Source organism: Dromiciops gliroides, chromosome 2 (genome assembly GCF_019393635.1).
Source record: "Dromiciops gliroides isolate mDroGli1 chromosome 2, mDroGli1.pri, whole genome shotgun sequence".
Taxonomy (NCBI): Eukaryota; Metazoa; Chordata; class Mammalia; order Microbiotheria; family Microbiotheriidae; genus Dromiciops; species Dromiciops gliroides.
Window position 1 is genome coordinate 698074442 of NC_057862.1, and position 285817 is coordinate 698360258.

Sequence of the window (285817 nt, forward strand, 5' to 3'; positions counted from 1 at the left end):
TGAGGCCTTTATCAGAAGCACTGGCTATAAAAACTGTTTCCCAGCTTTCTGCCTCTCTTCTAATTTTGGCTGCATTGCTTCTGTTTGTACAAAACCTTTTTAATTTAATGTAATCAAAGTCATCCATTTTGCATTTCATAATATTCTCTTTCTCTTGTCTGGTCATAAAATGTTCTTCTTTCCAAAGATCTGATAGGTAAACTATTCCTTCCTCTCCTAATTTACCTATGGTATCAGCTCTTATGTCTAAATCATGTACCCATTTTGACCTTATTTTAGCATAAGGTGTCAGATGTTGGTCTATGCCTAGTTTCTGCCATACTATCTTCCAGTTTTCCCAGCAGTTTTTGTCAAATACTGAGTTCCTATCCCAGAAGCTGGAGTCTTTGGGTTTATCAAACAGTATGTTACTAAAGTCATTTATTACTGTGTCTCCTTGCACAAGCACTTCTAAGGGATCATAGGATCAATCTAAAAGGATTTCATTTGTACCTTCTATGTGCCAGGCCCTGTGTGTGCTAGATGCTGGGGTACAGATACAAAACCACAAGTGTTCCTGGCCTCGAGGGGTTTGTGTTCCATGAAAAACATGCACACCTATGGATGGATGGATGGAAAGAAGGAAGGATGATTGGATGAATGAACTCAAACTACGTATTAAGTACATTGTCCCAGCTGAGTCCCCATGCCTTAGCTGCCTCCTGACTCTGCTCCCGTGAGTCCCTTCTCCCGTGGGTGAGTTCTCCCTGGAAATGCCATTTTGGAGAAGGGCACAAGACGGTCATCCCACATTCCCTGGACTTGGCCCCTATGTGCCTTCCCTGCTCTCTCCTTCTCTCCCCTCCCCCAGATCTTCACTTCCCCTTTCATGTGTTGTCTCCCCCCAATAGAATGTAAGTTCCCTGAGGACAGAGATTGTCTTTCCCCAATGCTTAGCACAGTGACCGGACATAGTCATTGCCCACCCTTTGTTTCTGAAGAGGGCCAGTGTCATTGGGGGTGGCCTTGACCTGAGCATGCACTGGATTTCCTCGAGGCAGAGCTGCACAAAGTTGTCAGCCTCATTCTCTCTTATAGAGTCATTGAAGTCCAGTGGAAGGACAAGAGCCAGGACTGGGTGGGGAGGCAGTGAATGACCTTGGCATCTGATGTCTAAGCAAGCTCTGGGTGCTTCTGGGTGCCTGCCTGGAAAGGATCATCCTCACCTACCCATTCTGCAGGAGAAGTCTCCACAGACTTGGGGTACACATCCCCCTAACTCCTTGATGGGTTTGGGGCCTGTTGGTTGCCCTCAACCTGGTTTGCCGGGCAGGTGGACACTGAAGGTGGATGAGTTGTGCCCAATAAAAGCTTGTTGACTGACTGAAGTCCAACCCTGTCCCAGGCTCTGTGTGAAGCCAAAGAGTGTGACAGTCACGCCTTTGAGGGACGTCCAGTGTGGGGCGCAGTGACGGCCGGGAAAAGTGGTTTGGGCCTAGGCAGCCCCAGGGCTGGGGGAGAGGGAAGCCAAGCTGGGGCTGACTGACCGGCCCTCGCAGGGTGGATTTGGTGACTGTTGGCAGAGCATCGGACTCAAGGGCAATGGGGGGTGGGGGTAGGGATGCTCCGGGGCTAGAAGGGCACCTCCAGGTGCTCCAGAAGAGGGATCTCAGTCACCATCTGAACGGCCAGACCCAGGGCCGGTGTCCCAAAGTAAGAGGATTCACTGGATTCTTGTGTCTACACAAGCAGGTACAACAGAAGAGATCCAGAGAGGTGATGAAGGGACCTCAGAAGCCACGTCCCTCACAGTACTTTTGAGTGTGCCAAGCACTTCACACAGGACATCCCATTTGACAGGTGGGGAAACTGAGGCAGGTTAAGGGAGTCACCCAGAGCCACAGAGTAAGTGTCTGAGGGAGAATTCATTCAGGGCTTCCTGATTCCAAGTCCAGCCACACCTGCCTCCCTCCCTCACCCTCCAGCTGTGGGCCCCTGAGGCTAGCCCCCCTTAGCTCATGGTCTCACCTACAGAGAGCAGGGAACACTTAAGGCCTGGCTCAATGTTTGACATAGAGTGGGTACTTAATAAATGTGTGTGTTGGATGGGCTGGGCTAGGGTCCTGGGTGTGAGGCTGGCTGAGCTCAGAGGAGGGAGGGACCCTTGGGGGTGGTGGGGGTGGGGAGCGGGGGTCAAGAACGGCTCCTTGGAGAGGCGGCCCTGAGAGCGGGGCAGCAGCCGTGGAGATGAGTCAGCAAGAAAGCCCACACTTCCATGGGCCTCTGGGGCAAGCATTGCTGCATCCTTCCCAGGCAGCCCCCTTCCTCGGGGCAGCTTTGCTCACCGGCAGCCCAGTCTGTGTCCGGTTCTGGCCTCTGGGGCCCAGCAGGACAGGTTGATTCCACTTCCACATGGGCGATCAGCCCATCTGCCTGCCTCAGGAGGGTGCTCTCCACCTCATCGATGACCAGCCCAAGCTGTAGAGCCTGGGACGCGGCCTGACCAAGGCAGCCGATGCTCTTCCCAGATGTACCTGGAGACTCAGGACCGGCTCGGAGCGAAGGCATCCCTTGAAGGGAGGAGGGCTGGCCGCAGGCCTGACAGCTGGGTGGGGGCCTCTCCTGGGGTGCAGAGGCCAGAAGAGTCCGCTCCTCGTTTTACACATTGGGGACCTGAGGTTCAGGGAGGGCCAAGGGCCTTTCCCAAGGTCCCATAAGTGGCCAAGGGGCAGAGCTGAGGTTCGAAGGCAGATAGGGTCTGAGGGCTGGCCCCGGCCTGGGCTCTTGGCTGGGCTCCAACACGAAGCTCAGAGTCTGAGGACCCTTGAGAAGACATGCTTTCAGTGCCTGGGGGAGCTGGGACAGCCCATGGGGCTCAGGGGTCCTGGCTGGCCTGGACCGAAGCCTCAGCCCGGGGGCCCCCCCGCTGTTTCTGCTTTTCACATCCAGGCTCACAGCTCTCCCCACCTGGTCCTCGGGAGGAGCAGAACGGCAGCAGGGCGGGGGGGGGGGGGGTCTTCCCTCCTGGATGTTGTTGGGCAGCCCCCTGACAGACGGACAGCTCGGTGGCGCTGGCGTCCCCGGCCCGTGAAGTCTCCCAGATCTAGCCTGGCACAGAAGCCCCCTGAGTGTTTCCCCTTTTCTACACTTCCCCCTCCTCCACCCCAGCTGTCTTTGAAAAGGCTGTTGGTTGGACTGGGGGCGGGGAGGGATGGAGCCGTCCCACCAGGGACATCTGCTGAGCATCCTCGGACAGGACACAGGGAGCCAGAGGGTATTAGACACATCCCAGCCCTGCTTCTTCCTGGCTGGGTGACCTTGGGCTGATCTTGGGGTTTGCTGTTAGGATTCCACCCAGCTCTGAAGGCCCGGCGGAGGGCGTGGGGTCAGCTGAAGAGGCCAGATTCCAGGACCTAAAACCTCAGGCCAGTTAAGAAGGGCCCGGCTGGGACATTCCAATTTCCTGGCTTGGGGAAGAGCTCCCCTGGCTTAACCCAAAGCCCCCTTTAAGTCCCACCAAGTCAACTGAGGGCTGTGAGAGAGAGGAATCCATCAGGGGGAGAGAAGAGAGGAGAGGGAAGTGACACCACCAACGCCCTGCCCCAGGATCCCCTTAGCCCTAAGCTCAGATCCAGCACTCGGCTGGCTCACAGAGTGACCCAGACCTCTGATTCTGGTCTGGCCTGACCCCACTTCACAGACTAGAGTCTCTGAGAGGGGAGGGGAAGAGGAAGGGGCCAGGACAAAGCCTCCGGGGAGGGGGGGCCATGGTTGGGAAGCAGTAGACCTAAAGGGAGCCGGGAGGTGGAGCCTTCCAGGCATCAGGCACAGCCAGTGCAAAGATCTAGAGCCAGGAGGTGGAGGGCATCACTGGATGGCAGAGTCGGGGTACTGTGAGGGGTGAGAAGCCTGGGAAGGTGAGAGACAGGGAGAAGCGTTTGAATGCCAAACAGAGGGTTTTATATTTGATTCTAAAGACACTGGCATTGATTGCCCTTGGCATGGTCAGTTTTGCATTAGAGAAGCCCCTTTGGTGGCAGATTGGAGAAAGGATGGGGAGGGGGTGGGGGGCAGGGGGGAAGCTCAAGGAAGGCCCTCCCAAGCAGCGGCTGCTGCCATAGTATAGGGGGAGGGGAGCAGGGTCTGTACTGGAGAGGGGTCAGAGGAGAGAAGGAGGCATGTATGGAAAATGTCGTGAGGGTCAAATTGACAGGACTCAACCACAGACTGGCTGTGGGGCGAGAGGGTGAGGGGTGACACCTGGGTTGTGAGCCAGGGTAACTGGGAGGATGTGGCACCTTTGCCAGGGACAGGAAAGCTAGGAAGAGGGAAAGAGAGGAGCTGCTGGGGCAACTGGCATCCATTGTGGACATGTTGAGTGTCAGATGTCTACTGGGTGTCCAGCTGGAGACACCGGAGGCCCGCAGAGAGGCTGGGACAGGATGGGGAGGCTGGAGAATCATCAGTGGAGAGATGGTGGTTAAGTCCACGGGAGCTGAGGCGGTCTCGGGGGAAGTAGGGCAGGGGGAGGAGAGAAGAGGGCCTGGGACAGACCCACATGTCGGGGTGTCACCAGCATTCAACTAAGGAGGCAGAGAAGGAGTGGACACAGAGTGAGGAGGAGATGGGGGGGGTGTCCTGAAAATTTAGAGGGAAGAGGGCTCCGAGGGGGAGAGAGTGACTGGCCAAGACCAGGCCTCCCAGCCGAGGTCAGCCTAAGCCCGACAGCATGAAACCTGTCCCAGCGGCGATCGCCCTCCCAGGTTGGAGTGGACCACCTCAGGAGGCTCGGGGTCCTCACCAGAAGTCCTTCAAGAAAGACCGAGAGGACAGAATCACAGGCCATGACGGTGGGAAGGAGCCCAGCAGCAGCTAACCCCCAGAGGAATCCCCACGCTAACACGGCCTGGACAGTCAGTGGTCAGCCGGCTTCCACCAGGAGACCTCCAGGGATGAGAAGCCCATTCCCTGTGGAGGTGGCCTGTCCCAATAGAGTAGGAGATCCTCCTTCCCCTAGGGGTGGGACCAGACGCTGTGAGCTGTGAGATGCCGGCTTCTGTTGGGTTCAAATCAAGGGTGTGCTTTGTCATTCCACTCAGTGGGCCACCACCCAGGAGCCCAGCCATCAGGAGGCTTGGCACCCCCCAACGTGAGCTCCCTGGGCAAGCTTGGCCATGTGACTTCCCCTGAAGTCTGGGGGAGGAGGGGAGCTGCCCACCCCTGCAGGGCTGGGAGACCCTCCTGGGCTGCCGGGGATCCCAGAGGAGCAATGTCCACCCGAGCACCTGGCGATGAAGGAGGCGCGCCCCACGACCTTTCCCCCTCCCCTAGCCCAGCGCATGGAAGCTCCAGGGAGGCCCTGGGTCACCAGCATGGCCCGGGTCAGGCTGGCAGAGCAGCACCAGCTCCCTGCCTAGGGCAGGTCTGCACTTGCTCAGACTCCACCCAGCCTCTCCTCTCCATATTTGTGTACACCGTGACCATGGCTCCTGTGGGCTTTGCCAGGAAAAACACGGCCTTTATTGACTTTAGATCTGTGGGGGGTGGGGTGTGTGTGTGTATGTGTGTGTGTGTGTGTGTGTGTGTGTGGTGTGTGTGTGTGTATGTGTGTGTGTCTGTGTGTGGGGGGAGTGGGGTGTGGGGTGTGTGTGTGGTGTGTGTGTATGTGTATGTGTCTGTGTGTGGGGGGAGTGGGGTGTGGGGTGTGTGTGTGGTGTGTGTGTATGCGTGTGTGGTGTGTGTGTATGTGTATGTGTATGGTACGTGTCTGTGTGTGTATGTGTGTGTGGTGCGTGGTATGTGGTGTGTGTATGTGTATGTGTGTGGTATGTGTCTGTGTGTGGGGTGTGTGGTGTGTGTATGCGTGTGTGGTGTGTGTATGTGCATGTGTATGATATGTGTCTGTGTGGTGTCTGTGTGGTGTGTGTGTGTGTGTGTGTGTGGTGTGTGGTGTGTGTGTGGTGTGTGGTGTGTGTATGTGTATGTGTATGTGTGTGGTATGTGTCTGTGTGTGGTATGTGTCTCGGTGTGTCTCTCTGTGTGGTGTGTGTGTCCGTGTGTGGTGTGTGTGTCTCTCTGTGTGGTGTGTGTGTCTGAGTGTGGTGTGTGTGTCTCTCTGTGTGGTGTGTGTGTCTGAGTGTGGTGTGTGTGTCCGTGTGTGGTGTGTGTGTCCGAGTGTGGCGTGCGTGTCTCTCTGTGTGGTGTGCGTGTCTCTCTGTGTGGTGTGTGTGTCTCTCTGTGTGGTGTGTATGTCCGTGTGTGGTGTGTGTGTCTCTCTGTGTGGTGTGTGTGTCCATGTGTGGTGTGTGTGTCTCTGTGTGGTGTGTGTGTGTCCGTGTGTGGCGTGTGTGTCCGTGTGTGGCATGTGTGTCCGTGTGTGGTATGTGTGTCTCTCTGTGTGGTGTGTGTGTCTCTCTGTGTGGCGTGTGTGTCTCTCTGTGTGGTGTGCGTGTCTCTGTGTGCACCTTGGAGGGAAGGTGTAGACTGTGGCGCGCCCTCCCCCCGCTCCGGGGCGCAGGCTGAGGGGTCCTCCCGGCTTAGGAGGCCTACCTGCCGCCCTGGTGGGCTCTGCCCTGCGGGCTGTGGCCTTTTGTCAGCCTGTTTGCCCTGAGTCCTCTCGCTTAAGGGTGACTCCTCCAGCTTCCAGGCCACTGAAATCCTGCGCCTGAGCCTGGAAGGGAGGCTGGGCTTTCACTGATAAGGGGAGGGGATCTCAGAGCTGAAAGGGACCTGGAGGGCCACACCACCCTCTCATTTGACAAATGGGTAAACTGAGGCCCAGGGAAGGCCAGGCTTGGCTTAGGCGCCCTGAGCTAATAAGGGACAGGGGCAGGATTCAAACCCAGTTCTCGGCTCTCACTGTGCCTGTGGAGGAGATGCAGGAGACAGAGTAGGGTTGTCCATGGGCCATGGGTCGCCTTGAGGATGACTACACAAAGGCTCAGAATGGAGGCAGAAATGGAACCCGCAGTGGAGAAATCCCTGCAGAGCCTGGCAGAGGTGAGGGACTTTCCCAAGGTCACCCGGCAGGAGGGAGGCAGCTGGGAAATCAGGTTCCAGCCTCCTCCTTCCAGGCCGCGCCCAACACTCACTTTCAGGGAGCCTGACTGGGCCCTGCAACGGGCCACCTGGGGCCACCCCAAGAAGTCTCTGGGGTCAGCTGGTGGCCAGGCCCTTTGGGCACTCCCAGCCCCTCAGGCCTCTGCAACTCCACCCGGGGCGAGGGAGGGGCAGCAGGTTTAACCCTAGCCTGGGTTAACCTTGTCCCCACAATGGGTGGTAGCAGCAGGGAGAGGGATCCGGGCTCTGCTACCAGGAAAAGATTCCTCACTCTAGTGGCCGGCCCAAGGTGGCCTGCCTTCCTTGGGAGGTGGAAGGTTCCCCTTCAGCAGGGCCGAATGATACCTAGTGAAGCAGATAGGAAAGGAATTCTTGTTCAGGTACAGGTTGGACTCTGCTACACAGGAGTCTGGAGACCTGAGTTCAAATCCTACCTATGACACTTGCTAGCTGTGTGACCTTAGGTAAGTCTTTTCCCTACTCTGAGCCTGAGTTTTTTCTGTGAAATGGAGGTGATTATGTTTCACTTCCTCCCCAGGTGCCTGGCAGGACAGGCTTTGTAAGCCTGAAAGCCTTAAAGAAGAAAGCTGTGGCTAGGATCCAGCCCTTGCCTTCCCCTGGGTGAAATGGGTTTATTCGCACCAAGCTGGAGGGAGGCACCAATGAGACAGGGGTTCTGAGGCTCCTGGGTGGCCTGAGCCTTGTGTGAACCCCAGAGCAGGGACGGACTCGCCCAGAGCCTCTGCTGGCTGGGTGGGTGCCAGGGCACATGGGAGCCCTGTATAGTCCTGGAAGTGTCACTACCCACAAAACATAGGCTTCAATCCTCTGCCCCCACCCCCCTCGGATTTTCTCCACTTCTGGTCCTCAACCTTCAAAGGAAATACCAGGATGACTCCATGGCTGGGCTTCAGGGGAGACCCCTCGGGAAAGAGTCAATTCGATTCCACAAAGACTTGTGTGGGACGCTGAGGGCACAAAAACCAAGGCTGAGCCCCTGACTCAGGGGGGGGAGCTTCCCTTCTACTGGAGGGTGGAGAATGACCTGTGACCCATACACAGGTAAGTGTGAAATAAAAGTGATGGGAGGGGGGGGGCGCAGAGCTAGGTGGCCCAGTGGATAAAGCACTGACCCTGGATTCAGGAGGACCTGAGTTCAAATCTGACCTCAGACACTTGACATTTACTAGCTGTGTGACCCTGGACAAGTCACTTAACTCTCCTTGCTCCACCCCCCCCAAAAAAAGTGATGGTGGAGGAGATGAGGTAGGAGGAAAGAGCTAATACTGGGAACATGAGGAGAGGCTGGCGCCAAGGCTCTTGAACGGAACTTTGAAGGTTGTGTGGCAGAGAAGAGGAAGAAGAGCATGCCTGGCAAAGGCCTGGAGGTGGGCAATCCCACAGGAGGGTAGGGGAGAAGGGAAGGGAAGGAGGCATCAGATCTCAGGAATCATCTTAAATCAAGAGGTCATTGGCCCCTTTTGTCCCTGGCCAAGTCTGTGGAATCCTTTTCCAGTGCATACAATGAAATGCACAGTATTACAAAGGAAGCCAATTCTATCGAAACAGAGTTATCAGAAACAAGCTCTTAGAGGAAAGACAAAGATGCTCTTGGACTCCACCCCATGACTTATGCTCATAGCTGGAGAGGGTTTTTAGCCCTCGGACAAGGGGTGGATGAGCCCTAGACCTGAATCCCATCTCGTCTTCTGGCTAGCCTCTAAAAACCTCACCAGCCCTAAGCTGCTGTACCTCCTCTATCCAGTGGGCATCCCTCACCATCAGCTTTTCCAGCTGGAGGGGGAGGGTGGTTTCACAGAGAAGCACATAGCCAGAAGCGGGGGCAGGCAGGCAGAAAGTTGGGGGGAGGGGCAGGCGTGTGCAAAATGACTGACAAACCTTAAAAAAACCATACAGATGCTGGCTATTCATTGGACCCCCCCCCATCTCTCCCCTTTACGTATCTTCTGACAGAACTTGGAGGAATGAGGGGCGGGGTGAGAAGTGGCCGGTTTAGGCAGGATCTTGGGGGAGATTTCTTAATCATGAGACTCGTTCCAAAGGAAAATGTACTGCCTGGAGAGGTCATGGCAGATTTCCCTTCCTTTGAGATCTTCAGGGAGAGGCCAGAAGGTCACTTATGTGTCATAGAGACATTCTTGTTCAAGTAGGTAGAGGCTGGAGACCTCTGAGTGTCACCTTAAGGCTGTCATCTAACGGTGAAAAGCGTCCGCTAATAGTAGTGGCTAATATGAATGTGGGGCTTTAGTTTGCAAAGCACTGTGAGTGTGTGCGCATGGGTGTGTGCATGTGTTTGTGCACAAACAGGCCCTTCTAGTGCTGGCAGAACTCAGGACCATGCTATCAAAGGGATGGTGCATCAGCCTTTAGAAAGGGAACCAGTGATGACACAGGCTCAGCGTGGCTTCAATCAGTACAGACCATTCTGGACCAACCTCACTTCCTTTTCTGACAGAGGCACTCCCGAGGCTTGGCTTGGCTGCCTTGGGAGGGGATCCTAGTCACTAAAGCCTGGGAAAGATGGGTTTTCTGTGCCCAGGAAGCAATGCAGCTACCATGGCATGGGCACAGGAGGGTGGTATCTTTCCATTGCAGCAGCAGTGGTTTGAGAATCTCTTTGACAGAGGCAGGGGATAGGCAGCAAGGGGGACAGAGAGCCCAAGCAGCAGTGGCAGGTGGAGGATGCTTTCCTAGAAACTGACTCTTACCTGGTGTGAGCTAGAATCTTTTCCTTTCCTTAGCTCATCACTTAGCTGATTAAAAGAAAGAGCCCAGCAGAGAGAGAGAGAGCTACAACTACTGAGGGAAACCCCTTGAACAGGGGTGAATTTACTCTCTCTTTGTCTCCTTTTTTCTTTATTGCCACATATGACCAACTGGCATTGTTTACCACTAAGTAGTCACTGGAGCTTTTAAATTTGCTTACTAGTTATTTTATTAAATAATGGTTTTCCAGATAAAGATAAGATCCTTTTTATTGTGCTTTCAATTGGTGCCTTTGATATAGAGAACATGGATAAGGAAAAAGCCTGTGGATAATTGGATAAAACAAATTTAACTGGCTGGAATGCCTTATTTATTAAAGGATTACCTGAGGGCTCAGAGCTTTTATGAATTTTATTAATAATCTGTATTTTTAATCTTTCTAACTTTGCAGAGAAAAGATGTTATGTGGAGCCTGAACTCTTGTGGTAGCTCAGGAGCTCCTAACTTGGGGTTCACAGACCACCCCCACCCAGGGTCCATAGATAGATATTAGGAGATCTGTGAGTGGGGGTGGGGAAAAAAACTACAGCTTTGTTTTCTCAAATCTCTAACGCAAAAATAATATTTCCTTCTATTAGGGATTTCTAAAAATCAGACAGACAAAGTGTTCCATGACCCCCAGGAGGTTAAGAACCCCTATTCCAGACCTGTCTCACCTTCTCTCCCCGGTACAGGAGAGAGGGGACGGAGATAAGAGGTGTGTATGAGTGTGGGGGAGAACCTCAAGAAACAGTCAAAGTCTGAGTAGGCCCCAGGTGGTGAAGACGGGTGTGGTTGGGAAGAATCAGGCCTCTGCACTCCCCTGAAAGGACTGGGGAGCAGGGGCCGAGGGCTCTTCCGGCAAACTTCCATCCACAGCAAAACCGCTGGCTTTCAGAAGACTCCTCAACCAGGGCAACAGCGGAGAGGAATCCCCTTCAAGATCATGGCCGAGGAAGAGACGCGGACTACTTTGTCGGGACAGTCTCACTCAGAGTGTAAGCTTCTTGAGGGCAGGGGACAATGCTCTGCCCGTCTTTATATCCCCGCCGCTTAGCCCAGGGCCCAGCACACAGTAGGCATTTCATAGACAGCTCGATGGAAGAGAAGGCCTATGGGGGGCAGAACGGCCATCTTCGCGTATCTAAAGAGCTCTCACGGGGGAAAGATTGACCTTGTTCAGCTTGGCCCCAGAGGACAGAACCAGGAGCTATGGAGGAAGGTGGGAAGAGGAGGCGCGAGGTGAGGAAAGCCTCCTAACAATGGTAGTGAAATCCAACCTCCCAGCCAGAGCTGCTCTATCTCCTCCCTTGGGCAGAGTTCCAAGGCTATGGGGGAGAGAGGGTCTCCACTGCCATAGGCTGAAGCCCCCAAGCTGGACGTGTCCCTCTGCTGTGACTGGCACCGCGTTCCAGTGAGCCGCTTACTAGCCATTCGCTTTTGCAAAGGGACAAAGGGAACAATTGCTCCCTCCCCAGACCTCAGGAGCTCACGCTGCTGCAGCCTCTGGGGAGAGCCCGTCCACACTCAGCCCAGGGCTGCAGAACACCGTTCCCACCAAGCTCATGTCCAGATGGGGCAGGACTGCTGGACGATGCTGCAGGCGGGTCCCAAATGCCGTTGCCCCTCGAGGCATGAATGCTGGGCTGGCTCAGCTCCCGGCCTCCGGCCGTTCCAAACTCACGAAGTCAGAGCCTCCAGATGAATCTTTTTCACCTAAGTAGGAAGAACAGGCAGGGAAGTGACGGAGCGAGGCGCATGTGCCTTGAGAGAGGGTCCGCCAAGAGAGGAAGGGCCCAGACACCCCCGCTCCAGCTCTGCAGCCAGCCAAAGGGGCTTCTCTTGACACTATGGTCAGCAGACTGCGTCATCCCAACTCCCCCAGAAGCAGGTTCCCCCATCTTTCCAACACGGGCAGCAGCATGTTCTGTCTGCGTATCTGTGCCCGCCATGGGCTGCTCTCCCATCTCCACTTACTTGGAGCATATTTCCTTCTCTGAGGGGGCTGAAATCCTTCTCTTCCTCCTCTATGAAGCCTTCTTTGATTTCCCCCCTCCACTGGGATACTCGGTTTTCTCAGATCTGTCCTGCACAGTCTACCTTTTATTTCACCTGTGCAGCCTCATGCATGGTCTTCTACAGGGCAGCCTTCCTGCTTCTAGCAAGCCGGGGATGGGATGCCCCTTAAGACCCAGGGAGGCCTTGCCTCTTCCTGCTCAGGGTCCACCATTCCCCAAGAACCCACATGATGTATTGGGTATGACTGGCCAGGCACATTTGTCCTATTGGGGCTGAGCCAAGGGACTGGCACATAGTAGGTGCTTAATCTGCCTCTCCAGAACTGCTATGACTGTGAATTCTGACAGGCAAAGAGGCTCTCACAAATCTACAAGCAGCACAAAGTTCGGGAGGTGATGAAGCCTGACAAACCAGCTTTAATGAATGGATCAGGGTTATTAAAATTAGCTCATTATTGTGGGAACAAAAACTGTGCTGCTAAGATCAGTCAACCTTTCTGTACACAAATATTTTCAGCTGGAAACAAGCCATTTGCCCAACTCCTGGGTACTGACAGACAAAGCATGCCATCAAGGTTGTGGCTTAATTACTGTTGTATAGCAAGGACAGGCAATGCACAGACCCTGACCAGAGCAAGGCCCTTCATCGATCACCTAGGCCTCGAATTAATTGTCTACTTTGCACTAGACAGACAGTTCCAGTTCCACCTCATGCTAATCTGTACTATATGGCCGGAAGACTAAGTCACTTCCCCTCTTGGTCAATGATGGGCAATTCAATTTGTGGAGCTGACTGCTGTATTGGAAAGAGTGTCCTCATCCTGTGGAATGCCCTATGTGGGGAAAAAAATCACAGATCTGGATTTGGAGAAGGGAAGGAAGAAGAGGGATGGAGGAAGGAAGGAAGAAGAGAAAGAAAGAAAGAAAAAGAGAGAAAAGAAGGGAGGGAGGGAGGAGAGAAGAAGAGAGTCGGAAAGTAGAGAAGGAAAGAGGCAAGAGAGGGAGGGAGGAAGAAAGAAAAGTCACAGAGGAGCTCAGATCTCCCACATATCCTCCAACAAAGATTTAGAAAGGGTCCCAGATGAAGGGAATAGAAAGTGACTTTATCTAGGCCAGGATCCTGCCAGGAAAGCCAAAGTCAGTACAAGAAAGCAGCCCCTAAGCCTGCCAGCACTCTTCTACATGTGTGCACTGGATAGGATGCCAGCTAAATTTGAGGTTTCCCACATGTGTCCTCCCACTCCGAATGCACACCCCCAAATCACAGAGAGAATACTCTAACACTTCTTTTTTTATGATGCTATTTCATTAAATGCCTTTGCTGGGAACTAATTTTCACTTGACTCACTAGTAGAAGTGAATGCACTGGTGGGGGCTTGTAAGCTATGGTTTGAATTTGTGTCCCTTGAACCTGGGATAGCTATTGGGGGGGCACTCACTGTGAGAGCCAGGGCAAGGGGGATCCCCACACTTGCAACATGGAATGTATGATGTCAGAGCTAGAGGAAGCCTTGTTGTTCAGAACAGAATGTCAAAATTTTAAAGACTCATGATAGAAATGCTCTATGGAGAACTATGGAGTCTGAATGCAGATCGAAACAGACAATTTTCTCCTTTTTTGTTAGGTTTATTTCCTTTTGTCCTGTTTCTTCTTTCATAGCCTGTCTAACATGGAAATATGTTTTACATGATTGCACATATAGAATCTATATGAAATTGCTGGAAGGGGGAGGGGAAAGAGAGAGAGGGAGAAAAATTTGGAACTTAGAATCTTATAAAAAATGAATGTTAAAATTATCTTTACATGTTATTGGAAAAAATAAAATACTATTTCAAAATTATGAAAAAGAGAATAGAATGTCAGATCTAGGAAGGACCTAGAGATAATTTAGCCCACTTCACTCATTTGTCAGATAGGGAAACTGAGACCCCCAGAAAAGAAGGGATTTGCCTGATCACACAGTGAATTGGTGGCTGAACAGGGACCTGATCCCGGCTCTTCAGACTCCCTTCCAAGAGCTCTGTACACCCATGGGACACTATACTCCCTGAGGACAGTCCCCATGTTATACTGACCTCCTTGCCTCCAGGGCCAGCAGTGGAGCCCACACCCCAAGGATCCCAATCAAAGTCCATAGAAGTTCCCCAATTGAGAAATGGTCAAAGGATGTGAACAGGCAGTTTTCTGATGAAGAAATCAAAGCTATCTATTGTCATATGAAAAAAATGCTCTAAATCACTATTGATTAGAGAAATGCACATTAAAACAACTCCGAGGTACCACCCGACACCTATCAAATTGGCTAATATGACAAAAAAGGAAAATAATCAATGTTGGAGAAGCTGTGGAAAAATTGGAACACTAATGCATTGTTGGTGGAGCTGTGAACTGATCCAACCATTCTGGAGAGTAATTTGGAATTATTCCCAAAGGGCTATAAAGCTGTGCATACCCTTTGACCCAGTAATACCACTTTTGGGTCTTTTCCCCAAAGAAATCATAAAAAAGGGAAAAGGACCCACATGTACAAAAATATTTATAGCTGCTCTTTTTGTGGTGGCAAGGAATTGGAAATTGAGGGGCTGCCCATCAATTGGGGAATGGCTGAACAAGTTGTGGTGTATGACTGTAGTGGAATTCTATTGTGCTGTAAGAAACAATAAGCAGGAGGAGTTCAGAGAAACCTGGAAGGACTTGCATGAACTGATGAGTGAGATGAGCAGAACCAGAAGAACATTGTACACAGTATCATCAACATTATGTGTTGATCAACTGTGATAGGCTTGATTCTTCTCACCAATACAAAGGTACAAGAAAGTTCCAAAGGACTCATGGTGGAAAAGGCTCTCCAAATCCTGAACAAAAAAGAACTTTCCCTCATCCTATCTTCAATCCATCCCAGGTAAAGCCTGGGGATAGCAACCTGTCCTGGGCACTGAAGGCACTTTGAACAACTCCGAAACAATCGAACTTAGCATCTCCTTAGCTGGCATTTGTTTTTGCCCAGACCCAGGTTTCAATCAATGTGCTTCATATCAATGTTCTGAAATATAATTGAAGAGCGCTGCCCATGGTCACAAAGGCAGTATGGTTCAGTGGTAGGTCTCCTGACTTCCTGGTTACTCTCTACCCATTACAGGATGCTAACCCTCTAGTAAAATAAAATAAAATAAAATAAGAATTAGCTATAAAGGGCAGCTAGGTGGCACAGTGGATAAAGCACCGGCCCTGGAGTCAGGAGGACCTGAGTTCAAATCCAGCCTCAGACACTTGACACTTACTAGCTGTGTGACCCTGGGCAAGTCACTTAACCCCCATTGCCCCGCAAACAAAAACAAAAACAAAAAACAAGAATTAGCTATAAAGGAGGCAGCCCCCCCAGGAGCTAAGTTATCACCTCTCTGACATGGCCATGCTACTCTCCACCCTCCTGCAGCCTCTCCACTGGGGTCATCCTCCTACCTGAGATAAATGAAGCCCCAGGCTAAACATTTCTAGTGCAAGTTTAGATCCCCAGGGGTTGTGGGAACACTGACCAAGACTAAGATACACAGAACAGCCCTGGAGGGAAAGCACTCAATTTAGAGTCAGGACACCTGAGCTCAGCTCCCAGTTCTCCTGACCACCTGTATGACCCTGGACAATGTCCTCCTTCCCTGGGCTTCAGTTTTTCTATCTCTAAAATGAAAGGGTTGGACAAATTCATCTCCGACAACTGGGATCCTTGCTCTGGAAAGAGACAGATCCAGGCTGGTGTGGAATTGTAATGGGCTCTGTAGCTACCCCGTTGGCAAATGACTGGGGTCCAGTGAGGGTTACATTCACCAGAAAATTTCAGAGCAGTCTCCCTCCCTGAAAGGCCGGCCCAAAAGATTGCACCCCGGACATCAGGTGTACCGGCTTGGCAGAGGGAAGGGGAGGGTGTTCCAGGGGTGAGGGCATGATTAGCCATGGAGATCTTCCCCATTCATGCCAGTTTTTCATTTTTAGAATGTCTTTTCCCCAAAGGGAGGTTACTACTGTTCTTTCTCTGCTATTTAATTAAATGCCTTTGCTAGGAACTAATTAAGCCATTGGCTGATTTATAATAGGAAACACGCCGGTAGGGGTTCATGAATGAAAATGTTAAACGTATAGCTCCCAGACTAGGACCACAGATAACAGGCAGCCCCTGGGAACTCAACCCTCCTGTGAAAGTGGGAGCTGGGGAAATCCCCCAGAGAGGGGGATGGAATTTGTTTTCCTGCGCTGCCTTTTTCTGACCCTCTCTTTTTCATTGTTTATTACAAGGTTGGCCCATTTGATCAGGGAGGAGGGAGAGAGGCACTAGGTAACACAACTGATGTAGACCCAGAAGAGAGCCAACAGAACCGGACATTTAAAACCCCCCCTCAAACTACCTAAATCTGGAAAGATGCAGTCTGGCAGAAAACTAGGTAAATTGGGGGGGTGGAAGGGGGCTGGGCAGCCAATGACTTCCAGCTCTCTGCAACTTTACCTTCCTCCTCCCTGGGTGTCAAGAAGTTGAACAAATGTTCTTCTAGCATTCTTGGAAGAGGTAGACAGCAGAGGAGACTCCTTGCTGGGCCAGGAGGGAGCTGGGTGGGCTGGGGCAGCCTGAAGAGATGGGCCAGGGCCTCTGGTACATGTTGCCCATCCATCCTCACTGCCACCCTCCCTCCCCTCCTCTATCTTCTCATAGTCATCTGTCTGTCTGACTGTCCAACCACCTGACCAGGCCTGCTCAAGCCTTACTCCGATCCCTGGAAACGGTCCCCCAGGATCTCCTGGGACAGGGCTCCGGGCAGGGAGGGACCTCAAAGGCTGCCTCAGGGTGTGTCCCTTTCCAAGAACATAAAAGGGGTCTGGGTGTGGGGGACGAGTCTAGCTGGGAAATGGAGCCCCGAAAGTCTCCCTAGTACCTCCCATGGGGAGTTTCAGTAGCGGCCACATGCTGGGCCCCTCCTTGACCTTCTCCTGTCTGCTCCCTCTCCTTCCACCCTTTATTCTCCTGCGGGCCAGGTGGCCAACCTCCTCAGGGCTCTCTCCCTCCAGCGCCTAGGCCACTGGTAGGGGGAGGGTGGGGAAGGGGGGACCGGCTTCCCAGAGGCGTCCCCTCCCTTGTCTGTAAGCCATTCACTGTCTGGGGCACTAAGCTGAAGCCACCAGCCAGGTGCCAGAGGCGAGACCTGAATCCAGGACTCTCCCTAAAGCGCACGGCTGACCCGTTACACCCTCCCCCAGCGTGTAGTTGCAATGGCTCCCCATCCCCTCCAGGGCCAAACAGAAAACCTGCATTTAAAGCTCCTTCCAGCCCAGCCCCATCCTCTCCGACCAGCATATTCATGACACGCCACGATTCTCCCGCTGCTGCCCCCACAATGGTACTGGCTGCTCCTCCCAAGCCACCATCTCCTGCCTCCACACCTTTGCCCAATGTTCTCCCTCCGATCCTCCATCTCTTGGAATTTCCGGCTTCCTAGAGGATTCTGCTCAATGTTACCTCTTCCCGGAGACCTTGCCCTGAGCCCGCGAGCGCTTCTGGCCACCCTCCCCTACCCCCTTTCCCACCCAGGTGCTGGGCATCTCCTTGTTTTGCTCTGCATCCCCACCACTGGGGAGTGAGGGGGCACACCTAACAAGTGCTTATTGATATCTTGCTCTGGGCCCTTGAGGGCTGGTCTCCCAAAGGAAAGGGGCGGGCTTGAGTGGGTGGAGTGAGCCCAGAGCCCAACAGGGAGCAGGGGGGCCCAAGGCCACAGCAGGAGACAAGGCAGCAGGGACCTCTTTCTGAGTAGCACTGGGGCATCTGCTCCCCTGGGGCTGGGCCCATTCTTGGGGGAGTGGAGAAGTGCCAGCCGCTCAAACCTGCTCTGGTGGGCAGGTCCCCCCGGCGCGACGTCAGGGCTCTGGGCTGAATTTAGTGGCTTAGGATCCTGTGATTGTGTCTTTGGGGGTGTCAATGGAGAGAACCCCGACTCTGAAGTAAAAGCCCCCAGCTTCAGATCCTTTCTCTGGTGCCTACTGGGACCTCGGCCAAGCGGCTTCAGATAAGGAGTCTCTGCTCCATCAGCTGGAGAAAGAGGATCCATAATGCCGGTCCTTGGAAATCTCCCGTGAGCCCGCATCATCTCCGCCCGCTCTGGACGCAGTGCGGGATGCTGGGAGCAAAGCTAGGCCAGCGGGTCCTTCCCGGGGCCCACAAGCCCCACCCGCCCTCCCCAGCCGGTGCAGAGAGAGTCGGAGGCAGGGCTCCCACTTCTTTATATTAAAAGTTTATTACATTATGAAAATCTGCTGTACATGGAAAACCCCACTGGATTCAGTACAGCTTCGCCAAAAGCCAAAGACGACCACCACTCAGGGAAAGGAAAATCCCGCCTTCTGGCCCGGCCTCGGGGATGGAGGCCAGCCAGACGTCAGCCGCCACCAGGGCTGCCCAGTTCCAAAGGAGAAGTGCCCCAGGCCCATGGCCTCCGAATGAGGAAGGCTGGAGACCCGGGGATGTGTCGGGCCCAATGCCCTCACCTGGGGCAGGCGGTGCTCGTGGCCCCTGGGACGGGCAAGGGCCCTCGTCTTGGTACCGTAGGTCAGAGCAGTGGAAGGTAGCAGAGCTCTGCCCCAGGCAGAGCCCTGTCACCCCGGGAAACAAGTACCCTGTTGCTGAGCAAGGGATAAACATCACAAACAGAAACTGTTTGGGCTTCCAATTTCGGTACCTTTTGGGGGGGAAGCAGATCTAGCATTGGCCCCTTGAGCCCGGGGCCGGGGGCCTTTAGATGGGGGGGGGGGAAGAGTTAACTTATGTCCAAGGTAACAGCCCAGTTAATCATCCGTGGGCCCAGAGGGAAGGGGAAAGTGTGGGCACTACAGGGGAATGTGCAAAAGAGTCCCTGGCTGCTGGGAGCATCAGTCCCGAGTTCTTCCCTCCTCCCAGCTGGCAGGGGCAGCTGGAGGCCCCCTGGGGCCGAGGCCAAGCAGGAGGCGGAGCACCGCTGGTCACAGCCTTAGCCCACCGAGGCCCTCTGAGGGAGGCCTCGGAAGGGGAGGGCTGGAGGAGGGGGAGGGGGCTCAGCTCAGAAGAAGCAGGGACTAAAGCTTCCTTCTTTCTGAAAGGTCACACGGAAGTCTTCCCTCCTGCGCCCCACCTCCACCCCGAGTTAGCAGACAGAGACCCAGCCTGAGGCACTGAGGAGCTCAGGGTCAGAGTGGACCAGGCCAGAGCAAAAGCTGGAGGCAGAGCCAGGCATGGGGGGAGATTCCAGGCTCTGAGTCCTGAGTGGAAGAGACGGTTGAGGGTCTGTGTGCAAGGGGGCAAGGCAGCCAGGGGAGGGAAGAAACACCGGCCATGCTCCAGAACGGTGCCGGGCCATCAGGCGTAGAACTCTTCCTGCCGTTGAGGCTTCTGGTAGGCGCCGTTGGCCTGTTTGGGCTCTTCCAAGGAATAGCTGCCTTCATCCTTCTTCTTCATCCGGTAGAGCATGAATCCGACCAGGACAACAGCAAAGAGCAGGCCCACAAGGCCGCCGGCGATGACCCCTGGGGGAACAGACACAAGCTTGAAGAAGCACACGCGCACGTGCACGCACACACACACACACACACACACACACACACACAAGCAGGAACAAGCACACACGCACCGCACAAGCACACACAGTTAACAAGACTATAAAAGAACAAAACTAAAGTCTAGAAATCACCACTGGACCCCAGCCTCCGAAGGTTTCTGAAGATGAGAGGACCCCCCAGGAGGATGACAGTTCCAAGCAGAGGCAATGATTCTGCCTGGGGGGAGGCGGCTGAGCCCTGGGCTCACCTGCCAGCTCTGGGGCTTCCCAGTCACTGAACCTCCCACTACTCCCAATCTGTAAAATGGGCCAGCGATTCTCCCCACCCAGCTCACAGCACGCCTGCAGCCCTGACCCAGCTTCCAGCTGCCTGCTGGTGTCAGGAGCAGGCCAGCATCTTGCTACCAGAGGCACCAGGGCCTAGGACTTCCCTGTGCTCAAGGGAAAAGTGAATTGCCCTGGACACCCTCAGGAAGTCCCTCCCCCTCCCCTCTATGGCGGGGCTGCTACAAACTGCTTAAGGCTCCCATGGAGATTTGGAGGAGGGTGCCGCTTCCAGCTTTCATTGGTTTTTGAGGGGAAAAGGGAAGAACTGCCAAGCAGGAGAAACAGCATGGACAAAGGCTCCGAGGTGGAGCCCCGTCCACACAGGGCATGCCTCCTATCTGCTCCCTCGCCTTCATTCAGGGCTCTCTTGCATCTGACTCCCCTCAAGGCTACAGCCGGGGAGCCCAAGTCCCAGTCCGCCCTCCCCACACATCCAGTAGGCATTGAATGAAAGTCACCTCCTAAAACCTCCTTGCGGTCCAGGATGCCCTGGGAGGCGCCGGTGGCTCCACTGTCCACAGCCTCCTGGTCCGGCTTGTTCTTCTCCAGTGAGGAGCTGGGTCTCTCTCCAGATGTGATGAAGGTGAAGTCATCGCTCTGGGGGAGGGGACACAAAGCAGGAGGCAGTTCTCAGTGAAGGTCTCCAAGAAGGGACTCTCTGCCCTCACTGCCCACCCGAGGCCCAAAGTCATCCCTGGAAAAACCTCCGGTTGTTCCAGGCTCCCCATCTCCTCAGCACCCTCTGCCCCGCTGGTCGGGGAGGGCGGAGCCAAGAACCTCATTTGCAGAGGGAGCTCAGCCTTCTTCCTGTCCCTGAGGGTTCAGAGAGGGCAGAGAGGGGGGCACGAGGAGAAAGGGGACTGGGGGAGATGCTACAAGAGGGTGCAGACGTCCCCATGAAGGGGTGCCTACTCTGCAGGCTTCCATTCTGTCCTAGGCGAGGGCAGAGCACCAGTGAGAAGCCAGGGCAGAGGTCGGGGCCCCCACAGCTTCGAGATCCTGGACAGTCACTGCCCGGGGCAGGACGGCGCTGCCTCCTGGGTGCTCAGACCCTCTGCCAGCCTCCCAGCGGCTTCGACAAGAGTACTTGCCCCACTTCCTGAGCTCTCCTCTCCCGGATGCTGACTCGTGCCTCTGGCTGGCTGGCCGCTCCCTGGAGCGCCACTGGCCAAAGGGCCTTCGTCTCCAGTCCTTGGGGACTCGGGAGCGGGTACCCTAGGGTGCACCGCGCCAGGATCAGAGGACACGGGGTCTCCCGCCGTCAAAGGATGGTGGGTAGTGGAGGGAACCGTCACTGCGGGAGACGAGGGAGCGGGCTCGTGGTGGGGGGCAGGCTCTGCCTCAGGCCCCCTTCCAGGGGGTGGCGCGGATCCCTCTCCTGAGGTTGCTCGACCAGCTGGGGAGGCGTCCCCTGGGCTGGTGCGCTGGGGCTCAGGAGCAGCTGTTGAGGTTGTGGTCGTGGTGAACACGCTCGGCTTCCGCGGTACGAGGTTCAGATCCAGCAGCGACGTCTCAGACAAGGCCCCTGCAGAACAATGGCGGGTCAGCTGCCAGGGCACGCATGGGGCGGGAGGAACAGGGCAGCGCGCAGGGCACGGCCGTGGCCGCGCAGGGAGGCGCTGGCATTCTGGCTCCGGGCTCCAAGTTCTCTCCCAACTCGGACTCCGCCTGCTCTCCGGTCAAAGGGCCCTCCCAGGACATGCCCGATTCTGGTCCTGCTGATTACAGGTTCCTTGGTCCGTGTCGCATCCCCCGAGTATAAACTCCTGGAGGACAGGCAGGGGCCACGCCTCCTCGACCCGGACCAAAGTCAGCTCATAGACACTCACAGGATGGTCTCCACCCCTCACTGGCCTAGCCCCGTCTGAAGGAGAGGAGATGGGCTCACCTGGGCTTATCCCTTGTCAGAGTCTGTGGAGCCTGTCCCAGCTCGGGCATCAGAGGCCTGGGCTCCTGGCCTCGTTCCTTACTACCTCGGTGACCTAAGGCAAGCCCCTTCCCCCGTCTAGGCTGGGAATGAGAAGCCCCCTAAAGGAGCCTTTGTAAGCCTCGGAGGCCTGTGGCTAAGGCGGGGGAGCCCGGCACCCCCAGTTTGGAGGGGAGTCGGGGAAGAGAGGAGAGGAGCGGAGCCTCCCAGCTCCCAGCACTGAGAAACTTACCCACACCAGAGCCGGAGAAGGCATCGTCATCGTCAGCAGACCCATCGAGGTCCTCGGGCGGGGTATTTGTCACCATGAACTGCTGTAAAGAGATTTTAGAGAAGGGAATGTCACCCCAGGGGCCACAGCCCCTTCCTCCCGCCGGCCCCTGGGTAGAGGGAGCCAGAGCCACAGGCAAGGGCCAAGCCTTGGGGCCCCAGAGAGGCTGAGCCGGCTCCCCTCGAGCCCAATCCTGGGCGCTGCATCAGTCCTGTGAAGTCTTTCCAGGTTTTTCTGCCTGCTCATCACTTCTTATAGCACAATAGCATTCCATTCGTATGCCACAACTTGTCCAGTCATTCCCCAATGGATGGGCACCTACTTAGGGGGTCCTTTACCTCTTCTTTGGCGCCCCAAGCCTTCCTTCCTAGAGGCGAGTTATTGGACAAGGCCACCACAAAGAGAGCTGCTAGAAATATTTTTGTACATATGGGTCCTTTTCCTTCTTCTATGATCTCTTTGGGATACAGACCTAGTAATGGTATTGCTTGGTCAAAAGTTACACATGGTTTTATAGCCCTAGGGCATACTTCCAAATTGCTCTGGGGAATGGCCAATTCACCAATAGTACATGAGTGTCTCAATTTTCCTGCATCCCTCCAACATTTATCATGTTCCTTTTCTGACATATTAGCCAATCTGATGGGTGTGAGATGATACCTCACAGTTGTTTCAATTTGCATTTTTCTAATCAATAGTGATTTAGAGCATTTTTTTCATATGACTATAGATAGCCCTTCTGATGCCTCTTGTAGTAATATTAAGTTTTAGAGGAGTGTAGTAATATTAAGTTTTAGAGAATGTTTCTTTTTTTTTGTTTTTATTATATGTTTCATATCTAACAACTAAGATTCTGAATTTCCTTAGACATGGTTTTGAGAACTCTCAACGTTTAATTTGATAATTAGCAAAGCTATTTAAAGTTGTGTTAAACTCAATTTTGTAGGAAATTTTCCTGGCTGATGACCAGCATCTACACATTTGAAACACCTGAATAGACTTTCCATTCCACGACTACATCCAGAAGACATCCCAAGAATCATCTGAGAAAAGACTTCCAAAGACTTAAATGGACATTGTCCTGTTTTCCTTTTCTATATTGTATACACTGTTTATAATGCCCACTTACTAAAAGGGGACTGCCTTGGGGGCAGCTAGGTGGCACAGTGGATAAAGCACCGGCCCTGGATTCAGGAGTACCTGAGTTCAAATCCAGCCTCGGACACTTGACACTTACTAGCTGTGTGACCCTGGGCAAGTCACTTAACCCTCATTGCCCCACAAAAAACAAAAAACAAAAAACAAAACAAACAAAAAAAAAGGGGGACTGCCCCCTTTAGCCTTAGTCAATGTGTTGTTCAAATTTCTTTTCTCTCTTTTCATTCCCTTAACATTGTTAGTCATAAGTATCTGTAATGTTATTGCTTCATTAAGGAAACAATGTTTCTTTTCTCTTTTTTGGCAGGGCAATGAGGCTTAAGTGACTTGCCTAGGGTCACACAGCTAATAAGTGTCAAGTGTCTGAGGCCAGATTTGAACTCAGGTCCTCCTGAATCCAGGGCCAGTGCTTTAATCCACTGTGCCACCTAGCTGCCCCCTGGAAACAATATTTCTTAAGGAAACACAGCGGGGAATGTGAGAAAATAACGGGATTTGGCAAATACTCAAAGGCTCACCTGGAGATTAATCTAAACTGATTGAATTAAGTGAGAGTGATTGACTCTGCTGATTAGCCTACTTCAAGTTAATTAGATTGTAACCACACCTGGCTGCCCTTAAGGAGGTATTATTCTCAGAAGCTAAGGACTTTGAACTCAACAGGAGACCATGTTCAAGTCCAGTGAACCAATGGATTTGGATGATGCTAACCAATCAGCTTGAAGCAGTGTGTAAGGACCGCCCATGCTCTGGACCTATCAAAAGCTTCCACACTCAGTTTGAGAGTTCATGGTTGAAGCAGGCTCATGGTGGAGGACTTGAGGATGAACTCAACCAGGCTGGAACTCTAGGCTAGACAGGCCTTTCCTTAACTCCACGTATTTTTTTTTCTATTACCTGGTATGCTTTAATAAATGCTTAATGCCCAAAGACTGGTGCTAAAGCTTCTAATTTAAGGCGACCACACATTAGATTTTTTAGACATCACAGCTAGAATTTTAGCCCCTCACACTCTGAAGAACAGAGTGCTTGGTTTGGAGTCAGGAAGACCTGGGTTCAAATCCTGTCTTAGACACTTGACAGCTGTGTGATCTTGGACGAGTCATGACCATTCTCAGCCAAAATGAGGGAGGTAGGATCAGTGGCCTAATATCCCTTCTAGATGCCCAGTCCTTGCCCTAGAGGAGCTCAGGCTCCAGCCAAGGGGGCTGTGAAGTCACCTCTTTGCTTCCCCCAAGCCAGGGCTGAGCTCAGCCTCCAGGTGGGACTTCCTAGAGGAGGGGAAGCCAGGAAGGATCCGGGAGCAGGAGCTGAGGTTTTAATGTTTACTAGGCCAGAGTGAACAGGCCAGGATGGGGGGTGTAATGGGAGCCCAGCTCCCGTGGGTGCCAGTCATCTGAGAGATGAATCTCGTGAGTCAGGCGGGGGGGGGGGGGGGGGCTGGGGGCAGAAGCCCAGGTGAATGAGCTGCCCTGGGGAGACAAAACAGGTTAGGTGAGAGTCTCTCATAACCCTCTCTATGCCAGGGAACTGACCCACATTACAGCAGAGGCTGCACCAACCTGCCAGCTTGAGAGGCTGGGGCTGGGCAGGGACCCACAGCTTACCTGGAGTCCCCGCCCATGCCCCACTTCCTGACCATGACACTGGCTAACTTCCTTCCAGGCCCAGCGCAGGGTCCCCCTCCCTCTTCCTCAATGCACCCCCCATCCAAAAGTTTCCTGAGCCCTCCGTCTGGCCTTCCCTTTGTCCCATCACACCCTACCTTGAGTGACCTATCTGGGCACAAGTTGTAGGCGACCCCACTGGAAGAGGTCTTCTCTGTGGGCTGGCATTGGGACCGGGGCCCAGTCCCCACCTTGTACATCAGAGATTCTACAACAGCAGGGGCCTGGGGCAACTGTCCACAGATCTCCCAGGGTTGAGCAGGGATGGCTGGTCTCTAGTGCTTGGGCTAACCATCAAAACATCAGCACGGCAGAACACCCCAAAAGCCCCAACCTCATTGTCCAAAGAAGGAGCCAGAGAGGGCAGAGGGCTTACCCAATATCACCCAGATGGGAAAATAAGGGTCACAGGCTGGCAGCCCCAGCCTGGGCATCTCTGCAAAGCAGAGAACCCCCGCATAGGAAATGGGACTGTTTGAAGTCATGTGATGCAACAGGTCACAGGGGGAAGAAAGACACTTCCCCACGGTCACCCAGGGGCAAGGCCAAGAGTCCAGAGAGAGATGATGTGGCACTGTCTGATCAGTGAGGGATTCCAGGGGCACCCAGAGAGGGGCAGGTAGAAATAGTCTGCCCAACAGGAAGAGGGCACACATGGGCATCCCAGGTAGAAGCCCAGGATGGGAGGAGACCTCAGATCCTTCACCTCCCCCTCAATCCCAGAAGCGACTGAAGCAAAGCAGGCAGTGCCATGAACGTGCAAGCCCTGACTGCCCACCCTCTGACCCAAAGCCAAAGAGAGCCCTCCTTCCCTCAGCTTTCCTTAACCCCACCCCCTTCCCTGAATCTCTCCAAATAGCCTTGGAGCACTAATCCACTGTTGGTGGAGTTGTGAAAAGATCCAACCATTCTGCAGAGCAATTTGGAACTATGCCCAAAGGGCTATAGAACTGTGCATGCATACCCTCTGATCCAGCAATACCAAAGACATCCCCAAAAGAGAAAAAGAACTATTTGTACCAAAATATTTCTAGCTGCTCTTTTTGTGGTGGCTCAGAATTGGAAACCAAAGGAATGCCCGTCCATTGGGGAATGGCTAAACAAGCTGTAGTCTATGATGGTGATGCAATATGATTGTGCTCTAAGAAATGACAAGCAGGAGGATTTCAGAAAGGCCTGGAAAGACTTGTATGAACTGATGTAGAGTGAAGTGAACAGAACCAGGAGACAGCAATATTATTTGATGAAGAACTGTGAATGACTTAACCATTCTTGGCAATACAAGGATCCAAGACAATCCCAAAGGACTAATGATGAAGCGTACGATCCACCTCCAGAGAAAGAACTGATGTTGATGGAAAAGACTGAAGTGGGCTATTTCTTACTTTCTTTCGTTTTTTCTTTTCTTTGAGTTTTCTTGTACAAAATGACTAATGTCATCATGTTTTACGTAATTGCACATGTATAACCTATATCCGATTGCTTACTGCCTCAGGGAGAGGGAGGAAAGGAGGGATAGAGTTTGGAACTCAAAACTTTAAATAAAAATGTAAAAAATCTTTTTAAATAAAATGAAGGTAAAAAAGAAACAGAAAGAGAAAGAAGCTCAGAAAGAAAGCATTCTGCAGAGGGTCATGACTCAGCCAGGCAAGGGTCCTTAATCTGGGGCCAGAGGTTCTGGGTTCAAATTGGGCTAAGTCAATGGTCCCTGAGTCTCAGTGGGTTCAGAAGCTCCTGCAGGTCTCAGGGTCAGTGTCTGACCAGCCAGCTCTGCCCCAGTGACATGGTTTGGCCTGATCTGAGAAGCTTTTTCTAACTGGGAGGGAAGGAAGCAGTCCAAGGTCCAAGCCTCACTATGGGAAAGAAGGGCGGTGATCACCCAGGGGAGGGGCAGATAAACCGGGAGACCAGAATTCACCAGACTCTCCCAGCCCTGCCCCAACAGAGCCCCAGGGACTGGGAGCTAGTGAAGGGAAGCCAGCAGCCCAAGGCTGGGAGGTCAGCGAGGGGCAGTGGGGACAGAGTGGTGCATACACAGGCATTCATGGTGGCCCTGATTTTGCTTCACTTTTCCTTCCTCTGGAAGGAGGATTCAAGAGGGGGAGGGGAGGAGAGACATCACAACAAAGGGCCTCAAAGGATCATGGGAACCCTGCCTCTCAGGCACCTAAGAGGCTACCAGCCTGGCCAGAAGCTTCTAGCAAAACTCTGCCTTTTAAAACAGACCTGACGGCCTGCTGGGCTCCCAACCCCGAGGCCCATTCACCAGCAGGTCCTGGGCCTCTGGTCTGCTCTCCCCTAAGCTTCCCTAGCCCAAAGTTCTCTGCCCGCAGAGGAAGCAAATGGAAGCTCAGAGCCCCCATGGGAGATCGAAATCTGGACTAAGGACAGAGCTGCCCCATTCCTGAATTCTCCCCAAGCGGCTCAACACTGACCTGCCCGTCGGTCAACAAGCAGTTATTGTGCACCTACTGTGTAGCCAGCACCATAGGTGTCAGAAGAGGTGTTGGAGACAGACCCCCGTGACTCGGGGCAAGAGCCCTCCAGTGTCTGGGCCTGCACCCTCTCCCCTCTGCCTCTTCACACTCCTGCCGGCTCCATTCTCTGGGCGGCTCCCTTCTTCCCAGGTTTCAGGGGCCGGCCTTCAGGAAGAACACCACGCAGGCCAAGTACACGTGAGGACTACTGAGCACATGGTTCCCTATCAGAGAAACGTGGCTGCCCTGCCCTGTCTGAAGCAGGAATGCCCAATAAGTGGCCCTTGGGATGCCCTGCCCCAAGGACACCATTGCAACACCCGGGGCAGAGCACGGGCTGTGCTGAGCACAACTGGCTGCCTGCTGGCCATGGCTCCCTCCCTCCCCCAGCTCCCCCCACAGGACCCCAGCAGCTTTCCGCAGGTGTTGTATTCCGATCTGGGATCTACCTCCCAAACCAACCCTAAAACTTGGGAGGAGAAAAGCAGAGCCTCGGGGACAGCCCCAAATCTCAGGGAATCTGGGGTGGGGCAGACAGACCCAAGAGCAGAATTCAGAGTGGGCAGAGCTGAATGGGAGCTGGGGGGGGGCACTCTCAATTTATCTTTTATTTTGTGTGTGTGTGGGGGGACAATGAGGGCTAAATGACTTGCCCAGAGTCACAAAGCTAGTAAGTGTCAAGTGTCTGAGGTCAAATTTGAACTCAGGTCCTCCTGACTCCAGGGCCGGTGCTTTATCCACTGAGCCACCTAGTTGCCCCCTCTCCTTTTATTTTAAAGATGAGAAAATCGAGGCCCAGAGAGGAGCTGGAGCGTGCCCGGGTCACACAGCAAGCCTCGGGCCTAGGCCTCCAGACACCTTGTCCAGCAGCTCCACTATCCTGAGGATGGGCATCACTGAGCTCAAAGCTGGCTCTGCCCAGGACCAGCTGTGGAGGCCCAGTGGGGTCTGCAATCTAGAAATCGGAATCCCAGGGTCCACAGAGGCCCCTCCCTGTCTCTGAGAACAGGACAGCCACCCCAAAGCTTTGTAGAGTTGGTGCAGGAGCCTTCCGGCTGGGCCAGCCACCCATCCACCAGTCCCTGCACCCGCCCCCCACCCCAGGGGCCTGCAGGCATGACCGTCTTCCCCCCTGGCAGACCCAATCCTTTATCAGCTCCCTTTCCTCCCACGGAGAATCCCAGGCAAGCTGTAGCGTGCCCAGGCCGGCTCGACTGAAGCAGGGAAGGGCAGGACAAGGGGGAGGGGGCAGGGGACCCAGCCTGCAGGGAGGAGGGGGGAAGGGGGAGCTGAAGAGGGAGCCCTGAGTCATCCAGAAGGGAGCAGGGCTGCCCAGGGCCATATGGACTAACCCCCTTCACAGGAGGGGGAGGGCGGAGCTCAGGGGAGGCACAAGGGGGATGCCCCCCAGCACCAAGGGCAGCCAGGGAGAGAGCCAGCTCCCCCCTGGAGCCCGCCCCCCACACTGGGCACTGGCCAGTGAGGATGTCCCAAGCTGGCTCCTTCCAGGGTCCTGAGTAAGGAACGAGGGCAGCTGGGGAGAGGCTGGGGATTCTGCCTCAGTTTCCTTATCAGCACAGGAAGGAAGGAGGTTGGTCCAGATGGCCTGAGAGCCTTCTAGGACTTGGCACTTAGGGCTTTCAGGCGCAATCTGTTCAATGGGGATAGTGAGAATTTAGAGAATGGTGCCAGAGACTGGGAGAGCCCGCCAGGGATGCAGAAAAAACCTCAGAAGTCACCTTGGACAAATACTGGCTGTAGGACCCTGGGCAAGTCACTTCACCTCTAGGCTATTGTGTTAGATTCTGCACTGGTGAAAGGAGCAACCTTCCTTCACCAGAGAAATCACAGGCCCAGAGAAAACAAGCCAACCAAGCAAGCAGCTCCTTCACTTAAGAGCTCAGGGGTCAGGATTTGAACCCAAGTCCTCCAGCTCCCAATGAAGCTTTGCTTCCCACTCGTTCTCTGGCCTCCTTCTTCTGGAGACACCCAGCCTGGCCCGACCCCTTCCCATCAGGCAGCGGACAAGAGCCCAGAGGGTCGGGGGCTGGGTGGGGGGGACACCCCGCCTTGTCCTGGGCCTCATGGGGCTCCCACACGGGGCGGGGGCTCCTCATGCCACCCATAGAGCAGGAGGAGGATTCTGCTCAGAACCTGACTCGTTCTTCCACCCACCACCCCCATCAACCCATCCTGGTGAGCATCATGGGGCAGGAGGGAGAGGGGAGGCAAGGTTTGTACAGAGTAATTCATACAGCGGTGCTAATGACTTGCCGCAGCTCCCTGGCGGGAGCGCAGCACAGAAAAGACAGGGCCCCCAGCACCCCCGGGTCCCCGGTCTAGGCGAAGACCCAGCCTTGGGTGGGGAGCCGAGAAGGTGCGCGCCGCACAAGCTGGGACTAGTTCCCGTACCCGGCAATGGGGAGCCGGCCCCAGGATAACGGGCGGGCGAAGACCAGTTCTTCCGCTTGCCTTTCACCTGGGCGTGGGTGGGCACCTCGCTCTGCCCCTGAGCAAACGCAGCCAGGCCAGACTCTGGCTCTTCCACCCCTCCCCTGGGCAGGAGAAAGTGAGCCCGCCCCGCCCCTTCCCCCGCCCCTCCGCCCAGCTTCCCCCTTCCCATTTTCCCCTCCCCCACAGCTCCCCCCGCGCCCCCCCCTCCCCTCCGCCTCTGCCCCATTCAGTGACCCAGCCCGGCTCACAGCAGACGCCTAGACTGGGCAGGCGGCCTGAGGGCCAATCCTGCCTCAACCCCAAGGGCTCAGCTCTCCTCCTCCTCCTCCTAAGGCATCAGTTTCCCCCTTTGTAAAATGAGGGAGCTGGACTTGGCCGGGGGCGGAGGTTGGAGGTGGGGCTGGTTCCTCTCGGTTTCACTCCGAAGGGGTGAGCCATGTCCCCGGGGTGTAGGACGCTGCTTTTGTTACTCTTCAGCTGACTCTCTGTAACCCCTTTGGGGGTTGTCTTGTTTGCCGTGTCCTTCTCCAGGTCGTTTTACAAAGGAGGAAACTGAGGCACGCGAGTGAAGTGACTTGCCCAGGGTCACACAGATAGGAAGTGTCAACACCAGATTTGGACTCAAAGAGATCAATTTTCCTGATTCCCAGCCCAGCACGATGCATTGTGGAGCCACCCTGCTGCCCACCTTCTAGGAGAACATCCTGCCCCAAGGACCCCCTGGAGGTTGGGGGCAGGAGCCTCCCTGAGAACAGGCCTGTGCTGGCAATATTTTCCACTCTAAAAAACTTAAAGTTGGACTTCTCTCCTTTCTTAAGGGGGGGGGGGGGACTATGGGTGTGGAATGCAGCATACTCTGTATCCACTGCTTTTGGCTGTTTTTTCCTTTGTTACAAAGGAAGGCTTCCTGGGCAATGACAGAGCAATGGGTTACTTATCCTTGGGCTCGGGAGGCCCTGGAAGGAGCAGACGCCACCCACCAGCCTTCCTGAAACCCCCTTCTGCCCCCAAGGCTGAGCCACCACAAGTGTCTTAATGTTACCACAGGACATTTTGAGCCTGAAACAAGGCCTGGTGCCCAGACCTCGGCAGCAGCACAGAAGGCGTGGATGCTCACTAGGCCTCCCTATCCTTCCCCAGCCCAGGGGCTTCCCCTGACTCCTCGACTCCCTCCCTAGGGGCTCTGCAGACCCTAGAGTTCTCTGTGACCCTGAGCTGGGTTTTCCAGCCTCCCTCCGGCTCCTGCAGTGCCCCTGCCTCCAAGCAGCTCACGTGGAGCTTGCTGGAGCTCCTGGCTGGAAAGGGCCGCAGAGAGCAGGGAGTGCAATGCCCCTCCCCCTTATCTTACAGATGGGGAAACTGAGGCCAGGCCTTGGAGCCTGACCATGGCTTCCTCCACCCAGTCATCAATAGTATCTGCAGGCCAAGAGACTCGAGTCAGGAAGTACCCCGAGTTCCTCCCTCACCAGGCCCACTTGCCTCCCATTTCCCTCTATTCAAGGCCTTTCTTCCCACAACCACCTGGTTTGACAGATGGAGGAATCAAGGTCAGAGGTCAAGTCACTCGGCCAAGCTGACGCATCAGCCAGAGGCAGCATCTGAACCCAGTTCTCCTGATTCAGAGTCCCATGCTGTCCCTTCAGCCGCCCTTCCTCTGCCCTGTCCCCCGGCCACAACCATCCTTGACAACACAGTCAACAAGCATGCGGAAGTACCCCCATGGGCCAGGCATTGCTTACATACAAAGAAGGGCTGAGCCAGTCCTGCCCTCAGGAAGCTTACATTCGAATGCTCTGAGCAGGCCCAGTCACCGGCACCCCACTTGGCACCCCAAGCCAGCCTGCCGGCCTGCCCACCCATGTTGGACTGGGGCCGCAGGAGGGTGCTCAACTTCACCTCTGACCGCCCACCTGGCTCAGCAGAAATCGGGGCAAAAGTGAATGACCACTAACCACTAACCTGGGCAGAGGCCGGCAGAGCAAACAGCAGGTGCTGCCACCCTCAGCCCACCTAGGGGCACCCAGAGCCCGGGCCTGCCCCACGCTGCTCACCAGACCTTCTGAGACCTTGGGATTCCAACCCCCCACCCACCCATTTTACAGACCAGAGGACAACTGGCACCCAGGCCTGGCTCCCTCTGAGCCCCACACCAAGCATTGCCCCATGAAGACAGAGCCCCAAAGACGAGGTACGCCCATGCTCCCCAGGAGGCCTCTGGATGGAAGCCGGCCCCTTCTCCCAGGCAGGGGCCTCAGGTTCCTCCTAGGTCAATTCAGGAGGTAGCCAAGATGACCTCCACATTTCGATGCAGGAATTCTAGCCCTTGGCCCCCCAGGAGAGCCCAGCCTAGGCCCCCTCAAGGGGGACAAGGAGCCAGGAGACAGTGGAGAACAGCAGCCTGCTTCAGGCAGACCAGCCCCACTGGACACCTGGCTGTCCCCTAGAGCCCCACTTTCCACACACACGTGTGTGCTCACACATGTGCACAATGCACACACCTACCCCCCCCTTGCTCTGGTTGGGCCCTCCACGTGGAAGGCCACCCCCCCACCCCCACAGTTCCCCTCTGACAATCCTGCTGTCTTTCCAAGGGGTTAAGCGCAGCTGCCACACACTTGGGGGGCTCTGGAGCCCAGGCAGGAAGTCTGCATATCACTCTCAGTCCATGAGGCCGGGGCAGGGAAGGGGCTGCTTAAGGTAACATGAACCCCCTGGATTTGCACCCAGAGGCGCCATCTGGCCAACACCCCTGGGACACCCGGGCTTCGCTCCCGCACCCTAAGGTGGAAGTGCTGTCCTCACCTCCAGCCTCCTTGGGCCAGTGTGGAGGCAGTTGTAGGAGGTGGGGCCAGCAGACGGCCAGCCAGGGGCGGGGCGGGGAGGGGGTGCCTGGGCTAAGCTTGAGCTTGGGACTCAGGGAACACTTCCCGAGTGCTGGGGCCTTCTATCTGGCCCAGGGCCCTGTGGGTACCTGAGACATGTAGGGCCACACCTGCCGCCCCCACCCGCAGCCCAGCCCAGCTTCCTTGGAGGATGGTGCAGCCTTCAGCTACCAGGCTGGGGAGGGGGCTGGGCCTAGGCGCCCCGGCCCCGGGCTGGCTCTGCAGGACCTTGCTAAGGAGAGCCCTTCCTTAGTCACCATGGGCACACCTACGGAGCGAGCTCTCTCCCCACAATGAAAGCTCGGGGTGACGTCAGCCCCCCAAACAGCCTCCCAGGTGAGCTGGGCTGGCTCCAGGCACCAGCTCCCGAGCCTTAGCAGTGCGTGCTCCAACACGCCACCACATCCGCTCTGTGCTCCCCCAGAGACGCCGCCCAGGCCCTTTCACTGGCTCTGGGGCCTTGGCATGAACCCCCCCCCCCGCCCTGCCAGTGCTCAGGACACACTCGACCGTTGGACAAAGAGGCCCACAGACTGCGGGGGGGTGCTTCAGCAGCCCCCCCCAACCCAAAGGGTGGCCAGTGCCCTTGCTTTACAGGGGAGGAAACTGAGGCCAGGGAGGGGAAGGGGTTTAGTCTAGCTCCCAGGGGGTACCTGGTGGAGCTGCGACCCAAGCCAGGCCCTGCTTCTCAGTCATTGCTGTGAATCTCATAAAGGGACACTGCACCTGAGGCCCAGCACCCAGAGGTGACAGGACCCCCCTGGTCACCCTCCCTCACAGAAGCCCGGGCCTGTGATGTGAGGCAGGCTGCATTAAGTCTCTGGGCCTTGGTTTCCTCCTCTGTAAAGTGAGCTCCGACTGGCCTGGCAGAGCGCCTGGGGCTGGGGGCTGTCCCCTGGAAACCTGAGAGGGGCTCAGGGGAGGGGGCTCATCCGAACACCCCTCTCTGTGAGACCAGGGAGTCCTGACTCCCTACCAAAGGGGGCGCTCCCCCAGGGCAGAGATGCCGCTCGCGTCTCTCTGCCCAAGGCTCTGAGTGGGCACATGGGGCGGGGGCTCCATAGCAAGTGCTCAGATACTTGTGGAATGAATGGTTGGAGAGATGGGGGGAGGAGGGAGGAGGAAGAGGAGGAGGAAGGCTCGTGGAGCCAAGCATCCTGGGCCCCCTCAGCAGGTGAGCAGCAGACACAAGGCAGCGCCCCTCACCTTCCCCGGCCTCAGCTCCTCCAGCATAGCCCCCATGGACTCAAACCCAGATGTCCCCCCAAGGTGGGGGCTTCTGATGCCAAAGTAGGCACTGTCAGGTCAAAGATGCCCACAGCAGTGAGGGTGGGCCCTGCCAGCCAGGTCCAGGAGGGCATCACCGAGGGGCACATGCCACCTGGCTGCCCAGGGCAGGTCACAGGTCACTGAGAACAGTCTCTCTCTCCATTTATGTCCCTCATCCTGGCTCTGAACTTAATGGGCTCTAGGCCCTGGCCCCAGCAGCTCCAAGGCCCACCACCCAGGCTCAGCTCTGCCACTGGGTCATGGGAGCAGAGGTCAGGGCGGCACCCGCCCCCCCTCATTTGACAGACCGGTCCAGAGTGGGGGCCGAGCCCCAGCCAGGCTGGGCCAGAGCAGGCCTGGGGAGCTGCTGGGAAATCAGCAGCGTTTTGATCCCTGGGCTAAAGACCCCGGAGCAGTGTCCCCTCTTATCTCTTCTCCACACAAGCCCCAAACCCACCAGGCTACTCGTGTACCTTTGCCCCATATGGGCAGAGGGCCTGCCTGACAATCAAGGGGACAGACAGTGCGGCCCAATCGAGGAACCCAAAAAGTTACTCAATCAACAAATATTTATTGTGCTGGAAGGGGTAGGGGACAGTGGGGGGAGGGGGGAGGGGGAGAGAGGCAAGGGGGGTCAAGGGGAGGGGGGAGAGAGGTGAGGTGGATCACTGGGGGAGGGGGAGACAAAATCACAGAATGTCAGACCTGGATGGGACCCGGAGACCCCCAAGTCCAGGCCTCTCATTGGCCCAGGGGAGGGCTAAGGAGGGGAGCAGGAAGGGGGCAGACCTGAGCCCTAGAAAAGGGAAAGGACTTGTCTAAGGTCACTCAGGCAGAAGCTGGATTCTATCTGACTCCTTTGATGGACAGGAAAGAAGTCCTTCCCCCACACCAAGTCTGAGAAGCTTGGGATGGGACCCCCACTGCCAGGCAGGGCCGGGCAGGGGCGAGCACCAGCCCAGAACACAGCAGGAAGACCTGTTTGTCCCTCGGGCATCAGCCCAACAGTGCCTTCAGCTTCCCCCAGGGCTCAAGGCCGGGGAGACCATATCACCCTCCACATTCTGGCCCAAGAAGACCTCAGCCACTGCTGACCTTGTCCTGTTCTAGCCCAGCCCGCCTCCTTGTGTTTCCTCACTCAGAGCTTCATGCCAAGGATGCCCTCCATCCTGCCTGAAAGCCCCCTTCTTCCAGGCCCGGGTCAGGGACCACCCCCTGCACCCCCCACCCAAGGCCTCTCTCTCCCTCTTCCTCAAGGCCCTTCATTCCTTCCTCTCAACCTGAAGGCTTCTGGAGGAGGGGTCTCCTGTCCCCCAGAGACTCTAGACTGAGTTCTGAAGCAAACAGGCCAAGCAGAACTGCACCAGACACTGCATGAGTGGCCAGGGGGCGTCCAGGCTGCAGAGGCGCCTGTTTGGGGGGCAGGTGGGGAAACAGAGCCAGGGGCCAGACGAGATTTGCTTCTCCGGCCCCCAGCCTGTGTCGCCCCCACTGCACCACCCTGCCTCCTCCTCCAGCCTCCCTTGGGATCAGGGTTCCAGACGTCAGCAGCCTCGCCACAGGGAAGAATTTAACTCTGGGAATCTCCCAGAGCTCCCCCAATACGCACAGCCCCACTTCCCTCCCTGGGGCCCACACCTGGGTGAGTCACCCCAGGGAGGAAGGATGGCCAAACATCTAGAATTAGACAGCCACTGAGGCCCTGACAGAGAGGCCTGAGGGGGTCTGGGGGGGTGGAAAGAAGAGGCAGCAGCCGGGTCTGTGACCAGCTAAGACATGGATTTGGTCGAGGTACCAGTGGGGAGGGGGGAGAGAAGGGGCCCTCAGACTCCCCAACCAGAGCCTCCTCTACTAGGGCAGGCCAGGGGGAGGGGGAGCTTCCATTTCATCATGCTCAGCAGAAGAGAAACTGAGGCCCAGGGAGGCGGAGGCACTTATGAAGGGAGAGAGAGCCGGGACTCGACCCACATTTGAAGGGGTGTCTTAGAGCCTTTCTCGGGCTGCCCCAGGGGTCTCTCAGCTCCCTCACCCACCCCACATACACACCCCTCCCTTCTCTTATCTCCTTCAGGACAAGGCCAGGCCCCCATGCTGGGCCTGCCCTCAGGAAGCTCCCGTCCTCTCCGGAGCCTCTCCATCGTGCAGGGCCTAACGTGACTGTCCTAGCCGTCAGCGGGCCTGGGACCCACCCTATCCCTGCCACCTGCCTCGTGGGCTGTGAGTGGGCATCTCTGGGGCCCCTAGGGTCTGCTGCATCGAAGGGACAGGATACTGGAAGCCTTCAGAGGCTGGAATGGGGAGTGGGAGACCTATGGGCAGCGAATCCCGTCTGACTCTCATTGAGTGACCCTGGGCCAGTCACAGAAGCAGAGAAGGAGCTCGAGGAAATACCCTCATCTTACAGTAAGGAAACAGAGGCCTAGAGAAGTGAGAGATGGGGGGGCTGCGATCCTCTGGCAGCATGGCCCAGCAGGCCTTGGGCAAAGTCTGGGCCACCATTTGTCAAGTATGTGGGAGGAATAGCACCCGGGCCTTCTCATTCCAAAGCCAACACCCCTCGACGGCAGCACAATGCCTCCAAAGCCCCTTCCCCAGTCTGAGCCTCAGCTTTGCTACCTGTAAAATGGGAACATTGTAGCACGTTGTAAATGGGGATGGGTCACAGACCAAGATCATTACTGTCATTATCATGGAAGGAAAAGTGAATTTAGAGGCCTGGGGGTCTGGGCTCAGACCCTGGCATTGCCAGCGGCTCTTTGCACTGGCCCCACTCCGGGGTTGGGTTGGGCAGGGGGAGGGGCTGATGTTGGAGACCCTCAGCAAAGGCCCAGGCACTGCCAGTCTGTGCTGCCCTCACCCCAGAGCCTTCCATCTTCCAGTCAGTCGAGCCACAAACATTTATTAAGCACCTACTATATGACAGACACTGTGCTAAGTGATAGAAGTCATTCATTAGGAAAGGCCGGGGCAGCTAGGTGGCACAGCAGATAAAACACTGGCCCTGGATTCAGGAGGTCTTGAGTTCAAATCCAGCCTCAGACATTTGACACTTACTAGCTGTGTGACCCTGGGCAAGTCACTTTTAAAAAAAGACTTGGGGGGCAGCTAGATGGCGCAGTGGATAGAGCACCAGGCCTGGATTCAGGAGTACCTGAGTTCAAATCTGGCCTCAGACACTTAACACTAACTAGCTGTGTGACCCTGGGCAAGTCACTTAACCCCAATTGCCCCGCAAAAAAAAAAAAAAAAAAAAAAAAAGACTTGCTAGGAAAGGCTGGTGAAACATCTGTAGTCCGGTTAGTAGTGGGGTGATGGATGGGAAGAACACAGGGGCTGGAATAAAGAGGGAGATACACTACTGAGCCAAAGATGGGGGGGGGACTCTTCTACCCCAGTCTGACCCAGCCCAGCTCAGGAACTCGGCCTGAGCTGACAGGCTTCCCCTTACTCAGCAGAGAGCACCACCTGGGCTTGAGCCTAGGAGCCCTCACCCGGCAACCCTTGGGGGGCCGCATGGCCCTCCTCAATCACCACTCCATCAGCCAGGTACCTGCCCTGCCCTCCCACCCCAGCCCCAGCCCAAGCAGAGGTGAACAGAAAGCTAGGGGAGATCCAGGCCCCCTGCCTCCAGATAGAGGGCCTCCCCAGCTCCCCAAGACAGACAGGAAGCAGAATATCACTATCATTGAGAGAATCGAGAGTTTCCTTTTCAGGGGTCCAAGTGGCTCAGAAGCCAGGCCAGCAGGCCTCCCCACGGCAGAGTGGCCGAAGGCTCCAGCACCACCTGACCCTGGAAGGAGGCCCTCCCCCCACTTCTCTGGCTCCCATCGGCCCTGGCATGGCCAGCGTCCCCATCCTCCAGAACCATGTAGGAAGGACAGGGAGGAGGGTGTAGCACAAGAGTCCCCCCCACTTGTTAACATCTGCTGGAAATTACTCGTAGTGGTGCACGTGCTTTGGGTTTGCTCATCTGTGGATATGGTGTTTTCTTGGGCGAGTGTAAGCGTTGGGAGGGCAGGAGCAAGTTGGGTTTGTAACTCTGACCCGGTGCTTGGCACATAGGCAGCACTAAATCAAGGATTGTTGGTCGGATTTGAATTTTCTTGTAAGAAAGGGGCACATCCCCACCCCAGGCTTGTTCCCTGCCGAAGACTCGTCTGTCTCTGTGACTAACATTCAAGGGGTGGGCCTACGGGCTCTCCGAATCCTTGGGGAGCTCCTTTGCCTGCCCTCCTCCTGCCCTGGGGGCATCCCTCCGCTCCCTGTCCCAGATTCGAGAACTGATCTGACACAGTGACCCTCGTCTGACACACCTGTGTCTAAATGTACAAACCTGGTAGCACCAGCCTGGTGGTTCTCATTGCAAACCTCCTTACCCAGATTTTACACACATTTCTAACAAACCTCGCTGATCTGAGGCACGTGCAGAGCCCCACGTGCTGGCAACCCTTTCAGAGAAAAGCAGAGCCAAGGCCCAGCATTCGGGGACTAAAACCAGGAGACCAAACCTATTCTCAACCCCGCCAGAGCCCCGGGCGTCATGTTTGGTACGATAGGCCAGAAGTTCACCAACTAGCTGGGTGACCCTCGGCAAGTCACTGTCTCTGGGCTGCCTCAGTCGCCTCATCTGTAAAATGGACGGCCTAGAGGTGCCTTCACGCTCTGAGTCAGAGTGGGGCCCCCTCCCCATCCCCAGGTAGCGACCGGAGAAGGGCCAAGCCAGTGTGGCTTCCCATAGAAGCAGGAGCCGGAGCCAAGAGTGACATCACCTCGGGAAGGCAGCGGAAGGCCAGGGAGGCAGCGCCCTCCCCTCCTTGCCCAGAAGCCTCTCCAACTACACAGGGAAATGTCTCTACTAGTCTCCCATCATTAGGGGAGTCGTTTTTATGCCTCCCCTAAAAAAGAAATAAAAGAAGAAGGGAAAAGTCGTTCTAGACCAAGAGCTCAGATCCAGAAGAAGGGTCTGCAAGGCCAGAAAGGGGCGGGTGGGCGGGTGGCCCTCCCCCATCCCTGGAGAGAAAAGCGTTTCAGACAAAGCGGTCGGATTCTCTCGGGGCTGGCTCCAGAAACCATCCGGTGGGCCCTAGTCCTTGCTGAAGCATGGCGGGCAATGTTCCCGGCACGTGGCCATGCCAACAGCACCTTTGGCGCTCTCTGTGCTGGCTGGGGGGCTCCTGTCCATGCCAAAGTCAAACCTTCAGGGCTCCACAGATACCACCTCTCTGCCATCCACTCAGTCACCTGGGGCCAGGAAACAACCCTAAGTGTGCCCCATCCCTTAAACAGAGGGAGGCCAACACTCCCCAAAGCAGAAACAAGCTTGGTCTGCCCAAACTATTGGAGTTGGAAAGACCCAAGTTCAAATCCTGCTTCCGATACTCACTAGCCACGTGACCCTGGGCAAGTCACTTCACCCTGTTTGCCTCAATTTCCTCATCTGTAAAATGAGTTGGAGAAGGAAGTGGCAAAATTCTCTACTCTCTCTGCCAAGAAAACCCCAACTAGGGTCACAGAGCCTCGGACACAACTGAATGACTACTCTTTAAACCCTAAGCAGTGGAGACCCACAACACCCAGGTCTTCCCCTTCTTCGTCCTTCCCTCCCTAAACAATGTGCCAATGTGAGAAGGACTGGAACGGCCCCTGTGTCCAAACCTGATGTTTTCCAAATGAAGAAATCTTGGAATTTTCCCCATGGCCCCTCAGGCCCTTCCAGCCCTAGGTCCTCCTGAGCTGTCTGGCCTCTTTGGCCTCAGCTTCTAGGAGGCAGCTGTGGTGGAGGCTTAGCCAGAGTTGGGGAGAAGTCGGTAGGTGCCCTTCGCCATCTCCCGGGGCATCTAGCCTATACAGAAAAGCTGGAGATGCTGCTGGGAAGCCTGCTGCCTACCTCTTTTCAGGGTGGCCACTTCCTGTGGGGCTTTTCTAGGCCTCTGGAAGAGGAGGGATTAGACTGGGCAGGTTCTAAGAGCTCCTTCTGATTCCCAAGCTAGAACACCGGTGGCCTGACTCCAGCTGCGTGTGGCAGAAGGAAGGTTCCCGACGTGCTCTATACCCAATGGGCCCACCTGGTGGCCACGTTTGCAGGTCCAGCGAGGGGATTCTCAAGGGCCCCGCATCCTGGCCCCGGGGCCTCATGGGCTGGTTTTGGGGGGAGGAGGGGAGTCTGCTTTGCTGTTTGTTGTTAGAACAAAGCAAGGGGAGCCCTTCCCCCAGAGGGCTCCTAGCGCTGAAGAGGGAACTCCTAGCCCCGCTCTGAAAGCCCGCTTTGGGGAAGCAAAGCCAGGGAGCCGGCAGACGGGCTGGGGGAGGGGAGGGGGCTCATGGCAGAAGCAAGCCCCCAGAGCCCCGAGCAGAGCTGGAGCTCCCAAAGGCTCACCCGGCAGTCTCTCTACAGGATGGGGGCCTCCTCTTGCCCTCCCCCTCCCCCTCCTCCCTCCCTGGCAAAGGGCAAGTACGGGGTGGTGAGGACGCCCCCAGCGCCCCGGCTTTCCCCAGAGCCTGGGGCTTCAATGCCACCAGTGCAAACTGGGCCCAGCGGGAGATGAGTAGAGCTGCACCCCCATGCCAAGAGCCGTCCCGATCACTTTATGAGACAAAGTTACGGCCTTGGGGCTGCCCCCCCCGTCAGGTCTCTTCCTCCAGGCCCCCCAGGCCGACCACCCAACCCAAGCGCCCCCCGGCCACAGTGGGGGAAGGGGGAGTCTGGGAGGCCGAGAGGGGACCCGCGGGCCGCCTCCTGGAAAACTTCCTGCTGCAGGAAGCAAAGGGAAGGGACGCCCAGGACGGGACGGGGCGGGGGGGGGGGGGGGAGGGACTGGCGCGCAAGGAATCCGATCTGCTCTGGAGGAGGGCGAGATCCGAGCCGGGTCTGGTTTGAATTAGGGCCGGCGCAGGGAAGTGGCGGGGGGAGCGGGACGAGAGCGGGAGGGGCCCCGCGGCGGAGGGGCCCATGGGGCCCGGGCTGTCCCCGACCCAGAGGCCGAGGGGCGCACACGTGAGGCAGTTTAAATAATTGAAGGGGGGACCGGGGGCGGAGGCAAGCGGGGCCGCGGGCGGAAAAGCCCCCGCGGCCCGGGCAGAGAATGGGGGGCCCCCACGTGTGCTGGGGCGCTCACACTCACACTCGCGCTCAAGCCCAACTCATTCACACCCTCGCTCTCACTCACGTTCCCAAACTCCCTCACCCTCACCCTCGCACTCACCGAGCGAGCCGGATGCCCACAGAGCATCAGGGCGCACAGCCCCAGAAGCGCCGCTGCCACGCCGGGCATGATGCTGGTGCTGCTGCCGCCGCCGGGCTCGGGACTGGGCTCAGGACGGAGCGGGGCCGCTGCCCCCGCTGGGCTCCGGGTGGATCGGGCCGCCGCTGCCGGTGCCCGGGCTGGGGCTTCGGGGCCGCCTGCTCAGGCGGGGCTGGGCGGGCTCCGGGTACTGCACCCCTCGGCCCGGCAGGGCACGGCCAGGGCGGGGCGGGGAGCGGCTGGGCTGGCAGGGCCGGGGGCTGGCTGGCTCGCTGCTCGCTCGCTGGTCTGTGCGCCGAGCTCGGCCGGGCTGGCTCGCCTCCTGCGATCCTAATAAACCCGAGGCGGAGCCGCAACTGCCCTCCGAGCTTCTGGCGCCGCAGCAGCCTTGCGACCTACCTCCCTGCCCACCGGGCCACGCCCCCTCCCGCCCCCGCCCCTGGCAGGGTCCGACCCCCAGCGGCCCCGCCCCCTGGCTCGGGCCCAGCCCCTCCTCTCCGGTGCTTCCGAGGCGGGGCCGCGGCCGCCTCACCTGGCGGCCGTCCCTCCTGCCTGGGCGCCCTGAGTCTTGGCTTGCTCTGGGGCGGCGAGCCAAGAGGTGGCGGCCAGGGCAGGGCGGGGACATCCTCGGATGGAGGCATGGACTCCGGGGAGAGAGCTGATCATCCCTCCCTGTCTAGTTCACCCACCGATGCCTAGTTTATTTACTGCCAGTCTGCGCGAGCCCATGCCCCACACACTGGGCACCTACTGTGCGCGGGAGCCTTGGCTGAGGGCCACAGTTTAGCCGGACAAACCAAGGACGCGCGGGACCCGCGCGCTGCCCTCAGCAGTTCTGGCCTTTGCCCAAGTGAACCCGACCCGGCCACCAAAGGGAGCCTGAGCTGGCGGGCCCTAGAATCCCAACGCTTACCTGACGGATCCTGTAAGTGATCCCCTCAAAGCCTGGGAAAAATCGAGGACATTATACAAATACGTACATAACAAGGGAGGAAAGAACTTTCCACCAACTTTATACTGATGAGATAAATGACGAAGATGATGATGATGTACATGGCGGGGGGGGGGGTGGTGGTAATTCATGTCTACTCGTGGTGTTGCTCAGTTGTTCAACCACGTCCAACTCTTCCCGACCCACGGACCACACTCCACCAGGCCCTTCCATCCCCAAAGTCTGTCCAGGTCCATGGTCACTGTTTCCATACTTTCCATCCAGGTCCTCCTCTGCCGCGCCCTCCTCCTTTTGTCTTCAGTCTGTCCCAACATCAGGGTCTTTTCCAACGAGTCCCATCTTCTCATCATGTGGCCAAAAGATTTCCGCTTCAGTATCTGACTTACCAGTGAAGGGCCTGAATGAATTTCCTTAAGTACTGACTCCTTTGATCTCCTTGCTGTCCGAGGGACTGTCTCCTCCCGCACCACAGTTCGAAAGTATTGATTGCTCAGGCACTCAGCTTTCCTTCTAGGCCAACTCTCACAGCCATGCATCTCCTGGAAAAACCAGAGCTTTCAGTATAAGGACCTTTGTGGGCAAGGTGATGTCTCTGCTTTTTGGTTGGCTGTCCAGGTTTGCCACAGCTTTCCTTCCAAGAAGTGTCTTTTCATTTCATGGCTGCAGCAGCTGTCTACATTGACCTTTGAGCCTAAGAATATAGAATCTGGCTCTTGTTCCATTTCTTCTCCCTTTCTTTGCCAGGAAGTGATGGGACCAGTTGACAATATCTTAGGGTTTTTAAAAAAATGTTCAGCTTCAGCCCAGCTTTTACACTCTCCTCTTTCACCCTAATCAAGAGGCTTCTTAATTCCTTTTCACTTTCTGCCATCAGAGTGGCATCATCTGTATATGTGAAATTGTGGATGTTTCTCCCAGCAACCTTAATTCTGGCTTTTGATTCATCCAGCCTGGCATTTCACATGATGCACTCTGCATATGTTAAATAAATAAGGTAACAATATATAGCCTTGTCTTACTCCTTTTCCAACCTTTTTTTTTTAACTGTAAAAGCAGGGTTTTATGGTTCTTATAAGGAGACCAAAATAAAGTTTAATAATGCAAAGTGTCAAAAAAAAAATTCAACCAAGGAAAAAGTCACATCAATGGGACTTCCAAACTTTAGAATAAATAAAGACTAAAAGCAACATAAAAGACATTTTTTAAAATGAAAGTTCATTTTGGCCAATTTTAACAATCAAGAAAAAGAAAGTCTGAATACAATACTTAATGAGATGGGCATCACATTTATGTAGAAAAATACACAATGATTTTTTAAAAAAGAATCCAATGAGAATATGGCACAACTTCAACTGTTTCTTCTCAGATTTGCTTTATATAACCGGGTGTATTTTAATTAATAAGTAAAAAATTCAGCCAAGGGACATGGTTAACAATTTAAACGAACCTGATAATAGAATTTCCTTTAAACTTTTTGCAAATTCATCTTCATGTCTTTCCATTATGAATTACTAGGAAGGAAATCAATCATGTGGAGACCCTGCTGCATTCAAAAGACAAGCCTTTTTAAAATGTACTTGTGATATATTGCACTCCTCCAGAATCTAAGCCCAGAGGCTCCTCCGAGCCTGTGTGTTTGACAATATAAAAAATGTTAGATAAAGGATTCGATTCCAAACATAATAATCAGAAACACTTCCTGATTCCTTTGGGTTGAGATGGCCTCTCTCTGCTCACATAGGATGGGTAAGCGCATGGTTAGAATTATAAATGTTAAGGCTTTTGAGTTGGGTCATTTCTTCCTCTCTCTCCCACAAACCTTAGCAAAAGGATACTGCATCTCAAATGACTGTAATTCTGAGGTTACTGAAGCTAAATAAACTTGATTTGATCTCTGTTTGGAAGGGATCTGCTTAGTCCCGCTGGCTGACCAAGCAAGCGGGTGGACATGATAAGGTAGATGTTTCTCATGGTTTTCCTTTGTCCCCCAATGCCAAGTTTGTGTAACCACATGACTTGATAGCCATGATCTCAAGGAAGAAGGAATATCTCCTTCATGTGTTTCTTGTAGCTGATGTCAGAATTCAAGAAACCTCCAAGTTACTGAAGTGTTTCTAGTACAGACAGTATCATTTGCCCAGGGTCACACATCGAGTAATTGTTAAGTGTCTGAGGCCGGATTTGAACTCAGGTCTTCCTGAATCCAGGGCCAGTGCTCTATCCACTGTGCCACCTAGCTGCCCCTCCCAATCTTATGTCAATCAGTTGTTCCATGTTCAGTTCTAACTGTTGCTTCTTGACCCACATACAAGTTCATCAAGAATCATATAAGATGATCAGGCACTCCCATCTCCTTAGGGACTTGCCACATTTTGTTGTGATCCACACAGTCAAAGGCTTTAGTGTAGTCAATGAAGCAGAAGTAGATGACTTTTTGGAACTCCTTGTTTTCTCCACAATCCAGTGAATGTTGACAATTTGATCTCTAGTCCCTCTGCCTCTTTGAAAGCCATCCTGCTCTTCTTGGTTCACATATTACTGAAGTCTCACTTTCAGAATCTTAAATATAACCTTGGCTGTTGTGTGAGATTAACAAAATTGTTTGGTAATTTGAATATTTCTTTGACATTGCCCTTATTTAGGATTGGAATATAAACTGATCTTTTCCAATCCAGTGGCTACTGTTGAATTTTCCAAACTTGCTGGTATATTGAGTGTAGCACTTTAACAGCATTATCTTTTAGGAATCCTAAAAGATGATGCTGTTAAAGTGCTACACTCCACTAGCCTTACATTAGCAACATTTGCTAAGTCCACTTGTCTTCATTCTTTAGGATGTCTGGCTCCAGATCAGTAACCACAGCATTGTGGTTATTGGTAATGGTAAGATCTTTCTTGTATAATTCTTTTGTGTATTCTTGCCACCTCTTTTTTTTTTTTTTTGTTGCAGGGCAATAAGGGTTAAGTGACTTGCCCAGGGTCACACAGCTAGCAAGTGTCAAGTGTCTGAGGCTGGATTTGAACTCAGGTCCTCCTGAATCCAGGGCCAGTTGCTTTATCTACTGCATCACCTAGCTGCCCTTGTCACCTCTTCTTAATCTCCTTTGCTTTTGTTAGGTCCCTACCATTTTTTTTTGTCTTTTTGCAAGCCCATTTTTTGCATGAAATGTTCCCTTGACATCTCCAATTTTCTTTTTCTTTCTTTTTTTTTTTTAGTGAGGCAATTGGGGTTAAGTGACTTGCCCAGGGTCACACAGCTAGTAAGTGTTAAGTGTCTGAGGCTGGATTTGAACTCAGGTACTCCTGACTCCAGGGCCGGTGCTCTTTCCACTGCACCACCTAGCTGCCCCTCCAATTTTCTTGAAGAGATCTTGTCTTTTTCATTCTATTGCTTTCTTCTATTTCCTTGCATTGCTCATTTAAGAAAACATCTCCCTTTGCTATTCTCTAGAATTCTATATTCAGTTAGGTATATCTTTCCCTTTCCCTTTTCCCTTTCTCTTTCCTTCTTTCCTCAACTATTTGCAAAGCCTCCTCAGACCACAATTTTGTTCTGTTTTTCTTCTTTTTTTTTTTCAGGGGATTTTTTTGTTGCTGCCTCCTGTACAGTATTGCAAATCTCTGCCCACTGTTCTTCAGGCACTCTATCTACCAGATCTAATCCCTCGAATCTATTCATTGCCTCCTCTTCATATGCATAAGGAATGTTATTTAGGTCATATCCATATGGTCTGATGGCTTTCCCTACTTTCTTCAATTTAAGTCCAAATTTTGCTATAAGAAGCTCATGATCTGAGCCACAGTCTGCTCCAGGTCTTGTTTTAACTGACTGTAGAGAGGGGCAGAGCCAAGGTGGCAGAGTAACTCAGGAACTGGATTGAACTCTCCCAAATTCATCTCCAAACAACTATAAAATAATGCCTCAAAATGAAATCTGGAGCCACAGAACCAACAAGAGAACAGGGTGAAACAATTTTCCAGCTCAAGTTAACTTAGAAGGTTGGCAAGAAAAGTCTGCCTCACTTCAGTAAATGGGAAGCACAGTGTAATGTACATGGTGTCCAGGCAAGTCAGCAGTGAGGTCCGGTAGCACTTGCTGCAGCAGGCCAGTGGTGAGGCCCCAAATACCCACTGCAGCAGACCAGCAGTGTAACTCCATGCCTCAGGTGAAAGGAGCTTGGAATAGTGCCCCCTCCCCTCCAAAAGCAGAAAACAACTTTAACATAAAATTGAAGTCATGAAATAGGCTGGAAAAATGAGGGGAGGGAAAAGAACCTGACCATAGAAAATTACTATGGTGACAGGGAAAGTCAAAACACAAACTCAGAAGAGAACCAAAATGTCAAAACAACTATTTTGTGGAGCCTCAGAGAAAAATATGAATTGATCTGAATAGTAATGCGAATTGTAATGACTACATGAGACATCAAGAAGCAATAAAATGAAATTTAAAAAATGAAAAAATAGAAGAAAATGTAAAATTTCATTGGATTTCACTGACCTGGAAAATAGATCCAGGAAAGATAATTTGAAAATCACAAAACTATTATTGGTGGAGTTGTGAAAAGATCCAACCATTCTGGAGAGGAATTGGGAACTATGCCCAAAGGGCTATCAAACCATGCATACCCTTTGACCCAGCAATACCACTGCTAGGTTTATATCCAAAAAACATCCCCAAAAAGGAAAAAAAACTATTTGTAGAAAAAATATTTATAGCAGCTCTTTTTTCTGGTGGCAAAGAATTGGGAATCAAAAGAATGTCCATCCAATGGGGAATGGCTAAACAAGCTGTGGCATATAATGGTAATGGAATATTATTGTGCTTTAAGAAATGACAAGCAGCATGATTTCAGAAAGGCATGGAGAAACTTGTATGGACTAATGTATAATGATGTGAGCAGAACCAGGAGAACATTGTGCACAGTGACAGCAATATTGCTTGATAAAGAACTGTGAATGACTTGACTATTCTCAACAATACAATGATCCAAGACAATCCCAAAGGACTATTGATGAAACATACTATCCACCTCCAAAGGAAGAACTGATATTGATGGAACACAGACTGATGCACTCTATTTTTCACTTTTTTTCCATTTTTTCTTTTATTCAAGTGTTTTTGTACAAAATTACAAATATGGCAATGTTTTACATAATCATACATGCATAACCCATATCTGATTGATTACCACCTCAGGGAGGGAGGAGGGGAGGGAAGGAGAGACAAAAATTGGAACTTAAAACTACAAATAAAAATGTTTACTTCTCAAAAAGAAAAGAAAAGCATTGGACTACCTGGAAGCCATGATCAAAAAAAGAATCTAGACATCATCTTTCAAGAAATTATCAAGGAAAACTGCCTTGATATTTTAGAAACAGGGGTAAAATAGAAATGTAAAGAATCCACCTTGGGGCAGCTAGGGGGCGCTGCAGTGGATAGAGCACCAGCCCTGGACTCAGGAGTGCCTGAGTGCAAATCTGGCCTCAGACACTTAACACTTACTAGCTGTGTGACCCTGGGCAAGTCACTTAACCCCAGTTGCCTCACTTTAAAACACACACACACACACACACACACACACACACACACACACACACACACGAAGAATCCACCAATCACCTCCTGAAAGAGATCCCAAAATGAAAACTTCCACTAATATTATAGCTAAATTCCTGGGCTCCCTGGTCAAGGAGAAAATTTTGCAAGCATTCAGAAAGAAATAATTCACACATTATGGCTCCACAGTCAGAATAACACAGGAGTTAGCAACTTCTACATTAAAGGATAAGAGAGTTTGGAATATGATATTCTGAAGGCAAAGGAGCTAGGATTACAACCAAGAGTATAAAACGGAATATAATCCTTCAGGGGGAAAATAAATATTTACTGAAATAAAGGACTTTCAATCATTCCTTATAAGAAGACCAGAGCTGAATAGAAAATATGATTTTCAAATATAAGATCCAAGAGAAGCATACAATAGTAGAGAGGAAAGAGAAATCATAAAGGATTCAACAAGGTTAAACTGCTTACATTCCTACATGGAAAGTGTGACGAAAGATGATCCTTGTAAATCCTAAGAACATTATCATTATTTGAGCAGCTAGAAGGAGTATACGTAGACAAAGGGCATGAGTATAAGTTAAATGATGGGATGATGCCTCCTCGCCTTCTCCCCTCTCGGCCCCTTCTCCCAGGCTTTCCTCCCGGCCTCCCACACTCTCAGCCTCTCTGTATTTCCAGACTTCCCTAGCTTTCTTCAAGCCTGAACTTACCTCTCCTCTTCCACAAGGCAAGAGGCCTTTGCTGGCTTCCCTTGGAGCAGGCGTCTTTCCTCTGAGGTTGCGTCTTGTGTCCTGCATCTATCTTATACGCTCATAGTGGCTTGTGTGGCGTCTCCCCCATCAGGCTGTGAGGTCCTGGAGGCTACAGACTGTCTTTTGCCTTTCTTTGTATCCCCCCTAGCCAATCCTCTGCTCGTTGGTTAGTTGGTTAGCTCCATGAATCCCCTCCGTGAGTTCTTTTGTGGGGATGGGATCCTGGTCAGCACAAGTGCATGCAGACTTGCTCTGGGTGTCCCTTGGACAGGAGGGCCCTCCCATCCTTTACCAGAACCAGCTCAGACCGGCTCCAAGGCCGATTGTTAAACATCTCTCCCTCCCTCTTTCCTGCCTTCTCTTTCTTTACCTCCCCTGGTGCTCCTTCCTCCCCACCCCAATTTTTCAATCAATGAGCATCTATTTCCTCTCCTTCCCACTCTCCAATTTAAAAGAACAAATCCTTGTAACAAACATTCTTAGTCAAGCCAGACAATTGCCACGTTGGCCACATGCAAGACAACTGATGTCTCCACCTGGCCCAGCTTCTCCTCTCTCTGCAGGAGGTGGGGGAGGGGCAGCTTGCTTCATCTCAGCCCTCCAGGGTCACCTCCCTTCATCTGCATGCCAAACTCTCACCTCTGGGCTTCCTGGGTCTTACTGTCTGGAACCGGCATTGTTCTCCCTGGAGTCCTTTGAAGGACTGCTGGGTCCCAGGATCATAGAGTTACTGGCAAGAGGGGCTGCAGGACCCCTGCAGCCCGACCCTCTCATTTCACAGCATAGGAAATGAAGTGCAAGAGAGGATAAGCGCTCAAAGGAGGACTCAAATCTCAGCCCTCCATATGCTGAGTCTGCTCTACCCACTATACCACGCTGCCCCCCCCCTCCCACCCCACCAGGCCCATTTGATAGACGGAAATGAGGAGCACACGGCTCCCTGAAAGGCTGGGGGTCTAGAACCAGAAACCCCAGGTCCAGTGTTAGCTCCGTGAATCCCCTCCGTGAGCCTTAGGCAAGTGTGTCCTCCTTCTGAGCCTCCATGTTCTTCTCTATGAAAGGAGGCTCTTGGCTAGGAGGGCCCAGACCGGGTGGCTAAAGGGAGAACATCTAGAAAAGGAGGCAGGGCTTCCAAAACGCCAGCAACTTCCTTCAGAGCAGATCAGACCAGAGTCGGCTCATGTCCTTTTCTCCTCCAGCCGTGGTTTCCCTGGAGTTCAGTAAAGCATTTCTTCTTCTTCTTCTTCTTCTTCTTCTTCTTCTTCTTCTTCTTCTTCTTCTTCTTCTTCTTCTTCTTCTTCTTCTTCTTCTTCTTCTTCTTCTTCTTCTCCTCCTCCTCCTCCTCCTCCTCCTCCTCCTCCTCCTTCTTCTTCTTCTTCTCCTCCTTCTCCTTCTCCTTCTCCTTCTCCTTCTCCTTCTCCTTCTCCTTCTCCTCCTCCTCCTCCTCCTTCTCCTTCTCCTTCTTCCTCCTTCTTCCTTCCTCTTCCTTCTTCTTCCTTCTCCTTCTTCCTTCTTCCTTCTTCTTCTTCTTCTTCTTCTTCTTCTACTCCTACTCCTCCTCCTACTTCTTCTTCTTCTTCTTCTTCTTCTTCTTCTTCTTCTCCTCCTCCTCCTCCTCCTCCTCCTTCTTCTTCTTCTTCTCCTTCTCCTTCTCCTTCTCCTTCTCCTTCTCCTTCTCCTTCTCCTTCTCCTTCTCCTCCTCCTCCTCCTTCTCATTCTCCTTCTTCCTCCTTCTTCCTTCCTCTTCCTTCTTCTTCCTTCTCCTTCTTCCTTCTTCCTTCTTCCTTCTTCTTCTTCTTCTTCTTCTTCTTCTTCTTCTTCTTCTTCTTCTTCTGGTGGGGCAATGAGAGTTAAGTGACTTGCCCAGGGTCACACAGCTAGTGTCAAGTGTCTGAGGATGGATTTGAACTCAGGTCCTCCTGAATCCAGGGCTGGTGCTTTATCCACTGTGCCACCTAGCACAATATCTTATTCTAAAGAAAAATATTTTATTGGTATTTTATATGGAAATACTATTGCAGAGGCTTAACATTGGGTTGAATTTTTTGAGAATCTCATTTAAGGTCATGATTATTTTGAGATGCTTATTGCTCAGTTTTACATACTGGGATATCGAGAATTTGTAGCAGTCATTCTTATGAATTATTCAAAGATTTTCAAACAGATCAAATAAATAACTGCTTGGGAAAGAATTTTAAGCAATATATTGACTTGGGAATTTGATATGGTACAAATGCTTGTTTGAAATACATCTTCATTTGACAGCTGAAAAAAAAGTACAAAAATATCTTTAAAAACACAAAAACAGGTAGTCCAATAATTTTCAAATTATCTCTCCTGGATCTATTTTCCATGTCCGCTGTTTTCCCAAGGGGATATCTCACATTTGCTCTCTATTTTTTCATTCATTTGGATTTGCTTTATTGTGTCTTGATTTCTCATAAAGTCATTATCTTCCATTTGCTCACTCCTAATTCTTAAGCAATTATTTTCTTCAGAGAGCTTTTCTATTTGGCTTTTCAAGCTGTTGACTTTTTTTTTCATAACTTTCTTGCATCACTTTAATTTTTTCCTCTACCTCTCTTACTTTATCTTCAAAGTCCTTTTTGAGCACTCCTATGGTCTGAGGAAGATCAAAATACACCCTCAGAAGAAGATAACAAAGTCAAAGCTCCTACATCCAAAGCTGGAGGATTGCACTGGGAGAAAGGGAAAAGGAGAGGTGGAATGGGGTAAAGTATCTCATATAAAAGAAGCAAGAAAAAGCTTATAGAGTAGAGAGGAAGATGGGAGAGGAGCGGGGCAATAAGTGAGCCTTACTCCCATCAGAACTGGCTCAAAGAGGGAATAATATACACATTCAATTAGGTATAGTAATATATCTTGCCCTGTGGGGAAGTGGGAAGGGAAGGGGATGGGGGCGGGTATGAAGGAAGGGAGGGAAGACTGGGGGAGAGGAAGTCAGAAGCAAAACACTTTTGAGGCGGGATAGGGTAAAAGAAGATAGAAAATAGAGTAAATATCATTGGGAGCAAATAGGATGGAGGGAAACACAGTCAGCATTAGCAACTGGGAAAAATTTGAAGCAGATGCAAGAACAATGTAAGACGATGATGATGGTGGTGGTGGTGGTACTTTGCTGGGCTATTGTGAAGAAAATTCTTTGTCAGGTATAAGGTACTATATAAATGTTAGTATTGTTGAAATAATCAAACAGGAAATCTCCCTTTAAAGTACTATATAAATGTAGTTTACTATAAAAAAAAAAAAAACCCAAGATGAGTAGGATGCTATCAGAAAAACCTAAAAGACTTACATGAGCGGATACAAAGTGAAATGTACTGTATACAAAATAACAGCAATATTGTAAGATGATCTGCTACAAATGTATTTTCAGCAATGTAAGGATCCAAGACAACTTTGAAGGACTTATGAAAAATGCAATCTATCTACAGAGAGAGAACTGACAGTATCTGAATACAGATGGAAATAGATTTTGTTGTTGTTAGTTCCTTTTTCTAAAGTTGTTTTTCTTTTTGTCTGCTATGTTTTGCACGACTACACATTATAACTTATATCAAATTGCTTGAGTTCTTAAGTGGGGGATAGGGAAGAAGGATGAGAATTTGGAACACAAAGTTTTAAAAATTGATGTTACAATTTGGTTTTACATATAAGGTGGGGAAAAACCCTCAACAAACAAACAAGTAAATAAATAAACCAATTAACTAATTTAAAAAAAATAAAAAACAAAAAGAAAACATTCTAATAGGAAAACAAACACAAAGGAGAATGGTGGACAGACAGGGACGCTTTGGTCCAGAAAGTTTCCAGGCTAGTTAGTGGGACCATAGGGTAGGAGGTTGATACAACCTATCCAGAAACAGTGGCGTCATTGATCTGGCTCTAACTTTTGTTTCCAGAACTGGGGATGAGGTGGAGTGGGCAGGAAGGGTGAGGAGGAGTAGGTTGGTAAGGTGATGGCTGGAGAGCAGTGAATGAAAGTGTGGCGGCTGGGGCTTTTTTGGAAATTGTGACCCGGTTGCCCAATAGGAAGTAATTTCCATAATAATATTTCAAAGGTGACCATTTCCAGGATGGTGCTGCACCTTAGCAGGCAAAGAAAGTACAAGTATGTTCTGGCTACCCAGAAGACGTGGATTTGTGGGTCGTCCAAACAAGACACATCCAGGGTGAACACGAAATCTCTCTTAAACTGTCCTAACAAGCTAACTTTGACTCTTGGAAAAAGGTGATTGGTGATGGATTATTGCTTCACGTTTAAGCATTTGTTCATGTTCCTTTAGGTGTCTGTTGTGTTTTAAGTATCTTTTTTTTCTGGAGGAGGAAATAAATAGCTGCCCTCTATCTGATATTTACTTTGTACAATGAGAACCCTTTTTCAGAAGGCTCTGAATTAGTCAGTGATGCTAAACCTGAGTTATTCATAAGCTTTATTTAAGAAAACTTCCTTGGAAGGCCTGGATGGGGCCATACGGAACTAGAGAGAGAGAGGAAGATTTAATTTCCTCTCTTTGGGGTCAGGCCACCTTCAGATGAATCTAGGTTCTGCTTGAGCTGAAAACCAGATCTCTCACCCTCACTCTAGGATCATGGGTAAGAAGAACATACAAAGGAAATGCAATGTGGAGGTGAGAAAGAGTGCATTCTAGGCAGGTGGGGCAGCCTGAGCAAAGGTTCTGAGATGGAAGGAAACCTGTCACAGATGGCGCAGTGGGAAGAGATTATCTCTGAAGTCAGAAGACCTGACTCATATTTTGCCTCTGATATAAGTTGCTGGGCCTCAGTTTCCTCCTCTGTAAAGGGTTTGGACAGGAGGACTGTGATGGCGTCACTGAAATTAGTGTCTGGTCTTCCTGGTTCCTCCTCTGCTAGACCCTTCCAAACTCAGCCAAGCCCAGAGCTTCATTCAACAGGAAAATCTGTCTGCCTGAGGGCATCTGACTGCTGTCATCCAGGATGACAATGCCTAGGAAGCTGACTCAGTCCCAGGGGAGGACAGTGACTAACAGCAGTGCAGAGCCAGGAGGGACTTTGCTCGGTACTGGCCCCCCCTCCATCTTCCAGCATACTCCCCCACCTCTCCTCTCTCTCACCCATCCTCCACCCATTAAGCTGCCCAATTCTCTTTCCTATGGAACAGAGCTGACCACTAAACCTGCCTCCAAGACAAAATACAAAGAAATCAACGTCCCCAGTGCTAGGGGCTGAGGGTACAAAGAAGCAAGACAATCCCACCCTCAGAGTTTACATTTTAACTGGGAAGAGAGCATATACATAGACAGATACATGCACAATAGGCTCAAAGTACCTGGTAGGGAAGAAGAAAGAGGGGGAGAAGAGGAGAAGGAGGGAGAGGAGGAGGGGGAAGGGAAAAGGGGAGGAGGGGGAAGAAGGAAGAAGAAGAGGGGGAAGAGGAGAGTAGGAGGGGGAAAAGGAGGAGGGGAAGAGGGAGGACGACGAGGGGAGGGGAAGATGGAAGGAAGGGGAAGAAGGAGGAGGAGGGAAAGGGGGAGGAGGGAGGAAGGAGAAGAAGGAGGAGGGGAAGAAGGAAAAGGCTCTGGCAACTGGGGAAACCAGCAAAGGGCTCATCTGGTAAGTAGCACTTGAGCTGAGTCTTAAGGAAAACCAAGAGTTCCCATTCATACTCTTTTCTGTGTCTGTTGTGCTTTGAGCATTTCTTTTCTGGTGCAGGAAACGGCTGCCTGTCCTGAAATAAACACTTTGGACAGTGAGGACCTCCTTCTCAAAGGCAGCCTGTTTGTCTCTTTTTCAAACATGTCCTAGACATGTTGAAGAGATTTTCCTTGGAAGACCAGGGTTGGGCCTCCTTCAGTGAGGAGAGAGAGTGCTCCCGGCATGGGGGACAGCCAGGGCAAAGGTACAGAGATGAGAGCTGGAGGGTCTGGGGTGGGGAACAGCAAATAGACAAGTTGGACCATAAGGTGTGTAGTGAAGCAGGGGCCAAGGAGGGAAGAGCTTTCCATGTCAAATGATTTCAGAAGTAATTGAGAACCAATGAAATTTACTGGGTACAGGTGAAGAGACAAGGCCACATCCAGAATTTAGAACATTGACTTTGTTGTGGCCTTTTTTGGGGGGGTAGTTTTGTTTTGTTTTGTTTTGATTTGAGGGGCAATGAGGGTTAAGTGACTTGCCCAGGGTCACACAGCTAGTAAGTGTCAAGTGTCCGAGGCCGGATTTGAACTCAGGTACTCCTGACTCCAGGGCCGGTGCTTTATCCACTGGGCCACCTACCTGCCCTGAACAACCACTTTGGAGGCCAGATGGAGAAGCGATTGGAATGGGGAGAGATGTGAGGATGGGGCTCATTAGGAGACTATTAATATAGTCCAGACAAAAGATGATGAGGGGGTAAAGAAGGGTGGTGGTTGTGGCAGTGGAGAGAAAAGACTGGAGGTGTCGTGTGGCTATGGAGGGTGAGGGAGTGAGAGAGTTGAGAATAACAATGAGTTTACAAAGCAGGGAGGCTGAAAGGATGGTGGTACCCTCCATCACAAAGGGGCTCAGAAGACACATGATTGGGGGAAGAGACGAGATCTGTTTTGGACATACTACAAGACAGCTGGCTTAGGTCAAGAAAAGGAGTGTGGTCTTCATCCCTCCTACTAGGCAGCCTCAATCCTGACCAGTCTCTTCCAATTTATTCTCACTCTAAGAATGGTGAGGCAGTTTTCCTCTCTTCAAGCTTAAATCAACCTCTTCCTCCCTTCTTCCTGTGGCTCCTGGTTCCACAATCTGGGTCCAGGAGAACAAGAGCCACCCCCCCTTGGGGGCTCCAAAACTCCATGCGGGGTGACAGCCTGACTCCCCTTCATTTGACAGATGAGCAACTTCCATGAGGACCATGACGGTCACGTGACCTCGAGACAGTATCCTACGCCCCCAAGTCATCTTCTCTGTAGACTAAGCCTTCCCGATCCTCATGGAGCTGGGGGCTGGGGTGGGAGCAGACCCCACCATCCTGCTTACCTGCTGCTACTTCCCTTTGGAGGAGCTGGGAACCTGATTCCAGGAGAGACATGATAGTGGATGTATCAGGTCAGTGCCTTGCAGAGACTGGGGCAAGCCTTGAGATGGTCCGTACCTGCTGGCCCTCAAAACTCTCCCTGTTATCTGGTGATTCCTTCACTCACAGAAGCTGGAGAGAAAAGGGCCGTGGGGCCCTCTTCCTCTGGGACATGCACCCCCCCCATCCCCCACCAATAGTCTCTGCATTTGTTCTTTTTTCCCTTCTGGGTGAAGAGAGTATAATCCCCAATCCAGTGAGTCTAGAAAAGTCCAGAGGCTCTTTGGCACCCAGGATGTGGGGATGGGAGCCAGGGCAGCACCAATTCCCCGAAGAGCCAATGTGACTTTGGGGGGTGACCTGTGCCAGAGCCCATCTGGGAGATTCTTCATGGGGCCAGAACAGAGTTAAGTGGTACCGCCTCCCCCAAGAGGCTGTCTAGAGAAGTAGGGGAGCATACATCCCTGTGGTCCTGGGGAAAATGTTCTACCTTTGTTCTTGTTCTACCTTCAAAGTAAATATTCCTTTGTAAAAGTTAAAAATGGGGGGCAGCTAGGTGGCACAGTGGATAAAGCACCGGCCCTGGATTCAGGAGTACCTGAGTCCAAATCCGGCCTTAGACACTTACTAGTTGTGTGACCCTGGGCAAGTCACTTAACCCCCATTGCCCTGCTAAAATTAAAAAAAAAAAAAGTTAAGAACGTTAAATAGCTCTGTGGAGCTGAAGCCTAAGGAAGTGGCTCCTATCAATAGGGGGACACCCAGTTAGTGGGAGCTTGAGCTGATGGCATTAGAGAAATAGCATCCCAAGCCCGGGTTCCAGCCCAAGAGACAGACAGAAGAGCTTGACTCTCTGGGTAGCAAGTCAGAGCATGGGCTCCTCTGGCCCCACATAACAACCATCCTGGTGGTCCTCTTCTGGACATGCTCTGTCTTAGCGATGTCCTTCTGAGGCTGGGGAGCCCAGAACTGAACCCCAGTGGGCGCTGGGTGTAGTCTGAGTAGGGCAGAGGTTCTGAACCTGGAGCCATGACCTCGTTTTCAAAACTGGTTTTGATGACTGTACTTCAGTATAATTAGTTTCCGTGGTAATCCTATGTATTTTATTTTAAGCATTTAAAAATGTGGTTCTGAGAATGGTCTCACAGGCTTCACCAGCAAGGAGGAAAAGAGCTCCTGGATGAAGACAAAGGGACTAGCACCTGCTTCTTCCTGAACACCAGACTGCTTGTAATGCAGACCGAGATCACATTCATGCGGCTGACCTGTACTGCAATCACAGTCTACCTATCATCCTCCAAAGTCTCCTTCAGACAAACTGCTGTCCATCCAGACCACCTCATCTTCATTTTGCATTTGTAGAGTGAGGGGGGCAGCTAGGTAGCGCAGTGGATAAAGCACTGGCCCTGGATTCAGGAGGACCTGAGTTCAAATCTGGACTCAGACACTTAACACTAGCTGTGTGACCCTGGGCAAGTCACTTGGCCCCCATGGCCCTGAAAAAAAAAAAACCTAAAGTGTAAGACTTTACATCTACTGTCATTGACTTTTGTCTTCTTACATCGTAGCACCCTTCTGGGCTACTCCCCTAAACACACAGTTGTATTGGCAGATTGGGTCCCCAGTGGGGCAACTGCTACCTCTGCTTCTGAGGATAATCCTGTGGGTAAATACCACTAACACTATTGCTTATGAGCATCCACTAGCATGTTTCTCATTAACAATCAACCAGTAGGGGCAGCTAGGTGGTACAGTGGATAGAACACCGGCCCTGGCTTCAGGAGGACCTGAGTTCAAATCCAGCCTCAGACACTTAACACTTACTAACTGTGTGACCCTGGGCAAGTCACTTAACCCCAATTGCCTCACTAAAAAAAAAAAGAAAAGAAAAAAAAAAGAAAACAATCAACCAGTAGACTTAGTCCTTGTAAAAGACTTTATTCAATTTTATAACAAACATAGTAGTCATGAATGATTTCTCCCAAAATTTTTCACTCATTTAAAAAGACCCCCCCCAATTACTAAACTGTGCTTGCTCTGATCCAGCAAGACCACTACTAGGTCTATGCCTCAAAGAAATTTTTTTAGTTAGGAAAAGGTCCTATATGTTCAAAAATATGTATAGCAGCTTCTTTTGTAGTGTCAAGGAACTGGAAACCTAGGGAATATCCATTATTCTGAATACTGATAGTATATGAATATAAGATACTGTTGAGCTATATGAAACAAAGGAAGAGACAGTTTCAAAGAAGTCTGGGAAAACATATAAAGTGATGCAGAGTGAAGTAAGTAGAACCAGGAGAGCCTTCTATACTATCAAATCAATATTGTAAAAATTAAATATATGGATGTATGTGTATATTTTTAGAGGCTTAAGAACTCTGATTAATGTAATGATCAATCCCATTATTCCAGAGGACAGAAGATGAAGAATTCCACATACCTCATGACAGAGAAGTGATGTAGAATGAGACACACATTTTGAGATATGATCAATTTAGAAATTTGTTTTGTTTATTTCCTACATGTGTTTTGTGTTTATTTTCTTTGATTTTTCCCCAAGCATGAGGTGAAGGTATGAAGAAGAAAAAATAAATGCTTGGGGCAGGTAGGTGGCGCAGTGGATAGAGCACCAGCCTGGGAGTCAGGAGTACCTGAGTTCAAATCCAGCCTCAGACAGTTAACACTTACTAGCTGTGTGACCCTGGGCAAGTCACTTAATCCCAACTGCTTCAATTAAAAAAAGTAAATGCTTGATAATTGAAAATATATATTTTTAAGAATGTATTTATTTTAATTTTTCTCCATTATATGGAAAGATTTTTTTGAGTTCCAAATTTTTCTCCCACCCTTCCTTCCCTCTCCCCTCTTGAAGCCAGTAAGCACTTTGATATAACTTATATATTACAATCATATTAAACATATTTCCACAAAAGGAACAAAAGGAAAAAAACAACAAGAATGATAACAAAAGAGCAACAAGAGTAAAAATCGTCTGCTTTGGTCTGCATTCAGACACCATACTTCTTTTTTTGAATGTGGAGCATTTTCCACCATAAATCTTTGAAAAAAACTTTTAAAGAAGAAAAGACATACAGAGTCTGGGAAAACAGAGTGTGGGCTCAAACTTAAGCCACAATGATAGTGATACCCTCGTGGAGGTAACACAGGGAGCTAAAGCAACTTAGGACTCCTGAACCATAGGGTCTCAATGTCTGCTTTCTCCGGAGTGTTTCAGCGGTGGAGTTTTGGGCAGTGATAGATGTCTCTCTCCCATTAGCCAGACAGGTGACCCAGGTCAGCTGACTCCCCACAGGGCAGTGTCTGCTGGACAGTTGGGCAGGTCTCTTGGCTCTGTACTGGCCCTTAGCAGAGAGCAGTCTGCTGCATGGGTCCATCTCCTGGGTTTGCTCTTCGAAGGGCAGCTGCTGTCTATAACACCTCCAGCCTCAGAGGAGGCTGGGTATGACTGTGCCCTTAGCTGAGCTATTACTGTGCTGGTTCATAAAGAACAGAGAACCCTCTACACTTCAGCTCTATCAGAACCTCCCTGGGAAAAGGTGGCTGAGATGTCACTTCCTCTATTTGCCCATCCTTGGGTTCCTTGGATGAGGTATCTTACCCTAACTTATGGATTCCATGCAGTATACTTCCCAAATTCTGTTGGTCTATGCAAAGACAGAGAGACGTAGTGAAACAATGTGCCTTGGAGCAAGTTCACTGTCTCTGACAGCCTGGAGTCAGGAAGACTCATCTTCATGAGTTCAAATCTAGCCTCAGACACTTACTAGCTATGTGACCCTGGGCAAGTCACTTAATCATATTTGCCTCAGTTTCCTCATCTGTAAAATGAGCTGGAGAAGGAAATGGCAATTCACTCTGGTACCTCTGCCAAGAAAACCCCAAATGGGAGCATGAAGAGTCAGACACGACTGAAATCAACTCAACAACAACAACTGAAGTCCAAAAGGGGCACCCACTTACAAGGTTCACACAACAGTCTAGTCTCAATACATTTCATCAATTCTCTATTCTCTTGGCATCTCAACCCCTTCACAACCTGTCCCCCTTTTCCCTTCGCAAACTCCAGGCCAAACAAAGGGGCCTTTTGACTGTTCCATTTGCATTGTCATGGAGCCCTCAGAACCACTGGGCCTTCTCATCTGTCCTGCAGATGAAACCTCCAAATGTTCGTCCCCTCCTCTGGTGAGAAGGTGAGCTCCCTGACAAATTGGGGAGTTGTAGGAGTTGAATACAACCGTGTCACCCCAGATTCACAAGCTGCTTTGCATTTTTGCTCAATGGAGTCTCTGGGATGGTCTGAAGGGGTACAGACTAATGAATAAGTGGTATGAAAGGAAGGGCGCTGAAAGGGCGATCCCTGCCCCCTCGGAGTTAACATCGTGTAAACCGCCAGGTAAACGTGGTGGAGACCGGGAAAGCTGGGAATAAGCGCCAAAGGAAAAGCAGGAGGGTTCAAGGCATCAGCAAAGGCTTCCTGGAGAAGACGCAGTAGGTCAGTAGGTCAGTCAGGAAGAGCCCATGATGTGCCGGGGGTCGTGCTATGCTCTGGGGAAGAAAAGAGAGGCACGGAAAGACCCCCATCTTAAGGCGCTCACAGTCACTGGGGGTAGGGGGGGTGGCAGAGACAGGCAAACGACTGCAGGACCAAGAGAGAGAAAGCCCAGAAAAGGCACCTGAAGGGAAGACATGAATTCTAGGCCAGGCTTCTGACTGAACATGGCTCTTTGCCTGGGGCTTGAAGGAAGGGGTGGGGAGCAGAGCATCCTGTGAATGGGGGAGGCAGGAGATGTGCCCAGAAGCCATGGGGAGCTGAGGAAGCCAGGGAAGGGGGGGGAGTTGAAGGTGGAAGAACTAGGAGGAGGATGGGAAGGGCGTTGAACTTCAGAAGATTTTCTAGTAGATGCTGAAGGCAATAGGGATCCACAGGAATTTACTGGGGTGGCAGGGCTGACATGGTCAGACCTGGGCTTGAAGATCACTTTGACCAAGTGGAAACTGGCCGAGAGGGGGAGGAGCAGACAAGCGTGGGGAGGGACTGATGTGTGGCAGGCAGACCAGGTAGCAGCACATTGCAGCCTCTAGGCTTTGCAGGCCAAGAGGAAAAATCGAGGACATTATACAGATACTTACATGACAAGGGAGGAAAGAACTTTCCACCAACTTTATACTGATGAGATAAATGACAAAGATGATGATGATATACATGGGGTGGGGGTGGGGTAATTCATGTCTACTCGTGGTGTTGCTCAGTTGTTCAACCACGTCCAACTCTTCCCGACCCACGGACCACACTCCACCAGGCCCTTCCATCCCCAAAGTCTGTCCAGGTCCATGGTCACTGTTTCCATACTTTCCATCCAGGTCCTCCTCTGCCGCGCCCTCCTCCTTTTGTCTTCAGTCTTTCCCAACATCTGGGTCTTTTCCAATGAGTCCCATCTTCTCATCATGTGGCCAAAGGATTTCTGCTTCAGTATCTGACTTACCAGTGAAGGGCCTGAATGAATTTCCTTAAGTACTGACTCCTTTGATCTCCTTGCTGTCCAAGGGACTCTGAGAGAGGGGAAAGGGGAAGGAGGGAAGGAGGGATAAACATTGGAACTCAAAACTATAAAAATGTTTATTACTTCAAAAAAGAATTCCCTATCTGGTCCTGGAGATTTTTTCTTAGGAATTTAATTGATGGCTTATTCAATTTCTTTTTCTAAAATTGGGTTAAGTATTTTATTTCTTCTGTTAATCTGGGCAATTTATATTTTTGTAGATATTCACCCATTTCATTTTGATGGTCAAATTTGTTGACATATAATTGGGCAAAATAACTCCTAACAATTGTATTAATTCCCTTTTCATTGGTGGTGTGTTGACCCCTTTCTTTTTTTTTTCTTTTTTTTTGGTGAGGCAATTGGGGTTAAGTGACTTGCCCAGGGTCACACAGCTAGGAAGTGTCAAGTGTCTGAGGCTGGATTTGAACTCAGGACCTCCTGAATCCAGGGCCAGTGCTCTATCCACTGTGCCACCTAGCTGCCCCACCCCTTTCATTTTTGATACTAGCAATTTGGTTTCCTTCTTTCCTTTTTAAAAATCAAATTAACCAATGATTTATCTATTTTATTCTTTCCCCCCATAAAACCAGTTTCTACTTTTATTTATTAGTTCAGTGGTTTTATTTTTGATTTTATTAATCTCTCCTTTGATTTTCAGGATTTCCAATTTGGTGTTTTATTAGGCCTTTTTATTTGTTCATTTTCTAGCTTTTTAAGTTGCATGCCCAATTCACTAACCTGCTTTTTCTCTATTTTATTGATATAAGCAATTAGAGATAAATATTTGACCCTTGTAGAATTTCTTATTCCACTTCTCTTTGCTATATTTCATTGGTTATATATAGAAAAGCTGATGGTTTGTCTGAGATTATTTCATATCTTACTATTTTGCTGAAGTTCTTGTTTCAATTAGTTTTTAGTTAATTTTTTTTTTTTTTTGGGCAGGGCAATGAGGGTTAAGTGACTTGCCTAGGATCACACAGCTCGTAAGTGTTAAGTGTCTGAGGCCAGATTTGAACTCATGTCTTCTGGAATCCAGGGACAGTGCTTTATCCACTGTGCCACCTAGCTGTACTCTAGTTAAATCTTTAGGGCTCTGTAACTCATCCTATTATTTGCAAAAAGAAATGGCTTTCTAGAACCTCTTACCCATGGTTATTCCTTCCATTTCTCTTTCTCATCTTGTTGCCATAACTAGGATCTCTACAACTGAATGAAAGAGGTTATGACAACAGGCATTCTTATTTTACTTTATATACTCTCTCCAAAGGTGGTCTTTTTCGGATTGGTGAGTTTTTATAAAGAATATAGACTAAGCTTAGACTTAAGACGATTTGTATTGTGTTTCTACTTTTCTATCCTTCTAACCAACATCACCTTGTGACTATCATAAATATAAATAAAAAGGTCTATCTAGAAAATTAAAACCTGCTTCCATTTACTAGTTTGGGAGATAAATTAAGGGAAAGGTTAAGTAGGGGAGATTTATGATCTAATATCCAATTTTAAATCTCACAGTTTGGGACCACGAAGGGATAACCAGGTATGATCACAATCCAATTAACTTGATACAATCCAATTAACTTGAAGTAGGCTTAATCAGCAGTCAATCACTCTCACTTGATTTAATCAGTCTTGATTAATCTCCAGGTGGGTCTTTGAGTATCTGCTAAATCCCATTATTTTATCACAATAGAAAAAGTCTCTAAGATTTCTGAATGATTGATGAAGCACACACAGGCTCTGGAGCTACTCTCCCAATCCCCACTTTTACTGGAAGCCTAGGTCCCCAGCAGGGGCTGGGGCTGTCTTTCTAGTTCCCAAGCCCTATGGATATACTTTCTTCATTGATAATCAATTGAAATCAAGTAGCTACTCAATTAGCTTTTGGAAATGGATATTTACTAACATGGTGTTGTAGAAAGATTTAGTACAACCCCCCCCCCCCAAGCTGGGGGGCACATTCACTCTCCAGCATGTGAGATTTAAAATTGGATATTAGATCATAAATCTCCCCTACTTAACCTTTCCCTTAATTTATCTCCCAGACTAGTAAATGGAAGAAGCTTCTGGTTTTCTAGATAGACCTTTTATTGTTATTGTAATCACAAGGTGATGTTGATTAGAAGGATAGGAAAGTAGAAACACAATACAAATCCTCTTAAGTCTAAGCTTAGTCTATATTCCTTATAAAAACTCACCAAACCAAAGGCCACCTTTGGAGAGAGCGAGACCGTTTGTGCCGCGCAGTCAGGAGACCAGCCGAGCAGCCAAAAAAAAAAGCCCCACTTCCGTTCTCTCCACCCCGGAAGTCGAGTGCGTAGCAGGCAGTCTGACGTGCACAGCAGGTGGACTGTTGGTCTCCTCCCCAAAAGGGTGGTCCTTCAAAAACTGGAGTCTTTCAGTTATCCTAACCGACTGTTAAAAAACTTTCATATTTTTTTACCACAAGCACCTAAAGAATTCAATGGTAAAGTGGACTCAAGCTTAGAGAACCCATTGGGTCAGGGGATAGACATTGAAGAAGCACCAGTTATGTGCTAGGCACTGTGCTAAAAAAAAAAAAGGCAAAAGACCTCCCTGCAGGAGCTTACAGTCTAATGGGATGGGAAAGAAAGCAAGAAAACTGAAGAGAAGTAAGGCACTGGGATTAAGTGGGGTTGGGAAAGGCTCCCTGTAGAAGGGGGAATTTTAGTTGGGACCTGAGGGAAGCCAGGGGAGTCAGAAGGCAGACATGAGGAGGGAGTGTGAACCAGGAGGATGTTAGAGCCCACATGGCCACCGATCCTAGAAGACTTTTGCCAAAGGCTCCCTCAGGAAGTGTCACCTTAGGAACAGCGTGGCTTCCAGCAGGATTCCTATCAAAATTCCTTTCCTCAGTGTGTCTGGTTTGTCCTAAGCTCCTGATGGAGTCACAGTCGTCAGCTGTTCTGAGGACATCACTAGGATACCAATGAAAAGTCCAAGTCCTCTGACCCTTCACAGGGCACAGAGTTGTCTTCTAGTCAAGGTGGGTGGAAGGAAGAGGAGCCAGAGGATCCACTCTTCCCCTCCAAAGTGATTCTCCCTCAGGGTTAGGGATCTGGTCCAAATTGCTTCCTTCTCTAAGGTATCAGAACATTGAATGTTGGATTCCAAATTGGTTTCTTGTTTTTTAGAAGACCCTCAGAGTATGAGAGGGAGTATATTGGTATAATGCCTTTAATTGACTGAATAAAGATCTTTTCTCCCAGAAAATGTATGAAGACTAGGAGAGAGTTAGTTACATTAAATGGGGTAGGGTTATCGATTGACTCAATCAACCCCCAGCTGTGCAAATATAATGCTAAGGCTCTTTTTGTAGTGGCTAAGAAATGCAAATCAAAGGAATGCCCATCAATTGGTGAGTAGAATATGATGGTGATGGAATTTTATTGTGCTATAAGAAATTACAAGCAAGACAATTTCAGAAAGGCCTGGAAAGACTTGTATAGACTGATGTAGAGTGAAGAGAGCAGAACCAAGAGAACACTGTGTACAGAGACAGCAATATTGTTTGATGAAGAAATGTGAATGACTTAGCTATTCTCAGCAACACAATGATCCAAGACAATCCCAAAGGACTCATGATGAAACAGACTATCCATCTCCAAAGAAAGAACTGATATTGACTGAACACAGACTGAGGCATGCTATTTTTCACTCTTTCACTTTTTTCTTTTATTCAATTTTACTTATACAAATGACTAATATGGTAATGGTTTACACAATTGCACATGTATAACCTATATCAGATTACTTACCACCTCAGGGAGGGTGGAGGGGAAGGAGGGATAGAATTTGGAATTCAAAACTTAAATAAAAATGTTTATTATTTTTTAAATAATAAAGAAAACTGAAAACAAAAGAAACCCCCCAGTATAATCCTACCTTGTGCTTCTACATCTATTTAGAAATGTTTGTTTATTCTTATGATTTTAACGTGTGGGTTTTTTAACATAAAGGGGTGTTTTCTGTTTTAGAAGCTTTTTCTGTATGTATTGATAAAACAATATAATAATTATTATGGTCTAATATGGTCTTATATAAGTTTGGCCAATGCTGAATGAAACCTGGATTACTGGTATAAATCCAATCTAATCATAGGGTATAAACTTCTTTTGTATGTTTTTATAATCTCTTTCCTAAAATTTTATTCAATTTTTTCATTGATATTTATTAGAGATATTGGTCTATACTTTTCTTTCTAGGATTTCCCTCTCCCTGATTTGGGTGTTAGGACCATACTGATCTCATAGAACAAGTTTGGTAAGACTCCTTATTTCCCTATTTTTGCAAATAACTTATTTAATATTAAAATTAATTGTTCCTTAAATGTATGATAGAATTTACTCATAAATCTATATGGTCCTGGGATTGCTTTTCTTGGGCATTCATTGCTGCTTTTTCATTTTATTTTTCTGAGATGACATTATTCAAATTGTCCATTTCTTATTTTGTTAATCTGGATCTTTTATATTTCTGTAAATATTAATCCATTTCACTTAAATGATCAATTTTGTCAGTACATAGTTACAATCATTTATAAAGATTTCTCCTATTTCATCTTTATTTCCTTTGATTCCTCATATTTTTATATTTATAATTAGCTTTTCTTTTTATCAGACAAGTTTGTTAATTTTTTAAGTTAGTTTCTAGCTTAATTAAAATGATTGATTTTATTTTGATCTTATTTTTAGTATGTCTGTTTTGTGTTTACTTAAATGACTATGATTTGTTGTAGAGGTTTTTTTTTGGCAGTATGCTCAATTTAATTATCTATCCTTCATCTCTTTTATTAATAAAAATGCTTAGCAATATAAATTTATTTGCTAAGGATTGATTTGCCTTCCAAAAGTTTGATACGTTGTTTTGTTGGCATTTTCTTTTGTAAACATTTCTATTGCTTATATGTTTATTGACATAATCATTCTTTAGGATTAAATTTTTTCATCTCCATTTGTTTGAATTTTATTTATTATAATTGTATTTCATTGTGGTCAATTAATGTTATGTCTAATATATCTACTTTTCTGTGTTTATAAGGTTTTTATGCCCATAACACTTTTTTTTTTTTTGCTGAGGCAATTAGGGTTAAGTGACTTGCCCAGGGTCACAGAGCTAGTAAGTGTTAAGTGTCTGAGGCCGGATTTGAACTCAGGTCCTCCTGAATCCAGAGCCGGTGCTCTATCCACTGTGCCACCTAGCTGCCCCCCTAACACATTTTTTAAATGATACCATGCATTACTGAATATGTGTATTCCCATTCCTTAATCACTAGAGATCTATTATATTTTTGTTGTTGTTGTCAGTCATTCAGTTTTGTCCAGCTCTTTGGGAACTCATGAACCATACTGTTCATGGTGTTTTCTTGGCAAAGATGTTAGAGTGGTTTGTGATTTCCTTCTCTGGTGTTTTCTTGGCAAAGATGTTAGAGTGGTTTGTGATTTCCTTCTCTGATTTGAGGCAAACAGAGGTTAAATTGCTTGCCAAGCAATCACAAGAATCTGAGGCCAGACTGAACTCAGGAAGATGACCCTTCTTGACTCGAGGTCCAACTACCTGTGTGTCCTCTATTATATGTAACTTTCCTGAAATTTTATGATATTAAATTTTTTCTTTAAAAAATCTCCTTGTTAAGTCCGTCCAGTTCAGAATGGGGCACATTGAGGTACACATGTATTATTTTGGCAATATTTCATTCATTATCCAAATTCCCTTTAAGCATAATGCAGTTTATCCTGCTCACCTCTTTTAAACATGTCTACTTTCCCCATTGCCTTGTCTGAGGGCATGTTTGCAACTCCTTTTTAAAATCTGATTAGAGCAAAATAAAATTTCCTTTAGATCCTCATCTTAACCATGTGAATCCTTGTTTTGGTGTTTCTTATAAACAACATATTGTTTGATTTTGTTTTCTATCCTTCTGCCTTTTATTGATGAGTTTAAACCATTCACATTTGTGATCAACTTTTTAAAAAACAGATTTTTATTGATACTCTTTGCTTACATATCACTGAGATTTCTCTCTGTGTCCTTCCCTTTTCTCCCTTCTGGACAGTAATTTTCTGTAACAAATCATTTTAATAAGGAAAAAAATTAAGAAAAAAGAGGAAAGAAAATTTCAGCAAAAATAAATCAACACATGAAAATCCTGGTGCTCTATGCGATGTCTTACAATAGTAGATGCATGCCCTCCACCTCTACAAAGGAGTGGGGTGAAATGTCTTCTCATATCTCTTCCTTGTAGACTAGTTTATTCTTGATAATTACAAAATATCCATTTTTGACTATTTTGTTTACTGTTCTTACCATTTTAATTGTCCGTATTGTATGTTTTTCCTGACTCCGCTCACTTCATTTTGTATTAGTTCATTTGTCTTTCCATGCATCTCTGTATTCATGTTTATTTTTTCTTTTTAATATTTCACTTTTTTCAAATTACATGTAAAATTTTTTAAACATATTTTTAACAATTTTAAGTTCCAAATGGTCTCTCCCCCTCCCCCTTATTGAGAAGGCAAACAATTTGGATACAGGTTATACATGTGCTGTCATGCAAACTATATGCACATATTATCCATGTGAAAGAAAACAGACAAAAACACAAGAAAAATAAAGAAAAACATTTTTAAGTATGCATTGATCTGCATTCAGACTCCATCAGTTCTTTCTCTGTAGATGTTTAGCATTTTTCCTCATGAGTTCTTTAGAATTGTCTTGAATCACTGTATTGCTGAAAACAGTGGTTATTCATGGTTGATCATAGTACATTATTGCTGTTACTGTGTACAATGTTTTCTTAGTTTTGCCTACTTCACTTTACAGTAGTTCATGTAAGTCTTTCTGAAAGCATCCTGCTCATCATTTTTTGGGGGGATGGGGGTGGGGAGGCGGGACAATGAGGGTTAAGTGACTTGCCCAGGGTCACACAGCTAGTAAGTGTCAAGTGTCTGAGGCCGGATTTGAATTCAGGTTCTCCTGAATCCAGGGCCAGTATTTGTCTACTGCTCATCATTTCTTATAGCACAGTGGTATTCCATGACAATCATATACAACTTATTCAGCCATTCCCCAACTGATGGGCATCCCCTCAATTTCCAATTCTCTACCAACACAAAAAGAACTGCTATAAATTCCCTTATACAAACGGGTCCTTTCCCTTTTCCTTTTATTTCTTTTTTTTTAAATCTCTTTGGGATACAGACCTATAAGTGGTATTACTGGATCAAAAGATATGCAGCTTTGTGATCATTTGGCAGTAGTTCCAAATTGCTCTCCAGAATGGTTGGATCAGTTCACAACTTAACCAACAGTGCATTAGTGTGGCAATTTTCCCACATCCGCTCCAATATGTCATTTTCCTTTTTTGTCATATTAGACAATCTGATATGAAGTGGTACTTCAGAGTTGTTTTAGCTTTCATTTCTCTAAACCACAGCGATTTAAAGCATTTTTTCATATGATTATAGATAGCTTTAATTAATTCTTCTGAAAACTGCCTGTTCAAATCATTTGGCCATTTATCAACTGAGGAATGAATTGTATTTTTATCAATTTGGCTCAGTTCTCTATATATTTGAGAAATGAGGCCTTTATCACAGATACTTGTTGCAAAATGTTTTCCCAGTTTTCTGCTTATAATTTTGGATGCATTGGTTTTTGTGCAAAACCTTTTAAACTTTATATAATAAGAAATATCTATTTTACATTTCATAATGCTTGCCAACTCTTCTTTAGTCCCTTATCTAAAATACTATTTTTTTAAAAGGTCTGAATTTGGGAGAGCTCAGGCAAGTCCCTGCATTTACTCACTACTTGGCTCCACCTCCAAAAAAAGGGAACTACTTGTTTCTTAAAGCACAGTAATGTTCCATAATATTCAATGAGCATCTGGTTTCCAGAGGCAGATGGGCACAGTGAAAAGAAGTCTGCTGTCAGCTCAAATCTTCCCTTAGACACATTAGCTCTAAGGCCCTAAGCATATTAGACTCTCTCAGCCTCCATTTTCTCATCTGAAAAGTGGTATGATGATGGCGTCTACTCAGTCATTACGATGGCCAAGTAAGACAACTTATGTAAAGTGCTTTACAAACATAAAAGCACTATTAAAATGCTCTAGTACCTACCATTTATAGTCCACTGTTAATTGTGTGTTCTCCTCTACCGTGCCTTAACATTTTTTCTATTTTCACCCCCTTCCTTCTTTGTAAAAGTGGAAAAAAGAATCTAAGAAATACATAATTGTTTGTCTTGATTGTTCTTACTCCTCCAATCCTTCTCTCTTGGCCAAGTCTGATGCTTGATCCCTAATACTTAGACCCTCTTCTTTTGACCTCTGCTTTATGAGCTATTTCTGAAATTAATGTTCATTAATAATAGGAATATGCTCTATAATGGTGTGGAGCTAGGTGGCACAGTATATAGAGCACCAAGAATGGGGTCAGGAAGACTGGAGTTCAAATCTTACCTCAGACGTAACTAATGAGGTGACTCTACATAAGCCACTTCACTGCATTTGCCTCAGTTTCCTCATCTTTGAAATGAGCTGGAGAAGGAAATGGCAAGTCACTCCAGTGTCTTTCCCAAGAAGACCCCAAATGGTGGCCACAAAAAGGCAGACATAACTGAAAAATGACTAATATGACCGAAAGACAACAAATATTATTGTTATCTTTAACACTGATGATGATAAATAACATTGGTACAACACCTACCATGCGCCAGGCACTGTGCCATGCACTTTACAGTTATCTCATTTGACCCTCACAAGAACTCTAGGTGGTAGATTCTATCATTATACCATTTTACAGATGAGCAAACTGAGGCAGAGGTAAAAGTAACTTTCTTGAATATTCCCTCCCCACACCTGCCCTCTCCTCAATCCTCCCTTTTTCCTGTTCCTGCTTTTTCTGTTTTTTTGTGGGGCAGTGAGGGTTAAGTGACTTGCCATGGGTCACACAGCTAGTGTCAAGTGTCTGAGGCTGGATCTGAACTCAGGTTCTCCTGTTCCTGCTTTTTTCTATATTGAATCTAATGCATTTTTTTATACCAAGCTCTGCGTTTATCCTTCCTTTGTGCAAGTCAGGTGAAGATTGAGATGCCAGATTCCCATGCCCCCTTTTCTATAGATTTTATGCTCTTCTTGTGTACCCCAAATGTCCAAAATAGTAAGATACTGTCTCTTCCTCATTTTTCCCTAGTATATTTTTCCTATTCTTTTCACTATTAAAAACAAAATTGAATTCAATCCAGTTATTTGTATGTTTCAAAATATTTTATTTTCCTCAATTGTATGTAAAAACAATTTTTTAACATCCATTTTTTTTTGTTTTGATTTCCAAATTCTATTCTTCCTTTTCTCTTCTTCTCCCTCCCTGAGATGGTAAGCAAACTGATAAAGGTTATACATGTGTATTTGCACATTTCTTAACAGCCTCAGTGACCCATGAAAGCAGCAATTCAGGAGGGAAGCTAATCACTTCTCTTATCTGAATGTAATTTTTTTTACTGGTTAGCCCCTTCTGTTTGCTCAAATTTAATTTCCCACCTAGTTTCTCAACTCCTATGACTTTTTTTGTTTGTTTGTTTGTTTTGTTTTGTTTGTGGGGCAATGGGGGTTAAGTGACTTGCCCAGGGTCACATAGCTAGTAAGTATCAAGTGTCTGAGGCCGGATTTGAACTCAGGTACTCCTGAATCCAGGGCCATCGCTTTAAGCACTGTGCCATCTAGCTGCCCCAACTCCTATGGCTTTTTAAAAAAAATTTATTTCATTTTTTATTTTTGGTGAGGCAATTGGGGTTAAGTGACTTGCCCAGGGTCACACAGCTAGCGAGTGGCAAGTGTCTGAGGTCGAAGTTGAACTCGGGTCCTCCTGAATGCAGTACCAGTATTTTATCCACTGCGCCACCTATGATTGATTTTTCAAAGCTACTATGTTCTCATCTTTTCATTAAGACTGCTTGAAAATCCTTTATTACAAGGGTTCTTAATCTGGTGTTCATGAATTTATTTTAAAAATACTTTGATAATATTTAATATAATTAGGTTTTTTATTCAGTTTTGGAGATTGTTATTCTGGGTTGTAAACCTCTTTCTTTTGCCTTTTGGAATACTGTATTCCAAGATTTTCTTTGCTTTTAAGTATGTGCATCATAGTCTTATGCGAACATGACTGGTTCCTTGGTCCTTGAATCCATTCTTTTTTTCTTTCTTTGGGTGGGGAAATGAGGGTTAAGTGACTTGCCCAGGGTCACATAGCTAGTAAGTGTCAAGAGTCCTAGGCTGGATTTGAACTCAGGTCCTCCTGAATCCTGGGCTAATGCTTTATCCACTGTGTCACCTAGCTGCCCCTGAATCCATTCTTTCTGGCTGTTTGCAGTATTTTGCTTTCACCTTGAAACTCTGGAATTTGGCCATAGTATTTCTCTGTATTTTCAGTCTGTAGTATCTTTCAGGAGATAATTAGGTTATTTTATTCTCATTTTCCCCTCTGGTTCTAATTGATTTGGGTAAATTTCTATTATTTCTTAAAATACAATAGCCACATTTTGTGTTGGATCATGACTTATCAGAAGTGTAAGAATACTTGAGATGTTTCTCCAACTCTAATCCTAACCTATTTTTTAGGTCAGTTGTGTGTGTTCTTTTAAAAAGTACATTGCAGTTTATTCTGTCCCCGTCCCCCCCCCCCCCATCTTTTGATTTTGTTCTAATCTCTCGTCTTCTGAAGTCACTGAGCTCTGATTGTTCAGTTCTGTTTTTTCATCTGGGTAAGGCTGTCTGCTTTTTGTCTCAGCTACTTAATTGCATTCCATTTCCCCCCTCCCAAGCTTATTTTGATTCTCATTTCATTTTTCCTCTTGCTTTATTTCCTTAGTTCTTGTGGCCTTTGTTGCCATGAATCTTTTCCCTTCAGTTCTGTTTGTGTTTATTGTAGAATCACTCTTTTCAGCAGGGATCAATTACCTTGTGGGTTCCCCTTAATCCAGTTTTATTGGTTGTTTGGCATTCCCTTCTCTTTGTTCCTCTTTTCCCTGTTGTGATGCTCTTTCAAAGTTCCTAAATTTTAGGTTGTTTTTTGTTGTTGTTGTGGGTTGGGGTCTGGTTTTCCTTTCCCAGCCCCCAATGGTTCTGAGTTCTGGAAGGAGCTTGTTACTCTTTGCTTTGTTTCTTCATTTTTGGAGACAGGGTCTCTCACCAGGCTGGAAGTGCAGCGGCCACTGGAAGGCCTAGTCCCATCCCTAATTGGACCAGAAGCCTTTCCTTAGGGAGCCTGGTGGACCCTTTGAGGGCTTACAGGCCAGACTGTAGTCTGGAATTTCCAAGCTCAAGTAATCCACTTGCCTTAGCCTCCCCAACAGCAGGGGTTATACAGTAGTGCCGTCCTCTCGACCTTGGCTGTCTCTCTGGGAGTTGGCCCTAGCTGCTGGTCAAAACGGGGGTCACTCTGCCATACTCTATAACACCAGCTGCTGCTTGCTTCCTCCTTGGAGAATCTCCTCTCCTCCACTCAGCTCGAGGCGGTGATCTCTCCATCCCGGATCGAATTTCTCTTAAATCAGGTTCCAGATGAGCAAACTGAGGCCGAGGTTGGAGTAACCCAGCCTCCCCCCTCCAGTCCTGCTTTGGTGTTTTTATTCTTTAGGAACACTACCCCCCCCCCCCAACCTGGAGTGCAGAGAGATCTTAGGCACCTTCACCTCCTTTGCAGAATAAAATAATAAAGGTAACAGCCAGCACCTGTGGGAAGATTTAAGGTTTGGAAAATGGTTACCTGCTGGCCCTCTCTGTCCATGAAACAGAGACCGGGGCACCCGCATCTAATTTCTCGCTTGCACACTGGCTGGAGGCAGAGAAGGAAGCCCCGTGTGGGCTCAGCTGCCCAAACCTTCTTCCTTCACTCACTCCTGAATCCAGAGCCTGGGAAACTGCCAGGTTTTTCCCCAGCAAGTTCTACCCCGGCCACTGAGATCAAGATGGGTCCTGTAGATCTGGGTAGGTTATGCAGGAGCTGGTCACCCCTCACCGCCCGTTTTCCATTTCCAATCATACTGTATACAGCTGCCAGACTAATCTTTATGAAATACTCATTTCCCTCGGTGATGGCTCTTCATTGCCTACAGTCCCTTCCCAAATCCCACAGTCCTGTCCAACCTGGTTCCACCCACCCATCTTCTGCAGCTGTGCCCCGGGATGCACATAGCTCCTCTCCTTGTCACCCCACCCCCCCACCAGTTTCCTTCCACGCACAGTTTGGAGGCCACACGTCCAGGCTCCCAGCCCCTTCTGAAATCCCCTTCCACTACATCGCGTCCCTCAGTTGAATGTTCTCTCTCTCATGAGGACACACACTGGTGTTTTTGTCTCTGTACTCCCTGGTGCTGAGCACAATTCTGGGAACACAGCAGGTACTGAAATGCTTAGACTGACCGCCGGTAGTCTCTCACCAGTGTCCTCCCAACCGGCTAGTTAACCCCCATCCTTCAGGCCCTGCTTCAACGCAGTCTTCCACGTGCTAGCTAATGCAGAGCTCACTTTCAGGAGCAGGTGTCAGATATTTGCACCCAAGGGCTTGAGAAGGAGGAAGCAAAGCCTAACACCTCTCGTTCCCCTACAGGTAGAAAGAAACAAGCATTTATTAAGCACCCAATATTGTTTTATCCTCACAACCGCCCTGGCAGGGGAGGGAGGTGCTTTTATCAGCACCCCATTTCCTAGTTGCTCTAACTACTGTAGCACCAGCTGCAGTTGCCTCTAGGGGGCACATTTTTTTTTGGTGGGGCAATGAGGGTTAAGTGACTTGCCCAGGGTCACACAGCTAATAAGTGTCAAGTGTCTGAGGCTGGATTTGAACTCAGGTCCTCCTGAATCCAGGGCTGGTGCTTTATCCACTGTGCCACCTAGCTGCCCCAGGGCACATGTTTTATAAAGAGCCTTGACCTTGGGCCACCATAAGTGGCTAAATGGGACCTGAGAAATCATTCAAGACAAACCCTCCTCCCTCTCCTAAGATAAGACACTGGGAGCCACCATGGACCACGGGGTAGGAGACCAACCCAGTGGAGGGTCTGAGTCCATTCCTGCAGTAATGGCTGATCCTCAACTTGTTCCCGATAGCTTAAGGCCTCTGCAAGCCCCTAACCCTTGAGTGAGCTGGACCCACCACAGTAGAAGCCTTGCGGCTGCCCTCCTCTCCTCACTCCCCAGAACCCCGGCCTCTATACCAGGCTCAGCTACAGAAGCCCACATCACTCTGCACTGCCCTTTGGGGGCAGCCCCTAATCCACTCCCCCACATCCTCATGACTCAACAGATTGGGTTGGTCAGAGGGGGTGAAGGGCTCCTCCACTGTGCTAGGCCCCGGGGGGGGGGGGGGGGGGGAGAAGAGAACACGCTCACGACTTGGTATTCTCCAAAGTGGGGACGTGGTTCTGGGAAGCTTCCGGGCTCCTTACGACTGACTCCTCTTTAAGAAGGAGCTGCCATTCATTCCTTGTGTCAAACATCTGCTAACAGCTCCATGAGGAAGAAGTGGCTTTAGCTTCATTAGAATCCCACCCTCTCGGGTGAGATGGTCTCTTTTTAGGGACTCGAATCAATCTTTTGCTTCGGAGTTGTCATCTGCCGATGCTTAGGCCCTTCAAGTGATCCCCAGTGGAAAGCCTAGCATGCTGAAGGAGATTTATACCACAAACCATTCACTGATTCTTTTAAAAAAACAAAACCCCAAACGCTACCAAACGTCACCAAACGTCCCACAGACCGGTGTCTTACTTTATCCCTAGTTTGACAAAAGCTTTCTACTCAGGATCCCCCAAGAGTATGGTGACCCAGCTGACTTTTCTGAAGGGGAGGAAATTCCTGCAGGAAGACTCAGGGAGTGCTAGGCATCGGCCACCCGAGTCTACTTCTTTTATTAATTATACAAAAGGGACAACGGACCTGAGGGTGGCGATTTGTCCGAAGCCTCTAGTCCCCTGCCAGGACCCATCCGCAGACAGGAGGTCTCTGTTTCTGTACAAGAGAACACAGAAGTTGACTGAAGGTCAGGGACTTGGCCCCAGGCTGGACACTGAAGAGCACAAGGACCCAAGACCCAAAGGACCAGACTCTCAAAGGAGTATGGGAGAACTGCTACTGGGAAACAGTCCACACAGCACGAGGAGGAATTTCGGGATGACCCACAGAAACAAGGCTGGATCCGGGAGGACTTCAGGAGAGGGGCTCCTTTCAAGTCCACAGGCACATGGTGAGCGATTTGTGAAGAGCCTTCAACAATAAGATGAGGGGAAACTCCGATTTACTGAGAAGGGAATGAATGGGGGCACATTGGAGGAGATGCCCACGTCTCCCAAGAGGTTCTAAGGGAGCAGCCAGCAACAGCCCTTCTGCTCCCTCTCTGGGGAGGGTAAGACCAAAATAGGAATAATAATTGGTTCCAACAGCAGAGAAATCTTTCTGGGACACGACAAATTAACCTTCTTCACTCAGTGGAAGGCACCCTGTGTGAAAACTCAGTCATATCAGTGCTAGATTTAATGACGCCACTTTATTCACAATGGAGACTTGAAACTCTGAGGAACTTGGCCATCCCTCTCCGCCTCCCTCACCCCAATTACAAAGTAATTTACAGTGGTTTCTGGCCCACCCCCAAGTCCCAGGAAGCCTACACATGGGTGCCCCACAGCTTAAGTGAGGTATCAAGGATTGGCTTTTATCTCCCTAGAGGAAAACACAAGACCAGGTTTATTTCATACAATGTTATTCACACTTTTTCATTTTCTAGTTTATACAGAATATACAAATAAGTGAATAAAACATTATTCCATATGAACCAAAAAGAGCCAGGACGTATCAGACTAAACACACTGGTCCATGAACAATGCACATCAAAAGGAGACACTCGTGTGCGAGAGCTGAATGGTTCTGCCCAAACTAAATTCCCCTTCAGGCTTTGCCCTAACTCCATCCCAGATGAACACAAAGGGATAGGAAGGTGGGGGGGGGGGGGCGTGTAGGCTATGTATGGGGGGTGGGGGGTGGGCAGGAGACCGGACGAAGTAACCTTGTTACTCAATAACAAGTTGCTAACAGATTCTGCTGAATGGGCCTCTGAGTGGCGGGGAGATGAAATGTCAACATCTGGACTTGAGGGGTCTCAGACTGACGGCTTCTCTGGGAACACACACTTGCTCCCGCAATAGGACTCCAGTTCCTAATACTGTTTCTAAGGAAAATCAGCCCTTGCAGAAGTGAAGGGGCCTATGCACAGCATCCCACAGAGGGGTTCATGATCGGGTCAAACTAGGAACTCCACGTGCCAGTCAAAGACTGGGATCAGGGGCTAAAGCCCCATCAAGAGACCAGTGAGTGGGACTCCCTAGGATTGGCAAAGGAGCAATGGATGGCATGGGTAGAGATGCCTGATGAGCTCTGCATGGTCAAAAACCACGGCCACAGTGATGTAATTATGCTTACCCAACACTCCCTAATAAGCCAGTCGAGAGAAATGCCAATGAAAAATTGGCTAAATTCGATCCCTTCTTCACCAAGGAATGTTCTTTTGCTAGTACAATGCTTAAACTTTAAACAGGAAAAACATCTTCCTGGCATCCCCAAATTCCTGCTGTCAGTCCAGATTCATGATATGAATGATTAAAAAGATGCAGGATCGCCCCAGAGAGGGTTCCTTCTCCTCTGAAGAGCCTGGCAAAATGCTCTTTGACATGATCCAATGACTGAGATGGCACAAAACCCAAATCGGCCAACAGAAACGGTTTATACAAAATACCGACTTCAACAAAATACAAAGCACTTTCTTTATCTTTCAGAAACTGAATATACAAAGCAAGCGTTTTTTTTCCAAAATATTTCCATAGGCAAAGGATTAAAAACGACTTTAATTATACACATATGGTCACAATTTTGCCTTAAAAAGCTCCTTGGGAAATGTACATAAGGCCCCTCGTCAATGTACACCATCTTCATGTTACTGTGACAACGTCCAATGTCCAGAGAAAAGAAGGGTATGTTACAGATCTGCTCATACTTGGGAGGCTGGTCAAAAATACAGGACTCTTCTGCGCAAAGGAAAACAAGCCCCACCACATCAGGAGGGTGGGCAAGCCTTGGCTGCGCCGTGAGGCGCCTTCTCAGCCCAGAACTTTCTGTGCACAATACCCTGACCTCCGTTTAATCCAATCCAGTCCTCAAAACGTCTGTAGTAACAGAATCAACAGCTATGTTATAGAACAAAATGACATTTCTCACAATAGATAAAAAGAAACCCGGTTCAGACTTCTGAAACCATATAAAGATAAAATTTTTTAAAAATCACTCTTGATTTGGAGAAATAAATTTACATTATACAACACTCTATGTCAGGGCGAAAGGGCAGGGGAGCTGAATATACACTAAAATGCAATCCCCCGCCCCCCCCTCCCCCCGGGTAAAACAAATCACATTTACAGCATGAAGGTTTACAAATGTACATTTGTACAGCCGAGAAAAGCTTCACTACCAAGTGAGCAAAGTCTGTAATAAACGTTGAACCAAGATCTGCCGTCAAACTGTAAACTTACACCTAAGAACTACACGCATACGATGCATATATTTATAGGAAGCAAAAAAAGCTCTGAATATGTCATCATGCTTCAATGTCACCTCCACCCAGGCCCTGCGGGTCACCCTGACTGACGGAGCTCCTCCCTCCCCTGCCCGCCTGCCCCAGGAGGGAATCCTGGGCTTCTCAGCCAGGGCACGGGGGGATGGATGAACAGCCATGATTCTACTCTGCTACCTCTTACCACCATTACATAGATAAGCAGACACGGCGCAGCTTCTAGACATTGCTAGAGAAATAAAGGGCAGTGTCCGTAAATTAAACTAGCTTCACAGCAAAAAAGGGAAGCCTTTCTCTTCTCAGATCACTTATGCTCTTCTCCTCATTTAGTTACCTGGGCAACAGGTTGTGAATTACCAAAAGACAACTTAACTTCCTTGGTTAAACAGTAATCATATTTATGCAGGTAATCGTCAATCTGCTATAAAAGACTTCACAGAAAGGGGGAAAAATAAGGCCTATGATTCTATATACATTTCTAGAAATCGTTGTGCTATGGGGTAGCAGACCTATCAGATTGCCAGCCAGTTGATTAAAAGAATACTGTACTTTTTCCTTTTTAAAAACTATTTTTTGTGACTTTACAAGGTAAAAATTTACAAAATATGTGACAGCTATTTTTGATACAATTACATCATATACAAGCATTCTGTGCTTTGCCAGCAATCCAATCTGATAGGTCTTTACTCGGGGTTGGAGATAGTCTATCAGTCACCCCCCAAAATATACACAAGAACCTTAAAAAATGTACAAATGGATGAATCGAGTCAATAAATAGGGCTGTTTAACAAAAACCCGCCACCTTCAGAGTCGAGCTGTGTTTTGATAATTCACCAGAGGAGCGCGCTCACAGCACCCCATTCGGGGGGCCTCCGACAGACCCCAGCTCTGGGCTGTTTTTCAGGTAGTACTTTTCCAGCTTGACCAGGATGTGCTTCCCATAGGTATACTTGCGCAGGGTGGTGACGTGGGGCCGGATCTGCGGTGGAGAAAGAACATCCGTCACCACCCTGGAGCCTTGTCCAGAAGGCCGGGCCACCCAAAATGGCAGGCCTGGAGCAAAGGTGATGAGAGCTGGAAGAGCCTCGGCGTGAACTCAGCTGAGCTGTCTCTGCCCGTCTGCACAACTTCAAAAGCAGGTGCTTAATGAATGACCCTGGGGACTGCCCCAGGGCCCAAGCACATGGCAGAGTGAGGAAAACCTTGGGTGTCAAATCCAGCACCCCTGGGAGGGTCCCAACCATGTATATTGGAGCCTAGATCCAGAGCCCCAACACCCTCTTTCTACAGATGAGGAAACTGAGGCACCGGGACATGAGGTCACACACCTCGTCAGTGCCTGGGACAGGATTTAAACCCAGATCTTCTGTCTACTCTACCATAAATGCCTCTCACAGTAAAGTCAAGGGATTGTACTCCCCCCCACCCCCAGCCCCATTTCCAAGGCCCCTAACAACACTAAATCCTCGATCCTCTCAAGTGTCTTGTTTGGCCTCTCTCCTTTCTGGCCATGAGGCCTGGGGCTCGGGGGTCCTGCCCCTTCCTCCCTTGCCTCTGCCTGACGACTCTCCCTCTTTGCCAGCTCTCCCAGGGAGCTCCCTCTGACGGCAGCAGCGGCATTCAGAGGTCTGAGTGAGAAGAGACGTAAACTCTAGTGCAAACCCAGCCCCTCTCCCTGCCAGCCGCCATCCTCCTCCTCCTCCTCTCTGGTGGCTGCTCACAAGGCAAAGGTCTGCTCTTCATCCCTGCTCTCCTTCCTGCCTGGCTGCATCGTCCTCCTCACCACGGGCAGTCCCCATTAGGCCCGAGTCCCAGGCAGCATCAGGGAAGGGAGGGCCCGAGACCTGGGGCCTACCTTGTGCATGAGGACCTTGCGCTGAGCGGGCTCCGCCATGTCGATCATCTTCTGGACGACGTAGTTGGCGTACTGGTCCTTCATCATGGTGTATAAGGCACTATGAGGACCGTCATTCTGACAGCACACCTCGTCGATCAGCAGGGCTCGCTCGGCACGGGACGCGTGTGACACACACTTCTCCACCACATTGCTGGCCAAGAGAAGACAAGAGGCAGGGCCTCATCAGCTCACCTCCTACTTCCTTTCCTAGGGGACAAGGGGGAGGGCCCTGACAGCCAAGCCTTCCTTTAACTGACACCCAGCCCCAGCCCCAGCCATGTTTGGGCCAATTGCGAGAGGCCCATCTTGGGCCACCAGGAGCAAGTTCTGCCTTCTGAGCTCCCCATCCCTGGATGTCTTTAATCAAAAGTGAAGCCCCTCTGATTCTTCTTTTTTGTTGTTGTTGAGGCAATGGGGGTTAAGTGACTTGCCCAGGGTTACACAGCCAGAAAGTGTCAAGTGTCTGAGGTCGGATTTGAACTCATGTCCTCCTAGCTCCAGGGCTGGCGCTCTACCGAATGCACCACCTACATGCCCATCCCCCCCCCCCCGCCCCCTGTTCTTAAATCAAGGTTTTCTCCCTCAAAATTGAGTCTGAAAATTACAGCAGAAGCCACTGACAAACACAGCAAATTGCACAACACAGTGTGCTCATTCAGGAGAGAACACGCCTGAGCTGCTTTGAAGGTCGTGCACTCAGAGGGAACCACATGTCCCATTTCTCTACCCACTGGGGTTAAACTGCTTTCTGAGATGACGATACTATTGCAGTCTGTTTTGTAAACAGTCAGGAATCTCTCTGCTGCACCGAGCCCTGATACACCAACTCCCCACAGAAAGCCTGGGACTGCAGAACCATTTGTCTGATCAGTGGCAGGGCTGTCTCACTCTAACTCCCTGCTTTTGGGGCTTCTGGCGGGTGTTTCAGGGGAAATACCTTGGGCAGACTTCTGCCCCCTCTCTGGTCAATGAATGGGAACACTATTCCCTTCATTGCAAAAGAAGACCCCAGGTTTCCTTCCACTCAGCAGCTTGGACTATCAGGCTGGGAGGAAGAGCTGGCAAGTCAGGCAGCCTTAGTTCAGGTCTGCCTCTGGCCCCTGGGCAAAGCCCCGCTCAGGACCCCGCCTCTGATAAGAGAGAGCTTTGGTGGATATGGGCTACAGCTTCAATACTTTCCATATTAGAAATTAAAATGGGGGGGGGGGGGGCCCGCTAGGTGGTGCAGTGGATAAAGCACCGGCCCTGGATTCAGGAGGAACTAAGTTCAAATTCAGCCTGATACTTGACACTTACTAGCTGTGTGACCCTGGGCAAGTCACTTAACCCTCACTGCCCCCACACACACAAAAAAAGAAATGACAATGTCTTGAAGATAGTTCTGACCTCACAGATTGCGCTTTGAGAAGGGGGCTTAGTCAATTACAGGAAAGATGCCCATCTCTATCTATGGAGATTCCACACCGCATCAATGAAATTAAAAGTCTACCCCCAACCAGCCTACACCCCCCCCACCCCATGCTAACAAACTGACCACTCAGGACACACCAAACACACCAACGTGAGTGAGGAGTCTGGGCACCTGGGGATGCTGCAATAATACCTGGCAAATTTGTGCTGGCTGAGGGTTAGGACCTTGCCTCGGATTTCGGAAACGATTTTGCTTTTGTCATCAGGACGGCCATGTTCCAGAACATGCTGAATGACATAGTTTCCATACTGATCCTAGAAACAAAAGTCACTGATGACATGGAGTTAGGTGCTAGTGCCCTAGACCCAAAGTCCAACACCATCTGTCCCTGGGTATGACCTACCCACCCACTTCTCCACTAACCCCTTCCCTTCAAAGATGCCCAGGCTGCCCTGGGAATGGAAGACACCCTTGGCCGAGCCTGTCATGCCCTGCCTCTCTCAGATGTGGGCTACAGACTTCCTAAGAGCTGCCCCACCACAGTGACGCCTCATCTATCTGCCCCTCGTGTCTCCTTAGTCTTGTAAGGGCTTGTGTCCCACCAGCTTCAAAAAGTCAACACTCATTCATTGTCCTCTGTGTGCCAGGACACAAGGAGAGATACTCAGCAGGCCCTGCCACCTTCGAGAAACCTCACACTGTATGGGGGGTGCACACATAGAAATCTAGTCATTTTAGGGGAGAGAGGCTTAAAAACAAAAAGTCACCCTCCCCCCAGTCCCAGGAGACACTGTAACGGAAATGTCAACTTTTTTGGGGGGGGGGGAGGGGCAGCGGCACTCAGGTTGGGTGGACATGCCCTGTAAGGGAGGAGGGCAGAGGCAGCCAAGCCAAGGAGAGAGAAGCACCAGGAAGCCCTGCTCTCTCATCCCTGTGGCCCCACCTGTCCATTGCCCTGCTAGCCTCATGCCAGAAGGGCAGCGTCATGACTGGCTCCCTGAGCATGCAAGGACAGTCCTCCCCTGCGCCAGCCCGCCACCCCCAGCTCTGGCCCCTCGGCTGCCTTTTCCCTGTGGCACCCACGTGGCAGCACCTACTTGGACCAGCTGCTCCGTGTGCTGGTGCAGCTCCTCCAAGATGGGCAGAGTCTGTTCAGCTGTGCAGTGCTCCAGGATGCGCTGGATGACTCGGCAGCCGTATGGGTGGGTGGAGAGCACAAACACCTGAAGTGCAGAGGAGCAGAAGCGAGTTAGGTCGGCCTGAGGGCCGCGGCCCCCTTGGGCCTCCCGGGGAGCTGTTGGGAGCAGGGCCGCCCACAAGCCTGGGGGCTGCAAAGCCCTTTATGAGGATGGAGGCAGGCAGAAGAAAAGGGACTAGCCCAGGGTCCCCCAGCCAGAAGTGTCTGAGGCTGTCCAGACCCCGTGCTCTGATGCCCTTCATGGGGCAGAGCTGAGCTCTAAAAGAAGACAAGGAGCACGTCCAGGGACAAAACAGAGCTGAGTGAAGAGCACGGGGGAAGAGGGGACCCTGCATCTCTGCCCAGGCAGCCGTTACCTGTCCTTTAAAAGCATCGATGATGAACTGCAGAGCCTGAGGCTGCACACACTCAATGCACTTCTGAACCACGTGGTTCCCATTCTGATCCTTCACGCACTTGAGGACGTGGCCGTCCAGCTCCTTGACCATGTCGTTCTGTAAAACAGTCACTGGTTCACTCGATCGCAGCAGAAGGGAGCCAGAGGGGAGACCCTGGCACTCCCTGTCTGCTCCAAGGAGCTGCGAGAGCCTGGGTCCTTTGGGGCTCACGGCACTCCTGAGGGGCAGCCCTAACCGGTTTAAAAAGGAATTGGGATAATGAAATAGAGAGGTGCGATGAGACATATTTGAAAGCTAGCTCAATCAGCAGCCCCCAGGCATCCTCACATAGGGCTTAGTGGGCCCCACTGGTCTAGAGAAAGTTCTGAATGAGGACAGCGTGGCACTGGATTTGGTTAGGGCCTGGGACACAGGTGGTATCCAATAAATAAATTTTGGTTGACTGAAAGAAAACCCCATGGGGGTGAGCTGACTCAGCTTCAAGAATTTTAATGCCAAATAATTTACTGCTCTTGTGACATTTGAAACAAACGATATGTTGGCACCGACAATTTGTAAAAACTGTCTTATATTAAACTACTTGGGAAGAAATGTTTTTTAAAGGATATTAAAAGATAAGCTTGAAACAATTTTAAGAAAAGAAAAAGTGAAAAGATATGGTCATAACTTACAATTACCTGCTGGTCAGGGGCAATCGACTCTAGCGCTTTCTGAATGACGCGGCAGCCGTACATCTGTAAAGCCAATGGTAGAACGTGGCCTCGGATTCGGGTAGCCAGGGCAAGTTTCTGATCCAGGTTCCCGAACTATAAGAAAAGAAAAGATCTGTGGTGGTGAAATAGAACGTGGCATTTGATCTTAGTGAGCCCATGAAAGAAGGAAGGAGGGGGAAAGGGCAACATTAGCCCCAAGTGGGGAAACGGAGGGAGGCTCCAAGTGAAGGGCCTGCCATGCACCTATTTTTCCAATCTCCAAACCTACTGGTTCTGAACACTGCCCTCAGGCAGCTGAACCTCTACTGGGCCAGCACACAGAAGCAAGCGGCCTGCAGCGCTGGCTGCCCAAACCCCAGCAGTCCATAAGAATCAGATTTGAACTTGGGATCCTTTCAAGCACTAAGGGACGGACTAAAGAGTCAAAAGGGGAAATCTGCTATGGATCTGATGCTCATTCACAAGGAGGAACACAGAGTCTCCTGCACAGAGTTTGTGAAGAAGAAAGCCAGGCAGAGTCAGCCACGCCTCCCCTCTTGCCCATTTTCAGAGGAAGGATGGGCAGGACCAGAGTTCAAATTCTACCAGCCAAGTTACCTTGGGAAGAAGGATAAATAAGGCTGATGGGCCTGTACAAGATTTTAAAAATGAAATGTCCAGAAAGTGGAATAAGGGTCAGGGAACTGAAGATAGCTATGGCTCAGTCCTGTAAAAAGTGTCTGCAAAGGGGATATTTTATTTTAAAGGCATCCTGGGAGCAAAAGAAGTCTCAAAGCAGGGATCAGACCTTTACTTGGGGAAGGGGCTGATGGAACAATGATAGGAGGGAAGACATGTTTTATTCTAATCTGGAATTCTCACCTGTTCTGGCTGACAGAACACAAGTGGCCAGTAGGGAGGTGACACCCAAGGTAAGGAAGGAGATCCTCTCCTTTGCAGGTCTATCATTCCTATTGTACCTCCTAGCTGGGGATGCTCCCCAAGATCGGCCCTCAGCCCTGTCTCTCTGCCTCGGTGGCCTGGTTCGTTCATGTCGGGTTTAACAGCCATCTTAGTGCAGCTGACTCACAGATCAGCTTTCATTCCCTACCTACCTTTGGGACCTCTCCCCCTGGAGGTGCTGGAGACATCTCAAACCCACCATGTTTATTAATCACACTCTCCTTCTAATCTCCCAGGTCTGTGGTCTCCATGTAATCCTGGGCTATGCCCTCCATCACCCTCAGCTATGTGGCAGGATGCCAAGCCTTGCCATTTCTCCCATCTGCCCCTTCCCCTAATCTCAGTCAGGGTCCTTGTCACCAAGCGAGTCCAGCTCCAACAGTTGCCTCCTCGCTCTCCCTGCCTTGACTTTCCCTGCTCTAGTCCATCTGACACACTTCTGACAAAGCGACATCCCTTCAACACAGAACCGACCATGTCACTCCCCACTGCTACCAATTCCATGAGGATTAAAAAAGGGATTTCTCTGTTTCCCTTCAACTGCTGGCACCTCCCTCCCCCATGAGGACAAACGTAGGGGAGGTCCTGGCCCACAAGGTCACTCCATTCTTCATGCCCCTATTGCCTCACACAGGCTATTCCCCTGAGCCTGGGATGCCAGAGGATTTTCTATTTGCCCCACGAACTATGAGGGAGTCACTGGAGCTTAGGGACAAGGGCGACAAGGGCAAACCCTTCTGACGACTAAGTGAGGACAGACACTGAGGCAAGCCATGCCTCTGTGGATCTGGGGAGGACAAGAGTGCAGGCTCAAGTGATGAGAGGCCTAGACCAGGAGAGAAGGGGAGAAGAACATGGAGCTACAAGACAGACAAACCAGAAGGACTTAACCGCTCCTTGGATACGGAGGGGAGGAGCAAGAAGGGAGGTCTCTGGGAGAACACAAATGACTTCAATGTTAGACACATGGGTTAAACTACCTACATCTAGTTTAAGACGTCCAATATGAAGTATGAAGTGATTAAGACGGATGGTTGAGAGAAATTAAGGCTGGACAACTCAATCTGAGAATCACCAGTGCAGAGATGACAAATGAACCCTCAGGATCTGATATCCAAGTGAAAAAGTACAGAGGGAGAAGGGGGCCCAGGACACCCCCTGGTGGGGTAACAAAAATGCAGATCCAGTAAAGGAGTCAGAGGCAGAATGAGAATTAGGACACAAAGAGTCTGAAAAGCTCAGAGGCAGGCGAGGGGGGTCCTCCCCCAGGAGACTGAGAACAGGCCCTGAGTGTTCTCCCAGGGGTCAGAAGGCTGTGCCTGCAGGCACTGACCTGGGCAGCGGGCCCTGCATGCTGCTGTCGGGCTCGCTGAACCTAGTCCCGGGAACAGAGCATACGTCTCTTTGAGATCCAGCCTGGCTGGGGCTTCGAGGTACTGCTTCAAAAGCACCCAAACTCACAAGGAGCTTGGACAAAGGTGTAGAAAGACTTTGATTTATATCCATCAATGAAATCAGAGATGCTGGAGGTAGGTATTTTCATTACTGACAGGTAAGCTTAACATGAATTTATTTACAAGCGGAAATGGCCTCAAAGTGGCAGCTTAATTTAAGCAGGAAGCCAGTCATCTTTCTACGTCCCCTACTCCCAAGGTCCTCAGGAATGAAGACCCATCTGGGACACGGACTCAACTCCCTGGGGTGTTTGGTGGGGCTTGTGGCTGTTCTTGGACCTCAATACTGCTTGACTCCACCACTGAATCAGAGAGAGACTTTGCCTGTACCCCATCTCCTGTCCCCGTCCCCATCATTTTAACCTCTACTTTATACAAGTTCAAAACCACAGACCGAAAACATCTGCTCCCGGTCCCGTCAGCAATTGTCAAAATGCCATCACTAAGACACAGACAAAAATGGGCAGAAGAGTTAGGCCCCTCCTCCCTGATCAGCCTCCCGAGCAGGATGGCACCGTGGCTGTCATTTCTTTTGGTAAACGTAGAGCCACCATCGAGTTTGTTGGGGAAGGTCCCATATTTTCACAGTCTAATAACTAATGGTTTATACAAGAGTTTCTTCTGTTCTCTCCATTGTCAAGCTTCCTTCAGCAGCCATGTCACCCTGACTGTAGTTAGTGAACGGGGTGAGACAAGCTATGGGTTTGCAACCTGTGACACTGACCACCAACATCCTCCTGTTGTGGTAAGGCACATGCACCCAGAGGTGGTCAACAGGGACCTCCACCCAGCTCTCTGTTCCTGGCTGCATGGGCAGGGTTGGTCCAGCCCAAGAAATTCCCTGAGCTGGATGCCCAGCCCTGGCCAATGTGGGTAAAGAACAAGGCTGAAAAAGCCCAAGAACTCAAGGCCCATAAAAAAAGGGGCACGGGGAGGGAGCCTGGGATGGCTCCATAAACATTCTTAGACAAAGACCACCAAACGTGGAGGCAGAGCAGGAAGAGGGATGGGGAAAAGAGACAAAATGAGAAAGAAGACATATGCGCAGAAAGAAGGGCAGAGTCCAAGGCAGACATACTTTGGAATGCCAAAGTGAATCTATCAGAGACCAAACAACCGCAAGAATGTGGGATTCTTAGACACTAAGATACAAAGTCAAAACCCCCAGAATTGGTGGGCAGAATCCCCATTGCTACAACTGGGCACATACTTACCTCAAAAAACTTCTGAATGACATAGTTGCCAAAAACATCCGTCATCAGCTGATAGGCCGCTTGCAGAATCTCATTAAACACCATCTGGCGCTCAGTGGGCGTGGCTCGCTCTAGCTTCTGCTGTATGAATCTACATGGAACAGAGATTCAAATACCACCTGTAGATAACGGAAACCTAGCCAAGACAAGCGCCCATTGTTGTGAAAGGGACCACCTCGAATACAATCTAGTCACTTTGCAGGAGGAAAAAAGGACACGGAGCTCAGAGGAGGCAGCGCTAACACGCCTGCTCTTCCTATCACTCCACAGATTCAAAGACAGACAGAACTTCGGAGCTAGAGAAGAATTAGTCAATATGACTTCTCCTGTAACCCCTTTGACAAGCAAATATCTGTCCTGCCTCTGAGTGAAAACCTCCAGGGAGACCAAACCCATCACCTCTCTACCTCCCTCCCCTAAGTCAGTGCTAACTGTCAGAGCCTTTCAGGACAAGGCAAACCCCATCCACTGCCTGAGACCTCTTCAAACCCTGAAAGAACAAAGTCCTCTTTCCTCCAGGCTCCCATTTTTCCAGTTTCTTCAGCAAGTCTTCACATGGGACAAACTCAAGGCCATTCCCTACTGGACTCGCCTTTTCCCTAAATGCTCCAGAGATGGTCCGACCACAGGAGAAGATAAGAGAGTTCGAAGAAAGTTCCAAAGGTTCATCTAATCGAGGCCTTTTGCCCAAATCCAGTCCCATTTCCACTGCCCCCTAACCACGTTCTTTATCCTATAAACTATATACACCCTTCGTCATGCAGTCTGAGATGCCAACAGATTAATTCACATACATTTTGAGGATCATTTCTTAAGATCCTCAGGTTTCAAAGTGCTACTTAATCATACCTGCCTTTGTTTTGGATTTGTGACACGGATTTTTCTGAAACTGCTCTGTCTGCCAGACATTCCAAATTCACCTAATTATACTATCAAGGCCCTAAGAATAATACAAAGTGTATCACTTTGGGTTTGTTCAGGATTTTGGGGGGCTAAAATCTTGATAAACTCTATCCACAACATTTCCCTGAACTACAACTAAAAAATATCAATGGAGTCAGCCCAGCCAGTCATCCAAGAATTCTATTAGGAATAAAAGTCAAATTAGTTCCTCATTCCATTCTTTTCTTTTTCTTTTTTTTTTTTTTTGGGGGGGGGGAAGAGAGACTGAACACGACCTGTCTTTCTCCAGGTCTGTGGTAATCCCTCCATCCCCCCATTCTTTTGCTTTGGTGGTCCAAAGCCTGAGATTTCATGGGGATAGACCCTGACATCTGAGGGCCCTACAGCCTCCAGAATGTTGCCACAGTACAGGCAGGAAGCCAGGTCAAGTTTCCTTGACTCTACAGATGATGCTCTGCTTTCCACTAGACCTCCACCTGCCTCAGAAGACAGTTTTATTATTGTTTTACACCCAGATTTTATCTAGACAATTAGAATACACAGAGCTTTAGGGTATGTTGACTGGTGAAATAGAGAAATAAAGGTAAATATAGTCCCTGCTCCCAAGGAGCTCACATTCTAATGAGGGGGACAACATGCAAAAACCCTCTATCAAAAACATACAGTGTAAATGGGAGGCCATTCACAGGGGTGGGGGTCAAGTGAAGCTGGGAAAGGCCCGCAGAAGGGGAGACACAAGCCGAGTCTCGAAGGGAGCTGGGGAAGCCAGGAAGCGTGAGCAGGGGTTACACTTTCAGATATGAAGGTCACTAGCAGAAAGGCACAGACAGAGACAGGAGATGGTTTGTTTGGACGGGAGTCAAGGGGCTGGTCACATTATGGTTTGCCCAGTGCAAACTTCCTCCAGAGGGAGGAAGAGGCACAATGGAATTTCAACATAGGTCTTCAGACCTCACCGTACCATCTATGCTGCAAGTTCATAAATATCAGAAGAGAGAAGGGAGCAATGGAAACAGAATTCAGACTTTTTAGTTCTTTTCTGGCCCAGATGACTTCTCGGGTTTTCGGTTTGGGGAAGGGGGAAGTCATCTGAAAGGCTCAGGTACGTAACTGGCTCAGGGTTGTCTGGGAGACTGAAAGGCTGCAAGCGGGCTTGGCCAGGGTCACAGGGGATGTCCAGTGCTAGAGCCTTCTGAGCTCGTAGCACTCCCATCAGCCACAGTCAGACCCAGTGATGTTCTATGGTCTGGGTCCTCTTGGAGAATGCAGGACTTGAACCCAGGCCTACCCAACTCCAAGATCAGTCCTTTCTTCACTGTGGCCCGTGCTATTCCTCAGCCTGGCCAATCTGGGTAATAACTGATCAATATGCAGAAAGGGCACCAGTCGGTCTTACACATGAACTTGCTTGATCCATGAGTCACTCTGACCTGTAATGGTGGCATGCCCTGGAGCTGGACACCAAAGCTCACCATGTTTCAAGGCCAGTCTCTCATGGTAACATGCAGAACAGTCCTACTGGTCTTCATTGGGAGGGGGCATTTCTCTTCCCTCACCCCCACCCCTGAGGAAATTGCAGATCCCCACCCCCCCAAAAAAAACCTCAAACCAAACCAAAATATCACAACTCTGTTTTGGCCCAGGCTCCCATTTTTAAAAGTCCCGCTTTAATTATTCTGAGAGCACTTCAAATATGTCACCCCCACCCCTAACTTCTCCATCTTAGTGCCTGCAGGCCACCCAATTACATATGTCCAAATAAATGGCTACTTTCCAGGGCAGGAATGAGAAAACACTAATGCCACTGGACAGCACTGAGCAAACCAAAACCATTTCAACTACTGCAAATAATTATTGCCATCTGGTTTGCACTTTATCTTCAACTTCAGGGTAAATCCTGATCTCCTCAACCCACTAAAACAAATAAACCAAAGGTAAATGCCAGCAAGATCATTAAGCTACTCAAAGCAACTGTAAGGAGACAACGTCTCAAGGCAGCTTTGGGCCTGGGCTTCTTCTCAAAATTTCACACAAAAGATAGTTTTGGAGAAAAGGGCAGACCCCCGTCGATCATGTCATCAGCTAACTTCTGTCCTCTGAGAATTCGGCCAAGAGGGTAATTTTGGAACCTTCTAAGTAAGATGTCCCAATGGAGCAGAATCTGGGACTGACCACCCCCACCAGGCCACCGTGGAGCCTTCTAAACGAACAAACATACAAACACGAGGATGAACTGAGACACTCACCTGGAGCCATGCTGGTCTTGGGAAAACTCGACTATGTGGCCCATGAGGTCTCTGAGCTGAAGGTTCGGGAAGCGATTGTTCCGGAAATCTTCTAATAAGCGGCTGCGGCCTGAGGGCATGATGTCACCACGGCTGTAGCGCAGGCGGGAGGGAGGGAACAGCTGGCTGCTGGAGCTGAAGAGGCTGCACGTGCTGGCCGCGCTGCGGTGCTTGGCTTCTGCTCCAGGAGCTGCCGAGATATAACGCCCACTTCCATTGGCCAGGCCTCCTACGGCAAAGGGGCTCTCGTCAACTCGGGGTGTCAAGGCATTCCTCAAACACATCTTTACTGCGAGCACAGATGCAGTGAGCAAACAAAGACTGTCCCCTTGTGATCACTCCCCAGACTCCTTAATGTGTGTAGGTGCAAAGACTCAAAAGGAAGAGGAAAAGAGGGAAACGACTGTACAGAAAACCTGCAGACTCTTCCTACCCAAACATCAGCAGCCAGAGGGTAGGGTGCCTAGAGCAAGCTTGGGGGAAGGGAACAGAAGGCAAGGGAGCGAGCACCTATTTGGCAGCTGCTGGGTGCCAGGCCCTGGGCACTGAGGGCACAGTGAGGCCTGCAGCTCCCTCTAGTGTTGTAAGGGAACCAAACTCAGGCTGCCTTGAGGGAAGCCGACAGAGTCAGGTCACTGCAAACACCAGTTAGGAGGATGGACCCACACTGAATGCTGAGGGTCAGCTGTGATAATGAGGAGTTTCTCGTCGGGATTTTGGAAACTAGGCTTCCTTGGCAACCTTCAGACTGTTCTGTGGACACCAGACAGACACTGTGGGTTTCTCTGGGCAAAGGAATTAACAAAGAACAGCTACTTTCAGGTCCATTCCGAACAACAAAGTCGAATGGCTGCCAATACTGAGAAGAAAAACAAGAACATCATCAAGGGGGGGAAGCACTTGACAGCGTCCTTTGTCATAAGCCAACCTTAGGGCCACATTTTGAAAAGTCCGCAGGGACTCTTCCTTCCATCCCCTGGGTACAGGGTGGTGCAGTCTAAGCAGACCTATGTATCCATCATCATGCAGAAAACCAACCCCTGCCTACCCAGAGACACATAAAAAGGACAAGACACCAGGGGCCACAGCAGGGTCATAGCCAAAGCAAGGCCAGAACAGTCGGTTCCTTAGGAATCAGCTTGTGGTTTTCAGCACTGGCCCCAGTCGGCTCTAAGTAATTTCCTCCCTTTTCCTTTGTCCCTGAGAAAGAGCCCACACACACCCCATCCTTGGCCCCTAGACTAAGAGACAAACAGCTGGCATCCTGCACCCTTCCTTCCAGGAGGGGGACCTACATACACTCGAAGCCACCCCAAAGTATCAGATTCTCTCCTACAGGCACCATTTTGAGGATGCTCGTCTGCTTCCGGAAACTGGGCTCACCATCTCAAATGTGACCCATGGCATAGGAACACCGTTCTCTCAATTTCCATGATGAATGATGACTATACTTTCTCAGCCAAGCCTCTCTCCCTAAGCAGAATCCCCTCTATTGTCTCAGTGAACCCCATTTTAGCAACGCCTTTCCTTCAATTGCTAGCTTCTGCTGAAATCCATTACTTCCTCTGGAAAGGCAAGCATGGCTGGCTGACTTATGTGACCTGGTTTATACCTTCAAAGGCCACCAGCAATATGTCAGAGCTGTGACACAGGCACTGTAGCCATCACACAAGAGTGGAAAGAGCTGGAGTCTGAATTCAGCATAATCCCTTCATTTCTGAGCTGAATAAAGCAAGGCCGAGAAATCTCGGGAGTGCCTTGCTCAAGGCTACCCAAGGAGGAAGCACAAGGCCAGCTCAGTGCTCGACTTCCCAAGACAAACTGGGGGCACAGTCGAGATCTCCTGACCTCCCCAACATCACAGACTCCAATTCCACTAAACATACTTTACAGAATTTCTTTCACTGGAATGCTACTCTCTGAGTGTGTGTGTGTGTGTGTGTGCGCGCGCGCGTGCCCATGAATGAACACACACACACACACACACACACAGCCATAGACAGATTAAAGGGAGCCATGCTGGGCTGCAAGTAAAGTCCAACCCTGCAATTGTGCCAACAGAGACCCCAGGCACGCCACACCACAGGAACTTAACCCCCGAGCCTCTGAATCAGATACAGCACCAGTGTCTTCTGGAAATGAGCTTGTGGTCAGGTGAGAGGGCTGAACGGTTGATGGAGGGGAGTGGGGGGAGGGAGGGGGAAGAGAAGTGCAGGGGTGTCAGTGGGACCTAGGGAGGAATTCAGCTGTCCCTCCCCAGCAGAGAACCAGGAAGAAATCCTGAGGGGTGGAAGCTAAGAACCACAGCACAGAAAGCTTCAGACCAGAGAACAAGCTAGGGGAGAGAAAAACCTGCCCTCCCTCAAACTGAAACACCTGGGATCCTCTGAAGCTGGAAACAAGAGTGAAGCCTAGAAGCAGGGCCCCCCAGTGGGGAGTTAAAAGCCAAGTAAAAGACGGCAAGATGAGCAAGCAAAGAAGTTGAGAATTATAGAAAGTTTCTTCAGTGACAAGATCGAGGTGCCACCTCAGAAGAGGATAACAACCACAGGGCCCCTACATCCAAAGCTTCCAAGAAAAATATGAACTGATCTCAGGCCATGGAAGCTCTCAAAAGGGACTTTGAAGAGAAAGTAGGAGAAATAGAAGGAAGATTTAGAGAGAGGGAGGAAAGAATGGAAAGAGAAATGAGAGAGATGCAGGAAAGTCATGAGAAAAAAGTCAACAGCCTGAAAAATCAAATGGAAAAGGAGATAAAAAGCTGTCTGAAGAAAATAACTGCCTAAGAATTAGGATTGAACAAATGGAAGCTAGAGACGACTTTATGAGAAACCAAGACACGGTAAAGCAAATCCAATTAAATGAAAAAATAGAGGGCAATGTGAAATATCTCCTTGGAAAAACAGCTGACCTGGAAAATAAATCCAGGAGAGATCATTTGAAAATCATTAGACTGGCTGAAAATCATGACCGAAATAAGGTCCTAAACATCTTCCAAGAAATTATATGGGAAAATTGCCTTGATATTCTAGAAGCAGAAGGTAAAATAGAAATGGAAAGAATCCACTGACCGCCTCCAGAAAGAGATCCCAAAAGGAAACTTTCTCAGAATATTATAGCCAAATTCCAGAGCTCTCAGGTCAAGGAGAAAATATTGCAAGCAGCTAGAAAAAAAATTCAAATACTGTGGAGCTCCAATAAGGATAAAGCAAGATCTAGTAGCATCTACATTAAAGGACTGGGGGGCATGGAATGATATTCCAGAGGGCAAAGGAACTGGGACTACAGCAAAACTGTATAATCTATCAGAGGAAAAAATGGGATTTCAATGAAAAAGAGGACTTTCAGGCATTTGTGATGAAAAGACCTGAACTGAATAAAAAAATTTGACTTTCAATTACAAGAAAATGGAGAAGAATAAAAAGATAAACAGGAAAAAGAAATCATGAGGAACATTAAAAAGTTAAACTGTTTACATTCTTACATGAGAAGATAATACTTCCAACTCATAAGAACTTTCTCAGTAAGGAATATACAGAGGACACAGGTCTGAACTGAATATGAAGGGATGATATCTGTAAAGCATTCATTTTTTTGTTTATCCTTGTTCTTTGTGGGGCAAACAGGGTGGGGTGTCTTATGTCTGGGGCTAGATTTGGGCTCGGGGCCTCCTAGGTCCATGGCTGCTACTTTGTCCACTGTGCCACCTAGCTAACCCATGAAGACATCTTTAAAATAGAGTTGAGGGGTAAGAGGAATAGACTGGGGGAGGGGGAAGGGGAGAGGTAGCTCACATGAAGGAAACAAGAAAAAGGTTATGGAGGGGAGGGGAAGAGGAAGAAGGAATAAGGGCAGTGAGTGAACCTTACTAGCATCAGAATTGGCTCAAAGAGGGAATAATGTACTTACTCAAGTGGTTATAGTAATATGTATTTTTGCCCTGTGGAAAAGTGGGTGGAAAGAGGGGAAGGAGGGAAAGGAAGTTTGGGAGAGAGAGCAGTAAAAAGCAAAACACTGTCAAGGAAGGTGAAGATGTTCTGCATAACAGCACATGTATGACATCTTGAATTGCTTGATTTCATAGGGAGAGATGAGGAGGGAGGAAGAAAAATTTAAGAAAACAGAATTAGCTCAAAGACCTTAACCTCATCCGAGTGGGCTCAAGGAGGGAATAACATACTGTAATGACTGGAATGGCGCCACCTACTGGAGACTTACTATAGGAAAGCTCCACCATGAGGAGAAGGCCTCAGAGGGCAAGGCCATGCGGCTTTTCCTTGGCGTCAGGATGTGATGTTTGCTCATGGGTACTGTCCACCAAGGCTACCGGCCAATCAACTTGAGGAGCCTCCCATTTTCTGGGAGGGGACAGGAAGGAGGAAGGAGGGCCTGCGCAGAGAGTTCTCTCTCTTTTGGGTTCCTGACTTGATGGTGGTGGTGGCGGCAGCAGAGGACTTCACAGGAAATGTGAGGAACTACCCAACTGGGAGGAGAAATCTATTTAACACTACAGGAAAGTAGGAGGGGAAGAGGATAAGGAGGGAAGGGTGAAAGAAGGGAAGATAGAGCTGGGGAGGGGGCAGTCAGAAATAAATCACTTTTGAGGAGGAATAGGGCAAAATAAGATAGAAAATAGAGTAAACATCACTGGAAGGGAATAGGATGGAGGGAAATAGTTATGATGATTGACTACAATGTCAAAATGTATGGTACCTACTCTGGGGGGCTATTGTGAAGAAAATTGTTTATCAAGTTTAAGGTACTATATAAAAGTTATGATGAACAGGATGCTATCAGAAAAACCTGGAAAGACCCACATGAACTGAAACAGAGTGAAATATATTGTATACAAAATAACAGCATTAGTGTAAGATGATCTGCTGGGAAGCACGTGGTTATTTTCAGCAAGGCAATGATCCAGTATAACTCTGAAGGACTTATGAAAATTGCAATACACTTACAGAGAAAGAACTGACTGGTATCTGAAAACAGATTTTAACACTTTTTGTCTTTGGACAACTCCCTGATCTGGTCTTGTTTTTATCTGTATTCTCTCAAAACCTAGCTAATGTAGAGATGTTTTCCATGAGTACTCATGTATAACTTTAAAACTACCCCTTCTTTAAAAATTTCAAGGGAAGTTTTTCCTAAGAGAGAGGCTCAAGCAATGAATGGGGGTACCACAGCCTAAGGGTCACCTGTCTACAATCCTTTCAGGCCTATGTAGCATTTTTTGGACTAGAACGAGAAGATTCAGAGTTGGGAATAGTCATTAAGGCACCAATGACTATCATTTTATTTATTAAAAAAATTTTTAACGCTGCATTTCTTGGTTTTATTTGAAACAATCCATATTTTAAGTGTTTCGTGGTAGATATTATACTCTGCATTTACACAAATTACAATGTTCTGCTTCATTCTTTTTTTTTATGTCCTGCTTCATTCTTAAAAAGAAAATTCTAAAAATCCAGCCCACGTGCAGCACAAGAATATATAAAACTATTAAACACACTTTATATCAAAGAGTATAAAATTCTGGTTGTTATTAGACCAATTACAAGAATCCTCAAACTAGACACAAAGGGTTAACATTAATTCTTAACTGCAAATCTGCATTTCTTCATTTTGTTTGAGATGGGAACAAGTTTAAGAGAAATTAACTTCTGATTGTTTAAAAAGAGACCAAACTTTTGTTCCAATAGGTATTTTCCCATCCAACATCCCATTTTCCTATTTCTTTTTTATTTCCTTTCATATTAACCATTTAGATGTCATCATTAAATCAGATGCACAGTCCTGCCAGCTTGCTTTCCCCCCTATATTTGACATGGCTCCCTGGATCAGTTCCTTCTTGGTCTTCAATAGTGAGGGCTAAGTTCCGATTCTACCATTTTACAGACAAATAAAACTAAGATCCAGAAAGAGAAAGGGACAGGCAGGCTGTGGTATGGGATAGAAGTTATGAAAATGGGCTTAAAAAAAAAAGAAAGAAAGAAAAAGAAAAAAGTCTAAGGGGCAGCTAGGTGGAAAAGGCACTGGCCCTAGATTCAGGAGGACCCAAGTTCAAATCCAACCTTGACACTTACTAGCTGTGTGACCCTGGGCAAGTCACTTAACCCTCATTGAAAGAAAGAAAGGAAGGAAGGAAGGAAGAAGAAAATGGGCTGAGATAACTGGGTTTTGGCCCCAGGGAGTATGAGATGAAGCAGACAAAGGAGTCACATATAGCAAGCCGGCTGATATGGGAGAAGACTTCAAGAAAGCCAGGGGGACTGTCTGAGCCAACAGACAAACTGGAGGAGTCAGGAGGGGCAAGGACTGAGGATCTGGGATCCGGCCTATAATGCCCTCTGCCAAGGAGGATGCATGCCAAGCTGAAAACAGCTCGCCTCAGGATTTTAGCCATTCGTAACTACTCCTCCAGTACTGTCCCCATCTACCAAAGTCTGTCTGGGGAGGGAAGGGAGGATGCACAGGTGACCACTGTGTAGTTGCTGATCTTATGAAGCTTACTGTCTAGTTAGGGAAGAGGACATGTATACAAATATCTACAAGGTGAGCACAGGCAAGGCCCAGAGCCCCCCCCCCCCCCTCCACCAGGGGTGGGGGGGGTGAGGGCCCAGATATGTGCTGAGACAGAGGCTCACTTCGAGGAAGTTGTCACCTAACTAGGGGCCCAGCAAGGATGGACATGGCCATGCCAAGAGATCACAGGGTAAGTCCAGAGGAGAATACAGTAAGAAAACATTGTGGGAGGTCATGAAGACTGGCAGTGACAGGGGGTGGGGGAGATTCTGAAGGTGGCCGGTGGGTTGTCATTCTAGGTACAGGGCACCAAAGAGAAATCACTCCATCTCTGAGGAGGCGGGCCCTCTGTGGCAATGATGCCAACACATCTACCCCAGGACAAGAAGGGCTGTGACAACTCACCAGCAAGTGGCTTGAAAGGCTCCTCTCAAACCACCCCCCAGCTGCCAGCCATCCACAGGCCCTTGATGCTCTGTTTAGGTCACCTTCCCTGGATACTTTTCAGCTCAACTCACCAGTAAGCAAGTACAGATTAATTGGTTACAGTGCCAAGCAAACAATAGGAAAACAAGGAGAACATGCAAAAGTAGGTGCAGGGGGCAGCAGCTAGGTGGGGCAGTGGATAAAGCACCAGGCCTGGATTCAGGAGGACTTGGGTTCAAATCCGGCCTCAGACACTTGACACTCACTAGCTGTGTGACCCTGGGCAAGTCACTTAACCCCCATTGTCCCACAAAAACAAAAACAAACCAAAAAAAGTAGGTGCAGAATCAATATAACTAAACAAAAACTGGTTAAATAAAAGGTTTGGGAGGGAGGGCACTAGGCCCGAGAGAGGGCTCTGCTGACCCAGGCACAGAGGCCAGAAATGGAGGGTCAGGGGTGAGGGTCGCAGAACGTAGGGAAAAGGGTAGAATCAGTTTGTGCAGGAGATGATTGATGCTTTATCCCACAGGTGGAGAAGTGTGACCTGGGTCAAATGGGAGCGTAAGAAAATTACTTTGGCATCTTCATGGAGGGTGGATTGGGAAGGAGAGTCAGGCAGAGAGAGCAATTAAGAGGCTGTTGCAATAATTTTGCAGGAAGGAAACAAGAGCCTGAACCAAGGTGTTGGCTTCATGAAGGGAGAGACTAGGTGAGCTGTGAGTGATGCTATGGAGACAGAAATGTCAGAATCTGCCAAGAGTTGGTTGTGGGGGTTGATGGAGAGGGAGGAATCAAGGTTAATGGCCAACGTCACACTGGGGTAAAACTGAAGTTTGAGGGAGGGCCCGGGGCCAGAGCTATAGATCTATAGAAATGAGATAACCACCTTGGAGCTGAGGAGACTTCCAGAAAGAGGACAGAGAGAATGGGAGGGGGTCTGCAAGAGCCCTCAGAAACACCTACAGTCAGCGGTCATGACATGGAGATGTGGAAGGAACAGAAAGACATGTAGGAGGAGACCAGCAGAGTCAAATGCAGTGAATGAATCAAGAATGAGAAGGATTAAAAAAAAAAAAACCCATCAGATTTAATAACATTAATAAAAGCTACCCCTTATATAGCTCTTAGTAAGGACAGGCTATGCTAAGGGCTCCACAAATACTGCCTTGTTTGGTCCTCATAACAACCCTGGGAAGCAGGTGCTGTTGTTATCATTATTTTAAGAGATGAAGAAACCGAGGCAAGCAAAGGTGAAGTGACTTGCCCAGGGTCACACACCTAGTAGGTGTTCTCCTGACTGCTGGTAACTTTGAAGGGGAGAGAAAACTTCAGGAGAGGGATATGGCCAGATGCCAGAAGTGACACAAGAGGGAGGGGAAAAAGCTTTTTTTCCAAGGAAATGGGCTGAGAAAACAGTTAAGAGCCATAGGACCCCAGCTTGAATGGCTGGACGGGCCCAATGAAGGTTTTATTTGAAGGAGGGGGACACTGGGGACTGCAGACTGGTGGGAACCTCTAGACCAGGAGTGGCTGCAGACTCAGGGAGAGCCGGGGGAGTTCACACTGTGCTGAGGAAGATGGGAGGGGCTGGGATGGGGTCAAGGACAGTCTCAACAACTCACTGTCAAAGCCTGGGGAAAAGGAAGAGAGGGAAGATGGGAAGGACAAAGTCCAAATGGCTACAAAGCCGGCTGCCTTAAAAACAAACCCCACCACCTGCACCCCTGCAGAACGGCATCATTTGGCTGAAGGAAACATTCAGCCAACAAGAAATCAAATGTGTGGGAGGGGAAGGTGGGAGCAGATGTTGGAAGGACCCCCACAGAGCCCTACTGAGGGGAGATGGGAGGCAGGCGGAGGTTTGTGGCCGATCACATGCCCTACATTTTCTACTCCATTTTCTCAAGGACAGGAGCTCAGATGGCATCCTGGCCCGGTGCCCAACATTTCCAGATAAGCAAAGTTTAGTCAAGAGAGGCCAAGTCACCCAGGTCAGGGATCAATCAGTTTGGTAAAGTTCATGACTACCACTGCATACACATCTTAGGAAGAAAATGTGCTTATAAAACAAGCTCATGTGGGCTCCTAACTTTTCTTCACAAGAAGCTCATCATTTAAGGCTGTTTTTTTTAAACTACATACAGTCTTCACAGTTTGGAGGCCTCGACACCCTAAATAAATGAGTTCATATTGACAAAAATCTAATCTTGGAAATGAAATGAGACTATCTGGGAAAGGTACAGGAGGAGCAGAGATGGGCAGGCCAGGAGACAGGCCTTCTTTGTGCCACAGGCCCATGGGCAGTCAGGCTGGTAAAAGCTATGGAAATGGTACAAACGGTTGGAAAAAGGCTTAAAAAGCCCTGCTCTGACCTGACCTTGAAGCTCAAAGCAGGAATGACTGAAGGGAAATCAGGAAACTGAACCAGGCAGCAATGAGGAAAAGACAAAGGATCCAATTCTGAACTGCAACAGGAAGGTTAAACCGAGGCTTCGTGGTGATCCTGGGTTGGAAATCGTTCTCTTGGTAGCAAGCCTTCTTGGCCGCCAGCCCTATTAGCAGAGGTGTTTAGAGTGTGTTGCCCCATGGGGCAGCTAGGTAGCACAGTGGATAGAGCACCGGCCCTGGAGTCAGGAGTACCTGAGTTCAAATCCAACCTTAGACATTTAACACTTACTAGCTTGTATGACCCTGGGCAAGTCACTTAACCCCAACTGACTCACTAGAAAAAGGAAAAGGAGTGTGTTGCCCCCCTCACCTTCCCACAGAGGTGTCTGCTAAGGAGGAGGGAGGGAGAATGACCTCTTAAGCTATAGAAACAGTAACAAAGGCCAAAGGGATTCTGGTTCAAAATTCTTTGCAACCTGAGTTATCGGAAGCACTTGCATTAACAAAAACCTGTGGTTCCACCAGATGGGGACACTGTCCAGACTGGCAGGGGGCTGGGGCTCCTTTGAAGTGGGGTGCAAGGACACCCTGAAAAAGGCTGTCCTCTGGAGCTTTATGGAAGAATGACAAGGTCTCTCCTCCTTTCTCCCTTTTTGCCTCTATCTCTTGTCATTCTTCAGCCCCCCCCCCCCCCATCTTTTCAGCAATGATCACCAAGCTTTCTAATGCAGAAGGCAGCAATTTTCAAAGAGTGGCATTCGTTAGTCCTCAAGGTAAAAACAAATGTTTCTGGCTCCGGAGTCAAACAGCTTCTTCTCCCAGCTCACTCTTGGAGGCCTGGCTTTGGGATGCTGGTTTCTGCTTCATTCAACACGCCAGGAGACGCATGAAGAGCCATGGCGGACACACACAGTAGCTCTCTGGTTCACTCCATTATTCTATCAAGGTGTGTATGCTGAGGGGGTGGTGGGGGAAGACGGGGCCTGCGTCTCTGCCCTAGTGGGAGCTTCCCCAATGGCTCACTTCCTGCTCCCACCCAGGCTCACTAGGTTGCCATATACAGTTTATTTAAACTACCAACCACCCCCCCCTTAACGTTCACAAAGAAACCCCAGAATTCAAACCAGCACACGGCCATCTTCTCATATTTAATAGGTACAAAAAGCGAGATAGAAAACGTCACCCAAGAGGTTTGATGCCGTCTCAGGCTCAGTCTCATGAAATCCCAAATCTTTGGGATTCTCCAAGAAAGATTTTCAACCGGAGAAGGCGTCACTCCCCCACTGCCCCCAAAGCTCTATTTTTATTCTGTCCAATCAATGCCGGAGATTAATGGGGTGGAAAAGGGCTACATGCTCAATGGGTTCTACCCCACACAAAGCCAGGGGATTCCCACCACAAGTTGTTGGTCCTATATAAGAACCCACCTCCCAGGTTAGTTGATACTGTGCCTGGCACCTAGTAGGTGCTATAGAAATGCTAGCTATGATTATGATTATTATTTTTTTTTTGGAGTGTGTGTGAGGCAATTGGGGTTATGTGACTTGCCAAAGGTCACACAGCTAGTAAGTGTTAAGTGTCTGAGGCCGGATGTGAACTCAGGTACTCCTAACTCCAGGACTGGTGCTCTATCCACTGCGCCACCTAGCTGCTCCAGCTATGATTATTATTGCAGAAGTAGAGTAATAAAGGACATGAACATGCAGGAAACTGTTTGGAAGAAGAATAATGAAAGACTTCAGAAATGAATTGTGAGGGGCAGCTAGGTGGCGCAGTGGATAAAGCACCAGCCCTGGATTCAGAAGGGGCTGAGTTCAAATATGACCTCAGACACTTTACACTTACTAGCTGTGTGACCCTGGGCAAGTCACTTAACCCCCATTGCCCCACCAAAAAAAAAAAAAAAAAAAAAGCATTGTGAGAGCAAAGATGAGAACAGGAAACTGAATGATGATTCGATAATTATGCTGAATGTGTAAAGAGCTCTAATACAGGCCAAGGCGGATTTCCATGAAGGATTAAACAAAAAAAGCTTAAATGTTTAGTGTCGAAGGCAAAACAGAGCTCTACCAAATGTGATTAATCACTATTTCTCTCTTACATTTAGTAACTAATTATTGTATTAGGACCAAGGTTATTCCCCCATTCTACTTTCTCATCCAGAAACCAACCAGTGTGGGAAATCTGAGAGACCGACCCAAGCCAAGAGCTAATTAGACAGTAAAAGAAATTCTGTTTGGGCTGACAGGTGTACATTCCTACTCCTTGTGCTTGCCCTGTTGATTGTCCCTGTTATCAAGATAAGTGATATGGCAATTGTATCTCTTTGACCAAGATTTGAGTGACCTAAGTCAAGTACCCTAAGATAGCCCACCTCCCACTGTCTTCACCAATGAGAACTAATTTAGGCACCCCTTGGGATCACCTACTCTTCAGAGGGCAAATAAACTGTCATTAAGGGTCTCTGGTCTAAAAGAGATGGCCAAATGACCATCCTTTTATTAACAATTTGCTGGCCTTATTAATAAAATGGTTAAATTATCCAGAAACTATGTCTTTGGAACCCTTTTTCCTTGTCACACAAAAAAAGAGAAGACAGCCCCAGTCAAAAGAACCTTATTAGCCGTCCAGCCATTGAATGTAAAAGGGGGTGGGAGAAAGAACAATGGTTTTGGAGCCTGAAGAGCTGGGTTCAAATGCTGCTGCGCACAATTTAGACATGCTGTGCTGTGGCAAGTCATTCGCCTGCTTTGCCTCAGTCTACCTGTCAAAGATGACTTCTGAAAACCCTACATTCATAAACGGGGAAATAGAACATCCCACCAATTTGATTCTTCAACAAGGGAGGTTATATCAAAAGGAAGTTGTAAAAATGTACCATACACGGCTCAATGGAAAGCGCCAGGACTACAAGGTGCCGTCTTTCAGAGTTTGTTAATCTAACTGAGAAAACAGAATGGAAACCAAAGTGCTTTCCCAAAAGCACTTTAACCAAAGCACATGAAACTAGGTGTAAAAAACCAGCACATTTCTACATAAGTAATAATAAGATAACTGCAGCGTCTTAACAGAAAACAAGAACGCAGGGAGAATTAAAGGATCCCCAAGACGGAAAGCCAATCTACAAAGAGATAACCAATCCTGCCACTGCCCAAAGCTTACTTGACTGAAACCAACAGATATATTTTCTTTCCATCATTGGTCTCGCTACAAACTGACTGACCCACAAGCCAACCCAAAGGACATCTTTACATTTTTTAATGGTTTAATCTAGACCTTTTTCTTTGGATCATTTGGACACCTTTGCTCTTGTGACCAAGAAACCATCCAACAGTGACAGTAGCTGCCAACCTGAGTGCGAGGAGGCGCAGCATCACCTGCCCAGCTCCTGAGTCAGCTTGTGTTGCCCTCCACATTGCTGCATGTAACTCTGCCTTCTGTGGCACAATGAGATTTTGCACGACTTTCTAAGCCATGGGGGCCCACATTGTTCCCAGTTCCCTGCAAGCCCAGGAGTATAGCCTGAACCTCTGATCCATTATGGACCCTCCCCAGTGGGTGCCAACTGTCAGCTCACTGGTTTGAAGGGTGTGGAAAGGAGCTAATAATTTCACTGCATAATTATAAACTAAAATCCAAGAGTTGGATCCCTTCCTAGCCCCCAACAGTGCGTCATCAGGGAGATAGTCTTCCCATGAACACAGACCAATTTCCAAGTGGGAGGTAAAATGCTGGCACTGTTTTCATTTGAGTGACTTGGGGCACATTTTGATGTGACCGTTAATTAGCAATGAGAGTTAGCGATTCTTGTTTTGAAATTTTCATGTCATAGTGGCCCCTTATATAATAGGGATGTAGCACTCGGGGCTATAGATGTGGGGATCTTTTATCATTGATATTTGATGCAAAGATTTTCAACAATTTCTCTTCTGGTGATTTTGGTGAAACTGACATGCAGGTATCCAAAATTGTCTCAATTTTTAACGATTCCCTCTAGGATTTTTTGGTTGTAACAGATGGCCAGTCTGGTTATTTTCCTTTTTTTGTTTTTTACAAGCAGAGGGGCCTTTCAGATTCAGGACACATATCCGTTTTGAATTTAGAGTACCAGGAGCAGCTAGGTGACGCAGTGGATAGAGCACTGGCCCTGGATTCAGGAGCACCTATCCAGAGTTCAAATCCAGCCTCAGACACTTAACACTTACTAGCTGTGTGACCCTAGACAAGCCACTTAACCCCAATTGCCTCAAAAAAAAAAAAAAAAAAGTCTGTGCATGACCAAACCCACTGCAACTAGGATAAGGAAAGCTGTCAATTTGGAAGAAAGAAAAAAAAATCTCCAATAAACAAAAGTAAGAGTCATTTTATATGGTTGAATGTATGGTTCCCAAAAGAAGAATTACAACCATGTGAAACAATGTTCCCAAGCTCTTCTCAAAAGAAAGCTGCCAATTCAAACAATCCTGAGGTTTCCCTGCATTTCCAGCAAAGTGGCCAAGATGACAAATGTTGAATGGGTGGGAGAAAGATGACAAAATGAAGCCATAACTAAGTCCACAGGAGGTGAATACCACCTGAAATGTGCGCACGTGTGTGTGTGTGTGTGTGTGTGTGTGTGTGTTGGGGGGAGGGGCCCTCACAACTGACATAGAAGGAAGGAAGAGAATTTCAGGCCTGGTGGGCAGCCAGGGAGAGAGATGACTAGGAGGAAGGCCACAGACACTTTCTATGTGAGGCTGAAGGGAAGAGCGAGCCCCTCTTAGAAAGCAAAGATGGCTGCCTGTGGGCTGGTTCCCACAGCCTCTGATGGACAGACAGACCATCTGCCCCTCAGAGCTTCAGCTAGGCCAGTCTGTCCCTCTTCCATTCAAACCCAGAATACCGGACCTAGCCAAGCCTTCCCAGGCTAAGCCTCTTCTAGCCCTGACCCTGCCATTCTACAGCTCATCCATACCCTTCTTACACACATGCAGTGAATCGTTTGGAGGGAGGGCCATAGCATTTGATGGTGGGGAAGGGGGTGTGTAAAAAGGGTCCTGCCAAAGATGGTGCTTGGGCTCTATGTTAAGAGCAAAGGAGGATTCCCTTACCCAAAGTTGGGGGGGGGGGGCGCTCATGGCCAGCATGTGGGACAGCCATGGCCAAGGGCAGAGGAAGAAAAAGAAGAGAAGCCACCTGGCTGCAGGGCTGGGGGGGGGGGGGGGGCGGCAGAAAGGGAGGCTGGGACCACGCTAAGAAAAGAGCCTGGATTTGATTCTTGAGCTAACAAGGCCACCACGCAGGGGAGCGACAAACTCAGATCTGATAGCACTGGGGCAAGGGGACATGGGGCTGATAGCAAGTGGTGCCTGTGGGAGTGGAGAGCAAAGGTCAAACGAGGGAGATATCTTGGAGATGGAGAGGGCAAGTGACTGGGTATGTGCAGGAAGGCACGTGAGGAGTCCAGGGCCACAATGAGGTTGTGAGCATGTTACATGGGGAAGATGGCGGTGCTGTCTCTGACAGAGAGAGGGCAGCAAATGAGGGCTGTAAGGGGGAGAGTCCAAGCTGTGGTCTGTGGTGTTAGGCTCTGACAAGTCTCCCCATCTTTTCACCTTCCTTTGGAATCGGTGATCATTTTCATGGCCCATAAAACACCAGCCTGGTTCTCTTGGGCGCTATCATCAATGACAGCGCCCAAGAAGTTCCTGCATCTGCTCCAAGTTAATTCTCTGGCACAGGCGAGGTGCTAGAGCCAGTAAGTTCTGGCTAAGGGCCTTCACACCCCTTAAAATGGGACCTGGTTGGAATTTATTGGGGTGAGGGAAGATGGAAGCCAAGACACGCAATCGATAGGAAACCCACCTCTTCTTGAAGTTTGGGTGGATCATTGCTTGTCTCTCCGTGTCGAATGCTTACCTGCTCAGGCTACATGTCCTTGTGCTGTCTGGGGTTTTGTCAAGATTAGCTTTTCCTCTCCTCCTTCTCCTTCTCCTTCTCCTTCTGAATAGCAGAGCTTCTAATGTCTCTGTCGTGTGTGGACACTGTATGTGTCTTCCTAGGTTTGCACTAGGTCTTTCTAATGTCTCCCTGTCACATGATATAAGAGCAGTCTGTGGGCTAACCGACTGATGGTGAACCTGATGCTCCTTCGACTTGGCAGATCTTGCTGTGAAGTCGCTCCTGGCTAATCTGAGAGGAGGGCACTTGGGAGTGGGATGGCAGTGAACACACTGACCTGAGGGGCTCTGGGGCTCCAGGCTAGCCAAAGACTGGGGGGTCCTTGGGCCAAGAGGTTCACTGGGTAGGTCAAAGCAAGCACAAAATCTTCTGATTCAGGTTCATGTCCCAGTTTGCTTCTGGAGGGTTGGCTTTTATCCCGGGAGGATATATTATGGGAATGCTCTTTGGAGCTCAGTTCTTCAAAGAGAGGAGCTTTGTGATGGGTCAGAAAGAGACCCAAACCATCCCCACCACACACATGGATGTAGATATCTGTGTACACACATAAAGATACATATATACGTGTGTGTATACACATATAGTCAAATACATACATTTGATGACTCACTTGATACAGCTTTTAAAAACCAGCTCTGATGGGCTTTCAAGATTTTGTTTGCATTCAGTCAATTCTTCTGGTGATGGGGAAGGGGCACTGATTCCTTTCACATTATTACTCAAACAAAGGTTTTGACTCTGGTAATTCTTACAAGTCACTTTTTGGAAAGGAGGAATCGATTTTTATCAACCGTATGCTCCTGAAAAATCACAATTAAAATCGGAAATGCAAGCCTTGTGAGGGAGTGAGACAGATGAGAAATAATTGGTACTTTTGAAGAGGTCAGAAGCCAGGTTGCCAAGGGTTCGGAGCAAATGAGGGAAGAGGAACAAGGCAGAAACAAGCTGATGGCTTGAGAGGATGGCTGGCTCTAACAGAGGGTGCTTGTTTTTAAAGGATATGGAAGAACGGGGCTTGTGGCAAGGCAGGAGCATTAAGAGAGCAGGAAAGGCTAAAGATTCACGACATAGTGAGGGTGCTTTGTGCCGAGGAAGGTGAGAGTGGACAGCCATGCACACAGAGAGACAAGCACCACCTCACTATTCGAAATGAGTAGGGAGAGGGCAGCTAGGTGGCACAGTGGATAAAGCATTGGCTCTGGATTTAGGAGGACCTGAGTTCAAATCTGGGCTCAGACACTTGACACTTACTAGCTGTGTGACCCTGGGCAAGTCACTTAACCCTCACTGCCCTGCAAAAAAAAAAAACAAAAACAAAGAAAGAAAGAAAGAAAAGAAAAGGCTCAATGTGCAGTGCAAGAGAGAACAGAGGAGGAGTGAAGAGAAGGATTCTAGCAGCTCCTCTAGGGAGTGATGGAGAGAAGCCAACTTTACAATGCACAGTCAGCACATCTGGGCCTTTCCCCAGCTGCCCCCTCACCTTAGGAAGAAAAGCAGAGGGAGAAGAGAGCCAGGAGTGGTCAGTGTGGGGGAGGCTTAATGCTGAGAGGAGGGGGGAGGGCACTCGGCTGAGTGAAGGAGAGAAAGAAGTCCCAAAGGGACAGTGCCGAGGAAAGTGTGTCCTGACCCCTCCAGCCCACGATGCAAAGGGAGTGTGGTTGGCAAGAGGGCCTATGCTGAAGAGAACCTGGGGACACAGTTCCATCAGTGGGGAGCCAGGTGCCAGGGAGGGCTAAGAACCTTCAGAGGAAGAGGGCCAAGGCAGAGGGAGCTACTTCACCATGGAGTGAGGGGAAAAGGGCAGAGAGAGGTGAAAGGCAAACCCAAGTAGGAGGCTTTTTCAGTTGTTTTGTCTGTCCCAACTTCCACCTGGAAATCTTTTTAGATCTCAAATGAAATCCAACCCACAACCTACATCTGTATCACCAGCACATCTGAGAAACAGACACTGACATTGTTCTTATTTGGTAAATATTTTATTGTTTTGTTTTTGGTTTTTTGCAGGGCAACTGGGGTTAAGTGACTTGCCCAGGGTCACACAGCTAGTGTCAAGTGTCTGAGGCTGGATTTGAACTCAAGTCCTCCTGAACCCAGGGCTGGTGCTCTATCCACTGCACCACCTAGCGCCCCCAGACACTGACATTGTCCATCTAAGCTACTGAGACAAACGGGCCTACGGTTCCCTCACTATAACACATAAAACCTGCTTTCTAAAAACTATGTATAAAGCACCTTTGAAGGTCTTTCAACTCATGCCCCGAAGGGAAGAAGGCCCCTCTGCAGCCTGGAAAGACGGCAGACTACAGGAAGCCCCAAGTGTGGTTCTGCCAGAGAGAACTCTGCCACTGGGTTCTGGAGTGGTCCAAAGAATGGACAATAGCACAAATTCTAATTGCCCTTTATAGTAAAAAGCAAAACCAAAAGTCCATTCATCGACTGTGTAAGGGTCAAGGGAGAGTCTGCTTAAATCCCTGTGGGACTCGCAGAGAAGCCAGGATAAGAGAATCACTGAGGCGGCCCCCTTCCTATGGGGACATTCTGGGACCTGCTCAATCTCAGAGCCTAGGACTGCTGGCTTTGACTCACTGAATGACCTGAGGGAATGGACTGTTTGCTTCTGTAGTGCATCACCTTTGCACATAGTAGCTACCTGATCAACACTTGTTCCTCTCGCTATGTTCCCTAGGCATCTTGTGTTCTAATTCCCCATTAGCCATGTTTGTTATGTCCTAGTAACCTTATTTTCATATATTGAGACAGCTAAGTTAGTGGTACAACCCATTCAACAAAGGGAATTTTAGAACAGCTTTGCACTAATCCACTGACTGGTCACATTTTCTTTGACAACCACATAGCAGGCACTTAATAAACACTTGCGGCTTTCATCTGAACCCAGGAGGCTGCCCCAGCTCAGCCCTGGGTTGCTCTATTGGAATCTGTAGGTTTTTATTGTTGCTGACTGAAGCTACAAGCAGAGTTGTAGGTCTGAGTGCCAAGTCACCGTCCCTTTGTTTTGTCAACATCTGCCAGAGAGAGGAGCAGGCGATCTAGCACCTGCATTCCCAGGCTTGAGCTATAGTCACATCTCCATCAATAGCCTTCCCTTCCTTTGCACTGCAATGTCCATTAGTCTGTTTCTCTGGAGAGATGGGCCATACCTTAAAGGGCTGAGCAAGAATTCTTTGCTTCTTGACTTCAAGCTTGGACAATTTCCCCCCCTTTCCAGCTGGCTAAGCCAATCCTAAAGCGGGGGGGGGGGGGGGGGGCGGCATGGGGGCCTCTGAAGACCTCCCACAGCAGTCAAGCAATTCTGACGTCCTTCTCCCCAACCCAACTATCATCTTAGATTTCTATATGATCGAATGCCTGCTTCCCAAAATTCCCACTAACAAAACCACCCTCCACATGTTGCTACGGAACTAACTAGACCTTGTATTATGTCAACTACAGCCATGGCCCCCCTGAATCCATTAGCTGTAGGTGAGATTCTAGCTATACACTGGGGCTCACTACCACACCAAACAAAAACCCCAGCCACACCATTTAGGATGGTGGCTAATGAAAGGTAAGAGGCCTATCTGCACAGTGTAAGGCACTAACATGCAACAGGGAAAGGGGGAGCTTTTTAACAGGAAGAATAATTGCACCTCTCTTCAGCCACCAACAACTCAGTCAATGTTAACCTACAAGCCTCTGGAGAAGAATCTCACGCTCTGTTCTACTTCCACTGACATTAATAGGACTTTCAGGTTGTGTTGTTAACCTAACCTGGGATCTCATCTCTCTAGGGAGTTCCCAGTGATGACACTCCATTCGGTCAGCAATGGCTCTACCACTAAGAAGAGTCTTGGGAAGCTGTCTGAGGCCTGAGAGGTGCAGTGAGTGCCAGAGTGGCTGGGAGCTGGGGTTAACCTCCCTCCTACTTCTCCTCATCTTCCTATTAGAAGCTGCACGTACAGTGGGTTAGGGGACCTTCAACATTCTAGCTTTTCACTATTCCCAAATATCTAAGAAGAGCAGAATTGTCAAAGTCAGCTCTACTATATATTAAAACCATTTTTCCATCAGAAAGTCAGCAGTACTTAATATCCAGAGAAACTCCCCTTTGGACAGACTCAAGATCAAATCAAGGAAATGTGTCCCCTTCGGCAAGTCTCAGTAGAGAAAGCCTAGAGGGTTTTTTTCTTTGACCCTTCCAAGAGGGAAATTTAATCACAACCAATGGGATAAAATTTGGCATTCAATTTTGATATTAACTTCCTTGAAAGGAATTCATTGTCCAAACCCTTCCTCACCACATTGTGTCTGCTGATTTCTACTTAGATGCTGAGGAAGTCAAAGGAAATAAAGAAAGCACATTAAAGGACTTGACAAAGTCTATCCATGGTGGTCTTTCCGTTCCTCATTAAGCTCACATCAGTCTCAGGCACAGATTCCTTGATGCACTTTTCAGAGTCTGGGAAGCCAGAGCACAAAGAACACCTGACCTCAAAGCGCGGCCTCAAGGGAGGCATCAGGTCTGGCTAGAAGCTCACCTGTCCTTTCCCCCCCACACCTTGTACCAGACTCTGGAAGGCAGAGAATGACTTGGTTTTGGGCTTTGTAGCTCCAACAACTAGCATGGTGCCTAGCACATAGTAGGTGCTTAATAAATGTATGAGTGACTGGAGCAGAACAAGAATTTCTCAGGTCCTTTACTTCTGCCACTTTTATTCCAAAGGCAAACATTTTATCATTATTCTCATGACTGAAACCCTGAAAATGTTCTATTTACGCCCTCAAACCTACTTCCCCCCAACTCAAAAAACCTTAACAGAGCCAACTATCTATCAGCTTCTCTGGATGGCAGCATGCCCATCCTCCCATGTCGGCCTGGGAAGCTTGCTCCCATGGTCCGCCTTTGCCAAGAGAGCTAGAACGAAAGCTGATGGTGGCAATAAGAGTCACTGGGGAGAATTCCTCAAGTGACCATCCCCATCCAAGCTCAGAAAGCAATCCAGCCTCCACCCTGTGGGCAGAGATCATTGGCCTTTGAGGGCAGGGCATGCTTTACCCTGGCTGCCTTCATTGTAGGCGCCTGCCTAATATTGGACTGAAAGGTGAGGGAGCCCCTTGGCATAACTGTTGGAGTGAAATCCACAACAATCATCTGAGCCAGGCATGCGTGGGGCTCATTTGTGACCACAAAGGAGTAAGGAAAGGGGAAGCCCAAGGGAACAAGCCCAACAACAAACCAAAGGACAGCACAGAACAAAGGCCTCACGCCCAAGTCCAGCGGGGCACCAGCTCCCGTTCCCCAGAGCTTGCCACCTGGCTCCTCTGTAAAGTTCACAGAAAAGGAATGAACCCATGGGAAGGAAGGCACGGCTGAGAAGCCAATGTGAGAGGAAAAGAGGGCAAGCAGGCAGACTGTTCACAAGTAAGTGGCCAGTCCCGAGCCACAGAAAGCATCAAGTTTTTACTAAACCAGCGTCGGCCAAAGCCCAGAACCAGGTGGGTCTTTTGAAGTTCTTCTCTCTGGGTGTTGGCCCCAACCCCCGAATGACCACCCCTGTGCCAGAGATTTCAACCCAAAGAAAGCTGTGGCCTCCATCACAGCAGAAGGAGGAGGCTCTGCCACTGCTACTGTTATTTGTGGGGCAAGTGCTTACCCAAGCACTTCTGTATAAATACAGCTTTGAGAGAAACATGAGTCCCCTTTTATATCCTGATAAAGACTGTTCAGAATACATTAAACAATTAAATCCAATTAAAAAACAATCCAATGGATCTTCCCAGCAATCACTGGCAAGTTTTACTTTGAGGTGAAAGGGAGGAGTCAAAGGCAATCCTAATATACAACCCTAGAAAAACTGCAAGTTATAGAGCCTTTAAAGGACTACAGTGCATCAACTCATGAGTGCATTTTTAACCCACAAGGCAAAGAAAATAAGAGAAAGGATGAAAATGTGTATTTCCAAGTAAAAATAATAAAAAATTTGCATCAGTGGAGGCGCCTGGTCCTTCTAGTGTTAATCATTCTACGACAGAGACTATGACAGTCCCTATATAAATATCATTTCCATTAAACTATTTGTTAAAATTCATTCATAAAGCATTATTGATATGGACAAGTGCATCCACATGGAAGAGAAACAAAATGATACTGCCCATTAAAGATTTCAAGTGCGACTCTGTACCCAAATTGGAGCCGCACAACTTTGACATGTGCAAAATAAGCTTTTTCATCAGAAGTTTAGGCTCAAAAAAGAAATCCTGCACTTGGTGTGCATCTTGTTTCATTTTAGAGATATGGGGCATAAACGTATCTAAAATATTTTGTCCAAAGGCCTCCAACTAAAGAAACAACCAAATGCAGGATGCAGAAGCCCAAGACTAACCCTAACTATGGGCCAGAAGTTCATGCCCATTGCTTCTTCCCGGTCACACTCAATCCCTGTGCTCTGTCAGTCAGGCCCCCAAGGGCTGCCATGGGACAAGAAAATACTGGTCCACTTTGCAAACCTCTGTTAAGTTTTTTCTTTCTCACACACACTTTGGAGAGTGAAATTCTCATTCCACCACAACGTAGAAAGCATTTGGTTCTTTAAGGGATCTACACACACACACACACACACACACACACACACACACACACACACGCGCGCGCATCAAAAATAGAGATGAAAAAATAAAAAAACACACCTCTGCATTTTATCAAAAGAACATATGATACAAAAAGGTCTAGAACCTGACTGCAACACCAAACTCTTATTTCAATGTTAAGACAGAAAAGTGAACAGGTTTCAAAAGGTTATGAAAATTACTAGAAGCAAAAGCAATTTGGAATCTCATATCTAACATGAAATTGTTTACACACATTATCAACACCTGCACACACACACACACACACACACACGTACGTATACACACAAATAAAAAGGGTGGTTGTTTTTTTTACCTAAATGCAAACTGGATGAAGATCCATGTGATGAGAGTGGTGGCGGTGGCGTAAGACAATGTCCTGGCGTTTGGCTTGGCAGAGGCATGCCTACCGGGCTTGGAGAGGAGGGAAATCCCAGACTATTGTAAAACGGCGGCCCTACGGGAGGAGCTAGGCTGCTACTAGATCTTTTGTACAATTCAGAGCTAGTAGACAGAGAATCTCTCCTTGTGGCACTACTACTTGCAGAACTGCCAACTGAAGAAGAAATAAAAAAAACCCTAATTACATATAGTGGTAACTGGATAAAACCTATCCCCCAACTACTCCTGAATAACACCAGGAGGGATCACAACAACCATTCAGTAAACATTATCTACAAACTGCACATATTCCATTATGAAATTCAACAGGGGCCCAATGCACCCCAAGGAGGAGTGCGGACCTTTCAGGGCCCAGGGCAGATTTCTGAGGGCTTTGCTCATGACTTAATCCTGCCCCCTTTGTTCCCAAGGTTTTCTTGGTCCTGGTGTGAGAATGAATCATGGTCCATTTCATGTCAAAGGGTTAAATTTGGGGAGTTTCCTAATCTCAGGAAACTAGTCCTTAGAGCTTCCATTTCCATCTTTTCCAGTCACAAAGGAAAAAAGCTGCAGCAACCAGAGGAAAAAAAAAAATTCCAGAATGGTCTCCTGCAGTTGCATCTGCTTTGGCTTCTGGCTTGGACTTCAAACTCTGCCACCTGATGGGAAGTCCGTATTGGCCCGAATATCAGAAGCTTCTGAAATGCGCCTGGCAATTCTTTCTGCCACTCCTTCCCCCAAGTAAGGATCCCCTCCTGGACCCCGCCCTTCTCACCAGGACAACTAAGACACCCTCTCCACTACATGGAATTTCCTTCCCAGGCCCTGTTCCTCATTCTCTCCCCTGCCACCAGGGTTTCCGTCCATTTCTCGGCTCTCCTCCTCTCTTTTCCATACTGTTTGTCAGTGCCCTCAATCTCACTGCTCTTTGGACAGAGTGGGCAAGATTAAATTCTCACATGTTGCTGCTGCATTAAGTATTCATCTATTCCCTGTGGGGCTGTCCAGACTGACTGCACAAGCAGAGCTGCTCCCACTGTAAGCTGGGCCTGACTCCTTGACCTCTTCCCCAACTACCTCCCCACATCTAACCCTACTAAACAACTCGCTGCTTCACTAGGATTATGGTCCTGGGGAGATCACCAATTTCTAAGAGATCCAGCTAGAGGAAAGCCCAGGAAATCCGTCCAGGGTTAAAAACCCAGCTGTATATTCGGACCAATACGGCAATTCTTTTCAAGATAGCTTCAAATGGTCTAGAAAGACCTGCTTTCCAATGGAAAGCAGGTCTTTGAGGGCTGGATCCATACAGAACATAGATTAGAAAGAGAAACTGAGCAGGGCACGAGGCAGGCTGCAGATCAAGCTAAGCTAATAAATGAGTGTGACACTAACATTCTGGCACAACGAAATAGAAAATTGGGGGAAGAAAAGACTTCTTATTAGGTTATATAGTAAGTCAAAAAGGGGGTGACTTATCCAACCTTGCTGCCAGTCTTTCTTCTAAAAAACCCATTAGTGTTTGGTATTTGTTTTATCGACAAATTTCAAATATTAGAAAAGCATGTAATAGTCAAATGTTAGGTCTTTTTAGAAAACGCTCAAAAAACAAAATACATACAATTTAATAGGTGAGGATCGAGAAAGAAGCAGCTCTCATGGAGCTGGGCTTGGCAAAGCTGTTCAGGGCATGTGTTGTACCACATAAGCCAATTGAAAAGGACACTGCCAAAGTGACTGTTCCAAAGTCCAACTCCACCTGAAATGGCTAGTCCCTGCAGACATCAGACATCTCTGGCCAAGAGAGCCAGAAGCAGCTCTTTCCAAGAGAGGGCTGCTTCATGCTAGTTCCCCCACCCAAAGGTCAAAGAAAATGAAACCTTTAAAATGAATTAAGAAAATCTTTCACTTAAGCACCTTGATAAACACTATGATGATCCTGTTACTGTAGCTTCATTAACCTATGTCTGCAAAGTAGGAGGCTCCACCTAGACCAATGACAGAGAGGCTGCCAACGTTGTCTCCCATTTTGTCACAGCAGCTGCTCTTCCTGAGGAAATGGGCTGAGGAAAAAGATAGGCTTGGGGCACCAAACTGAGGGCTGAGCTTCTCTGCTGGTGTATCACCATGTAGGCACGCAGCCCAGTGCTACGCTGTAATGGGAATCATTCTGAGCCTAGTGCCATGACTGACCAGGGGGCACGAAATTTTGCTCCTGGACCCAAAGGACACGGCTCATTATGCCAAGCCTTCGTTTTGTCAGCTGTTTCCCCAGGCTGGGAACGACCTGTTAGCCTGAATCTGTGTCCACAAGGCCACAAAAGTGGGCCACTGGAGCATCTGCTGGGAAGAACACACCCAGTCAGGGCAGGAATTCGGAGCAAGCAGGGAGGCAGAGCCCTCACCAGGCTCAGAAATCCCAGGACTGCTGAGGTTTCAGAAGGTGGGGAACATTTGGTTTACAAGGGCCAAATTTTATGCAGTTTGAAAAAAGAGAGAGAGTTCATTGAGGCAAGCGATGGAGGGGCTTTGCATGGCTTTTCCTAAACAATGACTTTCTGTGGAAAGAGGCCGAGAAAAGCTGAGGTTGGCCCCTTCCTTAGTTTAGCAGGCTCCTTAAATGGACTGTTGGGGCTTCAGTTGAGAACTGTTCACCACCGCACTGAATTTCTATGAGGAAAAGTAAGGCAATCAAAAACTACCCAGTCATATGAATTACATGACGAACATGTCACTGAGCAACAGGTGAACAATTAGCTGAATGAGCAGCATTCAAAGAAACAATAAGGAGGTAGCCAATGATGTCTAAAAATCAATGGAAAATTTACTGGTCCTTGAAAAATCTTACTAAAAGCAAGAAAATGCCTTTTTTAAAAGGTGCTGCATTTGAAAAAGCTCAAGAATGCTTGAAATTCATTAAAGTTTTATTATAAAATCAAGAACGAAGACTCACGATGCCCATTTTCATTTAAAAACCTAACCATTAAAAAGGAGACTCAGACCACAAGATACTTACCAGATGAGCCAAACCCGCTGAGGGCAGAGCCGAGGGCAGCCCCCAAAGAGCTACTGCTCCCAAAGCCCAGAGACGTGCCTCCGGGCTGGCCCGGCCCATGAGAAAACAAGGAACTGCTCTGGGAGGTGCTGGTCAGAGAGCTGCTCCCATAAAATGAACTGGACTGAAGGTTTGTGTTGGGCTGGGGAGGAGGCTGCTGTGGCTGTGGCGGCGGCGGTGGCGGCGGTGGCTGGGTGCCAAGAGGCCGGAAGAGGCCATTGGTGGCTCCCGTCAGACTGTTGGCAGTCCCTCCGGCAGAAGCCGCAGCTGCTGCAAAACACAAGTTTGGAATCCTTGCTCAAGGACCCAGAACAAGCCCTGCCCTTAAGAAGGATGTTTGCAAGAAAGCCTCAGTTCTTCCAACTTACCAGCCTGTGCCGCTGCCGAACTAATGAGGACAGGAGTGGAGGCCACGAGGCGGACTGGGGCGCCCAGGCCCGTTCTTGCTCCAGGGCCCACTACTAAGGCACCGGTCTGGTCATAGTAAGCGGTCGGGGCAAGGACTTGGTAGCCTAAATTAGGGGAGATACACAAAGGCTCATGCTCAGCATGGTTTCTGCCACGAGGAAGCATCCAATTGCCAAAGCCCCCCAGACAGTGTGGTTCAGAGGCACGGGAAGTCAAAGGAAGCCCAGCTAAACTCAGGAGGGACAACTTTCACTTGGCCCCGACTCCGTTGACAAATGCTGAATGACCAAGGTCATACAGGACTTGTCCTGCTCGTACTCCCCAGGGACAGCTGCTAACAAAACCTCTCAGACACTGCAGTGACCACAAGCAGAGGAAACCCACGAAGGCTCCTACACTGATGACGACCCAACCAGAAAAGGCCCTTGTGCCTGCTCCCACTTCTGAGGGCCAACAAAGGCCAAGGAATCCTTGTCTTGTCTTGACTGCACTTTAGCTTCCAAACTCCTCCAAGGGTGACCTTTCAGACTGAATGTCCACAATGGGAGGCACACAGGAGAGGAGCATGTCCTCTGGTGTCCCCCCTTCACATTCCCAGGCTGCCCAATCCACTCCATTGCAGTTACATCACAAGAGTGACAGAAACACAAAGCTGCCTATCGAAGCCCACCAAAAAGACACGGTGCACAAAGGTGCTCGGCCCCCAAACAGATCAGCTCCGGCATCTGCCGGATGCCTGTGACCACGGGGACCAGCAGCATATGAGCTTCAGGGAACCAGGGGCAGGCCCTTCTCCCACAACAGCCAAAGCAAACGAGAATGAACACTGGCTTGGCTGATCCATTACCTGGCATGCCGGTAGCAAGACCCTGCCCGAAAGCCAGAGCAGGGTTGGCGGCGGCAGCAGCGGCAGCGGCGGCAGCGGCGGCAGCAAGGGATTCTGCTGACTGCCCCTGCTGAGTCTGGCTGGGAGTGAGAGGGCGCTGACTGGCTCCAGCCCGGAGAACCTATGAGAGAGAAAGAGACCCAAGAAAGCCCATGACAGAACACCATCAGGAACGCAAGCTGTGCGGGACAACTCACTACGCTGACTTTACACGGTCACAGACACTGAAGGATTGAAACCAAAGGACAGAGGGAGATTCTAGAAAAACTTCTGTCCTCTCAAAAGGCCCTCGGTGTCTCCCTCATTAATGGATTTAACCAAGTCAGGACCAAGTTCATTCCCTCTTTCACATCATTTCAGCAATGCAGAGGCTGGACTCTAACCACAATTTCCTTCCTCTTGATTACAAAAGGAATTTGGATTTTGATCCTCGAGGTGGAGTTTGCTGACCAAACCGAAGCCATCTCTAGGAACAGACAAGTCTCCTGCACCTCACTCCTCGACCAAAAGGTCTCCCCAACGGCCACTGTTTTCTCATTCTTTTCATTCTGCAATCTTCTTTTGGTTCTGGTCATGTTCTAGAGAAAGCTCCCACTGAGGTGCTAACATGTTTATGTTCACAGTTATGTAACCTCTAATCAACCCTGCACATGTCAACAGAACCAAACGGACAATTTCAAAATGCGCTGATGTGAAGGGAATGCAGCCACAAGAGGGAGTCCCCTGGGAAACGGCTGTACCCTGAGGGAGAGCACCCCAAGGTCTCTCAGGATATAGAGAACTGGGCCCCTATGATCAAAGTGGGATCCTTGCAAACAAAACAAGATAACCCAAAGCCTCCACTTCTCAAGATGGGCTGATGAGGAATAGTAAAGAAGCCACGGCCAAAAAAAGCAAGAGACACTCCTCTGAGAAGGTCCCAAATGCCAGTAGTAAGTGTGGGAACAATTGTGGCTTTCTGCAAGGGACATAGTTCACTGCCACCAAAGCCACTGTAAACACCCAAGATCTCACTGACTGTTTTCCCCAATACAGGCTCAGGCAAAGCGTGCCCATGACAGCGCTGCAGTGGTAATGACCACAACCCAGTGAAAAGCACATATATGACTGTCACGACTCTCAGGATGACTGCTGAACCAGGCCGTGTTAAAAAGAAACTCCGATCTCGAGGCATCATTCAGGTTATTAAGCAAGTTATACATCTGACAACAAACACAGTGACCTCACTGTGACAAAGAGACACGTGAAGTACATGCACTGTGGTCACCTTAGGCCTTTTCCCAACACATAATGTACTTTAAGCCAAGTAAGTAAAAGCAGACCATTAATAACAATGTTCCTTCTTAATCTTCATCAATAAAATAGAGCTGAAAAATGCCCTGGCTTTGAGGAATCAATCAGCTATCGGTTGGTCTCCCTGCCTACCAAATGATTATTGATTACTGGATTCCCCACCTCGAGGTCAGAACAAAGGGGAAGCTTAGCTCTCCCCGTCTTAAGGACGTTGCAACAAACAGGAATATCGCCAGGAGAGAGGCTGTGGATACTACCTGCTGCTGTCCCGGAGGTGGTGCCTGGGATGCGGCTTGCTGACTTGCTGCACTGGTGGCGGCAGCTGCAGCTTGCTGCTGAAATAAATTGGCTGGATACACCCCCCAGGGCACACCATAATACTGGGGTGGGACCACTGCAGGACCTGCCCGAAACACAGAGGGATAAGAAATTAATTCACTGCTAACACAGAAACGTAGCAAGCACAGGAGACTATTCCAGATTACCAACCATCCTCCCTGTTCTGGAAGGATAAATCAGAGACATCTCTAGGAATAAACAACTTCCCTACATTCTCATTCCTAGACCAAAATGTTTTCCCAAACCGCCAAAGTTTTCTCCAGCGCTCTTCATTTTTCAATTCTCTCCCTATTCTGTGGATGTTCCAGCTTAAATGTTCACTACTGGATGAACTCAAAAAGGAGGGTGTGAAGGGCATGCATGAGGCGCACTAGGAGAGAAAGGTGGAGAAGCCAGAAGCAAACAGGAAGCAGCTGCCAAGACTCATGGAAACGCCAATGGAAGCACTGGGAGGGTTTCCTCCAGTTCTCATCACAGGATCGTGGGCCTAGAGTCCAAAGGAAGGTGAGATACCATCTGGGCCAAGATCCCCATGTTCCAGACCAAAGGACTGAGGTTCCAGACCGTGTACTGTCTGAGAACACCAAGGGCCCAGCAAATTCACCCAAGACGATTACTTTGGGGCTTGCTAAACTGATTACAGTCGGCCGCCTGTTTTTCCATGTTAAAATGAGCTCTGCATTGTACAAAAACATGGTACCAAGAGGACTGGCTAGTTTCATCAAATGTGGGCACTGCTGTTCTCCTGTTATGTCTTAAGGAGACTGAATCTGTGTGAAAGTGATTCACAAAACTAATCAACACAAAATTAGTTCTGCGGAAAGATAAAAACAACTTTTGTGATTATGAAAATGAGACATAACAAAAATCAAAACAGCAAACTGCCAAATAACTATAAGCTTCTAAGAAACTTAGCTTGAAAACAAGGCTGGACAAGGAAGAATTCAATGTGAAATTTTAAAAAGCTGGGGGGGGGGGGGCGCGCTAGGTGGCGCAGTAGATAAAGCACCAGCCCTGGATTCAGGAGTACCTGAGTTCAAACCTGGCCTCAGACACTTAACACTTACTAGCTGTGTGACCCTGGGCAAGTCACTTAACCCCAATTGGCTCACTATAAAAAAAAAAGCTGGGGCCACCCAGTGGTGCCACAGCACATAGAGCACCAGGCATGGAGTGAGGAAGACATCTTGCCAAACTCGAACGTGGCCTCAGACCTTTCCTAGCTGTGTGACCCTGGGCAAATCACTTTACCCTGTCTGCCTCCATTTCCTCATCCTGAAAGATACCCCAAGTGGGGTCACAAAGAAGTGGTTGTGACTGAAATGATGGAACCACAACAAAACCCGCTTCCTGCAGGTCCTACTCCAGCCCATGACCTGCCACTGCTCCCAGCTCTCTTCCTAACTCCTCCACTCCCCACAAGACTCCCTGCTGTGCCCTAAAAACCACATCAGTGCAAAGAAAACAAAAGGCGAAAATGGCTCTGTCATGTGCACACAGTAGGTGCACAGGATGCAATCTGCCAAAAGGCAGCCCTGCCCATCAGCTTCTCAGGCGCCTTCCTTACCCAAGGCCCAGGCACAGGCCTTCTTCCCCAGCCCACAACCACACACGTGCCAAGCACGAGAGGTACCCAAGCAGGTGGGCTGCTCCTTACCTGCTAGTGTCGCAGCCAGGCCTGCTGCAGTGTAGGGATCAGTGCCAGGGGGGGCCGCACTGATAATGTAGGGGTTTGGCACAAAAGCGGCTGGAGCAAGGCCTGCAGAGAAGACGCCGGCTGGAGGAGAGAAGGAGAGAGAGCAAGTGAATGTCAAACTCTTTTCCTCAGAGGCGAAATCATGCTGTGCACGTTAACAAAACGGAAAGGGAGGGAGGGAGTCGATCTTCATGAGCACCCTGGGAGGCAGGTGCTCTCATGACCCCTATTTTAAAAGGAGGAAACTGAGGCCGACAGAAAGTGTCTGAGGCTGGATTGGAACGCGAGTCTTCCTGACTCTGGGCCCAGAGCTCTCTCCACTGCCCCTAAATCGAATAAGAGTTCTGGGAAGCTCACCCTGCAACATCTGACAAGTGAAAAGGAACAGAGGGGACGTGAAGGAATCCCCTTTATAACATGCTCTACCCCTCCCTGCTGGCCCCCCAGAAGAAATGTCCCCTGACTGTCCCTTGGGAAGCCACTCGACACCCTGGGAAGACAGCGGCCCCCAGGCTCTCCTTTGAGCCCCACCATTCCCTAACCTCCAGACTCCAGGACACAGCCCTGACGTCCTCCACACATGGGCTCACGGCCTCTCTCTCCTCCCCACCTCCCAGGGCCTCCAGGTTTCTCCACCCCACCTGCACCACACCCAGAGGTGGGCCGTCAAGTCTGTGCTCACTGACCCACAACCCTGCTACTACTCTCAACATAACCTCTCAATACTAAGTCACACTCTCCTTTCTTCCCCACCATAGCCTCCTTTTGTCCGGCCAAGGCTAAGCCGTGCATTACTCCCACCAGTGGCAGCTGGTGTCACAAGCTGGAGTCAGGAAAACCCCACTTCCCATCTAACCTCTGACACGTCCGAGCTGAGTGATCCTGGATAAGTCCTTTCACCTCCGTGCCCTTACAGCCCTCCCCTACTGGGCTGTGAGAAGGTGCTTAATAAATGCGTAAGCACCTCCCTCCTGTCTTGGGTCCTAATCAAGTGGTGAACGAAGCCAGAGAAACACTAGGAGCCTTTTCGATCCTCCCTCCCAGGAGAGCCTTATCTCGTACTTCACTGAAAACCCTGCGGTCCTGGTGAGAGCTTCCCTCGGCCACCTCCCGCCACCATCTCTGACTCCCCCCAGTCACTGCAGTGAGGACGGTGAGGGCTAAGAGAGAACTCTGGTTTCTACATACACTGATCCCTGTACATTTATACATGTTTCATCTCATCAGAGACCAACCAAATGCTACTGCCAACAGCAGGGTGCTCTGCTCAGGCTAGGAATGCTGGGAGGTCCTGGTGTCGGCAGCAGCTCACCCTCCCAGGTGATACCAGCCTTCCTTCCTCCCGGAGCCCACAGAAGCCCAACTGCCCTGGGGTCCATTCTCTAACACAGTAGGACCCCCAGGGCTTACTCCTCAGAGTCACTCAAGAGTACGATGTGAGGCCCCCACCATCCTGTCCTCCAGCTGCCTTTTACAGGTTATCATCATCACCCAAAACATCCGCTCCTTCACCAACAAATACCAGAGGGACTTCGGGAAAGCAGGCACACGGATGCATTATTAGGAGAGCTGTGGACAGCAGTTTGGAAATGTGCCCAAAGGACTATTAACACCACCACTGCCAGGTCAGCACCACAAAAAGACCAAAGAAATGGGAAAAGGGCCCAAATGTAAAAAAATATTGGTAGCAGCCCTTTTTGTGGTGGCAAAACACTGGTGATTGAAGGGATGTCTGTTGACTGGGCATGGTGGAACAAGCTGTGATGGGTGATTGTAATGAACACTACTGTCCTATGAGAAACCCGGGCAGGGGCTGCTTTTTGTTTCTTTCTGTCACCAATGCTTAGCTCAGTGCCTGGTACACCAAAGGTGCTCAATAAATGTTCTGGACTTGACTCGAGTCCAGAGTCCCCATCGCTCATTCACCACAGCTCCTCCTTGGCAGAGAGCCTGGAACTACAGGTGGGGAGTGAAGCAGCTCACAGCCAACTCTTAAGCCTCAGGGGATCTGTTGCAAGAGTTGGTTATACTGGGTTGAGGAATGGAGGCAGATGACAAATTTCCCAGAATTCACTGGGAAGTAACAGCAATATTTTCTAAAAGCACCAATGAATCACCTGTTTAAGGCAAAAACTGGGGGAAAGAAGTCCTCCTTCCATCCCTCTTTCTAGGTTCTAGACTAAAGGAAAGATGCAAGGACACCCTTACAAAGAGCAAGAAAAGGGCAAGGCATTGATTGCTTCAGTCTGTTCCCAAGCCAAGGGTTTAACAAACATTAGCTTTTGTAAATGACCTAGTGCTCGGGACATAGGTTATTCCTTAAAAACACCCTACACCCTGAAATGACACAGGGTCCCTGAGCACCGTCCCATTCTGGAGACACGGGACCCAAGGACGTCAGCTTGGCCCACTGGGAAGCGTCCCTCACCTGCCTGCTGGCTCAGCCCAGATAGTAGCTTCATTAGTCATTGACACCACACGCATGGATAACAATGCTGAGAAAAGGGGACTTGGCCACAGGCACACAAGGAGTGAAAGACACAACAGCTGATGGTGGTGATGAGAGTTAACATTTATAAAGTCCATATATACATATACATACATATATGTGTGTGTGTGTGTGTGTGTGTGTGTGTGTGTCCCATATATATATATGTCCCCAAGACTGTGCTAAGAGATTGACAAAGAGAATCTATTCTGAGCCTCACAACAACCCCATTGTGCTGCATAAGGCGGGCAGCAGTTCAGTGATTTGCCCAGGATCACAGGGACAAATGACCTCAGACTGGCTTCCAAGCTGCTCCAGCCACCGTGCTGATCCTCATTTCATCAAAGAGGGAGTGGGGTGACCTGGCCAGGGCCACCCGGGTGCGCCAGGATGGCATTTCTCTCTAATTCTGCTTCTCAAGTGTGTAGGACATCACTGCTCTTCAGCCACAACATTCAGCCAAGTGTCCATCATCCCTGATCCTGTTGATGCTGTTTGTCCTTCGGTCTCCCAGAGGACCATGACATCAGGAGGTGAGGTCATGACCTGCACTGAATTGGACTTAAGTGCAAGGTCACCAACTTCACTCTCTCCTCCAGAGCCATCTGGGTCCAGTGGCAAGAGGACCTAAATGTTTAAGCCAATTGGGGTTAAGTGACTTGCCCAGAGCCACACAGCTAGTAAGTGCCTGCAATGAGATTTGAACTCGGGTCCTCCTGATTTCAGGGCAAGTGCTCTATCCATTGCACCACCTAGCTGCCTTTCCTAAACTAATGAAGGAGGTCACTGGCTAAGAACATGGTCCACCAGGAAAAATAGCAGGACCAGGGTCTTCTCATAAAACAGTTTCTTTGCTCAAATATCAGCTCCTGAGGATGCCCACACCCACCGGTGCCAACCCACGAGCTCATCACTCACCTATGTGCGGCTGCTGGGCCGCAGCTAACGCATACTGCTGCTGCTGGGCGGCCGTTAACTGCTGAACGGTTAGCGCACTGGTCCTCTGAAAGAGCTAGGAGACAAACAGACAGCCACTTAAGATCTCCCCCTCCCTCGAGGTTGGCAGCCCAAATCACCCAGGCGAGCCTGCTCACCTGCTGCGGCTGAGAGCTATAGTCGAAGAGGCCCACGGCAGCCCCTGAAGAGTCCATCGGCACCTGGTTCCCAGGATAGTCAAAGTGCAGGGAATCCAGGCCCACTTGCTCCATGGCATCCAGAGTCTGGGCTTCAGGGCTGGGGAACTCTTCCACGAGGGGCTTATTAGCTGCAGGATTGGGGAGAGGACCCAGTCCTTCAGGAGGATTCGAATTGGGGCCCAGGCGCTCAGCTACTTCTGTGGGAGAAGCTTGGCGACTTCCCGGAGTACGACTAAATAAAGAGAATTATAGAGGTAAGAGCCGAGAAAAACCACAGCAAAAAGGGAAACGACAGTCACAACCTCCCGAAAACCACAGGAGGGCCTCAAGGCAGGCAAGAAGCCAGGTTACTCAGGAGTGCTGGGCCCACTAGCAAACAGGGTCTCTCCAAGGCGGCTTGGGGCGTGAATGGCCAACTCCAGCCTCCAAAGGACTCTCTCCCATTCCAGGAGCAGGACTAAGAGTAAGAGCTAAGGGGACTGCAGAGGCCAAGTGATGCGAAGCCCTCACAAGTCTCTGAAGCAGGGCTATTCTCCCCGTGTGGCAGGTAAGGAAACGGAGACTGCAGAGACCTAGGTCACACAGGGAGTGACACACAGATGGCGTGGAATGAGCCCTTCTTAAGGGTCCACTATGCACAAGGCACTGGGCCAAGCACTTTTCAAATAGCATCTCATCAGATCCTTACAATAAGCCTGCTTGAGGAAACTGGGGAAGACAGCAGTGAAGTAAGTTGTCCATGGTCCCAAATCAGTCTGAGGCTTGGGCTATACTCAGGCCTTCCTGACTCCAGCCACTGCCCCACTAAGCTAGGAAGGAAGCTCTACTTTGGAGATACCAGAGCAAAGAAATCACTGTCAACCACAGTGGAATAAATGCATTAGGATGGAAATTAAACTCCAGTTTTCATGATGAAAAAAAAAAAAAGACCCTTAACTTTAATTTAGAAAGAACTCCCAGCAATCACCTAGCTGGCTTTTTGGTGATACGTATGAAAGGCTCAGGCACATAGACTTTTAACAACATGGCTGAACTCAGTGTCCAGAGGAGGGTCAACAGAAAAACGGGGTCTATCCCAGAACTCTGGGGCCAGCAGCACAATAAGCTGCCTTTGTGCAAGTCTCCAGATCACCCCCAGTGCTTTTTTAGCCATTCTCCAAATAACTGTCTCTTGTGTCCGGGGATAAGGAAGATACACATACTAGTAGATAGCCCTAAGGATATCCACACGATGATAACATTTCCAACTGCAAGGGCTCCTAAATTTTACTACTCGATACTCTGGACTCTGACTAAAGAGAGGAAACATGGCCCTTAATCCCATGTAAACCCTCCCCTGCCATTTCTCTCTGCATGACTTTGGACCTCCCTCCCACCCCCACTCTCCCCAATCATGGATCAGGCTCCAAACAGAGGCCTTGGGGTGTTGGGCAGCCCCTCCAGAAGCCAGGTTCCAGGGCCCTCCCAAGTCAGTCAATCAGGGAACATCTGTTAAGTGCCAGGCACTGTGGAGAGTACTGTGGATACAGAGATGCAGGAGTCAGTCCCTGCCTTTGGGAAGCTCACCGATCCCACATACAAACAAGTATAAAGAGGCTAACAAACAAGTATAAAGAGGCTAAACCAAGGGGAGTTCACCAGAGAGAAGGGGAAATCAGGAACAGCTTCTTGTAGAAGAGGAAGCCGAGGAAGCCAGGGACGCCAGGAGACAGGCAGCCAGAGCAAAACCTCCAGTGACACTGGATGAGGAGAAAGCAGCAGGCCCTTGGGGGTGATGAGGGCCTGCCCAGTGTGGAAAAAAGGGCACACAGAAGAGATAGGCAATGGGAGAAACCACGCAGGGATGGGAACAAGCCAAGAGGCCATCGAGGCTGTGAACTTGAGTGACTGGGAGGTTGGCAGAAACCTCAATAAGAAAAGAGCAGTCAGGAAGATAGAAAGGCTTTGTGGGAAGAACCCTGTTCAAGGTTTTGATGAGGTAGGAGGAGATGTGAGAGTGGAGGTCAGCAGAGAAGACAGGGCTGCCTAGACAGATGTGAGAATCCAGGGGGGGCTGATAAGACCACCAAAGATCTCGCACAGAGAGGAGAGAGAAGAGAGGGAAGGGGCCTGGGGACACAGGCATGACTCAGATGAAGAGTGAGCTGTCAGATAAAGGGAAGAACCAGGTCAAGCTGGAGAGAAGAGAGTATCTGGGAGCAGAGGGTGGGAGGTCAAGAAGAATGAGGACTAAGAAAGCACCATCAGAGTTGGTAATACAGGGATATCTGCTAACTTTGGAGACAGCCATCCCAAGTGAACTACGAGGCTGAAATCAGACTACAGAGAGTGAAGACAAGGCAGAGGTGATGAATGAAGGGGACACACGGGTTGGAGGCAGCCTTCTCCAAAGGTGAGTCAGAAAAAGCAGGAGAAATATGAGACAACAAGCAAACGAGGCAAGGACTGAGGACACAGGGTTTGTAGGAGCAGGGAGGCAGCCAGTGCATAAGGAGAGGCTATGGACAAGTGGGAAGAGGATGGAGACGGCAATTTGCTGCAGGAGATGGGACAGAATGGCCACTTGTGCAGTTAAGAGGGGTTTGTCCTTCGAAAGAGAGGAGTCTTCGGATTAGGAAAGGGATTTGGCATGCGTGAGATGAGGAAGAGCAGGGGAGAGGGAGCCCTCATCAAATGGCATCAATGTTTTCAGTGGCACACAAGGTCAGGTTCTCAGCTGGGAGGATAGTCTGGAGGGAGAGCCATGGGAGGCTTTGCTGAAAGGTTTGGAAGGCGTCCACCTCGCTGCCGTGCAGCAGGAAGGACCCCATTGGTCGTATGCAGCTTCACTCAGCAGTCTGTGAGTGGAAGTGAAAGCAGAGGCCCGAGGCCTGGTAAGGCAAGATCGCCACCTGGGACAGGGGTACAGGCACTTGAGCTAGGAGGACAACATAGAGATGAACAGGTTCTCCAAGGGGTTGAGATGAGGAAAAGAGGAGGTGGTTAGAGCAGAGGGGAATGACCTTGAAGAGAACCGCGGGGTCACCTGGAAGTCCCAGTGAGGACAAGGAACAAAGTTTGGGGTTACAAAGTAGAGGGAAAGGTGGAGAGACAACAGAATGTGACCAGGTATCAAGGGTGTGGCCACCTTTGTATGTGGTTGGGGTGGAGTGGAGAAAGAGGTCATGGGGAATGGGAAAGGTGAGGGGAGAGTATCTGAGGGCAGGCAATAGGGAGGGAAGGCTGGGCCCAGTGGACCCTAACACCAAAAAGCCCCCAACAGGGAAAGGGAAGCTTGGAGTGATTTCCTGGTTTGGTACTATGTTCTGGGGCTGGCCATTCTCTATGCTGACTATTTCAGATACTTGGGACAAAGCGGATAACCTATACAAAGCCTTTTTAATGCCCTTATTTCTCCTCCATATTTTCTCGTAGATACTGAAGAGAAGACCATGTTCCTTCTCGACCACTGATATTAGGGGCGAATCTACAAATTTATCCATAAACAGAAGCCACAGGTTACTCTCATTTTATTTGTTCAGGCTAACACTAAGACTCATTTCCATGCTGAATAGGAAGGACAAAATGAGCAGAATTGAAAAAATCTTCCCAGTCCCTCAGGAAAGCTTTAGGGATCAAACTATTACATACAACTGCTAGGATGCTGGGATGACACACCAATGGCTGTTTCGGAAAAATGTTTTATGCCATCTAGGAAGTGAAGCGGAATCCACAGTCATTAATAACATTAAGAAATAACAGCATTATTAACACAGAACAGAATTAGAACATTCGAAGGAATGCAAAGCATTTATATTCAGAAAATCCAAACTGCAGTGTTCTCCACACAACACAAATAGAAAGTCGGTCTCTCCATGGTTACTGTGGTTAGGGTTTGCCCCTTTCAGTGGTGCCATTTTTCTTGCTATAGTTAATGTTGTTTTAACACTTCGATTATAAATATGTGGATCCTGAGGGGTTATGGTCAACTCAGTATTAAACAATTAGTCTTGGGTGAATCCGTGTTAGAGATGAGCTGGGGGAAGCAAATGCAAGGTGCATTTTTGAAATGTAATTCTTTGTATTTCACTGGGTTCATTTCTTTTTGAAAAAGAGATTTACTGGTTTGGGATGTTGTTTTGCACTCAGGAGTTCTTTATGTCACTGATCTGAAAATCGTTTTATGCCAATGTCTCCCTCGCTATAGCTATCTAAAAGCAACAGATTTTAAATACTAGTCCCTCTGGACATGTGTGTGGATAACAGGCTTTTAGACACAATTTAGCATCTGCTTCGACATGAGCTGATAAATGGGAAACCAATAGGAAGAAATGATTTGCAAAATGTCCACCATTTGGCGTCCTAAGAACCAAGCCTTTAACGGAAAAGATCCAGTATGTCTACAGATCACTAGAACAAAGCAATGAAGTGCATTCTTCAGACTAACTCCCAAATCTCCACCATCTCTTCTTGCCATCAGAACCAACAAGAACTCCTTCAACAGGGTCAGGGAAGGGTAGAGTCGTTGCTTCTCAACTACATGAAGGCCTTCATTTTCTTAGGCCAAACTATTAAGGGGGTGAGGAGGAGGGGGAGGGAGAGGAGGGGGAGGAAGAGGAGGGAGAGGAGGAGGAGGAAGAAGAGAGGGAGGAGGGGGAGGAGAAAGAGGAGGAGGAAGGAGAAGGGAGGATTCACCGGCAGGAGCTCAGACAAGAGGAGGCACTGTTGGGCAGAGTAGGGGAGAGTTTGAAATGGGACGGTGCCTACATTTTGGCAGGGGAGAATACAGCAAAACGAATGTGAGCTCTCGCTTAGTGGAATCAAAGATCACAGTGCTGTCCATTTGAAATGCGGCAAAGGACTTGCATTTCCCAAGAATTAGTCTGAGGACCCAAAGGATTGGCGAGAACCAAGTAGCCTAGCTTCCAAGTGACAAAAACCGTCCTCCCGGGCAGTAGGAACACAGGCCGAATGGGAAGCGTCTGGAAAACCGTCTGAATGAGCCCCACAGACCAGTAAGGACATGCTTGTCTTCTGGAGAAAGTGAAAATCTTACTTAAAATCTTTGCAATCGGCATCCATTCCATTTGGCAACCCTCTGCCTTTTATTTTAGAATCCTCCTCATCTCCTTGTTTAAGATCTCTGTCTGTGTCCTCCTCAAACGGAGAAGCCTTGCCTTTCTCATCTCCTTTCTCAGGTCCATCTGTTTCAGCATCTCTAGGGCCCTGAGGAGAAAGAATCTGTTTGACTCTGAATATTTAAGAGCACACAAAAAAGGCACCATAAGGTGACCTAAATCTACGCTGCAGTGCATGGAAACAACAAATACACCTCCAAGTTTAACTGAGTGGTTTGCTTGTTTAACAAAGGCCAGAATTGAAGCACAAAACCATCGTCATTTATAATGGAAGCGCTAAGGCAACCTTAACTATAGCGGGGCTAGGAAAGCATTAACACCACCAAGTACGATGACTGCCGCCATATTGGAATTGGAATGTGCAGGGCTGTCCCCTACAAGGCATTCAAATGGCATCTTGAACATCAGTTGAGGAAGCTACCGGGGCTTACACTTGGTGTCCTAATTAAGCCCAAATCCCTCCCCAAATGCTCCTCTCTTTCTCCATGTTGAGGATTCCTTAAATAAGGAAGACTGGGGACAAGAACTAGGCATTCTCCCTAAATGTAAAGATAAGCAAATATGAAAAACCAGAAACAGAACCAAATCAGACACACAGAACGGAGTCTTCCTTCCACACAGGGAGGTACTTACAAAAGCTCCTTTCCTAAATCGAGAATCCAATTTATCTGCAGGAGAAGAACTTAACACATATTCTACCATGCTCACGCCAAGGCCTCCACTTTCTGATCGAGGAGACAGAATTGCATTTACTTCACTGTTTCCATGAAAACCCTGTCCAGGTCTTCTCTGTACCATAATAGGCTGGGACATCGAATGGTCTGTTTGGAAGAAAGAATAAAATGAAAACCAGTCAACTTCCAAGTAAAACAACGACTTTAGGAGTTAACAGAGTGGTAGCCAACCCCCAACCATATTTTATTTTAAAAGATTCTGTTTAATGTAATCTCTACAGAATGACACTCATTCAACTATCACTCAGATGACAAAAGCCCTTTGAGCTGCTGGGAAGTAAAGGAAGAACAACCTGAAAGCAGCTTAGAGAAAATCAGGGTACTAGGGAAGAGGTTAAAATTACAGGGAAGATGAAGGACTGGCTGCCAACCTTGGGGCTCACAGGTACCCTCATGAAAATAATTCTCCAAAAGGAGCAATTAGGACAAGCTGGGGGGGGGGGGGCATGCAGGGAGGAGACAGATGCTCACCTAACAAGAAGCAGTCTCACCATCTTACCCTAAGGTGCCATCAAGCAAGATTCTATCTCCACTTTAAAACTCGGCTATCCCACAAGATGAATGGCTTTTCAAAGATCAATAATTCCAAGGTACCTAGTCCACTAGCTACTTTCTTTTAAGAAAGATTTCTAAGCAGGCCAAATGCTAGGCACTGCAGCTTTCCAAGTGGATAAAAATCAGTCCTGACTATTTTTAGCTTGCATAATACTTTTTATTAATACTTTTATTACTACTAGAGAAGGGAGAGAGAGAAACATTCATTGCATGTGTGAGTGTGCAGGCATGTGCACAAGTGTAAGCTAGCATAGATACAGCAAGTACTCCATGCCAAGTATTGTGCTAATAAGCACTTTACAAAAATTATTTCATTTGATCCTCAACCCTAGGAGAAAACTCCTACTAAGATCCCCGTTTTCCAGATGAAGAAACTGAGGCAGACAAATTAAGTGACCTGCCCAGGGCACTCAGTACACACTAAGTGTCTGAGGCTGGACATGAACTCAGGATTCCTGACTCTAGACCCATTGCTCCAGCCACTGTGCATCCTAGGAGGCAGGGACAAAAGAATAAAGATAGTTTAAGATAAGTGAAAATACAAACTCAAATATAGTCACTGGGGCAACACTTGTCAAATAGTTTTTTTAATGGTTCCCAACAGGGGCAGCATCTCACCTCATTCTCTAGTCAACCTAATCAATATGAAAATCAACTCTGAAAGGCTGAAGAGGTGGTCAGCCCAGCCAACTAGCCAGATCAAATCATTCTTCACTGAAAAGGCCAACTGGGTTGCAGAGGGCAGAGTACTGCATCTGGAATCAGAAAGACCCAAGTTTGCATTCTTCCTCAGGCATTTCCAAAGAGCTTGCAGAATCTCTCCCTCATCCACAAAAAGAGGGAGGTGGATCTGACAGCCTCTAAATGTGACATGACTATGCCCATAAGTACACTGAAGAGGATATTCTTGCTCAGATAGCCATCAGAATGAATGGCCAAGGTCCATTTCTAACTTGGAAATTCTCTAACATTAAATTCCAAGTTGAGGTGGATCAACTTTTGCTGACTAAGGCTGAGCCCTCTAACATGCTCAAGAGATGCCACGCCATCCCGTCTCCTCTGGCAGGTCACCATCCGTCATCCCCTCTCTCATCAACTTCAATCTCTCCCTCCACTGGCTTCTTCCCTCCTGCCTACGACCACGTCTCCCCTATTCTGAAAAACACCCTCCCTTGACCATTGTATCCCTACTATCACCGGCTTCTCTCCCACCCTTGGTGGCTAAACTACTCAAAAGGTCTTCTACAATCAGTGCGTCCACTTTCTCTCCGTACTCTCTTCTAAGCCTTTCACCATCCCATTCCAACCTCACCATTCCCTCTAAAGTTATCGATGACCCCTTTGTTGCCACATCCAGTGGCCTGTTCTCAGTCCTCCTCTTCCCTCTAGGTTTTCAGGACCTCTCCTCCTGGTTCTCTTCCTCTCTCTCTCACTGCTCCTCCTCTGTCGGACAGGACCCTCCTCCAGGTCACACCCTCTAACACCAGGTGGCCCTCAGGTTTCTGTGTTTGACCCTCTTCCTGAGGGGTTTTTGGGGGAATCTCATCCGCTGCCATGGATTGAATAGCCATCTCTGCTGCTGGTCCTCAAATCTACCCATTCCGCCCCAATCTCACCTTAAAGTGCCTTTCAGAATCTCGAACTAGACATCGTGCTCTTGCTGCTGAGTTGTGTCCCGCCCTTTGTGACCCCATCTGTGGTTCTCTTGGCAGACACTGGAGTGTTTGCCATTTCCTTCTTCAGGTCTTTTTACAGATGAGGAAACTGAGGCCACAGGGTTAAGTGACTTGCCCAGGGTCACCCAGCTAGAAGTGTTTGAGGCCAGAACTGAACTCAGTAAGATACGTCTCCCTGACTCCAAGTCCAGCACTCTAACCACGGTGCAGGAGACATGTTAAACTCCACAGGTCCCAAACTCATTTTTCCCCTCTCTCTCTCTGACCCCTATTACTGATGAGGGCAAACACCTTCCTCTCAGTCCCTTAGGCTCCCAAGCTAGGAATCATCTTGGGCTCTTCACTCTCTCTGACCCCTGGTATCCAACATGGTGCCACAGCCTGTTGATTTCACCTCTGCAGCATCTCTTCCATATGCCCCCTTCTCTCCTCTGACACTGCTCTCACCCTGGGGCAGACCCTCATCCCCTCACACCTGCACTATGGCAGCAGCTACTGGGGGGACGAGGTGGGAGGGGGGGTGTCTGCCTACCTCTAGTCTCTCCCTGCTCATCCGACCTCCATTCAGTCACTAAAGTCATCTTCCTCGAGCGCAGTCCTGACCAGGTCACCCCCTACTCAATAAACTAATGGCTCCTTATTGCTACCAGGAGCAAATACAAAATGTTTTGCTTGACATTCACAAGCCCCTCCCGGTTTTCCAGGAGTCTCATCCCAGACACACACTTGCTGACCTACAAACAGAGCAGTTCTTCTCTTAGCCTCAGGCACTTTCTCCAGCTGTTCCCCCATAGCTGAATCCTCTCCCTCCCTCCTTATCTCTGACTAATAACCTCTCTGGCTTCCTTTCAGTCCCAACCAAAATCTCACCACCCACAGAAAGCCTGGCCCAAACCCTCTTCATCTGGGTGCCTTCCCCCTGTTCATCATTCCTAATTTATCCTGTATTTAGCTTGTTTTGTATAGATTCGTTTGAATGTTTTGTCTCCCCCATTAGATGGTGAGCTCTGTCTTCTGCTTCTTATCGTACAGCCAGCATTTAGCAGATGTTTAATAAATGTTTCCTGAACTTTGAAAGTTATCCATTATTTAAAACCAAAGAGTCCCTTGAGTACAAAAATTCTTACATGAACAGAGAGAAGGGTTGGCCTTGAGATCACATGTCAAACCTTCAGGGTGGAGACCTCCCTGTCTATCAGTACAGGACAGTTCCCTCTCTCTAGCTCCAGCCTTTCTTAAGTGAGCAGTCTTTACTCGGCTTTACGGCATTTCAGACGCCCTCCATTTTTCTGAAAAGGCTCAGGTGGTCATAGTGGACTCCTGTCTGATAGCTGTGGGCAATGTGAGATGGCGGTCAAGAAAGCCAATACACTCTTCAGCTGTGTTACTTGAGGCCTAGGGAGAGGAGTCAGTCTTTAGTGCTGAGCCCCCAAGTTTAATGAGATGATTGAGACGCTAAGGTCATGAGGGACAAAAGACCCTGAAATCATGCCAGCTGAATATGGGCTGTGGGACACAGCATCTTCAAATATTTGAAGGAGTCTATTTAAAAGACAAGGGGCGGAGGGGCAGCTAGGTGGAGCAGTAGATAGAGCACCGGCCCTGGATTCAGGAGGACCTGAGTTCAAATCTGACCTCAGACACTTGACACTTACTAGCTGTGTGACCCTGGGCAAGTCACTTAACCCCCAATGCCAGGAAGGAAGGAAGGAAGGGACAAGGGGCAGCCACGTAGGGCAGTAGAGGGCTAGGCCTGGAGTGAGGAAGCCCCGAGTTCAATTCCAGCTTCAGACACTTCCTAGTTGTGTGACCGTGGTCAAGTCACTTGGCCCTGTTTGTCTCAGTTTCCTCATCTGTCAAATGAGCTAGAGAAGGAAATGGCCAAGCCCTCCAGTACCTCTGCCAAGAAAACCCCAGATGGGGTCACAGAGAGTTGGACAGTACTGAAGCAACAGAACAACAAGTGAAAAGAACAGCACTGATTTTGTTTACCCCACCCACACCCCCCCAATCTGAAGAGAACCAAGAACAACAAGGAAAGGTACAAAAGGCCCCTTTGGGCCTCAGCGAATGCTGAGAAACGTCCCCTTCATTCACAGGAAGGCTTCAACTAAATGCTGTACAGGTGTCGGTTCCTATCCTGCTCGGATTGAGAAAACAACAGAGCAAAGGGAAGAGCCCCAGCCTCAGCACAGGAACAATTTGTTCATCCGTCCTGCCCTCAGGACAGGCTCGCTGGGTGGCAAAGGACAAGTCACATGACCTGCCCATGAAGGAGCAAATTTCTAAGACTGTAAGGTGCAGGCACCTTGCCCATCTACTTGGGTGGAGTTTCCACACCAGGAATGCTCGTCACTGATCAAACCACAGTTGTGTCTCACTCCCTTCTCAAAACGGGCTGACTGGAGGCCAAGGTTAGTGAAGGACCTGGAAGGCCCCTTCCAGCCCCAATCCATCATCCTGTGGCCCTTCTGCCTCCGTTTCTATGATTCTGCAGGTACACAAGGCATGGTGAAGGGCCTGGGAGCTCTCCCAGAGTGTGGAAAGGGGGGCCAAAGGGGCAGGGAGAATTCAGAGTTCCTTTGATCTTGCAAGGTGAGTTTCTGGGGACAATGGAAGGAATAGCAAGGTAGGAAATGATGGAGAGGAGCATCATGGTGGGATCTGCACTTCTGAGCAATTTGTTTGTCAGCTCAGTGGAAGGTGAACCAGAGGGGGAAGAATGGACGGGGGGAGCAACCACCCCCAGCTATTATGGTCGTCCTGGTGGGAAGTGATGTGTGCCCAGGCCAAGATGGCGACAGTCACAGGAGAGAAGGGAGCACACATAAATGGAGATGTTTACAAGGATAAACAGGACTTGACAAGTGACTGGCCAGGAGCTGAGCTGACTGTAACCGGGAGCTAAGGAAGAAGGGAGGGTGGCTTGGGAGGAAGAGCGTTTAAGCTGCCTACAGGACACACCACTCAAGAGGCCCACATCTTAGGCCCCGCTACTTTTAGCTGCCGATCTGTTCCAAACCATCTCTCCCACCTACTGCTGCCCAAACACCTCGATTTGGCCAAGTCTGCTCAATGGGCAGCCATCCCCTATGAGAATGTGAGCTCTCTTGGCACAGCAATCATCTCTTTGTTTTGATTTGTGACCCCAGAGCTTAGCAGAGTGTCTAGCACACACAGAGGAAGTGCTTAAATTTTGTTCATCCAGGGGGCAGCTAGGTGGCGCAGTGAATAATAAAATGGCTTTATCCTTTTTGCTCATTCACTCAAGTTTCTGATTTAGTCTGGAGGAAATAATTGATTTACTTTTGGCTTAAAGAAATTCTACCAATGCCTCAACAGAATTTAAAATACCTTACCACATTTTCCAAAACTGAAATTGTGTCATCATCATTACAAACCTCCAGAATAATCAAACAGCTACATAGCTAATGGATGTTGCTAGTAGTGATCTAGCACAACACATATTTCCCAACCATCCATACTAAATGGAAACACGTCTAGTTGAACTAGGAATGGTTAACTTCCCAATGCCTTCTACTGACACTAGAATTCAATAAACTAAAACGGCCATCAACATAGTAATGGAATCTTATCCTCATTTCATATTCTGAAACAGACAGAAAAGAATCTTAAAATTCTGAATGTGCCATTTCAAAGAAAAAAACAACAAAGTATGCATTAAATTTACAAAAAGAAATGGAGCTTCAGTATTAATAAACTGGTAAGTCTTGCCTCAAATTTTTCATTATTTAAATGCAATCCGCACAATTAAATCTTTAATGTTTCTAAATCCCAGTCGTAAAGGAACCATTCATTTAGATGACACATTAAGACCATTTTTCTGGCTTAAAGAAAACTAACTGCTCATATGCATGACCTAATGATGTCATTTTTAAAAGCACCCATGTACCCTGACTGACATGAAGTAGAAATAATCGGGCTCTGAACTGGTGTATTAATTCAGGCAAAATTCTTGACTTCAGAAAATATTATGCGCTTGAAGATTTTTTTAAAAGGATTTTGAATACATAAGTATTTAGGCTTGAATAATAAAAGACTGAACCATTTTTACCCCAAATGTGAACAATTTAAGGAAAATTCAAGCATCCTATAGATTTAACCACCACTATTAATCTAAAACTTGATTCAGCCAGTTGTTCAAAGTAACTGTCTAATTATCATCATAAGCAGTACTGTAGCCAATTCTACTTTCAGAAAAAAGTTTATTTTTGAAATACAGTCAAATGATCCAGTATCATTGGAGGGTGTTTCAAATCTCCCTAAGCAATATCTCATTTCGCTGCAGTCTCCTAAAAAAACTCACCCTAAAGTAAAATCTTTTAACATTCTTCTATAGGATCAGAAATTTAGCTCCACACACAAGTAGGGCAGGTTTCACATTTCCCCAACAAGCATTAACTAAGCATCTCTGTGCCAAGCACTGGGTCAGACTGTGGGGACACAGCTACCAAAATCCAATCCCTGCTCTCCAGGCATGTCCACAAGGAGGAACAAACAGCGATGTGCTTCCACAGAGACATACGCTCATTCACATGGGGCCATGTGCTGGAAGGAGACAGCAAGACAAGCTTTCTTTCAGAAGGAGGCAGCCGTGGAGCTGAGCTTTCAAAGGAGCTGGGCCTTCAGTGAGAGGGAGCCCACTGCAGACAGCCTAGGCCCAAAAAGGCACAGAGGTGATACATGTAACCACACAGAGCCCAAGCAGTCAGGGAATAAACATTCACTGAATGCTTCCCCAAGCACGGCTGCGAAGGGCTGGGGACACAGAAGGCAACAGTAACACAAGGAGGCAGTCACCCTACACGCCTCGGGCTTGTACCTTGAGCCCCTCCCCACTGGAACCTCTCTCCCTGCACACATGATCAGGCCACCATCTGAGCCCAGACCTGCCCAACTGATACTGCAAATCCCAGGCCTGACACCTTTCTCTCTCCCCCCACCCCAGTCTAAAGGGGACACAACATGCAAACAACCCTGTCCATCGGAGCTCAATCCAGTTGTAGATTGGAAGTAATCAGAGAGAGAAAGAAAGCAGCTCTGGTCAGGGGAGGGGGAGAGGGAGGTACACCGGGCATGAGAAGTGAGAGGCAGAGAACTCCAGGCAGGTCTAGGTCCCAAGAGAGCCAGCGAAAAGGCTGCCCTGCAGAGGCGAGAAAGGACAGTCAAGTATGAGCAGACGAGGAAAGCAGGCAGGCCAAACAAACCACTCTCCAGCTGATCCTGGAGCTTCCTGAACAGGATGTTCCATGGAGGGTGTGCCTGATCCTTCCAGACTGTGGCTTTAGAAATGCACAGGTAGGGGCAGCTAGGTGGCGCAACGGATAGAGCACCGGCCCTGGAGTCAGGAGCACCTGAGTTCAAATCCAGCCTCAGACACTTAACACTTACTAATTGTGTGACCCTGGGCAAGTCACTTAACCCCAATTGCCTCACTAAAAAAAAAGAAAAAGAAAAAGAAATGCACAGGAAAAGCTCAAGCAAGGTGAAGGGCTTTTCACATCAAGGAAGTTCGTGGCTTAGGTTGGTGCCAACAGCAAAACCACTCGAGTTTTTGACAAGGGGAAGTTAACTGGTCAGACCTGGGATTTGGAAGATTAATGGGGCAGGTGATGGGCTTCTGCCCTAACCTCAGGGCCCGGGCTCAAGTGGTGGCCATGTGCTGGAGAGACGCCCAATGACAGGAGCAGCCGAAGGTGTAGGGTGACTGCAAGAACAGCAGTGTCCAACTCAATGAGGCAAGTCAGAAAACAAGGTTGGCTTTGGGGGGAGAGAAGTGTCCCTGATTTGGAAAGTCTGAGTTTGAGGTGCCTCTGGGCACCAGTGGGAAGGCAGCCAATGGTGTGGGACTGGACCTTAGCAGATAAATGAGGGCCTGCCCAGAAATAACTAAACATGCTGGTGCTAATGTGATCCCCAGGAAGACAAAGTCTGGCAGGTAAAGAGGGCCCAAAACACAGAGGGCGATCCAGCCAGAAAGACTGAGCAACGAGGTGAGCAGGAGGACTAAGAGAAGGAGGAGGACAGCAAAGGTTAAAAAAAAAAAAGCAGGAGCAGGAAGGGGAGGGGTCAAATGCCAAATGCTGCAGGGCATGGAGAAAGAGGAAGCCTGGGAAAAAGCCACTAGATGCAGAAATAAAGAGTCTGAGTCCTTCAGACTGGGACTGACACTAGACTGGTTGGGATGCGCTGAGCTCTTCAAAGGAGACAGGAAGTTATGACATAAGAAGGGCTCTGGCACAGGAGGTCAAAGAGAGGATGGATGGGGCAGCTAGGTGGCACAGTGGATAGAGCACTGGCCCTGGATTCAGGAAGACCTGAGTTCAAATCCAGCCTCAGACACTTGACACTTACTAGCTATGTGACCCTGGGCAAGTCACTTAACCCCAATTGCCTCACCAAAAAAAAAAAAAAAAAAAAAAAAGGAGAGGATGGAATGAGAGTGGGGCACAGATGAAGGAGAAGAGCTTCTATTTTCTCAAAGAACCCGCCCCCTCCTGCCCCAGTTCCACTGAGAGGTAGAGGAGGGTGCTCAAAGGCCAGGAGGGAAAATCTTCCACCAAGTCCATACACCCCAGGGAGCTAAAACAATCAGGCGATGGACCCAGCCAGCCCAGCCCGAGGACACTAAGCAGCGGAAACCCTGAAGAGGCAGACAGTAGTGAGAGAGCATCCAAGGTCCACGGGCCCAAGGGACTGAGAGCGTGTCAAAACTGAAGAGAGAGGCCCAATCTCTTTACTCCAGAATCCAAAATGAGCCACAGGGACTCTCCCCCACCTTACACAAATCCAGGAGCCCTCCCAGTCTGGCCTGCTCTTAAAGAGCCCTGGGGATCACCCATCCCTTGGTCTTATCAGGTCTTTAGAGACAGTTAGGGTACTTACACTGAGGGCACCTTCTCCTACAGCCCTCTTGGCTTACCTGTGCTTTCTAAGCCACAAGGGGGCTGTCAGGGAGGGATTTCGAAAGTGGCAGGTAGGTGTGTGCTCTGGAACTTGATTTAAAACATTAAATCCTAAACAGCAGCAAGAGTGTCAACACCATTTGTTGTTGAGCTCAGCATAGGGAAATGAGTATCAGAGGAGCAACGATTGAGTCACAGAATATCATCACTTACGAGGAGTACCCCAAGCAGTCTCTCTCCATTCATCGTCCCCAAGAAAGACGCTTTTTTGTCCATCTTTTGTGGAATCATCAGGTTCCCAGAATTTTTTGGTAGGCAAAAGCTATTTTGGAAAGAAGAAAATGATCATGTTTAAGCTTTGCTATAAACACCAAGATTCATCATGCAGTCAAAGGGAAGCATTCCAATACATTTACTACTTAAAACTACTCTAAGAAAATCTGGGAGGGGCATAGCCGTTCACTCCTTTGACTTAGTCAAAAGAGATGCATGAACAACACTGCTCATCCTCTGATATGGTGATTCCACATTTAGGGCTTATACTCAAATCGAGAAGCTAAGAACATGAATTTGTACAGATGAAGGTACTAGGAATGGGAAGCGACACAGACAGACCACAATGAGAGAGCAGCCAAACACATCAGGGCACAAGGACATCATGGAGTTTAACAGTTAGGCCAAAAAAATGTTTTAAAATAAAAAAGGAAGAGGTGAAAGATGCAATGAGCTAAAAGGGCCGGACTTAAGGGTCTGAAGACCTGGGTTCCAATTCAACTGTGAGGCCCTCAGCCTGGGCACCTCCCTGGGACCTATGGAAGCTAGAGACTGACTCTGAACTGCCAGGGTGGAGGAAATACCCCAATGAGCAGTTCCCCCAAATCTTCCCACATGGGCCAAGGACAAAGGAAGTGTGTGGTCCTAGACTGGCTACACTAGGTACAGGACAACATCAGTGCCAAATCTAGGGAGGACGACACAACCCCCCAAACTCCCCAAAAGGGGAGCTGGAGTGAAAATATCAGCGGTCACTGAGGGAAAGAGGAGATAGGAACAAGTTGTTTATTAAAAGGAAAAAACATTTCGTTTTCCATGAGCACCTATCGCCCCCCCCCCCCAAACCCTCCTGGAACAACGGGACGCCCTCTCCTCTGATGCATGAAGTCCTTCCCACAACCCGCCACTTCTCTTCAACACTAACTCTCCAGAGAAGGAAAGCTGCTTCCCAAAGGGCACTCTACCCACCCATGCAGCTTGAAAACACGGCCACTCAAGGGAAGTTGACTCATCCATGGCCACAGAACCACCAGAGCCTCTGGGTGGATGTGAACTTAAGCCTGAGGCCCCAGCCTAGTGGTCTTCTCTGAATGGTGGGCCATCTCCCACCAACTGAACAAATTATGGGCAACATTCAGGGCATACCAGGGCCCAGGGGTGAAGGGGTAGGGAAGTGTGAGGGGGACAGGACAGGGGACGGGAAGACATGGTTAAGGCTAGTTTCATAATCATACTAAGATATTTCTAAAATGGCAAATGTCTAGACCTCTGACCCACATACACAAACACTCTTAGAAGAGATCTTAACATTGTTTGAGTGGGGCCCTAAGACTAAAAAGTTTGAGATGTGATGATCTAGAACAGTCCCCTCATTCTTTTCAAAAAATGGCATGACTGTTTGTTCACATGACCCACATTTCCTAACACATCCTCCCTTTCCCTTCTAGAGACCCATTCCTTACTTTTTTCTTTGGGGAAAAAAAAAACACAAGAGGAAAAGAAAAGGTTCGTTAAAATTAATCAATACCTCACCAAGTCTGCCACGTGCAATGTTCCATACCCATTGTCTCCCACTTCTGGCCCCAGAGGTGAAGTGATTTCTCCAAGGTCACAGAGGGAAGAAACCTCTGAACCCCTACCCCCACTCTGCCTCTCCAATACTCTGAAAGCACAGCTCTCTCTGGAAGAAGGGTTCCCTGCCTTTCTTGACTTCTCATACTCTACCCTCTTCTCGCCAGGGCTGTTCTCAGTTTTGACAGTGGTAGTGAGAAGAATCAGACATAGACCCGACCTGGAAACAAACCATCAGCCTTGTTTCTGAGCCCTCCCCGATCTGCCCTGTGTAATCTGTGTGACCAGAGAATAAATCTCTGAGCCTTGGCCTTGTCTATAAAATGTTCCAATACCTTTAGGACCTCCCTCCCAGTGTAGATACCATGAGGTTCAAATGAGCCAAGGGAGGTACTTTGGTAAAAACCCTACTGACATCTACTGAGATCTACGTATCATTCGAATAACAGCACAAGCAGACATCTCTGGCCTGTCCTACAGAAGTGGCCTTCGATCCTCCCCATACTCAATCGGTGAAGCACACAAAGTCTCCAGAACTATAATACAAACTTTCAACACTGCTAATTTTCTAGAAGATCACTTCCCACTCAATGGGGGAAAAGGGAAGTTTCTTCACTGGATTTGGTGTCTTTCCCCCCAAGGCTGAGGTACCTAGCAGTTTTCTCCCTCAGTCAGCAAAACTAACCTATGTCATACAAAGAAAGGCACTTTCTTATACGATACTTATTATAGACTGGAAGTTAGGTTTCAAGTCATTTATCCCAAATGACCCTAACCCTAACCCACAAATTTGTCTTTTAAAAGCCTTTATAGGGCAGCTAGGTGGTGCAATAGACAGAGAACGGGCCCTGGATTCAGGGGGACCTGAGTTCAAATCTGGCCTCAGACACTTGACACTTACTAGATGTGTGACCCTGGGCAAGTCAACTTAACCCTCATTGTCCCACCAAAAAAAAAAAAAAAAAAAGCCCTTATATTAAAGAAGAAACTAGAATCACCCTAAAATACGCCCTGCCCTTGGCACAACACCAACCTCAAGAAAATGCCTCATTCTAAGATTTTCACAACAGATGCTTTGGGGAGTCAAATATTTCAATAACTGTAACATCTTCATTATTAAAGGACAAAACCATGTCCCAAGCCTTTCTGAAATGGTCTTGGAATTCCAGACACACACTACTGGCCCACTGCAGGCAGAGCAGCAGGCATTGCCCTTAATGGCCACTGCTTCATCTCAGAATGCCTTTAACAGGTTTGTTTCCAAATAATCTGCAAGGTTTTAGACGCTAAGAGGCCAGAAGAATGCCCAGAAAAGCCCTGCACAAGCCTTCCCATTTTTTAATACAGCTGACTCCAGAATCAAAACTGAAAACCCCAGGAACAGCTAGGTGGCACAGTGGATAAAGCACTGGCCCTGGATTCAGGAGGACCTGGGTTCAAATCCAGCCTCAGACATTTAACTAGCTAGCTGTGTGACCCTGGGCAAGTCATTTAACCTTCACTGCCCTTAAAAAAAACAAAAACAAAAAAAACCCCATATTCCTTCCTTTCAAAGTAAAGCCCTGCAGCCCAAGCTGAATATCTTGGCCTAAGTCACCCCTGAAGCCATCAAAACCCTTCTCTCTGACAATCAGATAGGCCTTTATTCAGGGATCATCCTCCTTGACCTAAGAGCAACACCTGAGAACTGTTAGCCCAACCCCTAATCGCCCTGTCACTAGTGTTTCTCTCCCACTTCTCCCCCCCACACCCCCTTTAGCCCCTTCTCCCCTCTGTGTGAGCATTTGTCAGCACCTTGAGGAAGCTTTCTTAACTGCGCTCACCACTTTGTGGGAACTGCCTCCTGACACCTCCCTGGGTCTAACCATTCCACCAAATCTAGAGCCAGTGAATTGTACTAGCTTCTAGACCATGTTTCTAGCCTGTCTTCAAAGCTATAGAGACACTTCCTCCAATTCTCTGTGGAAACATAGGTGTTATCTCTGGCTCTGTCCTGAGCTTCTCTGGCACACCCTCCTCCTGGGGAGGGGCACTGGCTCCTTCTCTAGGTGCTCACAAAGAAGCTCTCGGAGAAGACAGGACAGAACTTTGCTAGAAACCCAAATCGAGCACCCTCAAAACTCCCTAACTTGCCATCTAAGGCCTTTTCCATTCACCCTCATTTTTCCAAGATGACCACAGGGCACCTACACTCCCTCCCCATTCCCCTTCTGGAGAGAGCCAAGTCCTAGTGAATGGCATAATAAAGGAAAAGGAGAGAGAGAAAATTTGTTTCAAGCTAGGGAGAACCCCAATGCAACCCCCAAGTCCCTCAAGTGAAATCCTGGCCCAACTAAGTATGATCACAGGGTGGGAACTCTTCCCTATTAGCTGCAGTAGGAAAAACACTCCTAGAGCGGCAATCTCCTGTACTTGAAGGCAAGCTTAAACAACGTGGGTGGAGATCTCTGTTGCTCGGAAGGCTAAGTCAACAAGTACACCCCACTTCCTGGGGCCCCTCAGACAAAACATCCTATTGGTCACAAGCTAAAATGGCTGGAGCTCCACGGACACAATAATGCAAATTCCTCCCCACTAAAGGCAAAGGACATTAAAAACCCAAACCACCAAAGCCAAGTCTGGAGAAATGGCGGCTCGCTAAAGTTCTCTGTCCCTGGCACTGGAGGAGTATACATCATCATCATAAGGGGCATTCCATAGACATGCAGTGCTTTGAACCTGATACACAGAGCTCCAGTTACTTCCTAGAAAGCAAACGTGCCGAGTTAGAGCAGCAAAATCCCATTTTTGCACGATGGTTCAGACCCAGGTCATTCTATGGAAAAGGCTTTTTCATAAAAACAAGAGTTGTAGGTTTAAGAAAATAACAAAGAAAAACTTCATGGATGCTGACACTTACTTACTTCAACACTTAAGTTTACAGAGTGGAAGAAATTCTGGGGTGGAACAAAAACACCTCACCTGTCAGAGGGCAGGAGGAGAGGAAGGCTGGTGAGAGACCCCCACAGGCAAAGAAGGAAGTCCCTGAAGGTTCCTAGCTGCCTGTGAGACGGGGAAAGACAGAAAGGCTGGTGGGAGACAGATACCCAGAGAAGAAAAGCTGCACAGGTTTCTGAGTCACCTGTCACAGGGGGCAGGACTGAGGGGTCAGATGACGAAAAAGGAAATTTGACTTTGGACAGCAGAAGCTTCTCACAGTGTCTTTTAAACAGCTAAAAGGAAATGAGGCTGCCATAGCTGCTGCAACTCCCCTGCTGGTTATCAACTCAGATTACAAACAAGAGGATGCTGAAGCCCCTCCAATTTCACAAAAGACTAACTTTTCCTATGGAAGAGATTACCAATAAATGGGATTTTGCAGTAGCTACATTTCATGTAACAGAACTACACCTTCTCCCTTAGAGAGGGAAAGCTGCCCAGCAGCCCCTCTCCAGCTGGTGGGTTGTGGACAGTGGTTTGCTGAGGAGTTGTCTTGACTATCCCCAAATCCTGGGTTTCCCTCTTCTCTCTTTCAAAGAGTGTGGCTGGTGTATGTGTATAAGAACAAAGTGTATATGAATGATGAGCCTGGAGCCAGTGGGGAGGCACTAGCTGAGCCCTTCAGCTCTGCAGCTAGTGCATTCCCTGTTACGTGTGGCTTCTTGGAGGGCTGCAAGGTCTGTGCCTCTGCCCAGATGCCAACGTTGCCCAACACTGCAAAGAGGCAGGGGTATAGCTATGGTGAGGCTGTCCTAGGGACCCTTTCAAGAGCACATCCCTGGCTTGGGACCCAGAATGGCAGACTCTTTGGAGAAGGAGGGGTAGGGGGGCGGGGGGGGGGGGGGGGGGCAGGGGTCCTGGTCTCAACCTGCTAGGGAGAAGCTAGTCCTGAACCCTGTGAGCCTCAGCAAGCTCTCAGCTCTACCAGACAGCTTAGGATGACACAATTCTAACATCAGCATTGTGGGAGATACTTCAGACAACACAGAAGCCACCATGTTGCCACCAGTTAATGCTTCTTGAATTTCTACACAGTGGGGGGGAACGAAGTAGTGTTAGTGTGAAAGGGGCTGAACTGGGGAATCAAGGCGACCCAAGTTCAAATCCTCATGGACACACTTACTGTGTGACCTGGCCAAGACAAGGAGCCTCCCTGGGGCCTCAGCTGCTTCATGTATAAAGAAGACCTATAATTACTCATTTAGCAGGGTTACGAGGAGAATTAAATCATTAGAGGTAGGTAAAGCATTCCACAAACCTTAAGGTGCTAGAGATATGTCAGCTGATACCAAGCAGGTTCCCTCTGAGACGTGGTGGTGGGGAGGGGGAGGGAGAGGAGGAGAAAAAGGAAGCTCAGGAAGCTGCAGGCCACCGGGCTGACCCACGACTGGCCACAAACAGCAGCCCTCAAGAGCGGGCACTTGCCAAACAGCAGAGCAGGAAGGGGCCTGACCTGCAGCTCTCAGCACAAAACTAGGCTACCCAAGGGGCTCACACTCTAGCTGAGCACCAAGCCCTCGCTATGACAAACTCAGTGCTAGTCACTGATGCGAATCACCACATTGAAAACCCACAACCACAAGGAGCAGCCAATTTAAAGAGGGGAAGGGGGAGGCCTGAGACGTATGGTTTGGGGCACTTTCAAAAAGCTACTGTCATTTTCAATGTGTCAAGAAATTTCTCACTGATGTTTCCAGGGACTGAGTCCAAAGTCTTCTGTGAATGCTCAGGTCTGTAAATATTTACCTCTCCCATTCCCCGAGATTCTAATGCAAGAGCTTGAAAATCATGATTCATTTCATCCACAGATCAAACCTGTTGGGCAATAAAAAGAAAAGGACAAAATTAGACTCTTCCTAGGGAAGACCACATTCATCTTTAGCCTCAGGCATTTTTGCTACCCACCACCCCCAGCCCCAGCCCATAGAAAAGACAGGATTTGGTGAGAAACCTGGGGCAGAGCAGGGTTCTCTCTCTCTCTCAAAAACAGAGGTGCTCACATCACTGTCAGTTGCAGCTCTAACACTTCTGAATTCATCATGTCCAGTAAATCTGAGGCTTCATTAAACCTTTTTTATATGCCCCGCTTTAAGAACAGTGAGTAGACGGGCAGCTAGGTGACACAGTGGATAGAGCACCGGCCCTGGAGTCAGGAGGACCTGAGTTCAAATCCGACCTCAGACACTTAACACTTACTAGCTATGTGACCCTGGGCAAGTCACTTAACCCCAATTGCCTCACTAAAAAAAAACAAGGAACAGTGAGTAGAGTCAGCCTGGGCAGCAGCTCAAGCCCAGGGCCCACACCACAGCTTCCCTAGAAGACACCACTCAGAAATGAGTCTTGGAAACCTAAGGGCAGCCTCCACCAAAAGCCAGAACAGCGATCTCTCCTCCTCCTCCTCCACCGCCATCGCTCATTCAGATATTTGCTATTCGTCTAGTCTTGCTCTTCAGCTGCCTGCTTGCTTCCTTCTCTCCTTCCCACCTGCCTGCCTGTGAATTTGCTGCCCTTGCCAGCAAAGAGCCCATGGCCCAACACTGCCTCCAGATGAATCCCCCTTGTTATACATGCCTCCATTCAACAGTTTATTAACAAGTGGCCCTTGACTTATTGCTCTGGGACAGAGAAAGACAAATAAGTAGCTCAATTCCTCCTGTTCTCTGCCTCCCCACAGGCTCAGCTCTGGTGCTGCCCCTCCAACAAATAACAATCAGGAGAAACACTTCCAAGTTTGCCCAAATCCTTGTGACAGGTGAATTCAGTCAATCCTCTGAGAACCCCGGAAGGAAAGTGTGACTGTTATCCCCATTTTGCAGATGAGGAAACTACAGCTGCCCCACCCCCCACAAAAACAAACACCTCTCAGCCACACCCAAGGCTCTCCCCAAAGCCAGCTTCAGCTCTAACTTGATGGGGCTAAGGGGCAAAGAGGTTTCATCAGCTATGAAATCTTTTTTTTTCTTTTTGGTGAGGCAATTGGGGTTAAGTGACTTGCCCAGGGTCACACAGCTAGTAAGTGTTAAGTGTCTGAGGTCGGGTTTGAGAACTCAGGTACTTCTGACTCCAGGGTCGGTGCTTTATCCACTGCACCACCTAGCTGCCCCCCAGCTATGAAATCTTAAGCTGCTTGTTAGGAAGTCCCTGGAAGGAGTGGGGAGAAGACACATGACAATTACAGAAAAGTGATTTGTAACAACATGTTCATTAACAAAATGAAAAAATATTTGGATACAGCTGAGGGAAAAGTAATATAGGAGGACTGCAAAGATGCCGTCACAGCATCACACATGAAGCTGACGAGCTCACCTAGAGCCAGGCTTCTTCAACTTTTTCCACTCGCAACCCCTTTTCACTGGAGAAATGTTTACGCGACTCAGGTATACAGGTATATAAAATAGGTAGACAAATCAAACATTTACTGCCATGTTTTTCCACACCCTCCACATTCAGTTTAAGAAGTTTTGACCTAAAGGACACACAATCTGCAAGGCCAAAGATCCTTTGGATGGACAGAAAGAGGAAAAAGATGATTGGGAAAACCAGCATGGTCTGGCACAGAACAAGAGACACCAATGATCTGGATATTTGCCCAAGTTCTCTTTCCGCCTCTAAAGAAGAGAGGAAGTCACAAAAGGAAAGCCTATTCTGGCTAAGAGTCCCATCAATGAGAAAGAACTGACTTCTGGGGTTTGTAAATGGGAACTTCGTGGGAAAATGATTGTCATCTTGGAGTCTATGATACTGATGGGAGAGGAAAAGGCAGCACCATATGTTGGGGAAGAGTGGACTGGAGGTTCTCACAAGTTCTTCAAGAAAAGAATGGATGATCACTTGTTGAGTACAAGGTAGAGGGGATTCGTAGACAATTGCTGAGCAGACTGGCCTCTCCCCTCCCAATGAATTTATCATTTCCCCAAGAATAGCTGACTCCATATAATACCTAACAAACACAAGTTAAACAAATCAATATAAAAGGCAGTGGATGCGGCATAAGTAACAGTGGTATTTCAGTGGTTGCTTCTGAGCCCTTCCTATAATTCTGAAAGGCTTTCTAAATGATGGTGATGACTACAATGATGGAAAAAGAATTGTAAACCCAAATTAAAAAGGATGACATGTTTTTCCAAACAGGAACAGAATTTCAAATCACCAGAATGGGTGATAAAAGGGGGTTAAAAAAAGTGCTTGGAAAGAAAACATCTGAAGAGTATAAACTGAACTCATTCATTGACTCTTATCTAATCCATCTTATTTTACAAAAAACACTGAAGCTCAGGGAGGCTGAGTAGTTAACCCAAGACCAACTAGGGCCATGAATGCCATTTTTTTTGCAGGGCAATTGGGGTTAAGTGACTTGCCCAGGGTCACACAGCTAGTGTTAAGTGTCTGAGGCCGGATTTGAACTCAGGTACTCCTGACTCCAGGGCTGGTGCTTTATCCACTGTGCCACCTAGCTGCCCCATGAATGCCATTTCTTACCTCCCAACGCATCTAATATACCACATGCCTCTCACCATCCAAGGATCCTGTTCAATTACTTCTATGAAAGAACACTAACACCCTATTATAGGCCTTAGATGGAAACAAGTTGAGTGCAAACCCGGACAAATACACAAAGGTAACAAATAATAAAGTTAGAATTAGAAGGAATCTTCCCTAAATTTACAAAACAGGCAATAACCATCATTTGGGGAAAAGGAATTGGCTAATAATTTTGTACTGTTTTCCTTGAGCTACTGCATTTAGCAAACTGCCATCAAAGGGGTGTGGTTATACAAAGACCATAATGTGAAATGATTGCTTAGAAGCCTTAACCCCTGCAACATAAAGATCTACTCCAAAGCCTAACATGAAGAACATACATTAGACTCCACATTTAACTTGGCTTCAAAACTCAATTTTACATGTAAAATAGATCATTTTTATTACATAAAATTTAAAAGTTTTTGCACAAACAAAACTAATGTAACCAAGATTACGAGGGAGACAGAAAACTAGGAAAGAATTTTTTAAAGCAAATATCTCTGATAAAGGCCTCATTTCTCAAATATATAGAGAAATGAGTCAAATTTATAAAAATCCAAGTCATTCCCCAATTGATAAATGGTCAAAGGATATGAACAGGCAGTTTTCAAAGAAATCAAAGCTATCAATAATCATATGAAAAAATGCTCTAGATCACTATTGATCAGAGAAATGCAAATTAAAACAACTCTGAGGTAAGTGGCAAAGATAACAAAAAAAAAGTAAAATGTTGGAGGGGATGTGGGAAAGCTGGGAAACGCATCCACTGTTGGTGGAGTTGTGAAAAGATCCAACCATTCCGGAGAGCAATTTGGAACTATGCCCAAAGGGAACAGAACTCTGCACACCCTTTGATCCAGCAATGCCATTACTGCTAGGTTTATGTCCTAAAGACATCCCCAAAAGGAGAAAAGACAAAAATATTTCTAGCAGCTCTTTTTGTGGTGGCTAAGAATTGGAATCAAAGGAATACCCATCAATTGGGGAATGGCTAAAAAAGCTGTGGTATATAGAGGGCAGCTAGGTGGCTCAGTGGATAGAGCACTGGCCCTGGAGTCAGGAGTACCTGAGTTCAAATCTGACCTCAGACACCTAACACTTACTAGCTGTGTGACCCTGGACAAGTCACTTAGCCCCAATTGCCTCACCAAAAAAAAAAAAAAAAAAGCTGTGGTATATGATGGTGATGGAATATGATTGTGCTATAAGAAATGACAAGCAGGATGATTTCACAACAGCCTGGAAAGACTTGTATGAACTGATGTATAGTGAAGAGAGCAGAACCAAGAGAACACTGTACACAGAGACCGCAATATTGTTTGATGAAGAACTGTGAAGGCTTTAACTATTCTCAACAATACAGTGATCCAAGACAATCCCAAAGGACTATTGATGACATGCTATTCACCTCCAAAGAAAGAACTGATAAGAGATAGAACAGACTGAACACTTTTTCATTTTTTTTCTTTTATTCAAGTTTTCATATATAAAATGACTAATGTGGTAATGTTTTACATAATCTTACATGTATAACCCATATCTGATTGCTTACCACCTCAAGGAGGGTGGAGGGGAGGGAGGGAAGGAGGGATAAAAATTGAAACTCAAAACTATAAAAATGTTTATTACTTTTAAAAAAATCACTCTTGCAAATTCCTGTCTTTTCTCCTCTCCTTAGAAATCTGACATGGCAGGGACTCCTTGGGAGGAACAGAGTTGAAAATAGCAACAATCACTACTGAAGACTTGTATATCTCATAACATTCTCATCATGAACATTGTCTTCCATTTACCTATGTGCAATAAAACTTTATGGATGCACCCTTGAAGCAAACATTTAACAGACTATGTCACTGTAAGGAGAAAAGAAAGGGTGTGAGAGTGATGAAGGTGATGTGTGGCACAGAGTGCTAGACTAATCATAGACATATCCTCTCCCAGCTAAACATTCAAGTGCAACAAAAGCAGTAGCCCCCAAGGCAAGAGCCCAACCGGAAGACTCGGGGTCAACAGATTAGAGCGATTCTCCATTCTCCGAGGGGAAGCAGTCTCTTGCTAACTTGGAGGAAAAGCTGTGCCAACCCATGGCAACGGGAGCAGAAAAGGAGTGGGCAGCTTTCAGCAATTTGTTGTATAGCACTGTATTTACTCATCTGGACCAGAACACCCAAAAACATCAAGATTGGTTTGACAAAAATGATGGGGAAATTCAGAAGCTGCTAAATGAAAAACAAGAGCTCCACAGAATTTACCAGAATGGGCTGAACACTTCCATAGTATTCTCAATCAATCAATGCTGAAGCCACTGACATAAAATGCAGGTTGAAGTCAATCCTTCTGTAGCCAAAATTACAACTGAAGAAGAGGTTTTGAATGCCATTAGCTTCCTCTCCTGTGGCAAAGCACCTGGTGTTGCATCTTTTCCAGCTCAGATTTCCGGGGGGGGGGGGGGGGGGGGGGGGGAGAAGGCACAGTCCACTGGTCCACTGCTCATATAGAAGCTGACAGAAATCTTCCAGGTTATATGGGATGGGGAGGTTATTCCCCGCCACCACCCCCCATCAAGAGTGCCTTTATTATCCATTTATATAAAGGAAAAGGAAATAGGTGGTCCTGTGTCAATCACAGGGGGATTTCTCTTTTAGTCATCAATCAGCTGATCCTTCACCTAGAAGACAATTATCTATCCAAGAGCCAGTGTGGCTTCAGAAAAGGTCAAAGAACGATCGACATGTTATTTGCTGTCTGACAAACTCCAGAAGAAATTCCAGGAGCAGTACACAACATTCATCGATTTGACCAAGGCCTATGATTTTGTCACACTGTGGAAGATCCTGCAAAATTTGGTTGCCAGGAGAAGTTCATCAGTATTGTGCACAATACTGTTTCACAACAGCATGTTTGCTCAGGTTCTGGATAACAGATGACGCTCTCATACTTTCCCAGTCACCAATGGAGTGAAGCAGGGCCATGTGCTTCCTGCCATACTGATGTTTTCAGTCATGTTGTCAGATGCCTTCAACAAGGATGAAAACAGCATCAAGATCAGCTACGGACGGTAAATTATTTGACTTGAAAAGGCTACAAGCCAAGACTAAAGTGGACAAAGAGTTGGCTATGACTTTTTGTTCACAAATGATTGTTCATTCAACGTATCCTCTGAGGCCAAAATGCAAGAGTATGACTCGATTCTCCACCACTTGTGCTAATTTTGGTCTAACAATCAACACCAAGAAAACACAGGTGTTCCACCAGCCAGCACCACACCATCCATACATGGAGCCATCCATTAGAGCAAATAGAGAAGTATCAAATGCTGTGCACAAGTTCACTTACCTTGGCAGCATGATTTCCAGCGATATTCACATAGATGATGAGATTAACACCTCCATTACCAGACTAGCTCAGTGTTTGGGAGGCTCCAAAGGAGAGTGTGGGAGAGAAAAGGTATTAGACTGTCTACCCAACTGAAGGTCTACAGAGCCATTGTGATGACTCAATGTTGTATGCCTGTGAAACCTGGACAGTCTACCAGGCCCATCTGAATTGTCTTAGGAAGATTCTGACCATCACCTGACAAGATAAAGTCACTGGGGTCCTTTTGGCTAAACTGCATTCAAACTCTACTGCAGAGAGTGCAACTTGATGGGCTGACCATGTTGTTCAAATGCCAAACGTACACTAAAAGAGAACTCACACAGAGCAAACACTCACATATAGGTCAGAAGAAGTGATACAAGGATACTCTCAAGGTCTCTCTGAAGAACTCTGCCTTAAATTGTGAAACATGGAAGCTCCCGGCACAGAACCATTCATGTCCAAGTTGTAGTCTATGAGCAAAGCAGAATTTCAGTAGCTCAAAAGAAACGTGAGACGCACAAATCAAGAGAGATCACATTTCAAATGTTCGTATGAACTATTTCTGCCTGAGCTGTAGAAGAGTAGGGGTGGGATCAGCCACGCCACACCTTGCCCCCAACACCGTAATGCCATTTCGGTCCTCTCCGAGCACAAAGGTCAAAAATCAACAACAGATACTCCACAGAGAGGTCAGGAGAGTCATGGACAGCTCTTATCCAAAATCTCAAACTCCTGCCACAGCCTTTCCCCCTCCCTGCCCAAATCACCCAAAGACTCATCCTCCTCCAGGGGAAGTCTAGCTCCAGTTAGTTTTCAGTCATAAGGCTGCACAAAGAGGCATCATTGGAGGGGGAACCCTGCTGCGATATATCCTAGGCACCATATTTTGCCAAGAACATGAACAATCCAAAGAGTGTAGAGGGGGAGGACACCCGAGATGGGGTCAGTCTTCAAGATCTTACCATAGCTCACATTTATCTCAACACTTCAAGGTTCTCAAAGGGCTTTATATCTATCTTCACTTGATCCTCACAACAATTCTGTGAGATTAGGTTCTTATTATCCTGAATTAGAGGCAGCTGGATGACCCATTGTATAGAGCACTGGTCCTGGAGTCAGGAAAAAGTTGAAATGTAGCCACAAACACTGGCTGTGTGATCCTGGGCAAGTCACTTCACCTGCTTGTCTTGGTTTCCTGATTTGTCAAATGGGGATGATAATAATAGCTCCTGCCTTCCAGGAATGTGAGGATCAAATGAAATAACATCTGTAAAGCATTCTGCAAACCTTAAAAAGCACTATATAAATGCTAGCTAGTATTACTAATTAAAGGTGTGGGCTAAGACTCAAAGAGGTAATTGGCTTTGGAGTCACATAGCTAGAGAGTATTGACTCAGGATTCAAATCCAGGGCTGTCTAACTCGTCAGGAATCCTATCTGCAATGCCACACTGAAGATCAGATGAAGAAAATGGGATGTTGAGCATGGAAAAAAGACTGGGGCGGGGGGGTTGCAAAGGGCCTTCATGTAAGGAAAAATATCCTAATCAAATCTAATAAAAATGAAATATAAGGAGTAAATGTCTTATACTTTGGTTCAAAACATTAACTTCACAATCACAAGATAAAGGCAAAGATAGCCAGCACTCCATCTGCAGAAGATATTAGCATCTTAAACAGCTGATAAAACAGCTTTGGCAGAGCCAAGAGGAGGAGAGCTCCCAGGGAAAGGGTCTCTACACTTGTGTTGTGCCCTTATTAATCACACTTAGAGCACTGAGTGAGTCCTGGATGTTCAGGAAGAACATTAATATGTGAAAAGTATCCGGAGGAGAGGGACCAGAATGGAGAAGGGAGATGGGAGGATCACCTGAATGAGTGGAGAATGTTCTGCCTAGAAAAGGGGAGAGGAGATACAGCATAGTTATCTTTAAATATTTGAAAGGTTTACGTGGCAGAGATTAAATTTTTCCCATTTGGCTCCAGAGCGCAGATCTAGAAACAAAGAGTAGAAGTTACCAAGGAACAAAGTTAGGCCTGCTGGAAAGCCTGAGCTGTCTTCGAAGGCAAGGGGCTCCCCCACACTGATAGACTTAGCTCAAAGGTTAAAGATCAGTTGTCTGCTGTGGGTGGTGGATCTCTCTGAGATTGGACACCAAGTTCCCTTCCAACACTAAATTCTGTGATTCTGTCCTATTCTTTTACTTTGTCTCTTAAAATCATAAACACCAAATGCTTTAATCTAGATAAGAATTCTCACCAGTGACTAGTCAGGCTGAAAGCATAATTAAAAAAATGTTAAACAGCCATTAAAAATTGTCCATAAACTCTTTTAACCACATTTAGATTGGTGCATCATGGGCCCAGCAGTGTTCTACAAGAATGTAGACATGACCCTCAAACAAGAGATGGAAAAAGCAGTTAATAAGAGCCAGTCTTCACAGAGAAGGTCTATGCTAAAGGCAACACAATTTTGAGGATGCTGTGGCACTGATCCTCAAGGTATCTCCTCTGGAAGGTAAATGTAACAAGAGCTGGAAAAAGTATCACAAAGAAAACATTAATAAGGACAGGCCCATAAAAACTGGTGAGACTCAGTTACAAAATCCGTCCAAGGTATATTGTTACAAATTAAAGAAATAGAGCCTAGTTCCTGTGTCTGTTACATTCATTAAAAAGTAGGGGGGGGGAGGAGCTAGGTAGGGCAGTAGATAGAGCACCAGCCCTGGATTCAGGAGGACCTGAGTTCAAAATCCTGCCTCAGACACTTGACACTAGCTGTGTGACCCTGGGCAAGTCACTTAACCCCAACTGCCTCACCAAAAAAACCCCCAAAAAAGTTATAGCAGAAAAAGCATGCGGGGGTGGGGATGGAGAACAGCCTTCTCTTCATCCCCTAGTTGATGTTGTGGTGGTTGTTTGTCCTAAGTTCTCCAAGAGGACAATGATTACATGATGTCATGCCTTGCACTGGCATTAAGTGAGGGAGGGCTGTGTGTCTGAGGTGAAATTTGAACTCAGGTTCTCCCAACTTCAGGACCAGTGCTCTATCCACTGTGCTACCTAGTGTCCCCATCCCCTAACACAGTAATGAGCAAATGAGTCAGTTAACTGACTTCAAAGAAGCATATGCGGGGGTAGCTTGTTCCCTGGTTGCTGCTGGACTTTGAAGTATCTGGGAGAAAAGCCCAAACTTGGACCAGCTCCTTTGCTAATGTAATGGGGTCAAAGGCAACAGTCAGTAGTCAAAAACATGTATTAAGCACCTGCTATATACCAGGCACTGTGCATCCCTGGGGATATATATTAGTAAAAGAAAGGCAGTTCCTCCCATGAAGGAGCTTACAACCTTCAGGGAAGACAATACACAAAATAAAGCTGAAAAGAGGGGAATGGGGGCCCCCCCCCTTCAAAGGAGCTTATGGAAAATGAGGAATGAAGGGGCAGCTAGGTGGCACAGTGGATAAAGCACCGGCCCTGGAGTCAGGAGGACCTGAGTTCAAATCTGGCCTCAGACACTTAACACTTACTAGCTGTGTGACCCTGGGCAAGTCACTTAACCCCAAATGCCTCACTTGAAAAAAAAAAAAGAGGAATGAGCTGCAAAGTTCTGAGCCTTCTGTAAAGGAAGGTGTTGAGAAGTGTTTGGTGCTCTGCCCTCCAGCCAGTACAAACCCATTAGCAGCTGCCATCACTGAGCTGGAATCAGTAGCCCCTCTTTGTATGTCTTTAATTTTTAAAAATGGCGAGGGTCTAGTACTGCCCTTGGTATACAGTGGGGCTCCAGTTCCACCTTGGTTGTTTTCCATAATGGTATCAATAGATGGGGCGGATGGAGTGTCCGGAGAGGAGCAGCTCCTCTGGGCCGAAGGCAGCTGTGCCCTTTCCACAGCTGCTCCACTGCCTTCACCCAACTCACACTCTCACTTGTGGCTCCAGGAAGTGGTAGCACGCACAGTGGCCACACCCAGGTAACCCATCCCAGCAAATGGGCTAAAGCAGGTGGAGGGTAACTGATAGATCTCAAACCCTCTGGTGAGTTAGGAGGTGTCTACCCCACACATGTGAAGACCTCCCCCAGCAGAATGGGTGGATGAGTATAATTTGTTCCAATGGTCATGAAGGGGGCTGAAGCAGGCGCCAGGGAGTGCTTAGAACTTGGTCAGACATCAGATGCCAGGGTCATCCACTGAATCCTGTGCCATCACCAATCATCCAGACTTCGCTGGACCCTGACGACTCTGGAAGAGAATGAGACTGACAACTTTGTGCAATTCTGTCTCACTTAAATCCAATTCATGTTGCAAGTCAAGACATCACCCTGTGATGTCATCGGTCCTCTTTGAAAATCCAGAAGAAACAATAAAGACAGGTGCATAAAAAGTAGTGAGGGAGGCAGCTGGGTGCCACAGCGGATAAAGCACCAGCCCTGGATTCAGGAGGACCTGAGTTCAAATCCAGCCTCAGACACTTGACACTTTACTAGCTGTGTAATCCTGGGCAAGTCACTTAACCCTCACTGCCCCACCAAAAAAACAAACAAACAAAAAGAATTTAAGAAAAAGTAGTGAGACAAGTATCCTTGTTGAAGGTAGTAGAAGGGAACAGGCAGGCAATGTGGGCACTAAGGATGTTTAGATAGTCCCCAAGGATGTCCAATGTAGAAAAGATGAGGGTGTCTTTGGATGCTCTTATTTGCTACAAGATGATCCTGGTGAAATGAATACTTATTTAAAGGAGTTTGGCCTAAGTATCTTCACTAGAAAAACTTAATAGCTAAAGAATGCCTGTTCTGTATTGGGCTGTATATGCAGTTGTATGAAAAGCTCATAACACTGGTCCAGTGGTACCAATGGATAACATGGATGGACCACAAATGAGTTCCAGAACTGAATAAGGGGAGTGGGCTCAGTTGCCTTTGGAAATTTACCCAATACGTTTAATGAATCAACAACTTGAGCAACAATACCACACTGCCAAAATGTAAGCATGTTAGGGGGGACACCATGGAGAGGGACATGGTAAGCATCAGTAAACACATTATTCTGTGAAGCACCACTGTTAAGAACACTGTCAGAGAAATGCATAAATGGAAACAGCACATAACTGTGAATGGGGTGGCTAGGTGGCACAGTGGATAGAGCACTGGCCCTGGATTCAGGAGGACCTGAGTTCAAATCCAGCCTCAGACACGTGACACTTACTAGCTGTGTGACCCTGGGCAAGTCATTTAACCCCCATTGCCCTGCAAAAAAACAAAACAAACAAACAAAAAAATTAACTCCAAAGATGACAGCAGGGAAAAGAATGCAAAAGACCCTCACTCAAGGTGCTTAAGACAAAGTCCATTATCTAGGTGTGCTTTAACCAGTCCTTCACTGATCTAAACAAAATAATCTTATCTCTATTCCTTTTGTTTCCTTAGGTTTGTCCTAGATGAGATTTGAAGTTTCTCAAGAACTGGACTTTCTAAAGGAGGGGGAAGAAAAGACTGAGAAAGTGATTGTTATTAATAATTACTTTCTCACATAATTTGGTAGGTCTACCATAAGAGAACAAGAGACTGCCAATAAGAAAAAGCACATAAAACAGGACACAAAACAGTCACAAACAGATAGCTTTTTGAATTCAGAAATAATGATCTCCAAGAAAAAAAATCATACTCAGAAATAATGATCTCTCAATAGTCTGTGTTGAAAGGCTTTTTCATGGTCTGCAGTGCAGGTCCTATTTCTTCCACAGAAATCACCTTGCCAAAAATCATTCTGTCAAAAAATCTGAGCATTTGTGGGTGACATTTTCCTTCCAACAACACATCTGACTAGATAACCTCCGAGATTTCAATCACCAGATTCACAAAACTACTAACCTACAATACTGAAAAAAGTTGTGGCTATGATTGTAATATTAAAACTATCACAGCAAACAAAAAAGGTGCTACAGGGCTTGGAGACAAATAAATGTCCTAATTTTCAAGAAGGGGAAGGCTGCATCTTCAAATCAGGGGCTGATGAACTTCATGCTAATTCCTAGCTAAATTCTAGAACTTGTCAGAAGAAAAAAGGTAGAAGAAGCAACCACAAAGAGCTAATGATCTTATCAAGCTCAACTAAACAAACTAACATCCTTTTTTTTTGGGGGGGGGGGGGGGAGGGCGGGCGTGCCAGAAAGAAAGAGGGAGGAATGTGTTTCAGAATAAAGCCGCCTGCAATCTTTGGGGACAGAAGGATGCCAACCTAGGCAGGTCCTGATGATTCCTGTTGTTTTATGCTCTGAAAAGCTCTGCCAGACTCTGGGGGAGGTCTCTCTACTTGTGTGAATTAGTCAGAAAGAGCCCTACACAAGAAAGAGACCACTTGAATATAAAGAACTCACTTGGAAGCAGTAAAGGATTCCTTGCTAGGAGACACCACATAGCACCAAGTACCAGCCCTGAGTTCAAACCTGGCCTCAGACACTTCCTAGCTGTGAGACCCTGTCAAATGGGGACAATAAAAGTACCCACACTCCCAGGAATGTTGTGAGAATTGAACGAGAAAATATCTGTAAAGCTCTTAGCACAGTGCCTGATATATGGCAGATCCTACATAAATGCTAGCTAACTGCCTATCTCCCAAAGAAACGATAGCCTTGAAACACTTTTGGAGCTCCCTAGAGAAGGTGTATTTATGGTGTGAGATTGTACCTTTGCTTCTTAATAGGTCTTCTGGGCCCTATTTTGATAAAACAATAAGTAACAAAGAATCTAGTTTTGAGCTCTGATGATGGAAAGTAAATAAAAGTTTTGTTAGGCAGAACCCTACCTTCCAAATGCTCTCACTAAGAGAACATTTAGTAAAAATAAAGCTCTGAGGGCAGCTAGGTGATGCAGTGGATAAAGCATCAGCCCTGGATTCAGGAGGCCTGAGTTCAAATCCAGCCTGACACTTGACACTAGCTTTGTGACCCTGGGCAAGTCACTTAACCCTCATTGCCTCAAAAAAATAAATAAATAAAGCTCTGTAGTCTATCGTAAGCATCAACAAAAAGCTACCCACACAGGGGCAGCTAGGTGGGGCAGTGGATAGAGCACCACCCCTGGAGTCAGGAGTACCTGACTCCAGTTCAAATCCGGCCTCAGACACTTAACACTTGTGTGATCCTGGGCAAGTCACTTAACCCCAAATGACTGACTTAAAAAAAAAAAGGCTACCCACACAAAGTACAGAGGGAAAAGTCAACCTGAGTTCAAGATGATGTCTTGTTGGTGACTTCTTGGCAAGTATCACAGTGAAAACTGAAGTCAAGGATTTGCTGAAATATTCCCTTAGCCATTTTTAATCAATTCGTGCTTTACATTCTTTTACTTGAACAGGTTCACTAAACAACTCTGGACAATTAATAAAGACTAATTTTAGCCATGTTGTGCTGCCTCAAGGCTTCCAGAAAAAAAAAATCTAAAAAAAAAATCTCTAAACTTCAGGACTTTATTTTATTTAAGAATTATCTGGGGGTAGGAGCTGTATTCTTTTTGGGGGGGTTTTAGGGAGTTTTTTTGGCGGGGCAATGGGTTAAGCAACCACCCTCAGAGTTAGGTGCTGTTATGATTCCAATTTTACATATGAAGAAACTGAGGCAGACAGAAGTGAAATGACTTGCCCAGGATCCAATAGTGAGGAAGTCCCTGGGGTCAAATTTGAGCTCATGTCCTCCTGACTCTAAGCCAATGAGCCACCCAGCTGCCAGTGGTGAATAGTTGGTGGAGTTCTAAATAGGTACAACCATTTTGGAAAGCAATATGGAATTATGCAAATAAAGTGACTGTTAAGGGCTAAAATTCTAGCTAAACTGTCTAAACTATTTAATGAGTGGTCGGCAATAAATTATAAGCTTTAGCAAGAGTTAGGCTTTTAAGCATTTATTAAGGAGAATAAGAATTTGGTAAAGAAAAAGAAAGGCCTAGATTCCTATCTATTAAAGGGAGAGCACATTTCTAGCTCCGCTCTCCGCCAGAGTCCAAAAGGAAGAGAGCCTCTGTCTCCTCCTTCCTCCTCCCACTCGTCCGCGTCACTTCCTGATACCAAAGACTCCTGGTCTTGCCCTCAAAGACCTTCGCTTCATGGGCAGAACTCTTCTACAGTTAGTATCCAGCAGGTGGCGTTATTCCAATCGTTACATGACTCTAATATCCATACTTGGAGAATCATTAATTGGGCTTTTATCAAGGAAGCCAATGATAAGAAAGTTCCTATATATGCCAAATATTTATAGGAGCCCTTTATGTGACAGCAAAGACAAAACAGAAGCCCACTGACTGGAGAATGGCTAAAGAAACTGTGGTACATGAACTGATGCAGAGCAAAGTTAACAGAACCAAGAAAACAACAGACTCAATTACTACGATAATGAAAAGGGAAAAAACCATCAAAAAAAAAATCAAGTGAATAGCATAAATATGCCAATCAAGAAGCATTTATTAGGAACCTTCTATGTGCCAGGCACTGTGCTAAGCACTAGGAATACCTAAAAAATGGAAAAAAAGACAGTCCTTTGTCCTTGAGGAGCTCACAATCTACTGGGGGAAACATGCAAATATATACAAATGTAAGTAGGCCATAATGAACAGAAGGGAGGCACTGAAATGAAGAAGGGGTAGGGAATGCAGCCAGGGAGGTCAGTAGTTGGAGTAGAGAAGGGAGAATGTTCTGGGGGATGATGGGCATCACAGAGACTGCCTAAAGCTGGCAGATGGAAGGTCTTGTTCATGGGACGACCAGGAAACCTGTGTCACTGTACATGCCAGGGAATAAGGGGTAAGAAGACTGGAAAGGGAGGAAGGGGCACTGTGCCAACAGACCATTTTGTATCTGCTTCTGAGGGTGCTAGGGAGTCACTGGAGTTTAAGGAGTAGGGAGTGATGTGGTCAGATCTGTGCTTCAGGAAAATCACTTTGGTGGTGGACGAATGGAGGGAGAGAGCCAGGGAGAGAGGAGAGCCTTGAGGCAGGCAGAACCCCAGTCCTCCCCAGCAGCCACTTGCAATAGTCCAGGCTGAAATGAGAAGAGCCTGCACCAGGGTGGGCTCAGTGTCAGAGGACAACAGGGGGCCTATCCAAAAGATGCTGCAATGGTGAAATGGACCAGAGATGTAGCAGAAGGGAAATCAACAGGCCTTGGTACCATAATGGATCTAGGGGATGAGAAAGACTGAAGAGGGCAGAATGACTCCTGGGTTGGGAGCCTGAGGGACTGGGAGGGAGGAGTTACCTTCTACGGTAACAGGGAAGGTAAGAGGGCTGGAGTGGAAAGTCCAGGGGTAAAGATCATGAGTTCTGTTTTGGACAGGTTGAGTTTCAGGTGTCTACTGAACATTTAATTGGAGATGTGTGAAAGGCAGTTGGAGATGAGAGACTAGAGGTCAGCAGAGAGACTGGGACAAGAAAAGTAGGTTTGAGAATCATCAGGGGAAAGGATCATTAAATTAATGGGAATGGATGAGATCACCAAGTGAAGTTGTCTAGAGGGAGGAGAGAAGAGGGCACAGGACAAAGCCTTGAGAGCCACCTCTTGTTAGAGGGCACTGGAGGAGGGATCCAGCAAAAGAAATAGGAAAGATGGGGGCAGCTAGGTAGCTTCAGTCTTTGGTGAATCATCAGCTCTTCCTTTGCAGGTGGATAGTATGTTTCATCAACAGTCCTTTGGAATTGTCTTGGATCCTTGTATTGCTGAGAATAGTTAAGTCATTCACAGTTCTTCACTAACAATATTGCTGTCTCTGTACATAATGTTCTCTTGGTTCTGCTCACTTCACTCTATATCAGTTCATACAAGTTTTTCCAGGACTTTCTGAAATCATCCTGCTTGTCATTTCTCAGAGCACAGTAATAGTCCATCACCATCATATACCACAGTTTGTTCAGCCATTCCCCAATGGATGGGCATTCCTCTGATTTCCAACACAGATGACTTTAGAGAGAGCAGTTTGGGCAGAATGATATTGTTGGAAACTGGATTCTAAGAAGTTAAAAAGAGATTGAGAGAGAAAGGGGGCAGCTAGATGGCTCAGTGGATAAAGCACCAGCCTCAGACACTTGACACTTACTGGCTGTGTGACCCTGGGCAAGTCACTTAACCCCAACTGCCTTACCCCCCCCCAAAAAAAAGAGAGAGGAGAGAAAGTGGAGACACTTAGTGTAGATGCCCCTTTTAAGATGTTTAGCTACAAATAGAATTAGAACTGGAGGAGTTATTGGGGATGGAAGAACCAGGCACAGCTCTCACAAGAGGGTAAGAAGGGGCAGCTGGGTGGTGCAGTGGATAGAGCACTGGCCCTGGATTCAGGAGGACCTGAGTTCAACTCCGGCCTCAGACACTTGACACTTACTAGCTGTGTGACCCTGGGCAAGTCACTTAACCCTAATTGCCTCACCAAAAAAAAAGAAGAAGAGGTAAGGTGCCCTTGCAGAAGTGGGGAGGTCCTCAAATGTTGGGCACTGTACACATTTCCAGATTTTTACGATCCCCCCCCCCTTTTTTGATCTTTAAAAAATACTATGGGCTGGCTCTCTGGGAGAAGGGGAGAGATAAAACAAAAGATAATATAAATATGGAAATAAAAACTTATTTTTTTAAAGAAATATTTGGTAAATTGACCTCACACTTTCTTCTCTGATATATCTGTACCAAGAGCTATGATGTGTAAATTTAAACGCTGTTTTCAAAAAGAATATTGCATCTAGTCACAATCACAGAATTGCAGCTCACAGGCCCCTGGATTCAGTTAGAAAGGCTCTAACCAGTCATCAAACCCAACCCATTCATTTAAAAGTATCCCCATGACAACCTCCTCAGAACTGATCATCCAGTCTTTGCTTGAGGACCTCCAAAGGGGGCACCCCCCCGCCCTGTCTCCCCTGGCAGCCCATTTCTCCCACTTTTCACCAGCTCTCATCCATAAGAAGGTTCTGCTGACATCCAGCCAGAACTTCTACCCTCTCTGTGGCCACATGACAGACAGCCCCTTGCATAAAGCAGTGCGCAAGATCCCATTCTGTCTAATCTTCTCCAGCAAGCTGTCGCTTCAGTCAGTCCCTCTACTGAATCTTCAATCCCTCCCTATCCTCTATTCATCCCTATTGTCTCCAAACATGCCCGTTTCCTCCATCTTTAAAAACAAAAAACACTTCTCTAGTCCCCATGCTCCTATATCTCTCCTGCCTTTTTAGCCAAACTCCTGGAAAATCTGACCACATTCTCTCTTTATTTTATTTATTTATTTGTTTGTTTGTTTTTGCAGGGTAACGGGGGTTGACTTGCCCAGAGTCACACAGCTAGTGTCAAGTGTCTGAGGCCAAATCTGAACTCAGGTCCTCCTGACTCCAGGGCCGGTGCTCTATCCACTGCGCCACCTAGCTGCCCCTCACATTCTCTTTATCCACTTCCTCTCCTCTCATTCACTGAAACCACTGCAATCTGGTTTCTAAGCTCTTCAGTCAACTGAAGCCGTTTTCACCAATGTTACCAATGTCTTAATTACAAAATCTTTATGAAAATGACTCACAGCTTTACATATCCAGCCCTCCTCTTCCCTAACCTGCATTTCATTGGCTTTTTATGGATGTTCTAGAGACATCATAATTTTAAAATGCTTAATTATTTTCACTCTCCCCCCACCAAGATCTTTTTCAGATGAACTGCCACCATCTCTACCTCCCAAGTCTTGCTCTGTTAATGCTTAATTTTTGAACTCAAGTGGAAACTCTCCCTCCCAACAACTCAGGACTCTACCTCAAGAATGCCATGAATTTCTGCAAGTATCCAAGTGTGCCTGGAACAATAGTTCACCCACAAAGTCAGCCAGAGGAACTTTATCAAACTTAGTTCTCAAAATATCAAGTCAGGAGTCTCTGCCCCCCCCCCAAAAAAAGCTGTGTGATCCACTTGACCCCTTTCCACATCTGCAAACCAGAATGAGAACATTCTCTCAGGGCTCAGATGAGCTATTATCTTACTAGCATACTGAGAATCTACCTAGAAATTCATCACAGAATCAATCCACAACTGACCGATCTATTACATACTAGTGGGTGTAGAAATGTTGCCTTCCTGTTCTTGGACCAATTTTTCAAGTTTCAAAACATCCTAGTGAAATTCTCCTTAATAGCTAACACTTGTTTAACCATGTGCCAGGTACTGTGCTAAGCACTTTACATAGGAGGCCACATTTGAACTCAGGCCTTCCCAACTCCAGGCCAGGTACTATTCACAGTGTCACCAGCTACCCCATGTTTGATTAGGAAATATTTCGAATTTTTTTCATTTGGAAGACACACACAAGGAATTTTTATGTGACTAAAAATGGCAGGATAATCTGACATGGTCTCTTCTGTGAGGGGATGGATTTCCTTCCTCATATCTTAAAGCAACGCAAGATAATAATATTTTGATTTACATACATTTCAAACTGGAATTTTAGCTGTTAAACCATCTTTCTCCCATCCAAAGATTTCTTTCCAACTGAAAATATTAATTAATCCCAAGAATGAGATTTATTTAGACTTACTTGGACTGAAGGTCCCCCCACCCCACCCCATCTCCACTCCCCATCCCTCCTCAACAGGTAAGTCCTCAGCCAAGGGAGCTCTCTCTCTGCCCCAAGAAGTCCATGGACCTGGGAACTCATTCAGCACACCTCCTGTATCAAGTGAGAATGGAAAGTTGACCTAAGCAGCAATCAATTTTTACAAATGTGTTTCTTGTGTTTAGAAAGGATAAATTATCTTAGTGCATAGGAAGAAACTAAGGTAGCTTTTGCTAGGCACTTCTGAGGAGTGATAAAAAGAGTATTCTACATGCATATAAGGCTAGCCACACAATATCACTGTAAGGTCTTATGATTGTCTTGACAACTGTCTTGACACTGAGACATCACTCAAGGGAACTATAACAGAAACCACATGCCATCCAGATTTAGAATCAGAAAGAACCTCAAACTTTATCTGGTGCCTAGAGGATGTCAATGAACTGCTCAAAGGTCACAAAGGTAGCAAGAAAGTCAAGAGCAAAACCCAGGGTCTGACTCCAAAGGTGGTATTCCTTCCAAACTGGAAATTACGAGAACATGTGCACAATAAAAGCCTACTATCTTGCTAATGGTGCTAATTTTCTAAAAGACCTCTTTCAGCTCAGTCTCTCAGAAACAAAAAAGCAATCAATCCCAAGTCCCCCCATCAGTGGAACTCTTAGCTGGCACCTCCCTCTTTTGGCCAATTTGACCTTAGTCCTCCAGAGCTCAGCCAAAGTGGTTCCTTGCTATTCCTCCAGTTCCCATCTCATTAGCCCTGAGACTACAATGCATCCTGTCTCCCAAAATGCCTTCAAAGCTCAGCTGGAGGATCACCTCCCACTTCCTCCAGGAAGCCTTACCAGATCCCCACCACTGCCTCCTCTACCCTCGCCCCCAGACAAAACAAATAAATAAGTGAAGGGCCTTTTACAGACATATACATAAATGTCTGTACTGTTGTATCCCACACATTGAGTAGTACAGCATACGGTGGATAAAGAGCCAATCTTGGGGGCGGCTAGGTGGCACAGTGGATAAAGCACCGGCCCTGGATTCAGGAGTACCTGGGTTCAAATCCGGCCTCAGACACTTGACACTTACTAGCTGTGTGACCCTGGGCAAGTCACTTAACCCCCACTGCCCCGCAAAAAAAAGCACACACACAAAAAAGAGCCAATCTCGGGGCAACTAGATAGTGCAGTGGATAGAGCTCCGGCCCTGGAATCAGAAGTACCTGAATTCAAATCTGGCCTCAGACACTTAACACTTACTAGCTTGTGTGACCCAGGGCAAGTCACTTAACCCCAATTGCCTCACTTTAAAAAAAAAAAAAGAGCCAATCTCCAAGCCAGGAAGTCTTGCCTCTGATAAAACCAAGTCACTCACCTCAGTTACCCAGGTTCTAATACTGTCAGAGGCAGAAAAGATGCCAACCTTCAAGGGTGGAGGGATTCCAAGGCCTAGTCCTCTCCCCAAGTACCCCCTAGAGACAGGGATGAATTCACTTGGGATCCTGCACCCCCAGGACATACCAGGGTCCTGGACAGAGGACTGATGAGGTCGATGGCTCCAAAGTCCCATCCAGATTTACAGTGTCTCAAAAGGGGAACCAAAATAAGGTACGTTGTTTTATAAAATCACAAAGTAGCCACTGGTAGTGCCACAGAGGAGCAGGCCTAGAGGCAAAAAGGCCTAAGTTCAAATCCACCCTCAGACATTTCTAGCTGGTGCACCTTGGACAGTCACAGAACCTGTCAGCCTTGGTTCCCTCCTCTACAACATGGGAAGAGCAGCTGACGCACAGGACTGCTTGAAAGCTCAAACGAGGTACCATATGCAAAGTGCTTAGCACACCGAAGTAGCTTAATAAATGCTTGTTCCCTTCCCTTCAACAGTCCTCATAATTAGGTTCCCTCACAGAAATGTGAAAGAAAAAGCCCTTTTAAATCTGACCTCTCAGGGTCAACATACAAAATGCCAGATGCAGAACCAGGCTAATTCTTGGATGTATGCTGCAACTCCTCAATATAAAGCCCTAAGCTTGCACAGAGGCCTGAGTACAGTGTAGAGGGTTCTCAGGTTTGCTTCAAGACCCCTCTATGTCACCCTTACAACTGCAAACAGCTTAACATTCAAAGAAATGCTTTGACTAAGCTCTGTACAAGTGCCCCCTGCCCACCCAATGCCTTGTTTGGAGTGATGCAGACAACCATTATCATCACCTAAACACCCTGTGATAAAAATATACCCTAACTGCTCATGACTAACCTGCTAAATTTGACAGACAATGTCTCCCAGAGACTCTTCAAAACCTTTCAGAATATTGCTGCCAAATCATGCTTGACATGAACCACTTGACAAGGAGCTTGCTAGACTCTTCAAAAAAGGCAAGCCAACATCTGAATTTTGAAGACCACCTACTAAAGTTCTGCCAAAAGAGAATGTGCTTTAAACAAGCTCTTTGTAAGAAAGCCTGATTAAACTTATTTACTGGCTCTCAAACTCATAAAGTACAAAAAGCAAAATGTAAGCTTGGAGAATACTAATCCTTGGCTATGGGAATTTACTCTGACATAACAGAAATTGAAAGTAGAGGTCTGAATGTCACCCTGCCCGAGTCAGAAGCCCAGCTCTGCCTCACTGTCCCCTTCCTGATTGCTACCCTGCAGACAGATCACTGCAAGCGCACAGTCAGGATTTCACCTCACAGCAATCAGTTCTAAGATGGGATTTTCAGCATCAACAATGGGGCACTGAATCTTATCAAGCCTCCCTTGAGGTGTCGACCCCAGAAACTATTGTAGTCTCGTCCCTCAAAACAAGCCAGTGCTGCCTGACCTCAGTAGTGACTGAACAGTTCCTTCCGAGTAGGTGCAATCCCAGAAAACCCAAGCTTCGGTTGTGCTGAAGTGAACAAAGGCAAACCCCACTAACTATAATGCTTGGCTAGAGTTACCCATGCTGTGGAATACTGGAGGAGAGGAAGCGAAGAAATATTCAGTGTCTACCACATGCCAGTCACTATTGCTCCCTGCAAATATTATTCCATTTGATCATAAAAAGGTAATAGGAAAAAGAAAGTGTTGAAGAGCTCAAGAGGACGTTAAGTCCTTTTCACAGCTGTGGTAACAGGAAAATGCCTAACCAAGCAAGGCACAGAGTTCCTAACAAGACAACAGACAATTTCAATTACATACAAGTGAAAGGCTTTTGTATGGCCAAGGAAGAGAGAATAAAACTGTTTGGATTAGGGAAGGGGGATGTGCATCAAGTATTATTGGCACAAATATTTAAGATCTATTTCCTAATACATGTCATCAAAGAATATGGAAGTTTTTCAAAAGAACTGCTAAGTACAAAGCCCCATTTAAAAATATGCTCCAAATCCTTAGGTACGAGAAAATCCAATTAAAACAACTGAAGATACCCAAGACTCCAGCTTCTGGGATAGGAACTCAGTGTTTAACAAAAACTGCTGGGAAAACAGGAGGACAGTATGGCAGAAATTAGGCATAGACCAACGTCTTAACACCTTGTACTAAAATAACGTCAAAATGGGTACACGATTTAGACATAAGAGGTGATACCATAGGTAAATTAGGAGAGAAAGGTATAGTCTACCTATCAGATCTTCAGAAAGGAAAACAGTTTATGACCAAACAAGAGATAGAGAATATTATAAAATGCAAAATGGATGATTTTGATTACATTAAATTAAAACATTTCTGTACAAACAGAAGCAATGCATCCAAAATTAGAAGGGAGGCAGAAAGTTGGGAAACAATTTTTGAGGCCAGTGCTTCTGATAAAGGCCTCATCTCTAAAATATATAGGGAACTAAATCAAATTTATAAGAACCCAAGTCATTCCCCAATTGAGAAATGGTCAAAGGATATGAACAGGCAGTTTTCTGATGAAGAAACCAAAGCTATCTATTCCCATATGAAAAAATGCTCTAAATCTCTAATGATTAGAGAGATGCAAATTAAAACAACTCTGAGGTACCACCTGACACCTATCAGATTGGCTAAAATGACAAAAAAGAAAGATAATAAATGTTGGAGAGGCTGTGGGAAAATTGGAACACCAATGCATTGTTGGTGTAGCTGTGAACTGATCCAACGATTCTGGAGAGCAATTTGGAATTATGCCCAAAGGGCGATAAAGCTGTGCATACCCTTTGACCCAGCAATTCCACTTTTAGGTCTTTTGCCCAAAGAAATCATGGAAGGGGGAAAGGGACCCACATGTACAAAAATATTTATAGCTGCTCTTTACGTGGTAGCAAGGAATTGGAAGTTGAGGGGGTGCCCATCAATTGGGGAATGGCTGGACAAGCTGTGGTATATGAATACAATGGAATACTATTGTGCTGTAAGAAATGATGAGCAGGAAGAGTTCAGAGAAACCTGGAGGGTCTTACGTGAGCTGATGATGAGTGAGATGAGCAGAACCAGAAGAACATTGTACACAGTATCATCAACATTGAGTGTCGATCTACTGTGATGGACTATATTCTTCTCACCAATGCAATGGTACAGAAGAGTTCCAGGGAACTCATGATAGAAGAGGATCTCCAAATCCAAGAAAAAAAAAAAAAGAACTGCAGAGTATAGATGCTGATTGAACCATATTATTTCTTTTGTTTTGGGTGCTGTTGTTTTTTTTTCCTATTTTGAGGTTTTGCATCACTGCTCTGATTTTTTCTCTTGTAACAGGATTAATGCAGAAATAGGATTAATGTTATTATGTGTATATATATGTGTGTGTATATATCTATATCTATATGTATATGTATAGAGATATATAGATATAACCTATATCAGATTACCTGCTGTCTAGGGGAGGGGGGAGGGAGGGAGAAAAATCTGAAATTGTAAAGCTTGTATAAACAAAAGTTGAGAACTATCTTTACATGTAACGGAAAAAATAAAATACCTTATACATTAAAAAATAAATAAATAAATAAATAAATAAATAAAATAAAATAAAATAAAAAAATAATAATAAAAAAAAGAATGATGAGCAGGAGGAGTTCAGAGAAACCTGGAGGGTCTTGTGTGGGCTGATGAAGAGTGAGATGAGCAGAACCAGAAGAACATGGTACACAGTATCATCAACATTGAGTGTTGATCTACTGTGATGGACTATATTCTTCTCACCAATGCAATGGTACAGAAGAGTTCCAGGGAACTCATGATGGAAGAGGATCTCCAAATCCAAGAAAAAAAAAAAAGAACTGTGGAGTGGAGTAGATGCTGAATGAACCATACTATTTCTTTTGTTTTTGGTGCTGATGTTTTTCTATTTTGAGGTTTTTCGTCATTGCTCTGATTTTTCTCTTATAACATGACTAATGCAGAAATATGTTTAATGTTATTGTGTGTGTGTGTGTGTGTGTGTGTGTGTGTGTGTATAAACACCTATATCAGATTACCTGCTGTCTAGGGGAGGGAGGAGGGAAGGGAGAAAAATCTGAAATTGGAAAGCTTGTATAAGCAAAACTTGAGAACTATCTTTACATGTAATGGGAAAAAAAATAAAATACTTTATTAATTAAAAAAAAACAACTGAAGATTTGCCTCATATCCTGCAAACTGACTGAGAAGACAATAATTACAAATTGTCACCATCGGAGGGGACCACTATGAAACGATCGATACCACAATACTGACATAAGCACTGTGTGACAACAAAAAAACCCCTGGAAACCAGGTGGGTGTCCATCCATTTAAAAATTGCTAAAAACCAAAAAAAACACACACTTCAGTAGAGAACTGTAATATTATGATGCCGTAAGAAATTACAAATACAGAGAAATAGGAGACCACATATGAGCACTGTGAAATAAACAAAGAACCAAAGGAACAAGATACTTCAATTACCAAAAATGAACATGAAAAATCCCTAAGAGGAAGCTAACTGGCAAGCCAATGATGATCCCAGAAAAGAGGTGAGGAAACAAGCCTGTGGAACGGGAGGGAGGTGGAGGGCAGGTACCCCTTGTTACCTCCCTCACAGCCAGAGTGGCTGGCTCATAGGACCCTGTTAAGACCTTCCAGCATTGCCCTGGCACAGCTGCTGCTCAGACCCGAAGGCCCCGCCCACCTCAAGTCCCTGATCTCCTTCCAGGCTCAGCTCCAGTGCCACAGGAATCGGGCACAGGGTGTAAGCAGTGGCCTCCCACTGCTGGGGCTCCCCACCACAAAAGAAACCACTTGGCATGACTTGTGTTTTTTCTTACACCCGTTTTGGCAGTCCCCTCTCCCCACTTACTCACAAAGGTCAGTTCCTTGAGGGCAGGGGCAGGGGCATGTTTTTTCTTTTGTATCCTTTGTGCCTAACCGAGTGCAATACAACGAAATAACCCTTTATCAAAGCTTCTCCTCACCAGGCACTGGAGATACAAATGGTCTGGCCAGTCTCAAGAAGCTCCCCATCTGAAGGAGGAACTTGATGCACAAGAGATGGGAAAAGCTGTCAGGGGAGGGGGGGAGGAATAGAGTGGAGCTGAACTGAGGAGCGCAGTTGGGGGGGAAAGGAAGAGTAGGCAGGGCTGATGAGGCCTCTTTAAAGGAAGCTTCTGGGGGCAGCTGGTGGCGCAGTGGATAGAGCACAGGCCCTGGAGTCAGGAGGACCTGAGTTCAAATCCGGCCTCAGACACTTAACACTTACTAGCTGTGTGACCCTGGGCAAGTCACTGAAACTCTACTGCAGTCTCCTCATCTGCTAAATGGCTTGTTATGAGGATGGAGTGAGGTAATATTTGTAAAATATCAGCACATTGCATGGTACATTAGTAAGCACTGTGACCCCTTTGTGACCGCTTTGGGTCTGGGGTTTTCCTGGCAAAGATGCTGGACTGCTTGGCCAGATGAGGAAACTGAGGCAAGCAGGAGGAGTATCTGGAGCCAGATATGAACTTGGGGTGCTGGTCTTCCTGACTCCAGGCTGGGCACTCTCCCCACTGTACCACTTAGAACCCTCTCCAGATGTCAGCTACATTACTGTCAGCCCTTACCTAAACCAAGGCCACAGCCTCCCTGCCCCAGTCTCTTCCCAAAGCTTTGGAAGCTGCCAGGGTGATTTTCCAATTGCACGGCTACCTCAGTGGAACCTCAGTGACCTTTATCCTTCAACATCAAATAGATAAGTTCTCCCCTCGGCATGGAAAGCTGTCCAGAATGTGCTCCTTTCTTCCTTCCCAGGCCTCTGCAGCAGCTGTCCGCCATGTGTGGAATGTCTGTGGGCCTCCTTCAAAGTCTCCCTCTGGAGCCCACCTCCTACAGGCCTTTCCAAACCTCACGCTGACACCCTCCATTTCAAATGGGCACTCTTGGGGGAAGGGCAGGTTTTTTTGCCTTTCTCGGCACCCTCAGGGCATACCCTAAAGAGCCTGGACAAACGGAGAATGTGCATCATGTTTTGTTTTGTTTTGTTTTACTAAAATGTAAGCTGCATGAATGAATATGTATCTGCGAGCCCTAAAATATATTTCAGTGCCCGAGGAAAAAAAAAGGTCAAATGCAGTTCACAAGGAAGCAGGGAATAACAGAACAGAAAAGTAGCCACATTTTGACAGGCCAGCAACATGAAAATCTTGCAGGTTTTAGGTAAAAGCCAGAGATCATGGTCTACTTAGAGGCTACCCTCTTTCCCCTAGAGCATGGTGCCCAGCACAATGCCCTCCCACAAACATACAGACCCTAGGCAAATCACTTGACCCTGTCTGCCTCAATTCTTCATGATGAGGTTAAGCTGCCTCAAAGGGCTTTGCAAACCTTAAAGCTCTGCAGAAATACATTAATATTTGTCAAGGTGTGATCTGGAAAGGTATACAGAAAATATTCAGATCTAAAAGGATCTTTCAACGTATACTGTAACAGGGGCAGTAATCAAGTGTAAATAGGAGCACTGTGGTGCAAAGGAGAGGCGGCTGGGGAGACTTAAAGAACTATGAATAAGTTGCAGAGCCAGGTGGTCTGGCTACCACCCCCAAGCTAAAATAAAGCACCCAATGGCTGGCGTAAAAAAAAAAGGGGGGGGGCATTCAAGCGGTTCCTGAAGGCAGAGAAGCGAGGCATCTGAAGTAAAGCCAGGATTGTCCCCTTTGGTTGGCCGGCTCACTGGAGAGCACAACTGAAAAAGCGCTCAAATGATCTACACCAGACTACACCAGCACTCAGACAAGCGGAAAAGTCAATAAGCCCTTTGCTTTCCAACACAGAAGAGAAGAAAAGCATTCGGAGAATTCCATCCTATACTGACTCCGGGTAAGGAGCAGCCCCAGGGGGCTGGCCTGTATTGGAAATGGAACAGTTACCCCAAGATGAAATTTCTCACAGGAAAAATCCCCCAACACGTGCGTTTTTGTTTCATGTTACAAGCCAAGTGGGCTGAGCTTTTTGGTCCTGTTCATGTTTCTGGCCAAGGAGAAAAATAAAAAAGGTTGAGCAAGATTTGCACAGGGATTAGAGCTTCCTCCTGGTACCTTACACAACAAATGAGGATGGATCCCTACAAAAACAGAAACACTGCTGAGAAAGGAGGCAGTGTGACAGACGAGTGAGACTATAAACATCAAGATTACTCCACCACCACTGATCCCACAGCCAACAGGAAGAGGGATCATCGAGGAAGCACATCGAGGAAGCACTCGGCGCCGAGCCCCAGCAGTCCAGAACTCTTCCCACCAACAGCCCTCCGTAGGGCAGCTGGAAGGGGCTGCACAGATGCCGACTGTAGGGGATTTGCACGAGCTTTGTAAGTAAGGAACTGCCATGAATTCTCTTCCCAACTCTTGGCCCAAACCACAGTCGTTTAAAAGCAGTTGTGCCCTGAGGGTCACTGTCCTTCGAAGACGTTAGTTATTACTATTACGAATACGTTTTGCTCAGGCGCAGGGGGCACGAGTCTAGAGCCTGTGAACAGCACATTCAGAGCCCGAGTAGAACTTCTTTTGGACTCAGCTTCCCCATTTCCCCCACGATCCCTTAAGTCAGTCCCCTTCCACACCTCAGGTCACAACCCGCATCTAGTGCCAGGCATCCCACCCATCGATGCAGAAGCTCCACCCAGGGAGGCCAACTCCTGCTCCCAGAGCGGCTACAATCTTGCCACAGTGTCTCGGGAAAGCTTCCACAGTCCTACCAAGGCCCGGCGGAAGAGGCGAGAAAGGTAGGGGCTCAGCCCGGGGCTGCCCAGCCCGGAACCGGCCCAAGGGGGGCCGCGAGGCTCCGGCTCCATCACTGTGCACCCCGCCTTCCCTCCCGGCCCAGGGACCCCAGGGCCCCGAGATCCGCCCGCGGGGGGCCCCGTCAAGCTCCGTGTTCTGCCCAGGGCCCCCACGCAGGCCCCCGGGTCCCAGCACGGCCCTGGCCGCCGCCCACCCCCCCCCCACCCCCGACAGGCCGAGACAAAGCGGGAAGCCGGGCAGCAGGAGCTCCTACATAAGCCCATGCCTCACGGCCCCGGGCAGGGACCCCCGACCCTGCCCCTCTCCATTACAGCCCTGTCCTGTCCCAGCGAAACCGGCTCTCTGGGGCCAGGGCCGGGCCACGTGCTGGCCCAAGGGGGGCTGCTGGAACCCGGGCCGGGCCCACCGAAACGAGCGCGCCCCGCTGATAGTCGGGGAAACTGAGGCCCGCGGGGGGGCCGGCCTGTCCAAGGTCAGCGGGCCCGGGCCGCCTCCCCCGCCCAGGATCTCGGCCAAACCTGTGCCCGGCGAGTTCACCTGACCACTGCGCACCTGGCCCGGCCTCAGTTTCCCCATCACGTAACAAAAACAAGGGGCTGGGCCGCAGGAAGGGCGGCCGCGGCCTCGGTTTCCCAGTCCGTACAATGGGGCCGCGCCCCCTCCCCTCCTCCCTCCCTTCGGCCCCCCGCCGCGCGGCGGGCCCCCAACAGCGCATGCGCGACGGACAATCCGCGCCCCCCCCAACAGGCCCCCGAGGGGGGAAGGGCGCCACGCCGGGCGCCACGCGCGTGGGGAGGGGAGGGGCAGCCGCGCGTGGGGAGACCGGCCCCCTAGCCACGCGCGGGGGCACTTACGGGGCGGCCTCCGAGGCCCGGGGACACCGACCGACCGTTGGGCCCGCGGCTGCTCCTGGTCGTCGGGCGGCGGCGGCGTCTCCTCGGCGTCCTTCGGCCTCCGCCTCCTCCTCCGCCTCCTCCTCCGGCTCGTGCCCGTGCCCGTCCCCGTGTCCGCCGCCTCCGCCGCCCCCGAAGCGCCGGGGCCCGACCGTGAGAGACACACAGGGCGCACTCACAACAACATGGCCGCCGCCGCCGCCGCCGCCGCCGCCGCCCCCCGGCCGCGCGCCCGACGCCGAGGACGCCGACGCGCGCGCCGCCGACGCCGATGCGCGGGGCACCCTGGGAGGGCCTGGGGCCCAGAGCCCCTGGGAGCGCGCGCACTCTCGCTCGGGCGCCTGGCGGGCAGGGTGCGCGCACGCAAGCACGCACGTCTTCTCCCCACTCCCCCCCCCCCGGGAGGCGGAGAGCGCGTCCGGCGCGCGGGCTCCCTCCTCTGCCCCTCCCATTGGCTGGAGACGGTGGCGCCTGCGCACGCGTCCCGCGGGAACTACCCGGGCCGGGAGAGGAGGGGGGAGCAGGGGAATAGGAGAGGAGAGGAAGGGAGCGGGGGAGGAAAAAGAAGCGAGGAACCTGAGCGAGGCCAGCTTGCGGGGAGGGGCCACTTCCGAATCGCCCCTCCCCCACTTCCTGCCGAGCCCCTCATTGTTCTGGTCTTGCGTGGGCCGGCCTTCCGCAACATCCCCCCCACCCGCGCGCGCGCTCCGTGACCGTGATCTTAACCGTGACAGGGTGGGGGTGGAGGGACGGCACGGAGTCGGGGCGCCGGCGCCGCCTCCGGGAAGCCCTCCCTGAATGCCCCCCGGCCCACCTCCTGTGTAAAATAAGGGTGGCTGCGTGGGAGGAGAGTGCGGGGCCAGGGGTCGGAAAGACCCGAGCTGCGGGAGCCCGGGCCAGCCCCCGCTGCCTGCCTCAGTTTCTCCATCGCGTGGTCGTGAGAGTCCAGGGAAAGGACACTGGCCCCGAGCAGCAGGCGCCCTCTCCTCGCTCTGCTCTGGGGAGGGGGCGGCTTCCTTCCCGGCCCTTGGGGGCCGAACCCGGGATTCGAACCGGGAGTCGAATCGCCCCGCATTCTAGATTGGGGGGGACTACACTGTCAGCACTCTCTGGACCCGTCACTTGAACGCTTGGGACACCGAGATCCCGAGCTGGGCTCCCGACTTCTGGCCACCCCGCTTCTCCTAGGAGGGACCTACTGTGTGCCCGGTCCCGTTCGGAGCACTGAAAGTATTGGCTCGTTTGATCTTCACACCCACCCTGGGAGGCCAGTGCTGTTGTTACCCCCATTGACAGAGAGGAAACTGAGGCACTCGGAAGTGACTTGCCCAGGGTCACACAGATAGTCCAAGGGCTGGGGCCGGGTTTGAACTGAGGTCGAACTCAGGTTTTCCAGACTCCAGGTTCCCCGCTGGATCTGGGCACTACGTCCTGCTTAGTTGAGGTGGTGGGTGCAAGGCCCCCCTTCCCTTTTTATAAAATATTACAGCACAATATTAGCACAGTGTCCTTGCCCAGAGTGCCCCAGTATCTCAAACTTTGGTGCTGTTCGGCTGTGTCTGACTCTTTGGGACCAACGGTACGGGGTTTTCTTGGCAAAGATAATGGAGTGGCTTGCCATTCCCTTACCTGTTCTTCAAAATCCCAAGGAAATGTCCTTCATCTCATTGTTTTCAAAGCCCTCATCAAGGAAGGGATTTCCCTGAAAACAATTGAACTTGCTTCTTGGTGCTAACCGCGAAGAAGAACGGGAATATTGTTTAATTCAGTTGAGAAAGTATCTCCTTGGGTCGTCCAACTGATGAGAGTGAAAAGGAGTTCTTAGAAAGTGTCCATCTATGAACCAAAGGAAATCCGACTAAACTGAAGGAGGAGAAGCTTTGGTTCAGCTGGACTTGACCGTGGTTTTCCTAGAGAAGGTCATCTCCAAGGGTGTACCTAAAAGTGACCTTGGTGTGCCAGCTTTCTATCATCGTAGAATTTGGCCTTTTGTTCCTGAATGCTAAGAAAATGTTGGTGGAGACTACGGCTTCTCCATGAATAGTGACAATTCTCAGCGGAGGTGCTTGGGTTTATTCCAGTCTGTATCGACGTATAGGTGACAGATTTGGGCCAGACAGCCTGGGTACTGAGGGCTTCTTCCACATGGCGCAGGAATCCAATAAGGTAGAGCTTGACTGTGGCTTCTGGTGCCGTGGCTGACATTCAACCGTATATATGAATGTCCCGTAGGAGATCCCTGTGCAGGGGCACTTTCCCAATGAGTGTGTGTATGGATTTGTGACATGGTAAACAAAATTTAGGAGGGAAATGTTCTGTTGTTATTTGCTGGGCTGTGCATTCAGTGCCCTGTTGTGTGTCATCTGCCTGACTAGGGAAAGTAAACTCGTTATTTGTGGTTTGGGGGCCATGATTGGAAGGACTTCAGTGGCCTTTCTTGTCATTAGCTGTTGGCTGTGATCTCCCAACTTGAGACACTTACCTGTGGGTGGACTTCTACCTTTCAAAACAGTATAAAGGTTGGGCTTGGAAGAGTCCCCCTCATTTCAACCAGACTTGCATTGAATTAAAGGGAGCGAACACAGTCCTTCCATCCATCCTTCATCCATCCATTGATACAGAAGTACCTTGTGCCATCTCCAGCTGTCCTGATGTCTATCTTGCCACTGACCCCAGATAGCCCTGGAGGAGAGAGTGAGGTTGTGGACTTTGCATGGTCCTTTCTCCTGAGGACCACTCCTTGGACCCGAATAACTCTGGGTCTCGATGATTGGCCATGACTAGGTCCCGGCCTAGGCTTCATTTGGCCCTTGTTTGGCCTCTTGATGGCTCAGAGTGGACATAAATAGCGATTGTTTCTATTTTGGCCAGAAACCCTGAGTATCTCCCCCCACCTCATGCCTTCATTCATTCATTCGTTCATTCAAATTATTTAACTCTTTTCTCTTCCTCGATGAAAAAAGCCTTTCTTTGCCTCATTTCTTACCTAACCTTAATCACTGAGGGGGCATTGCCTCGGGCACACTGTGACCTGTGAAATGCCTTAGCTTCAAAGGCCAAGATCTCCTGGCATCCCTGGTCATGTCCAGTCATCCTGATGGATCTCTTGCCACTGGACCCAGATGGCTCTGGAGGAGAGAGGCTGGTGACCCTGCCCAGCCCTCCTTGCTTAAATCCAATTCCTTGCAAGTCATGAGGTCCCCTCCCCAAGAGTATGGTCTTCTTCCAGAAGTAGGCCAGATTGATTGAGTGAGAAAGCTTATGGAAAGCAGTTTGTATAACCTTTATGGAGCCTACTGGGGCAAGTAGACATAGAGTCAAGATAACCTGAGGTCAGGTGTGACCTCAGACACTAGCCAGGTGACCTCAGTTTCCTCATCCATAGAATGGGGATAACAGTACCTTCCTCCCAGAGTTGTGAGGCATTCATGAGAAAGGTATGACCTGAGATGGATTGCACCCTTCTCATGGATGCCAGTGCTTGGATTCCGTGGAGAAGACAGGCACAGGGCCAAGAAGAAGAAACCTCGTGGGTCTGGAAGGGCTCAGAGGGGCTGAGCAGTGGCCTTGCCCTCCAGGGCTCCTGATCCAGCAGAGAGCAGTTTGGGCTGTCACCCTTTAGGGCACAGGGGCAAGTCTCCCCGCTCACTCTCCACACAGAGCCTGCCCACTTCAACCACCCTTGGATTAGTCTCGCACCTGCACCCCCGGGCCTGGAGGGAACTAAGAGAGGGCCCAGAATGAGGGTAGGCAAAGTGAGGACTCATACAGAGGCAGCATTGCCCACCTGGCCATCCCTACCTGAAGGCCAAGTAGGCTCCATTTCACTCCTTCCCCAGGGCTCTCTGGTGCTCTTTAAGGGAGTGTGGCTTCTCTGTCATTGGCTCCAGCCAATTGCCCTTGTGTCCTCTACCCCATATCAGCCATTCTGCTCTTCCTAAACTCCTGGAAAAGGCCATCTCCAATAACTGCTCACTCTTTTTAACCCCTTGTAGTCCAGCTTCCTGCCTCATTATTTCCCCAACCCTGCCCTCTCCCAAGTGACCAGAGCCAGTGGCCTTTTCTCAGTTCTCTTCCCCTTTGACCTCTCTGCAGCCTGGGACACTTGATCCCCCTCTTCCTTGACACTCCCTTTTCTCTAGGTTTCGGGGACACCCTCTCTCCTCCGGGTTCTCCTACCTGGATCTGACTGCTCCTTGCTGAATCCCCCTCCAGATCCCACCTTCTAAGCACAGGTGTCTCCTAGGGTGCCTGCTTCTCTCCTTCTCTAGACTACTTCACTGGACAATCTCATTCACTGCCATTGAGGTCGTTACCATTTCCCTGCTGATGATTTTCACATCTCTCTTTCCTGCCCCAAACTCTCTGCCAGCCTCCAGTCTCTCCTGGCCCTGCAGACGTCTGAAATTCAACGTGTCCAGGAGTGACCTCATTATCCAACCCCCCCCACCCCCCTCCTTCCATATTACAGTAGAGTGCAACACCACCTTCCCATTCTCCCAGGCCACATCCTATCTGTCCCCAAGGCTGCTCCTGTGTACCTTTGCTACAGCCTTCTCCAGCATAAGCGTTAAGTGGCTACTATGTGGTAGGCACTGTGCTAAGCTCTGGGAACACAAAGAGGGCCATGCCTGCCCTCAGGAAGCTTGCACTCTAAGACACACATCCATGCCCTATACAGGGCAAGTTGTTGTTGTTTGCCCTTTGTTCCAAAGAGGACCATGACATCCGGAGGTGATGTCATGACTTTCACTGAAGGGGATTTAAGTGAGGGAGGGCTGTGCAAGGTCACCAGCCTCACACTCTCCTCCAGAGCCATCTGGGTCCAGTGGCAAGATATAGATCAGAACAACTGGAGATGTCCCTGGATAAACAATCTGGCATTGGGTTAAGTGACTTGCCCAGGGTCACACCACTAGTAACTGTCTGAAGTCACATTTGAACTCAGGTCCTCCTGATTCCAGCCAGGGCCAGTGCTCTACCCACTGTGCCATCTAGCTGCCCACAGGATAAATAGGAGATAATTAACAGAGGGAAGGGCAGCTAGGTGGTGTAGGGAATAGAGGGTAAGGCCTGAAGTCAGGAAGATGAGTCTTCTGAGTTCAAAAGAGTTCAGACTCTTACTGGCTGTGTGGCCCTCGGTAAGTCACATAACTTTGCCTCAGTTTCCTCATCTGTAAAATGAACCGGAGAAGGAAATAGCAAAACACACCAGCATCTCTGCCAAGAAGACCCGAAAATGGGGTCATGGGAAGCTGGACACACCTGAAAAGTTACTCAACAATAAAACAGGGGAAAGGTGCTTCAATGGCACTGCCTAGAGAAGGCTTCCGGTACAAAATGCGGCTTTGCTTGGGACTCCGACCAGGGGATCAGGAGTCAGAACTGGGGGGAAGAGCATTCCAGGGAAAACGCCAGAGCAAGTGGGAGGTGGGGGTGGGGAGAGACAGGGTCGGGGAGGGAGAGGGAGGGGGAAGTGAGAGAGGGAGAGAGGGGAGGGGAGGGATGGGGGGGGGGAGAGAGAGGGGGAGAGAGAGGGAGAGAGGGGAGGGGAGGGACGGGGGGGGGAGAGGGAGAGAGGCAGAGAGGGGGAGAGAGAGGGAGAGAGGGGAGGGGAGGGACAGGGAGGGGGGAGAGAGGGAGGGAGGCAGGGGGAGAGAGGGAGAGAGGGGAGGGACGGGGGGGGGGAGGGAGAGAGGCAGAGAGGGGGAGAGAGAGGGAGGGGGAGAGAGGGAGAGAGGGGAGGGGAGGGACGGGGGGGGGGGAGAGGGAGAGAGGCAGAGAGGGGGAGAGAGAGGGAGAGAAGGGGGAGGGAGAGAGGGGAGGGGAGGGACAGGGAGGGGGGAGAGAGGGAGGGAGGCAGAGAGGGGGAGAGAGGGAGAGAGGGGAGGGGAGGGACGGGGGGGGGGGGGGAGGGAGAGAGGCAGAGAGGGGGAGAGAGAGGGAGGGGGAGAGAGGAAGAGAGAAGAGAGAGAAGGGGAGGGAGGGGGAGAGATGGGGGAGGGAGAGACAGGGAGGGAGGCAGGGAAGGGGAGAGAACGGAAGGAGAGGGGGGAGGGGGGAGAAAGTGAGGGGGGGGACAGTGAGAAAGAGAGGCAGGGAGGGGGAGGGGGGAGGGAGAGGAGAGAGAGAGGGAGAGAGAAGTGAGAGAAGGGGTGGGAGAGGGGAGGCGGAGCGGGGAAGAGAGGGAGAGAGAACACGCACACCTCACCCGCTGAGGTCTGGTAGGGGCAGCGGGCAGGGGACCATTGTCTCCGTGTTCCTGGAAGGTCTGCCCGTCTCAGCACTAAGCCATAGTGGCACAGTTTTTGGAAGTTCCCATACACTGGGAGCTTGTATAAAGATGTAAGAAGGGGGACGCAATGATTATCCCCAATCCATTCAAAGAGAATGCTTCTTAATCCAGTCAATCAGAACTAAGTGAACAGGACCTGAAGACCTTCTTGAATCTGACATTTCAATTAGCCGAGACAGGACGTCTCTGCCTTCAAACACACTGAAGGGGGTTGGCATCATCCATGCTCTGCCTCATCTCTGCCTCATCTCTGCCTCCTGATTTCCCTGGCTTCCTTAAAGTCCCAGCTAAAACTCCATCTTCTTCAAACAGCCCTCCCTCGTTAGTTATCTCCAATTTATCCTGTGCATATCTCGTTAGTACATAATTGCTTATGTCTCCTCCATTATAAAGGACCTGAACTTTTCAGGGGCAGGAACTGTCTGTCTTTTGCCTTTTATTGCATCGAGTGTTTAGGACTGTGCCTGACACATAGTAGGCGCTTAATAAATGCTTTTGTGGACTGACTGAGAAAAAAAACTCAAAAGGCGCAGGACGTGGAAAACACGAAATAACGTCACCAAAAATGAAATTGAGTCGATTTCAACAGACGGGAAGTGGCTCGGTGCTGATCCGGGAGTCGTGCCTAAGTCAGGTGTCTGCGCTCAGTCAGAGCTGCGACTCGTTAGGGAAAAGATCCGAAACCGTCCAAAGCCAGAAGAAAAAGGAGACTTAGAGATGGCTCCGCAGAAGCACCTCTCTCCTGACCTGGGCAAGATCACAGGAGAGAGAGACTGGCAGGAAGGAGAGGACCCACGGGCCCTCGGGGACCATTTCATAGAGATCTTTCCACCGTGAAAACCCATTGCTATAATCCAACTTAAGGAGCTGCCTTAGTCATCACTAACTTGACAAAGCGAAACATGTCAGCCAAAGGCAACACCGACTCCACATTCCTTGGTAACATCTTGTGGAGCTCAGAAACAAAGTCCCAGGGACAACAATACATTTGTAGCATGTGTTTGTGGGGGCAACAGAAGGAAGGAAACAGCCCCCAAGTGCCTACTGTGTGCCAGGAACTAGCTAAGCACTTTACAAATAGGATTTGATCCCAAAAGATAGGTGCTGTCATCTATTTTTAAGGTTGGTTTATTGGTTGGTTTGTTTATTTAAGCGATGAACATTTTTATAGTTTGGGGTTCCAATTTTTATCCGCCCCTTCCCTCCCTCCTCTCTCCTCTCAGAGGGGGCAAGCAATCAGATTTGGGTTATACCTGTATGATTATGTAAACCATTACCATATTAGTCATTTTATACAAGAAAACATGAATAAAAGGGAAAAAAATTTTAAAGTGAGAAGAAATAGCACACTTTAGTCTGTGTTCCATCAAGTTCAGTTCTTTCTTTGGAGGTGGATAGTATGCTTCATCAACAGTCCTTTGGGATTGTCTTGGATCATTGTATTGCTGACAATAGTTGTCATTCACAGTTCTTCAGCAAACAATATTGCTGTCTCTGTGCACAATGTCCTGGTTCTTCTCTCTTCACTATCCATCAGTTCATGTCTTTCCAGCCTTTCTGAAATGGTCCTGCTTGCCATTTCTTGTACCACAATAATATTCCATCACCATCATATACCACAGCTTGTTCAGCCATTCCCCAATTAAAAGGCATTTCTTTACCTATTTTTTATTTTATTTTTTTTTTGCGGGGCAAAATGATGGTTAAATGATGTGCCCAGGGTCACACACCTAGTGTCAAGTGTCTGAGGTCAGACTTCAACTCAGGTCTTCCTGAATCCAGGGCTGATGCTTTATCCACTGCGCCCCCTTGATTACCTATTCTTAGCCACCACAAAAAGAGCTGCTACAAATATTTTTGTACAAATGGTTCTTTTTCTCTTTGGGGGGATGTCTTTGGGATATAAACCTAGCAGTGGTATTGCTGGATTAAAAAAAAAACACCACTGCTCTCTATCCGTCTCACTCCATGACCAGCTCACCTGTTCTCAATCGTACAGGACCTTGAGAATAAGTTATACAACTTTTTTCATAGACATTATCAACAGTCATGTGCTGTTTATCTTGTTATCCTTGACCTCACCTGCTACTGTGACTCAGCTGTAATGATAGCTTCCCATGATTCATGGCCATGCTGTGAATACTAGTGCTATAAAGATGACCTTTGGTGCCAAGAAGCAGCTTGGGGTAGCCAAAAATGGCACCGCCCACCTTCCCCAAGACAATCCAGTCTTCTCTCTATTCTTCAGGTCTGAACCCAGCTCAATGTGGACCAACAGTGTCAGTCAAAGACACACCCACAATGATGTACTGACTCAATAGGCTCTGTCCAACATATAATCTGGGCAACCAGTGTTCTTTGTCCATTTGGTGTGTCCCATATGAATGGTTGGGCCATATTCTTTGGAATGATTATGGATTTCATTGTGGATGCCTGGAGTATTCCAGTATACCATGTCCTCTCCAAACAGAAATACTTTCTTTAGATATCTGAGGACACAAGATAGGGAGCTCTGTGGCATTATAGACCAAACAGATATTAATGCTAACATTCCCATATGGGGGAGTCCATTGTGCTTTGGGAGGGCCCTCTTTGTTTGGAAGCTACTGCTGATCTTGAGCCTTAAGCTGCCACTTTGTGACTTCTTCGAATTTCTGGCTTCCACAGCCTTATTGGCTGGTGTCTCACAGGGTGCTTATTGAGACAACCTCTCCTTTCCAGACAGAGCCAACATAGCTCAAGGATGACTGTGCCTCTAGGTGGGAGGAGGGGCTTGTGCTTATATATCTAAAGCTAAATAGCTCATAGTTAATGGCCCTGGAATTGAAAAAGCCTAGCATTCCCCCCACTTTTTTTTTTTTAACAAAGTGACTATTTGGCAGTAAGATGAATTTCTCTGAAATAAACACTCTTTTCTCATTACTTCTTCTCTAAAATCCAAACAATGTCTTGGATAACAAGGCTACAGCCTGCTGTATGTTGAACATCATCAGTGGGGTTAAAACTAATGGCAATTTATAAAACAGTCTATTTCGGGGCAGCTAGGTGGTGCAGTGGATAGAGCACTGGCCCTGGAGTCAGGAGGACCTGAGTTCAAATCCGGCCTCAGACACTTGACACTTACTAGCTGTGTGACCCTGGGCAAGTCACTTAATCCCAATTGCCTCACTTAAAAAAAATAGTATATTTCGTAGTATATATGAAATAGTAGTACATTGGAATTTAGTACTAATGCTCTCATTCACCCTCTTTTATGGATGAGAAAACTGAGGCCCATAGAAACGGGATTTGCCCAAAATCACACAGGTAATAATGCATGGTAGAGCCAGAACCAGGGAGCGTGGTGAACTGACTCCAAACCTGGCCTTATCTTTTTTTAAGTCTTGAGCTCCTTTTCATCCCATCTATCCATCTCTCTCTTCCTTTCTTAGAGGAAAATCATGCCCCAGACCTACATGGACAAAAATATTTACAGCTGCTCTTTTTGTGATGGCAAGGAATTGGAAGCTATGGGGATGCCCATCAATTGGGGAATGGCTGGACAAGTTGTGGTATATGAATGTCATGGAATACTATTGTGCTGTAAGAAACGATGAGCAGGAGGAGTTCAGAGAAACCTGGAAGGATTTACATGAACTGATGCTGAGTTAGAGGAGCAGAACCAGGAGAACATTGTACACAGTATCAACAACATTGTGTGTTGATCAACTGGGATACACTTGACTCTTCTCAGGAATACAATGGTCCAAAATAGTTCCAAAGGACTCATGATTGAAAATATTCTCCAAATCCAGAAAAAAGAACTGTGGCATCCAGATACAGATTGAACAATACTATTTCTATTTTTTTGTTTTTCTTTTTTGAGGCTTTTCCCTTTTGCTATAATTCTTTCACAGCATGACTAATGCAGAAATATATTAAATGTGATTATACATTGTGAGAATCAGAGCTCTGCCCTGAGGAGAAAGCATGTGATTTGGCATCTGGAAATTACATCTATAGAATCACATGTAGTCATGTCAATCAAAGCTACCAGCCAATTAGCTTGGAGCTGTGTGTGTGGACAGCCCTGCTTCCTGTTTCACAGACAGCTTCTGAGAGAAGCCGTTGAGGATTGGCCTCTTTTCGTCCAGGAAATGAGCGTGGCAGCAGATGGAGAACAGGGAGGCCCCTCTCAGTTGTTCAGACACTGGCGTGGTGGTGAGATATTTTATGTGGGCTGCTAGGAAGGAAAACTGCTTTCTTTCTTTCTGGCTATACTCAATTAGATCTGAGCTAGGATTTCCATGCTATAAGGAATCTGTTCTCAGTCTCTCTCTCTTCACTAACTTATAATATATATTTTAATAAATCTTTAAATACCTAAACTCTTGCTGAATTTATCAGTGATTTTAGCCAGCTTCTCCCCAAGACGGGGGGGGGGGCAGATTAGAACCCACAATTTAGATTTTAAACAACACAACATATATAACCTATATCAGATTGCTTGCTGTCTTGGGGAGGGAGGAGAGAGGGAGAAAAATTTGGAACTAAGAATCTTTTAAAAACAAATGTTGAAAACTATCTCTACATGTAACTAGAAAATATTAAAATACTTTTATGATTAAAAAAAGAAAGAAAATCATGCTCCAGGCTTAAAAACATCCCAGAGAGAAACCTAACTCCAGGGAGACAAGATGATCCCTTATCCTTTAACACCTCTGGGAAATGAACCTCTCCAGACCCAGTAATTAATTCACTTCAGACTGTGTCTGCCTCTTGACCAATCCCAAAGTTCAGGGTTAGGTTCCTGGAAAGGGTAGTGTCACCAGGCAGTTCCATGGTCATATCCACACAGCCCTTGGGCTTGGCTGTTTGCAGGGACATGACTGGAAACTGGGAGCCTCCACCTCCCAGTGATGCTGTCTTATTAAAGTTGTTGTTGTAAGTGTGGGTGCCAGCAGGGGAGTCATCCAGACCAGTTTGGCAGGAATGGGGAGGATGCTGAAGTGGGTCTTTAAGGAGAGGACACGAAGACTCTTACTCCACCTGCAGAGTGGGAGTGGACAAGAGAACCCCAGAGGGATGACAGGAAGGCTCCAAGGGTATCTTCTCTTCACAGTTAAGGAGAATATCAGGAAAGGTGGCCCACACACAGGGCAGAGACAACCGCCATCTGCTGAGGAGGCAACTACAGGGCACCAGATGGAGTCCAGGACTAGGAGCCAAGAGCCCTGGGTTCAAGCCTTGAATCTTCCACCCGCTAGCTTTGGACTTGTGGATGAGCCACTGATCTGCCTTAGCATCAGTTTTCTCATCTTCAAAAAGAAGACATGAGACTCTCTTTGAGATCACCTAGCACAGGGACAGCTAGGTGGAACTGCAGTGGATAGAGTGCCCAGCCTGGAATCAGGAAGACTCATCTTCCTCAGTTTAAATCTGTCTTCAGACAAAACTAACATAACCAAGATTGTAAAGCAGAAAACTGGGAAATAATTTTTGAAACAAGTATCTCTGATAAAGGCCTTATTTCTCAAATATATTGAGAACTGGTTTATAAAAGAACAAATTTATAAAAATACAAGTCATTCCCCAATTGATCAATGGTCAAAGGATATGAACAGGCAGTTTTCAAAGAAATCAAAGCTAACTACAGTCGTGAAAAAATGCTCTATATCACTATGGATTAGAGAAATGCAAATTAAAATAACTCTGAGGTACTACTTCATACCTGTCAGAGTGGCAAATATAACAAAAAAAAGGAAAATATTGGATGTTGAAGATGTGGGAAAGATGGGATGCTAATCCATTGTTGGTGGAGTTGTGAACTGATCCAACCACTCTGGAGAGCAATTTGGAACTATGCCCAAAGGTCTGTAGAACTGTGCATATCCTTTGATCCAGCCATCCCACTGTTAGGTTTATATATCAAAGACATCCCAAAAAAGAGAAAAACACCTATCTTTCCAAAACTATTTATAGCAGCTCTTTTTGTGGTGGCTCAGAATTGGAAGTCAAAGGAATGCCCATCAATTGGAGAATGGCTAAGCAAGCTGTGGTATATGATGGTGATGGAATATTATTGTGCTATAAGAAATGACAAGCAGGATCACTTCAGACAGGTCTGGAAAGACTTGTATGAACTGATGTAGAGTGAAGTGAGCAGAACCAGGAGAATGTGCACAGTAACAGCAATATTTTTTGATGAAAAACTCTGAATGGCTTAACTAATCTCAGCAATACAATGACCAAAGACCAAGGACTAATGATGGAACATACTATCCACCTCCAAAGAAAGAACTGATATTGATTGAAGCATGCCATTTTTTACTTTCTATTTTTTAAAATTTTATTCAAGTTTTCTTATACAAAATAACTAATATGGCAATATTTTACATACCTGTACATGTATCACCTATATCTGATTGCTTACTGCCTCAGGGAGGGGGGAGGGGAGGAAGGGATGGAGGGATAAAATTTGGAACTCATAACTTTAAATAAAAATGCTTATTATTTTTTTTAAATCTGGTCTCATATTTGAACTTACCAAACTGTGTGATTTCACCCTGTTTGCCTCGGTTTCCTCATCTGTAAAATGAGCTGGAGAAGGAAGTAGCAGAATACTCCAGGATCTTTGCCAAGAAAACCCCTCATGGAGCCATAAGGAGTCAGATCCAGTTGAAAATAGCTGGACAACAACAGATTCTGGGGCCAATCGCACTTCCTCCCTGGTGCCCAGAAGCCAGAACTACTGCTAATAATTTATATTTCTAAAATGCTTTCCCTCGAAACAGCCTTGAGATGTGAGTATCTTCTCCATCACCCGAGGTCACAGCCAAAAAGCCAAGTCAGCAAGCATTGTGCCAGGCACTGTGCTAAGTGCTAGAGACACAAAGAAAGGACAATTAGTCCTGTCCTCAAAGAGCTCCCAATCTAAAGAACTGCACCCAATTAGAAAGTGTCAGCCCAGGACTTGAACTCGGGTCTTCTATCTCCAAATCCATTTGTTCTTTCCACTCCACAACAAAGTAGAAACATGTTCTCCATCCTTCCACCCCCGGATACCCCTCCCCACAAAAAGAGAATATTCTGCTGGAATCAAAGGAAAAACATACCAGAAACTGAGCTGTCCAACTATGGTAAGGACTGTCTCAACAAGTAATGAGCTCCCTATCACAAATGGTCTTCAAGCAAAGCACAATGGTACCGAAATTTAGGTTCGACTTAAGGTTTGCACAGTGCTTTCCCAGCATTGTGCAACGGATGACCGCTTCTATGAAATAGTTGAAGGTCCTTCTGTTCTGGCACTGGTCTGAACAAACAAATGCCTCCCTGCCCCCACCCCAGCCCAGGTCCCCGCCAAGTCTGGATTCTATGAGTTAAACGTGAAGCAAGGGGGCAGCTAGGTGGAGCAGTGTATAAAGCACTGGCCCTGGATTCAGGAGTACCTGAGTTCAAATCCGGCCCCGGACTCTTGACACTTACTAGCTGTGTGACCCTGGGCAAATCACTTAATCCCCATTGCCCTGAAACAAAACAAAACAAAACAAAAAACAAACAAAAACAACAACAACAAAAAGTGAAGCTACCATGGCATGGAACCCTTCAAAGGTTGGAGTGATAATGACAAGAGATGACGATGACACCGCTGTCCTGATTTCCTGTTTACAATCCCTTTTTATTAGAGAGAATTCCAATGAATCCAGCAGACACAGTGAGGTGGTACTGTAAATAATGCCCTGGGCTTGGAGGCAGGAGATTGAGTTCAAATTGAGCCTCAGACTCTTCCCAGCTTCGTAACCCTGCTGTGTGGTAGGTCAGCCTCACCTTCCTCGTCTGTCCAATCAAGCAGGTAATATGGGTAAAACCATAGCACAGGGCCTGGAACCCACTGGACTACAGCCATGTTTAGAAGCTTACAGAGCACTCCATAGACGTTTTCTCATTTGAGCCTCCCAGCAATTTCACAAACCCTCGTTTTAGAGAGGGGGTAACTGATGAGGGTTCACTGGTGAATGGTTAACAATGGGCTCTCCAGAGGAGAGATGTGGGCAGGGCACAATCTAGTTTAACCTGTACTAACACTTTAAGTCCAGACAACCTACCAATTAATCCAGCCCTGATCTGTCAAGTTAGTTGATTTCGGAACTGCCAAAGCTCACCCTGAAAATCGAACAACCACCTGCCTGTCTTAGCCCTGGGATTCCAGGCAAGGTCCAGGACTTCATAAGCTCCCTCTAGAAGTCCAGGCCTGACCAGCAGATTCTCTTCCTGCCCTCTCTCATCTCCCAGCCTCTGCCCATGCCATCCCCCTTGCCAGGAACACCTTGCTCAGATACTAATAATTTATATTTCTAAAATGCTTTCCCTCGAAACAGCCTTGAGATGTGAGTATCTTCTCCATCACCCGAGGTCACAGCCAAAAAGCCAAGTCAGCAAGCATTGTGCCAGGCACTGTGCTAAGTGCTAGAGACACAAAGAAAGGACAATTAGTATCTTCCTTTTGTTTGTACTCACCTCCTTCTTCCTAGTTTCAGAGCCAATTGCATCCCCAGGCTTCTCTCATCAATCTGTTATCTCCTTGAGAGCCAGTTGTTTCTCCCCTTGGGTTCAGACTGAGGGATGCTCATCCACCCTCAGCCAGGACAAACACAAAGGAGGTGATTAAGGAATGTGTGTTGGCTCAATTTGCCCAATTCACTCAATCTTTGGAGTTGCCTTGCAAGAGCTAGGAATGTCCAATCTGGAGACCCTAGGCCTAAGGGTAGATAACAGCAGGGGAAAGCATGGTCCAATGGATCAGGGATTAGGAGTGTTCAGTTTGGCAAATTGAAGAACAACTTTCTAACCTTCTCTCCGAAGGAAATGGGCTGCCTGCTGTCAGAAGGCTGAGCTGGAAGGGTCCTCAGAGGTCACTGAGTAAAACCCTTCCCTAGTACAGGGGAAGACAATCAGGCCCGAGGCACTGGAGGGACTTCCCCATCAGAGGGGAAGATTTGAACCCAGGTCCTCTGACTCAAGACTCTTCCCACCATAAGTGGGGTCCCCTTCACAGAGGTCTTTAAGCAGAGGATGGATGACTACTTGCCAGGTGTGACACAGAGAGGACTCTTGCTCAGGTTGGGTGGTCATAGAATCCCTGGCCACCTGTCATACTCTGGGATCCTGATAGCTTGAGCCAACCCTGTAAGGGGGTGGGGGAAGGTGGGGGGAGGAGAGATGCAGGTGGGACCTGCAGCTATGGCTGGAATTGCCATTTATTTCTTTGGGAAAAGCACTTTGGTTCATGGAATCTCTCCAGAGGGTCTGCCTACACCAGGTGCCAGGCTTCTCCCCCAACTCCAAGGGATCTCTTTCCTTCTTACTGATTTCTTCTGTCATTCATTTTCTCCTTCATCCCCCAAACTGCACCCAAGGGCTCTGAAGAGGCCAGAGCCTTCAGGGGGCTGATCTGGGGTCAGGTGTGCCTGGACCTCCTAGCTTTATCATAAGTATCCTCAGATTATGCCCCTTCCCCTACTCCCCCCTCCCTGCTTCTAAATTGGCCTCAGGTGCTAGAGTTCCCAGTTCTAGCTCAGCAGGCAGGGGATTAGGATTAGATAGTACTAGTCCAAGGGGCCTTAACCTGGGGTTCATGGACAGATTTCAAGGGGTCCATGAATTTCTGTGGAGGAAAAATGACATCTTTAGTTTTTACTAATATCTAGTGAAATTTGGCTATATCCTTCTACCGTGACTGTTCTCAACAAAGGCAGGGATTTTTTGTGTGTGTGTGTTGGTTGTTTTTTGTGCGTGTGTGTGAGGCAATTGGGGTTGTGACTTGTCCAGGGTCACACAGCTACTAAGTGTCTAAAGTGTCTGAGGCTGGATTTGAACTCAGGTCTTCCTGAATCCAGGGCCAGTGCTCTATCCACTGCGCCACCTAGCTGCCCCCAAAGGCAGGTTTTGAAAAGGGATCTGCAGGCTTCACCAGAGTGCAACTGAGAACATAAAAAGATTGCTTTTTCACAACAGGTTTGCCACCAGAACACAGGTGTGAAAACCATCGCTAGGCCTCCACAAAAATGGGCAAGGAAAAGACTCACATTAACATTGTCGTCATTGGACACGTAGACTCTGGCAAGTCCATCACTACTGGTCACCTCATCTACAAATGTGGGGGAATTGATAAGAGAACCATCGAGAAGTTTGAGAAGGAGGCTGCTGAGATGGGAAAGGGCTCCTTCCAATATGGCTGGGTCTTGGATAAGCTGAAGGCTGAACGTGAACATGGTATCACTATTGATATCTCCCTGTGGAAATTTGAGACCAGCAAGCATTACGTGACCATTATTGATGCTCCAGAACACAGAGACTTTATCAAGAACATGACTATAGGCACATCTCAGGTTGACTGTGCTGTCCTGATTGTTGCTGCTGGTGTTGGTGAATTTGAAGCTGGTATCTCAAAGAATGGGCAGATCCCTGAGTATGCCCTTCTGGACTACACACTAGGTGTGAAACAACTGATTCTTGGTGTCAACAAAATGGATTCCACCGAGCCCCCCTACAGCCAGAAGAGATATGAGGAAATTGTCAAGGAAGTCAGTACCTATATTAAGAAAATTGGCTACAACCCTGACACAGTAGCTGTTGTGCCAGTTTCAGGTTGGAATAGTGACAACATGCTGGAGCCAAGCTCTAACATGCCTTGGTTCAAGGGATAGAAAGTCACCCATAAGGCTAGCAATGCTAATGGAACCACACTGCTTGAAGCTTTAGATTGCATCCTGCCACCAACTCATCCATCTGACAAGTGCCTTCGTCTACCCCTCTGAGACATCTACAAGATTGGCGGTATTGGTACTGTACCTGTTGGCCCAGTGGAGACTGGTGTTCTGAACCCAGGCATGGTGGTCGCCTTTGCCCCAGTCAATGCTACAACTGAAGCAAAGTCTGTTGAAACCCACCATGAAGCTCTGAGTGAGGCTCAGCCTAGGGAATAATGTTGGTTTCAATGTCAAGAATGTGTCTGTCAAAGATGTCCAATGTGGTAATGTGGCTGGTGATAGCAAGAATGAGCCATCTAAGGAAGCAGCTGGCTTTACCACATAGATCATCCTCCTGAACCATCTAGGCCAAATCAGTGCTGGCTATGCACATGTACTGGATTATCACACTGCTCACATTACTTGCAAATTTGCTGAACTAAAGGAGAAGATTGATCATAGTTCTGGTAAGAAGATGGAGAAGATGGCCCTAAATTCCTGAAATCTGGCGATGCTGCCATTGTTGACATGGTTCCAGGCAAGCCCATGTGTATGGAGAGTTTTTCTGATTATCCTCCTCTGGGTCGTTTTGCTGTTTGTGATATGAGGCAGACTGTTGCAGTTGGTGTCATCGAGGCAGTTGACAAGAAGGCTGCTGGAGCTGGCAAGGTCACAAAATCTGCTCAGAAGGCTAAATGAATATTCTGTACAACACTTGCCACCCCAGTCTTAATCAGTGGTGGAAGAAAGGTCTCAGAACTGTTTGTCTCAATTGGCCATTTAAATTTAAAAGTAGAAGACTGGTTAATGATTACAATGCATCGTAAAAGCTTCAGGAAGAAAGGAATGTTTTTGTGGACCATTTGTTTCATGGAGGTTTAAGTTATTAGTTTTTTAAATCAGTAATTGTTTATCATTCTGCAAATCATTTTTTAATAATTAAAGTATTTTATTATTTTCCAGTTACATGTAGAGATAGTTTTCAAGATTTGTTTTTATAAGATTACTAGTTTCAAATTTTTTCCCTCTCTCCCCCCCACTAAGACAGCAAGTAATTTGATATAGGTTATGTATGTACAATAACATTAAACATATTTCTGCATTAGTCATGTTATAAGAGAAGAATCAGAGCAAAAAGAAATAACCTCAAATAAGAAAACAGCACTAAAAACAAAAGAAATACTATGGTTCAATCTGCATCTATATTCCACAGTTCTTTTTTTCTGGATTTGGAGAGCCTTTTTCATGGTGAATCCCTTGGAACTATCTTGTACCACTGTATTGCTGAGAAGAATAAAGTCCATCACAGTTGATCAACACATAATGTTGATGATACTGTGTACAAATGTTCTCCTGGTTCTGCTCATCTCACTCATCATCAGTTCATGCAAGTCCTTCCAGGTTTCTCATTGCTCATTGTTTCTTACAGCACAGTAGAATTCCATTACATTCATATACCACAACTTGTTCAGCCATTCCCCAATTGATGAGCAGCCCCTCAATTTCCAATTCCTTGCCACCAACAAAAAAGAGCAGCTATGAATATTTTTGTACATGTGGGTCCTTTTCCCTTTTTTATGATCCCTTTGGGAAAAAGACCCAAAAGTGGTATTGCTGGGTCAAAGGGTATGCACAGCTTTATAGCCCTTCGGGCATAATTCCAAATTGCTCTCCAGAATGGTTGGATCAGTTCACAGCTCCACCAACAATTTGTTAGTGTTCCAATTTCTCCACCATTTATTATTTTCCTTTTTTGTCATATTAGCCAATCTGATAGGTGTCAGGTGGTACCTCAGAGTTGTTTTAATTTGCATCTCTCTAATCATTAGAGATTTAGAGCATTTTTTCATATGGGAATAGATAGCTTTGGTTTCTTCATCAGAAAACTGCCTGTTCATTGGGGAATGACTTGAATTCTTATAAATTTGATTTAGTTCCCATAAAATCAGTAATTTTAAATGGAAACAACTTGACCAAAAATCTTTCACAGAATTTTGAGACCATTAAAACAGTTTAATGTAAAAAAAAACATAAAAATATTGAGAACCCTGATCTAGTCCAAACCCTCATTTTCAAAAGGAAAAAACTGAGTCTGAGGGAGGCCAGGTGACTTACACCTTTTCAGCATCTCTCCAAAACACTCCCTTCTCTTCTCCAACACTGCCCCTGCCCTGGTGCAGACCCCGTCACCTCCAAGCTGGACTACAGCAATCCCTTTTGGGGGTCTGCCTGCCTCAGGTTTCTCTCAGCTCCAGTCTATCCTCCATTCAGCCACCAAAGAGATCTCCTTCAGGCACAGGTGTGACCACGTGGATCCCCTACTCAACCTCATTGGCTCCCTATTGCCTTACCTCCATGAGCAAATAGAAAAGGGTCTCTTTGGCATTCAAAGCCCTTCCTAACCTGTCCCCTCCTTCCTTTCCAGTCTTCTCACACCTCCCTCCCCAACATGAACTCTTGGATCCAGTGACACTGACATCCTGGCTGTCCCATGAACAAGGCCCTCCATCCCTGGGCTCCAGGTGTTCTCTCTGGCTGTCCCCTTGCCTGGAACACTCTACCTCCTCTGCTCTGACTCCTGACCTCCTCAGTTTCCTTTAAGTTTCCCCTAAAATCCCACCTCCTACAGGCAGCCTTCCCAAGCCCTCCTCATGCCGGGGCCTGTTTGTCCTGCATCCAGCTTCTCAGTGTGTATTTGTTTGCTTGTTGTCTCCCTCTTAGACTGTAAGCTCCTGGAGGGCAGGGGCTGTCTTTTTGTCTCTCCTTGTATCCCCAGGGCTTAGCACAGGGCCTGCCGCATAGTAGGTACTTAATAAACGTCTTTTGAATTTGCACTCAGTTCCCGGACTCCAAATGTCTTTCGCACTGGACTGACCTGTCCCAAGTGAAGTCAAGGGCGCTCTACCTCCAGAGCCTGGCCCCTTCACCTGCTGCTTCGGGGCCCTTTGTCTTGTTGGCCAAATTCCAGGTATAATCATTAACTTCACTCAGAACAAAACTCGGTCTCTGCCCCTGGCTGCCCACAACACCTGTTGGCAACAGCTCGGAGACAATGAGCGAAGAGGAGAAAAGGCTGCCGTTTCCCAGAGATGCTGAGCCCGCCAAGCTGCGGCTTCAGCGGGAGCTGGGACTGGCCAGCTCCGTGTCAATGATCACAGGCTGTATGATCGGCTCCGGGATCTTTGTGAACCCTCAGCACGTTCTCTACCAGATGGGGAGTCCCGAGGGGAGCCTGGCTATCTGGGCTGCCTGCGGCCTCCTGGCCACCCTGGGGGCTCTGAGCTATGCTGAGCTGGCCACACTCATCCCAGAATCCGGCGGAGACTACGTCTACATTCTTCGCATCTTCGGGTCCCTCCCCGCTTTCCTAGTGATTTACGTCTCGACGCTGTTGATAAAACCCGCTGCAACTGCTGCCATGTCTTTAGTTTTTGCGGAGTACGTGGTGACCCCCTTCTACCCCGGCTGCTCCTCGCCGCCAGAGGTGCTGGTCAAGTGTGTGGCCGCTAGCTGCATCCTGATCCTTGCCTTGGCCAACTGCCTGAGTGTCCGGCAGGCCACTCGGCTGATGAACGTGTGCTCGGTAGCCAAGGTCCTGGCGCTGCTGCTCATCAGTGGCGGAGGGCTCTGGGTCCTGGTCCAGGGTCGCGCCGGGGAGACCCTCCAGAACACCTTCGCCGGCACCACGCAGCAGCTGGGAAGCGTCGGCATCGCCTTCTACCAGGGCCTCTGGTCTTTCAGTGGCTGGAACTACTTGAATTTGGTGACCGAAGAGCTGAGGAACGCCAATGTGAGTGCCACGCCCCCCCCACCCCCACCCCGTGGATCACACATTGGCAGGTTTGATTCCTAACTCGGGACCACTGACCGTGAGGAACAGGACTGCTCAGGAGTTAGCCTGTTCTGTTTGCATTGCCTCACACACACCCCCAGAGACGCCCCCCCCCAAAAAAAACCCTTCACTTAATTCATTGCCCTCTGTGAAGCCTCCTGCCTGGCATGGAGCGGGATCGCGAGGAGCCAGTTCAGCCACCATCTGAGCACGTACTTTGTGCTTGGCACAGTCCTAGGAGCTGAGAGCACAAAGCCAAAAACCAAAACCCACAACAGGAAGCAAGGTGTTTTAGGAGGTAGATGCTGTTCCCGCTCCGTTCTACAGAAAAGGAAAATGAGGCTTATAAAAGCTAAATGACTTGAACCAGGGCCTTCAAACACAGGGCTCCCAGAAGCCAAGCCCACCCTTCTGTCCCCTGGAAACTTACTTCCAAGCAAAATGAGTGGGTCTGACTTCAGGGAGGCCACAGTCTCCTGGGGGGGCCCAGCATGTGCATAGAGAGGCTACAAGGAAGGGTAGGAGAGCTCTGACCAAGTACCCCAGGATAACAGGAGGGACTGCTCCCTCACAGCTGGGGAGATAGACAAAAGCTTCCCCAGAGATCCATCAGTCAGTCAGTCACCGGGCATCGAGGACTGTTGGGCACTGTACCAAATTCTGGGCACACAAAGAAAACCCCAGGGCAGCCTGGGCTATAGGACCTCTAATTCTATCCAGGGGGGCAGGGCGGTGGGCACGGACTGGAAGAGAATTTCAGCATCGAAGAGAGGAGGTGGGATTGTATGGCACACAGAAGTGTACATGGGTGGGGGGAGAAGGGGAGAACCAGAAACTGCTCATGGACAGGTTCTGGAGCATTCAGAAGGGAAGCACCGGCAGAGGAGACTGGGCAGGTGTGGAGGGTTTTTGAGGGCAGGTTGAGGAGGTGGTAGTTTTCCCCTGAAGCAAGGGCCTTTCCAACCTGAAATTGGCATTAATTTTTTAAAATTAATTAATTAATTAGTTTGTTTGTTTATTTATTTAGTGTGTGTGTGTGTGTGTGTGTGTGTGTGTGTGTGTGTGTGGCAATTGGGGTTAAGTGACTTGCCCAGGGTCACACAGCTAGTAAGTGTTAAGTGTCTGAGGCCAGATTTGAACTCAGGTACTCCTGACTCCAGTGCTCTATCCACCCCGCCACCTAGCTGCCCCCCGGCATTCACTTTAAATGGACAGTCAAGCAATGAGCCAGGAGAACCCATGGAGGAGGAAAGATGAGGTCTGGGGAGTAGATGAGAGGACTGGGAAGGAAGGGAGAGTTTCTGCCCTGCGGGTCGCTCCCCACCTGGTTTCCCAAGGCTGCCTCCCTAACCAAAGCACTTGGAATGCTGAGTAGGACTGCAAGAGGGAAGGCTAAGATGAAGAGGCCCCAGTTTCCTGCCAGCTCTCCTGGGGCACCCTGGTGCAGGCTTCGGGCTGTATGGGAGGGGTCCAGCCCTGCAGTCCTCCCAACCCACATTGGTCGATGTGACTGGCAGGGCAGCAGCTTGCTAGGTAGAGGGTAGGGTTGAGCTTGGGAAGCCTGCTGGGGAGACAAAGCAGCCGCAGGGACCCTGGGTCTTCTGAGGCTTACTAGCTTGGGCTCTGGGACCAGCCTCTTCCTCTCCCCAAGCCTCATCTTCCTCCTCAGTGAATCGGAACACATACTTTCAGAACTCACCTCATAGGTATATGGTGAGTGAGGGCCATGGATGGGAAGGCTTGGAAACCTTGAAACTCCCGGGGGTGGGGAGGGGTACTCGGTGCTGCTGTTGTCCTTAGGAACTTATTGCAGCAGACCTGGGAGGTGAGGATGACCTGAGAGCCCCAGATAGCCACAAGGTTTCCCAGAGATAGAAAAGCTGCCCCTGGAAACCAGATGTTTACCCCTTAACTCTGGAGGCTTTAATGTGGGGCAGGGAACACTCCTTCAAGGTCATCCCCTCCCTCCCCCACCCTCCCTTTACTATCCCTTCCCCGCTACCCTCCCATCTTCCAACCTTGTCCTCCCCCCTTCTCCCTCCCATCCCTCCCCCTTCTCCCTCCCATCCCTCCCCCATCTCCCATCCCTTCTGGGCCCCAGGGCTCCTACTAGATCACCTCCCTGGGTTTCTGGCTGCCCTGGACTCCCTCAAACTCGGCCTGGGCTAAGACAGTAGTTAACCATTCACCTGCAGTGCTCAGCAGGCCAGTGACCTCATCCTTACATCTACCTTTAGGAATGCTGACCTCAGCTCAGGTGTAAGGGGGAGCCCTCCATTCCCACCACTGCCATGCCATTAGCTTGTATTTATTTACTTACCTATCACAAGCAGTGAGTGCTGAATACTTGTCTTTTTACTAAGTGATTTCCCTTAGCTCTTTCTATAACTACACTCTTACCTGACTGGTAGATGGTTAATCACCAACTCTCAGAAGGGAACAAAATCTGTCCCAACATATTTTGTTTTTGTTTTTGTTTTTGTTTTTGTTTTTGTTTTTGTTTTTGTTTTGTTTTGTTTTGTTTTGTTTTGTTTTTGCGGGGCAATGGGGGTTAAGTGACTTGCCCAGGGTCACACAGCTAGTAAGTGTCAAGTGTCGGAGGCCGGATCCGAACTCAGGTACTCCTGAATTCAGGGCCGGTGCTTTATCCACTGCGCCACCTAGCTGCCCCCTGTCCCAACATATTTTAAAGTTTCATCTGCATTATTCAGATTTCTTCCTTCACTTCCTTAAGGCTAGACAACAATAAAGCAAGCCCTGATTAGTAGCATTTGCCAGTTTCCAAGGTATAAATGTGCATACTGATACTGAAATTTAATAATCAGCTCTCTCAAGCCTGTACCAGCTGACTCCAGGTCACACCTTGCCCTTATAGTAAACGTCCTGTTGTATGTCTCTTCTTTTCTTCCTCCTCCCTTTCCCTTCCTTTCCCCTCCAGGTCTTCCCTCTACCTGACACTGCCCTGTGTTGGGGGCTGCCCACCTCCATGTGGACTAACATCCCCTACACACACACACACACACACACACACATTCTCTAGCCTAAGCAGACCTGAGAGCTGGAGGATCATGAAGCAGCTTAGATCAATTCCACTCAAGGAGCACCGATGTGCTCTAGCACACGAAGAGCTGGTGTTAATCTTGTTTTGTAGAGCACAACTGAGGTGCAAATGCTCTGTTTCCACACTCCCAACACTACTGGCAGCTTTTTGGGGGGGGCAGTGAGGGTTAAGTGACTTACCCAGGGTCACACAGTTAGTACTCGGTCAAGTGTCTGAGGCTGGATTTGAACCCAGGTCCTCCTGAATCCAGGGCCAGTGCTTTATCCACTGTGCCACCTAGCTGCCCCTACTGGCAGCTCTTTTACAGAATCAGAGAATCTGACACCTGAAGGGGACCTTGACAGCTAGTCCAGCTCAAACAGGAAGGGGAGGAGGGAGGAAGGGATGAGGGAAGGGAGGGAGGGATGAGGGGAAGGAGGAAGGAAGGAAGGAAGGAAGGAAGGAAGGAAGGAAGGAAGGAAGGAAGGAAGGAAGGAAGGAAGGAAGGAAGGAAGGAAGGAAGGAAGGAAGGAAGGAGGGGAGGGAAGAAGGAAAGAAGGAAGGAAGGGAGAGAGGGAGGGAGAGATGAGGGGAGAGAGGGAGGAAGGAAGAAAGGAGGGAAGGAAGGAGGGGAATGAGGAAGAAAAGGAAGGGAGGGAGGGAGGGATGAGGGGAGAGAGGGAGGAAGGAAGAAAGGAAGGGAGGGGAGCAGCTAGGTGGTGTAGTGGATAGAGCACCGGCCCTGGATTCAGCAGGGCCTGAGTTCAAATCCAGCCTCAGACACTTGACACTTACTAGCTGTGTGACCCTGGGCAAGTCACTTGACCCCAATTGCCTCACCAAAAAAAAAAAAGAAATGAAAAGAAAGGGAGGGCGGGAGAATGGATGGAAGGAGGGGAGGGAGGAAGAAAGAAAAGAAGGAAGGAAGGGAGGGAGGGAGGAAGGAAGGAAGGAAGGGAGGGAGGGATGAAGGGAGGAATCTGCACTCTGACTTCCCAGGCAGGAAGGTGCCAGCTTTGGCTCAACACTTCTAGGGGAGGGAGAGGGACCCACCAGGAGCCCCAGGAAGCCCATCCCACTTTGCCACAGGGGTCTCTTTCTGACCTGCATCCTCAAATGGCCTCTTTGCATCTTCCCCTCCAAGGGCTCCTCGTCCTGCTCCCAGAAGCCAAGCAGAACCAGGCTCGTGCCCTTCAGCAGGAGAGCCTGCAGCTGTGCCCACCCAGCATCCCCCCCACACTCCCTTCCCAGGCTGAGTCTCCTCCACTGGTCACCGGGACTCTGGGCCCCTCCCCTGGACAGTGTGCAGCTTATCACTGTCCTTTCTAAACAACAATGCCCAGAACAGATGGCTGCCCTCCAGATGAGGTGTGAGAAGAACCTGTGGCCTTCCTGTAGGCCACAGCTCTCTTTACTTCGGCTTCCTAGGGCCCAGAAGAGGCCAAGGGTTTGTGGGCCTAAAGGTGGTGTTTATATAAACGTTAAGGTCTTCTCCCCTCCCCTCCTCCTCCCCCCTCTGCCTCCTCCTCCCCCTCCCCTCCCCTCCCCTCCTCTTTTTCCTCTTCCTCCTCCCCCTCCCCCTCCTCCTCCTCATTCTTCCCCCGACCTCATTCAGCCCCTTTTGAAGGCTCAGCTGGTCCCCTCCTCATTCTGCTAGTTCCGTGTTCTTGGATGTGTCTGTAGACCTGGATGCTAAGCCCCCAAGGACAGCCAGGGGCCTTTACCCCCAGCAGGCACGGAAGAAAATGCCTAAACCTCGAGCCTCTCCCGTGAGAGTGGGGGGAGGGCCCTGGAGCCTCTCTTTGCATTTCCCTCCACAGAAGACGCTGCTGTGGGCTGTTGTGATCTCCATCCCCCTGGTCACTGGTCTCTACATCCTCGTGAACCTGAGCTACATGGCAGTCATGAGTCCCAGCGACATCCGGGACTCCAGTGCTCTGGCTGTCACGTGGGGGTGAGCTGCAGACACAGGGTGTCCTGTGTGGGGAGACCCTCCAGGCTGGGCAGAAAGAACAATGTGCATCCCTAGAGTGGCTGAGTATTGACAAAGCTAAGTGCCATTACTCCCATTTTTCAGAGGTAGAAACTGAGGCCCAGTGAAAGAAAAGCCTTTTCCCCTGAAATCCCTTCCAACTTAAAAATGAGTGGGAAATGCCTTCAGTCTCCACATGGCCCTCAAGGCTCTTTCTCAGGACCTTCCCCTTGCATAGGACCCCAAGTATAGACTGGGAAAGTGAGCAGCCTCTGTTACCCAGCTGGCAAGCGGCCAAGGGAGGATTAGAACCTGGGATCCTGGAGTTGGCTTTTCTCTCCTCCTGTTCTCTATCCCCATCCATGGCCAGTCCTTCTCCTGTTTGTGTCCCTTCCCTTCCAGTATGCCTGCCTGGCAGGGAGAGGGCTCAGGGCAGATTCCAGGCAGACGGTGGCCAGCCCTGGCTTTCGACCCCCCCCCCCTTAGCCTCACACTGTAGTCCTGGCACTTCCTCCTTCACACACTGATAGGAACAATCTTCAGGGAAACAACACTGGCCTTAGAAAAGTGAGGGGACCCCAGCCACTGGTAGCCCCTGTCTTGAAGTATTTCACTGGTCCCTACCATGGAGCAGCTAGGTATAGCTCAGTGGATAGAGGGCCAGCCCTGAAATCCAAAAGACTCCTTTTCCTGAGTTCAAATCCCGCATCAGACACTTCCTAGCTGGGTGACCCTGGGCAAGTCACTTCACCCTGCCTGCCTCAGTTTTCTTATCTGTCAAATGGGTTGGAGAAGGAAATGGCTGAGCCCTTCAGGATCCCTGCCAAGAAAACCCCAAAAGGGTCGCAGAGAGTCGGATGAGCCTGCAAGGGCTGAATGATGACTGCTCCTGTGGGCCCTGCTCTGCCCCAGCCGCTTAGAGGGATGAGGCCCCTGCCCCGGGCGGTTCATAAGTTTGCTTGGCTAGAGAGCGGAGCAAGGTAAGGGGCAGAAGGGCCCCAAGTCCACTCGAACTTCTTTTCTTGCTCTTTGTATTTCTCAGGAACCAAATCCTGGGGAATTGGGCCTGGCTGATGCCTGTGTCAGTGGCCCTCTCAACGTTCGGCTCAGTGAACGGAAGCTTCTTTGGCGGGAGCCGCATGTGCTATGCTGCCGCCAGGGAGGGCCACATGGTAAGGAGGGGCTTCTTCCTGCGCCTGCGGGGAGCCCCTTCCCCAGGCCCCGATGCTCCGGCTCAGGCAGGAGCCCGCCCCCATCCTCTGAGGTAGCCCTGGTCCTTGAATGCCCATCCTGTCCTCCTGAGGGGTCCCTGCCAGGGCCTGACCCCCTTCTTCCTCCTGCTGTGACTTTCAGCCAGCTATCCTCTCCATGGCTCACGTCCGCCGTCTCACCCCTTCTCCAGCGCTGACTTTCACGTCCGCCATAGCTCTCATCATGATCATCCCGGCAAATTTCAGCAGCATCGTCAACTTTTGCAGGCAAGTGTGAAGGTCCTTGGGGAGATGGGGGGGGGGGGGTGTTTACAGTTGGGTTTGAAAGATCAATCAAGATGGCGGGTAAACTGGGAGACAGATCTTTGGGTTTTAGTGGGCGGGACCTCAAGGTGAGTCACCAGCACGAGTCAAAAGACTGAATCAAGCCTGGGCTACCTATACCCAGGAGCGTAGTTGTTAGGAGTAAGGAGAGGGAGAAAAAAAAATTTAAAAAAAAATTAAATAAAAGGGGCGGCTAGGTGGTGCAGTGGATAAAGCACCGGCCCTGGATTCAGGAGGACCTGAGTTCAAATCTGGCCTCAGACTCTTGACACTTACTAGCTGTGTGACCCTGGGCAAGTCACTTAACCCTTATTGCCTCACAAAAAAATAAAAAGAAATTTTTAAAAATTAGAAAGAAAAAAAAAGGAGAGGGAGAGTTACTTCATCTGTGCTGGCCCTGGTCCTGAAAAACTTGACTCAAGACAAAGGCAAGTGGTGTAGGAGCTTTGCTGTGGTTGGATGGCTGGCAGTCACAGCAGGAGGAAGAAGGTGGTTAGGCCCTGGCCAGGACCTCGGGGGAGGACAGTCCCAGGGGATGGGCAGCAGCAGCAAACATTTCTGTGGAGTTTGTTCCCAATGTTCTTTACACGTGCCATCTCACTTGACTCTCCCAGCAACCTTGGGAGATAGGACCTAGTATTAGTCCCACTTCCAAGTGGAGAGAAGGGAGACCTACAGAAGTGAAGAGTCTGCCCCAGGTCCCAGAGCTCTGCAGAAGCCAAGCCTGGGGCTCCCTGACTCCACAGCCTCAGGGAGAGCTGCTGTTTCGTAGGACCCGCTTTGTTCCCCTTCTCTGCCCAGCACACTAGTGGGGTTGGTTATAGGAGAAGTGGTCTTGTAGTCAGTCAGCAGGCTGCCCCTAGCAAGTTGTTGGCCCCAGATGCAGGGAATAAGCCACTCTGTTCTCTCTTAGCTTCCTAATATGGATAATTCATGGAACTACCATCAGCTGCCTCCTTTATGTAAAAATTAAGAAGAAGGACCTGCCAAGATCATACAAGGTAAACTGAGTCAGCACTTACCTTGTGCTAAGTCTGGAGATATCAATACAAGGACAAGGACCCTCAGGCTCTGCCCTCAAGGAGCTTACATTCTAATGGGGCTACAGAAGGAAGGGACTGGGGTGGAGACCTTGGGGAGCGATCCAGGGAGTCAGAAGCAGAGCCAGGACAGGAATGGTGGGTCTGGGCCCTTCCTCAAAATGGAGGTTCCAGAAGAACTCACCCATGAGAGAAGGACCGGGTGAGGACCCTTTTTCTCACCTCAGCCTCTTGTTCTACACATTCAGTTGATAGGTGTCAGCTGTCTTGCGGGCCACAGGTCTTAGGGCTCACCAGAAATAAAGAGGGTGTGAGCCCAGGCAAGGGACAGAGTAAGCAAAGGGAAGAGCTCAGGTGAGAGGACCTCCTGTTCTGCTGAGATTTCAACAGCCTGGACCCCAGAGCTGGTCCAGGTCTCTAGGTGTGGGCCATTGGGGTCTGCAGTCAGAGTTGTTCGTGGATGCTAGAGACCCTCTGAGCAGCCTGGCAAGGCAGGAAGAAGGCTGACCTTGGAATTAGGAGAAACTGGGGTCAGCAAGATAGATGGCAGAGCAGTTCTTTTGGGGAAAACTCCTTTAACCAATAAACCTCAAAGTCAATCAATAAACACTTATTAAGCACCTGCTGCATTGGCTCAGTCATGTATACCTCATGCAAGACGGGTGCATTCCTAAAGACCTACTCTATGGTGAGTTAGCCTCAGGCCAAAGACCTACTGGATTCCCCCAGCTTCGCTATAGAGATGTATGCAAACGAGACTTGAGGGCTCAGGGAATAGACACTGGCAGCTGGGAGGAGATGTCCAAGGACCGAGCCAGATGGAGTTCAGTACTCAGGAGCAGCTTGCGAAACTGAGATGGGCCTTCAAGCTCGGGAAGAAGAAAAACGAGTGAGACACAGGAACGGACAGGCAACAGAGAGCACAGTTTTCTGATGTCCTCGTTGAGGCAGGAGCTGCGGCTCCCGTAGAGGACTGCACAGCCACACTGTGGCCTGTGGCTCTTCAAGGCGCTGATCCATGGTTGTCTGAGACTGGTGGAAGCCTAGCTACTATGGGCCAGGAGCTGAGCTCTGGTTAGCCCTATGAAGCCCGGAGGTATGATCCAGCTGGCTGTCATCTTCCTCCCCATCCTGGATCAGCTCTTCTTCTTCTTCTTTTTTTTTTTCAATTTGCAACAAACATTTACTTTATTTTCCAGTTACACGTAAGGGTGGTTTTCAACATTCATTTTCATAAGATTTAGAGTTCTGAATTCTTCTCCCTCCCTTTCCTCCCCCCTCCACAAGATGGCAATCAGGTTATATATGTACAATCCACAAGTGTTCTTTTTATTAGTCCTTTCTATAGGGGTGCAGAGTAAGCTTCCTCATTAGTTCCTTGGAATTGTCCTGGATCATTGCACTGCTGAGAGTAGTTAAGTCATTCACAATTGCTCATTGAACAATACTGCTGTCACTACGCACAATGTCCTCCCAGCTCTGCTCACTTCACTATACATCGATGCTCATTAGTCTTTCAAGGTTTTTCGGGGATCATCCTGTTTGTCATTTCCTATAGCACAAGACCATTCCACTACAATCATATAACACAGCTTTTTCCATCATTCCTCAATGGATGGACATTCCCTTGATTCTCAATTCTTAGCCTCCACCAAGAGTTGCTATAAATATTTTTTATACAATTTTCCCCCCTTTTCTCTTTTTCATGTTTACTATTGTTAACAGTTTCCCTTCCATCCTATTCCCTTCCCCATGATATTTATTCTATTATCCATCTTCTTTCATCCTATCACTCTTCAAAAGGGATTTGCTTCTGTCTGTCCCCTCTCCCACTCTGCCCTTCCTTCTTTTGCCCCTCTCTCTTTATCCCCTTCCCCTCCTATTTTCTGGCAGGGTTAGAGAGATTACTCCACCCAATTGAGTGTGTACATTATTTCCTCTTTGAGCCAATTCTTATGAGATTGAGGTCTTTGAGCCAATTCTGATGAGTATTAGGCTCATTTACTGCCCAGATTAAATAGATTACTCCACCCAGTTGGTGTGTCTGTTAATCCCTCCTTGAGGCAGCTCTGATGAGTTTAAGGTCTTTGAGCCTTTTCTGATGAGTGTAAAATTCATTTACTGCCCTGCTCCTCTCCCATCTCTTCCCCCACTCCATAAGCCTTTTCTTGTTTCTTTCATGTAGGATTTCACCTCTGCACTTTCCCCTCCCCCATGTTAAGGGCTAAAATTCTAGCTAGTCTGTCTAAAATATCTAATGAGTGGTCGCCAATAAATTATAAACTTTAGCAAGAGTTAGACTTTTGGGGGCAGCTAGGTGGCGCAGTGGATAGAGCACTGGCCCTGGAGTCAGGAGTACCTGAGTTCAAATCCGGCCTCAGACACTTAACACTTACTAGCTGTGTGACCCTGGGCAAGTCACTTAACCCCAATTGCCTCACTAAAAACAAAAAACAAAACAAAACAAAACAAAAAGAATTAGACTTTTAAGCATTTATTAAGGAGAATAAGAATTTGGTAAAGAGAGAGAAAAAGGCCTACATTCATCTATCTGATAAAGGGAGAGCACATTTCTAGCTCCCCTCTCCACCAGAGTCCAAAGGAAAGAGAGCGAGTCAGAGTACCCAGCTCTTCCTTCTTCCTCCCACTAGCAAACGTTACTTTCTGAGGCCAAAGAAAAGACGCATGTTTTTGCCCTCAAAGACCTTCCTTTCATGGCGGAACTTTTTACAGTAAGTCTCCAGCAGGTGGCATCATTCCAATGGTTACACCCAGTGAATTCCCTTCAATCCTCAATTTAACCCTAAAGATGTCATCACCTAGCTAAGTGACACAGTGGACAAAGCATCACTCCTGGACCCAGGGGGATCCCAGCCAAAACCTGGCCTCAGACACAAGACAGTCACCCACTGTATGACCCCAGGTATGTCCCCCAGCTCCAATTTTTTTTTTTTTTATGGTTCTCTGGAGTCTTGTATTTGAAAGTCAAATTTGCCATTCAGTTCAGGTCTTTTCATCACAAATATCTGAAAGTCTTCTTTTTCATTAAAGTCCCATTTTTTCCACTGAAAGATTATGCTGAGTTTTGCTGGGTAGGTGATTCTTGGTTGTAATCCCATTTCCTTTGCCCTCCGGTCCTTTAATGTAGAAGCTGCTAGATCTTGTGCTATCCTGACTGGGGCTCCACAGTACTTGAATTCTTTCTTTTTGGCAGCTTGCAATATTTTCTCCTTGACCTGAGAGCTCTGGAATTTGGCTATAATATTCCTAGGAGTTTTCCTTTTGGGATCTCTTTCTGGAGGTGATCGGTGGATTCTTTCAATTTCTATTTTAGCTTCTTCTTCTAGAATTTCAGGGCAATTTTCCCTGAGGATATCTTGGAAGATGGTGTCTAAGCTCTTTCCTTGATCATGATTTTCAGGTAGACCAGTAATTTTTAAATTATCTCTCCTGGACCTATTTTCCAGGTCAGCAGTTTTTCCCAGAAGATATTTCACAATGCCCTCTATTTTTTTATTCATTTGGATTTGCTTTATTGTGTCTTGGTTTCTCAAAGTCACTGGCTTCCATTTGTTCAATCCTCATTCTTAGGCAATTATTTTCATCAGAGAGCTTTTGTACCTCCTTTTCCATTTGGCCAATTTGACTTTTCAAGCTGTTGACTTTTTTCTCATGTCTTTCCTGCATCACCCTCATTTCTCTTTCCATTTTTTCCTCTACCTCTCTAACTTTATCTTCAAAGTCCTTTTTGAGCACCTCTATGGCCTGAGACCAATTCTTATTTTTCTTGGTAGTTTTAGATATAGGGGCCCTGATGTTGACATCTTCCTCTGAGGGTGCCCTTTGGTCTTCCTTGTTACTGAAGAAAATTTCTATGGTCCTCACCTTTCTCTGTCAGCTCATCTTGCCTTTCTTTTACTTGACTTTTAGTTCCTTAAAGTGGGGCACTGTTTCCAGGCTGCAGTACTGGATTAGCTCTTCTGTGATCTCCTCTCCTTCCTTTCTTCCTACCTCTCCTGCTCCTGCAGGGAAAGGAAGCACCCAGTCTGCATACTCCCCATGCTAGAGATCACAGTCTTGGAGGTTCCAGCCTCCTTGTTAGATTCCTTGTTTCTTGTGAGATCAGTGGGGAGGTAGCAAAGGTAAGATGTGATTGATCGATGGAACTTCCTCTAAGGAGCAAGCGGTAAAAGTCCTTGAAGGCCACTGGATGAGATGACCCTCCATCAGGCACAGAGTTGGTAGAAGACCCAGCTCCCTGTCTCCAGCTCCAGACCTCAGTCTCCACATTTGTGAAATGGGGGCTGGGCTGTGCTGATGAAGGCTGGCGCGCCTTTGGGAGTTCTCAAATAACCAGTGACCATGTTCTCTTCCCTGAAGGTCCCCATCTTCATCCCGGTCATTGTGTTGCTGGCCTCCATCTACCTGGTCTTGGCACCCATCATGGACAAACCACAGATGGAATTCCTGTACGTCTTCCTGTTCCTGCTCAGTGGCATTGTGGTGTATTTCCCCATCGTGTACTTCCGATACCAACCCCCATTCTTGCAGGCAGCCACGGTACAGCTTCAGTTCTTCCTAGAAGTGGCTCCAACTATAAAGAATGTGGACTGATGGATTCTCCATATCCCACCATATCCCTTGACTTGGCTTAGTATTTTTCTTTTCTTTTTTCTTTCAGGGCGGGGTGGGGGGAGGGGAGGCAGGGCAATGAGGATTAAGTGACTTGCCCAGGGTCACACAGCTAGAACTCAGGTCCTTCTGAATCTAAGGCAGGTGCTTTCTCCATTTCACCACCCAGCTGCCCCCTCGACTTAGTATTATTATTTTCTATTGTAAACTTAGTTGGGGCAGCTAGGTGGTGCAGTGGATAGAGCACCAGCCCTGGAGTCAGGAGTACCTGAGTTCAAATCCGGCCTCAGACACTTAATACTTACTAGCTGTGTGACCCTGGGCAAGTCACTTAACCCCAATTGCCTCACTAAAAAGAAAAAAAAATAAAAAAAAATTAAACTTAGTGAATGTGGATGGTTCAATGTACAAAGAATAGAGCCATCCCATTGGGAAATGGCTGAACAATTTATGTTATATGAAGGTGATGGAAAGTGGCATAAGCAATAATAAGGGAGATGAGTTCAGAGAAACCTAGGTATATTTGTATGAATTGATGCAGAAGGAAGTGAGCCATTAGAACAATTTCTACAATAACAATAACATTGTAAAGACAAGTCATCTTGAAAGACTCAGGAACTCTGATGAACAGTATAAAGGAACCGCAAAATCAGAGGCCTCATAATTAAACTTGCTGCTCACACAGAGAGGTGACAGGCCTAGTACAGATTGGGACACATATTTCTTTTGTTTGAGGTGATATGGAAAAAGGGGGACACTAGTGCACTGTTGATGGAGCTGTGAATTGAACCATCTGTTCTGGAGAGCAATTTGGAACTACACCCAAAAAGCTATAAAATGTGCATCCCCTTAGACCCAGCAGTAGCACTGCTTAGTATGTATCCCAAAGAGATAAAAGAAAAGGGGAAAGGATATTTCTAGCATCTCTGTTTCTGCTGGCAAAGAATTGGAAACTGAAGGAATGCCCATCCATTGGGGAATGGCTGAACAAGTAATGGTCTATGAATGTCATGGAATACTATTGTGCTATAAGAAATGATGAACTGGATGGTTTTAGAAAAACCTGAGAGACTTATATAAATTTATGTAAAGTGAAGGGAGCAGAACCAGGAGAACATTGTATCAGTAATAGCAATATTGTATGATGATCAACTGTGAAAGATTTAGCTACTCTGATCAATACAATGATACAAGAAAGTTCCAAAAGACTCATGATGAAAAATGTTATCTATCTCCAGAGAAAGAACTGATGGACTGAGTGTAGATTGAAACATAATTGTTTCACTTTATTTTTCTTGCTTTTTGGCCACATGACTAATATGGAAATATGTTTTTGCATGATTTCAAATGTATAAGTGAATATCACATTGGGTTGGAGAGAGGCTGGAGGGAGGAAGAGAATTTACAACTCAAAATTTTAAAAATAGTATTAAAAGTCATTTTAAAAAACAGTGAATATGTAAATTTGTTTTACTCAACTAAACATGCTTGTAACGGGTTTATTTTTCTTCTTTTCTCAATGGGAGAGCAGAGGGAGGGAGGGAGGAGAAAAGGTGGACTTTCATATATTGAAAAAAATTAATGCTTTTTTTTTTTTAATAAAGAAAAGGCAGGGGGGCAGAGCCAAGATGATGAAGGAGAGGTTGTGACTTCCTTGAGCTCCCAATAAACCCATCCACTCACTCCCAAATAATGCCATAAAAAACCCCAAAGCGGCCTAACTCCTCACATAAGAACAGAGTGAGACTATTCTCCAGCTAAAAAACGGCAATTGAGATAACCTGCTGATCTAGCTGAAAGAGGAACTCAGCTGATGCCTCTGAGTCTTCAGCGCCAGTGGCCTCTTCTGAGGTTCAGCTCTCAGATGGGTGAGCAAGTTCCTTGGTGAGCTGGGGTAAAGTGGCTGTAGTCTCTGCTGGAGTTGGGGTGAAGTGCCATGGTTCTGAACCAGTGGGGCAAATCAAGTGGTGGCAGCCCAGTGGGGGTAGGGCACAGGCACGCCAAGCTTCTGACCATAGAGAATCAGATTTCAATCAGACATCTACTTCCAGCTTCAGATGAGTTGGCAAAGAAAACAGCGGACAATAGACAGCTTCTTTGGGAGAGGGGTAGACCAGAATATACCCTCAGAACAGGATAACAACCTCAGGGCCCCTACATCCAAAGCTTCCAAGAAAAATATGAATTGGTCTCAGGCCTTGGAAGTGCTCAAAAGGGACTTTGAAGAGAAAGTAGGAGAGATAGAAGGAAGATTTAGAGAGAGGGAGGAAAAAATGGAAAGAGAAATGAAAGAAATGCAGGAGAGTAATGAGAAAAAAGTCAACAGTTTAAAAAGTCAAATGGGAAAGGAGATACAAAAGCTCTTAGAAGAAAATAATTGCCTAAGAACTAGGATTAAACAAATGGAAGCTAGTGATTTTATGAGAAACCAAGAAACAGTAAAGCAAATCCAATTGAATGAAAAAAATAGAGGGCCATATGAAATATCTCCTTGGAAAAACAGCTGACCTGGAAAAAAGATCCAGGAGAGAGAATTTGAAAATCATTGGACTACCTGAAAACCATGACCAAAATAAGAGCCTAGACATCATCTTCCAAGAAATTGTAAGGGAAAATTGCTCCAATATGCTAGAAGCAGAGGGTAAAATAGAAATTGAAAGAATTCATGGACCACCTCCAGAAAGAGATCCCAAGAGGAAAACTTCCAAGAATATTATAGCCACATTCTAGAGATTCCAGGGGCAGCAAAAAAGGAATTCAAATACTGTGGAGACACAGTCAGGATAACACAGGGTTTAGCAGCTTCTACATTAAAGGACCAGAAGTCATGGAATATGATATTCTGGATGGCAAAGGAACTGGGACTACAACCTAAAATAACCTACCCAGCAAAACTGAGTATAATGTTTCAGGGGAAAAAATGGGACTTTAGGGGGCAGCTAAGTGGCACAGTGGATAAAGCACCAGTCCTGGATTCAGGAAGACCTGAGTTCAAATCTGACCTCAGACACTTGACACTTCCTAGCTGTGTGACCCTGGGCAAGTCACTTAACCCTCATTGCCCTGCCAAAACAAAATGGGACTTTAATGAAAAAGAGGACTTCCAGGCATTTGTGATGAAAAGACCTGAACTGAATAGAAAATTTGACTTTCAAATACAAGACCCTAGAGAAGCATAAAAAGGTAAACAGGAAAAAGAAATCATGAGGGATATTAAAAGGTTAAACTGTTGTGAGATTTAAAATTGGATATTAGATCATAAATCTCCCCTCTTTAACCTTTCCCTTAATTTATCTCCCAGACTAGTAAATGGAAGAAGCTTCTGGTTTTCTAGTTAGAGCTCTTATTGTATGGTAGTCACAAGGTGATGTTGACTAGAAGGATAGGAAAGTAGAAATACAATACAAATCGTCTTAAGTCTAAGCTTAGTCTATATTCCGTATAAAACTCACCAAAAGCCCAAGGCCACCTTTGGAGAGAGAGAAAGACTGTGTCAAGCGAGTGCTGCTGGTAACCGCGAGCTGGGCCCAGTCGAACTCTCGTCAGCATCAGCCTGTGCAGCGCAGTCAGGAGACCAGCAGAGCAGAAAAAAGTCCCACTTCCGTTCTCTCCTTGCCTTTTAAGCTCGCACCCTGGAAGTGGAGTGCTAGCGGACAGTCTGACGTGCACAGCAGGCGGACTGGCGTGCATAGCTCATGCCATTGGTCTCCTCCCCGAAAGGGTGGTCCTTAAAAAACTGGCGTCTTTCAGTTATCCTAACCGATTGTTTAAAAACTTTCATTTTTTTTTTACCACACTGTTTACATTCTTACTTGAGAAGATAATACTTCCAACTCATAAGAACTTTCTAAGTATTAGGGCAGCTGAAAGGAATATACATAAACAGAGGGCACAGGTGTGAATTGAATATGAAGGGATGATATCTGTAAAGCATTTGTCCTTGTTTTTTGTGGGGCCCGAAGGATGGGGTGACATATGTCTGTGGCTGGATTTGGGTTCAGGGCTTCCTGGGTCCAGGAATGGTGCTTTGCCCACGCTATCATCTAGCAGACCCATGATGACATCTTTAAAATAAAGTAAAGGGGTAAGAGAAATGCACTGGAAGAAAGGGAAAGGGAGAGGTAGAAGGGTGTAAAAAAGCTCACATAAAAGAAACAAGAAAAAGCTTATGGAGTGGAGGGGGAAATGGGGAAGGAGTGGGGGAATGAGTGAGCCTTACTTTCATCAGAGTTGACTCAAAGAGGGAATAACATAAACACTCAGGTTGGTATAGCAATATATTTTGCCCTGAGTGAAAGTGGGAGGGGAAGGGGGAAAAGTGGGGAGAGGTGAAGGGAGGGCAAATTGGGGCAGGAGGCAGTAAAAAGCAAACCACTTTTGAGGAGAGATAGGGTGGAAGAAGATAGAAAATGGAGTAAATATCAAGTGGAGGGAATAGGATGGAAGGTGATTCAGTTAGCAATAGTAACTGTGAAAGAAATGATGAGCAGGATGATATCAGAAGGACTATGAAAAATGCAAATCATCAACAGAGGAAGAACTGATGGTATTGGAATACAGATTGAAGAATAATTTTAATTGTTAGTTCCTCTTTCTAAAGTTATTCCATCTATTTTCTTTCACAACTTGACTAATGTAATGATGCTTGGCATAACTGCATATGTATGACTTGTATTGAATTGCTTGATTCCATAGGGAAGGGTGAGGAGGGAGGGAGGAAGAAAATTTAGAACACAAAGTTTTTTAAAAAATCAATGTGAAGAAATGATGAGCAAGCAGATTTTAGAGAAATGTGGAAGGACTCACATGAACTGATGCTGAGTGAGATGATCAGAACCAGGAGAACATTGTACACAGTATCAACAACATTGTGTGTTGATCAACTGTGATAGACTTGACTCTTTTCAGCAATACAGTGATCCAAGATAGTTCCAAAGGACTCATGATGGAAAATGTTCTCCAAATCCAAAAACCAATCAACCAACCAACCAACAAAAGAATTGTGGAATCTAGATACAGATTGAACCATTCTATTTCTACTTTTTTTTGTTGTTTTCCTTTTTTTGAGTTTTTTCCTCTTTGTTCTGATTCTTCTTTCACAGCAAGGCTAATGCAGAGATATGTTTAGTGTGACTGTACATATATAACCTATATCAGATTGTTTGCTGTCTTGGGGAGGTGGTGATGTGGGATGGGGCACCAAATGATGTGGGATGGAATTTGGGGTCAAATTAATAGTGAGTTGTCCCAAAAGAATTACAAGACTCAGTGACTCAGTTTCCCAAGTTTTATTGCAATACTGTAAGTGATCGCAGGGAGAGAACCAGAAAAGTGGAAAGGTATCTCTTGATTAGTGAAAGAAAAGACAGTTATATTTATAGTATGGATAAATTGATTATCAGTCTCATAATAATCTCCACCCTTGGGAGGTACAAGGGAGGGCCTGTCCTACTCTATTCTCCACCTTGGGGAGGTACAGGGGAGGGTTTATCCTAATTTGGAGTTCCAGGGGTCCTAAGCCAACCCCCAAAGTGAGTACCTTTTTCAGTGGAGGTGTGTTTTGGGGGTTTACACGTCATAAGGTGAATCTGGGGACAAATTTGGCCTTTTCTGCACATGTCTCTTTCTGGTTCCCATGCTTAGTTTCAAAACACCTTCGTTTTTCATTAGAATTTCTATAGGCTGTCATTTAGTCTAAGCTCATCATGGCCTCTCTCCTTCTATTCCCATTATGGGCACTGATTTCTGTGGGTTCGATAACCTAGCATAAGTTATCCATTAAGTGGGGTCTAACTCCCTTCTGGAGCTCATATCTGAATTAAAGCTTGGGTCTTAGGTTTTTCTGTTAACCCTTTTTTTTCACCTCTTACATCGGGGGAAGGAGGGAGAAAAATTTGAAACTAGAAATCTTATAAAAAACCAATGTTGAAAATTATCTTGGAGGCGGAGCCAGAATGGTGGAGGAAAGACATTAAACACACAGAGCTCCTGACACAATTACACCCAAAACAGCAACAAAACAAGTCCTGGAGCAGCAAAACACACAAAAAGATGGGCTGAGATTATTTTCCAGATGTAAAGGGGGCCATACTGGGCTGTGAGCAGAATCTAACCCCGATCAGGCTGACACAGATCCCAAACACACTGCACAAGGGGAATTTACCCCCAGCCTCCGAATCAGCTGAAGCACCAGTGTCTTCTGGAACTAAGCTTACCTTCAGGTGAGATGGCTGAACAGCTGGCCCGAGGTGGGAGGGTGGTGGTGGAAAACACAGGGGTGTCTGTGGGACCTGAGGAGGAGTTCAGATATCCCACCCCAGCAGAGAAACAGGAAGAAATCTTGAGCAGCAGGAGGGCCAAGTTGGCTCGAGGTTATCTTTGGACCAGAGAACAGGCCAGGTGAGAGAAAAACCTGCCTTCCCTCAAACCAAAACACCTGGGACCCTCTAAAGCTTGACACATTGTAGCTTGCAAGTAAGGCCTCACTATAAGAGGGAGCTAAAAGTCAAGTAAAAAATGGCAAGATGAGCAAGCAAAGAAAGTTGAGAACAATAGAAAGTTTCTTTAGTGACAAGGAAGATCAAGGTGCACCCTCAGAAGAAGATAACAACCACAGGGCCCCTACATCCAAAGCTTCCAAGAAATATATGAATTGGTCTCAGGCCTTGGAAGTGCTCAAAAGAGACTTTGAAGAGAAAGTAGGAGAAATAGAAGGAAGATTTAGAGAGGTGAAAGAATGGAAAGAGAAATGAGAACAATGCAGGAGAGCTATGAGAAAAAAGTCAACAGCTTGAAAAGCCAAATGGAAAAGGGGATAAAAAAGCTGTCTGATGAAAACTATTGCCTAAGAACTAGGATTGAACAAATGGAAACTAGTGAATTTATGAGAAACCAAGATACAGTAAAGCAAATCCAAATGAATAAAAAAATAGAGGGCAATATGAAATATCTCCTTGGAAAAACAACTGACATGGAAAATAGATCCAGGAGAGATAATTTGAAAATCAATGGACTACCTGAAAACCATGAACATGTAGGGACCAATTTTTAATTGGGGAGTGTTAGCTAGGCAGCTCACCACAACATTGGGGAAAGGAAGGAGATCAACAGCTTCCCTCAAAACAGAGCAGGATTTATTTAACAAGAACAAACTTTAAAAAAAACACACACACACACACAAGCAGGATCAGTAGGATTAAGGGAAAGGAAATAAAATAGGGAAATAAATGCAACTTGAATAACACCACCACCCAGGAATCAGCTGAGAACACACAGCAGTGTCCTGTCACCTTCCAGCTTCAGGCTAAAATGGTGAAAAACCACCCTTCTTCCCAGCAGACCCCAGGCTGACCACACACAGCCCCAAGCCAATTGGCTGGCCGATCTGACAGTCACATGACTGCCCTCACTGGGCTTTGTGGAAATTTATTTTGATTTGGGGACCCTATCTTTGGGCTGAGATTAGAAAGCCTTAGGCCCTCAGGGTCTCTTCTGTGTGGGAGGTGCTGGTGCCCCTCCCCCTCTGCTTCGGCTGAGCCAAAAAGCCCCGTGGGCTGTACAAGATGCCAGGTCAGGCAGCTGGGGGGAAAAAGCCCCCAGCTTCCTCCGACCTGAGCGGAGGTATCTGAGAGATGCTGGGCTCTGGGGTAGCTTGTGCTGAGGCACGTGAGGCTCGAGCGTGCCCCCAGCCCCAGCCACAACCCTGGCTAGTGGATTAGCTTGGTGTGTGGGTGCAAAAAGCCCCGAGATTTGAGTGGAGAAAAGAAAGATATATATAGACCTGGGGGTTAGACTCAAGAGGGAGGCAGAGAAGAGGACTGGGAGGCGGCTGACAAGATTGGAAAGGTTGGAGATAGAGAGACCAGAGTGCAGCAGATGAGAGACGGAGGCTGCAGGGGCACAGGAGAAGGCTAAAGGACTAAGAGCAAGGAGGAAAGGCCATCGGACAAGATTAGAGGGACGACAAAAGAGAGGCCGAAGGGCAGACTGACGGAGCAGACAGACAGAAGGTTGGTGAGAGAGAAACACAGGGGGTCAGTGGTGGCAGTAAGGAGAGGAAAGTGAGAAGCAGGGGGATTTACAAAGTGAAAGGGGCTAGGAGTTAGAATAAAGGACCTGAGTGCCCTAAGGCAGGAGGCCACAAGGCCCTTATTGTATTAAAAAAGTTCCAGGCACAAAAGGTGGGAAGAGACTGCAGGAACGCAGTCAGGTTTTACCTTTTATTTCCCTGTATTCTTAATTTTAAATAGTATCTCATAAATAAACTCTGCTTTGATTATTTAGTTAAGTGGCTTCTTAATCCTGTTCTTATCAATTTTGGAAGTGGAGCAGTGTGGTGGAACTTTATAAATGACCCACATTAAATTAATAGCAGTCAGATAGCCAGCTAGTCAAAAGTCCCCAGATTAGTCCTCCAGTCAAATTAGCCCCCAAATTAGGCTAGTCATCAAAAATATTTTCACAGCTTCCAGTCATAATTTTGCTAGGCCCATATAGGTGTTGGTGAGTGGTGATGACGTGAGGTGCCAGCGCCATGGCAATGGCTACAACCAGTGGATGGAATACCATGTCGTTTGCAGAGGCACTGGCCTCAGCCCCAGGCCAGTGCATGCACTGGGTTTTAAAAATTCTGCCAAAATATGGGGTCATAAAAACCTCAAATAACAATTAATTCTTTACAACCAAAGTAAGAGCTTAGACACCATCTTCCAAGAGATTGTGAGGGAAAATTGCCCTGTTATTCTAGAAGCAGAAGGCAAAATAGAAATTGAAAGAATCCACCAATCATCTCCTGAAAGAGATCCCAAAAGGAAAACTTCCAGGAATATTGTAGCCAAATTCCAGAGTTCCCAGGTCAAGGAGAAAATATTGTAAGCAGCTAGAAAAAAAGAAATTCAAATACTGTGGAGCTCCAATAAGAATAAAACAAGATCTAGCAGCATCTACATTAAAGGACTGAAGGGCATGGAATATGATATTCTGGAGGGCAAAGGAACTGGGACTACAGCCAAGAATCATGGACCCAGCAAAACTGATCATAATCTTTCAGAGAAAAAAATGGGACTTCAATGAAAAAGAGGACTTTCAGGCATTTGTGATGAAAAGACCTGAACTGAATAGAAAATTTGACTTTCAAATACAAGACCCTGGAGAAACATAAAAAAGTAAGCAGGAAAAAGAAATCATGAGGGATATTAAAAGATCAAACTGTTTACATTCCTACATGGGAAGATAATACTTTGAACTCATAAGAACTTTCTCAGTATTTAGGTAGCTGAAAGGAATACACTTAGACACAGGACACAGGTCTGAACTGAATATGAAGTGATGATATCTGTAAAGTATTTATTTTTTTGTTCTTTGTGGGGCAAACACGGTGGGGTGTCTTATGTCTGTGACCAGAGTTGGGCTTGGGGCCTCCTGGGTCCTGGACTGGTACTTTGTCCACTGTGGCACCTAACTAACCCATGATGACATCTTTAAAATAGGGTTGAGGGGTAAGAGTAATAGACTGGGGGAGGGGGATGGGGAGAGATGGTTTGGGGAAAGGTGGTTCACATGAAGGAAACAAGAAAAAAACTGATGGAGGAGAGGGGAAATGGGAGGAGTGGGGGAGTGAGTGAACCTTAATATCATCAGAACTGGCTCAGAGGGACTAACATACATACTCAAGTGGGTATAGTAATATATTTTTGCCCTGAGGGAAAGTGGGAGGGGAGGGAGATAAGGGTGGGGGAGGAAAAGAGGGGAAGGAGGGAAGGGTAGATTGGGGGAGAGAGCAGGAAAAAGCAAAACACTTTCAAGGAAGGTGAAGATGTTCTGCATAACTGCACAAATATGACATATTGAACTGCATGATTTCAGAGGGAGGGTTGAGGAGGGAGGGAGGAAGAAAAATTTAGAACACAGAATTAGCTCAAAGTCCTTAATCTCATCAGAGTGCGCTCAAGGAAGGAATAACATTCACACCCAATTGGGAGGAATAATCTATTTAACCCTACAGGAAAGTAGGAAGGGAAGAGGATAAGGAGGGAAGGGTGAAAAAAGGGAGTACAGGACAGAGGAGGGGACAGTCAGAAGTAAAACACTTTTTAAAAAAAATTTTTTTAAATTTTTATTTTTTTGCGGGGCAATTGGGGTTAAGTGACTTGCCCAGGGTCACACAGCTAGTAAGTGTCAAGTGTCTGAGGCTGGATTTGAACTCAGGTCCTCCTGAATCCAGAGCCGGTGCTTTATCCACTGCACCACCCAGCTGCCCCAGAAGTAAAACACTTTTGAGGAGGAATATGGTAAAAGAAGATAGAAAATAGAGTACATATCACGGGAAGGGAATAGGATGGAGGGAAATAGTTATGATGATTGATTTTTTATAATGGCAAAACGTGTGGTACCTACTTTGCTGGACTATTATGAAGAAAATTCTTTGCCAAGTTTAAGGTACTATATACAGATTATGATGAACAGGATACTATCAGAAAAACCTGGAAAGAACTACATGAACTGAAGCAGAGAGAAATGTACTATATACAAAAGAACAGCAATAGTGTAAATGATCTGCTGGGAAGTGTGGAAATTTATTTTGATTTGGGGACCCTTCCTTTGGGCTGAGAATAGAAAGCCTTAGGCCCTCAGGGTCTCTTCTGTGTGGGAAGTGCTAGTGCCCCTCCCCCTTAGCTTCAGCTGAGCCAAAAAGCCCAATGGGCTGTATGAGATGCCAGGTCAGACAGCTGGGGGGGGAAAAGCCCCCAGTTCCCTCCGGCCTGAGCCAATCTATCCCAGAGATCCTGGGCTTGTCCAGGCCGGGTTCTGGAGTGGCCTGTGCTGAGGCACGTGATGCTCAAGCATCCCCCCAGCCGCAGCCCTGGCTGGCGGATTAGCTTGGGGTCTGTGGGGGCAAAAAAAAAGCCCTGAGATTTGAGTGGAGAAAAGGAAAATATATATAGAACTGGGAATTAGACTCAGGGGGGACTGGAAGACAAGATTAGAGGGACAGCAAAGGCTGCAGAGGGCAGACTGATGGAGCAGACAGACATACAGAACAGGAGGCAGCAGAGAGCACAGAAGTGGTCAGCACAGGGTACAGGTTGGAGAAAGCTAAGATTAAGAGAACAGAAGGACACTGGAGCACTAGGAGAACGGAAGGAGAGGTCAGTGAGAGAGAAACACAGGGGTTCAGCAGTGGCAGTAAGGAGAGGAAACTTAGAAGCAGGGGGATTTACAAAGTGAAAGGGGCATGGAGTTAGAATGTAGCTGAGCAGGGAAAGTAAAACATACCCTAAGGCAAGAGGTGGCAACGGCCCTTATTGTATTAAAAAAATTCCAGGGGCAGCAGGTGGAAGCACCAGAATGCAGTCAGGTTGTACGTTTTATTTCCCTGTATTCTTTTTTTTTTTTAATTTAAAAAAATTTTTTTTTAGTGAGGCAGTTGGGGTTAAGTGACTTGCCCAGGGTCACACAGCTAGTAAGTGTTAAGTGTCTGAGGCTGGATTTGAACTCAGGTACTCCCGACTCCAAGGCCAGTGCTCTATCCACTGTGCCACCTAGCTGCCCCCCTGTATTCTTAATTTTAAATTGAATCCCATAAATAAACTCTGCTTTGATTATTTAGTTAAGAGGCTTCTTAATCTTTTGCTTATCAATTTGGGAGTGGAGCAGTGTGGAGAAATTTTTTAAACCGCCCATACATAGTTAATAGCAGTCAGATAGCCAATCAGTCAAAAGTCCCCAGATTAGTCTTCCAGTCAGATTAGTCCCCAAATTAGGCTAGTTAGTCAAAATATTTCCACAGAAGCATGTGGGTATTTTCAGCAAGACAATGATCCAATATAACCCTGAAGGACTTAGGAAAATTGCAATCCATCTACAGAGAAAGAACTGATGGTATCTGAAAACAGATTGTATGGGATAGGGGGACTTGAATCAGTTCAGATTCTGAGGATGGGGTCTGGAAAGTACCCAGCCCCCAGTCCCTGGTACTGTTAGATTATTCTGTTCATGTTTTGTTCTATTGATTATAATATAAATCATGTATCTTGCCTTACTGAACCTGAAGTATCCTGATACCACCCATTCCCCCACCCCTTGCCTACATTCCAAACCCCCAGTCCGTGTTATGGGTTAGTTATGCTGTTGCTACAACACCCCTTTCCCCACCCCCCACCCCTTGTTGCTATGATCAGGCGGAGAAGATGTCTCTTGCTAGCACAGACCCCATCCAGATACTACCTCTCCCTTCTTGCATTCCTCCAAGTACCAGCTCCTGGTACCATCACTCCCCTCTTCCCCCTTGCCCCCTCCTTACATGGGTAAAATGGTTTCACCCTTTCCCCCTCCCTTGGTTTGACCTTTTCCCCCTCCCCTTTCCCCCCAGCTCTTGGACATAACTGAGCATGCATTCATACCCTGATCACAAGCTGAACACGCACCCTGGGTGAGACAGGATTGGATGTAAGATTGTGAGCTCACCCTGTGCATGAGGAGACCCCTCCCCTCAAAACTTCCATAAAAATCCAACTCATAAGCCTATTAACACACTCCTCATCTCTTGCATGGGGTTGCCCATTCTCATGAGAATGTAATAAATCTGCCTCTGCTTGACTTAGTGGTCTCCTCAAGTTATTTAGGTAAACTGAGGCATTTTGTCCTGAACACAAATGGAAACACATTTAAAATTTTTTTCTTTGACAATTCCTTAATCGGAAGTTTTGTTTTTTAAATGTTTTCTCTCACAACCTAGCTAATGTGGGAATGTTTTCCATGACTACTCATGTATAACTTATTTTGAATTGCTTGAGTTCTTGTGGGTGGGGGGTGGAAAGGGAGGGAGGAAGAGAAGTTGGAATACAAAGTTTTCAAAAATTGATGTTAAAATTTGTTTTTACATATATTTTGGAAAATAAAAAAATAAAATTTAAATGAAATTATCTCTACATTGTGAGAAATGGGTAGTTGTCTCCTCTCAATGTTGATAGAACAGTCAGTCATACTCCCCCTGACCTGTTTGTAGGACAAAGGTCTCAGATCCCCTCCTCCCCCTCAGGTTAGCAAGGTCACATGGTTCAAGGAGCCCTGGTCTCAATAAGGTCCGCTCCAGAGTTGTGTCCATATAAGGAAGTATAAACTCCACTCCTAAGTTATGCCCATACAAGGAAGAGGGGTGAGAATATTGCGTTCCGATTAGCTAGTTTTTGCACATAGATTGTAACCCCACTAGTGATGAAAAAGGGAAAGGTCCATTCTTGTTAGGGACTAGGGTATAAAACAGGGCCTGCGAGCCCCCTTTCTGGGCACCCACTAGCTGCACACTAGGGTGCCTCCTTCCCATGAGAAGAAAATAAAGCCTTTGTCACTTCGCTGCTGAGTTCTTGCAAATTATTGAGAAGAGGATAGATTTTTCCCTCACAACATGTAACTAGAAAAAATAATAATAATAAAAGAAAACATAAAAAGAAAAGGCAACATCCTTTGTTCCCTCTCCCCAGAAAGAAACAAAACACAACTACTTCCCAAACTGGGAGCAGATTCTTGTCTATCACCTTGGTCTCTGGGGAGAGTATACTCCAATTAGAGTAATGACCAGACCAGGTGGGATTTATACCAGGAGTGCAAGGCTGGTTCAATATTAGGAAAACTATCAGTATAATTGACCATATGAATAACAAAACCAACAAAAATGAACTCCAGTTGCTGGACCTCTGCTGACTCTTTGGACTTTTTAAAGTTCACTCTTGTATATATTCCCCGAATATCAGGGAAGAATACACACAACAGAGACAGAAACAAGGGTAGCCATTCAGCCTTAGATACATGGTGACCAAGGTAAGGAGATGAGGCAGTTGCATCAAGACCTGCTATTGCTACTGTCAGGAAGCAAACAGCATTTCTTCCTCCTCCTTACTAAGAAGCTACCAAGGAAGAGAAACCTAGAGACTTCATCTTATCAAGCCTTTTGTAGGCACACTTAGTTCCTGCTTAGCATTTCAAAGAGCCTACCCTGATTTGTTCAAGTTATCATTAATGCTTGAAATTTCTCTACTATATTAAAAATCCATTTATTTCTTCTGGAGAATTATACTCAATTTTACAAGATACATTTTAAAAAATTTTGTCTTTTGATATATTTTGATATTTCCTTTCCTTTATCATAATGGAAGCATATCGTGACCTTCTCTGGTTGTTTGGCATTTAAACTCTTTCCTTCTGCCTGCTTAAAGTATTTTTTCTTTGAACTGGAATTTCTGGATATTGGCTACAACATTTCTGAATGTTTTCCATTTGGGTTCCTTCTGGGAGGTGTTCAATGGATTTTTGTCTACTTTCACTTTGTCTTCTGCTTGTCATAGTTGTGGGTGGTTTTTGTAAATGACTTTTTAAAAACAATAAGCTATCCAAGTTTTTTCTTTGGTCATGTTTTTCAGAGAGTTTGATGATTCACCAATTATCTCTCCTCATCCTCTTTTCTAGGTCAGTTGTTGTTGATAGTGGACACCCCACATATATAATGTTTGAGATGACATTTATAAAATGCTTAACACAATGTCTGGCACATAGTGAGTGTTTAATAGATGCTTGTTTCTTTCCTTCTTTACCTACTTCTTTTCTTTCTTCCTCCCATGTTCTTAGCATTTTTCAGTCTTTGACTTGTGACAAGAAAACTATTTTGATTTCAATTTAACATATCTGTAAAACTTAACAAATAAAACAAAATTTCACAAATTTCACAACATTTAACAATTTAACAAATCAGTAAAAGTTTATTTCAAATCTTGTTGCCATTCTGCTCAGGGAGAAATATCAGTTATCCTATAGAAAAGCCTTCCTTTGGGACAAGTGGCTTTCTCAAGATGAGCCATTTCAAACCACAGTTATTTACACTTTATAGAAAGCACACAGTTATTCTTCTTCGTAACTCGCTGGTCATCAGCCTTGGGGGCATTTTGTGGGGTTTCAAGGAAGGAGATAACAAGACTTTCTTTTTGTTTGTTTGTTCTTTATTTTTTATTTTTTTATGCAAGGCAATGAGGTTAAGTGACTTGCCCAGGATCACATAGCTAGCACTAGTCAAGTGTCTGAGGCCGGATTTGAACTCAGGTCCTCCTGAATCCAGGGCCAGTGCTTTATGCACTGCACCACCTGGCTGCCCCCAACCAACAAGATTTTCTAATCTATGAGTCTGTAATTGAATTTAGGGGTTCAAGAGAGAGAGTGGACTATGTCAATGTTTGTGTTTTGCTTGTCCTTACACAAGAACTGAGGAAAAAGAAAGTAAATATGGGGGTGAAATGTGACTGCCCATTGAACACCAAAATGGAGGCTTATTCTAAAGTAGCATTAATCATGTCAGGAAAAGAAGAACACTGGGCCACTGGCAAAACTTCATCATTGCCTGAGTACAGAACAGGAGGGGTTCTGACATGTTGGGTAGTGGACCTCTTTGGAAGCTGTGCTTGGCTGAATCAATTCATGATTTTTTTTTTACTTCTTATCCTTGGCAAATATCTGTTTTGCTATCGCTAAGTAAATATCCTTGTGTGGGAAAAAAAAAGAGAGGACTTCTTTGGACATGGGTGAGTGAGTAGGTAGTGATAGAATTGTACAGATAAGAAATAACATGGCATCAATAAAGCATTAAAAATATACCAAAGCAAACAAGTTCAGAAGAAGGTACAATCGGGGCAATTTTGTTACTAAAGTGTTAAATTTAAGATCTACTGTTTGGAAAAACCACGTTCCAGAAGTGCATAATAAAATACATACACAAAAAAATCAATAGCCCAGTACTCCCCAAACTCTGCCATAGCTGTAGATCTAATATCCTGCCATCTTATAGTGATGGAGGAGCAGCTTTTGGAAAAAAGACCCAGGCTGGATATGGATCTGGGAGTCATCTGCCCAGAGAGGCCAAGGGAGGTCCCCTGGGGAGATCAAGTCAACAAGCATTCATTAAGCACTTAACCCCTTCAGACTCTGTGCTAAGCACTGGGGATATAAGGAAAGGAAAAGAAAAAACTAAAACAAACTAACCCCTGCCCCCAAGGAGCTTTCAATCTAACGGGGGAGACAAGCTATAGGCAGCTATGCACAAACTAGAGATAGGATAAATTGGAGATAATCAATAGAGGGAAGGCACTAGAATGAAGAGGGATTGGGAAAGGTTCTTGTGGGGGAGGGAAGTTTGGCTGAGACTTGAAGGAGATCAGGGAAGCCCGGAGGCAGAGATGAGCACTCCAGGCATAGGGGGCAGCGAGATGGTTCAGGAGAGAGAGTGTCATGTGTGAAGATCAGCAAGGAGGCCAGTGTGCCCAGAGTGTGAGGGAGAAGGGAAGACAGGGTCCAGGGCATGAAGGGCTTTAAAGGCTGAACAGAAGAGTTGGTATTTGATCCTGGAGGTAATAAGGAGCCACTGTAGCTTACTGAATAAGGATTTTGGGTATATGTTGGGGTGACATGGTCAGACCTGAACCTTAGAAAGATCCATTTTGGAGAATGCACTGGAGTGGGGAGAGACCTGAGGCAGGCAGGCAGCCCCTGCCCCAACACCTATCGCAATAGCCCAGGCATGAGGTGATGAGGGTCTATACCAGAGGAGAGAAGGGGGCATCTCTGAAAAATGTGGCTGAGGCAAAATCTAGGAGAGATGCTCCGGACGTGAAATTGACAGGCCTTGGTGCCACATTAGAGGGGAGGGGCAGGTGCAGAGAGAATGAGGCGTCCAGGCTGACGCTTCCATTTTGCCCTTTTTTGGAGTCACAGAGATGGTGAATGGAGCTGTAGCGGGTGGATTGACACTCTTTTTCCAGGAGCAGTGTCAGTATGGATTCACTAAGGAGATCAAGGGAAAGGGAGACACGGAGGAGATGGTGGAAGTGTAAAGTAACGATGCCACCCATAAAGGGTATGAAGCACGAGGAGCTGGCTGGTGGTACTGAACGTGAGAAGCAATTGGGTCATTCACAGGCTCCAAGGGCCCATTTCCTTAGGGCCCAGCCCCAGGGCCACCCAGACAAGAAAACAAACATGAACCAGGCCCTGCCCTGCGGGGCTTACTTACTGGGGGTGGGAGAATGTCTCACCTGCACCCAGGAGAAGGCTTTTCTGTCAGGCAGGATAACCTGGCGGCAGGGGCTGTGGACCCACCTGCTCTTTCCTGTTTTCCATAGGAGGGTAGTTCCATGCAGGAGTGGGGGAGATTGTCCTGGGAGATTCCATCTGCCAGGAGGAATATGGTTCCCTAGACTGGGAACCAGGAATCTACATGAGCCAAATGCTGGGCCTTCCAGTCATTTCCTTCTCCAAGGATGGCGCAGGGAAGCTGTCCATAGAAACACAAATTCCCACAAGACCCAAGAGGCAGCTTTCCTGTGAGTGCTTACATCCTGGGTGCTACCTACAGAGGGCAGGGCTCCAGGCTGTGGGTCTGGGGCTAATAGCAACCTTTCTTTTTTGGTGAGGCAATTGGGGTTAAGTGACTTGCCCAGGGTCACACAGCTAGGAAGTGTCAAGTGTCTGAAGCCGGATTTGAACTCAGGTCCTCCTGTCTCCAGGGCCGGTGCTCTATCCACTGCGCCACCTAGGTGCCCCTTGAAGCCGGATTTGAACTCAGGTCCTCCCGTCTCCAGGGCTGCTGCTTTATCCACTGCGCCACCCAGCCACCCCAACAACCTTTCTTAGCCTCGTTTTTTCATCTATAAAGAGAGAAGAGTTGGGTTTAATGGCCTCTGAGGGACTGTCTTGCTCTAAGTCTGTCGCCATGATGATGACTCTTCACTTCTGATGGACGTTTACCTCCCTTTCTGACCCACACTCTCTGGTGCGGGAGAGCTATCCTTCAGTGAATTGACAAAAACCCTTGTGATTAGATAAGAAAAGATGAACCCAAGCAGTCTCCAGTCTGAAATTCCTGCTGGCTCACTCCAACCCCAGGATGACCTCACCTGCGGGGTCACTAACACTGAACCTCGGACCTCGCCTTGGTCACAGAATGAAACACAGGTTTCATTCTGACTGTGTGGGGACAGCACTTCAAAGACCCCGCCTCTCCCTGGCACTGAGCCTCTGCCCCTGCCCCCTCCCCTGTCCCCCACCCTCTCTAGTTCTTTCCCATGGGGTTACTCATTAATCACACCTGTCAGCTCCCAGCTTCCCCTTCTGGCAAAGAGCCTGACCTTAAATGGCCCTGAGAGGGAACCTCTGGACCAGAAAGGGCTTTAGGGGAGGCAGAACTGCCCAAGGTGACAGAGCAAGTTAGTGGCAGAGGGAAAATCAGAAGCCACAGCGGGTGGGAATGGGGCATTTTCCAGGTTTCCTGAGTTAAATATTCTTAGGCTAAGCTTCCTCTGAAGCCATATTCCATTCAGTAAGCACTGAGTTAGCACCCACTGTGTACAAGGCATTGGGCAAGCTAGAGCAAAACATTTAGTAAGCACTACTGGGTAAGCAGCAGGTCCTGCCCATAGATAGGTGGCTATCTGTCCTGGGGGACTCTCAATCAGAGCCTCCCGTAAATGTCACAGGGTGCCCCCTAATGCTGTGTATCTTTCCCTGATGGTCCCATGGCGCTGGCAGAAGCTGAGGGACACTCGGCTGTCTCTACATGACAAGCCCACCTTCTTTTCTGCCCATACTCATGGAACTCCAAACCTAGAGCTAGAAGAGACTCCAAAAACCATCTAATCCAACCTCTTCATTTTACAGATGAGGAAACTGAGGTCCACTCACCAAAGTGTGCTCACGCACATAAGAGGTAGGATTTGAACCCAGACCCAGTCCTCTTTCATTTGTTCCCCATTGCCTTTGGTGACTCTTTCTCAGTCTCACTGTAGCCTGCCTTTACCTTTCCGTGGCCCTTTGGGGGATACGCTACATTAATTTTTCAGACTGGTACTCCAGGCCTGATAGCCACACCTCAAGAAGATGGGGTTTAGAGGCAAACATAAAAATTGGACCCAGACCTCAGGTACCTTATATCCTCCTTACACATACAGATGAGCAAAGGTATCGGCTTGCCTACCCAAAGAGTTTTTGGGGACGGGGGATCAGGAAAGGTTTCTTGGAGGAGGTGGCATTGGGGTGAACTTTGAAAATAGCTAAGAACTGTAAGAGGTGGCCCAAAGAGAAGGCATACCTGGCAGAGGGGGCATGGAGGCAGAAAGCCAAGTGCCAAATTTGGGGTCTGGCATGGTCTCCCCATGGGAGACAGCATAGTATAGTGGGAAGACTTCTGGTTCTAGCAGAGAGGCCCTGGGATTCTGGGAAGATGGCGGAGCAGGTCAGAAAACTTTCAGCCCTCTGAATTTCCTCCACAAAAAAGGACAGAACATCACTTCAAAGTGATTGTTGGTAAAGCAGATGTCCTCCTAAGGTAAGGAGAGAAGAGCCTGGGAAAGACCAGACTTCCAGGGGCAGAGTGAAGCACAAATACCTCCAGGCACATTCTGCAGCCTCAGCCTCAGGACCCTTCCCCCCAGGGACAGTGTGGGGGCTGGATGGCTGCTCGGGAGAGGACTGAGGACTTTTGACTGCTGGGGGAGGCCAAGCACAGCTGTGCTGACCAGATGCAGGTCCCAGCTGTGGCTTCTAGGGGGAAGGAGCTAGCACATGCCTGACAAGAACTGCAGCAGAGGGGCAGGGACCCTGCTGGCTGTGGGCCTTGGTAGGAAAGCAGAGTCCCTGGTTTCAGTTCTGTGGCAGGGAGGACAGTTGAAGTTCGCATCCACCAGAGGTAACGCAGAGAGCAAGAGTGTTTATGGGACAGCATGGCTGGGGGGCCCTGGCCTGGCTTAGCGGTAAAGAGGGGTACCTAAGGTTGGGCCCCTAGAAAAAAACAGTAAGACACATCTGAGGCCTGCAGTATCAGTCGCCAATCCTGGAGACTAGAATTTGATTATAATAAGCTGCTAAAAATAAAATTAAAAAATTAAAAATGAGTAAGCAAAGGAAAATGAATCCAACCATAGATAGAAACTTGTTGCTTGTCCTTTGTCCTCAAAGAGGATGATGACATTAGGGTCATGTCATGACTTGGCTGTGCAAGGTCACCAACCTCACTTTCTCCTCCAGAGGGCAAGATATACATCAAGATGACTGGAGATGGCCCCAGATGTTTGAGGCAATTGGGGTTAAGTGACTTACCCAGGGTCATGCAGCAAGTAAGTGTCTTTGGTGAGATTTGAACTCAGGTCCTCTTGACTCCAGGGCCAACACTCTATCCACTGTATCACCAAACTATCCCAGATAGCAATTATGGGGATAGAAAAGGTCTGGGTTCATATTCAGAGGAAAATAGTGGAGCTAAAAAAGTCACTCCTTTTTTAATGAGATATGTCAAATGTTCACAAATCCAAAAAGCATTCTTTTTTTTTTTCTCCTTTTGGTGAGGCAATTGGGGTTAAGTGACTTGTCCAGGGTCACACAGCTAGTAAGTGTTAAGTGTCTGAGACCAGATTTGAACTCAGGTCCTCCTGAATCTAGGGCTGGTGCTCTATCCACTGCACCACCTAGCTGCCCCCAAAAAGCATTCTTGAAAGAACTTAAAGACTTTAAAAAGCAATTAAGAGAGAGAGGGGAAAAATTAGGAAAAACAATAAGGGCAACTCGAGAAAATCAAGAAAATTGTCAAAAGTGAACCAACTGGAAATAGAGAATCAAAAACTCAAAGAAGAAAGTAACTCCTTGAAAACCAGAATTGGGCAAGGGGAAACAAATGACATTATATGACACCAAGAAACGATAAAACAAAACCAAAACAATGAAAAAATAGAAGAGAATGTAAAATATCTCATCAGAAAAATAACTGATGCAGAGAATAGATCAAGGAGAGACAATATAAGAATAGTCAGACTACTTGAAAGTTATGATAAAAAAAAAGAATCTTGATACAGTATTACAAGAAATGAGTAAAGAAAATGGCCCTGAAGTTCTAGAACAAGATGGTAAAGCAGAAATAGAAAAAATCCATCAATCACCACCTGAAAGAGATCCTAGGAGGAAAATTTACAGGAATATCATAGCCAAGTTTCAAAGCTCCCAGGTGAAGGAGAAAATATTGCAAGCAAGAAGGGAAAAAACCGATGCAAATATTGAGCAGCTACAATAAGGATTATGCAAGACCTAGCAGCTACTATGTTGAAGGACTGTAGGTCTTGGAAGACTATATTTTGTATACCAAAAGTTATTTGTGACCAAAAGAGCAGAACTTAATGGAAAATTCAGTTTATCAGATCCAGCAGAAATATAAGGTAAACATTAAAAAGCAACTATAAGGGACTCAATTAAGTCACACTGTTTACTTCTTGTATGTGAAAATGTTACCAAGGCTTTGTTGACTGTCATCATTATTTGGGTAGTTTGAAAGAAAGGCTTGGGCTGAGCTGTGAATGATGGGGGCGATTCCAAAAAATAAAACTGCACAGGGAGAAATAAAAAGGAGTAATCATCTCATACAAATGAGGCATGAAAGGAAGAACTGATACAGAAGAAGCAAGTGGAGACGGAGGGTTGGTAGTGTAGGAACCTTACTCTCATTAGAAATGGGTTAAAGAGAGAACAACACATACTTCTTCAAGGACATAAAAGTCTTCTAAATTTAGAAAGAAATGAGGGGGAGGGGGAGGAGGATAAAGGAGGGACTTTTAGATTAAAGAATAGGAGAGCAAAGTAGTGGGTAGAGGTAAATTAGATGAGTGAGGAGAGAGAGGATAAATAGGGTGAGAAGGATAGTGAGGAAAAATAGTATGGAGGGAAATAAACAAGTAATTATAACTTAGAATGTGAATGGGATGAATTTGCCCATAAAAAGAAAATGGATCTGAATTCAACAATATGTTGCTTTCAGTAGGTGCAATAAAAATAAGATTAAAATCACAGAGTTAAAGTAAAGGGCTGGAGTAGAATTTATCATGTAAAAAAGCAGTAATAGTAGTCATGATCTCAAAGTTAAAGCTAAAATAGATTTAATTAAAAGAGGAAAATAGGGCAACTACAGTGTTTAAGTCTCATTTCTCAAATATATAAAGAATTCTGTCAAATTTCTAACAATATAAGGCAAACCCCAATTGACAAATGGTCAAGTCATAGGAACAGGCAGTTTTTTGATGAAGAAATCAAAACTATGTTATCATATGAAAAATGCTCTAAATCATTATGGACCAGAGAAATGGAAATTAAAACAGCTTTGAGATATCATCTTGCATCTATGAGATTGGCTAAAGTGATAGATGCCCTTCAGCTGGGGAATGGCTAAATAAGCTGTGTGTATATGATTGTCATGGAATATTACTGTGATATGGGAAATGATGGGGGGCAGCTAGATGGCACAGTGGCCTGGATTCAGGAGGACCTGAGTTCAAATCTGGCCTCAGACACTTAACACTTACTAGCTGTGTGACCCTGGGCAAGTCAGGAATGATGAGTTGATTGATTTTGAAAAACATGGAAAGACTTAGGTCTATAAAGGAGGATGCTGATCACTTACAGAGAAAGAACTGAAAAATAGAAATATGCATGGTATGGTCTTACATATATGTGTGACTTGCCCAGGGTCACACAGCTAGTAAGTGTTACAGTCAGTTAGATCAGCAGTGGGTTTTGAAGACAGACCATCATTCATGCCACCATAGCAGGCCACCTCTCTGACATTGTCTGAATCTAATTAAAGGCAGGTTCTCGTTAGGGAGGCCTCTTCTACAATAGAAACAGCTGTGGCAGCTGGGTAGAGCAGTGGAGTGATGGATATGATATGTCAGGGACATCCCAGCTCAAATCCAGCCTCAGACACTTCCTAGCTGTGTGACCCTGGGTTAATCACTTAACCTCCGTCGGCCTCAGTTTCCTCATCTGTAAAATGAGACTCAGAACAGCATCCACCTCCCAGGGTGGTTGTAAGGCTCAAATGAGATATGAACACACAGTCGGGGTTTAATCGGTACTCGTTCCTTTCCCTTCCCCTCACTTCCTTCAGCAGGGTGACTCCAACCATGAAGGCCGCCACCAGAGGGCGCTGGCATCCCAGAGAATCTGTTCCCCGCCTATCGGGGCAGGGAATTCAGGCTTGCAGGAAATGATCCAGCCCTGAAGGGGTGGGACAGCACGGTGTTCAAATGGTCCAAAGGTCTCTCTCTTCCCTTCCCTCTGTTTGCCTATGCTGGTGACCAAATGCCTGGCCATAGGAGTCACTGACCAGTTCTGGTCACTGAAATGGGGAGAACAATATCTGTACTGCCCACCCCTCAGGGGTATTGGGAGGGAGCCTCACCTGGAGAAACCGGAGGGACAGCTGTGATGGTGAAGATGATGTTGATCGTTGTTCATCTTGTTCTTGTCATTTCCCATGGGCTCCGGGAGAAACTGTCCAAGGACAATTCACTCTCTAGTTCGTTCCTTTATAGTCACTGTTCTCCCCTTGCACAGGTGGGCAAAATAACGATTGTGGAAGCTGAACCGGAGGTCATTCGGCTGCCACCTCATTCCTCTTAGTATTTTATCAGTGATAGAGGAAAGTCCCTTTCCTAATGCAGGTTGGTCCTTTCTCTACAACGAAGAGTCTTAGAGACCTCCCGAGCAATCAGGTCAGATTAAAATGGGGGGGGGGGGGGCATCAGTCCATATAAGGATGGGCAGCACAGAAATACTGTGTTTTCTATGAAATTGATTTCACGGGATATTTCCCGATTACATTTTAATCTGGCTCAATCTCCACCCAGGCGTGTTGTGGGTCACATGTAGTCAAACTGTTTGTCATCTCCGACCTAGAGGACTGAGAATTTATGTGACTTGCCCGGCATCAGTCAGGATTGGTCTGTGATGAGACTCGAACCCAAGTCTTCAAGACTTTGAGGTCAATTCTCTAGCAACTAAGATATCCTTCCTCCTCCTCCTCCTTCTCCTGTTCCTCAGCAGCGGTAATGGTAAATTAATCAAATTCAATTCACTGAGCACTTATTAGACACCTACTGTATGCTGGTCACACATAGTTGGCAGGAGACAAGGGTACAGAGGCACAAGTGAGGTACCTAGGAGCTCATATCCACCTGTTTGGGGAAGGGCATTAAAACTCAGCACACAGTTCTCCAGGGAACTGCCAGGAGGCCAGAGGGCTCCACAGGGGCTATGGGGTAGGCATCTGAAATGCCCCTGAGCTGAGCCTAGGAGGAAGCTGGGGATTCCTGAGGCCCAGGAGAAGTCGGGGAGCATGCCGGTCACGTGTCTGGGATTAGGTGGGAAACGGAACATTTTAGAAAAGCCTGGTATTGTGGAGCTTCCCCTGTAGGGATCAAGAACCTCAGTTTCCTCCTCCGCGAAGTGGGAAAATAATCCCTCCCCTCCCTGCCTCCCATGAGCTGGAGGGCCCTGGTCTGACACAGCTGACGGTCCCGAGGGAGCCCCTGAGTAGTGTGTTTGCTCTCTCTGGGCTCATCTCCAGAGGGTTTGTCCAAGGCCTTCAGGCTCAGACTCTGGAGCACCCCACCCCCACCCCCCACTGGCGTTTGTTTCGTTTCCCGGGTTTTCGGTTTTCTTGTTTACTGGAGAGAAAAAAAGAAGCGGGGACTCACACGGGAAGCAGCCCTATGAGAAGGTGTCTGGAACTCAGGAAACAGGGAATTTACCGTTTCCTGGTTCATTGTATTTGAAATAAAAGAATTGTTTTGTGTTCTGAGTTTTTAAATGCTCTTTCTCCCTAAGCCCCCCACCTCCCTGACCTCCCACCCTCGCGCCCCCTCCCCCATCTCCATCCCTCAGACTCCCAAGTTACAATAAACTAGTAAGAAAACAGGGCTAAGTGGAGCTGGCAGGAGAAAACAGGCTGGCTTTGGCACAGGGCAGAAGGAGGACGGACCCTCGGCCTCCACAGGCTTTGCTTTGCAGAGCCTGCCCCTTAGAATGGGGCAGAGAATTCCTGCCCGGCGGTGGGGGTACGTAGGCCGAAGTGAACAGGGCTTCGGTCCTCATTCCCTGTGTTACTGCGGGTAAGTTGCTGCCTCTCGAAGCCACCTCCTTTCCTAGGCCCCTCCCGGGCTGGAAGCAAGCCTGTTAATACCTGTGCATTGTGCCTAGGCCAGTGCCACTGCCCCCAGTTTGGTGAGGAATGTAGGACAAGGGTTATTATGGCCATTTCTCAGATGATTCTCAGATAAGGAGACTCACAGAGCCCGTGGAGGGCTGCTCATTTCCCACTTGGACCAGCATGGCCCTGGGCAGGGTTGGGCCCTGAGCCCTTGATGGGCACAGCTGGGGCTTACCCCAGAGTTCCCAGAATTCACCTCCCGGGTCCAAGTCAAGGGAGGCTCTTCCTCCCAGGTGTGAGTGCTCTCATCCCCCCTCCTCAGTGACCTGGGGGTCATCTGCTCCTCTACAGAATAGAAACCCCATGAGGGCAGGGATCATTTCATTTTGATCACCCCTCCCCAGCACTGTGCCAGCCCAGGCCTAATAACAATAACGGCTTGTGTTCACCTGGGTGGGGGGTGGAGGCCGGAAGGGGTCACAGACCTCACCAGCGACATCTCTGGTGCTTTAGTCACGGCTACCAACCAAAAGCTTCTGCTGGCTGGCGCTTCAGGAGAAACACGGACCCAGGAGCGGGCGGGTGGCCCTCCAGCTCCCCTCCGCCTGTTCCCCAAAACAGGCCGTAAGCTTCCTGAGGGCAGGGGCCGTTTTGTTTTGTCTTTGCGCCCCCCAGGTGCTTGGCATCTGTAGGCGCGCGCGTGTGTGCATGTGTGTCTGTGTGTGTGTCTTTGTGGGTGTCTGTGTCTGTGTGCTGGATCACAGCATCAGTGGCAGCAGCAGCAGCAGCAGTGCCACCCCGCCGCCCCCGCCATCCCCACGGCCCCCGCCCCCGCCTCCTCCTCTTCCTCCTCCCCCTCGCCCTCCATCGGCCCCGCCCCCGTCCCGCCTCTCCCTTCCTCCTTCCCTCCTCCCTCCGTCAGCCCCCCAGGCCCCGCCCTCCGGCTTGCTGTCGCCGCCGGCCAATCAGGGCGCTCCCGCCCAGCGATGAGCTCAGCCCTCTCGCTTCCCATTGGCCGGCTATATTAAGAAAGTGGCCGAGCCCTTTAAATAGCGGGCGCCGGGGTGCAGGCTGCAGCAGCGGCATCCGGGGCAGAAAGCGAAGGAGCAGGCAGGCGGGTGGCCGGGGGGGGAGGGAGAAGGCGAGACAGAGAGAAAGGGGGAGGTAGGGGCGCCCCAGAGAGTCCCCGCAGCCCGTGAGCCGACCCGGGAGGAGTCCCCCCCCCCCCAAGGCGCGGGGGCGGCCGCGGAGGAGGAGGACAGCAACAGCAACAGCAGCAGCAGCAGCCCAGCCCAGGCAGTCCAGGCAGCGCCGGCCCGGCCCGGCCCAGGCCCCCGGCGGCCGGCCACGGTGCGCTCCCCGAAGGCCGGCCCCGCACAGCCGGCAGCGGCGGCGGCGTCTGCGCCGTCGGGGCCCGGGGGCTCCCCGTCCTCTGCCGCCACCCCGGGCCTCCCCCCGTCCCCCCAGGCGTCCCCGCGGCCGCCGCCCCCGGCCGGCCTGGCCATGGCGGCCATCCGCAAGAAGCTGGTGGTGGTGGGCGACGGCGCGTGCGGCAAGACGTGCCTCCTGATCGTGTTCAGCAAGGACGAGTTCCCTGAGGTGTACGTGCCCACGGTGTTCGAGAACTACGTGGCCGACATCGAGGTGGACGGCAAGCAGGTGGAGCTGGCGCTCTGGGACACGGCCGGCCAGGAGGACTACGACCGCCTGCGGCCGCTCTCCTACCCGGACACGGACGTGATCCTCATGTGCTTCTCGGTGGACAGCCCGGACTCGCTGGAGAACATCCCCGAGAAGTGGGTGCCCGAGGTGAAGCACTTCTGCCCCAACGTGCCCATCATCCTGGTGGCCAACAAGAAGGACCTCCGCAACGACGAGCACGTGCGCAACGAGCTGGCGCGCATGAAGCAGGAGCCGGTGCGCACCGAGGACGGCCGCGCCATGGCCGTGCGCATCCAGGCCTACGACTACCTCGAGTGCTCGGCCAAGACCAAGGAGGGCGTGCGCGAGGTCTTCGAGACGGCCACCCGCGCCGCGCTGCAGAAGCGCTACGGCTCGCAGACGGGCTGCGTCAACTGCTGCAAGGTGCTCTGAGCCGGGAGCCCCGACGGACAGAGGCCGGGAGCTGGCCCCGGGGGCACCGCCGCCGCTGCCGCTGGCGGCCTGGACGGGCTCCTGGAGAGACTGGGGTGGGGGCAGGGGCGCGGTGCGCGCGTGTGCGTGTGTGTGTGTGCTCGCGTGTGCGCACGGGCACCGGCCCCGGTAACGGACGAAGAAGCCCGCTCTCCGTCCCCGCTGCTCTATTTGCCCGGAGCTCGGGGCGGGAGGGAGTGGGCACCGCCCCCGCCCGGCTGCTGAGCTCGGCATTCCTCCCTCCTTTCTTCCCAAGCTCCCCGCCCGCCCCCCTCGATGTTGGGCCTGGCTGTTCTTTGGGGGTGTGTCTGAGATGCGGGTGGGGGGATGGGGCGGGGGTGGGCGCTGTTACATAGTGATAAATATAATTTTATTTTTTGGCAGTAGGATCTGTGAAAGGCCTGCTCTTATTTAAGGGGGAGGGGAAGGGAGGGGAGGGGGAGCAGCAACGGAGCAGTTTGGGATCTTCCCTGACCCCGCCACCCTCGCCCTGTGGTGGGATTGAACTGATTTACACCCCCGGGAAGATCGGGAGAGACTGTCGTGCCCCCTGCGTGGCCCGGGGCTCCGGGAGGCCCACTCGGGAGGGGTGGGGTGAAGCTCAGCTTAACCAGGCCATCCGGGCTGCGGCCGGCCCTTCTTAAGGGTGGTGGGGGGCAGGAATCTGACCGAAGTGAACTTGGTGCCTGTCTCCCCGACCCGAACCGCCCCCCCCTTCCCCCGGGTGTTCTCTCCGTGGCCTTCGTGTAAATCGGAGAGAGGGGTCCGGGTTTTATTTTTTTCCCCCCCAAGATTCAGCCGAGCCACCCTTGCACAAAGACCTCCTTTCTCCCTACCGGAGCTGGGGCCCGGGCCATCCTCCGCCCGACCACCCCAGCGTGTTGTCACCTCATCTACGGGTTTTTAAAAGGATGCCACTTCTAAAAATCCAGGAGGAGAAGAAACCACTGTAATATTGTTTTTCCTTGAAAAAAATGCAAGGCAGCACTGATTTCTAGGGGGTGGGGGGAGGGGTCGCCTTTGTGCCCGCCGGGCACGTTTTGATAAAGGGCAGTGAAGAGTTTTGGGGTCTATTTAACGATTTCATCCGGCAGTCTGGGAGACTGGACTTTGGGACTGCGCAGTCTCTCTTGTCGTTGTTGCCTCCCTCCCCCCCCCCAGCGGTACTTTAACCAGTGTCTGGGTTTTGGGTTTTATTTTTATTTTTTAAATAAACTGACGGTTGACAAAGTGATCATCACTTCCATAAAGGTGTTTACATGATATGCTCGGAAGCTTGTGCACAAAGGTTTTTTGGTCAAATATTAAAAAGATTTCAGCGATTTCACAAGGTGTCCGGTGGTTTACTAGCCCATGGAAAAGGGTGGGGGCAAGGGGCACAGGGTCAGGTGATGCTTGGCTTTCTTGGCAGCTAGATCGGGAAGGGTCTGGGGGGTGGCCCATGTTGTGCCAGGCCCTCTGTGCAGGAACTCATGGCTTAATGCTCTCTGGAGCAAGATAAAGAGGCAACCCTGGCCCCTAGAATTAAAGGGGGCCAGGAGAAGGCTTCCTGGAAGTGATGCTTCAACTGGGCCTCTAGAGGAGAGTGTGGGAAGGTGGGGGAGGACAAGGCTCTGGAGTCTCCCCCCAGCAGCAGGGGCTGAATAGTTGTACTCACAAGCAGGTAGGGGCACAGCTAGGGTTTGAAGGGGCATCTAATTTCCCCATTGGTGCCTTTGCTGGACCACTCCCTTGGGGGGGGGGGGAGCTGCTAAGAACATTATGTTTAATTAGTTTTGATAGGGCTTGTTCTAGGAAGGGAAGAAACACAGGAGGTGTTGAGAGTCCCTGGGAGACCCCTGCCCTTTCTAAGCCTTGACAAGCTGGAGCAAATCCAGGGAGAGGGGCCTGGGGGGGTGAGTAAGCATCATCAGGTACTGGAAGGCCTGGCCCGAGTGGGCAGAGCCCTCCAGCAGCCTGACTGGGAGCTCGTTATCACTCCAGATGAGGAGGGGGTCCAGTAATCGGGGTTCTGAGTACCTAAAGGAACACTTCCAAAGCCTTGGCCCAGACACCTCAGCGACCAAGGGGCTGGCTCCCCATCAGCTGCTTCCAGTTTGTGATGGCGATTACAGTGGTCTGTCCCTCTTAAGTCAGCCTGCAGTTATTATCTACTGTGTGCCAGGTCCTGCTGGGTTAAGTAATGGGGTAGCAAGAGACCAAAACTCCAAACCCCCCAAATGGTCCCTACCTCCAAGGAACTCATCCTAATAGAGGCAACCTGCAAACAAGGTCCAGATAAGATGTAGAGACAGGCTAGATGGGGGGGGTGATCTCAGAGGAAAGCGATTGGGGGGAGAGAAGACAGACAGAAACAGGAAACAGGGAGAGAGCAGAGAGGGAGGAAGGAGGGCCAGAGAGGAGGGCGGGGAGGAGGGAGAGAAGAGAGGGCAGGAGGTCATAGGAAGTCACTGGCATAGACTGAGTGGAGGGTGCTGGATGGGGCGTGATCTTACCTGAACCTTAAGTAGGAAGCTCACTGGCAGTTGATTGGAGGACAGCCAGGCTTGAGGTGCTGAGTGCCTGCACCAGCGACCGCAGCGTCAGACGGAGAAGTGATGGACGGGCTTGACAACAGATTGGAATATGGAGGCTGAGGATGATCGGGTAAGGCCTGGGAGGGTGGGAGGAAGTTGGCAGGAGGGGAAGGTTTGGGGGGGGGGCGGAGAATGAGCTTGGTTTGGGACGTGTTGAGTATTTAGGACACCACTGGAAGATGTGAGAGTAGAAGTCAGGGAGACTTTAGGGCCAGATAATTCTGAGAATCATCAGCATCACGATGGACATTCAATCCGTGGGAGCCTATGAGATCACCAAGTGAGGGAGAGAGAGAAGAGAAGGCCCAGGGCCAAGTGTTGGGGGACACCCATGATCAGGGGTGTAGCTGGGATGAAGGCCTTACAAAGGAGCCTGAGAAGGACTTAGCAGACAGGTGGGGAGGGGAACCAGGAGAGAGATACCATGAAAACGCCCAGTGTCCAGGAGGAGAGAGGCTCCCGATGGTTGTCAGTGGCTATGGAGAGGTGGACACCTCCAAGGATGAGAATGAGAAAAGGCCATAGGGTCTGGCGATTAAGAGATCATTGGTACTAGAAAACAATGAAACATGTTTCTGTCAACTCCTACTCTTCACCAATTAACGCAACCCAAAGGCTGTACATTAAAGTCATAGGAGTTATGCCCAAAGGGCTATAGAACGGTGCGTGCCCTTTGATCCAGCAATGCCACTACTAGGTTTCTATCCCAAAGACATCCCCTCAAAAAGAGAAAAACGCCTATCTTTCCAAAAATATTTCTAGCAGCTCTTTTGGGGTGGCTAAGAATTGGAAATCAAAGGAATGCCCATCAACTGGGGAATGGCTAAACAAACTGTGGTATATAATTTTAATGGAATATTATTGTGCAATAAGAAATGACAAGCGGGATGATTTCAGAAAGGCCTGGAAAGACTTGTATGAACTGATGTAGAGTGAAGTGAGCAGAACCAAGAGAACATTGTGCACAGAGACAGCAATACTGTTGGAGGAAGAACTATGAATGACTTAGCTGTTCTCAGCAAACAATGATCCAAGACAATCCCAAAAGGCTAATGATGAAGCATACCATCTACCTCCAAAGAAAGAACTGATATTGATTGAAAAATAGTGTTCACTTTCTTTTTTCCCCTTTTATTCGAGTTTTCTTATACAAAATTACTAATATGGTAATGTTTACATAATTGCACATGTACAACCTATATCTGATTGTTTACCACCTCAAGGAGGGGGGAGAGGAGGGATAGAATTTGGAACTCAAAACTTGAAATAAAAATGTTTATTTTCCAAAATAGATAAAGCTATAGTAATACCCACCCCCCAAAAAAGAAAAGAAAAGAGAAAAGAAATCATTGACAACTTTGGTGGAAGGATGAGGTCAGAGGCCAGATTGTGAGAGGGTAAGAAGTGAGTGAGGGGAGTGCAAGTGGAGGTCTCTCTCAAAGAATTTAGCCGCAAAAGGGAGGAGAGAGATATGACAATTGCTGGTTGGATGGATGAGTCGAGTTTTGAGGGCGGGGGAGACATAGGCGTGTGTATTGGCAATAGGGAAGCAGCCAGGAGACAGGGAGAGATTGAAGATAAGTGATGAGTGGGGATGACGGAGGAGACGGAATCATGGTATGGGTTGTGCAGCTGAAAGGCTTATCAAGGAGGAGGACCACCTCTTCAGGTTGGACAATGAAGGAAGGAGAGGGGACAAAAGATATCTGAATGATGTGGGAGGAAGAAGGAAGGGAGAAGGGAACGCACAAAGGATGGGCTCATTTTTTTCGGTGAAATAGGAGACCAGGTCCTCAGCTGAGAGGCTCAGGGGAAAGGGAAGCTGCACAGAACTTAGATAGGGATTAGGGGTCAAGGAGCTAGAGAGAAAGAGGTAGTCTAGGGTTAAACTTGTTTCACCAAGGGATCAAGATAGGGATGGGAGGAAGACTGTAGCCAGTTCAGGGATGATGGCCAGGGAAAGAACTGGGAGAGGGGGATTCTTTTTTTAAATAAAATTTAAAATTAGTTTAATTTAATGTATTTAATCAATTAATTGATTAAGCAATTTTAAATTAATTTAATTAAAATTTTACTTAAAGTTCTATCTGTTCTTCCCTGAGGTGGTAAGCAATCAGATATAGATTACACATGTGCAATTATGTACATGACCATATTAGTCATTTTGCAGAAGAAAACTTGAATAAAAGAAAAAAAAGAAAGTGAAAACCAGCATACTTTAGTCCGTGTTCAATCAATATCAGTTCTTCCTTTGGAGATGGATAGTATGCTTCATTAACAGTCCTTTGGGATTGTCTTGGATCGTTATATTGTTGAGAATAGTTAAGTCATTCACAGTTCTTCATCAAACAATATTGTTGTCACTGTGCACCACATTCTCTTGGTCCTACTCACTTCACTCTACATCACTTCATACAAGTCTTTCTAGGCCTTTCTGAAATCATCCTGCTTGTCATTTCTTATTTCACAATCATATTCCATCACCATCATAGACCACAGCTTTTTTAGCCATTCCCCAGTGGATGGGCATTCCTTTGATTTCCAATTCTTAGCCACCACAAAAAGAGCGGCTAGAAATATTATTGTACAAATAGTTCTTTTTCTCTTTTGGGGGAATGTCTTTGGGATATAAACCTAGCAGGGGTATTGCTGGATCAGAGGGTATACACAGTTTTGGGCATAGTTTCAAATTGCTCTCCAGAATGGTTGGATCTTTTCACAACTACCAACAGAGGATTGGGGTGTGTGTGTAATTGAATTAACGTGCAATCATCCCCAAAGTTATCATTGTGCCTACACCCTGATCCAAGGATACCACTACAGAGATTAAAGAAAGAAACAAAAGAGCCATATCTACAAAAATATTCATAGCATCTCTTTTTATATGGCGGAGAAATGGAAACTAAGGGGGTACCCCCCTTTAGGGGAGGGGCTGCACTAGTGATGTTCTGTGAATGGGATGGAATTCTGTCAGATGGTAAGAAATGATGGAGAGGGCTTCAGGGAAACCTGGGAAGAACAATTTATACAAGGAAAACAGTATTTCAAAGACAACCAATCACCTTTTAGTTACTGGAGAACTCTGATGATGAAAGAGGATTCCAGAGGACTTGAAACACACATGCTCCCACCTGGGGCAGAGTTGATGCACTGAGGGAATGGACTGAGTCTGGGACCAGAAAGGGTGGCCAGGGAGGCTGTCATCAGGGAGGGAGAAAGGGTTCCTTTTTTTTTTGGGGGGGGGCAATGAGGGTCAAGTGACTTGCCCAAGGTCACACAGCTAGTAAGAGTCAAGTGTCTGAGGCTGGATTTGAACTCTGGTCCTCCTGACTCCGGGGCCAGTGCTCTATCCACTGCGCCATCTAGCTACCCAAAGGGTTCCTTCTTAGTGTTTTTTGTTTTTTGGGTTTTTTTTCAGGCAGTGAGGGTTAAGTGACTTGCCCAGGGTCACACAGCTAGTAAGTGTGTGTTAAGTGTCTGAAGTCGGATTTGAACTCAGGTCCTCCTGACTCCAGGGCCTGTGCTTTAACCACTGCGCCATCTATCTGCCCCCCTCTTAGAATTTTCACAGTGCTCAGTCAGGTACTTTAAAAATGTAGGTCTAAGTTGTCACAACATTCTTGGCCTGGCTCCTGGGGACATGGTGGGTGTCCGATATACTCCCCTGAATAGAAATGTCTTAAAAATAGAAGGCATCATGACAAGGGGCTCAGGACGTAGCGAGGAATTAAGAGACTATTAAAGTTTAAACTGGCCAACTAGATATCAGGATGGACACACCCAAGAAGTAAGAAAGTCAGTTAGGAGTGGCTCAGGACCACCACCTCTCATTTCCCCACCCACCCCCAAAGGGAACTTTCACCCCATCTCTCCTCCATAAAACCATTGGCCTTTCTACACGTCCGAGAGAAGGTTTCCCAGCCAACTCCTTCCCCTGAGGCGAGATTTTCACTTCCCTCGGTCACTTTCTCTAGCTTCCAAATAAAAGACCATTTTATTCTAATTGGATGTTGGGAGAGAGAGTGTAATTCTTTACAGAGGAACCTAAAGACTCCCACCACCTATCCCCCCCCCCCCTCCCCAGGACAATCAGATCGAGGAGATCACAGATTTAGAGTTGAAAGGGGTCTTCGGAAACCTAAGTGCCTCATTTTACAATGAAGGAAACTGAGGCAGGAGCTCACACCCACCCCACCCCACCCTTGCTTCTTCCTGCCCTCTCTTCTTGGGATTGCCTGAACTCTTGGTGCGGATTACAGGTCCTACTTTCTCCTGCCCTGAGGTAGCCCTGGGTACCTCAGAGCTGAGCGCTGGAGCCGGATATCAAACCTAGGTGCCCAAGGAGAGACTGAGTTAAAATACGGCCTGATCTTTTGGAAGCAGTAGCCCAGAGAAGGGAGTCCCACGGCACCTACAGGGCCCAGTTGGCAGGGGTGGAAGCGAGGCTTAAAGCCCTGGAGCCAGGGTTCGGGACCTTAGAGGTCACTTGGCAAGTGAGGAGAACGAAGCCCAGAGAGGCCAGGTGACTTGTCCAGAGTCACACAGGAAGTGAAAGAGGCAGGGCTGGAAGCCAAGCCCTGTAGCTCTGCCCACGTTGGGCTCCCTCCAGCAACCTCATGGGGTCTTCCACCCTTTTGTTATTTTGTAGACCGGTTCTCAGCCTCCAGGGCCTTGCTGACAAAAGTCTAGCAGGGAGGGGCTCAGGGTTTGGGACTGAGAAAGCTGGCCTGGCCCTGGTGACCTTTCCCCCATTTTAGGAAGGCACCCCCCACCAGCTCCTCACCTATGTATGTCTATCTTGTGGGGTGTGCAGGAGTCTGGGGCTCTCGGAGAGGGGTGCTGGTGTGCGTGTGTGTATGAATGGGTTGGGGGGGGGAGGGGGCGGTTCTGGGTGTGTAGATCTGTCTCTTCTTTCCCTCTCGTCTCAGTCTCAATCTCTCTCACTCTCAGCTACTGCTTTGGGGTGGGGGAGGGGTGGGCCTAGCTCTTCCTCCCTTGGATCGCCTCCCTTGGGGCGCCTAGTTACAACAGCTGCTGGTTTGGGGCCTCGCTGCCCCTCCCCCTTGTCTCAGCTCCTCCCTCACTTTTCTCTTTGGCTTAAAACATTTGGACCAGAGACAAGTGGGGGGTTGGGAAACCGACCCAGAGATAGGGGGAGGGGGGAGGTACGTCTGGGCCTGGCTTTTTAGGCCTCCAGATTCCTTACCTCTGGTCATTAGGCTGCATTTCCAGACACACCCCTCCCCCAGGAGCTGCCGGGGCAGACACAACTTGAAGCCTCCCACAGCAGCCCCAGGCTGGGGTGGGGGTGGGGGGAGGGCCGGGCTAAGTTCCTCTGGAGTAAGCTAGTCTTCTTCCGGAGGGCCCAGGATCAGGTACAAAAGGGGGCTTGCTGGGTCCTAGCCATGCTCCCCTTCCCTGTCCCCCCACATCTTGAAGCCAATCTGGGCCCTGTTTTTTACTTTCCCGGTGGTCTGGTGAAGCTGTTCACCTCCACAGAGGGAATCTCTCCTGGGTGAGTATCTGTCCTGGTATCCCTGGGCCCTCTCGGTCCTTTCCGACCAAGGGCAGAGTTCTACAGCTGGACAGGTCCCAAGAGGCCATTAATCCCCTCTTTTCTATCCCTTTCAGTGAACAGGGCTGGCTGTCAGGCCCAGAGAGGGCAAGGCACTTACCGGGAGTCACACAGCAAGTTGATAGAAGAGCTTTAGGATCCCAGAGCTGGGAGAGCCTCCCAGAGCCGCCGCCCCCTGGACAGTGTAACACATCCTGCCAAGCAGGGAGCACCTACCACCTGCCCAGGCGGCCCTTCCTGCACCAGAACCAGCTGCTCCAAGTCTTTTAGCAAGCCCAAGGTGGCTCCTTGGGGCCGCCCTCATTGCTCCCAGGGCTGGCTCCAAGACCAAGCAGGCCAGACTCACCCCTCCCCTACTTGCTGGACTTTCAAAGAGAGCTCTCAGTCAGGCAGCATGGATGAAGCCCCTGATGTGTGCCAGGCTCCATGCTGAATTCCGGGCCGAGGGGAGAGGGGCACAAGGAAAGGTCTCTGGCCTCCCCCAGCTCCCAGGCTCCTGCTGTCCAACAACCTTGGCACCAATAAGGTACCTTCGAGGTAAGATGGGAGGAAATGTCAGAGGGCAGGCAGGAGCAGGGAGGGGAGGAGCCCTCCAGCTGGGAGGCGGGGCTTGATGGAAGAGGATTGTAAAGGGAGGACAGGCCTTGTGCATTTCAGTTTGCTCCCGGAGGCCACTGGGGCCACTGGAGTTTGCTGAGTGGAGAGGACGTGGGCAGACCTGCGGCTTAGGGAAATCTCCCTCGTGGCCCAAAGAAAGGCCAGAGTCAGGAGAGACTGGAGGCAAGTGGGATGCCCCGCCCCCCCATAGTCCAGGTGAGTGGTGATGAGCACTTGCACCAGAGGAGAGAAGAGGGCATATGGGCATACTGGGAGTTGTCAGGACTCTTCTCAAGCTTGTAGGCGTTCAGATCATAGAGCTCGAAGGGACCTTGGGGATCATGTAGTTCAGCCTCCGAATTTTATAGACAAGGAAAAGGAGGCCCAGGGAGGTTAAAGAATTCACTTGAAGTCACATAGCTAGTCAACAGCAGAGCTGGACTTTGAGCCCAGAGAGGTTTCTGATTCCAAATGAGGGGCACAGGGGCAGCTAGGTAGCACAGTGGATAGAGCACCGGCCCTGGATTCAGGAGGACCTGAGTTCAAATCCAGCCTCAGATACTTGACACTTACTAGCTGTGTGACCCTGGGCAAGTCACTTAACCCCAATTGCCTCAAAAATAAAATAAAAACATTAAAAAAAAAAACAAATGAGGGGCACACCTGCCATAGCTTCTTGCCAGGTTAAATTCCCAGCTCCTTCAATCTACTCTTTTTTTTTTTTTTGGTGAGGCAGTTGAGGTTAAGTGACTTGCCCAAGGTCGCACAGCTAGTAAGTGTTAAGTGTCTGAGGCTGGATTTGAACTCAGGTCCTCCTGACTTCAGGGCCGGCGCTCTATCCACTGTGCCATCTAGCTGCCCCTCAATCTACTCTTTGTGGTAGAACTTTCAGATCTGCCCGCCACCCCCTGGCTGCTTTCCTCTGGACACTGCAGCTCGTCAGTGCACTTTCTAAGCTGGACACCCAGAATTGAACAGAGATACCCCACGTTATCTGACCCAGATCCCGGACAAGGCCATGACCTCTGTTCCTCGCTATGGCTCCCATCACTCTGTAGGTACCTTTGGGAGTCAGCTGGTGAAATCCTGGGGTAGAATCATTTGTCTGTGGACAGTGCTCCTTAATGAACTCCTCCTCATTGCAGTTGGGTCCCTTCATGTTTCAGAATTGAATCCTTGAGCATCTCTCCTCCCCCTTGGCTGACTTCCCCTTTAGCTGTTAGTCTGGGGGATCCAACCTCTCTTTCGTTAGAACCATTTGGAATCTGCTTTTCCTGAAGAATCTTCCAAGGGATTGTGCCGGACCACATGATAAGTCTCTGCTCCTTCTCAACCACAACTTCTCCAATGGAGTGACCCCTCTTTACCAAGGTGGCCGTCCTTTCCAGTTGAGCAGAATCCCATCCAGAGGAGAATGGCCCTTGGTTGGTTCCTTGAGATGTGAAGGATGTCATGGACATTTCACATTGAAGTCAAAGCAAGTCAAGAAGGTCTTAGAGCTGCTCTGCATTGGGCAGAGAGAGTGAAAGGAAGGGAGGGAGAGGGAAAGGTGGGGAGAGAAAGAGGGAGGGAGGGAGGAAGAGAGAGAGGGGCACAGGGGAGAGGAAGAGGGAGGGAGGGACGGAGAGCGAAGGGCAGAGGGAGCTCCAACAGACCCCCAGGATTCCCGAAGTCACCATCACTACTTGGAGTGGGTCTCTGGGCCAGGATTGGCATCTGTTTCCCAAACTCAGCTTCCTCTTTCTCTTTCTTTTTCTGTCCAGGTGGTCTGTCATTTATTCTGATGGCAAAAGTGCCTGGAACATTTAAGTGCTTAATCAGTGCCTACTGACTGACTGACTGACAGACAAAATTGCCTCCGTTTCTCCTTCTGCTGATTTTCACCCAAACACCTCCCAGCCCTGGCTCTTAGGTTTCCTCGTGTGACCAGAGTTTTGACGTATATGCACCGACTTATTTACCAATCTGTGGGGCTGTGGTCTTTGCCCAGGAGACTGGAAGATCCCAGAGAGCAGAGCCTGCTTTGTTCTTTGTCTCAGTACCCCACCCTCTACCCAGCATGTGACATGGGAAGCCCTTAGTGCACACTGGCTACTTCTCTGAGTTGGGGGTGGGGTAGGGTGGGGGGACACAGAAGCCAGGAGAATGATGTGGGAAGACTGAGGCTGAGAAACCTGGTCCCCAGGGAGGCTGCAGGCCTAACAGCCTGAACCCCACATCTGACACTGTGGTGTCACTTTTTTTTTTTTTTTGGTGGGGCAATGGGGGTTAAGTGACTTGCCCAGGGTCACACAGCTAGTAAGTGTCAAGTGTCTGAGGCCGGATTTGAACTCAGGTACTCCTGAATCCAGGGCCGGTGCTTTATCCACTGCGCCACCTAGCTGCCCCCACTGTGGTGTCACTTTACCAACGATGTCACTAACCCAGGTGGCCATTCCCACTCAGGCCAGAGACCCCCTGGGTGGGTGCCTAGCCTCTCCTGAGGCCAGCTCCATCTACCTGCCTGCCTCCCACCCAGGGTGACCCAGGACACGCCAGAGTTCCCTCTAGTGGAAATTTTGTTGCAGCAATGCAAAATCTATAGTTAATAGATTAACACAAAGACGCCTGAGTTGCTATAATAGGATGCAAGTATGAAATAGTTTAGTATTTTCATCAGAATTTGTGGTCAACTCCATATCCTGAGCAACTAAGGAAATGAGTTCTTTGCTTTGCTCTCCCCTTATGAATAGTTCTGTATTCATGTGTGAGATTAGCCCTACAACATGCTTTCTTGCATTTTTTTTCACCATCATTGACCAGCAGAGGAAGCAGACCCTGATTGGCCTTGGACCATTACCCCAGCACCAATGGGTGGCCTTTGGTCTCTTTGGTTGAACGCCGGATGTTTCAGGCAATTGGGGTTGTGACTTACTTGGGGTCACACAGCTAAGTGGGTGTCTGAGGTGGATTTGAACTCAGGTCCTCCTGACTCGGCTGGGGCTCTATCCAACTGTACCACTTAGCTGCCCCCGAATAGTGAATATGTTAGCATCCGAAGAGGTTTTACAGAGTCAGCCCCAGGGGCAGAATTTGGTCTGAGGGACCTCCCCGTTTTAACCTTGCTTGACCTTTGGGGTGTGGTGCTCAGCCGGCCTGCCGACCACTTGCTCCAGTCAGCGCTAATCCCATCTCCCAAGGAGGTGACCACTGGGGAAGAGCTGAGCTGGTGCTAATCCCACCTCCTCACTGAGACCTGCAACAATCAGGACTGTCCTACCTGGACAGGAAATTGTTTTGCCCCGCTCGGTAGAAGCAGCTCTCAGCTGCTGCGGGATGCCTTGGTGTGCTGATAAAGGCCTCTTCTCTTGTTTCCTGAGTTTGCCTTACCTAAGAGCATTATTGTCAGTGCTTCCTTTTGGGAAGAGGGCCAAGACATCATGGCGGGGGCGGGGGGGGGGGGGATGTCTTGACTCCTGTGAGTGGGTTTAGGTGAGGCAGAGCTGCACAAAGGCATCAGCCTCACTCTCTCCTCCAGAGTCATCAAGTCCAGTGGCCGGACAAAAGCCTGGCCCGCTGGTGATGGCCGGGATGCAATGGATGACAACCAAGCCCCAGGTCAGATGCCTTCATGACCTTGGGAACAAATTGTTCCCATTCTGATGGGGGATGTCTTCACATGCATGGGGTAAACACCCTCCTAACTCCCGATGGGTTTGAGGCCCATGGGAGCTGGTTTACTGGGAGGTGGCCACTGTGCTTGCTCCGGCTTCTTGGAGCCACGGGTGAAAGTAGACACCAAAGGTGGATGAGAAGCCCTCACCCCAGAGGGGCTAGTTCTTAAGTCTGGAGGCAGAAATGAGGAGGGAGAGTGTTCCAGGGGCTGGGGGCAGCCAGCAGAAGTACCCAGAACAGAGAGACGGAGTGTTTTGTTTGTAGGACGACCTGTCACTAGATTGAAGAGTGTTTGGAAGGGAGGGAGGTGGAGGAAGCCTGGGAAGGTGGGAAGGCCTAGCTTATGAGGGGCTTTGAGTACCAAGCACAGCAGTTTGTGTTTGCTCCCAGAGGCCCTCGGGAGCCACTGGAATTCATTGAGTGGAGAGTGAGGGTGGGAGGTGACATGAGACCTGTGTTTTAGGGAAATCACTTTGGTGGCTGAGTGGAGAATGGACTGGAATGGGGAGAGACCCGAGGCAGGCAGACCCCTGCCACATCTACTATTGCAACAGCGGTAAGGGCCCGCATGGGGAGGAGCATATTCAAGAGATGTTGTGGAGGTAGGATTGGTCACACTTGGAGAGAGATTGGATATTTGGGGTAAGAGAGAGTGAGGAGTCCAGGATGACTCCTAGGTTGGGAACGTGAGAGACTGGGAGGAAGGTATTGTTCTTGACAGTAAGAGAAGATAGGATGGAGGGAGAGTTTGGGGAAGATTAGGAGACCTGCTTTGGACACACTCAGTGTAAATGGACATCCAGTGGAGATGACTGAGGGGCAATGGGAGATGCCAGATTGGAAGAGACTGGGGCGGGATTGGGAGCTTTGAGACTCATCAGCACAGAGGGTCATTAAACCCAGGGCAGCTGATGAGACCCTCAGGACACAGCCCAGAGGGACCCCTGGCTAGAGATCCAAGCCCTTGTCTTTGGCTCCCAAGTTAGGTAGGACACTTCCTGTCCACCCCACCACATCTCTGAAGCTAGGAAGCCCTTCCAGCCAGCATCTGAGGAAGGGAGGAGAACACGTGGAACTGGTAGGGGGAGAGGAAGAAGAAGAGAGGGGGAGGGGGAGGGGAAGGAAAGAGGAGGAGGGGGAAGGAGGGAGAGAGGGAGGGAAGAGGAGGAGAAAGAGGGGAAGGGGAGTCAAGGCTGCAAGTCAAGTCGATGAGCATTTATTATGTGCCTACTGTTTGCCAGGTACAGGGCTAATCTCTGGGTACAAACACAGACAGAAGGAGCCTCAAAGAGTCTGTAGATATCCCTTCCATATGGAGGGGTTAGGGGCATGGCACCCTCCACCCTCCCCAATCTGAAAATCCACATAAAATCTTTTGGCCCTTCCTTCTTACCAGAGAAACCGGCATTATTTTGGTATTAAAAGATAAAAGACACTGATATTCTACAATCCGGTACATGTGATTTATGCATTTCTGAGTTTCTAACTTTTTCTGTGTTGTCTGCTGGCCTTCAGGTTACATCTTCAGCTTCTGCAAAACTCCCCCCACCCCAAATCCCCATTTAATTTCTTACGTTGATCAATAATATATTGAAACTGGAATGGGGAAAGTCATGATGTGGGAGGGATAACTGTACATCCTGGAGCACCTGGGTGTCGCAGTGGATGGAGTGCCAGCCCTGGAGTCAGGAGTACCTGGGTTCGGTTCGGCCTCAGACACTTGACACTTACTGGCTCTGTGGCCCTGGGCAAGTCACTTGGCCCCAATTGCCTCACTAAAAAAAACAAAACAAAAAACTGTACATCCTAATGGGGGGGGGGAGAGAACACAGAAAAGCAGGGGTAGTGGGAGGGAGGACAAAAGAGATGAAAATACCAAACCTCCTTAAAATGAAGCTCCTCAGAGCAGCTGCCCAATGTGAGCCAGAGAACCATGGAGTCCAGGGTCCTTGCAGGGGCAAGGTGGGCACTGCAGGGTGAAGAGATTTCTTGGGCATTGCAAAGGAAGATCTGGCCAGTGTAAGGTGTGGTCTGGAGAGGAGCGAAGGGGGCAGGCACTCTGTTCTGCAGTGACCAGAGCCATGTTTGGGGGCATATTGTTGTCCCCACCTCTTACAGGATTATTGGGAGGGTCCAGTGACATAATAGATGGGAAAAGAGCTTTAGGAAAAGGCAGAAATTCCTTATGAACTCACAGGTGTTGGCTCGATTCTCATCGCTCTCATCGTTGCTGCCCCTGGATTATTCGATCCAAGCATTGTCAGTGGAGCAGAGATGGCCTGAGCTCCTGCCCTCACTGCGCCTGTCCTGGCTGCCAGGCCCTGGGGCTGCTCCATTCTTTCCCAGACAACAAAAGTCTAACCTACCTGCTAATAATAGCAGCTTCCATGCACCCAAAGCCCTTTGTTTGACCCTCACAAAAGCCACGCCAGTATTATGCCCATTTCATGAGGAGGAAACTGAGACCCAGCCAGGTCAAGGGACTTGTCCGAGGTGGTAGTTTGATCTGAACCCCAGCCTCTTTTTCGAGGGTGGGGGGAAGCTTCCTATTGCACTACCCAGCCTCCCAAGTCTTTTAGTTGTGACAAGAAACCAGTGAACTTGGTAAATGGTGTCAGAATGTTCAGGGAGGAGCCCGGGTCAGGAGGGGAGGCTTATGGTGTAAGTGACTGGGGTGTCACCAGCTCCCCTGGACTCAGCCTCACCTTGAGACAGATGGCTCCCGCCTCCACAAGGCCCTCGGGCCCCAGCATCTCTCCTGAGCACCAGCCACAGGCACCTCTCTTGCTTTCTGAGAGTACCCGTCCACAAGTCCCAGAAGGGCAGCAAGCTCAGCACACTGGGTGTCCACCATGAGCTCAGGATCTTCCTCCCCCCGAGCCACCCTGCCTCCGGGTTCAACTTTCCCTGCATCTTCCTGGTCACTCCCCCTCTCACCTTGGGAGTCAGGTTTGATTCTTCACCAGATGCCAGCCTTGCTATTTCCTTAACATCTCTCCATTCACTCCTTTGTTCCCTCAGGCATGGCTACCCTCCTCCCCCAGCACACCTTCATCCCCTCCCACCAGGACGAGGGCAGTCACTACTGCGGGTCTCCCTGCCTCGGTCTCTCCCCGCTCCAGTCCATTCTCAGCCACTAAAGGGATGCTCCTAAAGCTAAGGTCTGAAACAATCTGCTCCCCTCCCCCCGCCCCGTATTAGTCAGTGGCAGTGATCTGATTTGGAGGACCTATCTTTATTGGGGGGGGGGCCGGGTGTGGACTGAGGCCCCAACCCTACAGTGTTTGGTGTTTTAGAAACAATACCCTAGTAGAACAAGCATTTCCTTGGCACCGAATGGAAGCTCTTGGCCTCCCCGGACTCTTATTTTGGCAGGAGACCCCAGACTCAAATCCAGGAAGGAGGTGGAGTCTAGTCCTGGGAGCAGCCAGAGGTCTGGGAGGTGTTCTGTGCTCCCACAATGCAGGCCCTTTTCTTGGGTGATGGAAAGCTTTGGGAGTAAAGGCCTGACCCCCAGGTCATGGGGCCTCTGCTGGGGCAGGAGCCCGCCGTTCTCTCCCACCCCATCGAGGGGGCCCCTGCGCCTCCCCCAGCCTACGTGTGATCGGCCTGCCTCCTCTCTTCTTTGCCCTAGCTTCACAGCGAACAGACGGGGGAGGCCGAGAGAGGCTTGGCCAGGCTGTGGAAAGGGCTCCTCCTGAAAGGTTTGCGGGGGACCCTGTCAGCATAAGAACTATTTCTCCGGTCGGTGACGTGAGCACTCTCTGCTTCCGCTGCTGCTGCGCGGGGTGCACTCTGCCGAAGGCCGTTCCTTCCCCCCCCCCCCCCCCCCCCCCCCCCCCCGCCAACTGCTACCTCCTGGGGCCCCGCGGGGCATCTCTGCTGCACTTCCTCTCAGTCTCCCAAACGCGTCAGCACCAGGCAGGTCGGAAAGCTCCCGGCGCACCTGGAGAGCCTAACAAAGGCTCGGTCCAAGGCCCCAGCAGCCAGGACCCTGATGGGTGGAGTGCAGGGGGCAGTCCTGGGCTGACCCTGCACCCCAAGCTGAGGCAAACCTGCCTGGACGGCTCCACCCCTGGGGAGGCCCCGCCCCCTACTCTTCTGAGCCTGCCCTGGGGCTGGGGACCGAACACCCTGGAGGCAAGGTCACTACATATCCTGATTTGACTGGTGAGCAGTCCTATGGCATGAGGACCAGGCGCTGCTCTGCCAGGCTTTTTGTGAGGGATGCCCAGGTGCCTTGGGGAGGCTGCCATTCCTCCAGTCTCCTCTCCCAGGGGCCTCTCTAGCACCCGAGACCTGAGTGGTGACTTTGGACAGTGGACATCCCGAGGGGCTGCTTCTCAGGTCACCCTTGAAGTGAATGAATACTGGGAGGACAAGGTGAGAGAGACAGACAGACAGACACAGAGAGACAGAGACAGACAGACACAGGCAGACAGACAGATACACACACACACACACACACACACACACACACACACACAGAGAAGCAAAGAGGGCCAATGTGGGACTGAGTCCTCCAGATAAAGCCTCTTGTGTTATCCTTGTGGCTGAGATGGAAAAATGTGGGCTAGAGTGTAATACAATGAACTGCGTCAAAAACCTGTCAGCTCCAAGCAGTCTGTGGTTCATGGCTGGAGGTCTCCAGTTCCCTGGGATCTGGGCTTGGTCCAGAGCTAATGAATATTTGTATCAATAGCTTTGGTAAAGGCACAGATGACGTGCTCATCAGCTTTGCAAGTGACAAGAAAGCTGGGAAGAACACAACCTCTTGATTGTGGCTAAACACCCTGAGAAGTCCACCCCATTGATGCCCTCTTCTCTCTAGGTTTTCCGGACACCTCTCCTGGCTCTCCTGCTTCCTCTCTGACTGCTCCTCTAGATCCTCTGGATGGCTGGATCCTCCTCCAGGTTATCCCCACGATCTATGGGTGACCCTCAGGCCTCTGTCCTGGGCTCTTTCCCCCCTCTCCTGCTTCCCTTGGTAATCTCATCAGTTCATCCATTGGGGAATGGCTAAAAAAACCCCTGTGGTCTATGATGGTGATGGAATATGATTGTGCTATAAGAAATGACAAGCAGGATGACTTCAGAAAGGCCTGGAAAGACTTGTATGAACTGATGTAGAGTTGTTCAGAGACAGCAGTATTGTCTGATGAACTGTGCATGACTTAGCTATTCTCAGCAATACAAGGATCCAAGACAATCCCAAAGGACTATTGATGAAGCATACTCTCCACCTCCAAAGAAAGTACTGATATTGATGGAACATAGACTGAAGTATGTGATTTTTCACTTTCTTTTTTGTCTTTTATTCAAATTTACTTGTACAAAATGACTAATATGGAAATGTTTTACATAATTGCACATGTATAACCTATGTCTGATTGCTTACTACCTCAGGGAAGGAGGGATAGAATTTAGAATTCAAAGCTTTAAATAAAAATCTTTATTATTAAAAAAAATAAAGTAATGGCCACGAGCTGGAGGGGCTCCATGTAGAGAATCAGAAGTCCCTGCATTCACTCTAGAGGAGGTTCTGGGGGTCCTAGGTGCCCAGGGCCAGGACCAGAGCAGGCATTCTCCAAGCCAGGGAAAGAGGGGTTCCTCTTGGGCCACTGTTCATTGGTCTAATGATGAACAGAACCAGCAGCTGGTCCCCTGGACCAGCCTGAGAGCCCCTCAGCATCAAAGAGAATCCCCAGGATGGGGTCCTGGGAGGCACACTGAGTGGCCTGCCCCCTATGGGAGATTCCCAGCAACAATTGAGTGGAGGCTTTGCCCCAAGGATGGCCAGCCCCAATGCGGAAGGCACCATTACCACCTGGCCTGGCCTGGTTCCCAGCCCCAGGGAATCCATCTCTTCATGTGGGGGAACCGGTTCTCTGGGTACCTGAGCCCAGGTAGGAGGCGGGCTCTCATTGGCAACAGCCTGCTTTGGCTCTGCTTTGTTCTTTTGCTCCATCTGGGCAGCATCTGGCTGGCTCTGCAGTCACCTGTCCAGGATTAGAGGACCTGGGATCTGGGGCAGCTATTTTTCTCTCTGGGCCTCAGTTTCCCCCTATGATGGGAGCCCAGCATAGGGGTGGGTTTGCCAGGCCTTCCTCAAGCCTGGATGCCTGATTCCCAGCTCAGTCTGAGGGCCAGTAGCCTAGGTGGGCAGGCAGGAGAGTGGGGTGTCATAGCCCTGCTTTGCAGACACACCTGAGTTAGCCTCACCTGCCTAAGGACAAAGGGCTCAGCCCCTGGGGATCTGTGGTTGGAGGCTGGGCTGGAAGGTGAGGCCTCAGCCTGGGGATCAGGGCAGATGGAATGTGGGCTCTGGGCCAAGACGCAGAGGCCAGGAGGGAGGAATAAGGCAGCCAGCTTGCCCTAAGGTTGTGGAGGGGTCAGCCCCATCCAGGAATCTAACTGGCTGAGCCCTAGACAGACGTCTAGGCCTCACACCCAGGCTGCCCTCTGACTCAGCCTCTTGCAGACGGCATCGGCCTTTTCTGAGTCCAGCACTTGGACTTTGGCTCAAGGACCCAGAGGTTGCAATTCCCCAGGAGTTAAGGCCCATGGGATTCATGGCATCTTCCCCATTGAGGGAGCTGCCCAGGGACATCCAGGGTGGGGTTCAGGAAGTGGGGCCTGCACACCTTACCACTTCACCTGACTGAATCAGAAGGAGCCCCCTGCCACTGTTACCGAGACCCCCCTCCCCCCAAAACCTTTTCCCTGGCCTAGCTCTCAGGGGCCCATGACTTCTGGAAAACGAGGGGGTAAGAGGTACGAGGCTTATTTGTTTTTGTTTTTGTTTTTGCAGGGCAATGAGGGTTAAGTGACTTGCCCAGGGTCACACAACTAGTAAGTGTCAAGTGTCTGAGGCTGAATTTGAACTCAGGTCCTCCTGAATCTAGGGCCGGTGCTCTATCCACTGTGACACCTAACTGCCCCCCAAGGTGGGAGGCTTGTACTGGGTAAGTAACCTCTAAGGATCCTTCCCACCCTAGGCTGTGATCCAGCTGGGGAGAGGAGCCCTTCATGGCCAGGCCCAGGAGACAAGCAGTCAGTGGCTGGTCCCCTCCCAACCACCCCCCAGGGAAGAGGGTGAGGCCAGTCCTCCCAATGCCCCTCCAACCAGCCCTCTATCCCTGTCTTCCCTCCCACCTCCCATTCTCTCCATCCCTGCCTCTAGCCCTACTTGAATCCTTCTCTCCCTCTCATCTCTCCACTGCTGTCTCAATCCCTCCCTCCTTCTTTCATTCTCCCCTTCTCCCTCTCCATCCCTTCTCTCAATCCCTCCCTCCCTTTATCAACCCTCCTTCCCTCCATCCCTCTCCCCTTCATCCCTCCACCCTTCCCCCTCTCTCAGAAGCTAAACTGTTGCCAGTCATGGTAGGTAAAGGACTAGCTGTGAGTCAGGTCTCCACAAAGAAGCCCAGGGAGAATGTAGAGAATATGAAGAAAAGCCACGTTGGAGGGAGGCTGGGACGGGGAGGATTCAGTGCCGAGGCAGGAGGGAGCCACATGAGCTTCTAGCCCACAGGAGTCACTCACAATGTGCTCCAAGTCCTCAGTCTTTGTCCAGGGCTGTCAGGCTGCATTGCCCCGTTTTCAGGTGATTTTTTGGACCTGGCACAAAACTTTGCGATTGTTCCTATTGTGGCTCATCTTCAAAGCTCACCTTGAGGTCCAACCCTCCCCCTTTACAAATCAGGAGCCTGAGATCCAGGGAGGGGAAGCCCCAGCCCACACAACAGAGGTGAGATTTGAACCCAGATCCTCCGACTGTAGGAGCAGACATCTTTCTTGCCCTACTTTGTCATCTCCTGGTTTCTCCTGGGGCCTGATGCTGGCCAGCTGTCAGATAACCTTTTCTCTATTCATTCAGCATCCTGAACAGCTATAATTTATTTCAAGCTGTGCTCATGGGAGGACCCAGTTAGGGGTCTCCACCCCAGACTCTCCAGCAGCAAGCTTGCCCAGCGCTCCGTCCCCTCTGTCCCTGCTGCGAGCAGTAGCCCCTCCGCTGGCCTTTGGACGTTAGTCTGGGGGCTTTGCCCTCTAAGGCCTCTGTGGCTGGGGCCTTTTGGGTTGGGTGAGAGGCTTCCACGAAGGCCCCTTATCCCTGACTGCCTGTAAAAGCCTCCTCCTCCAGATGCCTGACCAGCTGTCTCTGGTAGATCAGGAGCCCGTATTTAGAGTGGGGAGAAATCTGAGGTCTCATCCAGTCTGTAATTTTACCAATAGGGGGAATGAGGCCCAGGAAGGGCAGGAACTTGCCCCAAGTCATCCATCTGGTCAGTGTCAGAGCCAGGGCATGACCCTACACTGTTTAATTTTTTTTCCTTGACTCAGATAAAGACATAGATGGTATCACTAAATCTGTGGATGATACACAGAGGGAGGCAAAATCGGTAACAGAACCAGATCAGAGAAAACTGACAGACTTGGTACTTTTCACCCACCCTGGCCTGTCTCACTAAGATGAAATCCATCGGGGATAAATGTAAAGTCTTCAACTTGACTCAAGAAATCAATGTAACCAGTCCAAGCCTGGGAAGAGAGGGGTGAGATAGGATGAGACTGCAGTCTGGAAACAAGCGGGGTGGGGGGTCTGAGTGGCCCGCAAGCTCCCTGATAGTGACAACACAAAATGACAGCCCATGAAGAGACAAGAAGAGCTTCCAGGAACAAAGCAGTGACCACCCGCCCCTCTGCCCCCAGCTCTGGCTTAGTTCTGGCCCCGTGGCTTAAGAAGGACATTGGTAAATAAGCTGAGGAGTGTCCAGAGGAGAATGAGCAAGATGGAGAAGGGCCGGGCATCCGGGCAGGTGAGGATCCGCTTGGGAGAATGGAGGATGCCCATCCTGCAGAAGAGAGGGCTCCAGGGGCCAGGAGAGCCATACTCAGGGAGATGATGACCTGTCATGAGGAAGAGAGATTTGGTCTGAAGAAGGAAGAACCAGGAGCAGTACATGGGAGGTACAAATGCTTGAAGTCAGGAAAAAACAAGAAATAGTCCCTGCCCTCAAGCATTGGTAGAGGCTTCCTGGTTTGCAAAGCCCTTCCCAAATACATGATCTCATTCCATCCTCCTAAGAACCCTGGGAGATAGGTGCTATTATTATTCTCCCTTTTACATATGAGGAAACTGAGGCAAGCAGTGGTCGTCCCTTTCCCAGGGTCACACAACTACAAGGGTCTGAAGCCAGATTTGAACTCGGGTCCTCCTGACTTCAGGGCCAGCATCCCAGTCTCTGCACCATGGTCTCCTATGTTCCAGGACTACCTGGGAACCAAGAAGAGCAGATTGCCCTTATTCTGATAAGCTGCACTGAGCTTGAACCCTGAAGTCTTGGCCTGGCTCCCTGCCTGCCCTGGTGCCTCAGGATGGATGGCAGAGAGCAGATCAGCCCCTGGCTGGGCAGCCCCAGCAGAGCCTGTGCTGTCCTCAGGATACCCCGCCCTCACTGCTGATTCAAAGGAACGGAACTGAATTCAGATCTCACCTCCGTCACTTCCTAGCTCTTGGGCACCTCTGTGTGCCTCAGTTTCCTCATCGGTAAAATGAGGCTAATAATAGCCCCTGCCTCCCAGGACTGGGATGAGGGGCCAATGAGATGAGGTGAGTAACATGCTCGGGGAACCTTAGAACTGTTACAACAGCCAGTGGCCACTGCTGTGATCCCAACATCCCTTGTCCAGGGAATCTTTGCAGGGGCTTCTGGGGGATCTGAGGGCCATGGCACCATCCTCCCTGGGGGGAAGCAGGACTGTGTCCTGTGTGGTTGGAACACCCACCTAGTGTCCTCAGCAGCAGCTGGTGTCATGGGGAGGGGCAACCTTGGCACAGATGCTACGTGATTCATCCCTACAAGCCTCCTTTCTTGGCCGAGCAGTGGTGTGCTCTGCCTCCCTTGTGCCACTGGGCATCACTCACAAGCTGAGAGGGCAGAGGTTGGGGGAGGGGCCTGGCTTTTATATTTCCTTATCGGTATGAGGCAGAGAGAGTGCTTGGCCTGGAGTCAGGAGGACCTGAGTTCAAATCTGGCCGCAGAAGCTTCCTAGCTGTATCACTTAATCCTGTTTGACTTAGTTTCCTCTCCTGTAAAAAAAGAATCTGGAGAAGGAAATGGCAAACCTGCCTCCATTCTTCCACCGTGGTCCCCACTCTGCCTCTTTCCCCTCTGATTCAGTAGCAGGTCGAGCAGGTGAGGCCAGGAATAAGCTACACTTCTGACAGGCCTTTGTTTGAGACCTTAAGGCAAGGGTGAGATGGTCCATTAACATCACCTCTTTCTTAGAGTGAGGAAAGCTCTTGGCTGAGAAATTCGGGGCCTGAGGACTCCAGATGGATTGGCACCTTTCAAAGTCCATCGAGGCCCGGAGGTCGGCTTAGCTTGGCTCCCCCACCCCCACCATCTGAGCCACACCTCTGCACTTCACCTAGAAAAGGGACAAGAGAGCCTGCCTTTCCACCGTCTTCCCTCCAACCCATCTCTCCCAGGGAATGCCCCTAATAGCTCTAGAGATGGGGCCTGTGGGGGGTCACGCCAGAGCATCTCGGCCTCAGAAGTGGCTACTGTGGACAGGGGGACATGGGGCCAGGTGGTAGGAGTCCATGCCCACCCCCAGTGTGACCCCTGAGATGCAGGAAGAGCTGAGGAATGAGCTATGAGCTCACAGACTTTGTCCTTTGCTGCTTCAGTAATATAATGAGATCATAGGTCTAGAACTGGAAAGGACCCATTGAGTCTGCTCACTATGGTCTGGTCTGGTCCTTGAGGAAACTCAAGGGCATTTTCCTTGTGATGGAAATCTCAGCTCTCAGGCTGGGACCCGAGGCCTCTGGCCTTGTCTGGGTCCCTGACAGAGAAGCCAAGTGCCTTGGCTGGGCCTGCACACTTTTCTGCCTCCTTCCCCAGGCAGGATCAGGCCGACCTGAATTCAGTATACCTGCTGACCTCGAGTGCTTCTGAGGGGATGGGAGACCTTTAAGCTCCCACGCTGCCACCGAGGCCGGTAGTTCTCAAGGAAACGCGGGCAGGAGCAAAACGAACCAAAGAAAGGGCTGCTGTCCTTGCTGTTATTTAAAGAGAAATCCTTGAGGCAGAACCCAGTTCTTGGTTTGGTTTGCTTTGGTTTTGATCGGACATCACAGGTCTCTGTTAGCTTTCTGGCCTTACCTCGCGGACTGTGAGCCCCTTGGAGAAAGGGACTGCTTTCTCTAAACTTTGCGTCTCCTCCAGGGGCTAGTCTAAGAATCTGCATACACTAGGTGCTTAATAAATGCTCGCGGCAGAATGGCAGTAGCGTATTCTATTATTCTTGTCTCAGAATAGAACTGAACTGACACCCCGCCCCCATCTTATGCCTCCGTACTGCTCTCCCCATTGCGCCCACAATCTTCGTGTTCTCTGACTTCTCCCAGGTTTCATCACTTCTTCCTGGAGGGGCTGGCCCAGGGGAGAGGCTCAAGAAGTGTTTGTAGAATCCCACCTTCTGCAGGAGGCCTTTCCCGCCCTCTCCCCTTCCGGCTAGAGCCTTCTCTTTCCCCATATTCTACACCTATTCTCTAGGTATCTAGAGACTGCCCTGTTGTCTCCCTCACCATTAATGCCTTGAGGGCAGGGTCTTGCTTTTGCCTTTCTCAGTGACAACAAGCCCTTACTGTCAAGTTCTTGGCCCATAGATGTGCTGAATGCACACCTGCTGCCTGACCCATTGACTGGCTTGTCTGCATCCCTGGGTTGTTATTGCTGTTGTTTGTCCTTCCTTCTCCAACAGGACCATGACATTGGGGTGATGTCATGACTTGCACTGAATTGGATTTAAACAAGGGAAGGCTATGCGAGGTCACCAGCCTTACTCCCTGCTCCAGAGCCATCTGGGTCCAGTGGCAAAATATACGTCAGGATGACTGGAGGTGACATTTGAACTCAGGTCCTCTTAACTCTGGGACCAGGGTCCCTGGGACTTCACTGACAAAGGAGTGGCTAAGAGGGAGAGAAGTCGAGTAGAAGCCTTGGGACATCTGGGTGTAAATCTCGCCTCAGACACTACCCTTAGAGGGGATTCTGGGTAATGTACTCACAGGTTTCAGCCTGTTTATGGAGATAATCCGAGCCTCACTGAGTTATTGTGAAGGTGGTCTAAGGAGCTGTCTGAGGTGTGGAGGGTACACAATCTTCGTGATTTGCTGTGGCTGAGAGAGCTCAGTGCCCAGAGGAAGGGTAATGGGTCTTTCCAGGCACTGACAGGCAGCGGATGTGCCATCCAGCTGAGGGTGGCTGCAGGAAGCCCCTTCACTTTCAAGTTAAATAGTCTTTGAGAGCCTAGGCTCAGCAGAACGGGCTGCATAGCTTAGAATTTGGGTAAAACTGGACTGTGCTTGCCCTGGTAAATATGGGACAGACAAGGCCAAGGGTTTTCTTTTTCAGAAAAGCCATTTGGGTCAGGAGGGGACCTTGGAGCTTCTGGTGTGTGTGTGTGTGTGTGTGTGTATATGTGTGCGCGTGAACACGTATATATGTGTGTATGTGTGTCTATGTATGCATGTGTGTGCACGTGTGTATATGTGTGCGCATGTGTGTGTGTGTGTGTGTGTGTGTGTGTGAGCAGGGACCCTAAAGGATCCCCAGTGAGGGCAGGGGTTGGGGGCCTGCCTGGCAGAGGGGAAGGGGCTCCTGGATAGTCTGCCCAGGGGGTTCGAGACAGTGGGAGGATGTCACTGTTGATCCATACACCACTCCCCTTTTGGGAGGTCCCACATTCTCCTGTGCCCCTGCCTCTGTGCAGGACAGGACATGGCTCAGCAAGCCCTTGGACTTGCTGGCTCAGCAAGCCCTTTGCTCACGGGCTTCCCTCCTGGGCTCGGTCGGTGGGGGTTTGCTGGGCCCCTGGTAGAGGCCAGCCAGAAAAAGAGGGGAGGGCAGAAGGCACAGGGTTGTTTTTGCTTTCCCTTTTCATTAACCCCCTTTGCCTAAGGCCCTCTGGGTGGGCGTTATGGTAAGAGAGGGGAACCAAGGTTCCATGGACTGACACATGGGGCAGGACTGTTGGCTCACTGGGCTCATTATTGCCAAATGTCAGCCTCTCACCTCCACTCAGCGAATCTCCTGATGGGTTTGGGATCCCAAGAGCCTGCAGACTGGCTGGCCTTGTTGAGGGGAAAGCTTCCATCTTCATGAGAGACTGGAGGAGAGGAGGGGCCTTTAGGAGATGATGTCTGAGCCACAAGAGGTGAGAAAGGGAGAAGAGGGAGCGCGTGGCCTGGCTGTTCTTCAGTAGAGTTCAAGGTGAGGTCTTCACCTGATTGGAGGGGGGGGGTTGAGGAGACACCAGACACCGTGGCAGGTGGGGCAAGAGGTGATCAGGAAGGGATAAAAGGATTGCCTTCCTGCAGGGAGGGCCCAGCTGAGATTAGCTGTGGGGGACCCGGTCAGGGCGGCCTCACCATTTCCTCCAGCTGGGTTCAGCAGCACGAAAATAAGAATGAAAGCAGATGGTGGGCGTCGTCCCAAACTAAGACTCGGCAGGACGAGATCAGTGACAGCATCCATGGGAGCCTTGAAGGATTTAGCCAGCCTGGGCTGCTCAGAGGGGGAGGAAGCAGCCTGTGCACCCCCGATATTTGGGGAGAGGCTTCAAAGGGCCACGACATCACCCGCGGAGGCAACCCCAAGCCAACTGGAGAGGCTTTCTCCCTCCCCCCTTCACCTTCTCCCCTCCAAGGCTTCAGCCTTAAGATGAGAAGGCTCGAGGGAGTGCCCATCAATTGGGGAATGGCTGGACAAGTTGTGGTATATGAATACAATGGAATACTATTGTGCTGTAAGAAATGATGAGCAGGAAGAGTTCAGAGAAACCTGGAGGGTCTTACGTGAGCTGATGATGAGTGAGATGAGCAGAACCAGAAGAACATTGTACACAGTATCATCAACATTGAGTGTTGACCTACTGTGATGGACTATATTCTTCTCACCAATGCAATGGTACAGAAGAGTTCCAGGGAACTCATGATAGAAGAGGATCTCCAAATCCAAGAAAAAAAAAAAGAAAGAAAGAACTGTGGAGTATAGATGCTGATTGAACCATATTATTTCTTTTGTTTTGGGTGCTGTTGTTTTTTTTTTTCTATTTTGAGGTTTTGCATCACTGCTCTGATTCTTTCTCTTGTAACAGGATTAATGCAGAAATAGGATTAATGTTATTATGTGTATATATATGTGTGTGTATATATCTATATATCTATATGTATATGTATAGAGATATATAGATATAACCTATATCAGATTACCTGCTGTCTAGGGGAGGGGGGAGGGGGGGAGGGAGAAAAATCTGAAATTGTAAAGCTTGTATAAACAAAAGTTGAGAACTATCTTTACATGTAATGGAAAAAATAAAATACCTCATACATTTAAAAAAAAAGTCTAGATGATCAATAAAACAATAAATCAAAAAAAAAAAAAAGATGAGAAGGCTCATCTTGATGCCTCTTTGTTTGGCAGACCTGGTGTCCTGATCCTAGGCAAGGAGAGGAAGGGGGCCCCAGTGGCTTTGAAGAAGAGCTGAGGGTCCGGTTTCCTGGGATGTCTTGGTCAGTTCTGGGCAAGAAGACCAGGAGGAAGCCTTTGAGAAAGGAGTTGGGGAGAGGCAGCTAGATGGCGCAGTGGTAAAGCACCGGCCCTGGATTCAGGAGTACCTGAGTTCAAATCCAGCTTCAGACACTTGACACTTACTAGCTGTGTGACCTTGGGCAAGTCATTTAACCCTCATTGCCCTGGAAAAAAAAAGAAAGAAAAAGAGAAAGGAGTCGGGGAACTGAGGATGGCTGATGGCGGGGCCAAGGATGCAGAGCTGCCAGGCTTACACACCACAGAGGAGCCTTGGCTAATGGGCATCCATCTCCTTGCCTCCCTTCCTTTCTCCTTTCCTCCTTCCTTCCCTCACTCCCTCCCCCTTTCTTTCCTTCCTTTTCTCCTCCCTCCTTTCCTGGGTAGGCCAAGCTAATATAATAAAAATGACAATTCTACCTCATTTAATTTACTTAGTCAGTGCCATCCCAATCAGATTACCAAAAATTATTTTACAGAGCTAGGAAAAATAATAACGAAATTCATCTGGAAGAACAAAAGGTCAAGAATACCAAGGGACTTAATGAAAACAAATGCAAAGGCAGGTGGCCCGGCCGAACCGGATCTAAAACTATGTTATCAAGCAGCAATCATCAAAACTGTTTGGTACTGGCTCCGAAACAGAGCGGGGGAAACGTGGAATAGGTTAGGCACACAACACACAGCAGTCAGTGAACAGAACAATCTCCTGGTTGATAAACCCAGCCTCCAGGATCAGAACTCACTGACAAAAACTGCTGGGAAAATTGGAAGATAGTGTGGCAGGAAGTGGGCAGCAGCCAGCATCTCACAGGTATGCCAAGGTCAAGGGGCCGGTATTCTTTCAGTCAGTCATTCTTCAAGCTTTCATCAAGCACCTTCTAGGTCCCAGGTACTGAGGGAAACCCAAGGAATACAAAGGCAAACTCCAAACAATGTGTCTGAATAAACAGCCCGTGAGCAGGTAAGTAAATACCAAGTAGATACCGGGAAACTTGTGCTTTGAGTGTGTGCCAGTCCTTGGCATCAACCTCGTCCCACTGTCTCTCCCTCGTCTCTGTCTCTCTCTTGTCTCTGTCTCTCTCTTGTCTCTGTCTCTCTGTCTCTTTGTCTCTGTCTCTCATCTCTATCTGTCTGTCCCTCCCTCTCTCTCCCCTCCCCCCAGCCAATGGTCTCTCTGTCATTAGAATGTAAGTTTTGGGAGGCTGGGAAGGTAACCTGTGCTACGTCTGCCTTTGTTCTCTCAGCCTCCAAGCACAGTGACTGGCCCCTGGTACAGTCATTGAATCAGCAGCTGTGGTTTGTTGACTGAGCTATCGCTGCTGCTGCTGCTGCTGCTGCTGCTGCTGCTGCTGCTGCTGCTGCTGCTGGGGGCGGGAGGGGGGGCAGTTCTACAAAAGGCTCCTTAAATTCTCGTTTGAGCCTCAGGAGGTGCAGAGAGGGCCTGACGGGCCCAGACAAGACCCAGCTTTCAGTGTCAGAGGCCAGATGTTCTATCCTGGCTCCTGACTCCTTGGGCTCAGGGATAGCAGGTGGGTGCTGGGCCCGGAGGGGTAGGAGCTCTCAGTGGGCTGGAGCCCCAGTAAGCGCAGTCACAGGATGATGCTCTGCTTTGATCCCCGGGACCCTGATCTCCCCCATGCCCCACCCCACCCCTTTCCTATTTCCTCTCCCTCTTCTCAGCCTCAGAGGCACGAGGAGCAAAGGGTCCAGGAACATTGTACCAGAGCTGTAGTTCTGGAGTGAAAGGGCCTGGGTTCAAATCCTACTTCTGATGCTCACTACCCATGTGACCTTGGCAAGGTGTCTCTCACAGTACGAATCCTGATTCTGCCCCTGTGTGACCTGTGTGAGCCTGGTCAAGACACTCCCTGGCCTACTGGTCATGAATAGCTTTGGGCCATTTGTTTTCTCCTACATGATGAAGGGCATGGCCCAGAGGATGGAATACCGCACCACAAATATTAATGAAGCACCATCTGTATGCATAGACCTTAGCTTGATGGTGTTCAGGCTCGCTCCATAGAGGGCTCTGAAGGTCCCTGAAGCAGTCTCTGTGAGACTTGGGACTGGGCAAAGGCATGGCCCGACAGGCTGAGGAGGCCCAGGGAAAGGCAGGCCAGGGGGGTGTCCTGGGGTGCTCACTGATCCTGATGGGGGCTAGAAGTAGGAGAATGAAGAGGAGCCTCTGAATGCAGAGTTTCAGTTTTCAGCTTTAGCCAGGGAAGCAATGTGGGTGAAACCAAGCCTTTCCCAAGTCACACAGCAGAAACCTGAGCTCCAACAGCAGATCTCCCCATCAGCAGACCTCCACTGAAACTGCGTCAGCAGCAGAGAGGGCATGGGAAGAGCTCACTGGGGCGAGGCAGCAGCACAGTCCAAGGCCCGTAGAAGGGCAGAGCCAGGCAGCAGGAGCCAGCCCCACCCCAGGAGAAAGCCAGGCAGCAGATCCCACTGGATTCCTGCCTTGGATCCCATTGGATTCCTGCCTTGGATCCCATTGGATTCCTGCCTTGGATCCCACTGCATTCCTGCCTTAGATCCCACTGCATTCCTGCCTTAGATCCCACTGCATTCCTGCCTTAGATCCCACTGCATTCCTACCTTGGATCTCACTGTATTCCTGCCTTGGATCCCATTGGATTCCTGCCTTGGATCCCACTGCATTCCTGCCTTAGATCCCACTGCATTCCTGCCTTAGATCCCATTGGGTTCCTGCCTTAGATCCCATTGGATTCTTGCCTTGGATCCCATTGCATTCCTGCCTTGGATCCCACTGCATTCCTGCCTTAGATCCCACTGCATTCCTGCCTTAGATCTCACTGCATTCCTGCCTTAGATCCCATTGCATTCCTGCCTTGGATCCCATTGGATTCCTGCCTTGGATCCCATTGGATTCCTGCCTTAGATGGACACTGGCTCTCTCAGCGTCACCTCCCTCCTCTGTAGAATGGGGCTAATCCCTCCCTCCCAGGGTTGTTGTGTGAGGATCAGGTCAGGTGAGGCATGTGAAGTGCTTTGCAGACTGTAAAATGCTATGAAGATGCCAGCTATTATGGTTGTTGCACAGAAAGACAGAAGGAGAAACTGAGGCACAGAACCTGGAAGGGACCTCCCCAAGCTCATGTGCAAGATTAGTGACGGGACAGGATGAGAAGGGAGCCAGCTGGGGTACAGAGCCAGGAGCACTGGATTCAGATTCTGGGGACTTGAGTTTGGATGCTGGCCTTCCACTTGCTGCCTCAGTTTTCTCATCTGTAAAATGGGGGTCACTTCCAAGGTCTCTTCTTGTGTGAGTCTTCTGTCTCACAGCCCGGAGACCTTCTCCCTGGTCGCAGATTCCTCCTTTTTGACCAGCTGGGAGCTCCAAGACTGGTGGCCCTGTCAAGGCCTGGTGTGTGGCACTGTTAAGTGAGACCAGCCTCATCCCTTCATGTCTTGGAGCTGAAGCAGAGGGACCATTTTCCCTCCTCCTCGAAGACTTTGTACTAAGTGGTTCTAGCCAGGACCCCTGTAACGCGAAGGCCTTCCTTCAGAAGTGAGTGTTGGGGGGTGGGGCTGGCCAGCCTGGGGGCCCCGGGAGGGGGCAGCTGGAACATCCCATCTAGCCTTCCTCAAGAGGGTCACTGGGCTCCCAGCTCCAGGATGTGAAACTGGCAGGGGCCTTGCCAGGGCTCCCAAGAGCCTCTGGAGGCACCCGTGATCTATAGACTAGCCGTTAAATGGGCTCCCACTGTGCAATTAAGGCCTGTGGTTGGGAGGCAGAGGGACACGGGTTGAAGCCAGGTGAGAGGCCACCCCAGTGGACTCCAGGCTTGTGTTCCTTTCTCCAGACTCCATAAACAGTAACTCAGAGGAAAATCCACTGGGGCCTTGGATGCTCAGTGAGGCCCAAGCCTGAAGCCTTGCCTGGGGCCAACCACCATGGCCCCTCCCAGCCTTTGGGTGGATGGCAGCCAATGAGTCCCAGACCAAGAGGAGCAGGGGGTTTGTTCTTGGCCTCGAGGAGTCTTGGGACAGGGGGTGCTCCCTCCTCGGGAGCCAAGGCACCAGTTTAGACTCAAGGTGAGGGAAAACTTCCTACCAGTGAGACCTTCCTGCTAGCCTGCCACAGCCATCAGCAAGAGCAAAGTGCAGAGGGCATCTCCTGGGAGGCTCACAGCAGCCCTGGGATACAGCTGAGGGTAATGGTTGGTCGATAAGCATTTCAGAAGCAGCCGCTATGAGCCAGGCACTGTCCAAAAGACAGTCCCTGCCCTCCAGGAGCTTATAGTCTAATGAGAGAAGACAAGCCAACAGCTATGAATGAACAAGATCAACGGGAAATACTGGCCAGAGGGAAGGTGGCAGCATTCAGAGGGATGGGGAGAGGCTGCCTATTCAAGGCTGACTTCGAGCTGAGACTAGAAGGAAGCCAGAGGAGTCCAGAGGGAGAGATGAGGAGGGAGAGCCTTGGGGCAGGAGACACAGCCAGAGAAAAGGCCATTTCAGGCAGTGAGGTGTGAGAATAAGAAGGTAGCGGGGAGCTGGAGCTGGATTAGCAAAGGCTTTGAAGGCCAAGCAGGATTTTGTATCGGATCCTGGAGGTGGTAGGGAGCTCTGGGAGGTTACTGAGTAAGAGAGTGATATGGTCCCATCTATACTTTAGGGAAGGAAAGAGGGAGGAAGGAAGGAAGGAAGAAGGAAGGAAAGGAGGGAAGGAGGGAGGCATGGAAGGAGGGCAGATGGGAGGGAGGGAGGAAAGGGAAAGAATCAACATTTATGTGCTTGCTTCATTTATAAGTCTACTATGTACCAGGCACTGGGCTAAGAGCTTTTATAAATACTCTCATTTGATCACATAGAAATCATTTTGACAGCTGAGTGAAGGCTGAACCAAAGGCAGGCAGACCCCCCAGCAGCTACTGCAATAGCCCAGCTTAGAGGTAATGAGGTTGTAATGATTAGAATGATGCCACCTGCTAGAGAGTTACTATAGGAAAGCTCCACCATGAGGAGAAGGTGTCTGAGGGCAAGCCATGCGACTTTCCTTGGCATCAGGAAGTGACATTTGCTTGTGGGTACTGTCAATCAAGGCTACCAGCCAATTAGCTTGGAGGTGTGTGTGTGTGTGTGTGTGTGTGTGTGTTCCCAGTTACACAGGAGGCTTCTGGGAGGAAGGAGGAAGCCTTGGGTCATTTTTTGTTCCTGACCTCGCCATGGCGGGTCGGATGATGGGGTCTCTTAGAAATAGTTAGATTTTTACCTTTCTCTCTGATCCTAATGCTCTTCAATAAATACTTCAATACTCTTGCTAAAGCTTATAATTTATTGGCGACCACTCATTAGATTTTAGATAGTAGAGATAGAATTTTAGCCCTTACGAGGTAATGGACCAGGAGGGGAGTGTCTGGGAAATGCTGCAAAGGTGAAATTGACAGGCCTGGGCACCAGGCCACAGCCTGGATCTATGGGGTGAGAGAGAGTGAGGAGTCTAGGAGGACTCCTGGGTTGGGAGCCTGATGAAACTGAGATTGAGTTTCAGTGACTTGCCTAGGGTCACACAGCTGAGGTGTCTGAGGTAGGATTTGAACCCATGTCTTCTTGATTTCAATTCCAATATTCCATCCACTACACCACTTAACTGCACTTAAGCAGAAGGTGGATCTTTTCAGATGTTAGACTCTCTTCTCCTCCCCTCCCCTGCCCTCCCCTGCCCTCTCTTTTCCTCTCTTCTCCTCTTCCCTTCCTCTACATGTCTACATGTAGCTCCCCTCTCTCCAAGGTCTTCCATCCCATCAGTCTTAGAGCAAGTCCCAAATCAATGCTTGCTGATGATTGACTGACTGACTGACTGACTGACTGACTGGAAGAGTTTGTCAGTAGAGGTTTGAGCAGAAGAAAGTCCCGATCGACTGACATGTCAGCTGAGCTGGTGCTCCAATGCTGCAGCCCTAGTCAGAGCTTCTTCACTGGAAACAGCAAAATCATCCCACTCAGAGGCTGGGGAAAGGTCCTCATTTTACCCAGTGTGATGTGAGGGCAAATAGAATCATTCCCACTCTATGGATGGTAAAACGAGGTTCAGAGCAATTCAATCCAGACATGTATTAAACACCCATGATGTGCCCTAGACACAGGCATACAAAGATTGAACAAATGACCCAAGCCTTGCCCTCTACTGGGGGCTATACTGTGTACACAGATAAATCAATCCCACCAATACAATGAATCCCAAGGCCTTTTGAGAGGGAAATGTGAGTGGGGGGAACAAGAGAGGTCTCCTGCAGCAAGTGGCACCAGAGCCAGGGGTTTTAAGAGATGGAGGTGAGGAGGGATGCAGCAATCCAGATGTGGCAAGAACTGTCCAAGGATCTATACTACTGCCCACCATAGCAATCAATGACAAGATATGGAAATCCCACTCCATTGTGCTTGGAGCAAGGCACCACTATACAAAATTCAGGGAGCCCTGAGCAGCAGCTTTAAGATCCATTAGGCAGGTTTCAGCTACATAGATAGGATGGGTACAAGAACATGTTACAGAAAGCAGAAGGGGAAGGCAATGACTCAACATCAAAAAACAGGTGGCAAAATGGGGGAAAGCAGAGCAAAAACTAACCAGGGAACACAGGCTGTATCTGTCGTTAGTGTCTCGGCTTGATTTTTGCAGGTTGTAGCTGGTTACATGACCTACTTATCTTAAATACATGGTGGTAATCAAGTTAAGCCAGCAATTCTTCAATCACGCAGCCAAGAGAGCCCATCAGGGCAAACAGATGGGGGCTAGAGATGGACTGCTCTGGAAGTAAACAGCTAGTAAGCCAGCTGCACTAGAACGGAGAGGAGAGGTCACCTGAACTAAGACTGGAAAGGCAGGACTGGGTGGGCATTCAGTGCCAAAGAGAGGACTTGGTCTTTTCCCCTGGAAGCAGTGGGAAGCCCCTGCAGATGTGTGGGTGTGCTGTGGAGAAGGAGGGGGGGTGGAGCAGCAAAGGAAAATGAGTTTGGCAGCACAAATCTTACCTGAAAATCCCATTAGAGAGGTGCCAAAACTGGACAGAACACTGTGTCAATGCCTGCTGGGCCACTGGGCCAACCTTAAACAGTAGCAGACACACACACACACACACACACACACACACGAACCACCACCCCCCACCCCCCCCCATACACACACACACAGAGCTGCTCTTGTCGTTCTGGAAGGCTCTGGGGAAGAAGGCCATTACTGCCTCGGGCCAGGGATTAGAGCTGGCTTTGTGGAGGTCTGAGCAGGGCTTTAGAGCTTGGCGTTTATCTCCAGACCAGGACGAGTGATGGGAATGCCCTGGCCAGGCACCCTGAGCCCCAGGCTAGGCCAGCCACATCCCCCTTCGTTTAACACAAGGTTTCCTTCCAAGTTGGAGTCTCTGGCGCTGCCTGGACTTTATGTTCCCTCCTTCTCTCCCCCTCCACTCCCTTCTCTTCACCTGTCCTGGGGACACAGGCACTGGATGAGCCGGAAGCCACAGAAAGATGGTCCAGCTGAGTCGGGCCAGAGATCGCTGGGCTTCTAAGAGGGTGAAACAACCAAGCGTTCTCCAAGCGCTGTGCTCCCAGACAGTCCTGCCCTCTTTGGGCTTCCATTCTAAAGGCGAGTGGGGGGAGGGGCGCTGGTGAGAGCCTGTGGACCAAGAGGTGGCAAGGAATGTCTTTAAACAAATCCATTACACTGCTAACTCTGGAGAGCAAGGTTTTGTGGTTTTTGCCTTTCTTTGCATTGCCAGGGATAAGCAGGGTGCTTGCTTGGCAAGAGAAGGACCAGAATCTAAGAATATTTCCAAGTACCAAGCGAATGTTTGCATCCATTAAGGAGCCCAGCCCTAGTAATAAGTGCCGGTTGACTTATTGTGAAATCCCAAGCTCAGGTTGGAAGAACGTTCTGAAAAAGCGCAGGAGGGTCTCCAGGTCTCCTTAGGCTGACCCCCTGCAGAGAACTCAGTCCTGGAACACAGAACACAGGGCCATCGGTTTGCAGCAGATATACTGCATCCTTTTCGAGTCCTGGACCCCTTGGACCATAGATGATGAAGCTCATGATTGATTCCTTCTCAGAGTAATGTTTTAAAGGCGTAGAATGTTTATAACAGTTTTGTTGAAGCTTACAAAGAAAACCAATGATAGAGAAATCGCTGCTATGTTTTCTTTTTTGTTTTGTTTTGTTGTGTTTCTGTGGGGCAATGAGGGTTAAGTGACTTGCCCAGGGTCACACAGCTAATAAGTGTCTAGTGTCTGAGGTCGCATTCAAATTCAGGTCCTCCTGAATCCAGGACCAGTGCTTTATCCACTGTGCCACCTAGCTGCCCCCACCAGGATGTTTTTTAAAAAACAAGTTCCCAGGTGCTGTGAAGATCACCCCCTCCCCACCTTAGCACACAGGCACTCCGAGCTGGCAAGGACTTCAGCACCCTTGGGCCTAGCCAAATCGACACAAGCATCCCCTCCTAGTGTCTCAGGCATGGGGCCTCCAGCTTCTGTTTCAGGCCCCTGCTCAGAGGAACCTCCATAGTGGAGCAGAATGCTGCAGTTGGAACCAGGGCCCTGGGTTCAAGTCCTGCCTCTTACACTTAGAAGCTGTGGGACCCGGGGAAGTCACATGACCCCTATGGGCCTGTTTTCTCCTCTCCCAAAGAGGGGGCAGGGTAGATGACCTCTCAGGTCCCACTACGCTCTAACCCTGGATCCCGTGCTGCCCGGAGGGCCCCCACCTTGGCTCACCAGCCTCCTCCGGAAGCACTGAAAGCCTGCCTTCCTCTTGCACAGAGCCTTTTCTAATCCCCTTCATGCTAGGGCTGTCCTTCCTTCGAGCCCACCCCCAATGTCTCTGGGTGGCTGATGGCCCCCATCAGTGAGGGGCTGGACCGGTCTTTTGTCATTCCTTGTAACCCCAGTGCAGTGCTTAGCACGCACACAGTAGGTGCTGAATTTGGGGACTTGACTTGCTTTCCTGATGAGTAGTGAACAACTCCTCCTTCAGTGGCTGCCGGGCGGGTGGCATGGATTCAGGGAGGCCGCAGCCGCTGGGCCCTTGCCATCTCCTCACTTCTCAGGGGCATCCACTACCCGCTAGGTCCTTGGATTCCCTTCTTCCATCTGCGGGTCACCATGGGGCAGAGATCGAGAGGCAAAGTCAGCTCGGGAAGAGGATCTGCCTTCTCTGGGTCAGATCAGCATCCACTCCAGCATCACTGGCCTCCACTGAGGGGCCAGCCTTCTCTGAGTGCTCCCTCTGGGCTCCTCGAAGAGTCTTTCCTCCTGGAATTTCTCATTCATTTGGGGGAAATTGTCACCTGCCACTTTAAGATGTTTGTTTGCTTTTCAGAGGAAGCTGCTCAGCCCACATGCCTGGGAAAACAAGGGCACTAGACTGGGGGTTCCTGCAGGAAACAGAGCCTCATGGAAACACACCCACTGAGAACAGAGGTGCTGTGGCAGCCTGGCCACTCCTGATGGAGATCAGACAGGCCGCCGGGCCTGGCCTGGCTGATTTTCCACCTGTTGTCACTTGACACCAAAGGCCATCCACCAAGTGTGCATGAAGTGTGTCCGTCCAGGGCACCTAGCCTTGAGCTGAGGACTGAGTAACTGACTCAGAGTGACTGCCCCCAGGGACAGGGTTCAGATCTGGATCTTTCCCCAGTTGTGGATTCCTGGCTCCTCTGGGACCCTCAGTGTTCTCCTCAGGAAACTGGATGTGAAGGCCTCTAGTTCCTTCCTCATAGGGCACATGCAAGACAGTGAAAGCTCTCAAAGAGCCTTGGAAAGGGCAGCAGTGCATGCTGGGCTCTCATGCTGCTCCCAACCAATCCCTCACACCTGCCAGCTCTGCCCGCCCTCTCAGCCTGGAGCTGAGCTCACCCGGAGGTGTGGGACGAGGCAATGAAGAGCCCAGAGCAATACCACTAGTGGGTCCGTATCCCAGAGAGATCATAGAAAAGGGAAAAGGACCCACATGGACAAAATACTTCCAGCAGCTCTTTGTGGAGGCAAAGAACTGGAAATCGAGGGAATGCCCATCAATAGGGGAATGGCTGGACAGGCTGTGGTCTGTGAATGTCCTGGAATACTATCGTGCTGTAAGAAACGATGAGCAGGAGGAGTTCAGAGAAACCTGGAAGGACTTAAGTGCACTGATGCTGAGTAGCGAGCAGACCAAGGAGAACATTGTACACAGGAACAGGAACACTGTGTGATGATCAATTGTGATAGACTTGGCTCTTCTCAGCAGTGCAATGACCCAAGACAGTTCCAAAGGACTCAGGATGGAAAATGCTCCACAGCCAGAAAAAAGAACTATGGAATCTCAACACAGATTGAACCGTACTGTTTCTACTTTTTGGCTATTTTTTTCCTTTTTTTCCTTTTGTTCTAATTCTTCTTCCACAAGATGACTAATGCAAAAATATGTTTAATGTGATTGTACATATATAACTGCTATCAGATTGCTTTCTGTCTTGGGGAGGGGAGAGGGAAGGGAGGGAGGGAGGGAGAAAAATTTGGAACTAAAAATCTTATGAAAACAAATGTTTAAAACTGTCTTTACTTGTAACTGGAAAATAATAAAACACTTTTATGATAAAAATTTAAAATAATAATAATAATAACAACAACAACAATAATAAATGAAGAGCCCAGAGCTGGTGTCCTCAGGCCTGTGCCTGAGGCCTCTCTCACGGCTGTCTTTGAGTGTGGCCTGAAGCAGGGCACTCTCTCCTCCAGGACAGGTCACTTTTCTGTAAAAAGGACGCAATAATAGGTTTTCTGACAAAGTTGCCTTTACCCCCTTTGTCAGGAGCCGTCCCAGACCCCCGTGTCTCTCTTAGAAAAGCTTGTCTTTAGCTTGTCCCCACATTAGTGTGCCGGCACAGTAAGAGCTTCATCGGAGTTTGCTGTGGGTCAGGGATCTCTCCCTCATTTCCAGGTTTTCATACATTGGCTCCTGTTATTTCCTCCCAGTGGAGTGTAAGCTATATGAGAGCAGGCGATTCTTTTTTTCCTGTTTCCCCAGTACCCAGCTCAGCACATGGCACATGGTAAGGGCTTAATAAGTGCTTGTTGAATGGGCTTGGATTGGATCAGATCACATCAGAGACCTTCCAGCTCTTCCCTGTGTGAGTTTTGGAAGGCAGACCCTTGAGTCCTGGGGCTTCAATTGGTTTTCATCTCCCCCCCCCCAGGGCCTGAGGGTGCCCTTGGCCAGCAGTGGGAGGTGAGCTCAGCAGATGCCTTCCTCTTCCTTTGCTCATCCCCTCCCCCTCCCCCCCAAGGCCTGCTCAGAGAGGGAGGGAGGAGGAAGGGGGAGGGCGAGGGGAGGCCCAGGCCACCAGATGTCCAGGCCAGTTTGGATGGTCTCGGGAAGCAGAGCATCGTGGCAAGAGGTGGGTGTGGGGGGAGGAGAGACTGAAAGCAGGGTTGCCTGAGTGGACATTGCTGCAGCTGGATGCCACAGGCCTTCCTTGGGTGGGGCAGGGCCTGGGTGGGGCCAGGAAGGCTTCTCTCTAGGCTGCTGGAAGCATCTGCTTCCTCTCTGAAGACGACCTGGACCATTACCACTGGGATGGGTCTGTGAGCCAGGGGGCAGCAGGCGGCCCATGAAGCTGGCCAAGGGACGCTACCTGCCAGGCCACCGCTCAGAGGCCAGCTGAAGGCCCCTCAGCTGTGATGTGAGCTGGAGAAGGCCGAGGCCTGACCACTGTCTGTGGGCGCTTTTTTTTTTTTTTAGTGAGGCAATTGGAGTTAAGTGACTTGTCCAGGGTCACACAGCTAGTAAGTGTTAAGTGTCTGAGGCCGGATTTGAACTCAGGTCCTCCTGACTCCAGGGCCGGTGCTCTAGCTGCCCCTGTGGGTGCTTTTGAGGGAGGGTCCCTCAACCCCCCCCCCCCGTGCCCCAGGCTCTGACCTGATGAGTGGGCATCCGGCCTCAGCGCGCCCCCCCTGCCCTGGGCCCCTCAGCCTCTCCTTGGCAAAGGAGGCTGAGCTTCAATGACAAGAATGACCTGAGTAAGGCCTGCTGGTGCCAGCCCCCAAGCTCAGCCCCAGGAAGGAGAACGGCCTAATGGTTTGGGCCCAGGAGACACAGGGCCCCTCCCCAGTCCAGTCCTACCCTCTGACAGGGAATCCCCCATAGCCTTGGCCTGGCCCAAGCTGAACCCTCAAGTATCGGCTTGTTGAGCGAATCCTTCCAAGACCCCTCAGGCCCCTGGCTAGGAAGGGAGAGCAGGGTCAGGGCACGTGCCTGCAAGCCCAAGGCCTGTCCTGTCATTGGGAGACATGTTTGGTGTGTGTGTGTGTGTGTGTGTGTGTGTGTGTGTGTGTGTGTGTGTGTGAGAGAGAGAGAGAGACAGACAGACAGACAGATGGACAAACGGACAAAGACAGGGACAGAGAGAAGGGTGGCCGGCTTCTTCTCCCCGTGAGCTTCCGCCAGGAGCAGCCCCCTCCACACCCTCTCCCCCCATCTCCCTTCCTGCAGTCTGAGGCTGCTGACTCAGCCCTCATCTCTGGGAGGAAGGGGCCACCTTGGGGGGGGGTTGGCTAAGGCCTCTCATTGGCCCTGGGGGAGGAAGTCAAGATTTAGGGGAAGAAGGGCCTTGGCCCAGCTCAGAGGGCAGCCCTCCAGAGACCGAGCCCTCCCCCCCTGCACTGTGGGCTGCCCTTTTCCTGTCGGACTTCCCAGGATGCCTCTCGGGCAGAGCAGCCCCCTGTGGAGTGGGTCACCCCTGTCCTGGAGCTGCTGGTCTTGGTGGATCTGGGCAGTTCTGGCCCAGGGATCCCTGGTGTGGATGGGGGGCAGGGGGTGGGGGAGGAGGTGAAGGCAGTGCTGCTCCTCCTCCTCCTGCTGCTGGGGTCCAAGCTGGGACATAGCCAATAGGCCATCGAATGAGTGAGTCAGTGAATAAAAACCCCATTTGCCAAGCACTTACTCGTGCCAAGCCCTGGGCTGACCCTGAGGGGAACAGCACAAACAGAACAGGCTTTGCTGCCCCGGTGGGTGAGGGAGGGTGGCTTGGGTGCCATCTAGGAATGTCCAGGAATAGCAGGGCAGTGTTGATGTGATGGCTGGGCCCGGCCCAGTGCTCCAGGGGAGCAGCCTGGGCTCGCTGGGCAGTTTCTGAAGCCCTACTATGGCAATAGACATGGGAGGGGAGCAGAGGGAGCATTTCTGGTCCTGTGTTCGGATGGGGAAATGGAGGCTTAGAGAGGGAAAGGCAGATTACTTCCAGTTTCGTCCTGTGTGAAGCCTGTTTGCAAGCAGTGATTGCTTAGATTGAGTTCTTCAAGGATGGGACAATCTTCTGCCTTTCCTTGTGTCCCTGCACTGAGCCCAGTGTCCAGCACACAGTAGGTGCCTAATCGATGTTCGGGGAGTGAGGAGGCACCAGGACTTGAACCCAGGTCGGGGTAGCTCTGCTACAGAGGCTGGAGGACCCCTTGGGAGGTAGAGAGCTTAGTGTCTTCTCATTCAGAGGTATTCTGAGATTCTCTGTGTACCCACTGGGTCTCATGACCACAGATGAAAACAATGGAGGAGAGGAAAAGCAAAGAGTCAAAGGTCACCCAGGGTGGAAGGAGTCCGGCCAGCATGCAGCCTGGGGATCCCTCCACGTACCCTGACTGTCAGCTCCAAGGGAGGAGGTCTGACTCTGGGGGCCTGAGGCAGAGCTGGGGCCGTCTTTGAGATACTGGGAAGTCAGAGGCAGCTGGGTGGTGCGGTGGATAGAGCCCTGGGCTGGGGCAGGAAGACTCAGTTCAAATTCTGCCTCAGACACTTACTATTTGTGTGACCCTGGGCAACTCACTTCCGTTTCCTCATCTGAAAAATGGGTCTAATAGCAGCCCCTTGCTTCTCCCAGGGTGGTTGTGAAGCTGCAATGAGATAAGAGGGAGGGGCCACAGACATTCTGAGCTCCATTTTACGGAGGAGGAAACTGAGGGTCAGAGAGGCCCACCCAGATTTCGGTAGCATCAGAGGCAGGGTTTGAAGCCAGGTCCTCCCTGGCTCCACTTTGGTGCTTTTCCCTCTGTACTGAAGCAAGGAGGGTCTGCCCCTGCCTCCTCCACCCTCTCACACCGACAGATAGCGGCTCAGACATGTGTCTGGCGAGTCAATGACAGGCAGCCAAGGACCCTTGGGGATCATCAAAGCCAAGGGGCCTAGAGAGGGCAGTGACTTGCCCAAGGTCACATAGTCAGTGAACGGTGAGCTAGGACCTCCAGAGATGTCCTGATTTCTAAGCTTCTAAGGAACCAGGCAGGCAGAGCCTGGCTTGGCCAGGGCAGGTGGGCATCTCGCTCCTTGCTAGGGACATTCTGGGACATGCTCAGCCTGAGGTACCCTGTGGCTTCCACTGGCTCTCTGGGCTCCGGAAGCCAGTAACTAACTTGGGGTCTGTTAGCTGGGGGCCCTGGCTGCCTCTTCCCCCCAAATATGCTCTGCCCTTCCTCTGGCTCCAACTCCTCTGTCAAATGAAGGGGTGCTCAGTGAGCAAGAAGGGGCCTCCTAGCACTGACTGATGTTCTAGCCCTAAGGTGAAAGGTTGCATGTTGGAGCAGAGACCTGGGTTTGAATCCTGCCTCTGAAGCTTCCTGGCTGTGTGGCCCCACCTCAGTGTCCCTGTGTGTACCATGGGGGTCACAATATCTGCACTGTCTCTTGGCGTTGTTAGGAGACCCAAAGAAGCTCATGAAAACCCAGCACTTTGAAACCCTTCATGTGCATTTGGACTTTCCAGTGACTATCTCATAAAGTCACTGCTTCCATTTGTTCAGTCCTAGTTCTCAGGTGGTCATTTTCATCAGACAGCTTTTTTATCCCCTTTCCCATTTGGCTTTTCAAGCTCTTGAATTTTTTCTCATGGCTCTGCTGCATCGCTCTCATTTCTCTTTCCATTCTTTGCTCCCTCTCTCTAAATCTTCCTTCTATCTCCCCTACTTTCTCTTCCAAGTCCCTTTTGAGAGCTTCCATGACCTGAGATCAGTTCATATTTTTCTTGGAAGCTTTGGATGTAGGGGCCCTGTGGTTGTTATCCTCTTCTGAGGGTGCACCTCGATCTTCCTTGTCACTAAGGAAACTTTCTGTAGTTCTCAACTTTCTTTGCTTGCTCTATTCACTGCACCACTCAGCTAGCTGCCCCTAGGCATCCTAGACTTGGTTCTAAGGTCCTTTCCAGCTATGACATTTTAGATTCTAAGGGCCCCCAGCTCTGACATTCTGTGTTCTAGGATCTAAGGTCCCTCCCAGTTCTAACATTTTATAAGACTCAGAATTCTACATTCTAGGTTTCAAAATTATATGTAATTTTTTTCAATTAACCTTTATTTTTCCTCCACCCCTTACCCTGAAAAGAAAAATAAACCCTTGAATGAACAGGCACAATCAAGCCAAATCAACTGGCACACTAGTCAGGTTCTAGGTTCTAGGGCCCCTGCTGTCTGTGAACGTTCTATGTTCTTGGACTCCAAGATCCCTCCTTGTCCTGACACTCTGGGTTCCAGGGCCTCTGTCAGCCATGCCATTGAGGACCAAGGAGGGAGGGACACATCTTTGCTGCTGGGCCTGGCCCCCAGAAGCCCCCTAATCTTTCCTGCCCATCTCAGCTGCCTGGCTCTGCCTCCCCCCTCTCTGCCCTGTCTGGCAAAGGAAGCCCAACAACAGCCTCCCGGGCTGGGTTCTAGCATCCAGGGAACAGGGAGCTCATTGTCTGGGGAGCTTTTCCCGTTCTTGTTTTTGGCCGGAGGCCCTGATTGGAGGGCTGTCGCCATGACAGCCTTCCCACAATGCCCCTTGCTCCTCACCAGTGCCCCCTGACCCTGTGCCCCCACGACTAGCCAGGGGGTGGCAGCTGCACTTTCCCTCCTTGAGAAGGGGCTCCTGAGTGGATCAGCTGGGGGAGAGGGCCCAGCTGCCAGGCTGCCGAGCCAGGGCTACAGGGCATGGAGGGGTCTTTCAGGAAGCATCTTTCTGGGATCCACAGATGTTTCTTGGGGGCCAGCATGGAGGGTCTTCGGAGCTCTCTGAGCCCCCACTGGGTATTTTACAGAGGGGGAAGCTGAGTCCTTGAGAAGCGAAGGGACTCGTTGGAGGTCCCCGAAGTGGGAGGAGGTAAGGGACTTCCTTGAGCCCCCTCGGGGTGATGACACAATTTGCTGTGAACTGGATTTAAGTGAGGGCTGTGCAAAGTTAGGATGACTGGAGATGGCCCCAGATATTGAAGGCAATTGGGGTTAAGTGACTTGCCCAGGCTCATACCTCTAGCACGTGTTTTAGGTGAGATTTGAACTCAGGCCCTCTCAACTTCAAGGCCAGTGCTCTCTCCACTGTGTCGCCCCAGCTGTCGTGGCTCCCCTGGGTAGAGGGCCGGGCCCCACCCCCAAGGAGGTGAGCGTCTCTGGATTTCTCAGAGAAATGATTCCTTGGCTTTTCTATCAAGGCCACAACAAACACTGTTCAAACTGGGGTCCTGCCCTGGGGGGGCTCTCTAGCACGGAGGGGTGGTGGGAGCTGGGGTTCAAGTGCCCCTTTACACTTCCCTGACAGAGAGAGAGTGCTGGAATCCAAGGACCCAAGTGCGAATCCCAACTCCCCCTCCCTGAGTGACTTTGACCGTACCCCCAAGTCCCTTCACCTCCCTGGGCCTGTTTCCCCAGATGTCTAATAAAGGTCCTTTCCAGCTCTGCCCTTACTTGTCTGATCTGGGAAATGGGAACATAACATCCGTTGGACCCAGCTGGCAGGACTGTGAGGCCTGGCTAAGTGTGGACAACCCACTGCAGTGGCAGCCAATGGTGGCAGTATTGCCGGCAGCCTGGTGTTGGGCTGGAGGGCGGGCCTCCAAGCTAGGCCTCAGACACATGCTCCTTCAGAGGAGGTGGGATTGCATCCTGCCTGAGGGGAGGGCGTTTCCTCACTTGGGAGTTCCCTGGGACCACTCCTTACCCCTCTGGTTGCTGTGGCTACTAGGGACCAAAGGCTTTCAGCACCAGCTAAGTTTCCACTTGCTTTCTTGGTGGCTACAGCACCGTGCAGACTCACATTGTGCTGGTGGTCCACTCAAACCCCCAGATCATTTTCAGGTGGAAGACTGTCCAGCTCTGTCTCCTCCACCCTGCACCCGTGCAGCTGCTTGTTTGAACCTGAATGGGGCTGCCCTGAATACAGACCTTTCGTTAACTCCTCCTGGAAACACAGAATGAGGAGCATCAGGGCTGAGGTCATCTGCTGGAGGAGGCTTAGGCCAGAGCCATGGGAGCTGACGCCATCCCAGGAGGGCACTAGGCCAGAGGATTCAGAGAATGAGATGAATAATGGCTGGGAACTGGCTGGAGGTGAGCACCTAGTTCCTGGGCCTCAATTATGCAGCAGAGCCTCTGGCCCGTGTGCTCCTCATTCCTGGGAGGTGCCCCAGCCTGGCATCATCTGAACCCTGCCCTCCTTCTTCGGATGGCCACAGCTCCAAGGAAGGTCTGCACATCCCTAGCAGAGAAAACCAGAGGGCTGTCTGGGGAAGGGGGCAGGGCCCTGGAGTCACTGGGGATGGTGGTAGCAAAGGCTGCTAAGGGGGGGCTGGAGGGTCACTCAGAGGCGTGGGGGGTGGGGGGGTTGGAGGGCAGCTCAGAGGGGCTGGGGCCTTTTCCCACCCTTCCAGGGCCCCAGGAAGCAAGGGCTAGGCAGATCTTCTGGTCTAGTCCACTTTCCAGGGGACATATGACAGGGTTCTTGATTTAGAACTGGCTGGGGAGCGGCTAGGTGGCACAGTGGATAAAGCACCGGCCCTGGATTCAGGAGGATCTGAGTTCAAATCTGGCCTCAGATAGTTGACACTTACTAGCTGTGTGACCCTGGGCAAGTCACTTAACCCTCATTGCTCAGAAAAAATTAAAAACAAACAAACAAACAGAACTGGGTGGGCCTTTTGGTTCAACACCTTCATTTTACAGATGGAGGAAACTGAGGCTCAGGGAGCTTGGATGATTTGTTCAAGGTCACACAGGAGGCATAGCCAAGAGCCAGGATGTGGAGTGAGCTCCTCTGATGCCAGATCCCTGTCTTTTTTTTGTTTTGTTTTGTTTTGTTTTTTGGTTTTTTTGCAGGGCAATGGGGGTTAAGTGACTTGCCCAGGGTCACACAGCTAGTAAATGTCAAGTGTCTGAGGCTGGATTTGAACTCAGGAACTCCTGAATCCAGGGCCGGTGCTTTATCCACTGCACCACCTAGCCGCCCCCCAGATCCCTGTCTTTTAAAAAACCAACCCAACCCAACCCAACCCCCAGCCGACTTTCACTTGTCCTGCTGCCAAACTCACCTCCCCACTCAGTAATCAGATTTTGTGAAAGGTTTGCTAAAGGCCGGACTGCAGACTTTGAACCAGCACATTGTGAGCTTGGCAGGGAGGCTTCCACAGCCAGGCGAGAGGCTGCATCCCCATGGGACTGCCCCCACGTGGTCACTCTCCTTTGGAGAATACGCTTCTGAGGTCTCTTCCCTCTGTGATTCTATGGGGCTGAGGTCAGGGGTCAGGCAAACACAGGAAGGAATTTTGGTGCAAAGGAGAGAGGTCGGGGCTCCCACATGAGCCAAGTGGTCCTAGAAAAGTCATTTCCCAGCCCTACACTTTGATCTTCACCAGCAAACCTGTCTGAAGACAAGCCCAGGATGGTGCCCTCTGCCTTCCCACTCAGGCCACTCAGAGATGAGGGCCTGTGAAAGGAAATACTCATGCTGCAAAGAGCCCTGGGTTCAGAGTCAGGACCCGAGTTCAAATCTTAGCTCTTCCTAAGAGGTCACAAGGTTCCTCCCCTCAATGGGCAGTAGCAGACTATAGGTGCAGCTCCTTGCTGTTACTAGAGCCAGGCTTAGTTTGCATTAATTAATCTTGTGTGATTGATGCCATGCCCCCTCCCTCCCCATAGAATCTTCCCCTCCTATCAAAGGAAAACCGATTCAGTAAAACAAGTTGAAAAGCGTGACTGTGTCTGATAGCATAGGTACCATTCAGTGGCCATAGTCCTCCACCTCTCTACTGAGAGGACAGGAGTACTGCATGATCCATTTTCTGGACTTCCCAGGTACACCAGACATTGGGATGTCCTGCTTGGAGGCTGGAAGACCTGAGTTCAAATCTTCCCTCAGAGACTTGTGAGTCATTTGCCCCCTGTTCCTCCTTAGTCCCATGATGGCCTGGCCAGATTGCATGCCCTTTCTGGCCCCACCGTTATAACCAAAGCATAACGTGTCCATTCTCCTTGCTTCTGCCTCCCACCTAGCAATGGTCCGTCTCATGCCAGTGCCATTGTTTGCCAAGCTGTCCCCTGATGGAACCTTTGTAGGATCCCAGACTTAGAGCAGGAGGAACTCCTAGAGACCAACTGGGAAACCCCTCCATTTCACAGATGAGGAAATGACTTGTCCAAGGTCACATAGCCAGTAAGTGGTTGAAGCCAGATTTGAACTCAGCTCTTCCTGATTCCATATCCAGCATGCTATCCACTGTGCCACTCAGCTGCCTCCAACTGTACACACATGCACGCACATTCATACAAGCACACACATGTGCACACACCCATACAAACACACGTGTGTACACATGTGCACTACATACAAGCACACACATGTGCACACATGCGTGCGTGCATAAAATACATGCATGTGTGCATACACGCGCACACTCATACAAACACATACTTGTGTAATGCATGCACACACTCATACAAATACATGCCTGTGTACATGCATGCACGCATGCAATGCACATGTCTCTCTGTGTGTACATGTGTGTGTGTATGTATATAAACTTGCCAGGGGATAGAGCACTGGACATGGAGTCAGCAGACTTGGGCTCAAATGCTGCCTCAGACACTTACTATGCAATCTTGGGCAACTGCTTTAGCTTCTCAGAGACTTGGTTTCCTTATTTGTAAATGGAGGGGAGCAATCCTTGCTTGGAAAGCTTTGTGAGGGCCAGAAATGGGAATGCTGATGACCTCCTAAAAGCCCGTGGAGGTGGGCTGGGTGGGGGGGAGTCATCGATGCCATGGTTGGGTTGGGAAACTGAGGCCCAGGGAGACAGCAGTTGTGCCAGCTGGCAGAGGAGCCACGGCCCCAAGAAAGGCTAATCTGAAGTTCAAGAAGAGAAAACAGGGTGTCCTGTGAGGTCTTGGGAGGAAGCCACCTCCCTGTCCCCTCCTTTGGTCTGGCTTCCTGAGGAGGCTCTTCCCCTGGTCACCTCTCCACGCTGACCTCCCGGCTTTGGGCCTGTGGCTCCTCTGGCTTCCCGAGGTCCTTGGCCGTGGCCCAAATGCTTCAACATGGACAGTCTTGAGCTGTTTTTCAAGATCAGTCCCCTCCTTCCCCCTTCTCTTGAGGCCCTGGCTCAGCCTGGGGTCACGGCCACTGCAGGGAATGCTCTGTTCTGGGTCAGGCAAACCTCTGTCCCCCCTTCCCTCCTGGCCCACGTGTGTAGAAGGCATTTTAACAAATGTAACTTCAGAGGGGAGGGAAGACCTTGGCCACCCCAACGGGAGGGGGAGGCAGACAGTTCCTTTGGCCTCCTTCTCTCCCCTGCTCTCCTCCATGCCTATCGGGGCTCAGCAAGCAGTGGGTAAACCTGGATGTGAGACAAGACGCTCTAAGGCCTCAGAGACAGGCAGGGACTCAGTGAGACCATTTATCCCCTAAGGAGAGAGGTGCCCAGGCTTTGGGCTACATTCCTGCTTCTCAGGATGAGAAGTCTGGGTGCTGGGGGACCCTGGCCCTGCTGTGATTGTGAGTCTGGGCTGACTTTGTGCAGACTCATCTCCTTAAGCTTTCTGGCTACTGTAACTCACTGCAAACATATGTGGAACTTGTGGTCCATTCAGACTGCCAGATCTTTTTCACATGGATGGCTCCTGCAGGCCCCACTTCCACCTCAGGTTGGAATGATGTAGTGGATGAGGAATCAGACAATCTGGGTTTGAATCCCAGCTCTGCTGCTTCCTACCTGTGGAACCTTGGGGCCTTCCCTTTCTGAGCCTCAGTCTTTTTGCTCTGTGAGATGTCCTGTCAAACTCTAGATCCAAAGGTGGCGTCAGGCAGTCAGTCAACAAGCATTAAGCACCTACTATGTGCCAGTGCTGGGGATAAAAAGAAAGACAAAAACCCCAGTCTGTCTTCTCAAGGAGCCCCCAGAGTCAGGGGACATGACTGGGAGTGGGGGGAGGGCCCATTGGTGCCGCCACCTGGTCAGGGATCCAGGCCCCTGAACCTCAGTGGGCCGCCTGAGCAGCATTTCTACAGCTCTTCACAAATGTCCTGGGAGGTTGGGTGCGGGGCTTCTCCTCATTTGATGTATGAGGAAACTGAGGCAGGCAGTGGTGGAGTCACCGGCCCATTGTCACACAGACAGTAAGGATCTCGGCTGGATTTGAACTCGGGCCTCCCTTCCTCCAGGCCCAGGGCTCCAGCCACTGTACCACGCCCCAAACTGTGGGTGGCCCACGCTCTGCCCGTGACTCTAGACGGACCCAGGCCGGTCCTTGAAGGACAGACCCAGAATCCATCAGACCCCAGGCCCTCCCAGAGCTTGTGCTTAGGCCGGCATCCCAGGAGGAGGGCTTGGGGAAGGGTCTGTGCTGGCACCTTTGCTGCAAGGAGGCCTGGTTCTCCTCACTCGGCCTGGGGGACCCAGGGTCCTGGGCTGGTGCCCGGAGCCCGAGCTGCTTGCTGGGAAGGAGAGCTTGGCTGGGAAGTTGCTGGGCAGACCTTCCCTGGGTCTTTGCCTTTGGTGCATTTCTCAGCAGCTTCCTGGCCTGGCTGACCACGAAGCAGCCTCCCCCTTGCACGGGTGCCTGGCTTTAAGACCACAGGATTTACCGCCACACAACAGGGCAAAGGCCCTGCTCCGGCAAAAAGTCAGACACAGATTTTGAATCTGACCTGTTGTCACTCCTTCCCCTCCTTTACAAAGAGGACTGGTGATGGTTCTGATGGAGTGATGAGGGGTGGTCTTTGTTACCCCTTAGCCCATACCCTCCCCTTCCTGGGTCTGCTCACACCAGAGGCTGAGGGCCCTGTCCCCTCCTCTAAGCTCAGAACACAATGTGCACAGGCTCAGGGAAAGGCCTGGTAGGCTGGGGTCCAGAGGCCTCCTGTGGCAGGAGAAACAATGTTCAGTATAACTGTACACATGCACACACACAGACATACACACATGCATGCACACACAGAGACACATGCACACACATGCATATGTGTGCACACACACATTCACGCACTCACATGTACATGTACATGTGCACACACACACACATGCTCCCCTAACTCAGCACTCGTTATTTTGTAAGTGGAATTACCAGGAGAATGACTTCTTCAGGTTTCCAAGGCTTGGCACTCCTAACTCTAACTCATGAGCCCCACCGTGCTCCCCGTGAACAATCAGCCAATAGACACAATTAACTCCTAGCAAAGGCATTTACCTTTGGCATGAGTACAGTAAAATAAAGCATCACCCTTTCCCAGAACCCTAGGGAAAAGTCTCCCACAATTACACTTACTGTCCACAGGCAGGCCCCGTTCTACTCTGAGGGAGCTGCTAAGTCTGCGCCGTCTTCCCTGGGCCCTGGCAGATTCCTGGTGCTCAGAGATGCAGCTCATCTCCCAAGTCCTAGAAGGTTGTGGTCCAGCTCTCCACTAGACCATTTGTTCATCCATCCACTGGTCCGTCATGGTCCGAAGAAGACTCAGCTAACAGATGCTTCCTTAAAAGGGGAGCACCACACCACACCACAGAAGACACTTCGGGCCTTCAAGGAGGGGACCAAGCCTACTTCCTGATGGTCACACTTGGCAGGGGCTGTGGGAAAACCTCCCAAAACACCCGCTTAGGCCCTGAAGGGGGAGAGAAATGAATTTAAGACGTGGGCTTGGCCCAAAGGGAGAGCCACTCTGCGGTCTCCTTCCTATAAGGCAGTGTCATGAGATTTGTCTGGTTGGCCCCAGAGGGCAGAGCCAGGCATGAGTGTTTGGAAGTCACAGGGACAGATTTACATCTGTGCCAAAGCAGCACGGCATGCCTCACAAGGCAGGGGCTTCTCCATCTCTGAAGGTCTTCAAGCAAAGGTTGGAAGACTGCTTATTGGGTAAATCAGACGGGATTCCTGCTAAGCCATGGGCTGGACAAAATGGCCACTGAGTTGCCCGAAAACTCTAAACTTCTGTTGATTCTGCAAGTTTATCCTCAAGGTGAAAAGAAATAACTTAGGACTCTTAAGCAGGAGAGCAACATAGTTAGATCTATGTTTGAGGAAGGTACTTTGGGCATCGAGGTGGGGGATGGATTGGACAAGGCAGAGAAGACTGGAAACTGAGTTATAAGGCTGGTATACAATTCTAGGAAGGAAAGGAAAAAGGTCTGAACTAGGTAGTGCTCTTGGGAGTGGTGTGAAGGCACCAGGGACAAGAGATATTGTGGAGGTGGAATCAAGACTTGACAACTAATGGGATATGGGAAGTGAAGGAGAGAGAAGAATGGAAAAGACTGGAACTTGGGAGCCTGGAAGGCCGGTGACGTCCTCAGTAGATGCAGGGAAGTTTGATCAAGGACAAGGTTTGGGGGGAGAGAGGACATGCTCTGCTTTGAATTGGGGCTGGGTATAGGGCATTCAGGAGCAATAACCAGCAAGCCATGGTGATACAGGACTGGAGCTCAGTAGGGAGCCTAATCCGGGTGCAGAGACCTGGGTAGTGGGATCACTGCTTCAGAGCTAGGAGGGTCCGCGGGGGTCATTTAGATCATTTATGGAGGGGAAAAGTGAGACCAGAAAGTGGGTGTGATTTATCCAAGGCCATTCAGGCAGTAAGTGGCAGAGCCACAATAAGTCATCTTCACAGAGATGACAGCTGGTATCGTCATGGAGATGATGAGATCATCCAATGAATGGGTGTGGAGAGAAAAGAGGGCCCAGGATGGAGTCTTGGGGACGCCCACGCGTGGGGATGGAACGTGGCTGATGATCCAGCGAAGGAGGTGAAGAGAAGCCAGATCGGTTGAGTCTGGGTCTCTGTACCATGTCTTAGGATAGTGGGATGGAAGGCTCCTGGCCAGATCTGGAGTGTCCCCAAGAAGGGGGGATGACAAGGAATTTTTCTGTAACCTTGAACATCTGATCAAAAGGGCTTTGAATTGTAAAAGCTGGGGGAGCTCGTCCTGTGCATGCCCAGCAGGCTCGAGGGGAGCTGGAGTGAGACTGGAGGGAGCTGGAGCGAGACTGGGGGGAGCTGGAGTGAGACTGGGGGGAGCTGGGGCGAGACTGGGGGGAGCTGGAGCGAGACTGGGGGGAGCTGGAGCGGGTGAAGGGGAAAAAGAGAATGCTTGAGACTCCCCAAAGTGCATGGGGATGAGTGGAGAAGGAGCCCACGGGGCCACTCAGGGCTTCACAGGCTCAGGTACAAAAAGCCCCCAGGCTGAAATAGCAGAATCTGGAGGTCTCGGGAGACAAGCTGGACCTTGTAGCTATGGCTGAGACTCGGTGGGATGAGACCCGGGGCTGAAGCAAGCCTCTGGAGGTTCTGGGCCACATCTTGGGTACGTGTCCTGGGAAGATGGCTGCCCGA

The 285817-nt window shown here is 49.0% G+C and overlaps 4 protein-coding genes and 1 pseudogene across 11 annotated transcripts; 3 read left to right on the forward strand and 2 right to left on the reverse strand.

Moving 5' to 3' along the window:
- Positions 1-18076: 18076 nt before the first annotated feature.
- On the reverse strand, positions 18077-41431 carry SDC1 (syndecan 1). 2 transcript variants are annotated; one of them, XM_043989708.1, is made up of 5 exons: positions 41029-41431; positions 21881-21962; positions 20813-21246; positions 20180-20318; positions 18077-19362 (listed from the first exon to the last, which is right to left on the reverse strand). In XM_043989708.1, the coding sequence occupies exons 1-5, from the start codon at positions 41095-41097 to the stop codon at positions 19196-19198; spliced, it is 891 nt and encodes a 296-aa protein (XP_043845643.1). In that variant the 5' UTR covers positions 41098-41431; the 3' UTR covers positions 18077-19195. The 2 variants fall into 2 exon arrangements, with proteins under 2 accessions (XP_043845643.1, XP_043845645.1); XM_043989710.1 differs by lacking the exon at positions 41029-41431 and adding an exon at positions 27217-27356.
- A 35353-nt stretch (positions 41432-76784) lies between these two features.
- PUM2 (pumilio RNA binding family member 2) lies at positions 76785-174194 on the reverse strand. Of its 7 annotated transcripts, XM_043981723.1 has the most exons (22): positions 173955-174194; positions 145222-145290; positions 143458-143538; positions 138865-138973; positions 129394-129581; positions 128679-128848; positions 123602-123875; positions 123426-123519; positions 119981-120100; positions 118242-118387; positions 116653-116812; positions 115766-115909; positions 115359-115667; positions 112278-112517; positions 90017-90284; positions 86829-86958; positions 83177-83311; positions 82464-82601; positions 82007-82132; positions 81102-81223; positions 79457-79649; positions 76785-78580 (listed from the first exon to the last, which is right to left on the reverse strand). In XM_043981723.1, the coding sequence occupies exons 5-22, from the start codon at positions 129571-129573 to the stop codon at positions 78449-78451; spliced, it is 3081 nt and encodes a 1026-aa protein (XP_043837658.1). In that variant the 5' UTR covers positions 129574-129581; positions 138865-138973; positions 143458-143538; positions 145222-145290; positions 173955-174194; the 3' UTR covers positions 76785-78448. The 7 variants fall into 7 exon arrangements, with proteins under 7 accessions (XP_043837658.1, XP_043837657.1, XP_043837655.1 ...); XM_043981722.1 differs by lacking the exon at positions 143458-143538 and having other exon boundaries at positions 90017-90245; XM_043981720.1 differs by lacking the exon at positions 143458-143538 and having other exon boundaries at positions 83183-83311.
- Positions 174195-190327: 16133 nt separating this feature from the next.
- On the forward strand, positions 190328-191764 carry LOC122744550 (annotated as a pseudogene).
- Positions 191765-194067: 2303 nt separating this feature from the next.
- On the forward strand, positions 194068-207113 carry LOC122744551 (b(0,+)-type amino acid transporter 1-like). Its single transcript, XM_043990085.1, is given in 6 exon segments — positions 194068-194805; positions 199708-199841; positions 200902-201031; positions 201213-201349; positions 202308-202395; positions 206815-207113. Coding segments are annotated over 6 exon segments (1461 nt in total). The 3' UTR covers positions 207049-207113.
- A 26042-nt stretch (positions 207114-233155) lies between these two features.
- Positions 233156-235524, forward strand: RHOB (ras homolog family member B). Its single transcript, XM_043986868.1, has one exon. It carries the CDS (start codon positions 233570-233572, stop codon positions 234158-234160), a length of 591 nt encoding a protein of 196 aa, XP_043842803.1. The 5' UTR covers positions 233156-233569; the 3' UTR covers positions 234161-235524.
- The last annotated feature ends 50293 nt before the right edge of the window (positions 235525-285817 follow it).

What these genes read in the sequence shown, in the direction of transcription:
- SDC1 (XM_043989708.1), bottom strand. Translation starts at nt 41,097, where the DNA reads ATGCCCGGCGTGGCAGCGGCGCTTCTGGGGCTGTGCGCCCTGATGCTC. An exon ending in GTGGGCATCCGGCTCGCTCG is followed by an intron (nt 21,963 to 41,028) that starts GTGAGTGCGAGG and finishes ATCTCTTTACAG; the next exon opens with CAGTTCATGGTGACAAATAC. An exon ending in CTTCTCCGGCTCTGGTGTGG is followed by an intron (nt 21,247 to 21,880) that starts GTAAGTTTCTCA and finishes ATTGTTCTGCAG; the next exon opens with GGGCCTTGTCTGAGACGTCG.
- PUM2 (XM_043981719.1), bottom strand. Translation starts at nt 145,272, where the DNA reads ATGAATCATGATTTTCAAGCTCTTGCATTAGAATCTCGGGGAATGGGA. An exon ending in GATTTAGGAAAGGAGCTTTT is followed by an intron (nt 128,849 to 129,393) that starts GTAAGTACCTCC and finishes CTTTCTCCTCAG; the next exon opens with GGCCCTAGAGATGCTGAAAC. An exon ending in TTCGGCAGCGGCACAGGCTG is followed by an intron (nt 115,668 to 115,765) that starts GTAAGTTGGAAG and finishes TGTGTTTTGCAG; the next exon opens with CAGCTGCGGCTTCTGCCGGA.
- RHOB (XM_043986868.1), top strand. Translation starts at nt 233,570, where the DNA reads ATGGCGGCCATCCGCAAGAAGCTGGTGGTGGTGGGCGACGGCGCGTGC.